This window comes from Mya arenaria, chromosome 14 (genome assembly GCF_026914265.1).
Source record: "Mya arenaria isolate MELC-2E11 chromosome 14, ASM2691426v1".
Taxonomy (NCBI): domain Eukaryota; kingdom Metazoa; phylum Mollusca; class Bivalvia; order Myida; family Myidae; genus Mya; species Mya arenaria.
The window spans coordinates 35,661,297-35,949,654 of NC_069135.1; the positions used below are offsets into that span (position 1 = coordinate 35,661,297).

The 288,358-nt window shown below is 35.1% G+C and overlaps 10 protein-coding genes across 31 annotated transcripts in view; 5 read left to right on the forward strand and 5 right to left on the reverse strand.

The window, feature by feature from the left end:
- Positions 1-11,028: 11,028 nt before the first annotated feature.
- Positions 11,029-67,597, reverse strand: LOC128217287 (suppressor of tumorigenicity 7 protein homolog). 4 transcript variants are annotated; one of them, XM_052924329.1, is made up of 15 exons: positions 57,758-57,798; positions 52,660-53,020; positions 51,321-51,403; positions 37,339-37,537; positions 34,964-35,134; positions 29,778-29,856; positions 25,851-26,005; positions 23,609-23,706; positions 22,865-22,979; positions 21,973-22,045; positions 19,811-19,913; positions 16,429-16,579; positions 15,511-15,603; positions 14,782-14,921; positions 11,029-14,268 (listed from the first exon to the last, which is right to left on the reverse strand). In XM_052924329.1, the coding sequence occupies exons 2-15, from the start codon at positions 52,676-52,678 to the stop codon at positions 14,173-14,175; spliced, it is 1,575 nt and encodes a 524-aa protein (XP_052780289.1). In that variant the 5' UTR covers positions 52,679-53,020; positions 57,758-57,798; the 3' UTR covers positions 11,029-14,172. The 4 variants fall into 4 exon arrangements, with proteins under 4 accessions (XP_052780289.1, XP_052780287.1, XP_052780286.1 ...); XM_052924327.1 differs by lacking the exons at positions 52,660-53,020; positions 57,758-57,798 and adding an exon at positions 67,447-67,597 and having other exon boundaries at positions 37,348-37,537; XM_052924326.1 differs by lacking the exons at positions 52,660-53,020; positions 57,758-57,798 and adding an exon at positions 67,447-67,597.
- A 2,616-nt stretch (positions 67,598-70,213) lies between these two features.
- On the forward strand, positions 70,214-81,874 carry LOC128218044 (uncharacterized). 5 transcript variants are annotated; one of them, XM_052925558.1, is made up of 6 exons: positions 70,214-70,880; positions 76,606-76,684; positions 77,710-77,767; positions 79,131-79,355; positions 80,483-80,547; positions 81,480-81,868. In XM_052925558.1, exons 1-5 carry the CDS (start codon positions 70,840-70,842, stop codon positions 80,545-80,547), a joined length of 468 nt encoding a protein of 155 aa, XP_052781518.1. In that variant the 5' UTR covers positions 70,214-70,839; the 3' UTR covers positions 81,480-81,868. The 5 variants fall into 5 exon arrangements, with proteins under 5 accessions (XP_052781518.1, XP_052781519.1, XP_052781523.1 ...); XM_052925562.1 differs by having other exon boundaries at positions 70,221-70,880; positions 79,209-79,355; positions 81,480-81,859; XM_052925560.1 differs by lacking the exon at positions 70,214-70,880 and adding an exon at positions 74,914-75,099 and having other exon boundaries at positions 81,480-81,872.
- A 2,706-nt stretch (positions 81,875-84,580) lies between these two features.
- On the forward strand, positions 84,581-96,193 carry LOC128216790 (MICOS complex subunit Mic19-like). Its single transcript, XM_052923453.1, has 6 exons — positions 84,581-84,712; positions 87,524-87,590; positions 91,569-91,660; positions 92,264-92,334; positions 94,843-94,978; positions 95,759-96,193. Exons 1-6 carry the CDS (start codon positions 84,641-84,643, stop codon positions 95,786-95,788), a joined length of 468 nt encoding a protein of 155 aa, XP_052779413.1. The 5' UTR covers positions 84,581-84,640; the 3' UTR covers positions 95,789-96,193.
- A 9,274-nt stretch (positions 96,194-105,467) lies between these two features.
- Positions 105,468-124,040, reverse strand: LOC128217434 (uncharacterized). Of its 2 annotated transcripts, none has more exons than XM_052924585.1 (4): positions 123,735-124,040; positions 109,812-109,903; positions 107,511-107,680; positions 105,468-106,788 (listed from the first exon to the last, which is right to left on the reverse strand). In XM_052924585.1, exons 2-4 carry the CDS (start codon positions 109,894-109,896, stop codon positions 105,868-105,870), a joined length of 1,176 nt encoding a protein of 391 aa, XP_052780545.1. In that variant the 5' UTR covers positions 109,897-109,903; positions 123,735-124,040; the 3' UTR covers positions 105,468-105,867. The 2 variants fall into 2 exon arrangements, with proteins under 2 accessions (XP_052780545.1, XP_052780544.1); XM_052924584.1 differs by lacking the exon at positions 123,735-124,040 and adding an exon at positions 119,686-119,822.
- Positions 124,041-124,167: 127 nt separating this feature from the next.
- On the reverse strand, positions 124,168-171,647 carry LOC128217432 (TBC1 domain family member 30-like). 5 transcript variants are annotated; one of them, XM_052924579.1, is made up of 13 exons: positions 171,418-171,647; positions 168,403-168,617; positions 167,058-167,222; positions 148,713-148,840; positions 145,054-145,179; positions 142,798-142,983; positions 132,156-132,318; positions 131,080-131,251; positions 130,357-130,462; positions 129,451-129,682; positions 128,347-128,538; positions 127,313-127,518; positions 124,168-127,110 (listed from the first exon to the last, which is right to left on the reverse strand). In XM_052924579.1, exons 1-13 carry the CDS (start codon positions 171,519-171,521, stop codon positions 125,608-125,610), a joined length of 3,498 nt encoding a protein of 1,165 aa, XP_052780539.1. In that variant the 5' UTR covers positions 171,522-171,647; the 3' UTR covers positions 124,168-125,607. The 5 variants fall into 5 exon arrangements, with proteins under 5 accessions (XP_052780539.1, XP_052780542.1, XP_052780540.1 ...); XM_052924582.1 differs by lacking the exons at positions 167,058-167,222; positions 168,403-168,617; positions 171,418-171,647 and adding exons at positions 156,856-156,883; positions 158,033-158,129; XM_052924580.1 differs by lacking the exons at positions 167,058-167,222; positions 168,403-168,617; positions 171,418-171,647 and adding an exon at positions 159,025-159,373.
- A 1,678-nt stretch (positions 171,648-173,325) lies between these two features.
- LOC128217913 (thioredoxin-like protein 4B) lies at positions 173,326-181,312 on the forward strand. The gene is made up of 3 exons (XM_052925369.1): positions 173,326-173,489; positions 178,623-178,774; positions 180,045-181,312. Exons 1-3 carry the CDS (start codon positions 173,355-173,357, stop codon positions 180,208-180,210), a joined length of 453 nt encoding a protein of 150 aa, XP_052781329.1. The 5' UTR covers positions 173,326-173,354; the 3' UTR covers positions 180,211-181,312.
- Positions 181,313-182,976: 1,664 nt separating this feature from the next.
- Positions 182,977-187,717, reverse strand: LOC128216952 (sarcoplasmic calcium-binding proteins II, V, VI, and VII-like). Its single transcript, XM_052923708.1, has 7 exons — positions 187,654-187,717; positions 187,099-187,164; positions 186,302-186,409; positions 185,704-185,832; positions 185,098-185,210; positions 184,712-184,877; positions 182,977-183,071 (listed from the first exon to the last, which is right to left on the reverse strand). Exons 1-7 carry the CDS (start codon positions 187,715-187,717, stop codon positions 182,977-182,979), a joined length of 741 nt encoding a protein of 246 aa, XP_052779668.1.
- An 802-nt stretch (positions 187,718-188,519) lies between these two features.
- On the forward strand, positions 188,520-197,450 carry LOC128216757 (ankycorbin-like). Its single transcript, XM_052923414.1, has 10 exons — positions 188,520-188,583; positions 189,285-189,408; positions 190,116-190,211; positions 190,650-190,748; positions 191,377-191,475; positions 192,052-192,180; positions 193,292-193,390; positions 193,767-193,865; positions 194,501-194,677; positions 195,079-197,450. The coding sequence occupies exons 2-10, from the start codon at positions 189,289-189,291 to the stop codon at positions 195,805-195,807; spliced, it is 1,647 nt and encodes a 548-aa protein (XP_052779374.1). The 5' UTR covers positions 188,520-188,583; positions 189,285-189,288; the 3' UTR covers positions 195,808-197,450.
- Positions 197,451-259,309: 61,859 nt separating this feature from the next.
- Positions 259,310-282,923, reverse strand: LOC128217637 (5-aminolevulinate synthase, erythroid-specific, mitochondrial-like). Of its 9 annotated transcripts, none has more exons than XM_052924906.1 (12): positions 282,869-282,923; positions 277,071-277,139; positions 271,110-271,270; positions 270,657-270,755; positions 269,921-270,151; positions 268,660-268,876; positions 268,040-268,224; positions 265,912-266,091; positions 265,158-265,322; positions 264,616-264,755; positions 263,980-264,108; positions 259,310-262,734 (listed from the first exon to the last, which is right to left on the reverse strand). In XM_052924906.1, exons 3-12 carry the CDS (start codon positions 271,261-271,263, stop codon positions 262,393-262,395), a joined length of 1,842 nt encoding a protein of 613 aa, XP_052780866.1. In that variant the 5' UTR covers positions 271,264-271,270; positions 277,071-277,139; positions 282,869-282,923; the 3' UTR covers positions 259,310-262,392. The 9 variants fall into 9 exon arrangements, with proteins under 9 accessions (XP_052780866.1, XP_052780867.1, XP_052780864.1 ...); XM_052924907.1 differs by having other exon boundaries at positions 282,846-282,895; XM_052924904.1 differs by lacking the exons at positions 277,071-277,139; positions 282,869-282,923 and adding an exon at positions 276,614-276,730.
- A 2,566-nt stretch (positions 282,924-285,489) lies between these two features.
- Positions 285,490-288,358, forward strand: part of LOC128217187 (laminin subunit beta-1-like) — a 46,860-nt gene continuing 43,991 nt past the window's right edge. Inside the window, exons 1-2 of one of the 2 annotated variants that reach the window (XM_052924134.1) lie at positions 285,490-285,715; positions 287,307-287,527. In XM_052924134.1, the coding sequence (XP_052780094.1) occupies positions 287,476-287,527 (52 nt within the window). In that variant the 5' untranslated portion in view covers positions 285,490-285,715; positions 287,307-287,475. The remainder of the gene's footprint in view (positions 285,716-287,306; positions 287,528-288,358) is intronic. The other variant, XM_052924135.1, reaches the window with a different exon arrangement.

Sequence of the window (288,358 nt, forward strand, 5' to 3'; positions counted from 1 at the left end):
AGGATCCAGTGGATTTCCACTCAAAACGTGAAATCCACGCAAAACTTATTCATTTTGATTAATAAATAAAATGTATTGTATGCTTAATGGAATATGCCTCATAAATTTTTAATATTTTAAATTTTATTGAAATTGGTCAAAAAATAAAGAAATTAGAGGAATTTTTCGAAAATTTATCGGAAATCGAAGTGAAAACCAGTTTTCGAGAAGTGAAATCCACTCATAAATTATTCATTTTGATAAATAATTAAACTCTGTTGTAACCATATTGTTACTTGATTTCACTGGATTCCTGTATCACCCGCACCGGTTTCAGACGGAGGCATTTATAAACCAGGCACGAGCCTCCTCAAAAAGTGTTCAAGTTTACTCTTTAAAGCTGCACTCTCACAGATATACCATTTTTACAACTTTTTCATCTACGAAAGAGCATTTTTTTTGCGTAAATATCTGCAAACCAATGATATAAGATTGCTGAAAAAAATCAGACCGTAGATTTTCATATTTCCGTTCGAAATGTGTCTGTTTTATGGCTAAAAGCGTTACTAACGGCTTAAGAAAAATGCATGATACATATCGTTTTTTTTTTTTATGACACTCGTGAAAAATCAGATTATAACGTGTTCCCTCGTCAAGAGGTGCCAATGTAATACAATAATCAGTGTGGACATACCACGTGATTTTTTTTTTATATAGTTTGTGCCTCATTTGTATGTATGAATACACCCTGACTGAGGATAGAATATGCATTCCGAGACCTCCGTTTAAAGGCAAATATGGTGAATATATATGTATAAACAATTTTTTGGACCAGAAACGTTTTGCTTTTCGTTATACGAACAATATTTTGTACATTCCAAGCATTTGCCACGATTTTTGAAAAAAATATATAAATTGCTCAACATATCGCCCAGTAACCGAGTATAGTGTACATTTCCGCTTTGACTCCGCTATGTTTTATAAAAATTGATATGAAAATAACAAACTTACAGCGATAGTCCTTTCCGAATCGAGTTATCTTTTTTTAGTATTTTTCTATATTTGCTTGTTGGATATTCGAAATTGCCAGTTGGCTATTCGCGAATATCCTACTTCCGACAAGTCGGGAGTTGGGGATTCAGATGATGTCTAAAGAGAATACGTAATGATTCGAGTCTCAAACTACCAACTGGCGGGTAGGTGGATATTCGCGAATAACCACCTGCAATAATCAAAAATTCAACTGGTGAAAGTAGAAAACCACTCAATAAAACAGTGTTTCACACGAATATATCTCTGTGTAAATGCAATAAATACATTTGACATGTGATTTCTTCTCATGTGTACCTTTCACCCATAAATAAGACAAAAAACTGAATTCCAAACTTCCAAATTATTGGTAGTTTGATATTCACAAAAAACATCTGAATATCATTGTGTACCTACTTTGTAATTGATTATTCGAATCTCAAACTGGCAACTAGCAGGTAGTTGAATATTCGAATAATCACTACAAACTAGTAGGTATAGTTGCATATTCGAATACCCAACTTACTAACTTACTCCGAACTTTTCCGCCATGTTTTTTCCCTTTATACCCGACTTAAAATAATATACTTTATCTAGGATCTAAAACAGTCCAGGTTCCAGGCATCCCAACTGCTTTCCTCCATAGCAAATGTTTTCGGCTCATTGAAACACAACCTAGATTGTATCAAATAAAAACCTGAAAACTGAAAGGACCCACTTGTTGTTATGCCTTTTTTGTATCGAAACGTCATTGTTTTGCTCCAGACATAGCCATACTCCACTAGTTAGTGGGTCAATTCGGCCTAGTTACCATTTCGGCCCATTTATGTATTATGGAGGGTAATACATGTTGATGGAAGAAATGACTTTGAGCTGAAATGATCTTAAATGGTGGCAATTGGCGAAACATAATCTCCTGTAATAATAATAATAATAATAATAATAATAATAATAATAATAATAATAATAATAATATGAACACTTTCATTTCAACATCTTTATACACATAAATTTGATATTTTTTTATATTTTAAACATAATATAAATCTAACTCATTGCAAGTCATGTAAAAACAAAAGTGGGCATGATGATGATGATGATGATGATGATGATGATGTAAATGATGATGATGATGATGATGATGATGATGATGATGATGATGATGATGATGATGAGGTGGAGGAGGAGGAGGAGGAGGAGGATCAAATCAAATCAAATTTTATTTTCAGTCGGTATGACATAACAGAGAAAACATTAGTTATGAATAGCTATTGACCGACTATATATATATATTTCATAACAAGCATATATATTGAAAAATTGTACCTAACTAAAATAGTGAATTAGCACATGGTTAAGACATTAATACAGGTGTCATATACAGTATACACATATAAAAACTGGGATGCTGGCGCTAATCTTGACCGTAGTCTAAAAAGATGAACTTAATTAAAAAAAAATGAAAGGAAAAGCAGCAAAAGCGTGCATTTTTTAAAAGGATACTAAAACAACATATCAGCTCGATACAGATTTAAGATGACCTGATTAGCACCAGCCTCTCAGTAAACATTTATGCAGTGAACATGCAAGCACATAAACATGATTTAAAGCAAATGTAAAGGCAAGGGATACCTATAACACATGCAGTGATTAAAAATAGATATGATTGATAGTTTGATACAATACAGGCTAGGGAAGCACTAAGCATAACTTAACTAAAAAGCAAAGGATGGCAGAATGACCACAAACCGCCAGGGATGAAACAAAAAAGGGAAGGTTTAACTATAAGAAGCGTAACAAGAACACCTACAACTCTCCGTTCCATGCGTTGACCAAACTCCGAAACTGACTCGTCACGAAAGTGCTGAGGTAGTGAGTTCAAGAGTTTGGGCGCCGCCGACCGGAAAGAGTTGAGGCCATACTTTGTGGTCCTTACCTGGGGTACCTCTGTAGTGTTACTATACCTAAAAGAATAAAAAAAAATATTTTAACTAAATCGTGAAGATAAACTGGTGTTTGTTTGTTTATGATCTTAAAGTTTTCTAAGGCAATAGTTCTTCTAACTTTTAGTGATGGAAGATGTGACTTAATTAATAAAGAGCAATAGTTTGATGTATGGTCATTGTAGATAAATCGTAATGTTCTTTCTTGTTTCTTTTCCATCTTATTAGTATTTAGGTCTCAACAAAAATGCCAGGTCAATGGAGATAAATTAAAGTTTGACATAATAAAAGAGTATTAGATATTAAGTGTACCTAATTTGCAGAGATTTTTCCCAATGCGTTTTAATACATTTAATTGCCTTGATGCTTTCTTACAAGTGTTTGAGACATGGGTATTAAAACTTAATCAAAAATCTATTGTAACACCTAATAATTTTACTCTTCTTCACATGATATGATACTCTTATCTAGCTGGATGGTTAAATTACATTTTGTTTAAGTTTAAGACCTATAGCTATGGCCTGAAATTTATCTGGGTTTGCCTACATTTTGTTATCTGAAAACCAGTTGATCAAAGAGAGCCTGTCCTGTTCTATAGTGTTTTTGACTTCATTTATAGTGTAATCAGAATGTGACAGCGTGTTATCATCAGCATAATAATATAATTTACTTTTGTTGACAAAATGAAAAATATCATTTATGAAAATATTAACCAAGACAGGCCCCAGGATATAGCCCTAAGGCACTCCCTTATACATATGTTTAAAGTCACTTGTAATTTCACCTAGTTTAACGTATTGATTCCTATTGCTTAAATTACATTCGATTAAGTTAATTACATTTTCACTTACACCATAGTATTTCAATTTGAGGATAAACAAGTCTTGAGGAAGGCAGTCAAATGCTTTAGAAAGGTCCATCAATACTGATGCTCCATATTTGTTTTCATCTAGTGCCTGCTTCCAGTCTTCAATTATTTTTAAGAGTGTTGTTTGGCATCCAAATTTTGGTCTAAATGCAGACAAGAATATATTAAAATGTAAAAATCAACTATTTGAGTGTTCGTGGCGCGTTCAATTTTTTTTTGACTGGACGATAGTTGCCCTTTTCGAGAGTACTGTTCTTTTTATGTAAAGGAGTAACTTTTAAACTATCAGTAAAGGTTAATGTTGAAAACGACTTGTTTACAATATAAGTGATGTGATTGGCGATGAAAGGTTTAGCTAATTTTACAAGATTAGATGAGATACCGTCAGAGCCTGTTGCTTTTATTATGCATATTTTATCAATTTGTTCATCAATAAAGTTAGAATCTACATGTTTAAAATGAAGTTCGGTTTGTGTTGGGTTGGTTTTCTTTAAATGATACAATACTTGGATGTTTTTCATTTACATCGAGATAATGATTTTTTTTTATACTTTTGACAAAGCAATCATTAAAGACATACGATACTTCTTGTTGATATGTTACTAGTTTTGTGTTTTCAAGTAAGATGGTATCTTTGTTCTTGATGTTCCCCTTATTTGTCAGAAAAGATTTATCAGTTGGACAAAAGTCAGCTTAAATATTTATTTAAGGATTTTCTACTTAAACTAGTTACTTGAAGTCTTTGTTTCCTGATATTTTAGTTTTTGGTTGATTTGTTCATATTAAATTTATTAAAAAAAATTGTTAATAAATAAAAAAAATTAAAGCTTATTCTTAAATGGGGCCGGTCTCTTGAGAACCTTCTTTTTTAAGGGGGCATATGTTTGCAGTTTCAGTGAAAGTTTTGCTAAATTCCTTATCATGCCATTTGTTTACGTCTGTTTGACAACTATCTACAGTTAAAATATTTTTAGATAAATCATGGTTAAAATTTTCAATGTTAAAATGCTTAAAACTTCTATAAGTGAAGAACCCATTGTTCGTCGTATTTATTTCCTGTTTAAATTGTACACCAATACAATCACTAAGTCCACAATCAAAATTAACTATGTTGCGAGTAGGTTATTGCTTGTGGTTAAAAGAACATCTCATAATGTAGGGCTACTGTTCACAGGTAAACAAGTAGGGTCTACAGCTATATTTTCAAGGTCAAAAATATCACAGCAATTTCTAAGTCGCATACATTTATCACCAATAAGCATGTCAAAATTAAGGTCTCTAATGAAGTTGCCATATTTGTTTCAAGACTTTTCTAGGGTTGTGTCAGAGTTTTCTTCGAAAATATCATTGTTCAAAGATAGTGGTTTATAAGGTCCATAGATGATTCATTTAGAATCATTTAATTTTACCTCTACACATAAAGATTCTATGTCTTTAAACTCTAGTTCTGGTTTCCTTTCAACGGCAATGTCCGAGCGCAAGTATGCTATGATGTCTCCTCCATTCGAGCCTGTCCTGTCGGCTCGCCACATATGATAGTTGTCCACTGCAAATTGGGATTAGGGAAAGAATTATCAAGTTTAGTTTCTAGAATAAACAATAAATCAACTGTATTTTCTAATAAAATGTCCGGTGTACTATAAAATTTATTTCTTAAACTGTTTATATTTGAACATGCGCAGATGAATATTCTAGGGTGTTGTTGCCGTAGTTTGGTGAAAGATTCGAATTGTTGATTTTTCTCTGAAGAAGTTGAACATAAGGAATCGTTTATAGAGTGATATGACTGATCAAAAAAGCTGTCTGTAAAATGAAAGTTTGAGCACTGGAAACATAGCCATGGGTCTTCACTGGTTACAAGTTAATTATATATTTATCTGGAGTTACACGGGCACATTTTTATGTGCCACCAGAAATAGCAACTATCACAGTATATGGCTCGGTGCTTTTTAGCCACTGGCTTGGAGCAGTTTTCACATGGATACCGGACTGATCCGGGGTTTGTAGCAACATCACCTGATAGCAGGATCAAAAATAATTTGACACAGTATTTAAAATTAACTGGCCGAGATCTAACGCGCCTGGAATGGTTGATGTTGTTGTTGTTGATGATGATGATGATGATGATGATGATGATGATGATGATGATCCAGCAGAACCAAACTATTTCATCATGACGATCGTAACAAGACGACCAATATGACGATCAATCGGATGGACAAGTCGATTCGGTAATAAAAATTTAGATCTGTTTGTAAACAAACCAGAAAATAACAACAACAACAACAACAACAACAACAACGTTTCAGTCAAACAGTTAAATCAAGTATCTACTTAAAGGTAAAACTATTAATTGTAAACTGATGAAATGTTTTATTGCTACAATAAAGATACACCTCTATTTACCTTCGTCTGATTGATTTTAAAGTTTAAAACGAAATTCCCGTGCATTCTAAGAAAATAGGTAGCCAGAAGCACAGGCGGCAGTTACTTTGATATGACACACCCTGTTTGCCACGCCCCCCCCCACCCCGGCAAAAAAAAAAAATATAAAAAAATTCAAGACCAAAAATGATTGGAAGATGATCAAATTCACAACACCTTAAAGGGACTGTACACCAGATTGCCACCAAAATAAGTTTGTTTTTATTGTAACGAATCTCAGGACAATTAACTTATAGAATGTATTACGCTTTGATATCATAATTGTAAAAAACAAGAGGCCCAAAAGGGCCTATGCTCTACTGGCACGGCTTTTGTGGTCATATCAATCCAGAGCATGTATGTATGGGTAAAAGGCAACCGACATATAGTTTATGTTTTGTGTTTGGGTTACCTGAAAACGTAGCACGTTCAACATCTGAGCCCAGAAAGTATTGTAAGCAGATTAGTTGCATGAACTATTTTAATATGTGCCAAGTAAAAGTCATCTGACAAAAAAAAAATTGCTTTCAAAACTGTACTCATAGTAAAAAATTCTGTAGTTTTAAAAGTTAAAAAAAGTTGGTCAAAAGGTCAAAGTCAAGGGCATCCAAGGACAACATTGATCAATTTGAACAAACATTCACAATCAATTGTGCTGAGATAGATGCAGGAACACACAAACAGATTTTCAAACCTTTCCAGATTTATGTTTACCAAACCTGTGAACCCTGGGTGTGGCCAGTAATGACACCAGGTGCATGACTTAAACATTCACAACCAATTTTGTTAAGATGAATGAGCAAACTACAGAACTTAAAGCTAAAAAATGGCCTTTGGGCTTTCAACAAGAACAAGGCAGAGTAATTCACAAAATCAGCTGCAGAAGCAAAAAGCAAATTGTCTCTCAAAATCCTAGACTTGCAAATTGTCTCCCTTAACTCTAGACTTGAATTTACATGTACATGTAAACTTGGCTAAAAATAGAATTCGAAACTTTCATGGCCCATAATCTAGGCATTCATGGGCGGATCTGGCTGGTTTTCGAAAGGAACCAAGCTCTAATGGATATCTAGATACTGTACAAGTTTCATTGAGATACAATAAAAACTGAAGACCGTATCGTGTTCACAACCAATTGTTTACACAATAGCATTTTTTTTTATACTATCAAGGGTCATAATATAGGCATGCATGGGCGGATCTGGCTGGTTTTCGAAAGGAACCCAGCTCTAATGGATATCTAGATACTGTACAAGTTTCATCAAGATACAATCAAAACTGAAGACTGTATCGTGTTCACAAGCAATTGTTTACAGACGCACGAACGCACGGATGCACATACTACGTACACATTACCATCGCATAAGCTCTTCTGGCCTTTGGCCAGTAAAGCTAAAAAGTACCAAAATGTTAAAAAAATAAATTGTGTCGGAGACCGGGTTCGAACCCGTGTCAATAAAATTGCAGTCCAGCCGACCGCAAGTTTCCCATCGCCTGCAGGGTTTGTTATTATAACCTTGTGGGACCCTGAAGCACGCTTATTTGTAATGGTGTATTTTTTATATTACTTTTATGAAATAAGAAACAAAAATGATTGTCTGAAAGTCAAAATAGTTGTATCTCAGTTTTACACCCGGTAGAAAGGGGTTGGGAAGTAGTGAGGTAACAAACTACTATATCCAGTTACAACTGAAACAGCACCAGTTCAGGCTCATATTATGAAAGTTCTACAGTGCGCTTGTAAAACTAAAACTGTCTGCCCTAATACAGTAACATGCACCTGCAAGAAGGTTGGATTTGATTGTGTAAGGCCTGCTCTGCATGCAAATGCTATAGGAATGCCATCAGCGTTTAAGGTTGTGAATATCTAATGCTACTACATTAAGGCACTGACATTGCTGCTCTAATCAACTAAAAACAGAGTTTAAAAATAACCAATTATACATATGTTACAAAATATCTACAAATTCACTTTAAGTATAAAACATGAAATATAAAAAGTGACATATTAATTCTTTGGGGCTGGTATTCATTGTTTGTGATCAAATTCAAGAAATCAACATTCTCGTTTTATGATTTCAGAACTTTGTATCTCAAAACCACGTCTTGTTCGATCTGATAGCATAAAGTTTTTCAATGTTATTTTCCACGAAATGTAGCTCATGTCAGTTCTGCTAAATAGTCTCTTTTTTGTGTGAAATAATTGTTATGTCGTTGATCAACATACAGGCAAATACCAGAAATTCGCAAATACATTTCTTTCTTTTTTTCCTTTATTTTTTGGTTAATATTTTACATCATATTCAGCCATTTAAGCTGTTTCTATACTTTAAAGTAAATTATTTTTCAATATATGGCAACATGTAAGTGATTGATTCCAAATAGTCCATGTTCTGTAATGTTTTACCCTAAAAATCGTACTGCTTACAACACGATGTTTCCATACTTGAATATAATAACTATTAAATACAGTAATTCTGTCAGATAATTTTGTTGCAAATTTGAGCAAGTTATTGACAAAATCCAGAAATTTTCCTTTTTATCTCATGTTTCAAACTTTTAACTGCAAAAATCACCTTTCACACAATACAATATTTCTATACTTAAGATTTGCTATACTGTAATATGATACCTATTAAATAATTAATTCTGGCAGTATTCTAACAAAATTTGGCTAAATCATTGGCAAATTCCAGTAATTCTCACTTTTATTTAATTTTTCAAACATTTTACCCCATAAATCTCCTTTCTCACTCTACAGTGTTTCTATACTTAAGGTTTGTTGTACTGTACTATAATATCTATTAGTTACAGTAATTATGGAAAACTGTTTTGCCACAATTGACACAATTCTTGGCAACTTCCAGAAAATCTCATTTTTATTGGATTTTTCAAACATTTTACACCAAAACTCACACTTCACACTAAACGTAGTTTTTAAACCTTAGGTATGTAATACTGTAGTATAATATCTATTAATTACAATAATTCTGATTATTTTATTGCAAAATTTGACAAAGAAATCGGCAAATTCCAGAATTTCTCATTTTCATTTAATTTTCCAAACATTTTACCCAAAAAATCCCATTTCACAAATTTACGTAGCTTCTATACTTAGGTATATTATAATATAATACGATATCTATTATATACAATAATTCTGGTGATTTTATTGCAAAATTTGACAAAGTTATTGGCAAATTCCAGAAATTCTCATTTTCATTTAATTTTTCAAACAATTTACCTAGAAAACCTATTTCACCAAATACTGTTGTTGTTTTTTTAATTTTCGGTAAATTAAACTGTATTTAAATATCTATTACATATATAGTAATGCTGGTTATTTCAATGCAAAATTGAATACAGTTATAAGCAAATTCAAGAAATTCCCATTTTCATTTAATTTTCCAAACATTTTACCCACTTATCACTTTTCTCAAAATTACGTAGTTTCTATACTCTAAGTATGTTTTACAGTAGTATAATCTCTATTTAATACAGTACTTCTGGTAATTTTATTGCGAAAATTGACAAAATTATTGGCAAATACCAGAAATCCTCCTTTTCGTTTAATTTTTCAAACATTTTACCCGAAAAATCATCTTTCTCAAAATACGGTATTTCTTAACTTTTGATATATTAAACTGTATAATAATATATATCTGATACAGTAATTCTGGTTATTTTGTTGCAAAATTGTACACAGTTATTGGCAAATCCCAGAAATTCTCACTTTTATTTAATTTTTCCAACATTTTACTCCAAAAATCACATTTTGCACAATGAGATTGTTCTATACTTTTAGTATGTTAAATGTGATGCCTGATTTGTTTGTTTCCTCACCCAGTGTAGGCACAAGCGTTCTTGGCCCTCGGCACACTTTTCACTTTTATCTATGTGCCCTTCACCCATTCCCATAGTTCAAATAAAATTTGCAACTCTCACATATTTGCCCGCAGATAGTCTTTCAGCGCCTCGCGCTTTGATTGTTATTACTTATAGTGTTTTTTATGCGTAACTTTATAAGTATACGCTACACATTGTGTTTTGTGTTTTCCGAATTTTAAGTGAGGGAAATGATTGTGTGATGCGGAATGAAATGGCGGTGTTCGAAGGGATTTTGGTGAAGGGATTCGGGAGGAAATTTTCACCTGGTATGCGAGTTATATAAATTCGCAATATAAATACGCCTACCCGGAGGCCACACGTGTAAGCTTTTCAGTTCTTTAACCTATGTTAACCAAGTGGGTTATAAAGTTATAAGTATGTATTCTTAAACAAAGGTGTATTGCAGAAAAACAATTAACAGCAGCTGGATTTTTCTTAACAAATGTGATTTTGCAGAAGGATGTATATTTATAGAGGAAAGCATTCATGATACTGATCCATATTTTGTACTGGTCTGACCTAGATTTTGACACGTGATGACCCATATTCACACTGATTCTAAATATGCATGTAATGTTGAAAATATTTTGACTTGAGTTTCTTGAATACAACATTTTCAATAAAAAAATCAAGCACTGAACTTTAAAATAAATGCCTTAAACGGTGTATCCATTCATCAGCATTCAGCTGGTATTTTTACTCCTACTGACTGAAGACAATGTAAACCTGATTTTTTTCATCGTTATAGGCATTTAAGTGTTTCGGTCTCATGCATTCCATCTATGTTTTTGGAAATGCATGTTGTTTGTATTGTTTCCAGTTAAAAGTTATCCAAAATCCGAAGTTCTATATGTTTATGTATAAATGAGGAAATAAATAAATTGATAACAAACCAGATGAATTTTTGGCATTTATTGCCATTAGTTCAGACCAATCTCCAATGTGATAGCTTTCACATAATACATGAACAAAAATCATTACAGTTGTTGAATTTCACACTGATAGTAAAAAATAGTCTACTGAACTCTTTAACCAAAACAGTCTAGCTCACTTTAATAAGCCATTTTGTATTCCATGCAAGGAAAACATGCACAAAAGTTTACTGTCAATACCAAAAAGTATAACAAGGATGTATTCCAATTATCATATACAATTTCTTAACAACGGTTACGACTATTTTTCTGTCATGGACTGCATTCATATACTGCATCAATACAACACTATCATGTAGGTCGACACAGCAGCATCTACTTCCAAATCATTTGTATTCGTTCAACATTTTCTCCATTATCTATTCAAATAGGAAGAATTATTTTAATATTAGAGTACACAGCAGCAAACGGCAGCTAGACATCTACCCTCTTTATTTAAGAGATTTCTGCAAACTTAAACAGCAAAGTGAATTATAACATATACATATATATATATATGAGCCAAGTCAAGCAAAAATGGGTCTTAAAGTCATGAGTTTTCAGTTTTGAAATCATATGAAATATATTTTACACAAAAAAGAAACCAAATTATAAGAAAAGCCTGACCTTAGGAACACATAACACTCTGTAAAGATGTATGTCATAATTATTTCTTGCTGATGTCATAGTTACAATAAGAACCATTTCTGTTTGTATCAGCTCACATATACTCTGAATTTTTCAGAAAAACCGACATTATACGGCCATATTCATTATCGTCTTGAGACCGAAATTCAGACCCATAATTCTTCAAAGTGTTGAAAATTTGTTTAATTATAGATATTTTGAATCATCCAGAAATTCAGTTTTCTTAGCCCGAGTCCCAAAATTGGACACAAGAAATTAGCGAATGGAGACCATGCTGTACTTATATGAAATATCCATTTATTTCATTATGCTTAATTTTCAATTATAAATGTTAGCATGTCAACCCCATAACCAATAAATTAGTTTGAGTACATAAAAAAAACAGTGATGAAAAAAATACTGATTTTAAAGGCTTTTAAATGATTGACTAGTTCTAACATTAACCAGCATTTTAAAGCATAAATGAAATAGAAGCCAGTCATGAACTAAAGTGTGTTATTACCCAGAACCTTTGTATGATGGAAATGGATTTGACTGTAAAAGCATTGATGTTTCACAAGATTTAATACTACCACTAAATCTGACAGCTTAACATGCTTTTCAATTAGTAGAGATAATTGAATAAATATGTATTTTCAGGAGAAAACATTGATTTTAGCGAATACCACAAAGTTTATGCATATTTAATACAGCAGATTTTTTCAACAGAGTTTATATAATGGTTTAAGGTTATTTGTATAACATTTATTGTGGTAAATGCAGACCAATAACTTTAGCCAGTTTAGTGGTTGATATTATATTTTGTCTACCAGCTCGTCCTCTCTTTCAATCTACCGATACACCTGATTAAGATCAATAATGGTCGACTGCTAATTTAACATAATGATGTATGGCAGATATTAAAAATAATGCTTTTCAGTTGGAAAATATATTATTTTGACCAAATATAAGAGAGATTTGGTGAATATAGATGAAATATCTAACTTACACTGAACACAACTCAAACGAAAAACACTTTGGTTTTTACATCATAAATGAAAAAATAATAATATGGCTTTTTAAAATAATACTATGGCATTTAAAAAAAGTTCAGTTAAAATACCAAAACTATATCAAAATTAAAATACCATAACTATATCAAAATTTACATTCCTTGTAACTTTAATCCAAACAAAATACATGTAACTCAATCTCAATGTTAGAGTGCCTTCCACTCAAAACTAATTTCAACTGTAACGTAAAAATTATCCAAGGTACCCTGTTTTAGAACTCTTTAACAAGTGAAACTGAAACCTTGTAATGCTATGTTATGTAAACAGCAATTAATAAGATAACAAGAGTTTGTAACACAATGCTGATTCATCACTCATCTTAAAGCTGCACTCTCTCAGATGGACCATTTTGACAACTGTTATATTTTTTGTCTTAGAATGGGCCAGTTTAAGCATAAAGGTCTGGAAATCAGTCATATAAGACTGCTGACAAAAATTCAGATCAGATTGTTTCATACTTACGTCCGCAAAATTGATGTTTGATGCCGAAAAACTAATTTTTCTTAAAGTGCTATTAACACTTTTAGGCATAATACTTCAATTTTCGAACATCTATGTTACAAACTTCGATCTGATAATACGTTAAATAAACTTGCAAAATTGATATATCTTGACTTACATAATAATTAAGTTGTAAATATGTACATAGTAACAAGTTATTGTTTTCAAATGAACTAGAACAGCCAAGTATTACCATTTAAATAGATAATCCATCAATATATAAATCCAAACCAAAATTTGAAACTCACATGTATAGACACTGAAGTCTCATTCTGTTAAGCTAACACAGTGGGTGATTTGTCAGACAAAAAAACCCTCAAATACGTTCTTATCAATTCGATATTCATTTATCAAGTATGCCTCACTTGTATGTAACTGTTCCATTAGTTAAATCTGTTCTTATATATAACAATATTCAAACCAGATATTTTCATCATGCATGTTATCTACAAACTAAAATTATTATTGTGTACATGGGTAACTTAAATTGATCTAGTTCATTTTGCAAATATTTAACAACATACTTTTGACTCATTATTAATAGCTACATTTGTGTTTGTAAATATTAATGACTTGTTCATTCTGTATTTTTATTGTATTCTGTATAAAAGCAATAACATTTTTATGTTTATGCTGATAAAACTTTGACTTGATATTACGCCACCAGTAACATATCACTGGTTTCCAGATATCTACTCCAAAATTAGTTCATTTCAAGACAAAAAATAAAAAGTTGTCAAAACAGACATTCTGTGAAATTGCAGCTTTATCATCTCCAAATAATCCCATAGGACAATGATATTAGCCAATGATATGACATTTTCCATTTATCACTATCTGGTATCTTCAGTAACAGGGTTGTGTGATGCTGTTGCCGTGGTAATCAAGTGATAGTGTAGCCATGGTAACCAGATGTTTTACCACAGTGACTAGATGCGGGAGAGCTGCTGAAACAGGTTTGAGGGCAGAATGGCCTCCAGTTTCTCGAGAATGTAGCTCACTGGCATGTAGATCCACGTGAGAGCCTGAAACGGGAAAACAAACTTAACATTTTAAACATTTTTAAAAGGTTTGAAAACTGGGTAGTGGCCGAATCTAATCAACAATGGTACTGTACAATTGCTTTTTAGAATATATCTGTGTCGTTATAATACCTGTTCTGACATTTCTTTTATTTCGCAAAAAAATGTTAAATTTAAAAATGCTAAATCAATATCTGACCAAATGTTTATGTAATGGCCCCAGTTTGTATAACAAATTCATGGAAATAAATAAAAAGATCTCACTGAAATGTATACCTAACAATTTTGCATAAGTAACCAATCCTTTTTGCAAACAGTTTCTCAAACAATTTCTCATCATATCATATAACATTAAATTGGGCTATCAGTTAAATTCTGGTTCCCTGACCAATTGAACCAATTTTAATTTAAATTTTGTTTTAATCCTACATAGCTTGGATCATAAAAGGCTTCCCCACTGATAAAACAAGCCCCCCCCCCCCATACATGTGCCGTAATATCTTCAATGTAAGGTACCGTTTTAGCGATGATGCCCATGGGCTCTGGGTATTGATGTGTGAGGAGTGCGAGGAGCGCTGTGAAGGAGCACAAGCCCGCTGTGAAGAGGATGAAAAAAGGCAGCTCCTTCTTCGGGTAGACTGAAACCTCGTGAAACGCTAAAATAAAAGACACATTTTTAACTTGGTGTTGTTTTTTTAATTGACCATGAAATTCATAGCAGTTCATCATACAAGAGGTTTTTTACATGTCCAATAAACAAAAAAAGGGCACTAACTTTGGGTATAAAATATTGTTTTATTCATGTCATCCTTTGTTGTCGGTGTTTTTGGACTAGTTACATGGTCAATTTATCAGTCCTCTGAAATGGGCTCGCTTAAATATTAGTCAATGCCATGGCTATGCTTTTGGATAAAGCAACTATGTGCTGTCAAACTCCAATTGTTCATAAGCTAATTTTGTTATAGACAGCTTGCGACAGTTCAAATCAATTCTTTAAAATTAATTTTTCATATCAACTTTTGTAGAAATATTGTAATCAAGTTGGTAGTGCATATAATAATGTATATCTTACATTTTTCTCTTTATCTTTTGAATCATTGTACAATTTTTTTTTAATGTTAAATGATCAATGATTCAAAGTTTCTGTAAAAACATCACAAAATTCCTTCCAGTCATGCCAGTATCAAAAGAGGTCTATTTTCTCACTCCTAGATTACATTTAAAATAATCATTTTGCCAACTAACCTGGGAGTAGCTCTCTGTCAGCGTTCTCTGTACATGTGGGGTAGGGGTAGAACAAGTGACCCTTCTCCAAGGGGTATGGTATCATTCTGAAAGCTGCAAACACATCACACATTGTCATAAATGAACAAATCGTGTGATGAACTAACATAAAATATTTGAGTTTTTTAGCAAATATTACAAATTTCTTTATTCCATTTTCAATGACAAATTATGTTTGGTCAGAGATGTAATGTTCACAAAAAACAGCTAGAAATCAATTCATTTGTCAAACAAGAATTGAAAATGCTGATCAGCTTTCCTCCATTGTATATTCATGACACTTAAATTGTAAACTTAAGACTGATGGCTTTAATCTGTAAAGCCTCTGAGGTCATCTATGAACGATTGTACGACAAAATATTATGAGATCAAGAATTTCAGTTTAATATTAAATAAGATTCTCAATTTATATTGACAGGTATACTTGTGTAACACAATGTACACTTAGCACAGAATGACCAATAAAGCTTTATTTTTTTTACATAGATAGTATAATTTCTCACATATATCAATTTAAAAGTGATCTTACAATATGTGTGTTAATGAGATTTTTCCAGAATCATATGAAATTTGCTTAAATACTGCTATATAAATGCAGGCCTTACTTCCTTGTAGCCAAAAAGGTCAAGAATGCCATCCGACCAATTTTAGGTACTAGCGGCAAGGCAAGCATAAACCTATTGAGCATTGTTATTGATACAAGGCAAGGAATTAGGTACATTGCCTCTCCAATCACAGTCCAATACAGTTTACTTATTTCCTTTCCAAGTGCAGTGTAGGAGATCGGCCTATTTTCAGTACTAGCAGCAAGGCAAAGCATAAACCTATTGTGTATTGTCAATGGTAGTCGGCAAGGTATAAGTATACCAGTGAACTTACTTCCTTCCCAAGTGCAGTGTAGGAGATTGAGTGCGCCGTCCACTCGTTTCCAGTGCTGAAGGTGGAAGAACGCGTAGGCTAGCGCCTCACTGTCACCGCGCTTCAGAATGTGCTCTGGCGGCAACACCAAGCTCTTCATCTCTAACAAATACTGAAACACAGACAGACGAAAATACATGGTAACCATCCAAATTGGCATAATAGGCAAATAATCGTAGCTACTCGGAACAGGAGTATCGACTTTAAACAACAGTGTATGTAAACCACTAATAAATTACGTCACAAATGCTCCGTGGAAGACAACATTTTGCTTTAAATGATGACTTAAAACAAAGGTAACTTTTCTTTCTACTCACAATTTCAAATGAAACAAAGGGCAGTCTATGCTGCTTAAAGAGCCCCACCTTCATTTTATTCTCAGAGTTTGATTTGGTGATAAGTTTCCTCAAACACTTCGACAAACATCTTTCCTAAATAATGTTTTGACAGTGCTACATCAGGCGGCAGTTTTGTGAAAAGGTTTGTCGAAGTGTTTTAAGAAACTCAACTCTCAATCAAACTCTAGTAAAAAACCAAAGGCAGGGCTATGTAAACAGCTTAGACTGTGCGATGTTTCATTTAATATGATTAATAAATAGTTCAGTTATCTTTGTTTAAAGTCTTAATTTGGTATCACGTGGTATACACACACTGAACAAGATCTCAATGGTACATTATCACTCAGCTTTAAAAGTTGTAAGCCCTAAACCATTTATTCACAAGTTTGGCCTCAAAGGCTTGCTAAATTTCTACAAATGTACCAATTTGTACATGGTCATAAAAGGAAATTTACATCATAGCTAATGCAACCTGAAAAGAGGTTTCTACGGATAGAGTAAAATGGAACCATGAAGAATACAATAGACCTTATATAGATTTGCAGGAACACATCCACAAATAAAAGAGGGTAATGGATGTACTGCCATAAAATTTGTTTGTGCCTTGAGGTAAAACCTTGAAATGTATTCAGGAATGGCAAGGGCAATAATGTATTTTTTTTATATTTACAGACAAGAAATACTAAGACACAAATGCAGGAGTGGTGCTTTTAAGAAAAAAAATATGTAACTATGTGGATTATGTTTCTGTCTTAAAAAAATAACTAAAGTATCATGCCATTCCCCTATTCTATAGAGTTAGAGACTTATTGCATAAAGCAATTAGTCATAAATGTCATTCTGTCAAAGTTGATCTAGCAAACAAATTCCTGAATTCAAATCAAATCGACTAGAAAAATGAATAAATCTTTATTTCAGACAGATTTCGTCTGCAATGTCTTCTTATCCCTATTAGAGTCAGTAAAAAACAAATAATCCATAAAATATCTGCTGTAAAATAGCTGTTTTAGGTTCAATAATTGCGCTAGTCTTGATGTCTTAACTCTAGGTATCTCTTACGTGATTTGAGAAATATACAGAATGTCTTTCAGTTCAAAATAAAATCCTATGAGAAAACTGAAGATGTTATACATATTTTGTAATTTTTTATTTGTGAAATTCTGTACAGATGAGAAGAAACTTTGCTTTCTAACAATAAACAACTCATTATCTGTCTAGTGGTTATCATTTTAGAGAATTACAAGGGCCTTTGATATATAATGCCACTGGCATTCACCATCCCATATCGAGAAGTTGACATGAGTTTAAAGAGTTCCCACAGCAAGTCTGTTAATATTTATCGTGTGTTTCCGGTTCAGATAGAAAAATCTGACCCGAGGGCACCTGTGTTGCCAGGTAACGAGATTGACCAAGTTACTCTCGTAAAGTTAATGTTTATAGAAATTATCCTTTGAAATATCATAATTACGCTTACATATTAAAAGGGTATAATAAAAGAAATGAAAAGTATTGCAATACAGCATGGGACTTATCTAGCATGGGGGTGCCACATAGAAGAAGTGCCTATCTAGTGTTCTAGAATGGCTTTTGTTTCGCCTGTCCTGAAAATTCCATGTACCTGTTAATAATTGACAGTTTTATGGATCTCGAATAGAAAATACCCAGAACAAAATGCATTAAGTGATCTGTTAAACAGTGTCTCATGTTTGATCGCAAAATAAAGATAAGTTAAAACCAATGATGATTTATTTGAAATATATTGTATGATAAGCAAGTTCATTCTGTTCATCTAATCACAAAATTATTCTAATCTGCCATGTTATCTTACAACGAGAATTTCTTAAACATGGCAGACAAGTTGTATTAATTCAACATGACAGAATTTCATAAGAGCACCTAAAAGTCCATTTTACAGATTTTTTATTTTATGGAAATTTCGATTGTGAATTTTGATATTGTCAACCTCCATTAAATGTTATATATTAAAATTATTTATTGAGAGATATTTTTCATTTTGGCTGGCTTCAGCACCAATTTTAAGTTTTAAAACTGACAGTTTTTATAGTTGACAAATGTCAATTTTATAAAGAGTAAGGGAAACTTCAATTTCTATAAAATAATAATTATGGAAAAAAAAATAGATACGGGATATCGAGGCCTATTGCCTGGAAATTTCGCAGCATAATTTTTCATACCCTTAAAAGGGGCATCATACCAAAATTATATTAAGGAATTGTTGATGTATCAAAATGATTTTATATAGCTAAACATCAATATATATTTTGTGAATTGTAACCGAAGTGGAACTACGTACTGAACTCCCCTTGTATTTCAATAATTTTCTTTCAGTTTTGAGAACATTTCCACATTAGAGCACAACAAGTGAATGCCAGCTAAGCTCATGTATTTTTGTCCCTGGAAAAATATATACTAGTACGTTCAATGTAAATATATTAAACTTATTGCTGTACCCTTCTGCCACTGAACCAAGGTTATGACTACCTAAATAAAACCTTTTGCAGAAGAAAAGCAAAGATCCAGCAACTATTCTGTTCTCATTCATCATTTTGCTTATGTATTTATTCTTTGAATATTCTGTTTAAATTCCCCTTAGGAGCAAGTTGGTTATGATCCAATGCTCTGAGTACATGCAGGTTTAGTTGATTTTCTTGGAAACATTTTTGTTAAATAATACTTAGGTTGCATTGCCTAGGTTGGAAACATTTTGATTGAACATTGCTCTGTGTACTTGTAGGTTGAGTTACCTACCTTGGGAAAATATTTGTTCTACTCCACTGCTCTGTGTACATGAAGATTGAGGCACTGACCTTGGGAACATGTCGGTTACACACAAATGATCTGTGTACATGTGGATTGAGTCACTTACCTTGGGAACATGTGGGTTAAACTCCACTGCTCTATGTACATGTGGATTGAGTCACTTACCTTGGGAACATGTGGGTTAAACTCCACTGCTCTGTGTACATGTAGATTGAGTTACTTACCTTGGGAACATGTGGGTTAAACTCCACTGCTCTGTGTATTGCCTCCACTGCCGACATCTCCGCAGTGCTAAGCCCTCGCTTGCTGGCAATGTCTGGTGAAAACCTAAAACAAAGAGGGACATGACTTGGTTATCTTCCCAGATAAGTGTTTCAAAAACTTATATGTAAAGCGATATATGTAAAGCGATATACCTAACCAGTGACTCCCATTACTGGGAGACATTTATTGGTGATGTCAGTAACATGCCTGGATGTAATAAAAAGTGTTCCAGCCACAATATTAGTCAAAAGAAATTACTGACTTATGATACTCATTTGCTGACAACACTATAACTTGACAAAAACAGACTTTTTTGGAGAAAATGTGCAATTGACATATAATAAGACTTCCAGTTCAATTCAGTTCATAACATTTTATAAAGCTCAACTAAGTCATTGATATGTCATATAATTTAAGTTCAATTTTTTATTCAAGGTGCAACAGGGTATATTTTTTTTCAAAATGGATGCCAACACATCTAAGCTCATAATTTAATCCTCAAGTTTGTTCCAGTTGTTGATAGTTGTTAGAAAGAAATTTAAACTATGATAGCGATATAGGGAAACAGGGAAACAGGTAGCACTTGATTGTTCTCGGCTAAACATCAAATAACATACTGTTTTGAAAAAAAACACCAAAATCAACGCCAAAGATCCTGAAGATAAAACTTTAAAATCTTGTTTGTCATAAAGCCATGAAATAAAAACCCTGAATGCAATGTTTTTAATGTTGACAAATTCTGATGACTAGCCCATGTACATTCCCAGAAAACTAAGCATGTGTGTGTGTGTGTGTGTGTGTGCGTGCATGTGTTCACCTGTACATATTTTTACAGAACAGACGTTGACCACTGAAGACAAAAAAATCCCCGTCAATCTGACGAAAACAAAACCAAAGATATTTCACATTTTACCATGCCTTATTCTTGACTTAAGAAATTCTTACTTGTCTCTAACCTCAATACTCAGGGGACATCTATTACACAGCTGTGACCTTTTGTCCCTGATTGTAAAAAAATAAAATAACAATTCTGGATTTTTTCATCAGCCAAACTCCTGTTTATGCTTTTCAAGAATTCATGAAGCAGGTGTTGTGAAAGAAACATTCTACGCAGCTGTAAACAAACAATTAATACTAACAGCTGCGGTTATCTTTAAAGCATTCCTAACATTGTTAATTATATATATATAGATATATATGTGACGTCGTCCCCGTAAATAAGTCTGGTGTTGAGACATGAAAATCAGGATTCTAATTTTTTTTGGGTTCAGAAGAAAACACTGTATTTTTATCTTCATTTATTTATTGCAGATTCTTGATATATGAAGTACAGAAATCTTTTATTTCGGATACTTTTAAAATGAGAGCTTTCAGTCTTTATATGTGCAAAGCCTGTTATACCAAATACAATACCATTGTGTGGTATGACTTTCCTATACCTCACCAATAAAATGTGTGAAACACTGTTTGTGTGCGAGGAAATGTGTACAATTTGAACTCAGAGATTTATTCCACAGAAGGTGAGGTGACTTCATAATTAAAATACAATACATTGTGTGGAGTGAAAGTGAAGATGTTTCTAAAGGCATTTGATGGAAAAACATATTGAATAGTTTTGCCTCCACCCTTCATCATGAACAGTATGTGTATAACATGTGATAAAGTCAGAAGGCAACATGTTGCTTCGATAATTCAATATTTTACACTTCCGCTGAAATAGTTATAAAGCTGAACACTCACAGATTGAAGTTTTGAAAACTTCTTTATTTTTTTTGTCTTGGAACAAGCCAATTTTTGCGAAAATGCATGGAAACCTTATATAAGACGGCTGACAAAAAAATCAGATCCAATCATATCATATTTATTAATGTTTTATACATTTTTCTTAAAGTGTTAGAAAAAGCTTTTAGCAATAAAATATTAATTTTCATATGTAAATATGAAAAACTGCAATCTGATCTTTAGTTAGCAAAAAGGTAAATCTATGAGAGTGCAGCTTTAAATGTTCTTGAAAAGCTTTTGTATTACAGCCAAAATAGTAGTTTTCAACCCAGGAAAGGGACTTAAGTTGGACAGCACATTTTAAGGTAGCGTACCATTTAGCATAGACTGATGAACTTACTTGTCAGCGACAGCTCTTGCTTTGAGAAGTGCAGCAGTGTAGCATAGAGCGGCTGACTTGGGTAAACTGATATCTGAAATGTAATACAATTAAATGGAAAACTGTAATGTTTTTAGCAAATGGAGGAACTGCAGCCACATTATTGATAGCCCCCCCCCCCCTTTCCCCCTTAATTCTATGGTATTCCACATGTGACACAAAATGCAAAAAATGCAAATGTCACTTGCTCCTCAAAATGACTCATTTTTGCTGACAACATCTCATATAACTAAGGGTGGCATTAACAAATAATTTAGTCAGCACCTCAAGCATACATGTATACAGTTATTAATTTATTTCGGCAACAGTCAAAACTGTCCCAATGTCTAGCGGATGACATCTGAACTGTTGCCTGAGACCGAAAGGCTGAGGGCAACAGTCAAAACTGTCCCAATGTCGAGCAGATGACATCTGAACTGTTGCCCGAGACCGAAAGGCTGACGGCAACAGTCAAAACTGTTCCAATGTCTAGCGGATGACATCTAAACTGTTGCCTGAGACCGAAAGGCTGAGGGCAACAGTCAAAACTGTCCCAATGTCTAGCGGATGACATCTGAACTGTTGCCTGACACCAGAAAGCTGAGAGCAACAGTTCAGAATGTCATCCCCCACGTGACATGGCTGTCTTCTGCTTCAGGTTTCTCTTAAGCTTATATGAAATTGCAATGACGTCATAGTGTGAGAGGAATCTGGTAACAGTTCAATCCAAGACAAATTGATAGCTTTCAACGACAAGAAGACATGCTTCCATAGACAAGCTTCAATAAAAAACTTTGTGCACAATGGATACAACTTGTTTCTTAGTAGGAAAATGATACGTCAAATGTGCACTATGATATTAAATCAATGTTACCATCGTATTTGGCTAGGACGACCTGGACATCTGCATACAACTGCAGTTCCAGTAAGGCCTCTATGAGATTTTCATGGATGTTAAACATTGTCAGGATGGGAAACTCCTTCATAATCTGAAAAACACAAATACTCAATGTAACTATGTTCAATTGCAAAAGCTAGATCGAATGTTATTACATAGGTCTTTTTTTTACTTGATTACATAAACTTTTGTCTTAATAACTGACCTAATGACCTGGTTTATTGACAGACTCATTATCAAACTGTTTTATATATCATGGAGACAAATTTTTTGACTGAGCTTCATCAACATTCTTCTTTTTATGAATGCAATGATTTTTTTTTTACTTGAAATGACCTACATTCTTCTTTTTATGAATGCAATGATTTTTTTTACTTGAAATGACCTAACATCCTAGTTTTTGACCCAAGATTACCCATATTCAAACTGATCCTAAATATCATGGCGATAAATATTCTAACTGAATTTCATGAAGATTGGATGAACACTGATGCATTTGGGAAGGGAATAAGAGTCCCTTACACAATATTTTGTCTTAATAGTTGACCTAGTGACCTAGTTTTGGACAAGATAAATACAACATTTCAACCAATCTTTGTCAGAAAATTTGTCAGCAGGCTTTTCAAACCAGTGTGAATATTGGTAATCTCTGGTCCACAACTAGGTCAAATATGGAGACATTGATATTAAACCTTTAGACAAACAGTGATTAAAGCGTACCTCTCTCATGAGTTTGACGGCCTCTCGTACCCTTCCCAGCTTCCTGGCACACATGGCCAGTCGCCGCTTTATATATACTACCACATTCGTGTCCCTTCCTGCAAACATGCAAAACACAGTGTGAGTATGGTTTGGGGGTAGTTAGCTCTTGATCTGCACCAGATGCACATGGCAGTGAGTGCAGTATATTACATACACAGTCGCACATTTGTGTCGAGTCAAACCAACACTGAATATTAAGATGTAACAACGACAACACGAAAACCTTTGATATAGTACTGTTTGTATAAGCAATGTTTGCCTGCCTGCCTGTCCTTCCAGAAAACACATCCAGATAATAATGTGTAGTGGGTGGTTTAGTGGTAAAGTTTTACCTTGGTCTTGAGATCGTGCAATGCATGTGGTATTGTTTTTTCTCTTTGGAACTGCAATTACTCACAGTCCGTTTATTTCTTTAGAAGAATACACACCTCTAATGAATATTGAGTAGAGAAGTGTTAAGTGGTTGGTCTGTCACACACAATTTCCAGGTTTGTTACATAAATGATTTTTATAGCCTTTGAAAATAAATGCCCCTACATTACGAATACGTAGGATTACGTATCTATGAAGCTATGGATAAAACGTTAAGATCCGTATCTATGAAGCTATGGATAGATAAGTAAAATTGCGTATCTATGAAGTAAAGGGTTAAGAGTAGGCAAAACTGGCTTCTAACAAGGAAAATGACTTTCTTTTATGCAATCAACTACTACAGTCAAACCCCATTGGCTTGACTGAGGCTCAAAGTATTTTCACCAGTCACTCAGACATACATGTGATAATTTCTTGGGTCGATTCCGGGACACCCATCGTAATGTCAACGCACACTAGGGGGGTCCGGGGGCATGCCCCCCCTGAATTTTTTTTAAATGGGGAACGTCTGTGGTGCATTCTATAGTATATCTGGGGCTATTTTAGTCGTTTTTAACGTCGGGAAAATGTACCTATTTTGACTGCCAAGACGTATTTTTTACTTGACATGGTTGTTTTTTTTCTGCATTTTCTTGAAAAAATAAAACCACCAGATATTTTCCCAGGCTTTAAATGAAGTGCTAACCAGGAGGATATGCAGTCTACTTTCGGTTTCATCAAAACAGGAAATAAACAACTATACGGGCACCTGTTTTCCCGCGCTTTTGAGAACATGCGTTACAAAATATTTATTTTTTCATCACATTTAAAACGTTTGCAATTTATGACACACAATATTTTTCAGACGATAAAGATGATTTTCCAGTCGATGAGCTTTTTTCCGTTTGGAGATGCATATAATTTTGATAGAAACGTGTCAACAATCGGCTGTATAAAGCGATCACGTGACTTACCATGGTCACGTGATTAAAGCACTCTATATAACCACCTGTAAACCCCATATCGTCAGTTTTATTTCGGCATAAAAATACACACGATAGTTCGGAAAAAAGGTCAAAACACTAAAATTCCTTATGGACGCATAAGTTGTTAAAAGTATAACGACGTATCGACTTTGAAAGGAATATGGGATGTTTTCCGTGTTTTAATTTTGTTTTTTTTACTCATTTTGTCACTTTCTTTGAACTTACCTTCATGCTCGTTTGTTGGTAAAATGTGTGAAAAATATCAATTCATCAATTAAAAGCTATCATTCATAAGACCAAACAAATCCATATGAAAACAATGAATTTGTATACAAGAACCCTCCCCCACTCGTTAAGCACAACAATAGGCCGATAGATCAATTATCGGGTGATTGACGATGACCTCGACGACACACGTACCAATTAACGGATTAGTGTCAACATGTCCTGTGTTTTACGACCAGTGTCCCGGACAGGCAAAATAGCTGACTTACATTGGTAAAATTAAGATAATCGATTCCGATTCCGAGATTTTTTTTTTTTTCGTTTTTTTTTTATGACTTTCCGGGACAAACATGCACCCTCCGTGACTCCGTGACAGAGATACGATTTCCGGGACAATCCCGGACGTCCGGGACGTTATCACATGTATGCACTCAGAGTTGCAGCCAATGCGTTTCAACTGTTTAACTAAAAAAAATGAGGGCCCAATGTTGATCAAATTATCAAAAGTCATAATGTCTGAAAATGGAAATAAGATTTATTTAAGGCACAGACTAATGATTTCACTTCAGGTTTCATTATTTTTTTTTAATGGGCGCTCTTGAAACCATTTCCATGTCAATAAATAAATGCGAACATACTGTGTATTGATTCCTGAGTTTGTCCAAGATGCATTGTCTGTTGAGATTTCTTGTACAGAACTTCTGCATATTTGTACGCTTGTTTAAATAATTTCTCTGCGTCCAGAATTGACGACGCATCTTCTTCTGCCAACAGGATCAAAGCAGTAGCACATCTGGAATGTGAAAATGTTGTCATTTAATCATGCACTCTGTTTTTGTGCTGGAAAACTCTTGAAATGATTGACATTAGAAACTGTGTCAGTTCATTTCTTAAAGTTACAAATACCCTTTTAAGGCCTTTATAAGTTTATAATTATGGTAATAACTTTCCGATTTGAATTAAACATGTGCATTTCAACATTCTAAGACTGGAATAATTGAAAAGCAATTCCTACAATAACTTGAAACCAAAGACTGGACTAAATGCATATCCAACATAAATGCATATCCAACATTAATTTGAAACAATGCTAGAATATTCCATAACATGTTGAACATTTAAATCTAACATAGGGCTGAGCTTAACAACTATTGTTGTTGTTTTCCCCTATGAAATGTAACATGTTACTTCTTTAAATGTCTAGACTCTATGGTTGTATCTTGTCATAAACAACTCTTCTCCTGGTAAGGAAACACTATATTAAAGGGACATAACACCGGATGGTCCCCTAATCGGCAAATAATATAGTATTTCCTCAAAACAAGCCTACAATTATCAAAATGAGCTAGAATGAGGCTTATAATACATCATAATTATGATTGAAAGAATATTCTGTTGCTGTCTCAGCTAAGTTGCATTTAATGATAGTGCATAATGGTTTCCGAGTTTAAAATGTATATTTAGCATGTGAAAGTAAGGTGATAAGTACAGAATCAAATACCGATGCCATGTTTAAATTAACTCGGATTTACATGTTAGACAAACTCAGTAAATTTTGATTTGGAAAATAAACAAAAACTGAGAAAAGATGCATGTGTCTTTAGCCATGTGATACATCAGTAAGTAAGATTTAACTCAAAAGTTTACAACAATATAAATTGTATGTAGGTTTTTGACAATTTTCTATTTTCCATGCAATGGTATCATCTGGTGTCTAGTCCCTTTAAGTTAGCCATGAAATCAGCACCATATGCCTGGTAACAAAAACATTGCTGCACTTCAATATTGCTTTCCAATCTCAAAATGTGCTTCACCGAACAAATCAGTTTCTATTTCAAGGAATCAAATTGCATTCTCTTTCTATCCATCACATTTTTTCAGTTAATCCGTTTCAAGTGATTCCGTGAAAATGAAGCACATGACATTTTTTGTCATTATTCATTCTAGCAGAATTCATTCTAGCAGAATTCATTCTAGCAGAATTCATTTCTCCGCCGAGCTGCAATTGTGAGCGAGCTGCATTTAAAAGCCGTTAAATCTCCAGCATGATTCATGAAGCTCAAGGAAAGTCCTTGCGTATATTTAAATTATACTGACGTCGTCAGAAAGAATATGAAACTTTATCACAAATTTAAATTTTGTCTTAATATTTGACCCAGTGACCTGGTTTTGACCAAAATGACACATCGTCAACTTAGTGCAAGAACTCAAAATCTGGTTCTATTTCTATATGCAGTTATTGAGTTATTGCACTAAAGTAACGACATATTCACAGCGGTTTTAAAAGTCATGGTGACAAAAATTCCGACTGAGCGTTGCAAACACTATTGAATTCATGAATGATGTTGTTTTTTTAAAATGACTTAAGATCAGAGATTAAGTCTTCAGATTACCCATATTCAGACTGGTCCTTAAAATCATGCTGAGAAATATTCTGACTGAATTTCTTGAAGATTGGATAAACACTGATGAATAATGTGAAACAAATAAGAGAATTTAACACAACATAAATTGACCTAGTGACCTAGTTTTTGACCAGATAAATATAACTTTTGTCCTTTTGTCAGAAATTTGTTAGCATGATTATGAAGACAGTCCTTGAGTATATTTAAATTTATAGTGACATTGTCACCTAAAATGAGTCCTGTTAAGTAAAAAGTGACATTTAAAAAAAAAAAAAATTATCCTATGATTGATTAATTTTCCTTTTATGTCAATGAGGTGATTACCATCACAGGACCATTGTTTGCTGATGTTGTAATTGTTAAATATTACGATTTTATGAAAGTGAAAATAAAATGAGACCATGGTTTAAAATAGCACAAGCCCACATGCCCTGCACTAGTGAATTGCTCTTGGGGCTTGCTCAAGTTTTTGACTTTATAAAGCAGGGCTTTTTCTCAGTCTGAAGATGACAACCATGCACTAAGGATTCAGACTTGTTCATCCAAGTCTAATTTTCGTTGACTGATGATACTCAAAACACATTTAAAAAATTGACCAGCTGCAGACATTCCAATCAAATGTTCTATTCTGACACAAATATAAAGCCCTTAAAAGTATTTTTTATAAAAGTTAATGTATCAAACCAAGATTCAAGTGCAGAAACAATGCGATTGTCTACCTCTTTGGCACTAAATGTTTCCCCACAAATATGTCTGTTACATTTGTAGAACTTCATAACACTTCTAGAAGGATTAGGGCAATATTTGTATAACATTCTAGACAGTGATAAACCAGGCCATAAAAGCCATCGACATCCCCGTAATGGAAGTGCCATGCACTTGTAAAATATGGCTGAGCGGATTCGTATTTGAATATCGTTTTCCTGATAGCATTGATACCTCTTAGCTAAAAAGCAACCTTAACAATGGAAAAGGAAATGTTAATTCTTTCTGCAGGCTTTGACATCATCTACCCAACTCTGTTTATCTATCCATGTGCTCCACAAAATGTTAATTCTTTCTGCAGGCTTTGACATCATCTACCCAACTCTGTTTATCTATCCATGTGCTCCACAAAATGTTAATTCTTTCTGCAGGCTGTGACATCATCTACCCAACTCTGTTTATCTATCCATGTGCTCCACAAAATGTTAATTCTTTCTGCAGGCTGTGACATCATCTACCCAACTCTGTTTATCTATCCATGTGCTCCACAAAATGTTAATTCTTTCTGCAGGCTGTGACATCATCTACCCAACTCTGTTTATCTATCCATGTGCTCCACAAAATATTAATTCTTTCTGCAGGCTGTGACATCATCTACCCAACTCTGTTTATCTATCTATGTGCTCCACAAAATGTTAATTCTTTCTGCAGGCTGTGACATCATCTACCCAACTCTGTTTATCTATCCATGTGCTCCACAAAATGTTAATTCTTACGGCAGACTGTGACATAACCTAACCCAGATGTGTTTATCTATCTATGTGCTCCACCATCACTATTTGTGATTTAATTTTGTTGGCCAAGACTTCATGTAGATTTTTGCATTGATAGTAATGTTTTTGCTTCTACACAAAAAAATCAATAAAATGAATCAAGGTAACTGTGACGCTGACCTTAGACCTTAAATTATTTAAGGGTCATTTACTGACCATGACCTACTTGCATACCAAATTAAAAGACTACATCAAGTTGTTCAAAGGCTTCTGATCAACAAGGAAAGTGCCCATAATTGTTCTAGCACATGTCACGATTCCCTTTGACTAATTCAAAATAAAAACAGTCATCTATTGACCATAACCAAAGTGCATACCAAGCTTGAATACTCAAAACCAATGTTTAAAGTGATTATCAATCGGAAACAAAAGCTCCTGCATGGACACCATGACACTGACCTTTGAAATATCTCTACTACATATTCTTTGCAGACATTTTATTGATCTCATGTAAGAGGGCAGAAAATGAAAAAATTCTTCAATGTCTTTATTCAATGTCACTTAGAATTTTTTTCCATTCCCCCCCCCCCAAAAAAAAAACAAATAAAGGTTTCACAATACAGGTCTCAATATATCAAAAACAATGAAGTAAATACCCTTTCTTGTTAGAATAATAACTTACTCTGGGTTTTTCTCGAGGGCATCGTTTGCAGCCTTAATTCGTGCCTGGGGTTTTCTTTCACGCCATGCTGTCTGCATAACTGTAAATAAAGGCATCTCACATCATTACTGCATCAGCAAAAATGAAATGTAAGTGCTATATTTTAATTTCAAAGTTCTTTTACTGCCATGTTACACCAAGCAGTCTTGCGGTAAAATTGTCTGCCTCTCACAATAAAATTTATGGGTTGGGCTACATCAGGTGCACGCTATCCGAATGGACACCAGAATGGTTATCTTTGTGACAAATGGACTTTGGAATGATTTACTCTAGCAGGGATGTTATTGACCTGGCAGCTCAGAAGGGCTCAAACGTATTTGGCGCTTAGTTCTTAGAGCCCTTGCAGCCCCGAATAAGAGACAAGTAACCTACAACACAAGCGAAACTGGCTTTTTAGAAGCCCTTTTATGGTTCTCCTGACTTTCACATTTGAAACAAACTGGAGCGTCAATGCTAAAAACAATAGAGTAACAATCAAAACCAACCAAATAATAATTAAAAAAAAAAACACATCTCTGACTAGCTTTCCACTGGCTTCCTTGTCTCAGTGATCAAACTTAGTAGAAGCCCTGCTATGGTCAATTCCTATACCGGCTTGCTAAAATTCTGAATTTTAATTAGCACAGCATTGTGATCTTTTTTATGCAGGATTTGGCCTTGTACAATGAAGATTCTACCTTTGATGACTGCAATCAAGCTTAATTTTCATTGGTGTTTGAGCTCATACCTTGGCCAATGGGATAGCTGCATAGATTCACATTCTATCATATAGAAATGCAAGGACAACCAAAAAATGTTTAAGCGGATATGACAACTAATAATTTCTGTTTTGTAATAAAAACAACTTCCAAATTCCCATTAAGCTATTAATTGGTCTTATTAAGGCCAGAGTTTTTTTATCTTTAGATTTACGGGAGATTTTTCAAAAAGTTGGGTAAGGAGGAGGAAATAAAAATAAAAATAAAATGCATAAAATGTCCCAAAGGAGAAATAAATAAAAATAAAACGGATTTTTCTCCGATTTTTTTTATTTTTTAAATCTTCTTATATCATGAAGATAAAACACACCTTGCTTGTGTCAGCTATTTCATAGGCTGAAAAAAGGGTGATAGATCACCATAAAGTTTCAAAAGCATAATTAAAAGATCCTTTTAATGACTGAAAATATTGACCTCAACACTGTGAGTTCAAGTGCTCATTGAAATTAATTGTATATATTTGTTCGAATGCATCTATGCATATGAGGTGCATATATTATCAACCCATGGATTTTATGAAACATGTCAGTGTAATAAAGAAGTTTAAATGGCCAATTCTAACCTTTTGGCAAAAGTTTTGCCCACAATATAAGCATATCCTTTCCATTGTGAAGTAATCAAACATTGAACACAGTTTCAGACACGGTATAATAAGGAGGTCAAATGTGTTTTTCTGTCTTTAACGAAATAGCACCATGACAATTTACCGTGATGTGTTTTTTATATAGAAAATATAACCAAAAAAAGTAGAAGCCCTGATGGAAATTCCTCTTCACTTCAAAGTTTGACAGGGCTTACGGATACACAGACAGTCAAAATCTACATGATCGTGAAGCAGTGTGTTCAATGCTCCCCAGAGTCAAATTCAGAAAAAAATATCCATTTTGACTATGATGAACACGATATCATTTTGCAGTTTGTGTTTGTCAGAAGCTATACATTTTTGCGCTGTAATCCAATTCATCCTTGTTAATATACGACGTGCGCCAACGACTTTTAATAGACAAAACAACCCACGAATTTCTGTCTCCTTATTTTGACCGGAAGTTTCGCAATCATTCCACGAAACGCGAACAACATACTGAATCTACAAAAAAATCACAATAAACACGCTCTAAGTTCACCACGGTTTGATTTAAATAATGAAACATAAACATCGGAACGTTTTTGTAGTAAAACATTTCTATATAGCTGCAGAAATTGTGAGAAATAAGGGGTATGACAAAAAGTACTTTCACTTTTGACAGGACGTTGTTATGGTAACGGGTACCTGTTCTGTTTCCCCGCGTATTTCCGACTGGTTTACGTGGTTTGTGCAGTAAAAAGACCGATAATGAATGACAATTGGTACACCAGTAGGTTCTGAGTTATGGGTTATAGAACACTAATTTTATTTTTTTCTTAACATTGGAGCAACGTTCGTCGGTAAAAATAAAAATAAAACTACGAAAATGAATTTTATTTTTATTTGGGTTTTGCAATATTTAGGTACGGCGCTCCCGTAAATCTAAAGATATAAAAACTCTGGCCTAAATGAGTTATTTAGGAGCTTGTGCACTGGGTTGCATAGAGTAATTTGATAGGCAATTTTCACTGAACACCAAGAAAGCTAGCATCTATTTTTGGTCTTAGGTCTGTGCTTAGCGTTCAGACTTATTCTTAAGAAGAACAAAATTAAGCACTAATTAAACACGAGATAAAATAAACTAATAGATATGATCTGATGACAATAATTACAAATCTCCTATTGAAGGAGAAAAGGAAAGTCCAGATATATTGAGGCAAAACTGACGATAATGACGTATCAGTTATACCAATATACGTCAATATAAAACAGGTTTTGCAAATACAAATATAGCAAGGAAAAAGAAAGTGGGTGTTACTATAAATTCTCATGGAAAATTAATATTGCAGACATTACATTACGTAATGATCAGGATCATGATTACTGCACCTTATATCACACTCAGAATGACATTTCACGTGTAAAAGGTAATGGCAATTGCTGACGTCTGGCAAGAAGGCAATTTCATATGAAACGCCATTAACAGATCCTTCCCTTGATTCCCCTGGAAACTAAATGTCACCATGGCAAGTAATGCAGAATGCACAGAAAATTGGATCCTCTGTGGGATGTCCCTGACTGGAAAACTAGAGATGCTGATGCCTTTTTTTAACCAACTGGATCCCTGGGACTCCGAAACTTATTTTTTATTAATAAGTATTAACAAATATATTGAGACACCATAAAGATTCATGTGACCTCAAAGTTGTCAACTTACCCTGTGACTTCAGGCAAGATAAAATTTGAATCAACTATAGTCATGTCATTGGTAGGCATGCTGTCAATAATCCTATCAAAGACGCATTTTTCTATGGCATTTTCAACTTCATTCATAGTTGTGACTTTTCCATCAAGTTTAATGAAAATTGTCTGTATCTTTCATGTTCAATGTATAAGTATTTTGAAATTTTGACTGATAATTATCAATCATGGTTTTGTTTTAAAAAGGTCAGTTTTGGGCAAATTTATACAGTCAGTATTGGGCAGATAAGTATGGTCAGTTTTGGGCAGATATGTATGGTCAGTCTTGGGCAGATATGTATGGTCAGTCTTGGGCAGATATATATGGTCAATCTGGGACAGATATATATTGTCAGTTTTGGGCATATATATACGGTCAATCTTGGGCAGATATATGTGGTCAGTCTTGGGCAGTCATTTATGGTCAGACTTGGGCAGATATATATGGTCAGTCTAGAGCAGATATAAATGGTCAGTCTTGGGCAGATATATATGGGCAGTCTTGGGCAGATATACATGGGCAGTCTTAGGCAGATATACATGTTCAGTCTAGAGCAGATATATATGGTCAGTCTAGAGCAGATTTACATGGGAAGTCTTGGGTACATGGCCAGTCTTGGGCAAATATACATGGTCAGTCTAGGGCAAATATACATGGTCAGTCTTGGGCAGATATACATGGTCAGTCTTGGGCAGATAAACATGGTCAGTCTTGGGCAGATATACATGGTCAGTCTTGGGCAGATACACATGGGCAGTCTTGGGCAGATACACATGGGCAGTCTTGGGCAGATATACATGGGCAGTCTTGAGCAGATATACATGGTCAGTCTAGAGCAGATATACATGGGCAGTTTTGGACAGATATATGTGGTCAGTCTTGGACAGATATATATGGTCATTCTAGAGCAGATATACATGGTCAGTCTAAAGCAGATATACATGGTCAGTCTTGGGCAGATATACATGGTCAGTCTTGGGCAGAAATACATGGTCAGTCTTGGGCAGATATACATGCGCAGTCTTGGGCAGATATACATGGGCAGTCTTGGGCAGATATACATGGACAGTCTTGGGCAGATATACATGGTCAGTCTTGCCCAGACATATATGGTCAGTCTTGGGCAGAAAAATTCAATGAGTAGAGTTAAACATCTTTATCATGTTCAATGACTCATCAGAGAACACTTCACGAATCTCACCAGCACTTAAAAGGAACTGAAAGGATTAACTCAGAGCACCAAGTAACAGCCAGGCAAAATGGCACATATTTCAAGCAAATTACAGTAATTTAACCAAATTTTTGAGGAAATCACACACTTTAAATTGCGAAACATTTTCAGCCAAGCGTTTTTTATAATGATCATTTATTCCCCACAGCAGGCTCCAGTATTGATTGAAACATTGCATCTTGACATTCTATTCCCAGGCAATGCAGATACAGATGTGTTTTTGGCCACTTGCGAAGACTTTAATATGTTTTATCTGCTAAAATCAATTTCCTTTATAATTTGTCATATTTTCTTTGCAGGCAGTGTATCAAAGTAGGAATTTAAATAAACAAGATTTCCCTGAATCGGATGTGTCATCTGACAGGAGCACTCATTATTTTCTAGTAAAGGTCACTGTGATGTTGACATTTGACCCCAAAATATAGATTAGGGTCATCTACAAAGTATGACCAATATGCATTCCAAGTTTGAAGACCACACCAAGTTGTTCAAAACTTATTGGTATGAAATGAAAGCACCCATAATTGTTCTACTACATGTCACCTTGACCTTTGGCCTTTTGTCCCCAAGGGTTCACCTACAGACCATGACCAATATGCAGACCAAGTTTGAAGAATACACAGTCTTTAAAACATAATTAATGTAAACCAACAAATGCCCATCATATTTCTAAAAAGACCTGACCTTGACTTTTGACCTTTTAATGCCAAAATCAATAGTGGTCTTTTGACTATGACCACTATGCATACCAAATTTGAAGACTATACATAAGAAGTTTAGAAAGTGTGATTGCCAACATGGACCAACAAAGCATTGCCACCAGGTGGCACAATTTTCATCCCAAATACTTACTTTCATATTCTGGTTTTCCTGCATCTGCGTCACAAGTGAAAAATGTCTGATGATCCTGAGCAGATAAATTCATGTCGTAATATGTGAGGGGATCTTTGTTGATTTTCCATGTGAATCGCAGGTACTCGGCCCCACGGAACAAGTTGAGAGGGTTTCGCCATACTTTGCATTCTAAAATTGAAGTTATTATATATACATCTATATATACATATAATTAAATATGGTCCGTTAATGTTCCCCTCATACAGAGATGCCAACAGGTTCAAAAAATTATTGTTAGGCCTAAAAAAAAATACATTTGGTTCGGGTTACCCGACCCTACCTACGGAATAGGCGCCGACCCTACCGTTTTTATAGTCAGTTTGAAAAAAAAAATGAAAAACTAAAGAAAAAAAAAAAAAAAAAAATTTTTTTTTTTTTTTAATTGCTTTTCAATATGTAGTTTAAACCTTAAATGCTAATTCAGAAGATAGCTTTAACACCATTTTCCAATGATGAAAATGATATTCTTATATAAAGCCTAATAAGAAAAAAAAATAAAAAGCCTACCTACCCTACCTATTTTTGAAAAGGATGTAACCCTAACCAAACAATTTTTTTTAAGGCCTTATGATCTCAAAATTAACATTACAACTTGTATACACAAGTATAAGCAATATGAGGTTGTCCAGTTAGCGCAGTGGTCAGCGCACTGGCTTCTCACCAAGGCGACCGGGGTTTGATTCCCAGCCAGGGCACATGTGAGTTTGGTTAGTGGTCACTAAGCCGGACAAGTGGGTTTTCTCCACAACACAAGACCACACTCTTGCGCAACATTGTGCCAATTAGAATGACATAGTATAAGTTAGCATAACTTTCTTCACAATGTCAAATATATATAACGTTTAAACTAGGCAATATGAGTTTAAAGTTTGCTTTTTTTTCGAAATATTTCATGGAAAAAAAGCAATCATTCACAAAAAGATGAAAACAAAACCAAATGAAATTCAAGTACTTTTCAAAGGACGGAAAATGAAACACCAAATCATGCTTTGAAACAACTTCAAACATTTTGAAAAACCACACTGTATATCTTAATTGCCTTGAAAACAGATTAAATAGCTTGATTCATTATATACAAACTGTTGTTCATCGCATGATACATATAAAGAAAAAAGAAGATTTATCAAAACAAATGTTCGAGACACGTGTTATTTAGTTACCTGTTCAATGTATGTTTACAGTGTGCTTTCTAACAGACTGGCAAAGGGCAAACTGAACTAATCTCATGCACAAACGCTACATTAATAAACAGTATGAAATAAACATGTCAAATAATCATTAGCTCATAAGGTTTTCAAGTCTAATTATTGCAGCTGCAGATAAATAATTGGTCATATTTGGCCTCTTTTTGATTATTTTCCTGGGCCACATTGTCTTCTTTTTTTACTTTAAATTAATGACAAAACTATTCTGTTTTATTGACATAGTTAGCTCTTAGAAAATTGTTTTCATGACAATAGTGGTGATACACTGGGAGCTTGAATGACCTGGTCCAGTGACGTTTTTGGAAATGCTTTAACTGCCTGTTCTGACTTTGGGAAAATACCAACTCTTGTTAAAATACATAATATAATGGAAAATATAAACATGTTTTGGCTTTTAAATGCATACATTATACTGTTTAAGAGCTGGTCTTACAAATATCTTGTTTATTTTTCAAAAGAAATGCATTGCTTTTTTATTCATTCACATAAACTGTGTTCACTGAATTGCGAAAATATTAGGTATTTTGAGTAAAAATGGACAATTTTTTCGCAAGGAGAAACAGCCTTTTGAAGGCAGTAAAATGTACCAAGAAAAGTCAGTATGGTTAGTAAAAAAAAGGTCAATTTCTTTATATGGACAAAGAACAATACGAAGTACAGAAAATGAGATTTTGGTCTGGCAAAAACTGTGTATCTTTTTGCGATTCCTGCTAGTAATGGTCAAAGCTTTATCATAATTGGTTATCAAAATTTATAGCTCGACTGGACCCTGTATACTTCCTATATGGATGAAAGTGAACGATGAACAATATTACAATAAAAGCATGCCCACACAACATTCAACTGCTAGCAATACCTCTAAATTCAAACAAAACATACATGGCACATACAAATTTTGCAATATTTTACAAAAGGAAAAGTCATTTATAATTTAGTAAAATAAAAGTTCCTTTTATGGTTAATGTGAAACAGTTATTACGCTTATAAAGTTCTATCGTCGAAGACTTCTTCATTTTTTTTTCCCCCGTCTCTGTCATTTGAATTTTTTACAGTTTATTCATCTTTTACATGAGGAGTTTCCTCAACAGTACCATTCAATTTGCCCATTTACCGGCCTCCCCATTCTACCTGGCATACTTTGTTGTCCATGGTTATTACTGCTGTTGTTGTTGCTGTTGCCATTTGTCGTGGTGCCATTAGTGATGGTGGTGTTGCCATTGTCGTTGTTGGCGACCGGTTCGCCCCCTAGGAGAGGAGAGATGTGGTTCAGCGACACCTGCTCGATGAACGACGTCCCATACTTTTTAAAGTACCACCACTCAAATATCTGAATAGAGAAAATAGTGATTCCATTTCAAAGATGCGCCAAAGAAGATTTACTACAAATATTATACAGTTGTATTGATATACCAAAAAGAATGAATAAATGTCGAAAAACAATCGTTCTTATGAAGGATGGCAAGTTAAATTTAAAAGAAAGGTGCAAAATACATGGTATTTCTACCTATGAGACTATAAAAGATCACAGTAAATCTTTTAGCACTCACCAATCATTTAATATTTTTGCATTTTCAGCTATTAAATACACAGTTACCATCTTGTTATCAGCAATTAATATTTTCCATAAATGCATTATTAACTTAGTAGTTAAAGGTGTATCACTCAAAATGTATGTTTGTTATACATGCGTATGTATTGATTTTGAATAAAAGTGTCACTTTCAAGCTTTTCTCCAACAGGAGTAAATAAGTGGAAAGAGGGTGCATATAACAGACTTAATTGGACAGTGAGTTATTCCCCCTTCCCTGGAAACAGGATTTTAAAGACGCTTTGATACCACCCACTGGACCGAAGGCTTGGTCAAATTTAAAATCTGTAAAGGTCAAAACATAACAAAATGTAAGAAAGGTGCAAAATGGAATGCTGATAAATCCCAATGCTTGGCATTTTTTAGCCAACAGTCCTATGATTAGGTGCAGTCCCTATGAGCAGTAAAAAGGCAAGCTTAGATTAATAGCCAATCATTAATGGAACAGGGGGCAAGAAGCAAGCCAGTAATAAGTAATGATATATTAATGAAATAATTATACTGTAATTATTGCCAGACATTTGGCCAAAATATAGCAGGGCTTGTGGACTGACTTTTACCTTCATGTCATAGTTTTGACAAAAAGGAATAGTAAAGCAACACTGTGGTAGTAATAGTTACAGCATCCACAAACTGAGTTATGTGAATTATCCACCAGCACTTAGCAATTAAATGACAATTACTAGTATGCAGTATAGAAGGGAACAGTGTTGTAATTTAACCCTACACTAGTTATTGAACAGTTAATGCCCACCTACCTGTTAAAGTGCTGACATGAGAGGTAATGTATAGACAACAAACAATGAAAAGGTACACACAATATAACCAAATTAATTTCTTATCTATTTTCCTTTTAAATGTATACAACATTTTTTAATGAGAGGGATATAAGATCCATCTTATTAGACTTTTGGATGAACAAGCCTGAAATCTTATACAATTAAAACTAGCCACATCAAAGTCGTGGGACCTCGGGGAAATACTTTGAGAGCACAAACAAGCCCTGCTATATTTAATGCAGAGTTTGAAAAAGCACCGAAGACATTTTACCAGTGCAGGTCTTGCGGGCATGTGTTAATTTTGACCATTGATATTATGCTTCTTCTTACTGTCAAGAATTATATTCTGCAGCATGCAAATAACAAATAATGTTTTACTATTTGTAACCCCATATTCAATCCATACAGTACATGTACAGAGATTGACCAAGCAAGATTTAGCTGCATGCTGTGAGAGAGAATCCATCATGGCTGGATCAGTCCCAAGGCACTACTTTATAACAGACAGCTCGGTTATTGATTAGAATGGACCAAATTTCCACCACCTCTGTAGAAATCAGCCATCTGATGACAACAGTGTCATCGTAAAGAGTGATAGCTGCCACTATTTCAATTAATTATATTGAAAAGTGAACTTTGTGTTTTTCTCCCAGCGAAACAGACACAAAGAAACAAGAGTCAGAACATGTTAGAGCATATTTTTGAATGCCACCTCTGAAAATATCAGTTAATGAAATCTCTGAAAATGTCAGAACTCAATTATAACTGCCATCTTTTATATTCACATTCAATACGAACAATGCTTAAAGTAACCACAATATAATAACAAAAGAAACCACATTGCTCACATTTGTTTTTACATATTGAATGACAGATATTGAAATTCAGGGTTCATTTTGCGAGACTGGCAAAAAAAAATCAATGAGATTCCAGGGACCTATATTCGATGTTCAAGGACTTTATGTGTACCTATATTCGATGGTCAAGGACTTCATGTAACCTATATTCAATGTTCAAGGACTTTGAGGACCTATATTCAATGTTCATGTACTTCAAGTAACCTATATTCGATGTCCAAGGACTTCAAGTAACCTATATTTAATGTTCAAGGACTTCAATGACATATATTTGATGTTCAAGGACTTCAATGACCTATATTTGATGTTCAAGAACTCTCTTTAATAACAAACTATGAAAATAACACATATTTTCTATAAGACTTAATTAATAGCAAACTATGGAAGTAAGACATATCTGACATAGTAGCTCTTCAAACATTTAATTGTGCTTTAAGGTTTTCAATGTATCGTCTTATTCCTCTGAAAGATTATTTAACCACAGCTCTTTTTTATTCCATCCTCCTCCTATAACAGTTTGAATGAAATTGTAAACATGTCTAAGAATAACTGAGGATATTGGTAGGCAGATTGCACTTGTGTTTTCTGACTTTGCATGGAATTTCAGGGCAGAATCGCCCATGGAACTGATGGCAATAACTTTTATACAATGTTTACACAAAGGTTTGTGTTTATTTTCGTGATCAACCAGAAAAGGATTATTAAAGCAGTGCCACTTTTTGTTGAAAACGCAAGAAATTACAGCAAAATGAAATTGGAATTGGAAATAGACTGAACCAGCGCTCATGTTAATTGGTACCACTCAGGAGTCTTAAACCTTGAGTGTCTTGAGTGACACCAAAGCTATAACAATACCTATATTATATTTTTTTAACAATGACGAGTCAGTGATTTTTTTTTGTGAAATTTACCGCCGAATAACAGCTGTTTCCCCTCGCCGAAAATCGTCCAATTTTCCCAAAACATAGTCATATTTTCCCCCAAAAAGGTAATCAATTCCCCCCAGAAATGAATAAAAAATACAAATATGAATTGTGCTTTTTGTTTTTATTTCGTAAAACAATGCATTTTAAACACGATGCGAACGCGCAACAATAGCAGGAACCGGTTCGATCCGGGATAAGGCCCGTGAAATACACCGTTTCTGATCATCATCACCGAGACGCAAGTAATTCATCTAATGACACTGATCAATTTGTTTACCATTTATGACGTTTTGACTTCAACTTTCTGGCAAATAATAACATATAATAAGTGATAGCATTACCTTATAGCAAAATGTAACATTCAACTTAAAAGTTTAATCATAAATATGTCACATAATAGCAAATACTATGTTAAAAGACTCAACAAAAATGTTTTTTGTTACTTATGTATGATTTCAGTGTAACTTTGTTTATTGTGTTTTTTTAAGATCTTGCATTTAATTAACATATCACAAAACCAGAAAGCTGAAATTGCAATTTGTTTGGTGAGAAAGTGATAATGCTTAATAAGGATCATTTGGCACAAAAATAATGTTTTACATGTTTTGATGATAGTAACTGTCATTAAAGAGAGTTGAAACAGTTTTAATAGGTGTCTTTGTTACTGCATGGTTATTTTAAATGACCATTTTAATGTTCATTGTATTTTCCCAATTTTGGGAATTAACGCGCTTATTTTCCCAATTGTAAAGCCACAGCTGGTTTTGAAAATTTAAATAAAAATCACTGCGAGTAAATAAAACAACATATTTGTTTTTGTTTTCAAAGTAACACTGGTTTGGCTATTGAATACACTCATTAAAATGACACTTTAGTTTGGTTTTTAAATTAAACTTTGTGTTGCTATTCTTGAAGCCATAAAAACCATACAAAACCCCACATTAACAGCCTGAAACCTTTTTTTGCTTTCTATAAACATGAGCAATAAATCAAACAAAAGTATATATAGTTCAATAATAAAGCCTCTCGGCAGTCATTCCAAAATGTCATAAGTATCATACAAAATAATCTTAATGGAAGGACATCATACAGGAATGCATGGAAGCTGGTCAATAAGTAAACGGCTGTCAGTGACCAGGAGTAAATATGGTCATTAATGAGGAAGGCGGGAACAACAGGGAAATCAATAACCAGCAACTTACTTCAGGCCCAAATAAGTGCAAATAAATACTGAAGCTGTCACCAACAAATAGCTTAACATTCTTCTAGATTACATGATCTTCGTAAAAGCATAATTGAAAGTGTGTTATTTAAGGAGGTATTTTGCTAAACATGTATTTTTTTGCGTTGTTTTTTTATACACTCTAACAGAATGTCTTAGGTCAAAAATACTGTTTCTGTTTCATAAAAGCAAAGGAAACAAGAGCTGTCACAGTATGTGACGAATGCCCCCGAATGTGACATTGACCTACGAACAAGGTCAGTACATGAAAAGTTGATCTTGCCTTTACGTGTCAAATACATATGGCAATTTATTTTAAATTGCCTCTGAACATAAAAAAATACCACCCATACTTGACAACCTACACTGTTATGTCCTTATATTCAGAATTCCCTTGTGAATAAACACTTAGTGTATCTTTCACCTTAGAGGTAGGGACATGGGTCTTGCACACGACACGTCGTCTTGGTAAGTGGAACACATGTAGCAAGTGATTTTAAAATCTGTCCATACAAGGGAAAGTAACAGCCCTGACACGACAACCTATACTCTATGTCCTTATATGCAGCACTCCATTGTGAATAAACATTAAGTGTGACCTTGACCTCTGAGGCAGGGACACGGGTCTTGCACGCGACACATCGTCTTGGTATGTGGAACACATGTGGCAAGTTATTTTAAAATCTGTCCATACAAGGGAAAGTTACAGCCCGGACACGACAACCTATACTCATATGTCCTTATATGCAGCACTCCATTGTGAATAAACACTATGTGTGACCTTAACCTTTGAGGCAGGGACACGAGTCTTGCACACGACACGTCGTCTTGGTATGTGGAACACATGTGGCAAGTTATTTTAAAATCTGTCCATACAAGAGAAAGTTACAGCCTGGACACAACAACCTATACTCTATGTCCTTATATGCAGCACTCCATTGTGAATAACCACTAAGTGTGACCTTGACCTTTGAGGTAGGGACACGGGTCTTGCACGCGACACGTCGTCTTGGTATGTGGAACACATGTGGCAAGTTATTTTAAAATCTGTCCATACAAGGGAAAGTTACAGCCCGGACACGGCAACCTATACTCTATGTCCTTATATGCAGCACTCCATTGTAAATAAACACTAAGTGTGATCTTGACCTTTGAGGTAGGGACACGAGTCTTGCACGCGACACGTCAACTTGGTATGTGGAACACATGTGGCAAGTTATTTTAAAATCTTTCCATACAAGAGAAAGTTACACCCCGGACACGACAACCTATACTCTATGTCCTTATATGCAGCACTCCATTGTGAATAAACACTAAGTGTGACCTTGACCTTTGAGGTAGGGAAACAGGTTTTGCACGCGACACGTCGTCTTGGTAAGTGGAACACATTTGGCAAGTTATTTTAAAATCTGTCCATACAAGGGAAAGTTACAGCCCGGACACGACAACCTATACTCTATGTCCTTATATGCAGCACTCCATTGTGAATAAACACTAAGTGTGACCTTGACCTTTGAGGTAGGGACACGGGTTTTGCACATGACACGTTGTCTTGGTATGTGGAACACATTTGGCAAGTTATTTTAAAATCTGTCCATACAAGGGAAAGTTACAGCCCGGACACGACAACCTATACTCTATGTCCTTATATGCAGCACTCCATTGTGAATAAACACTAAGTGTGACCTTGACCTTTGAGGTAGGGACACGGGTTTTGCACGTGACACGTCGTCTTGGTATGTGGAACACATTTGGCAAGTTATTTTAAAATCTGTCCATACAAGGGAAAGTTACAGCCCGGACACGACAACCTATACTCTAAGTCCTTATATGCAGCACTCCATTGTGAATAAACACTAAGTGTGACCTTGACCTTTGAGGTAGGGACACAGGTCTTGCAGGCAACACGTCGTCTTGGTATGTGGAACACATGTGGCAAGTTATTTTAAAATCTGTCCATACAGGAGAAAGTTACAGCCCGGACACGACAACCTATACTCTGTGACCTTGACCTTTGAGGTAGGGACAAGGGTCTTGCACGCGACACGTCGTCTTGGTATGTGGAAGACATGTGGCAAGTTATTTTAAAATCTGTCCATACAAGGGAAAGTTACAGAGCCGGACGGACGGTGCGATTTTAATATGCCCACCTTCGGGGGCATAAAAAATAAACAACACCTTGCTGTCAAATTTACTCGGACCTTTTAAAATAGAATTGTTATCATGTACAGTTTCTTTTTTCCACCAGCATATATATATATATATATTTTTAAGACTTCACCCAGAATTTGTACTCGTATATTATTATACCATAGGAGGTTTTCCGGAATATCTCAGACTTAACAATCTTTGAGAGTGTAGCTTTAAAATGATGCAAGTACTAATGGTATTATTTTATCTTCCAACCTTCCTTAAGATACATACACTACTAAAGGGACTCCGAGTCTCATTCCTTTAATGCATCTTTCATTTGTCAAATGTCTTTCCTCACAGACAATGCATTCATTTTCCGGACTTAAAATAGAAACACGACCATTCGTTTTTTTCCATTTCCTTATTCAGCCGCACAGCAGCTGTAGAAGACTTTAGAAAGGATAACTAGATTACAGGACCCAAAACAGCTAGGTAATATCTCAGACAGGATCGATACACATAGACTTTAAAGAAATTAACATGTCTGATTCTAGAAGACGTCATAGCCATAAACATACTTTCACGAAGCCTTGATTATTACATTCATGAATATTCTTTGCAAAATTTAGTTTTCTTGAAATAAATGAAGTTCAATGCTTGACATCTGTCAAAACAAAAGAAAATGGTTATTACAACTTTTATAGGACAAAGGAATAATTGTAACTTCCAAACATTGCATAATTATGAAGAAAACAGCTAATCATATCATGTTTTTTGCTAAAATATTTCATTTTTATAAAAAAAATATAGAACCAAAAAAATTTAACCATACTATGAGATAGTGGACCTCATCCATTACATACAAGAGGTTTCACTGTTAATGGAAAGTGATAACCTACAAACGTATAACAAGGGACATGAGCTCATAAAGTCACCCTTTGGGCGAGAGACTATACTTTACAGCGAGCAGATGTTGATGGGTTGGGAAATCTATAATGGAAAATTAATGGCAATTTTACATTTCTTTCCAAAATGAATTAAACACTGTTGTCACCACACTTAATAAATTTCAGAAATACGAAACACACTTAAAACAATTCATAGAATAATGTATTTTACAGACTACAAGACTCTTTTAAAGAGACGACAGTCCCTGAGGGATTTGCAGGACTTTATATTACATATATTTCCAGTGGCATGCTGAAGAGATGTGGCAAGATATAATGAGGTCTGGATGGGCAATTACTTTCACATCATAATTCTTCCTCAACGTGCTAAGTGTGGAATACCATTTCAATGTACTCAATTTGGACAAACCCAGAGAATGTTATGATTTTTTTATCCAGCCCTCTGCAAATGCTCTAATAGCAATTGCCAATCATAGTATACAAAAAAATATTGTCCTTGGTCAGATTAGGCCCAGCACTCTGCAGATGCTCTAATAGCTACTGGCAATCCAAAGGTGAAAATCCAAGGTGAGAAGGAGATTCTGCACAACAGAGCCTTCCAAGTGGATAAAGCTGAGCACCAGCTGAAGTGCCAATGACTGAAATTAGCACATTAGCCCGCAAGACATATGCAATGGTAAAATGCCTGCTTTCCAAATCCGGAATTTATTACAGCTGGGTTTGTTGAACAAAATCCAATAAAGCACTAGCATAGGCAGTCATGGAAATTAAAGCAACTGTGCACCAGATTATCAATTTGCAAGAAAAAAATCAAAAAAATCGAAAACTGTCATAAACTTGGTATTAACGTGTACAATGCATTGAAACTTACTGACTGAAGTACCACAAAGTTTACAATTTATTTAAGTTTAGCAGTTATTTCATATTTTTCCATTAAAAAAGATTACTGGGTATGTCTACCTAGTAGAATTCATTCCTTATGCATGATTGGCTAGTCGGTGTTACGTGATATTACCGAGTTAGGTGTTTAGCTTAATTATGCCACCTGAGTATAGTAAGCCGTCTTAGCTCAGTGGATACGACGCTGGACTGCAATTTTGGTGACACAGGTTCGAACTCGGTCTCCGACATAATTATTTTTTACATTTTGGTACTTTTTTTTACAATTATGATATCAAAGCTAAAATAATTGTCCTGAGATTCGTTACAGAAAAAAAACTTTTTTTGGTGCCAATCTGGTGTACAGTCCCTTTAAGACTTTTGGATAAACAAGCCCAAATTCTTATACTATTGCTTGGCATCAAATTTTTTAACAAGTCCTGCTATATAAAATTGCATAAGAATAAGGATATGGACTGGCAAGTTGTTCAACCTTAACAATAATTTCCATGACGGAAGTGCACTGTTAACATTTGTACTTTTCATAATGTAATATATTTCCTACCATACTTGTAAATGACCAGAAAATGAACTATACAACTTTTCTGTTGCCACCTTCAGCAGAAACTGTGGAAACAATCACCATTTTACAGACAACTGTCATTGAAAAACATCTGACCAATAACTATTGATCTTCTTATGTAACAAGGTTGCACCTGGCTTCTGAATAATTGCAAATGATTGTGCAATGTACAATAGATATATCTGACTTGTGCAATTACGGCAAATCAATAGGATTCTTATTACTGTGCTGCTAAAGTACCGATTCTATGTGCAAACAGTTACAATGAGAAATGAAATTGCCGACTTTTGGAAATCAGAAAAGAACTGAATAGAAGTAATTGACCATGTGACTTTCACAATTATTGACAAAGAAGACATAGAAATATGGTGAAATTCATAAGGATCTTTCTATTTTAATGGTCAAAATGAGAAATCAATAATATGCAAAAATGCAATTCAAGGTAAAATATATTAACAGTTCCGCTCAACTAGTACTATAAAGGTTTTCACATTAACAAGTATTTAAGGCAGTTTTAGGAGTGTTTCAATTAACAGAACTGAGAGGTCAAATTGGATGCTTCTAAGTTTAACTTAAGTGTTACGCTGTGATGCCTTCAGCAATGAGATTGCCAGCAAGATTAAAATTTAATAATTTAGAAGGGCTTAAACAACCAACAATTCATTTAGCATATTAAAGTGATACTATTATTTGTAATCAATATAATAATCATTTATTGTTGCAACCGTTGCGCCAAGTGTAGGCAGCAGAAATTTTGTGCTCTTGATAATTTGTGTTATTGTGTAAAAACGGATGACTTTAGAACCAGGATTTTTTGCATAGTATTTGATGAATATATGCAGACAACATTTGTGTGATTTTTAATTAAATTCATTTATTCGAAAGTGGGTTTTATTCGATAAAACAATTGGATGTGCAATGAAATAGGCTGCTTTTACCTGTAAAATAGTTTATGCTATTTTAGTGAACACAATCTCACAAACATAATGTGCTTTATAAAATACAATAGAGACCAATTATTGAAGTTGGAAAACATACCCAGAAGGTTTTTACGACCGGATAAAGAAACATTGAAAGTATTAAAGGATTATGATATTTTGACATACAGATCTGCCAGAGGCGGTCATTATCAGCTTACACGAAATTGGGATGACAATCAAGGGATCAATTTGGAAAATTTAAGAGCATTACCTGAAGCTATTCCAACTGTAATATCAACATGTAGATCAAAGCCTAAACAAAAATGCAACAAAGAAATGCTGGACTCTAAGAGAAAAATGAATTTATCCCACATTAAATATGAATCTCAAACAATAGTTAAAGGCCAGAAAAACATAAAAATTTGTTGCATAAACCCAAGATCCTTGAAAAACAAAACGATATCTTTTAGTGACTTGATACTCTCGAATGATCTAGATATCATTGCTGTGACTGAGACATGGTTAGGCACATCAATCGATAAAGCATGTCTAAGTGAATTATTACCGGATGGGTATAAAATCAAGCATGTGCCACGCCCAGGTAGTGGGCGAGGTGGTGGGGTGGCCCTGATCTATAAATCGGTGATTGGTGTTAAAATAGTCTCTTCAACCAGTGATAATATATTTTCAACATTTGAACATATTGAGTGTAATGTAAGTATCAACAACTATACATTGCTCATGGCCGTTATGTACAGACCTCCTCCATCAAAGAAGAATGGCTTGAATGCACGAGATTTTCTGGATACCGAATGGCCAGATTTCTTATCAAAATTTGCCACAATTGACAACAATGTCATTATCACCGGCGATCTGAATTTTCATTTGGACAATCTTTCTGATCGCGACACCATCAAATTTAACAGTGTGCTTCAATCCTGTGGCATGTATCAACATGTGAAAGGGCCAACCCACGTCCAAGGTCATACCTTAGACGTGGTCATTACCAGAGACATGGAAAACATAATATCTTCAGTTGTAGTGACCGATCCTGGATTATCAGATAGCTCTGGCAAAATAGCTAAGGATCATTTCGCAGTAATGTTCAATGCGCTTGCAGCGAAGCCCCCTCCGGTAAAGAAAACTGTAACATACAGGAAACTTCGGTCGATTGACGTTGATTCATTCAAAGCTGATATTCTATCATCCGATCTTTTGAAATTGTCTCAGAGTACATCAGATGCAGACACTCTTGTCTCATCATACAATAGTGAACTTTCAGCTTTAATAGACAAGCACGCGCCATTGTGTTTAAAAACCATCACATTGAGACCATCTTGTCCCTGGTACACGGAGGAGCTTCACGGTGCCAAACATGTGAAGCGTAAGCTAGAACGTAAATGGCAGATTTCAAGACTCAACGTTGACCATTTAATGTATAGGAACCAATGCGCAATCGTTAACAAAATGTTGAAAAAGGCAAGAATTGATTATTACTCAGAGAAAGTAAAATCAAGTGAACGGGACCAAAAAAGTTTGTTCAAATTAACGAAACATTTATTGAATGGCCCAAGCGAAGTTGCACTTCCACCAGGTAAGAAACCAGAAGTTTTAGCACAGGAGTTCAGCGATTTCTTTATAGATAAAATAGAAACAATCAGAACGAACATTTCATCTCGGCATCAGAGTGAATCAGTACCAGAAGATCGACGCACAGAAGTACGTGATATTGCGCGAATGGATAATTTCATTCCAGCAACAGAGGAGGAGGTGAAAAAGCTTGTTCAACAGTCAGCTAACAAGTCTTGTGAACTAGACCCTCTTCCTACATGGCTCTTGAAATCGTGTATAAACGAACTTCTACCAATTTTGCTGAAAATTGTTAACAGCTCGCTTCAAAGTTCAATCGTGCCTAAATCATTTAAAGCATCACGAATAAGGCCATTGTTAAAAAAGCCTAGTCTTGACAAAAACATACTCAAGAATTACAGACCCGTATCAAATTTGCCATATCTCTCAAAAATCCTCGAAAAAGTGGTAAACAGAAGAATTGAGGAACATTTGACAAACAATCAATTACATGAAACAAACCAGTCAGCATACAGGAAATTTCATTCAACTGAAACGGCATTGGTAAAAGTTCAAAACGACATTCTTGAATCATTAGACACAGGTGATGTTACGGTACTCGTGATGCTGGACCTGTCGGCTGCATTTGACACCATTGACCATAACACCCTTCTTCAAAGACTCGAATCTGACTTTGGATTTGCAGATAAACCTCGTCAATGGGTCGCATCATACCTAACAGACCGCTACCAAACGGTATGCATCGACGGCAAACTCTCTGAACCGGTCCTTATGAAATTCAGTGTTCCTCAAGGATCGGTACTGGGCCCAAAATTCTACACGATGTACACTAAGCCGGTCGGGTCTATCTGTAAAAACCATCGTCTAAACCACCATTTTTATGCAGATGACTCCCAACTCTATCTTTCGTTTAAACCAACTGACCAAGCATCAAAGGTAGTCACAATCACGCGAGTTGAACAATGCCTAAAAGAAATCATATCATGGATGAATTCAAACATGTTAAAATTGAATGCAGACAAAACTGAATTAATTATTTTTTCAAGTCAAAAACACTCCAAACTTGTTGAAAATCTAGAACTGGAAATTGGCGATACGAGCATAAAACCATCAAAAACTGTTCGAAACCTTGGTGTTACGCTTGATTCGAACATGCACATGGACCAGCATGTTAATTCGGTGACTCGAACATGCTATGGTCAGATACGACAGATTGGTCACATTCGGCCATATTTGACCGCTGATGCCACCAAGACTCTCATAAACTCGCTTGTGACATCACGGTTAGATTATTGCAATGCTCTCTTGTATGGCGTGCCGAAATCAACAACGAACAAACTGCAAATTGTTCAAAACACAGCTGCACGTATCATTACGAAAACAAGCCGTTTTGAACACATAACACCAATCCTTAAAGACCTTCACTGGCTTCAAATACAAGATAGAATTAAATATAAAATTATCATTCAAACTTTCAAGACTTTGCATGGTCAGTCACCGGTTTACATGAGCGACTTAGTAGAGGTTTACGTGCCAACTAGAAACCTGAGATCAGCAAGTGCAGCAACCACCCTTGTGCCACAAAAATGTCGACTGGTCTCTTACGGTGATAGGAGTTTCAAAGTTGCTGCCGCAAAACTATGGAATTCTCTCCCGGACACTCTCAGAAAAGAATCATCACTTAATTCATTCAAAAGAGCTCTCAAAACACAACTTTTCAAAACTTCCTACAACGTATAGATAACAACTGTGGCTGTTTTTATCCCTACTTATTTTTACGATACAGAACTACAGTAACTGTATATGTATATATATATATATATATATATGTATATATATATATATTTGGTTTCATGTTGTTGATTTCTTATTCTAATTTTACCTTTTTATGCTTATTTTATTGCATATAGCATTTTTAGACACTTTATGTGTGTGTGTTTTTTTTGACAACATATGAGTTTCACTTGAATTGGTTTAATATGTTAAAATATGTCACTTTTGGTGATTTCCACATATCTGCGATATGTCACATGTTTAATTGTAAAGCGCCCTTGAACGTATTTTATTATGAAAAGGGCGCTCAACAAATCTGGTCTAATAATAATAATAAAAAAATTTAAGTGATGAACGTTTAATTACTTCCTAAATAATGCATTTATGGAAAATATCAATTACTGATTACATGATTGTAAGCGTGTATTTAATAGCTGAAACACACAAATATTAAATGACTGGTGAGTCCTTAAAGATTTACGGAGATCAATGATTGCCTCCTAAGGTGGAAATACTGCACCTTTCTTTAAAATTTGACAAAGAACTTTCATAAGAACCATTATTTTTTATATTTATTCAGCCTTTTCGGTAAATTAAAACAATTGCAATAATTGTGGTACTGCTTATATCGGAGTACGAGTGCATCTTTAACAAATTTCTATAAAAAATCATTAATTGGTTTTATTATGACAAATTAGTAGTTATTTAGACACTTAGGCATGCACACTGGCTAAAAAAAAAGGCATTCGAATGCCATTTCTCACTGAACATTAAGTTAGTACTTAAAACATTTATTTTTGGCACAGCCCGGCCAACTTAACATTTAAAAGCCAAAAAGAATAAAAAAACACTTTTAACTTGGTTAGGGATAATTAAACCAATTTAAACAAAAAAATCTCCAGCTTTACCTTGAAAAGTCAATTTTATCAATTTTCCTGATTCAAATTCTTACCAAAATAAGGCCCGATATGAGGGATGACGTCCCCGTTAGTGCCACATAGAACTTGGGCGTCAGCGTGTTCAGGAACATGGTTGCTGAAAAGAGAAAATCCAGTCTTTATTTTATGTTTATACAAATGAACAACTAACATGAAACAGAGAAGTAAAAGTTCGTGTTTATTTTGAGTATTCTGAACAATTTTGTCAGCAGTCCGGTGCTGACTTCAATGTTTCAAAGACCAAAACTAAAACCTTGGTGTTAAGCGCCAAATGCCTCTATACAGCCAGCACGCAAATGCAAACTTCTAAATAACCCACTTTATAAAACCAAATAATGTAAGCTTGGAAGTTGATTTCGTCAGAAGCTTTCTTTATGATTTATAACGAATCCTAATGGTGGTCCCATTGGCTGAGGCATGCGCGTAACACTTTATATACCCTTCTAAAAAAAGTGTGTTAAATGCACATTTTATCTGCATTAAAAGCAACAGTATTTGCACCATATCTTTATGCGTATTTTTCTTACAGAGTGAATCAAAAACTGGAAATTGGCATTTATTCTGAACTAAAATTATTCTTATTTCGGACTAAAGCGCATTAATGCACTTAATCGCATTTTTTCAACCTTACAAGCACATTTTCTATGTTAAAAGAGCATTTATATGAGTAAAAAGATTATTTTTTCTGAATTTTAAGCACATTTTTTTTCTGAATCTTAAGCACATTTTTTTCTGAATTTTAAGCACATTTTTTCTGAATTTTATGCACATTTTGGTAAAAATCATACATTTTTGAGGAAGTATATTGTATGCAATATAATGGTCATTATTATGTGAAAGGTCATGAACATCATAAACACTGTAATTCAAACATTTGTCACAATGTAATTTAATTGGGGTGCAATTCCGTCATAAATCATACTTTGTATGGAGATTGTATATGTGTGGCCATTGTTTTTCGGCTGTTTTGTTCGTGTAATTATTTATTACTTTCAGCCCTTCATAGCACAAAATAAATAAATATCCAATTTTGTTGTGGACTAAAATTGTCGCACAGAAGATAATTATTCATTGTGCATCAAATACCAGTGGAACGCATTGTCAGATTGCAATATAAGGCACAATTACAATTATTTATTCATGAATTATGGATGATTCAAATTGTTATATTGGTCAGACATTCTTTGATACAAATTGTTAAGCTAAATTATCTTTACAATATAGAAGCATGTTTCCAAACTCACCTGAAACAAAACATAATTTTTAATTTTAAAAAAATAAAAAATAATTTCTTTTGTGCGTGTTAAACATACTACAGAAACTATTTACTGTCAAAGGTTACATGTAACTTACAAAGAAACAAATTCAACATTTTGGTACTTCTGATGCTTTATCAATCGATGAAGACTTCCGAAGAATTTCACAATAATTCCAAATATCTTGTGAAATAAAATGTGTTCTTCCGACCACAGAAAGTTCACACAGCCATTCTGTAACTGCACATTCCCTAAATTTCTCCAGCACTTCAGTAGAATAACCACATCCAAAAAGATCCACAGCAATGTATACAAGGAGTGAGGAAACTGGAATAACTGTACACAATATGGGAACAGATTTCTAAGCACACTACATAAAGTGTACACTTAAGTATCTTCAGATGCGAACACGTGGACTGCTGTTTCCTCTGAAGAAATGTCTTTCCTAAGCTTAAGGTCTGCAAGTGAGAGAAAATTCCATTATTGATGAAATAGTGGTCTTCTAGGATCCTACCCCTCTTTGTTTGGGATTTCTAGCGTCTGCTCTCAGAAGCATTATTGACGTATTGACTAACACTCATGACCATACAGGAAGGTAATACTGGCTAAGTTTAATGCTTGTGCCCCTCACAGGGAGGTAATACTGGCTTGATTCAATGCTTGTGACTCTACGGGCAGGTAATATTTGGCTTGTGACCATACAGGGGGGTAATACTGGCTTGATTCAAGGCTTGTGACTCTACAGGCAGGTAATACTTGGCTTGTGACCATACAGGGGGGTAACACTGGCTTGATACAATGCTTGTGCCCCTACAGGGAGGTAACACTGACTTGATTCAAGGCTTGTGACCATACAAAGAGGTAACACTGGCTTGATACAATGCTTGTGTCCATACAGGGAGGTAACACTGGCTTGATTCAAGGCTTGTGACCATACAGGGAGGTAACACTGGCTTGATTCAATGCTTGTGACCATACAGGGAGGTAACACTGGCTTGATTCAAAGCTTGTGACTCTACAGGCAGGTAATACTTGGCTTGTGACCATACAGGGAGGTAACACTGGCTTGATACAATGCTTGTGCCCCTACAGGGAGGTAACACTGGCTTGATTCAAGGCTTGTGACCATACAAAGAGGTAACACTGGCTTGATACAATGCTTGTGTCCATACAGGGAGGTAACACTGGCTTGATTCAAGGCTTGTGACCATACAAAGAGGTAATACTGGCTTGATACAAGGCTTGTGACCATACAAAGAGGTAACACTGGCTTGATACAATGCTTGTGACCATACAGGGAGGTAACACTGGCTTGATTCAAGGCTTGTGACCATACAGGGAGGTAACACTGGCTTGATTCAATGCTTGTGACCATACAGGGAGGTAACACTGGCTTGATTCAAGGCTTGTGACCATACAGGGAGGTATTACTGGCTTGATTCAATGCTTGTGAACATACAGGGAGGTAATACTGGCTTGATTCAAGGCTTGTGACCATACAGGGAGGTAATACTGGCTTGATTCAAGGCTTGTGACCATACAGGGAGGTAACACTGGCTTGATTCAAGGCTTGTGACCATACAGGGAGGTAACACTGGCTTGATTCAATGCTTGTGACCATACAGGGAGGTAATACTGGCTTGATTCAAGGCTTGTGACCATACAGGGAGGTAACACTGGCTTGATTCAATGCTTGTGTCCATACAGGGAGGTAACACTGGCTTGATTCAATGCTTGGGTCATAAATCATTCTTTACTAAATATGGAAAATATGATAATGTTATGGTTGAAATGATTTTTAAACCAATTGGACGGCACAATATTTTAAAAAATATTAGACTTTTAAATTCTTATTGATAGCTGGTTTATGTGCCATACTTATTTGATAAATCACTATATTGGCCATATATATATTAGCTATTCATAATGAATTCGAAATGAAACTTCTAATATAGTGTTGTAAACATGATGTAGGTATTTGGTATATTGCAATTCTTGCATATAGATAACACAATATTTTAATATGCAAAAATAGTTTTAAACAGACTAAATTCTATGAATGAATTACCAAAAAACGAGCGTTGCATAAAGGTGGCAATCCCCTTTCATACGTTAACATCTATTTAAGCTTAACAACGTATACGAAATAATCAAAATGATATTGTAAGTCTTGCTTGAAAGTCTTTTGTAATCAGTCATTCACTGTTTTTAATTAATATTCAACATCTTAACATGACAACACCACATCAAAGTTGCTGTCAAGCATGAAAGAGAAGCCATTGGAAAATTTTCTTGAAAAGAACAACAAACTATGACAACTCAATGTAAACGCAGTGAAGAAAATTTCAATTTCATAACCTTATTTCAAAGACAACTTTGTTCAGCTTAATAAACAAAGAATAAAACATGTCAACAATAGACTAATGCCAACTATCACAATATACATACGCCCTTATTATAGGGTAACAAGTTTGGTGATAAGTGGTTGTATGTTTAGCAACATTTAGAGAGCGGACACTGTTTACACATTTTTTGCCAAAGCAAGGGTATTAACTCTGGATTGACTTATGGTGGTGATTTTTCCAATTTCATTTTTATTTCAATGAAATAAATACATTCATTAAACTTTATGTAAACTATTTGGTATGTAACATATCCTGTGTTTAACATGTATGAAACATGTTCTGTTCAGTAGGTAACATATTCATAAATAACATGTTCTGTATGTCACATTTTCTGTATGTCACATTTTCTGTATGTCACATGTTATGTATGTCACATGTTCTGTATGTAACATGTTCTGTACGTAACATGTTCTGTATGTAACATGTTCTGTATGTAACCTGTTCATATTCAACATGTTCTGTATATAACCTGTTCATATTCAACATGTTCTGTATGTAACATGTTCTGTACGTAACATGTTCTGTATGTAACCTGTTCATATACAACATGTTCTGTATATATCATATTTATGTATAACATATTCTGTATGCAACATGTTCATATACAACATGTTCTGTGTGTAACATTTTCTGTGTGTAACATTTTCTGCATGTAACATTTTCTGTATGTAACATGTTCTGTATGTTACATGTTCTGTATGTAACATGTTCTGTATGTAACCTGTTCTGTATGTTACATGTTCTGTATATAACCTGTTCTGTATGTTACATGTTCTGTATGTAACATGTTCTGTATGTAACATGTTCTGTATGTTACATGTTCTGTATGTTACATGTTCTGTATGTAACATGTTCTGTATGTTACATGTTCTGTATGTTACATGTTCTGTATGTTACATGTTCTGTATGTTACATGTTCTGTATGTAACATGTTATGTATGTTACATGTTCTGTATGTAACATGTTCTGTATGTTACATGTTCTGTATATAACCTGTTCTGTATGTTACATGTTCTGTTTGTTACATGTTCTGTATGTTACATGTTCTGTACGTAACATGTTCTGTATATAACCTGTTCTGTATGTTACATGTTCTGTATGTAACATGTTCTGTATGTTACATGTTCTGTATGTTACATGTTCTGTATATAACCTGTTCTGTATGTTACATGTTCTGTATGTAACATGTTCTGTATGTTACATGTTCTGTATGTTACATGTTCTGTATATAACCTGTTCTGTATGTTACATGTTCTGTATATAACCTGTTCTGTATGTTACATGTTCTGTATGTAACATGTTCTGTATGTTACATGTTCTGTATGTTACATGTTCTGTATGTAACATGTTCTGTATGTAACATGTTCTGTATGTAACATGTTCTGTATGTAACATGTTCTGTATGTTACATGTTCTGTATGTTACATGTTCTGTACGTAACATGTTCTGTATATAACCTGTTCATATATAACATGTTCTGTATATATCATATTTATGTAAAACATATTCTGTATGCCACATGTTCATATTCAACATGTTCTGTATGTAACATGTTCTGTATGGCAACATGTTCATACATAAAAAAGCTCTGCAGTAACTTGCATGTTTCCCACATTTGTTGCATCTATCAGTTTAACTTCTCAAATGTTTAAGTATCAGTATATTTTCAGTGATTTTTCCAATTTCATTTTTATTTCAATGAAATAAATACATTCATTAAACTTTATGTAAACTATTTGGTATGTAACATATCCTGTGTTTAACATGTATGAAACATGTTCTGTTCAGTAGGTAACATATTCATAAATAACATGTTCTGTATGTCACATTTTCTGTATGTCACATTTTCTGTATGTCACATGTTATGTATGTCACATGTTCTGTATGTAACATGTTCTGTACGTAACATGTTCTGTATGTAACATGTTCTGTATGTAACCTGTTCATATTCAACATGTTCTGTATATAACCTGTTCATATTCAACATGTTCTGTATGTAACATGTTCTGTACGTAACATGTTCTGTATGTAACCTGTTCATATACAACATGTTCTGTATATATCATATTTATGTATAACATATTCTGTATGCAACATGTTCATATACAACATGTTCTGTGTGTAACATTTTCTGTGTGTAACATTTTCTGCATGTAACATTTTCTGTATGTAACATGTTCTGTATGTTACATGTTCTGTATGTAACATGTTCTGTATGTAACCTGTTCTGTATGTTACATGTTCTGTATATAACCTGTTCTGTATGTTACATGTTCTGTATGTAACATGTTCTGTATGTAACATGTTCTGTATATAACCTGTTCATATATAACATGTTCTGTATATATCATATTTATGTAAAACATATTCTGTATGCCACATGTTCATATTCAACATGTTCTGTATGTAACATGTTCTGTGAGGAACCTGTTCTGTATGTTACATGTTCTGTATGTTACATGTTCATACATAAAAAAGCTCTGCAGTAACTTGCATGTTTCCCACATTTGTTGCATCTATCAGTTTAACTTCTCAAATGTTTAAGTATCAGTATACATGGTCATTAAACTTTAATCACTTGGCTCATGCTGTGAAATTATGCACAGGTAAAGCATATAAATGTGTTTGATGAAGTAATTCTTGCTTCTTCTCAACAAGTTGATCAACAGATATACACTCAAGTATTCACAAATCCATATTACGATGAACATTAAAAACCACCATTATGCATATCCAATACAGAAAACTGCAAAAACAGCACTATCCGTTAGGTAAACGAGAAACACATACAGGCAGTGGCCGAATAAAACATCAACAGGTAAAATACATCGATAAACATGATGGCGACTCTTAATATATTAATTACGACGCTGTCTGTTGTATTTTGCCACATCAGCTAATTAGGCCTAAAATAAATGTTTGTTTCCAGTAAATAAAAAAATCACAACTGATAAAAACGTCAGATTTAGTGATCTCTAGCCCTGATAATGATACAGGAAACAGACACATTTATTTTTTAGGCCTTACAATGTACAGTACGTGTGTGTGATGAATGCTTAATTACCAACGTAATCACCACAATCACTTGTAGGTATATGAACAGCGTATGTAACCATGTAAGCTGTATCTCTTGCCTAGAAATAAAAAAAATATATGCATCTTCAAGAACATTTTTTTTCATCAAGACCTAACTTTTCTTGATATTATAAATGAAAAATGCACATAGAACGTATATTTACGATGCTAGTCAGATTGATTTATCGTGCCACAATGTATTAACATACTTGTTGTTACGATAGTAAAATCACACCAAGGTCGGTTGATCACCTGACATATGTCACGTACAAGCCATTTAATTAGCATATATTCTGACAATATTCCTAATTAGACAACAACCGACCATCTCATATGGCGATATTGATATTAAATCAAGTGATTTTTTTGTCCAATTTACTGCCTTCTAAAGGCTATATCCCTTTGCGTTAAAAATGTTCATTTTTTCCGAAATATTTCATGATATTTTCCCAATTAATTAATTACAGATTCTGTGAAAGAATAAAACAGCAATGAATTTCTTAAAAAATAAACAAAATCTTGATAAGACTAGTTCTTTTACAGCATAATGTATGCATAAAAAAGTAAAAACATGTATATTTGCTAATATATTTGCTATTTCAGCAAGACTGTTTTCTTCCCATAGTCGAAAAAAACATCCCATTTTGGAAGGAACAGATGGTGAAAATAATTCCCAAAAAAATCATCACTGGAATCATTGGAACCATTTTGATCACTAGTAGCTATATGATATATCACATTTTGTTTTAAATATCTGTTTATTAATATTGATGAATTCTTAACAACATTGTCTGTCTTTATTAGGGGCAGCTCCAGTATTTAGAGGGGGCCTAACTTAGCGGCGTAACCTTTTGACTTGCGCCCCCCCTTCTAATAAGTGGTTTAAAGCATTGGCAAGGGGGTTTGGAGGTACTGCCTAAAAAAATTATAACAATATCTAGTCCGAAATGGGACGTTTTGGGCATATTTTATTACTTTTTTTTTCCTATATTGAAATTAAACACTAAAAACTTCGATCCGGTAGATGTTATTTACTACCTGGTTTCTTTGGTCCAACATTTGCAGAGCACTTTTAGAGTCTGTGGAATTCTTTTGACTTTTATCATGAACCAACTATCAAAATTGTTGAAATCTTTATTCAAGCCTGCAGAGCCTGGGAACAATTACTGCAGCACCATGTACTCTTTATGCCCACAGATATATCTTTTATTTTAACAGATCTTTTACGCCAGGGCCAGGTGCAATTCATCATCAACAAACATTTTAATTAGTATAAAAAATCACTTGGATTATCTTGCAAATCGAATACATTTACTGTGGTATTTTCCATTCACTTGTTTTAAACGATGCACTTACCAGTTTGCACAAAATAATATATTGATTCATGCACATTTAGCAAATACGGCATTCTGTTTAGGTATAAGACACAGCCCAATATCTTTATAACTCATCAAATGTTATCATGGAAAAGGAAAGCAAAATGTTGTATAGATTTCTTAACAGATGCAGATAAAAAATATTTCAAAATCCATCCATTGAGGAAAATTATGGAGCAGACACATAGGCTAAATGACATTTGATCCCAAAATGTGCCCTTGACCTTAAAGGTATGAGGCTAGGACATATGCTCTGCTTGTTGAACTTGTGTGGTACATTTATATATCTGTGTCACTTGAGATATTCTGAACCCTCAATTAGTTGGAGAATTATTGTGCAGAGATGAAAAATAGCCCTTGACCGGTAAGTGTGGCCTTGACCTTAAAGGTATGAGGCTAGGACATATGCTCTGCTTGTTGAACTTGTGTGGTACATTTATATATCTGTGTCACTTGAGATATTCTGAACCCTCAATTAGTTGGAGAATTATTGTGCAGACATGAAAAATAGCCCTTGACCGGTAAGTGTGGCCTTGACCTTGAAGGCATGAGGCTAGGACTCTGCTTGTTGAACTTGTGTGGTACATTTATATATCTGTGCCATTGAGATATTCTGAACCCTCAATTAGTTGGAGAATTATTGTGCAGACATGAAAAATAGCCCTTGACCAGTAAGTGTGGCCTTGACCTTGAAGGCATGAGGCTAGGACATATGCTCTGGGAGTTGAGTGTGTGTGGTATATATCTGTGTCACTTGAGATATTCTGAAACCCTCAATTAGTTGGGGAATTATTGTGCAGAGATGAAAAAGGTACATGTGGCCTTGACATTGACAGTATCTTGACACATCTTCCAAATGTGGTTAACAAAAGTGTAGTTTAGTGTGGCCTTGACATTGAAGCTATCTTTACACATCAGCCAATGTTGTGAACAAAAGTGAAAGATATATCAAAATCAAATTAAGGAGTAATGGACTGGAAAACACAACCGAGATGGATAGTTGGATGAAATGACGGCAGGACGAACCAAGGTTCATCTTCAATAACGTCACGAGACTAAAACTCAAGATGGCATATTTTAGTTTTGTTGTAACTAGAAATGTGTCCATACGACACGGATGCCCCCACTTCGATTTTTTGTCACAGAAAATAAGCCATAATGATTATTCAGGATAATCTGCACATATAGGATAAGTTGAGTTGAGTTGGGTTTTACGGCATCGCAAGACTGTATAGGTTATATGGCGCCATTCAGGCAGGAAAAAACTTGTTGGATCCACATCTCATTTACATCGAGATGATATTTTTTAAGTATTGTTGGGAAATAAAGGGCCCTAACTCCTAAATGATTAAAGCGATTTCCATGGCTATCGAACTTGATCAAGATATTATGGTCACAATCATGTATGTAAAGTTTGGTGAGGATTGGACACATACTTTTCAAGAATTAGATTGGAAACATATATTTTTGAAGTATTTTTGGCAAAAAAGGGCCGTAACTCCTAAATGACTAAAGCGATTTCCATGACTATCGAACTTGATCAAGATATTATGGTCACAAACATGTGTTTAAAGTTTGGTGAGGATTGGACAAACAGTTTTCAAGAATTAGATCGGAAACAATCTTCGGGACGTATTTTTCAAGTCTTTTTTTGCAAATAAAGGGCCGTAACTCCTAAATGACAAAAGCGATTTCCATGGCTAAGGCACTTGATCAAGATATTATGGTCACAAACATGTGTTTAAAGTTTGGTGAGGATTGGACAAACGGTTTTCAAGAATTAGATCGGAAACAATCTTCGGGACGTACGTACGTACAGACAGACAGACGTACGTACGGACAAGGGCAACCCTATATGCCGCCACTTTGTGGGGGCATAAAAAGCTCTCACAGGAGAATATAAGTATCTATCATGTGTCTCCGGTACGGATCGAAAAATCTGACCCGAGGGCACGTGCGTAAGCCGGTAACGAGGCTTGCCAAGTTACCGGCCACGCAGCTTGCCCGAGGGTCGGAATTTTCGATCTGGACTGGAAACACATGATTGATATTTTTTCTTGCATATCTAAATTTATCAATTTGTGGAAAAAATGACGTTGAAAACGAACTTTTGTACAATTACACCAAAAAGCGTGTGCGGCGTTGTTTACTGACATCATAGAGCGCAGTAGTTTTGAAAAACTAAAAATAGCGTTTTTTACAATTATGTGTTTTCAATTTTAATTAAAAGTCTTGCAAACATAAATATTTGATTGCGCTTTATTGAAATGACATAATATATTTTTCATAAACCATACAATAAATGAAACAAGAGCCGTCGTAAGACAGTGCGCTCGACTTTGCCGCTTTGACTTAGAAGTGAATACAATAACAATGTAATATTACCAAGTTTGGTCTATTTATGTCAAACCTAACTAAAATTATTCAATACATAAGGTGACTTTAATGCTGCCCTCCCACCACCCGAAAAATGACGCAAGTCATTAAATAACTTGATTTCAAATTATGAAAATGTGGTAAAGAATATACAAATATGCCTTTCAAAAGAAATTAAAATAAAATTTAAAAAAAATAATAATAAAAAAAATTCAATGGCCAAATAGAATAGCCCTCCTTGTTTTCCTTTGGTAAAAAACTGGTTAAGAATGTAAAAATGTGCCTGTCAAAAGAAATTTAAAAAAAAAAATATTCAATGGACATAATTTGCATTTAGGGTTAAAATGGAGTTATGTTTCTTGTTGTAAGATGGTCGTAAATAATTTTGAATTTTATTAAGTGCATTAAATGAAAGGTATAGAAGTTTTTTTTATTAAAATCCCAACTTGCCCTTAACTTTTACTTGTCTAAAACTTTAACCTAAGTCAATCAGGGGCCATAACTTGTATTAAGGATATGGAGTTATGTAACCTCATTGGGTGATGGTCCTGAACAATTGTGTGAAGTATTAAGTCAATTGAATGAAGGGTATAGAAGTTATTAATAAATATCCCAACCTGCCCTAAAACTTTAACCTGAGTTTCATAGTCAATCAGGGGCCATAATCTGTGTAAAGAATAATATGGAGTTATCTAACCTCATTATGTGATGGCTCTGAACAACTGTGTGAAGTATTAAGTCAATTGAATGAATGGTATTGGAGTTTTAAGTGAAAATCCCAACCTACCCTAAAACTTTAACCTATGTCAATCAGGGGCCATAACTTGTATTAAGGATAATATGGAGTAATGTAACCTCATTGTGTGATGGTCCTGAACAACTGTGTGAAGTATTAAATCAATTGAACAAAGGGTAAAGAAGTTATTTATAAATATCCCAACCTGCCCTAAAACTTTAACCTGAGTTTCATAGTCATTCAGGGGCCATAGTCTGTGTAAAGAATAATATGGAGTTTTCTAACCTCATCACGTGATGACCCTGAACAACTGTGTGAAGTATTTACTCAATTGAATGAAAGGTATTGGAGTTTTAAGTGAAAATCCCAACTTGACCTAAAACTTTAACCTGCCCTAAAACTTTAACCTAAGACAATCAGGGGCCATAACTTGTATTAAGGATAATATGGAGTTATGTAACCTCATTGTGTGATGGTCCTGAACAACTGTGTGAAGTATTAAGTTAATTAAACAAAGGGTATAGAAGTTATTTATAAATATCCCAACCTGCCCTAAAACTTTAACCTGAGTTTCATAGTCAATCGGGGGGCCATAATCTGTGTAAAGAATAATAAGGAGTTATCTAACCTCATCATGTGATGGCCCTGAACAACTGTGTGAAGTATTAACTCAATTGAATGAAAGGTACTGGACTTATAAGTGAAAATCCCAACTTGCCCTAAAACTTTAACCGGACCCGACGCCGACGCTGGGGCGAGTAGTATAGCCCACCTATTCTTCGAATAGTCGAGCTAATAAAAAGTGGCACATTGTTGCGCATGACTCATCTTACATGGGGTATGTAAGATGGGTTTTTCCAGCACTGGTCACATGACCGGTAACACACATGCGGTATGCAAGAAATAATGGTAAAAGTTGCTGTTACAGTAACTATGATCTACAACCACGTACAAATCTTTTATAAAAAAGTCTTATTAAAAATATTCTTTTTTAAAGATTAAAATTCTTATTTCTCGACCCTGCAACTATATGCTTTGCAGACTTCACAATGAGCACACAAAAATTATCTAACCCCAAAAAGATAAATAAGTTGAAACCTAAAACATTGTTTGACATATTATACCAAGTCACAGGGTAAAGGCATTCAGATTTACGGTATAACTGAATTAAGGGCTGCAAAATGAAAGGGAAACAACTAATAGAATGAGTCTTTTTAGACATCAACAGTATACCATTATTCAACTGCACAGGATAACAATAAATACAATAAAAGGACAAATGATAATAAAACATGTTATGGTTACTATGGAGAAAGGTATCAGGGTGTTTGTAATTTAAAATTGTGACAATAAGACAGGGGAAGTTATTGATGTGTAAAGATTGTTCCTTTATAGGAAAATCACTTATTTCAAGCAACATCTTTTTACCAGTACAAAATGCCATTGACATAATTATCCGTATCTTTTCAATAATAAAAAGGTCGCCTTGGTGAGAAGCGAGTGTGCTAACAGGGCTTTTTCTGCCCATTTTGGGAAAAAGACCCTAGACATTTTAGGAATTTTTTTTTTTTTTTTTTTTTTTTTTTGATTGGGATTTTTTTCTGAAGATTGGGAAAAATATCTTATATTTTGCTTTGGGAATGGGTCCGATAGTCGGACCCGTGGGTACTATAGAAAAAGCCCTGTAACCACTGCCTTATCCAGACAACCAACAGGACAAGGTTCTTGGAATGCTTTACAACCATCCCAGATGATTTAAATCCCTCATACAGCTACATGTATATGGTAAGTGACCAAGCACTCCATAAGCACATTTCTGTTTTAATACCTTGGGTCACTTAAATGGCAACCAAGCAACTAAATGGGGACATAAAACAGACGTTCGGGAATCAATCACTTTACTAAATGACATATGATATTCCTATCATATTTTTGTATATCATATACTAGAACATCAATCATGGGCTATTTCATACAGAAATGGGTCTTTTTAATAACAAGGTAATAACATTTAGATTGATCCCATTATTTTTTTACCTAAAGTTTAAATGAAATTATAAAAGTAATGGTACAATTCAATCTTCGAACTGCATTTGCTGATGAAATTAAATCATTTGATATTTTATCATTGACACCATTTATTAGATTATTTAATTATCTGTATAAAATATATTCATATAAAAAGGTTTGGCCATTATTAATGTGAGTAATATCAGTCATCAAAATTCAACTTTTTCATGAACAAGCCAGAATTCATATACTTTTGCTTGGCAATACATTTTTTAACAAGCCCTGCTGTATAAAACCCTTGATTTGAGCAAGCCCAAAGGCATTTCACCAGAGCAGGGCTTGCAGGCTTGTGCAAGTTTCGACCACTGTAATATAATCTGAAGGTCATACGGGTATAGAATTTGCACTGTTCCAACATCCTTAGTAAGAGCATATACAAATTAGGAGTCTTAGGACTGCTCATCAAGAAGTTGGCTAATTCCTGGGATGTCTCATCTGGCCTCTAGGGTTCATATATACCAAATGTTGCTGATCAGATGTTATGAAAAGCATGAAACACAGGACATGGCATCAATATTGGTATAGAATTTGCACTGTTCCAACATCCTTAGTAAGAGCATATACAAATTAGGAGTCTTAGGACTGCTCATCATGAAGTTGGCTAATTCCTGGGATGTCTCATCTGGCCTCTAGGGTTCATATATACCAAATGTTGCTGATCAGATGTTATGAAAAGCATGACACACAGGACATGGCATCAATATTGGTATCAATAAAAATACCATATCGTTCCGCTGGTAACAGTATCAGATTGGTTCTTCCTGAACCATATCCAACCCCACTGTTTCATAGTCTTGTTTAAAATCTTAAAACCTTATGCATCTAAACACTAATTTGTTTTTTAATTGCAAAAAGAGCAGGTAGTCAAGGAGCTTAGACTATGTTGTCAGCTTGAAATATAAATTGTTATACACTTAATGTCATTATACATTCATTTGCATTCCAGACTCCAAAGTTGACAATGATTTTATTCAGAAAAAATAAGTGGCAAAATCAACTGGTGGTACTGGATGTTTCATCACTTTTAAGTTTGTCTACCTTATCTTATAGTACAAAATGGGTAGTTGTTTCATCAACCTATTTTTACAGTGTGTTAACCTTATCATTATAATAAGCAATAAATGCAACTACTATGTCCAATCATGTATTAGGTGAAAGCAAACACAAATTTAAAAAGAAAGTAGATTATTTTATTAGTTAGTTTACCTGGTGCAGGGTATTTTGACCAGATGAGTGTGTGAAGTTGTTAATTACTCAAAACATTAGTGTTTCTGCATATCATTATTTACCATATCTTAGTAACACATGACTTTGCATAAATTATCAATGTTAATAAATGAAGTTATCTTCAATGGTCTTTAAAACTATTTAATAAGTATATTGTATACATTACTTACACAAAAAAAAATATTATTTAAGTCAAAATACTTTTATTTACTTATGTGACATATATGATTGTGCACAACTTTTTCAGATCACATTCAAATTATAAAACTCATAGGACATAGTCAATAAATAATGAATGTGCATGAGTAAGTTTCGGAGTTGATATTTCTATGTAACATTGTTATATAGCAATAATTTTGTATCATGCGAGGCCAAAGACACAACAGATCCCTTCAGAGAAAACCCCAACCTTGAGGTGGTCTTATACAGGGTTTCCGCCAGGAATTTCGTAAGGCATGTCGGGAGGGGAGTGTGCGGGAGCGGTATCCTGTTGGAATTCTTATACAGAATGATTTCTTTTTTCATATAAACATAGTAAAAAATCAAGTTGACATGACATGTTTTGAATGGTATTATCTTTTCTTCGATCATGCTTCTCAATTACAATTTAATAATTGGTAAACCAAAGGACAATTAACAAACGGACTCGGGATCAATAAACAAAATAAAATGACACATAATTTATGTTACCGAAATCAATTAACACTTATTGTTTACTTTGCAATCATGGGTGATTATAGGGATGAAGGTCGCAATCACGACAGTGGCGTTTTTCACACATTCCCATTTTGATAAAGAATAGAAGGAGTCTGGTTAATAGCACTGTCGATCCTCACTGACATGCCTTCATGCTGTCGTCGATCCTGAATGGCTGATACAAATGCCTTAATAGTCCCGACACGCCTTCTGGCTGTCAGTCAACCGTTGCAATCGAAGCAAAACTGTGTATTGTCAAAACTGATCCGCTTGCTTTACTGGACGACCCGATAGACAGAACCGCCTACTTCTTCTTCTGTCAGCTTCAATAGTTAACGCAGTGACAATGTGCTCGAACAGCAGGTACGGCAGGGACATCACCAAGCCAAGGAACTCAACTTGTCCACTTTCTGGATGTATGTAGTCAGATTTTGCTGTATAACCATTTACAAGCCAATGTCTCATTAGCTTTACCACATTAACGCCTACACACATGCTGTCATGTGCAGTCAAAAGGGTAAGAGGTGAAGAAACAGCAGTCTTCCCGAAATGTGCCGAGACAGGCAAATATTTTTACAATTTCAGGAAGACTGAAAAAGCTAATAGGTGTGACGAAATATCTTGGTAATACACTATAAACAACTAGTGTCTCAAACTGGAGAGGCAACTAAACATCCATAATGCATAAAAACCGAGCAGATAGTATTTCTCACGAAAAAGGGCTGTTAGTCAAAGAAGCTTGGGCTATGTTGTCAACTTGAAATACAAATTGGTATATACTTAATGTCATCATATATTCCTTTCCATTCCAAACACAAGTCAACAATGAAAGTGTCGTGACAAAGCTATGTGGCAATAGAATTGTGTGTGGGTGGGGAAGGAATGCAAGGAAATTGGGAAGTATTTTGCAAGGAAACGCTTACCGTATGACATGTTTTCACTTAATTTCAGAGGTCCGCGGAGTATGTAGACTACAAACACAACAAGCATAAACCAAACAGCCCACAGATATGTCCAAGACCATTGAATCCAGCCCTTGATTTGGCCGCAAAATCTTGACAGGAAACCGGCCATTACGGCGGTGCGGAATAATTTGATATTGTAAAATTTGCTCACAAATGTAATAGCCGCGGGAACATAAAAATATGCAAAACAAGTAGTCACTTTTCATAGCGGTTATTTCCCTTTTTTGAATATTATGGCCAGTGATTATATCGTTACCATATAGATAATATTTATGTTACATATTCATGTAATACAACTATAAATGGTCATTGTTTTAATAATAACATAAGTGTTGTTTACACGTTAGCTTTGTCAGTCATACGGTAATATAACTTCAAATATAATAATAAAATACACGGGTCTATTAACCGTGTAGATCCGTTTAATTAATATATGAACTTAGTAAATTTGTCAATATGTAAACATGAAAATTCAAAAACCCGACCAGCAGTTATGAGTTGCAGTATCAGTGAGTCAACAATAAAACTGAACTCTCACAGAGTGACCGTTTTCTTTTTTGTCCTGAAATGAACCATTTTTGCGTAAATGTCTGGAAACCAGTGATATAAGACTGCTGACAAAAGATCAGATCGCAGTTTTCATACTTTCGTTCGAAAATTGATATTTTGTGGTTTTAAGCATAAATAAAAAAAAAAAATGCAGTTTCCCCAAATAGCTGATATCTTTTCTATTGCGAGTAATTTTATATGACAAAATTGAAGGCATTACTATCAAAACCAGCTGATTCACTGAAACGAAAATTAAAACAGATGTCAAAACTGCCATCTGTGAGAGTGCAGCTTTAAGCATCCGTTCTATTGTTAATTTATTTGTAACATCATCAATCAACTCCCTTTAAAAATAATGTGTCGAGGTGTGTTCGGGGGTATTTATCGCTTATGTGACTATTGTTTTCTATAAATCAAAATAGTCGCAGGTGGACATCGTAAGAATGTAAAGATCAGTGATAGACTGTTATTGGGAGGTGATAAACTTTCCCGTCTCTAAACGAATTAATAGAACTCTTATGTACGGACTGATGTAAACAACCATTGAATCTTACAATTTAAATCTCTTAAAAGTGTCGCTTATGGATAGAATGGGTCCAAATGTGTTGAAATTTGATAAATGCGGCGTGATAAATGCTGATTAAAGTCATCTGCAATGGCCTACTAATGGCTATAGTTAAAAGCTGCACTCTCACAGATTGAACGTTTTGACATTTTGTTTTTGTCTTGAAACGAGCCGAAAAATCATGGAAACCAGTTATATAAGACTGCTGACAAAAATTTAGTTCGCAGATTTTTATCATGATTTAAGTTCAAAAATTATGTTTTATGCATTTTCCCTAAACCGTTCATAAAACATTCATTTTCGAACGGAAGTATGAAAAACTACGATCTATTTTTTTGTCAGCCATCTTATATCATTGGTTTAAATATGTTTACGCAAACATTTGCTCTTTCAAAAACAAAAACAAAAATAATAAAAAGTTGTAAAAATGGTAGATCTGTGAGAGTGCAGCTTTAAAGACACAACCATTTATTTCAGCCATGGTAGAACCGTCAGGATAGCCTTTCGTATTGCACATGCCGGATAGAAAGGACAAGAACAACGAAGGCATCAATTCAACATACAGCCTCTCTATTTTTACTGCACCCATCATCAGTGGCGTAGCTACATATAGGCCTGCATTTTTTTTTGAAAAATGACTAAAAACTATATATTCGAAGACTTTAAACAACACAAAATCTGGTTTTATTTTAACCAAAGCAAGTTTGTTGTTTATTTAAACTACGCGCAGGGTATATTGCTTGATTTGCAAATATAATTGAGCGTGCGTTACGTGCATATAAAACTCCCCAGACTCACATGAAATGATCGGGCCTACAAGTTTTTAGGCATTAGCTACGCCCCAGAATCCTTGATCAATATATCTACGACCATTGGTTGTCATAGTTGCCATCACTGCGGTCGACGTTCTCAAATTCATATTCATCATCAGTTTCTTCAATGTATTCTCTGTCAACATATTCATTTATCATTTAATTGCAAAAAGATATAGTTGGAGACAAGGTTTTTTGGACATGAATACCAGTCCGACGATAATTTTTGTGTCCTCCAATATCTAACACAATATAATCACTATATAGATATACACCGCATACAGTATAATATATTATTTTCAATGAAAACTCAAAACTGGGGATTGTTTTTGTATCTGTCCCACATTGTACAGCTGTTTCACCTTATAACCCTTTTCATCGCCTTAATACAATCATACGAACGTAGTAATCTACTTATTGGTTATTACATATTCAAAAAGCTGGCCTCAACAATGGTGAATATCAATTATGTATATAGACGCGTCAGAAAGCCGAGCCAATATTACATAAAGGTCCTGTTTATGATATATTCAAAGCTCTATTCATTTTTACGTAATTTAGATAATTTTGAAACATTTCAGGTTGTTATTGTTATTGCGTAAAAGGAACAAAAGCTTTCATGTTTTGTTGTTCCTTAATCTAAAGATAATAGTCTGGTAAGAACAATGTATGCCTGAAGATATATCCAAAAAAAATCTAAAAATGGTACATATTGTCCCAGGCCTGGGAATGTAAAGTAAAACAGAGCGCACCAAGTGTCATTAGTCTAGCTTTTGTTTGTTGATACATTGATACTGGTTGGCATTCATTCCATGATTTATGCATATTGTGAATTATTAAAACATTCCCAAACGTCGGGCGTACGTTTTATGCACGGTGGTATAAGAAACGGTGGAACTTTATGGAACAACTTTATTTTGATCACATATAGATGGACACCCAAACAAACAAATACATAAGTTCTACCGCTTGCTTTTAAACTTATATCATTCCCTTTTGTGCACTATTTTACTGGCTTTAATTTTAAAAAAGAAGAAACGGCGTAGAAGAAACATCCACTGCTTGGACAACATACACTTAACGGCGAAGTGAATTATACCCGTGCGCATTACGAAGATTTTCAGAGTATTAAACCCCACTGGGTTTATCCATCTGAAGGACTTTAGCGCCTAAAAGATATAGTTATCCGACAGACCTGGTCTGGCTACCGTGTGTTGTATTCTGGATATTATTTTTACAGTTGGATCGATTTGAAAGTTCGATAAGGCCTCAGAAATCCTGTGCTTAATTTGTACAAACATTGTGCTTAATGTGACATGCATTATAAGTAGGGGATAAAGAGTTTGTCTCCTTTCTGTTAATTTGTCAATAAACTTCTGGTTAGTTTGGCACTTGTTTAAATTATAACAAGGAAATATCGCAAACATGACGGACTCCTACTTGGTACCAAGACCCAGGACTACAGAGTAAGTGGATATTGTTTTATTACAGTTCAGATATATCTATATACCATTTTATACCAAAAGTTTATGCAACTATCATTTGATTATTATATAAAAAGTTTTGGGTATTAAGATAGAAAATACGAGTTTTACACCTGAATTGAATCTTGTTTGGCCACAACTCAGATATTATTATATACCATTTATACCAATAGTTTATGCAAGTAAAATTTGATTATTATATATGAAAGTTTTGGATATCAAGAAAGAAAATACGATTTTTAAAAACTTTAATTGCATCTGTTTTATCACAGTTCAAATATATATATTAAAGTTTTTAAAAATCGTATTTTCTTTCTTGATATATTTATATATACCAACAGATTATGCAACAATAATTTGATTATTAAAAGTTTTGGGTATTAAGAAAGTAAATGCGATTTTAACACCTGAATTTTAACCCACATTCTTGTATTTGTGATAAGGAAAGAGAAAGATATTTTTTGTTCATATTGTTGATTAAATGATTTTAAAAAGAAGGACATGGGAGAGTTGTAACAGGGAAAGATCTGGTTGGCCATTTTTGCACTGAGCTTGAGATGAAGTTCAACGGCTACAACATGTGCATTTTTTACGTTGTGCAGGGTAATTGGATAATTGATTTTCGATTAGGAACATGGAATCTTATCGTTTCAAATACTGACATGTATTCCTCTAATTTCATTAGTTTCAAATTACTTTAAATTATGTTACGAACTACTTTCCATTTTAATCTAATAAAAAAATCGACACTCGCAGAATAAAAAAAATATATTGCAGTTTGAATGATGTGTGCATTTTCTTGTTCTATTTTCCATTCGAATGCTATCAGATATGCTTACCTCCCATAGATTACTGTGCAAATATAGACTCTGGAACAAAAAGAAACTCTACCGAAGAATTACAGAGCACTTTTGAATTGTCGCGTAATCAAAAACCTGTAAGAGGAAAATCAACAAAACCTCCAATAACGCTTACTGTATAAGAGGCAACGTAAATACAAGTTATCATTGTTAAAGTTTTATTTAATCCCCTGTGGATCGAAAATACAATCGTATATTGCCAAGATAAGTAGTGGAGATCTGTCAATAGAAATGAAATGTTTAACCTCTGATCGTATTTATATGTCTGTACGAATGTTTTCATAGGATTAACGTTGACAACTGGACGACATACGACGACACGAAAACAAAACAATGATTAAAGTCTCTGATTCGGTATTATTGCGGGGTAATCACATATGCATGTCATATGAAATAAAATAAACACAAAGAAAATTAACCATGACTGTATACAATAGTGTATATAATAGTGGTCAGGAATGGGTACTGTTCAGGATTAGATTTGTCTAGTGGTATAAGTGTCCTCACACCCTTTCTTCTCATGGTTTCTCCCCAGGAAGAGGACCCGAGAGAGATTTAAACCAGTATTCAACTATCGTCCCAAACGAGCTAAAACAAACTAGTATATACCATTTTGTTCATTTATTTTTGTTCATATATATATATATATATATATCTGCAGCTGCACTCTCACAGATTGACGATTTTGACACTTTTTTAGTTTTTGTCTCAGAATCAGCTAATTTTAGCATCATTTGTCATTTTAGACAACTCGTAATATAACAGATAACTCATACTTTAACAGATCTGAATTGTTTTGAAAACTTCGAAAAATGCACTTATTTTAAACAGCTAGTAACGCTTTTAGCTATAAAGCATATTTTTTCTAAGACAAATATGAAGCACTGCGATCTAAACTTTTGTCAGCAGTCTTGTACCATTGGTTTCGAGGCAAATATGCAAAATTTGGCTCATTCCAAGACAAATAAATTAAAGAAAAATGTCAAAACGGGCAATCTTAGTGAGCGCAGCTTTAACAGTTTAGCGTTATTGCTGGTGAGAAAAATCAAAGTAATCTAACTTTTATATCACATATTTGCTCTGGAAATGAGTATGTATCTTTCCATTTATTAATTCATATAATACTTTAACTATGTTTGCTAAAATATTCTAAAGTTAAGCCATTTCTTAGATGCGATTGTATGTTAACTACTTAATGGGCGTCAAAAGGGTATTTTTAAATTTGTCTAACCATTTAACTCTCATATTATCACAGCAAAAGCATATAGGCATTTTACAGGATGTAATTATAAAAAGATACAAATGCTTTTAATCGTCATTGTGGGAAACGTTAATATGAAATTGCACACTATTATAGCTTTCAGTAGTAGTTGTTAACCCCATGTAAATATTTTATCATCGAACATAAGCACATCTAATTTGGTGGTACATAAGTAAATAGGAATCATTACCAGGGGCGCATCCAAGAATTGACGTTAGAGATCGAAAGTATGTCATAAACTGTTTTCATGGGGGATTCGGGTTTTCACTCTCAAAAATTAAGAAAATTTTAACAATAACATTATCTGGTCGGAAATTGTGCATTTTGAGCGTATATTTTTTTCTCCCATATTGAAATATAAAGTAAACTTGGACGGTTTTAGGGGGAGGGGGAGGGTGGCTGGCCCTCTCTCTATATCCGCTTGTGATTACGTTGTAATGTGTGTGGTTAACATTTCCGTGTAATAGCATCAATGGCAAGCATAATCGTTATTTTAAGTATATTCCTAAATGCACTTTTTACAATGTTTGCTGTATACACTGGTGCACGTTAAAGAACCAGGATAGCTCTAAACACGGTTATACTATGTCTGTGCACAATGCTCCAAAAACATAAAATGAATAAGTTAACAACCTTATCGGAGCACTCGCAGAATGCATGGAATGGGCCAGACCCGAGCGCGGGTATAAATAAGCGTTCACACCACTAGGTCAAAAAAGTTCTCTGTTTCCACTTACACCGCCAAAATAAATAAATAAATAAATAAAAATAATAAAATAGAGTAGGTAGGTAGGCATAACTTTTTTATTTTTTAAACCGGGATTCTGTATCAAGCCGCCCTATATCAGTGTATATTACTATTGTTGAAACTATTGTGTTTGCTCGAATTCGCTTAGCTCGAACTGGATGTCAAGGACCGATTTCTCTATACTGAATGTAAGCATTCCCGCTTTGCTCGAATTTTTTGAGGCTCGATGTATTTTCGCTTGTCCCCAAGAGTTCGAGCCAACGGGGTTCGACTGTAAATATAAAATGGTCAAATTTTAACATGTTCACTCAGACAATGCACACATTACAGTGGTTACAAAAAAAATAACGGCTCAAAAAGTGTAGGGACGGGAGGAATAAATAGGGTCGGCAACAGGCAATTTTCTAACGATGAAAAAGTTGTTGATGTTTTTGCTATTTTACTGATTTGATGGAAGAAAAGAAATAACGCATTTTTACCTCAAGTGTATATTTGAGGATCTGAAATGTCTTAAACATATTGCTTTATAGCATTACCACAGCAAGTCTTGCTTTGGCCGGATAATTTCAAATACACATTAATTATAATAGCAGCATGTATGTTTGATCAAAGCTCTACTATAATACCAATCTAATCGTAAACTCGGTTATTATAGTTTAAAACATGAGCACTTTCATCGCAGACTAAACAAACATCGCGAACAATGGATTAAGGACACTAGATTAAAGATTATTTCAGCAAGTTATGGCCGATATCCATTCTAACATACAGATATTTAAATCCCAAACATAAAGGTGACATTAATCTCCGGTGACATATAATAGATATATTGAATTTATTGAATTTAATTGATACCGGGTTACGACTTCTACAACTCTCACTATTCCTTTTTATTTATCAAAAAAACTTCTCTTTGATAGCTTGCCAAATGTTATAAGCGCAGCGATTGTGGAATTTATCCTATAGGGGTAACCTTTCAAAATGTATGTCTTGTCCTATTTGATATATACAAATTGAAACTAAAGACCCAGTCTTATTATTCATTTAATACAACCGACGAAGATCTTATTTAAAGTTTGCTTAACAAACAGATATCTGACTACCCCATAATATCAATTATCTTAAATCAAAAGGTGTTAAAATGTTAAGGTTTAATTAGTCCTTCTATGAAACATGGCGCTTATAGTTTAATGAAGATTTAAGCTAAGTTACATCAATTTATTATTTTGTAAATTAAGTGCAATATTTACGTAAAATTTCTTGGCTTATTTGGTTTGGAGTTATATAAGCATTGAAAGACAAAATGACTCTTACATACGAGGACATGAAAAGGCAAGTTATGTGTGTTGCTATGTATAAGTTATCTGATAAAGTGCTTGGCATCTGTACTCCCTGGTATAATTGTTGGACATGCCATTTTTAAGTATTTGAGTGTATACTAATTTATTTTAGCTGGATTGTGACGAAATCTGATAGATTATAGAATCACTTATAGTCCAAATCGAGGGGTGAAAGCGAAAAGGTTCTATCTGCTTCTTTATTTAATGTCACTTAGAACCTTTTCGCTTTCAACCCTCGAAATAGTCCTGGCAAGAACCGAGTACTGGTGTACTTTTTGAGAGGTCATGAGAAAGTACCCCTAGTGGGGATCGAACCCACGACGTCTTTGGGTGAGAGGCGGGCACCAATACCACTTGGCCACTCTCATCCGTTAACACCCCCCCCCCCAAAAAAAAACAACAAAAAAAAACACAAAAAACAAAACAATTAAAAATTTTCGATTAAAAAAAAGCTGATGCACTTCGCCATCTGAAACCTTTTTTTAACAAAAACCCTTTTTTATAAGTAAATTAAAATTAAAACTCTTCTTCAATATTCATATTTTATTTACAAAGTTGACTTTCAAAATAACCGTTTTGTTTTTGCTTCGAATTGACGTCAAGTAATCAATGACGTTATAAATTCAGTGACGTCACCATTGTTATTGTCAAGGCAACTTCTTCTAAGTCTGTTCAGTTATTATTATTGACCTACATTTTGACTGCCAGTTCTCTGCTGTATATAAGACTCTTTAAGTTGCAAGTCAAGTTCTTTTAAGGTGGGTATTTAATCTTTCATTTCAGAAAAATCGTTTACAAATACTTCTAAACGTTATTAAAAAAACAGCAGTTTATAAATCGTATCGATATTATATAGTATATGATATAAATAAGAGAAAAAATTGTTTATTTTTATAGTTATATCCGAAAAAAAGAACTTCATATTTTAATTATATTTCAATTATTGCAAAATAAGTACATAAGATACAAATAAATACTTTTTTTCAGAATGAGGATACATGTATCATCCATGTAGTTATACTAGTAGAAAATACCCATAATGAACACCTTATTTTATACCTATTATATTCATGATACGAACACTTAGCATTGTCTCTATAACTGGCAGATAACACTATCGCGTCGATCGAATTGATCAAACCAGTTCTTTAATGCGCATGTAGATCCGATATATGCTCTCCAAAAACGTATTTGTATATAGAGAAATTATTCTCCAGGTTTTAAATAAATTTGCTGTCATTGCCGGTAATTGAAATCAATTTCCATTCACATAGTTCAATAAAAATTGTGTTCTATCTTTATGCACATTTTTTTTTCTTTGATTCTATAATTATTTTTCCATGGTGCATATTGCAAATTGCTTGTGCGAAATCTGGTTGGATTTTGTGCCCAGGATAAAAGTCTCCATTTATGAACAAGTTTGATCTTCCTGAAACCACTTTCAAGAGAAGTAATTACACAATGTAATGCGGAATTTGAATCTATTTTCTGTTTGCAGAATGACCTTCTGGTCCCGCTATGACCCTGTCGCCCAGCCTCGGCGAAGCACTGACCACTGGACTAAGATGAAACAGAGGGTATATACTGCTAGTTCTTGCATATGAGTTTCCTTAAATAACCATTTTATCACTATCATTGAGAAAAAAAAACTTGTTTTATAAACTAATACACAGCATATTACTGTACAACACTTTTTATTAAGTTAAAAAAACACAAGTCAGGCCTACTTTTACTGGAATCTGCAGATAACCATTGGCTTTATAAAAGCCAACGCAAACTCTACCATAAATACTTGCCGCGGTGTCCGTTTTTCCAAAATGATCAGGCGCTGGTCGAACAACGGGATGAACAACGTGGCCTTCCAAAGTGGACAACTTTACACCAAAGCAAATAACACAAGCGACCAATTCCAAGGTGAACACCGTAAACAAGTGACCAATTCCAAGGTGAACACCGTACACAAGCGACCAATTCTAAGATAGATACCATGACATCGGGACAACGCGGTCAATTCACCGATGGACTACGGAATCACACAAAGAATTCAAAGATTGGCACCGGGACAAGGCGATCAGTTCTAAGGTGGACACGGGGACAACAAGTCCAATTCCAAGATGGACTCAGTGACATCGCTAACTATTCCAAAGTGGACAAAGCGACCAATTGAAAGGCGGGCGCCGTGAAATCGCTGCCATTTCCAAGGTGGACACCGTAGATTCGACGACCAATTCTAACAACGGGGCCACTTACATTGTAGTCACCGTGACGACGCGGCCAATTCAAAGGTGGTCAGCGTATCAATTCCAAAGTTGACACCGCAACACTGCTAACAATTCCAATTTGGCCACAGTGACAGCGTGGACAATTTCAAGATGGACACCGGGACAATGCTAACAATTCCAAGGTTGTGCCCGTGACAACACTCCCAAGGTGTGGACTCCGTGACAACAAGGGACCAATTCCAAGTTTGACACCGTGACAAAGCGGCAAGTTCGCAGGGTTCAACCACTTAAAAACGAATCTTCATCATTTCTATAACAATGTTACATAATAATTGTACTGCAGTATGTATTAAGGTGTTTAACGAAGCGTTTATTTTCAGGCTATCCAGTACCGATCCCTGGACAACCCGGACGGCATTGGAGCTCCTATGTCCATGGGTAACAATACAGTCGATGGTTACGATGGTTTCTTCACATTAATCTAAACCATATTTTGCGTTACTCGTGCTTGTGCAAATGTATAACCTTTTACGAAAAAGTTACTTTAAAAATCGAAATACAATCATCACACAAATGTCTATCATTCACTCACCAGCTCAACGTTTTGTGCTTAATTAACTATTTGCTTTACTGTTCACGAAAACGTTTCACTGATTAAGGAACTGCCACATTGTAAAAGTAAGTTTGAACCAAAACACACACACACACACGCACACACACACACACACACACACACACACACGTTTGAAGGTTCAGTCTTGAGCAAGCATGATGTACATGTATATGCATCCGTTCAGCTTAGCAAGTTTTACGATTCAAGACTTTTAAAGTATTTAGTTAAAAAAGCCTTTGTATTCCAACGCGAAAGTTCTAAGAACAGAAATGGTTTCAGGGGGCAACAATCAACAATGCTCGCCACTACCCACAAATCAACATCTTGTGACTTTGTTGTCATTAATTCCGTTTTTAGAAGTCTATTTACAATTTTATAACCATAAAGTGAATTAATGTCACCATTCATTCATTTTTCCCATTTTTTTTCATGACAATATATCATAACGACAACGCAATACATTGTTAATTGAATAGTCAGGAAATTTTGTACAAACACATTTTCATATTCAAAAAGCATTTCAACTTCACTCTTGAATAGTCCAACGCATATGGCAAATGACATATATGTATTACCCTTGCACAAAACTAAATGAAAACTGAAATTTGGAAACTGTCGAATGTTTGCCTTCCACAGCCAGTTTACAAGCATTGCACGTTTTGGATACTTGGTTAACTATAAATGGCGTGCAAAAACTTGAAACACAGTCATAACTTAAAGCGTTTATGATATTTAAATGAAACTTCGTATACAAATCACAATTACAATACACGCATGTGCAGAAAAGTCAATAACTCTGTCTTTGATAGTGATTGAGTTATGCCCCCTTTCAGATGAGCATTGGGTTCCGCTTGTGATGCTCTCATATACGTTTAAAGTGTTTTTGTTGCATTAATAAGTTCCATTATTTGCTTGTGTGTCAATATCATGATAAATACCTTTATATCGTTTAGAAACAATTTTATTACGTATCTATTTGGACAGTTGCACTTTCATCGATTTTGAATCGCCATCTACTAATGTGCTCGCATCAATGATGTCTTTCTTCGCTTGTCTTCCGTCCGTTCGTTCTTCCGTCCGTATCATCAGTGTGCAGTGTGAAAGTGTTGTTTTCGGTATAGCTGGTTGCAATGGTGGAGGTCCTATTGGTTGACCAAATCTTCACCGCGGATGACCCGGTCATTGCAGATCGCCAAAATTATGCACGAGGCGGATACGGACGGACGAGCGAACTGAGCGACAAAACATTCGATGATCTGATTGCAGACGCGCTTCAGGGAGCCATGCCTGGCAGTTACATGTACACACGTCCCCGGAACTCGGTGAGTAGGGAGTCGACCAGAAGCGCTTTCAACCAGAGGGCGAGGGATGGATTCAGATACTGGCTTATTGAAAGACCCAAACCTACCAGCTGTAAGTATCTCTTTTTTTAATTATTTTCTTGTGATCATATTGTGTTTGTTTTAAGCACTGTTCTCGAATCCATGGATTCAAATAAACTGTTTCACGTTTTATATTAAGATTAGATTCAGTTTAAAGGTTGGTGTGAATGGCAACAAAACAAAATTTAAAAAAGCAAAATATTGTGCCTCAAAACTAGATGGAAAAAAATCAACCACTTGTGCGTTGTGGAAGAAAACGTGATATGGTGACATAAAAATTCTAAGGCTGCTTTAAAGTCCATCTTTCATTCAACCTATTTTTTTCAAAAAATGCAAAAAAAAAACACACATAAGAACATTTATGTAAGCGACAGCTAGGACTATTTTTTACCATGTGTTTAAAGAACATTTTCAATGTATCTTAATCGCTCAAATATTTTGGTGTGGCCTTAAGATTCAGCGATTTCTTCAAGTAAATGCACACTTTCTAGTTTTACCGCGAGTCAAATCTTTGATAATGTGACTGATGTTTGTGGTTTGCTAGCTTCATAAAACACACAACTGTTTCATAATAGTGTGTTTTCTTTGGCTTTTAGATTAAACACACACCTGACCCCAGTTTCTTGGAATATCTTAAGTGCCTTATAACAGGATCAAACTCAGCACGCTTGATTGTGTAATTTTCTCTTTTTAAAGAGTTTTAAGGCTTTAAAAGGAAATAATATTTGAGATAAAAAAGATTAAATACTTTTTGTTTTATGAAATCGTGTTAAAGTAAGTAATTATGCTAAATGAAATAAGATACTTAAGTGAGTTACGCTTAAGAATTGCTGAGAAATTCGGGCCCGGTCTCGATTTCTCGAAACTTCTTAAGTCTCTTATATCATGATTAAGCAAAGCTCACTAGTTTTCATTTTCAATATTTTGCGTAATATTTACTTCTTTAAGAGTTTTTATACTTTAGATGGGAATTAGCTTTATGATAATCACAATAAACCATTTTTCATTTATCAAAATTCAATTTAAGTATGTACTTTGGCTAATTGAAATAAGATACTTAAGCCTGTTAAGCTTAAGAAGTTTCCGAGAAATTGGGGCCCGCTTTTAAAGTTTCCACCCTTTCCTTCCTGTACACGTTTGAATGTGCAATGTTTTCAGTTTGGAAATATTCTTTTGCCGACCCACGCCTAATGCCCCGGGCCCGAAGATTTATGCCGAAATAGGTAGCTTTATATGTGCAAAATGAGCCAGCGTAGAAAGGGTGCCTTTTGTCTAGATGTTGTTTTACGTACCAGAAAGTTACATGCTGTTTGATTTGTCGGACAGATTTTTGAGTCAGCTTTATATACTTAAACATTAACCGGAAGTAGATATATTTTATTCCTCCAAATAGGAGAGCAAAAATTCTAAATCGTCCGACTTTTCAAAACAAAGTGAGTCATTGTAGATCTTTTCAGTAGATGCCTGTCTTTAATGCAAAGAGCCATGTTTTAATTTTTTCATGTTGCAGTAACTAACATGCGGCCAAAGGATTTCAAACGTTAAATGTTGTTGTTTGTTTATTCGATTCGCAAAAATGCATTTATAACCATTAAATCAAGGGTATCGATGCTAACAGTTCTGTTTCTATTGGACAATGGTTAATACATTCAATGAAAAGTTTGACACAGGAAAGTGTTTTTTTCAGTGGCTTGGCGTACGTCCACGGATGTCTTTTGTGTCAAAGCTATATTTCATTTCAATAACATTGCGTTTTCGTTTTTGTTTTAAACAGATTTGCTTTTGTAGTTTTGGTATCGTTTTCTAACATTTTATATCGTAATACGTCTATAGCATAAACCGCTTCACATGCATGTGAAAAAAGAAATATATTTAGCTATCATATAACCATGCTCTTTCAGTTTAGATATTAGAAGTACTTATATATAAATAAGTAACGCGTTGGTAACTTTTTATAGGAAGCTATGCTCAGTATACTTATGATTCTATAAAATCATAAAATTAAACTTTGATATATAAATAATATTCGCACGAATATCTATTGAGTATTGTTAGTATGGGTTTGTCTTCCAAATCAATTTATAAGTCACTATTCCTATCATCACTTTCTTAAAAAATATAAAGATATATTTGATGCACGTGTATCTATTTTCAGTCGGGAAATACGGTATCGGGTCGTACAAGACAGTCCTTGGCGTGGGCAACGCACCCAGAAGTTAAGCGTCAACGCAACACAGACAATCGTTTTAGCAGTATTATAGATTTAAATATCATGACTCTTATTCTACAAAAAACTATGTTATAAATTGATTTTTTGATTTTAATGCCAAAGCATATATGTTTTGTTGTTGTTGTTGTTGTTTAGTCTTCTGTTCTAATGTGTATGTAAATAAAACGTGTTTTTTTTTTAAATTAAATTAAATTCATGGTTTTAAAGGAAGGGTAACGGGACTTTCAGAAAAGCTCCTTGGCCAAATGTAATCAGTATTTGTTTTTTAATAAACGACAACTATTAACATGTTTTATTTTGATATCTTTGTGTCTGGTCCAAAAAGCTTATTACTGATAGCATTCCTCATAAAGATAAGAAGTATAGACATTTACTATTTTCGACTGCAATAAAAAAGGTGTATTTGACATAACAAACCCTGAATAAAATTGCAAAATTAAAAATGAAATGGTTCCAAAGAACTCAGAAAGTCGATTTGACGATTCCACAACTTCCTTTATGAAGGACAACATCTGAGACCAGTTGCCGTCTGCTTTTGTGTTGTTGTTAGTAGTACCCCATTCCCCGCACTCGCATTGTTGCTGTTGTTTTAATTTGGAGGTATTTGTGCGAAGAAGAGGTGGCAAAGTGGTAAACAACGACTAAGCTGCTTGCAGGATGAAAAACCATTACTCGTGTTTCGAATGGTTCCCATGTTTTAACGTGTCCGATGTGGAGCATATATAGACGGGAGAGAAAAGTAGTACTGGATTTTCAAAGTTTCCGGTATTGCTCTCTGAAAGTTAAGGGACCACTAATTCACGTTTATATTGCCTCATGTGCTAAAAAAATAATTTCGGCAGGCTATTTCCAGGCCGACAGAGCGAGTATTGACCATTTTAAGCCATACATAGTCTTAAAATAAAGCCGTTAACACTTAAGAAATGTAAAAGTCTAGGTATGATCAAATTGAAAGTTAGAAACCCCTGAACTTTTGAACTTCACATTAGGAATCGTTGCTGTATAAATACCATTACCCCTTTTGGGAACACAGGGGTCATAATTGCTTTGCCAATAAGGGGGTTAACCGCTGCGTATAATTTTGAAGCGTTTGTGAAATGTCCGGATTGATGGGTCCCTAGACTTACCGAAATACGATTATTTACCGAAAGACGGATAAAATTACCGAACTACGCATGAAAGTTACCGAAAGACGCCTTCTAATGCATTTATTTTTAAATACTCTTGTATATATAATGATTATACGCATTGTAGCCAAAAATTATAAAAAAAATATTCAAAAATAATGACTTTATTGACAAAAGAATTTCCCTTTTTTAGTCAAATAGAGTTATCTCCCGTCATCAACCGAAATACGATTTATGGATATGGTTAAACTGGAGTAAACATGATAGAAATTTACCGAAAGACGCTTGCTATTGTATTTATTTTTAATATTCATATATATATTTGATGATTTTACACATTATTGCCAAAAACTATAAATTATATCTAGAAATAATGAGTTTTTTGACAAAAGAATTTCCTTTAAATATTTAGCCAATAAGAGTATTCTCCTGTTCTCAACCGAAATACGATTTATTGATATGTTTAAGGTGAAGTAAGAACATGACAAATATGTACAGTTAACTTAATACTAAATTTTTATTTTATTTTTCATCATTTCTCTACATACATGACATATACATTTGATTAACATCGAACATGGAAGGCTCCACAAAACATAAGTCATACACATAATAAAAATACATGAAATATTGAACGCTGCAAATACAAAATAAAATGATTACAACTTACAATATGTATTTAAATCATTGACAAAGACATATACATGTTAATGACAAAAGCTATGGTAAATGTACATTGAAAATTCACCTTGTGTTACAAACAAATGTGTCAGACATACAAACAATAAAATTGAGATTGAGTTATAAGAATATATTAATAATTACCTTCGAATGCACCATGCGTATATATGACCATGAAGAAAAGAAAGTTGTTGTTACCTAAGTTCATATGTGCATGGCAAAAATGTTGCCCGAATTGAATTATGTTTCATTATTATGTGCATTATTTATTATTAACTATGTAGATATCTTCATCGTTGAAATCAAACAGTTAAAGTTAAAATACTTTATTTTTTATGGTTTTGCATGGTGCATTAGAAATAATAGCCTGCATTTCCAGTGTCTGCAATGTATTTGGACTAGTCTGAGTCTTCTGACGTACGTGGGCGCTTAATGCTGGTTGTGCGGACATTAACCGGGCGTTTGCGTTGTCCCGGTTTTCGGCCGTTGGTCCTTGGTAAAACCACAGAGGACAGACCGTCAGTGGATGTTACTACGGACCGATCTGTCTACTCCTTCAATATAACAGGTACTTACCTTGCAAGTGCAGCTCCGGCATCATATGATAATCCACTATATGCACACTATTTACAAACAAATTTGAGGTTTTTGGCATTCCATGACTTAAGGTCTTGCTCGGACAATTCAGAACATTTAGCATGAACCCAATTCCTACAATTAGAGCAATGTATGCATTGATCACTACTACAGTCAACAGCACATATAGCACAAGGAAACTCACCCATCATTAATGATATCAGAGTGTAAAGTTCTATTAATTTGGACTTCTTTAATACTTACAGCAATAACTTACCTTTTTACTCGCGATTGTTATTTATGAATCTTCAAATGAAGCCGTCAATTTGTCTGAAAATCACCACTCAACACGCATCACAGAGCCGAAAAGGGTTTACCCAAATTAACACACTTTCAATAATACCAAACTGTCCCCCAAAAAACGTGCCGCTACTTTGTGGGGTGTCATATACCGGGTGATAATTGTGTTGTTTTAAACATCGCCTGATTTTGTGTATTTCGCTGTTTAAAAACTTCTTTTTTTCAATTTTCATATAAACAAAAAATAAAATTTGAAAGCCCTGAACTATACTGTAGATCTAAGTTAGTTTAAAAGAAAATGATTTTAGCGACATTTTGTGAATGCCGTTATAACTAACTATGCTTGGTGGCCACTTCCGGTGTAAACAGTAAAGTATTTCGGACACAATTTAATTTTCTAATATGGGAGGTTCTCAGAGTAGTGCAAACACAAGGACAGTTGAGGTTGATGAAAGTGGAAACCCAATTGTATTTGTAAGTATTTGGAATAGTTTTATCTGTCTTAATTTGTCTTAATTTACTTGAAAAAATGAAGGTCACTTAGAAATATTTGCGGGTGGGGCAAGTAAAAATACCGGTAAGACAGAAGTGGTACCACAATGGATCCAATTAAATGATACAAGTGACGAAGAAATGTGTTGTGACCATACTCAAATTCCTTTTTTCACCATTTCAACAACATTTATAATAATAATTAATGATGCAATATCAACTTCAGAAAATTTCCGATACTGCAGCACATTCAAGACTGCTTGTTAAACTTCGATCCAGGGTTCCCGCTGGCGATCGCCATTGTCGCCATTTGCGACAAAATCGCAAAAGTGGCGACAACTTTTCAAATTTGGCGAATTTATGGCGACAACGATTTTTTTCTAAAATATTTTCTTAAAATGACGTAAGTGGTGACCATGCGGCCTGCATGATAATCGATTCTGTCACTGTCATAAATCAAGCGCATCTGCTGGTGCGACAACAAAAATTAATCCGATAATTAGGGCAAGCAGTCACGGCCCAGTCAACACCTCGCTAATTATTGCAGAATTTTATTGCTTTCACGGATAAACAATGACATCCTTTAACTGTTATGTCTCTTATTAGCAAACAATTTCAATATATAGCTCAACAGCCTTGTTATTGCGTAATTATCGTGTTAGTTTTAAATATGCAAATCGTAGAATTTTATGTTGTCGGAAAGTCACGTGATATGCAAATTTCGTAATGACGTTTACGCGCTAAAAATAGACTTGCTTTCGGTTTTGTCGCAATTTGCAATTGCTATAAATGCAGCATTCTAAGAGTTCAAAAAGTGTCAAAAAGATTAACAGAAATCAAATAAATAGGATTAAACCCCATTTGATAAGGCTTCTAATATGTTGGCTGGAGTAAAGAGTAGGTAGACAAATTTCTATTAGGAAAGTTATGGCCCTAGTTTGACAATGTATATTTCTTTGAGTTTCCATTTATTTTAAATTTATCTCATAATTTCACAAATGTATTCTTTTATTGTATGCAGGCATTAGACTGAAATCAACATATTGATGTTTATGTCACATTTTTTGCAATATTTTTTTATTTATATACTAGTCCATATACAATGAATTTTGTCAACAGAATAACAATTTGCTATTAATATCTTGTGCTTCATGTACAACAAAATGTTATGATTTGCACGACAATGTGCTAATTAAATGCAATTTAAGGCTCTTAAAATGCTTAAACCCCATGAGCTTCAGGGGGCTTCGCCCCCTTGGCCCCCACAAGGGCGCTGCCCTGGACCCGTAAGGGGGCCTATCGCGGCCCCCTTAACCCCCCGCGAAAAAGTGGCGACAACTTTTTAGAACCCAGGGGGAACCCTGCGATCCTATAGTATAAATTGACATTTACTTAGTAGGATTGTAGTGCAAGTACACTATTTGACCAGTTTACAAATAATCTGTGAGCAGATCTCTTGAGAGTTTGAGACCAGCTGTTGGCGAAGCAAGACGCGCTAATTAACTGCTTAATAAAAGATCACACATGTTTATTCCTAAGACTAAATGGTAAGCTAGGTTTGGTCTGTATAAATAATGGGGAATACTTTACCGTTGGCAGTGGTAAATGGCAGGAGTGCCTCCGTCGGCCTAAAAGGTTAATTGGGAGAGGCATGTAGTGTGTGTGGGCTGGAACCAGCCCCCAGTTAGCTCAGTTGGTTAGAGCTTCGTGCGAGTGTTCCGACAGTCGTGGGTTCGAGCCCCACACCAGGCACACTTTTCCTCCAAGGTTTACTTTAGGATTAAAGCCTTCTTTATCGATCATAAATAGTTTATATTGGTCAACTCAAGGTCGGTGATTCTTTGAAGAATCTATACTGAGCATAATATGTCTCTTCCCTGATCATCAGAATTGACCATTCCATAAAGCTTAGTATCATCAGCTGATGATACTAAGCTTTATGGAATGGTCAACTCTGAATCAGAGATTAGTCAAACACAAGCTGGCACAAACATTTTATCAATATGCCAAAAAAGAATGAGATCTTGGAATGACTTTAAATTTTTTAACAACTAAAAAATCCTTTCACAAGCTTTGCAAGACAGTTCTACAATCACATCTAGAATATGGAATTATTTTATGGCACCCAATATTCATAAAAGACATTGAAAAAGACATTGAAGCAATAGAAAGAGTTCAGAAAAGGGCAATCAAGCTGGTGTATTATAAAAGAAACATATCATATACAGTTATACTGAAAGATTAAAAGCTTTGAAACTTCCACCGCTTTCATGAAGAGGTTTGATCGTTCCTGTACATATTTTTTGAATACTGAATTTGGCACAAAATACTTATATACAAACAAGATACCCATATCTCGTAATCCAGAAATTATTTATTCTCACGATGGCACAACAATTATTAATGTCCGTTCATCTAATCATTCAATATGTAAATAAATGTTTTCACAATGCTTGCGAAAACATATGTAGAAATGACTTCCATAAATCTTTTCGACCATTTACACTGCGTCACCTGATGGACACCTGCATTCAATATTTTACTCAGCACATGCCAGGATCCAAGTTAAGTACACAAACCACTGAGTAAAAAAGCGAATGCGCGGGTCCATCACGTAACTTAATGTAAACATTCGAAAAAGGGTCTGTTTTGGGTTGAAATTTGGCCTTTACTGGCTTATAATTACATTCATCATGAAGCATGTATTATCTCCAAAAAGTTGAAGAAAACAATCCTCACTTTTTTAAGAAGAAAGATTTTAACACAATCTTGATTTCAAACTCTTTTTTCCAGTTGACAGGGAATGTACACAGGAGATTGCAAGGGTTACCTGAATCACAAGAAAAGGATGTTCAGCAAGGTTAGATGACATTTGCCCATTTATATTATTATTTTCAGGAGCAATAGACATTATTTTGAGCTTCAAATTATTTGGTTTTCCATTCATCATTTATGCACAAAAGTCCATTCAGTGAGGCTGTAGGAAGTAATACAGTTTTGTTGTCAAAGAATATTTAAACAAATTTCTTACAGACATTGCCTTAACAGTTAAACTTACATGAATGAAGGATATGTTAATAAATAAAGAAGTAATAACATAAAGCCTGCAAATAAATGACCACATATATCTTGCATAGACTTATAAATTTACATAATTATATAATAAAGAATACTTTTTTTTTTCAATTATTTTTATTCAAGATTTTGGAACAATATAAACATATACAAATATACATATACATACACAGACAGTCAATATAAAGAATTTAAATAGTTCAGTCAATATAAATTAACATGTTGACATAATCTATAACAACTAAGTAAGAAGTATATATATTTATATAGTTTATATCGAGCAAAGTTTATTCATCAATATAAAGTATGTTTTTCCTATTCTTGAATTTTTAAGTTTTTTGTAGAGAACAAAGAGAGAGGAGATAGGGGGAGCCAATAAATAATAAAGAAAAAAATACTATAAGGGAGATAATTCTATAATTTAGTTGATAGTGTACTTTCATAAGTGAGTTGTTAGATCACAAGCAGATATATTTTTAAAAGGGTACTCTAAGGGAGATAATTCTATTGTTTAGTTGGAAGTGTAATTTCATAAGTAAGGTGTTTGATCACATGCAGATATATTAACACAGTTGCAAAAATTCATTCCATTTTGCTTCAAATACATCTAGTTTGTCTTTTTGTGTTGCGATTATTTTTTCTATTAAGATGCGCCTCAACAAATAGTTTTTAAATGATGCTATTTCTGGTATTTTTCTGTCATATTTACAATAACTTATGTAGTACTTTGCGAATATCAGAAGAAAGTTTATCAAATTAATGTTTGTATTATTATTGTTCTTTTTAACTCCTAATGATATTACTCTGTATTGCATTATGTTTGTTTGAATATGTTTTGTATTAATAAAATTTTGTAAATTTGACCAAAAGTTTTGGGTTATTGGACATTCCCAGAAGAGATGTTTTTGTGTTTCTGGTGCCATTGAACAAAAATCGCATAGTCTTGAGTTTGTGATTTTACATTTGTGTAGGTAATCATTGTTGGGAACTAAATTCATTATATACTTATATTGATATTCTCTTAATTTTGTGTCTATTGTAGAGTGGATTGGTGTTGTCAGTATATGCTTCCAATTTAATTCTTCCTCAGGAAATTCAATGTCCCATTTAATAAGACATTTGTTATTTTTTTGTTTTAATTCAATTTGTTTATTATAAAGGATTTTGTTTACTTTGTTCTTTTTTCTTAACTTGTCTATAAGGTATTCTGGCTCTTTGTTTAAAGTGGCATGGTAGTCTTTTAGTTCTTGTCCCCATATTTTATTTATAGTTTTTATTAACGTAAGATATTTGAGAAAATCACCATCCACAATGTTATATTTAATTTGCATCTGTTCGAAAGTAAAAAAATCTTTAATTTCAAAATCGAAAATTTGTTCAACATAAAATTTTTTTTTTTTTTGCCAGTCTTTATAAAGAAGGGTATTGCCATTGCTTTGTTTAAGATTAGAGTTATTCCATAAAAATTCTTTTGCTAGATTTTTCACGGTCTTGTTATAATTGATTTTGCACCAAGATGTAAGGATTTGTTTTAGAAAGGTAAAATTTAGCTGGAAGTTGCTAGCATCGTTTACATTAGTGTTATATTTCCATATGTTTGTTCCACCAAATTTATTGAGTTCTGAGTTATATAGTTTATTCCATTTAGCATTACTCTTAGTTATTAATCTTTTGATCCAACTAGCTTTTAATGCATTGATAAAGGATTCTATGTCTAGCATTTTTAGTCCGCCATTTTCATAGGTTTGGTATATTGTGTCTCTGGAAATTTTATCTGGTTTTGAGTCCCAAAGAAAGTCAAACATAATATTTTTAATTCGTTTTATTGTTGGTTCTGTTGGATTAGGTAGCACTGTTAGTGGGTAAACAAGTTTCGGGAATGCATATGATTTTAAAACAGTGATTTTTCCTATCAATGAGAGTTTCCATCTTTTCCATTTATAGAGAGTGTGTTGAAATGCATTTATTTTAGGTTCTAAATTTAGTTCATGTATCTTTCTATGGTCATTTGAGAAACATATACCTTACGTTGAGGCTTCATTAGATGTCCATACAAATTTTTTTGACTTACAGAATTTTTTATTGGTATATCGCAGTGTACCGATTCTCAAGACAGTACATTTTGATATGTTCAATTTTAGTCCAGATATTTGACTAAATTTTTCAAATGTTGTTACAAGGTTTTGGAATGAGATTTCTGTACCATCAAGGAAAAAGCTTGCATCGTCAGCAAATAATGTTTGTTTTATTTCATTATTGAAAATATTTATTCCTTTTATGTTGTTGTTGTTATTTATATTCAGTGATAAAATTTCAATACATATGAGAAATAGATAAGGTGATAGGGGACACCCTTGTCTTACACCTTTGTCAATTTTAAAGAAGTTTGATAAGTGTCCATTCACATTAATGCAACTTTGGGCATCATTGTAAAATAGTTTTACCCAATTTATAAGTGTTTCTCCAAAGTTGAAATACTTTAAACATTCAAACATATAGTCATGGTTCACACTATCGAAGGCTTTATGAAAATCAGAGAAGAAAATAATTCCTTTTTCATTATCTTTATTTATTTGTTCAATAATATCATACAGAATTCTTACGTTTTCACCTATATATCGCCCTTTAATAAATCCAGTTTGACCTTCATTAATAAGGTTGGCTAGTATGTTTTTGATTCTATTTGCTATGGATTTTGAGGCTATTTTATAATCTATATTGAGAAGTGATATTGGCCTCCAGTTGTTAATGTCTGTTAATAGTTTGTCTTTTTTTGGTAGAAGAGAAATGACGCTTTGTTTTTGGAGTTCAGTTAGGTTTTTATTTTGAAATGAAAAATTTAATGAGTTTACTAAGAATCGTTTTATATCATTCCAAAAGATTTTATAGAATTCGGTAGTTATGCCGTCAGATCCCGGACTTTTTCTGTTTTGCATTTCTTTTAGTGCTTTGCCACATTCATACTCTGTCAATAAACCTTCACATAATAAAGAATACTTATAAATAAGTAAAAAGTAATACGTAATAAAACAATACACGAATAATAATATAATTAAAAATACCAGCAGCAAAATATTCTCTTGTGAGAATATTGAAGTGTATTTTTGAAAATACTTTATTTGTCTGCTGGTAGAGTAGTCGGAACGAGAGTGAAATGCCAGGAAAGTTAGCATGGGTATATTGATGGTTAGTAAAAGTGCCCTCTGTAAAACTATAACACGCTTACATAGATGGTCAGACAACTTATATATGTTACACATAAAAACCTTTAAGTACAGTAAACAGAACAGACAATACATTAACTATGATGTGTTTTAATTGATGAAAATGACAGACCGTTACACAAATTATGTGTCAGTGATTTTTTTTGGTGCAATTTACTACTGCCATCTAAAGGCTGTTTTCCCTTGAGAAAAACTGTCCATTTTTCCAAATATTTTATAATTTTCCCCAATTTGATAAATGCAGATTACGTTAATGAATAAAAAAGCAATGATTTTCTTGAAATATAAACAAAATCTTGACAAGAATTACTCTTTCACAGCATAATGAATGCATAAAAAGTTAAAACATGTAATTTGCCATTGTATTAGCTGTTTTGGCCTGATTTTGTATTTTTCCCAAAGTCAACTTTTTTTCTCAATTTGCAAAGCACAGGCAGTAAAAATTCCAAAAAAGTCACTGTGGGTATTCCTGGTTACATCTATTGATTGCATAAGTTGCTTGTAGAGCTACTTGACTGACTTTCTTGACCCTTTTTCAGGTGTCCCAGAAGGTATGGCATTATCCAGGGAGCAGGTTGAAGCTATGAGGAGACAGATAGAGAATGAGTACCGACAGAGGATCATAGACACTGTGAGTGGTAACTGGTTTAGATATGAGCATAGCCCCACAAGCCCTGCACTGGTAAAATATTTTCTGGGTTCTATAAAGCAGGTCTCAAAATTTGATGCCAAAAACGAAAATCCTGTTTTCGATGTCTGAAACTAGGGTCAGGAATAGGGAAGCACCAACTGCAATGTTATGTCATCTTACAAATCATCAAAATACGACTTATTAAAATAAGACTAAAGAATGAACAAGCTTATATGTTTACACTAGTGCTCGGCATCAAAATTGTTCACAAAACCCTGCTGTATTAAATCCTGTACTGAGCAAGTATGGAAAGCATTTCACAAGTGCAGGCCTTGATGGCATGTGCTTATTTCAACCACTTCAAGACTTAAATTAACTGTACAGTTAACTGTATTAAAGAGAAATTTATATTGTTAGGAATTTTGCCTGAACTATTGAATCCAATCATAAATTGTTTTAAGACAGTCCTAAATTAAATGGCAAACAGATTTTACTAGAGTTCTGTCTGAATAAGAGATTTCTCTGGCATGCATACCTATGGCATTGCAAGTTTTATTTATGATTATTGTAAGATTTGAAATGCTAGGTATAAGTGTATTTCAGCACTCTGAGAACCACAAAATCAAGGCTGAAGAATTTGCAAGAGCTGTGGAGGAAGTAGAAGCAAAATTTATGTGAGTTGTTTCCCTTAGAACATATGATCTCTCAAATACAGATGTAGTGATACATTTACTGTGGGAATGTTTGACAAATACTTCTTGAAGATGTTCTTTTTGAGTGTGTAAATGTATGTTTTTATTCCATTAACAGTGTTACTATAGTTGAACTTATGGTTTTGGAATATTGTCTGTGTTAGTGGAACTGAATACTCATTACTTAAACAGACAAAACTGGCTATGTCGAAGTTGTTGGTACGTTGAAAAATACTTTGAGAAAAAGAACATTTGATATAACTGAAATACAAAATATATCTAACTAAATCCAAAATTTTCGAAAAGAAGTTAGCATTACCTGAACATCAAAGTAACAGAGGTCACCATAGCTAGTTTCTACTGTATGTAAAATAAATGAACATATATACATAACTGATTAAAATTTTACTGCAGATGCAGTTCTTATTTAAAATGAAATTGAAGATGAATGTTTATAGGTCAAAATGCAATACCGGTATTTGTATTGGTATAATATTCTTATATTATATGATACCTATATAATATGGTATCATGAGGCATCAGAGGTGCACATTATTGTACATCGACAGTCAATTGTATAAAACTTATTTATTTGGATTGGTTTAAGTTAGATTATATATTTATTGATTGGTCAATATTAATCAAATACCAAATGATGACCAATCACAAAAAATATTTTGTGCAAACTAGACCTTTGAATAACAGTTTAATACAATTCGCTGCAAATTCTCTGAGTTGTCTATTTGGAACTCATTGGCCATTTTTTTTCGAAAACAACCTCAGATATGTATTAACAGTTTACAGTATCAGAAATCTTTACATTTTAACTGCAAGTAGATCGTGTAGTAATTTGAATTTGAATTTAGCAGATAAACTTAATGTCTTTAGTCTTTGGAATCTTTATTAATTATGCAATAATACACTTCACTGGCAATCAATTTAGATATAATAAATACACATTTAAAAAATACATTTAATTAATACTATTATTATTTTATTTATGAACTGCTAATCCTGATATACCGGCATACATCTGAGGTTGATTTCGATGGAAAATGGCTGAGGGGTATTGAATGTGATTTGTTTAGAGATGTTTTGTATGAATGATGCGCCTATGATGTCCTGGTGTGCAAAAATGTAAGACCAGTGGCCATGAGTATGAATAGTTTCAAGAAAGTTCAGACTCAAGTGGCAAAATAAATCTTCATTTCATTGGAACTTAGGGTTATTCCAGTATAAAACATATAACCCAAGGGGGGGGGGGGTGAATGTAATTATTTAAGTAGTATATAGGTGGGTGCTCTTTTTCGCTAATTTGGACCCAAATTTACTTCTGTAGGGTGTGGCATAATTTAAAAGGGGGTTATATGTTTAAATGGAATTGCCCTTACCTTTTAGTCGAGTTTTGTTGATGAACATTTCTGAAATTTATTACTGTCAAAATTGTACAATTATTCACATTTATTTTGTAAAACAAATGGAATAAAGATGATTCTTAGTAATTTAATAAAAGTGCTTTTCTAAATCTAGGTTTGAGCTGGAACCCTGGCATTTCCCATCCTGACAAACAAACAAAAAGCCATTATATCTTGAACATTAAATTACTTTTGTCATTTTGTCAATAATGATAGGATAGGAAAACAATCAAAAAAATATTTACGCATTATATTACCTAAAGCATAAAGATATCTTTTCTAACTGCAGGCAATTTCATGCATTGTGGTGCATGACAACATGTTGCAGATTTAGATATGCAGTTCTGTAATCATTGTTACGCAATGAGGCATTGTCACTATCATCTGTGCTGTATTGTCGTTAAGATTAATGAGATATACAATATGCGACCATCACTGCTGTCGCCACTTCCCAGGTTCAATTTAATTAACTTTTACAGTATGAGAAAAATTAATGGATCTGATGGAACATTGTTTCAAGAAAGTCTTAAACATAATATATCGTAAAAGATAATGTCCAGGTTATGGCTGATTGGAAATTTCCTCTATCAATTAAAATGGGTGAAAATGCCTTCGTCTGTTTGGAGGGCATAGCTTATTCTATATCTGCTCTTACAGTATCTTACAAATCAATTTACCAGTGGTCGAAATTAACATGGGCCCACAAGCCCTGCACTGGTAAAATGTCTTCCAGGTTTGATAACATTCTGCATTTTATAATATTTAGCAGGACTTTTTCAACTTTTTTATGCCAAGCAAAAGTATAAGAATTGAGGCTTGTTCAGCCCCTGAAACCTTTGGGCCCTGCCTTTTCAGCCACTAATAAATATTAAATGGAGTCATTTCGGCCCCTTACTGATTTTCAACAGTGACATTTTTACATCTTATTGGGGCTGATATGTCAAACTGTGTTATCTGTTTCAGTAAGCAGCCTTGTTCCCCTGTGTCTCAGGACCTATCTGTACAGCTATTATCAAGAGCACTTCATGTTGTAATTGTTGTGATATAACTATTTAGAATTTGTTGTCTGTTTCAGTAAGCAGACTGGTTCCCCTGTGTGTCAGGACCTACAACAGGAAGTGTACAACTGTTACCAGGAGCACTACAAGGAGTCACTACGGTGCTCCACCCAGGTCAAGGCCTTTACTCAAGCTGTTGAGAGAGAAAGAAGGGTAGGTCAAAATTTAACTACTGAATTCCATTTATTTATTTATTTAGGTTGTACAGTAAGCGTGGTGGTTAGCGCACTTGGTTCCTGATCACCAAGCCAGACAAGCAGGTTTTCTCTGGGTTCTTCAGTTTCCTCTACAGCACAAAACCACACTCTGGTGCAACACCGTACCAACAAGAGTGACTTAGTATAAGTTGTCATAACCGCTTAATAATCATTGCAAAATAAATGATGTTTAAACTCAGTTCTTTCTCCCTTAACCAGTTTATGACTGTGTCCCACCCACTTATCAATTATCTTGATCGAAGGTCTTGGTTGTAATTTGTGTAAGCAAATGTCTACTTATTTCTGTGTCCTGACCTATTTGTGTATGCACAAAGTATGTCTCGACTAGAATATATTATCCTTGAAGTATTTCTTCATTACTAGACACAACTTGATCATATTGAGACAAAGTGCTATTGCAGAACAAAGGCTCCTATCTTAGGTCATGGCTGAAAACTTGAGCGAATAAGCCCACAAAAATTGTATGGTTTACAAGTATGTCTGCCTCTTATTTGGAAGATCTCAAGCTCATATATTCATCACAAATAGACAATGCACCAGCATGATGGAGAACCATCTAGCCCTTACTTTACGTGAAAAGTAGAAACCAATTTAAATTATTCAGGTGGTCATGCATTATCATATTTTCAAGACATATTTCTGATATTGTGAAGTAATTCATGTAAATGTAAATATTTACAGCAAGAGAGACATGCGTTTGATTTTCTCTTTTCAGAATGCCTTAATCTCGTCAAAACAATCGTGATGGATGACCCTGGCTTCTGTATTTGAACCATAGGACGTTTTATATTTGGTGCATCAAAGACTTATTATCTTAGAAAACTTACTTTGATGTCATTGTATTTCAAGTATGTGTAGGAATGAAAAAAGTGTCTACATTTATTTTACAAGTTCTCTTTTTTTCTATCATAAAGTTATTTATATTTGAAATGTCAGAGAATTATCAGAATATAAATGATTATGACTCAAGACCACAAAGTGGTCACTTTTTTAAAAATATGTAAATGGGTTTTGTGTGCTTGTGACATGGACATTGCAAATAAGGATTATTTACTTTAGTCATGGCAGATGTATCTGCCAAAGTACTTATATATAATATAGGATTATCTTTATTTGTTAATGTGGAGGGATTAAAAGAGGCAGAAAATGATTGAATGTTTTGTGGATTCTTTTTTCTTCTGGTTTCTTCATTGAGAAGTGAGAGCTTAAACATAGGAATGCCAATCTTCTCTAAACAATACACTTAAACTGGTGTTAAAGTTAAAATTGCAAGCTGTGTTGTAATTTCCATGGTAATTCACCAGTCAAATTACGTGAACTTTATGGAATGTCATTTATGAATAATTTATCAAAAGTTATGATCATGGCTATGTTTTGAAGTGATTTCTATATAACATGGGTCCCCTAAAACATTTTATCTGTACTATAGTACGCTAAAACATCTATTGACTCGGGTCCACTTAAACCTCTCATCTGTTCGCGGGTCCCCTAAAACATCTCATCTTTACTCAAGTTCTCCTCTGTACTAGGGTCCTCTAAAACTTCTCATCTGCACCCAGGTCCCCTCATCTGAGGTCAGGTCCCCTAAAACATCTCATCTGTACTCAGGTCCCCTAAAGCATCTCATCTGCACCCAGGTCCCCTAAAACATCTCATCAGCACCTAGGTCCCCTAAAACATCTCATCTGTACTCAAGTCCCCTAAAGCATCTCATCTGCACTCAGGTCCCCTAAAACATCTCATCAGCACCCAGGTCCCCTAAAACATCTCATCAGCACCCAGGTCCCCTAAAACATCTCATCAGCACCCAGGTCCCCTAAAACATCTCATCAGCACCCAGGTCCCCTAAAACATCTCATCAGCACCCAGGTCCCCTAAAACATCTCATCTGTAGTGGGGTCCTCTAAAACATCTCATCTGCACCTAGGTCCCCTAAAACATCTCATCAGCACCCAGGTCCCCTAAAACATCTCATCTGCACCCAGGTCCCCTAAAACATCTCATCAGCACCCAGGTCCCCTAAAACATCTCATCAGCACCCAGGTCCCCTAAAACATCTCATCAGCACCCAGGTCCCCTAAAACATCTCATCAGCACCCAGGTCCCCTAAAACATCTCATCTGCACCCAGGTCCCCTAAAACATCTCATCTGTAGTGGGGTCCCCTAAAACATCTCATCTGCACCTAGGTCCCCTAAAACATCTCATCAGCACCCAGGTCCCCTAAAACATCTCATCAGCACCCAGGTCCCCTAAAACATCTCATCAGCACCCAGGTCCCCTAAAACATCTCACCTGCACTCAGGTCCCCTAAAACATCTCATCTGTACTCTGGTCCCCTAAAACATCTCATCAGTACTGGGGTCACCTAAAACATCTCATCTGTACTCGGGACCCCTAAAACACTTCATCTGTACTCTGGTCCTCTAGAACATCTCATCTGTACTGGGGTCACCTTAAACATCTCATCTGCACCCAGGTCCCCTAAAACATCTCATCTCTACTGGTGTCCCCTAAAACATCTTATCTCTACTGGTGTCCCCTAAAACATCTCATCTCTACTTGTGTCCCCTAAAACATCTCATCTCTACTTGTGTCCCCAAAATTATCTCATCTGTACTCGGGTCCCCTAAAACATCTCATCTGTACTCGGGTCCCCTAAAACATCTCATCTCTACTTGTGTCCCCTAAAACATCTGATCTGTACTCGGGTCCCCTAAAAGAACTCATTTGTAGTTGGTTCCCCTAAAACATCTCATCCGCACTCGGGTCCCCTAAGACATCTCATCAGCACCCAGGTCCCCTAAAACATCTCATCTGCACCCAGGTCCCCTAAATCATCTCATCTGCACCCAGGTCCCCTAAAACATCTCATCTGCACCCAGGTCCCCTAAAACATCTCATCTGCACCCAGGTCCCCTAAAACATCTCATCAGCACCCAGGTCCCCTAAAACATCTCATCAGCACCCAGGTCCCCTAAAACATCTCATCTGCACCCAGGTCCCCTAAAACATCTCATCTGCACCCAGGTCCCCTAAAACATCTCATCTGCACCCAGGTCCCCTAAAACATCTCATCAGCACCCAGGTCCCCTAAAACATCTCATCTGCACCCAGGTCCCCTAAAACATCTCATCTGCACCCAGGTCCCCTAAAACATCTCATCTGCACCCAGGTCCCCTAAAACATCTCATCTGCACCCAGGTCCCCTAAAACATCTCATCAGCACCTAGGTCCCCTAAAACATCTCATCTGTACTCAGGTCCCCTAAAACATCTCATCAGCACCCAGGTCCCCTAAAACATCTCATCAGCACCTAGGTCCCCTAAAACATCTCATCAGCACCCAGGTCCCCTAAAACATCTCATCTGTACTCAGGTCCCCTAAAACATCTCATCTGCACCCAGGTCCCCTAAAACATCTCATCAGCACCCAGGTCCCCTAAAACATCTCATCAGCACCCAGGTCCCCTAAAACATCTCATCTGTACTCAGGTCCCCTAAAACATCTCATCTGCACCCAGGTCCCCTAAAACATCTCATCTGCACCCAGGTCCCCTAAAACATCTCATCTGCACCCAGGTCCCCTAAAACATCTCATCAGCACCCAGGTCCCCTAAAACATCTCATCAGCACCCAGGTCCCCTAAAACATCTCATCAGCACCCAGGTCCCCTAAAACATCTCATCTGTACACGGGTCCCCTAAAACATCTCATCAGCACCCAGGTCCCCTAAAACATCTCATCTGTACACAGGTCCCCTAAAACATCTCATGAGCACCCAGGTCCCCTAAAACATCTCATCTGTACTCGGGTCCCCTAAAACATCTCATCAGCACCCAGGTCCCCTAAAACATCTCATCTGTACTCTGCTCCCCTAAAGCATCTTACCTGTACTCGGGTCCACTAAAAGAACTCATCTGTAGTTGGGTCCCCTAAAACATCTCGTCAGCACTCGGGTCCCCTAAAACATCTCATCTGCACCCAGGTCCCCTAAAACATCTGATCTGTACTTGGGTCCCCTAAAAGAACTTATCTGTAGTTGGGTCCCCTAAAACATCTCATCAGCACCCAGGTCCCCTAAAACATCTCATCTGCACCCAGGTCCCCTAAAACATCTCATCTGCACCCAGGTCCCCTAAAACATCTCATCAGCACCCAGGTCCCCTAAAACATCTCATCTGCACCCAGGTCCCCTAAAACATCTGATCTGTACTTGGGTCCCCTAAAAGAACTTATCTGTAGTTGGGTCCCCTAAAACATCTCATCAGCACTCGGGTCCCCTAAAACATCTCATCTGCACCCAGGTCCCCTAAAACATCTCATCTGCACCCAGGTCCCCTAAAACATCTCATCAGCACCCAGGTCCCCTAAAACATCTCATCTGCACCCAGGTCCCCTAAAACATCTCATCAGCACCCAGGTCCCCTAAAACATCTCATCTGTACTGGGGTCCCCTAAAACATCTCATCTGCACCCAGGTCCCCTAAAACATCTCATCAGCACCCAGGTCCCCTAAAACATCTCATCTGCACCCAGGTCCCCTAAAACATCTCATCAGCACCCAGGTCCCCTAAAACATCTCATCAGCACCCAGGTCCCCTAAAGAATCTCATCTGCACCCAGGTCCCCTAAAACATCTCATCTGCACCCAGGTCCCCTAAAACATCTCATCAGCACCCAGGTCCTCTTAAACATCTCATCTGTACCTAGGTCCCCTAAAACATCTCATCTGCACCCAGGTCCCCTAAAACATCTCATCTGCACTCAGGTCCCCTAAAACATCTCATCAGCACCCAGGTCCCCTAAAACATCTCATCTGTACTGGGGTCCCCTAAAACATCTCATCTGCACCCAGGTCCCCTAAAACATCTCATCAGCAACCAGGTCCCCTAAAACATCTCATCAGCACCTAGGTCCCCTAAAACATCTCATCTGCACCCAGGTCCCCTAAAACATCTCATCTGTACTGGGGTCCCCTAAAACATCTCATCAGCACCCAGGTCCCCTAAAACATCTCATCAGCACCCAGGTCCCCCTTAAACATCTCATCAGCACCCAGGTCCCCTAAAACATCTCATCTGTACACAGGTCCCCTAAAACATCTCATCAGCACCTAGGTCCCCTAAAACATCTCATCAGCACCCAGGTCCCCTAAAACATCTCATCTGCACCCAGGTCCCCTAAAACATCTCATCAGCACCCAGGTCCCCTAAAACATCTCATCAGCACCTAGGTCCCCTAAAGAATCTCATCAGCACCCAGGTCCCCTAAAACATCTCATCTGTACTCTGGTCCCCTAAAATATCTCATCTGCACCCAGGTCCCTTAAAACATCTCATCAGCACCAAGGTCCCCTAAAACATCTCATCTGTACTCAGGTCCCCTAAAGCATCTCATCTGCACTCAGGTCCCCTAAAACATCTCATCAGCACCCAGGTCCCCTAAAACATCTCATCTGCACCCAGGTCCCCTAAAACATCTCATCAGCACCCAGGTCCCCTAAAACATCTCATCAGCACCCAGGTCCCCTAAAACATCTCATCTGCACCCAGATCCCCTAAAACATCTCATCTGCACCCAGGACCCCTAAAACATTTCATCAGCACCCAGGTCCCCTAAAACATCTCATCTGTACTGGGGTCCCCTAAAACATCTCATCTGCACCCAGGTCCCCTTAAACATCTCATCAGCACCCAGGTCCCCTAAAACATCTCATCTGTACTGGGGTCCCCTAAAACATCTCATCTGCACCCCAGTCCCCTTAAACATTTCACCTGCACCCAGGTCCCCTAAAGCATCTCATCTGTACTGGGGTCCCCTAAAACATCTCATCTGTACTGGGGTCCCCTAAAACATCTCATCTGCACCCAGGTCCCCTAAAACATCTCATCTGTACTGGGGTCCCCTAAAACATCTCATCTGCACCCAGGTCCCCTAAAACATCTCATCTGCACCCAGGTCTTATGTATGATTTAAACAATGTGTAAATATCTTTTGAAACGAAAAAAATGATAATTGATGACTATGAGTACCATATATAAACTGTACATATATAATAAGTGGGTTTTAATAAGTATTCAATTGGTGTACAGTGCGACTGGGATTGAAGACATTGACATGTGTAATATAAGTGAACATGCTGTTACCATGTGAATATTTAGCTACCATATGGATCAATTAACATGTGTGGTCTTGTGAAAGTACATGTGAAACAATAGCTTTTTTATTATATTATTTCCAGTGATTTACAGAGATTTATAACAATTTGATATTCTTCACTGTTTTGAAATTTTAGCCCTCGCTAACCTTTAATTTAAATGTTCGTGCACACAGGGATTGACACAATTTCAACAACATCATTTCCAAAATAGAATTAAACTGGCATTCAATTTACTGTTATTACCTGTTTTAGGTATATAATAAACAGAAAATTTGTTTCAGTGTAAGTTCGGAATACATTTCACCTCATGAACACCAAAAGTAAATATTTTCACTTATGGGTACAATTATCCTCTTTAACTATTTTTTATGTCCCCAATTAGAGGCATATGGTAATTGGACTGTCCATCCCTACATCTGTCCTCACAGTTTCCGCTCAATATCTAAAAAAAGGCTTAGGCCCAGGAACCTCAAACTTGGTAGGCAGCTTGGTTCATGACCAGCAAATAAACCCTTTTGATTTTAAACTCAGTGGGTCAAGGTCAATGTCATGGTGACCAGTTCTGGTCAATAACTTATTAGCACTTAATTACGCCCAGAGACTTCAAACTTGGTAGGTGGGTTTGTCAGGACAAGCAGATGAACTCTATTGGTTTTGTGGTCAGTTGGTCTAAGGTCAAGGTCATGGTAACCTTGAGCTATAATCTGTTTTCGGTCAACAACTAAAGAAAGCTTAGAGATAAGGACCTCAAACTTGGTAGGCAGGTTTGTCAGACCAGCAGATGAAGCTGAAAATCAGTTTCCGATTAATAACTGAATTAACTTAGGGACCTTTGGAATGACCAGAAGGTGAACCCTGTTGATTTTAAAGTCAGTGAAAAGTGAGTCAAAAGTCAAGGTCATGTTGAAGCTTCAACTTGAAATCTGCAGTTTCAGATTATTTATGATCAGTTATTGGTTTGTTACTTGTAGTGAGTAATTTGCAGTATTTCAATTAAGATATTGAATCATATTGTCAGCATTTTTTGCATATTTTCAAATATTGATTATTGAATATTGAATCAATGTTTATTATTTGATTGATAAAACCGACTAAGACTATGTATTTTTATTCAATAAAGATTCCAGTGTTGGGGGAGGTTTGAATGATACAAACAAAGACAAACTTATTCGGAAGTCCTCGGCCATTTTATCGAAAACAACCTCGGATGTAATTGGACGGTTTACATACTCAAAAAGTGGTACGTTTAAGTCCGCTGCAAATAGATTGCGTAGTAATCTTAATTAGTTGTTAAACATGAGGACTTATCTCTTGGGAATCTTAATTTTGTTTGTAATAATACACTTCACTGGCAATCAATTTAAAGTGAGAGCAATAAATACAACTCTTAAACACTACATTTAATTAATGATATTATTCAAAAATTTACGGACTACTTCCACTGATGTAACGGCATACATCCGAGGTTGTTTTTTGGAAAAAAATGGCCGAGGAGCTCCGAATGAGACAAACAATTACACATGCATATTGAATTTCGCTTTAAGTTTTAGTTGAGTAGGGATTTTTACTCATAATGTTTATATGATCTTAGGTACAAATTATGACCCTTGATTGAGTTATAAATATTTACAAACTTCATGGGAAGGTAGGATAGGTCACCATGAAAATATGTTAGATACTGAAGGCTATCTGTACAGACTGGTCAAAATACTATTTGCTATCTGTCCAACAAGGCCATCCGGGGGCATTTGCCACGTTTCTTGTTTATTTAAAAAAAAAAAAAATGTTCAGAAGACATTAAAATAATGTAAAAAATATATTGCTTCTTAAATATGAATGCACGCAAATCACCAACCTTCATTAATATTCACACAAGAAATTTAATAACCAACATGCTCAGCCAAGTATAATGACAACGCACTGCAGTATATAATATGCGTAAATTTGAGTGCCTGTAAAAGGTTAATGTCAAGTCTCAGGAGACGTCATATAAATTTGCACACAAGAAATTTAATTTGGAACATGCTCAGCCAAGAATAACGACAACACACTGCAGTATATATGCCAACATAAATATGCCAACGTAAATTCAAGTGCCTGTAATATGTTAACGTCAAGCCTAAGGTGGCATTGATTGTCGTCAAGTCCCAATAATACAGAAAATAAGATGCCCGTGTTGAAATGTTCCTGGATTTATTTGTTAAATTATGCTAATTTGTACAATATAGTCGACAGTAGCTATGTCGAAGTCGTTGGGACGCCAGTAAATACTTCTATGTAACCAAAATACAAATCATGTCTAACTTAATCCAACATAGCTGAAAAAATCGACATACCGGTAACCAGAACACCGAGATAACCGAGTTTGACCTAGCCAGTTTCGACTATATAACAAAGTCAACCCTGAGTTGTATGTTAAAGTTTCATGTTCAAAGTAAATCTTAAATACAGGCCCGAATTTCTTGACAATTCTTAAGCATCACTCACCTTAGTAATTTTATCTTTTTTCATTTAGCAATTTTACTTACATAATATAGTTTTATGAAACTACAAGTATTTTTACTTATTTATCTTAAATATTTTTTCCTTTTTAAAAAAACCTTCAAACTCTTTAAAAAGAGAATATTTTATACATTTATACAATTTATACCAAATCCTAAATGGCGTGCTAAGCTTGATCCTGTTTGAAGGGATTAGGGTTGTTGTTTCGAGAAATTGAGGCTAGTTCCGAGACTTCTTAGTCTGGGTTTGATAATACATCTTTGGCATTAGGCTTATGGATATTATTATTATTTTTCTATGAAAGTATGAGTTCGATGATTCATTGTCAGAGAGAAGATTATTTCCAGTCCTTTGGGCCCATTGCTTGTACATGGGTTAGACATATGTTTAAGCTTAACCCCATGTAATCCCTTCTCCAGCCTAATTATGTGGCCTTTGTGAACCAAGAAGCTCGATACACTAAGGCCTTCCTTAAAAAATATGTCTGTTTGCAATAACAACAGGGGCGTTTTTTCTACAAAGGGGCATAAGTAACCAAAAGTGCTTACTTAAGGGCCCATTTTTAATAAGCTATCTTAGTCGTAAAGCTTATGCCACTTATGAGTGCTCAGCGACACCCTTAAAGTAATGGGCAAAATCTATGTGTAACAGACCGCTGTAGACAGCGGATGTGCGTCTTATAGCATAAATGATAATGCCTCGTTAAGCGTATATGACAATGCATCTTAGAGCATAAATGACAATGCCTCGTTAAGCATATTTGACAATGCATCTTAGAGCATAAATGACAATGCCTTGTTAAGCATATATGACAATGCATCTTAGAGCATAAATGACAATGCATCTTAGAGCATAAATGACAATGCCTCGTTAAGCATATATGACAATGCATCTTAGAGCATAAATGACAATGCCTCGTTAAGCATATATGACAATGCATCTTAGAGCATAAATGAGAATGCCTCGTTAAGCATATATGACAATGCAACATTCCGTTATAGACGGAAGTACATTCATAGTATGTATGTTTACTTGGTTGGTAATATGCAAATTAGCAAAGCCCGGGCTCTGTGTGGATTGAGAATTTACTGTATCAACCCAGTCGACCCCTTTAGAGTTGAGCATGCTTTTCTATGAACGCACATCCACCATATGTTTTATTAAAAGCAGTTAACGGCAAAGACAGGAATATGCTTAGGTTTGGATTCTTAAGCTTTTCACTTTTTATTGGAATTGGGCTCAGGAAATAATGATTATAAAGAAAATTCTACGTACATACCAACTCTCAAAACACTCATTAAATTGTAGCCAAAGTACAGGAACTCATTTTTGACCAACTGTAACCAAATAGTCTAGGCAAAATGTCGTTTTCTGTTGCTCAGAATCATTGTGACCAAGAAATGGGTAATAGGTGAATGGTAGAACATTCCTAGAAGCTTGCCATTTAGCAAGCAAACATCAATATGTTTAGTATATTTTAGGATAATAATAATTTCATTTGCCCATGGACTGTAACCACTTAAACCATAAACTAGAGTGCTGTCTGTCGCGGCAATACAAGGTGTTACTGTAGTTCTTGTAAAAAACAGCTGTTTGGAATACTTCTAGTGACAATAACACGAGTGATTTGTAAATAGAGACACATGTCACATTATTTGTAAACAAATCATGTTAAAGCCATAAAGTTACAGTCATGCCATTCCCGGTCCTATTTGGACAGCAACAGGTCTGTTTTGAACTTGATAGCCTTCGAACAAAAGCTCTTTTCATACATTTTAATTTCAAATATGTCCATTCTGTTTAAGATACATGTCACACCTCCAAAGGGAGAGGGAATACTTAATTTAAATAAAACAAAACATTGTTTAAAGTGCAAATGTACTTTCATCTGCACATGCAAGTACAGATGAAAAAAATTTCATACATTTTTATAAGAATAATTGTCCTGTAAATTTGATAACCTTGCTTTGATTTCAGAATTATTTTTTTTTTAATTCATGCATTATTATATTATGTTTTTTGGCTGAAAATCTATTAATATTTTACATTAGCACTTTGCTGTGAAAATCCCTGACCAAAAAAAAAAATCTCATTCCTATTCCCAAAACACCGCAGAAATGTTTCCATTTACCAATAACCACTGTCATTATAAAAACATTTATTACAGCTTGGAATCTGACGACTTTCTCTGCTTGTACAGTCCAAGTTTCATACCAGCCTTGAACCTGTTTTCGTTCCAATGCTGGACCGGAAAAGGGTTCATTATTTTATGTGTATTGTCATCTATATATGCACTTAGTCCTAGGTCCGCACTGAGATGGCGTTTCTTTGTGTAAAAGTGATGGTAAATATTTGCTTTAATTTCTGGATTTACTTTCAGGCCAGTTTTTCTAAGTGTTGATTCCAAATTGGCGGACATAGATCTCTGCAGTCTTTTCGGCAATGGAAATTTACCATTGTATAAAAGTCTGCCGCTTGGTTTCTGTTTGCACATAGAACCATCATTTATAGCTTCAATACCACTGAAAACTGAGCTGGTCGTGTTCTTAGTTTCATCCTGCTCTGTATTCACCCTCCCATCAGGTTTCTGTTCTGCCATTACATGTTTTTCAATTGAATCATTTGCATTACACACATTGTCATCTTCAGTGTTTATATTAGAAGGATTTCCATTTATTTCCTCTGTCTTTGCACTTATGTTTTCTGACTTTATTGTATGTTCTTCAGCGGCTTTATCTTTACTGCTAGTTATATCAGACAAGGACAAAGATTTGAGTGTTAATTGGCAAGTCTTTCCATATGTTACACCACTTGAATTATCCACACTGGTTTTCCTCTCATCAGAAACCTTGGCATCCTCACTGTATTCATTTTCTTCTTTTATTGCAGCTGGTACAGAGAGCGACCTTCCTCTTACCTTCCTTGATGAAGCCATTTCCAGTTTTAAATTCCTCAACAAACCTTCATAATCTGTGTGAGTCGGTTCTGTTGTGTTCCCGCCATGTGTTTCATGATGTTTGTGCTTCTTACGGTCCTTGTGTTTGGCTTGTTGGACCAATATGCATTTGGTGTCTCCTACAACCTGCAATTGTTGTTATTTTAACCTTCAAATATATCAATAATGCACTTAATACTAACTACAGAGTCAGGGGCGTAGCTAGGCCTCTATTTATGTGGATTCATAATTGTGCTAGGGGGTTGGAATTTTTTAAAACCATGGAGCAATCTTGTGCTTTATTAAGTACTGGAAAATGGACTGTTTAAGGATCATGTAGTCAAGTACGCATACTGCAACTTTGGCTGATTTTTAAAAAGAATATTTTTTTGTCAAAATCATGTGGATTCAGCCGTGTACTGGCATATAGGCAGCTGCGCGCCTGAGAGTGAAAGCCCCGTAGCTCAAAGCTACCATGCATGATCGTGTTTCATGGCATGAAAGGGTAAACAGGTCCCATGATAAATATCATATTCAGTAGATCATTGATCTATAAGTGTTAGATTTATGGCCATAGTATTGTGCCTTTAGACAGGGTTTACTTATGGACTTGTCCCTGTAGCTCCCATTTTATTATTGAAAGGGCCAGCCAAAACATGGTGGAAATTGCTGTGAGTTACAATGGACAGAAGTTGTTTATGCAACTATACATTACTGTAAAAACATCAGACACCCACAGTACTCAATAATGCCCTGCATCATTGTGTACGCGTAGTGTTAACAGAGAGAGAGCACCTTTGCTGTGGCTGATGGTATGTCTTTGATAAGTTTAAAAGTGCTATTGTGCAGATTTTTTTTTTTTTATTTACCTGTGGTGTGATGGAGTCGAGAAAGGCATTTGAAGAAGTTCCTGTATCCATGGAAATGGTTGCTATGGTTATTGGGTCAATGATAGTTTTAACCTCAGTCTTTGTTGCCAAGGGAGATGAGGCAAGCTGATTGGTGAGCATAGAGCTTTCCTTAACATCTTTGACAGACTCTGGAATGCAGTCGAAAGTTCAAATTGAATTAAACATAATAACAATGTACAATGATATTCTATACATAAATTTAATGATAAACAATAAGCAAAGTATTAATATACTATTGTAATCATAAGACATTATTCATTTCAAGTTATGGTCATACAAGCGCTTTTTAAACTCTGGTATGTTAAACTTTAGAATTGATGGATTCTTTTGGTCAAAACGCAATTATTTTCATACTAGACAGATAATAAATCTTTCAAAAGAAACCCTCAAAATCCATAATTAAAGGATCCTTTAAATACCAGAAGAACTCTTAAACATTTTGAAAGATAATTATAGAAAACCATGAGCTGTGTTCTAGACAGTCTTAAGCAATTTGCTTTACTGCCTCTGGGTAATGACGGAAATATTTCAGATTTTTTTTCTTTTTTTGCATTTTTAAATCTTTAAAGGGGCTAGGCACCAGATGATACAAGTGCAAGAAAAATAGAAAATTGTCAAAAACTTGCATAAATTTGATATCTTTATGCATAACACATTGAATCTTACCTACTGATATATCACAGTGCTTACGATGCATGTATCTTTCGCAGTTTTTTGCACATTTTCCAATTCGAAATTTACTAGGGTTGTCTACCACGTAAATCCCAGTAAATTGCACTGGATATTTATCTGTACTCATAAACAGATATGATATAAACTAGAAAACCATTATTCACCATTGTAAACGGGGAACACAGATCAGACAGCAACACGATTGTTTCGTTCATTATTTTAACCATGTAAAGTGATGTGTTATCAGCCTCCTACTACCTCGCATTGGGAATTCAAGGGTAAATGTTTTCAGGAAATACTGTATTTGCCAATTTTTGAACCATCTCATGTCTAGCCCTTTTTGAATAATTACATATGGTTTTATATAAACAGATTTTAAACACAGACTTATTTTGTCCAATGAGATGGCATTATTTTTGTTTAAAATCTGCCATACATTTATTTTTAATCAGCAGTTACCTATTTTTTATAACATTTGATCAGGTGAATCGGTAGATTTAAACAGAGGATGGGCAAATACACAAAATATTATTTTGAACACTAAGTTGATTAAATAATAGTAAGTAGATATGAAGTGAATTCTTATTTTTGAACCAATAAGACTTCATAATTATAAGCATCTGAAAGAATGTTAATAAAACAATGAGCAAGACAATAAGTCATCATGTTTTCAAGGGCAGAAACTATAACAGGCAGAAATGTGAAGGAAGCAGAAACCATAACAGGCAGAAATGTGAAGGAGGCAGAAACCATAACAGGCAGAAATGTGAAGGAGGCAGAAACCATAACAGGCAGAAATGTGAAGGGGGCAGAAACTATAACAGGCAGAAATGTGAAAGGGCAGAAACTATAACAGGCAGAAATGTGAAGGGGCAGAAACCATAACAGGCAGAAATGTGAAGGGGGCAGAAACTATAACGGGCAGAAATGTGAAGGAAGCAGAAACCATAACAGGCAGAAATGTGAAGGAGGCAGAAACCATAACAGGCAGAAATGTGAAGGAGGCAGAAACCATAACAGGCAGAAATGTGAAGGGGCAGAAACTATAACAGGCAGAAATGTGAAGGGGCAGAAACTATAACCGGCAGATATTGTAAGGTTCACACATATTCTGAATAGGTAGAGCTTGAAATACCCACTGAACTTTAGAATTTTTTACTAGTTCAACATTGAACAGTACTATATTATATGAAATAAGAAAACAGCTTTAAATCTAGATGTGAATGTTCACTTCCACAAAATCTTGCACAAAACAGTTTTGAATATAATGAACAAATGTGCCAAACCTAAGGTAATTGATGTGCAATATACCGACTTCAAAGGTACTTTGTTGATATTTGCACCAACAAAGTACTTTCATATTAGATATAGTTGAACATATTGCTCAAAAACCTCTAGTTTTGCACATTTTCATTGTAAAATTCACAACTACATTATGCAAACTCTTGAGAAAGTGAACATTGCTTTTCTAGATTTAATAACAGAAAAAAACAAGAAGCATAGTCTATTCCTATTTTCTCTGTTTTATTTTCCCTGTTTTAGTTCATAATGAACTTGATCTTTGTATGAATTATAGCTTTAACTGACCTCTGATAATGACTTGTGTGTGCTTTTTCTGCTTCTTCCGCAAACTGGCATACTGCCGCTGGAGGGCATGCAAGTCCATCGTCATCTTGACACTGCAAAAGCAGTCGACAAAGTTGGTAAGAGGAAACCAAAGGACTTGTACTTCTGCGACCATTATTCATCTCAGTTATTGATTCTTCATTTAATTCTTTGTCGTCTAAAATAATCTGTATTATTTGTATGTTAAATTAAAATAATCATTTAGTGTTTCTTTGCTATAAAAATGTTTTCATTAAACAAAGTTAAGTGTTTGTTTTAAGCTTTACTTAAATTTTAAGTTTTACTTAAACTATTAAGTATGCTTACAGCTGATGCAGAATTGAAATAATTTGTACTTAAAGAATCTATTTTCGGAAATATCATGCGCTGCATGAATGTTTTTACGGAACAATATTATTCATTTTATCTCATTGTCTGAAGTTAAAGCAGAATCATTCGAACAATCATCGACAAACAAGTCAGTTGTACTTTGTACGTATATGATAAGCTTTAATGTGCGCTTATATATATATATATATATATATATATATATATATATATATATACACATACATTCCCACCAGCAACATTGGATAGGTCAAAGGGTTATACTCTATGGAATAAAACACTTCCAATTCCCATCCCCACATTACGTGTTCTTTTAGAGTGAGGCCCAAAATACAGTCCAGTAAGTAATTACATTTGTAAATCTCAGTACACTTGTAAGTCTTAGGTGCATATAATAAGCCTGAAAATGGGCTTTTTGGAAGACACTTTACTCAGTGGCAGACTAAAAGTGTTGGCTGTATACTCCAAGATTCAATAAGTTGTAGGTATAAGTGCATCTGTCCATTTTATGGATTTTGGACATAAAGGGAAAGCAGGCGCAATAATGGGTTGGGACACAAAGTAATGCAAACGCTAAATGGTCTTTGAAACCAGTGCAATAATGGATTTAGGCATTCAGTTAATCCAATGGAAAATGTTTGAGAGTGAAATTATGGGTTTGGACTTTAAAGTTAAGCCAATGGTAAATGTTCTTTGATACAGGTGCAATAATGGGTTTGGACATTAAGTTAAGCCAATGGTAAATGGTCTTTGATACAAGTGCAATAATGGGTTTGGACATTCAGTTAAGCCAATGGTAAATGGTCTTTGATACAAGTGCAATAATGGGTTTGGACATTAAGTTAAGCCAATGGTAAATGTTCTTTGATACAAGTGCAATAATGGGTTTGGACATTAAGTTAAGCCAATGGTAAATGTTCTTTGATACAAGTGCAATAATGGGTTTGGACATTAAGTTAAGCCAATGGTAAATGTTCTTTGATACAGGTGCAATAATGGGTTTGGACATTAAGTTAAGCCAATGGTAAATGTTCTTTGATACAAGTGCAATAATGGGTTTGGACATTAAGTTAAGCCAATGGTAAATGTTCTTTGATACAGGTGCAATAATGGGTTTGGACATTAAGTTAAGCCAATGGTAAATGGTCTTTGATACAAGTGCAATAATGGGTTTGGACATTAAGTTAAGCCAATGGTAAATGTTCTTTGATACAAGTGCAATAATGGGTTTGGACATTAAGTTAAGCCAATGGTAAATGTTCTTTGATACAGGTGCAATAATGGATTTGGACATTAAGTTAAGCCAATGGTAAATGGTCTTTGATACAGGTGCAATAATGGGTTTGGACATTAAGTTAAGCCAATGGTAAATGGTCTTTGATACAAGTGCAATAATGGGTTTGGACATTAAGTTAAGCCAATGGTAAATGTTCTTTGATACAGGTGCAATAATGGATTTGGACATTAAGTTAAGCCAATGGTAAATGGTCTTTGATACAGGTGCAATAATGGGTTTGGACATTAAGTTAAGCCAATGGTAAATGTTCTTTGATACAGGTGCAATAATGGGTTTGGACATTAAGTTAAGCCAATGGTAAATGGTCTTTGATACAAGTGCAATAATGGGTTTGGACATTAAGTTAAGCCAATGGTAAATATTCTTTGATACAGGTGCAATAATGGGTTTGGACATTAAGTTAAGCCAATGGTAAATGTTCTTTGATACAGGTGCAATAATGGGTTTGGACATTAAGTTAAGCCAATGGTAAATGTTCTTTGATACAGGTGCAATAATGGGTTTGGACATTAAGTTAAGCCAATGGTAAATGGTCTTTGAAACAAGTGCAATAATTGGTTTGGACATTAAGTTAAGCCAATGGTAAATGGTCTTTGATACAGGTGCAATAATGGGTTTGGACATTAAGTTAAGCCAATGGTAAATGGTCTTTGATACAAGTGCAATAATGGGTTTGGACATTAAGTTAAGCCAATGGTAAATGTTATTTGATACAGGTGCAATAATGGGTTTGGACATAAAGTTAAGCCAATGGTAAATGTTCTTTGATACAGGTGCAATAATGGGTTTGGACTTTAAAGTTAAGCCAATGGTAAATGTTCTTTGATACAGGTGCAATAATGGGTTTGGACATTAAGTTAAGCCAATGGTAAATGTTCTTTGATACAGGTGCAATAATGGGTTTGGACATTAAGTTAAGCCAATGGTAATGTACTTTGATACAGGTGCAATAATGGGTTTGAACATAAAGTTAAGCCAATGGTAAATGGTCTTTGATACAGGTGCAATAATGGGTTTGGACATTAAGTTAAGCCAATGGTAAATGGTCTTTGATACAGGTGCAATAATGGGTTTGGACATTAAGTTAAGCCATTGGTAAATGTTATTTGATACAGGTGCAATAATGGGTTTGGACATTAAGTTAAGCCATTGGTAAATGTTATTTGATACAGGTGCAATAATGGGTTTGGACATTAAGTTAAGCCATTGGTAAATGTTATTTGATACAGGTGCAATAATGGATTTGGACATTAAGTTAAGCCAATGGTAAATGGTCTTTGATACAGGTGCAATAATGGGTTTGGACATTAAGTTAAGCCAATGGTAAATGGTCTTTGATACAAGTGCAATAATGGGTTTGGACATAAAGTTAAGCCAATGGTAAATGTTCTTTGATACAGGTGCAATAATGGGTTTGGACTTTAAAGTTAAGCCAATGGTAAATATTCTTTGATACAGGTGCAATAATGGGTTTGGACATTAAGTTAAGCCAATGGTAAATGGTCTTTGATACAGGTGCAATAATGGGTTTGAACATAAAGTTAAGCCAGTGGTAAATGTTCTTTGATACAGGTGCAATAATGGGTTTGGACATTAAGTTAAGCCAATGGTAAATGGTCTTTGATACAGGTGCAATAATGGGTTTGAACATTAAGTTAAGCCAATGGTAAATGTTCTTTGATACAGGTGCAATAATGGGTTTGGACATTAAGTTAAGCCAATGGTAAATGTTCTTTGATACAGGTGCAATAATGGGTTTGGACATTAAGTTAAGCCAATGGTAAATGTTCTTTGATACAAGTGCAATAATGGGTTTGGACATCAAGTTAAGCCAATGGTAAATGGTCTTTGATACAGGTGCAATAATGGGTTTGGACATTAAGTTAAGCCAATGGTAAATGGTCTTTGATACAAGTGCAATAAGGGGTTTGGACATTAAGTTAAGCCAATGGTAAATGGTCTTTGATACAGGTGCAATAATGGGTTTGGACATTAAGTTAAGCCAATGGTAAATGTTCTTTGATACAAGTGCAATAATGGGTTTGGACATAAAGTTAAGCCAATGTTAAATGGTCTTTGATACAGGTGCAATAATGGGTTTGGACATTAAGTTAAGCCAATGGTAAATGTTCTTTGATACAAGTGCAATAAGGGGTTTGGACATTAAGTAAAGCCAATGGTAAATGGTCTTTGATACAGGTGCAATAATGGGTTTGGACATTAAGTTAAGCCAATGGTAAATGGTCTTTGATACAAGTGCAATAATGGGTTTGGACATCAAGTTAAGCCAATGTTAAATGGTCTTTGATACAGGTGCAATAATGGGTTTGGACATTAAGTTAAGCCAATGGTAAATGGTCTTTGATACAAGTGCAATAAGGGGTTTGGACATTAAGTTAAGCCAATGGTAAATGGTCTTTGATACAGGTGCAATAATGGGTTTGGACATTAAGTTAAGCCAATGGTAAATGTTCTTTGATACAAGTGCAATAATGGGTTTGGACATAAAGTTAAGGCAATGGTAAATGGTCTTTGATACAAGTGCAATAATGGGTTTGGACATAAAGTTAAGCCAATGGTAAATGGTCTTTGATACAAGTGCAATAATGGGTTTGGACATTAAGTTAAGCCAATGGTAAATGGTCTTTGATACAAGTGCAATAATGGGTTTGGACATAAAGTTAAGCCAATGGTAAATGTTCTTTGATACAAGTGCAATAATGGGTTTGGACATCAAGTTAAGCCAATGTTAAATGGTCTTTGATACAGGTGCAATAATGGGTTTGGACATTAAGTTAAGCCAATGGTAAATGGTCTTTGATACAAGTGCAATAAGGGGTTTGGACATTAAGTTAAGCCAATGGTAAATGGTCTTTGATACAGGTGCAATAATGGGTTTGGACATTAAGTTAAGCCAATGGTAAATGTTCTTTGATACAAGTGCAATAATGGGTTTGGACATAAAGTTAAGGCAATGGTAAATGGTCTTTGATACAAGTGCAATAATGGGTTTGGACATTAAAGTTAAGGCAATGGTTAATGGTCTTTGATACAAGTGCAATAATGGGTTTGGACATTAAAGTTAAGGCATTGGTAAATGGTCTTTGATACAAGTGCAATAATGGGTTTGGACATAAAGTTAAGCCAATGGTAAATGGTCTTTGATACAAGTGCAATAATGGGTTTGGACATAAAGTTAAGCCAATGGTAAATGGTCTTTGATACAAGTGCAATAATGGGTTTGGACTTTAAAGTTAAGCCAATGGTAAATGGTCTTTGATACAGGTGCAATAATGGGTTTGGACATTAAGTTAAGCCAATGGTAAATGGTCTTTGATACAAGTGCAATAATGGGTTTGGACATTAAGTTAAGCCAATGGAAAATGTTCTTTGATACAAGTGCAATAATGGGTTTGGACATCAAGTTAAGCCAATGGTAAATGGTCTTTGATACAAGTGCAATAATGGGTTTGGACATTAAGTTAAGCCAATGGTAAATGTTCTTTGATAAAGGTGCAATAATGGGTTTGGACATTAAGTTAAGCCAATGGTAAATGTTCTTTGATACAGGTGCAATAATGGGTTTGGACATTAAATTAAGTCAATGGTAAATGTTCTTTGATACAGGTGCAATAATGGGTTTGGACATTAAATTAAGTCAATGGTAAATGTTCTTTGATACAAGTGCAATAATGGGTTTGGACATTAAGTTAAGCCAGTGGTAAATGTTCTTTGATAAAGGTGCAATAATGGGTTTGGACATTAAGTTAAGCCAATGGTAAATGTTCTTTGATACAGGTGCAATAATGGGTTTGGACATTAAGTTAAGCCAATGGTAAATGGTCTTTGATACAAGTGCAATAATGGGTTTGGACATTAAGTTAAGCCAATGGTAAATGTTCTTTGATACAAGTGCAATAATGGGTTTGGACATTAAGTTAATCCAATGGTAAATGTCGTGTAAGCGCATGTGCAACTGTGACTGAGAATTAAGCAAAACCATTATGGTAAATGGTCTGTTGGTGGATGTGAAAATATGGATTGGTTTTGGACATTTAAGGCGAGCAATGGTAAATTGTCTGTTAGTGAATGTGAAGTTGTCGCTTGAGCAATGGTAAATGATCTGTCAGTGAACTTGCGCATTAGGAAATAAATGGTAAATGAACTGTAAGTGAAACTGGTTTTGACATTCAGGGCAAGAAATTGTAAATTGTCTGTAAGTGCATGTGAACATGCGGATTTGAACATAAATTTAGGTAAACAGGGTTGGATCCAGGATGCAAGTTAGCTGGGTGTTACTTAGTGGTGAAACCTTTTAACTTACCCCCCCCTCCCCCCTCAGAACCAAATTTTATTTGGTTTAAAGGTATGGCAGGGGGTTTTGTGGATAAACCTACAATATTTTTTTTATCAATTTCTAGTCTGAAAAAGTGCATTTTGGGCAAAATTGATTACCTTTTCCCCTTATATTGAATTAAAAAGTAAACTTCGATCAATTTATTTTATTTATTTATTTATTTATTTTTTTATTTTTTTTGGGGTGGGGGGAGGGAGATCGCTAGGTGGGCATTTCCAGTGATGAAACCTTTGCAATACTTCTAGGAGCAATGGCAAACTTTCCCTGAGATTAATCATTAACTTTTTCAACTAATTCAAATTACAACTTCGCTTTTGGGGGTTACTGTATTTCAATTGGTTTAAACAAAATTTGAACTTGTCGTACCAAAACGGTTTGACCCAATTTAATTTAAAGGCTGCAATATATTTTCCTCCTACAGTTTTTATCAAAACTCAGACAGGTTTTGACCATAAAAGTATTATAGTTGGAATAATCACAAAATATCCAGAAAGGGATAAGTCTGACATTTTCTAAATTAGAAATCTCGTCAAATCTCCTCGTTTAGTTACAGAATAATGAGATGAATCCAACAATAAAAAGCTCATAAAGATTCACGAAAATCAATAAAGCGACACTTGCTTTAATAGAAAAATAGATAATTGTCAACAAGGAAACTGAGGAAAGCCCATTTTTTTCCTTCCTGGTAAAACGAAACTTAGGAACAATTTATTTACTTTATGGCATCAATTTAGTTTTACTTTCTTTTATTTGTTTGCAAATTTTGCATAGAAAAGGAAGAACACTTCATGTTAATGACTTAATATATGTATATGCTTTGTTTGGTTTGTGGTCACCAAGCAGGACAAGTGGGTATTCTCTGGGTTCTCCGGTTTCCTCCACAACACAAGACCTGTCACTCTCGCGCAACATCGTTCCAACGAGAGTGATTAATATAATGTTGTAATAACTTGTTTCACAATCGTTGTAAAATAAATATGTTTAAACTAAATATATGTATATTGAATAAATCCTAAGTCAAGAATAAATACTATCGATAACTATTTTTAATATCCCATTATAATGCTTTTCAATCAATGCTCTTTTGCGACCAAATCTGAAATTGAGGTTTATTTTCATGAGATCAAATTTCAGTGACAATAGCATTGATATAACTGGTATTTATTTATCTTTGATGAATTGTCAGGAGACTGAATAAATGGACCAATTGCTTGAAACAATATTGCATCAACTAAACAATTCAACAGACAAATGAATCTTTGAGTGCAAGTATCATTTCTTAAGCAATTTGGAGTATTATCATGTGAAACTTTTGGTCCCGATACTTCTACACAGTGTATAAATTCACTTCATAACATAATTCTGTTTTATTTCTTTTAGAGCAACTTTGTTTCACGATATACTGGATATTCTGTATGATCTGTCCTTACTATGTTATAATAAGATGACATGAAGTAACATTTTAATGATTAAGATTGGGCGGAGCTAGCATAGCGAAGGACCCCTTCTTATTCATTAAAATGTTACTTCAGGTCGACTAACTGACTTAGAGTACTACCTCATTGGCTTACAAATTGTCAACGTAAAATCTGATGTAGGAAGAGTGTATCAGATGAGTGGCAGTAGGCGGACCTTTAAACACCCACGAAAGTTGAAATTCTAAATGATTCAGCCTACAGTAGTGCTTAATGATTGCCTATCTGCAAGTTCATTGGCTAAAAATGTAGGTTGTATTCTAAATGCTATTAGTTATCATCTGTTATTCTTTGGATGCATTTGGTTAAACCAGTATTTTTTTCATAATAAAATAAATTCTCAATATTCATTAAATAACAAGTAGACAGAGTTATCATAGGATAGCCCATTATAAGTATAAAATATTATAAAATAGCAAGTCAAAGTGCTACTAGCAATTCAAGTACACATTTACATAATTGTGAAGTAAGCATAATAAAATACTTTTTTTATAAGTCTCCCTTCTCCTTATCATTAGAAGAATTAACATGGGGTGTTCACTATCAGAATTGACGTCACATGTTCATGGATGGTTCTCAATAATAAACAAAAAGAATTTTATTTTTTTATACTTTTCACAATGGATGGCATAATCAAGGGGGTAAATATGTATGCATGTATGCATTTATTAAGGCAAAAAAAACAACAACAACTTTTTTTTCAATACATAAAAAGGATAATTATTGTCATCATTGAAGAATTGTGTTAGAATACGGTAATATTACGGTAATATTCTCTAATATGTTTTAAAGGTTTTAAACTACATATTAAAGCTGCACTCTCACAGATATACCATTTTTACAACTTTTTATTTTTTTGTCTTGGAAAGAGCAAATTTTTGCGTAAATATCTGCAAACCAATGATATAAGATTGCTGACAAAAAATCAAATCGTAGATTTTCATATTTCTGTTCGAAAATTAATGTTTTATGGCTAAAACCGTTACTAACGGTTTAAGAAAAATGCATAAAACATCAATTTTTGAACTTAAATATAATAATCTGCGATCTAATTTTTTGTCAGCAGTCTTATATAGCTGCTTTCCATGGATTTTTGCAAAAATTGACTCGTTCCAAGACAAACAATTAAAAAGTTGTAAAAAGCTTCATCTGTGAGAGTGCAGCTTTAAAACACATACTTAAGAATTATCATTTTTTATTTTTTTATTTTATTATTTATATTGTAGGTAGGGTCGGGTAACCCAAACCAAATGTTGTTTTTTTAGGTCCAATCACCAGAAACTGTATACTGTTGTTTATGTGAATAAAAAACTGTTCTGTTCTGTTCTACAAAGAAAGTGTGCAATTTTTTTTATTAATCAAACTTTGAGTTTCACCTTTTTTTAGATTCTCCCTCAAATTATATCATATTTTAAATTAAAATGTACATTTTTGTTTAATTTCATAGTTTGAAAGTGCCCTTAATTAATTTCCAAGGTTAAAAATCCTTTACTAATTGAAATATAAGAACAAAATTATAGTGCACTGTCTTTCATTCACTTCATAATGATAAACACCTCACATAAGCTTTGAAAAGCTTTAACCACGAAGATATGTTCAGTTATACAATTTGCTATAATGGCTTTGCAAATGTGACTTAGAAATATTTAACTATTCCTAGGTGACAAACAACTCTTATCTTTGATGATAGCCCGAGTGGGGATTGAAACATGAATGTTCAGATCAAGAGACCGATATGCTTACCACTCGGCAATCGCCACAGATTGCTGTCTGCACCAAATTGTATTTGTTCTTATATTCATTCCCATTCCTATTCCGTTTTGTTAAAACAAGAAACAAATCCTTTATCATTATTCAAACACAGCTGTATTCTTATTTTTAAAGACTCTACTGTACGTGTAAAAGAGAAAAGTCCAACAATAAAAGATTTGGGAAGAAATAGTTTCCATTAAATATGCTACTATTCTTTCTAGTGATAATCCAGTCATTTTTCCGAGGCCAGCTGATGATGATGTCAATTAAAAAGCAACAGCTAAATTCGTGAATCATTTGACTTAAATTTAATAGTGACTTCTTGCAAGAAGAATTTTGTCACTGATATATTTAGTTAACTGAACATGTGACCACTTCAGGTTGCTCAATAAGTGAATGCAAGAAGTCAATGTATATAAAAATGCATTTTAACAAAAAGAGATGCTGTCGTTTTGTGGTTTCAATGACAGCTTGTGCTTTTACACAAATAATATCAATATCACATACAGATATTGAGTTATTTTAATGAAATTATCACATAAAAGCAAAAATGACATTTATAACAACTAAACATGCAATTGAATAAGTCACATTCTTATCTCTAAATAAGAGAGTATTTTAACTTACCAGTATCAAAATCAGCAAGTATTAACCATTTTTCATAGACACAGACCCCACACAACACGACAGTTAAACAAATGACATCCGATTTCCTATCCAGCAGCTGGTACGGAGAGTCAGACTGCAGCCATTTGCGCAGGCTGTGAACACAGTTTCCAATACAATATTGTGGAAGGCAACTTAATAATTTAACGTTACTTAATTTACTTCATTAAATTTTCTCCATAATATAACCTTGACACTCACTTAAAGAAATGTTGACACTCTTTAAACTCACCATGCAGTTCTCATTTAACATCCTTATACTGAGGGTTAAACGGCCTCCCATTTTTGTACCAAATAATATTGAGCTAAGATATTAGGGGTTCAGCATACCCAATAATGCCAAATATAGAATTTCTGCGTACTGCATACAACCCTCCACATTTCAAGGGGGGATGGGAGAGGGGGGATGAGGGGGGGATAAGGGGGGATAAGGGGGTTATGCTTTAATAATGTGTGTGTTACTTTTTGAGTAACAGGGTGTATATTACCCCACTTAAAATCCTTAAACATTAATATTTTCACCACATTATTAGAATTGCGTTTTTACAAATTTAAATATTGACCATGACCTTTAAATTTGAACTTATGATCTCAAAGTCATACCAGCCATCTTCCGAAACCTACAGGCCAGTCCATTAGCCTTTAGCTAGTAATTGCAGACAAGTTTGGCAAAAAGTTAACCTAAATTCCTGATCAAGCAATTAATTCAATTTTTCCCTGTGTTACCTTTCAGTGTTCCAAAGACCGTTGAAGTTGACCTTTCACCTTAAGGATTTATATGTGTAACCACATGTATACCGCAGTAGGAAAGTCAAGGCTTGATTTCCCAAGATGCTGGATTCAGTCAGCGACACTTGGCTCTTGTTGTACCCGAGTCGATGGAGCAAGACAGAAACTGACATCTCTGGACTTAAACCGGATTACAACAAGAATGAACTGCTTAATTGCCCTTTAGGGAATGGATTTATTTCTATTTTTATTAACCAACGAAGACGATTCTCTTACTTTTCACTAAAATACAGCGTATAAGTACGGGAAAGGTTGATTAAAGTGAGAAAATATAGAGAAATGGAACAATAGCATCAAAAATACCAATAATATTTCATATTCATTTATTGAACAGTTATATAACCAGTTACACTAAACAGCGTCAGTAATCAGACTTTCTAAATTTTTCAATTTCTGAATAATTAATTATCCAGATGTTTTGTAATAGAAGTAAGGACAAATATTAATAATGATATTCTTAATATTTGACAAAAAAGTGAACATCGTTAAACATCATTAACAATTATAACAAACAATAAATACCCATGCAATAGAATTTAATTCGTAAAATAAAATCAGTATGCTTATACTGTACAACAACATTCAACATTTCCAACACACTGCAGGACTGCGGTAAAGCCTTCTGTTATAAATACCAATGTAATACATGTGGTATTCAGTTCGTAAAATAAATTCAGTATGCTTATACAGTACATTTTCAACATTTCAAGCTTATCGCAGAACTGTTGTAAAGCCTTCAATTTCTATATTGAGTAGCCATTGTTTTGCACTTAGCCCATGATTCGCCCATTCTCCTCAAGTTCAAACCAACATGTAAATTCTTTGAAATATTAATTCAGTTTCATACAGGATTGAGTATGGAGTCGCCAGGGCATGACCATTTCTGTTAAATATTAAAGAAAACATAGCAGATATAGATGCTGGAATGTGTTTGCCAATGTTGTTCAATGACAAACTCAGCAACTACTTCAAAACCTGCTGCCTTAGATACAGTCACAAACTCTAATGATGCCTTTTCCGACAGTAATGGCTCAGAAATCGACATTTTTCACGTTCTGTCAATAGAAATTTGAGAGCAAATTCAATACATATTTTTCACATGTTTATTGATTCTGCTACCAATCTGCAGCTGCTGCTACTTAGTGGCAGGTAAAGGTCAATAACAAAACCAGTCTGCAGAATCCCGGGTCAACAACCAATAGAAATTCACACAAATATAACACAATTATGTATAACAAAAACATTGCAATAGAAGCATACATCTTAAAATAAATGCTGTTCTCAGATCTCTATATAAAAACGCAGATCAAAGGGAAAAAGTTAATTGCACATATATTGAGTTGACAAGAATGTAGAAAGAAAATATGAATACAATGTAAGCAACAGTCAGCATTTCTTATGCCAATGACATGGTAAGGTTGAACACGTTTGAACTGAGTGACTGGTTATAAGGTGAATGATCAAGTGAAATATATATGTTTATAAATTATATAGAGATATTCAAGAAGACTATATATCTAAATGAAAAGGGTGGATATATGCTAACCATCGAATAAAATGTGATCTGTTTTGATTCTATAATTCAACAAACAGACTGCATAATTACACACAACTTTCTTTCTCAGACCATTTTTTAGCTCAAATATATTTTTAAGGGTTTAAGCCTGATTTTAAAAATGACAGGATGTTGCAGAAAAGGGACAAAAGGGGCTTAGGAGAAAAAGGGCATATTGTATCAAGCTGCAAAGAACTAGAACATTACCCGGTATGAATTTGAAAAAAGTGAGGTATTGTGTTTAATTGAAATCATATTAGATTTAAACAGCCAAATATGTCAAGTTTGTATGTATTTATATTCATATAATAGATTTTAATACGAAAAAAAATATTTGACAGTTTGAAGTATCTAATTCTATGAAGGCCTCGTTGGTCTCCATGAGGGAGCTTGCAAAAAAGGACAGGGTACAGAACATTTCAATAACTTTTTAGCTAAACCCATACTATTTTAGTTGTACCAATTTCATTCATCAAAAGTTTGATCATTATAAATCTAATGTGGTACGCATAGCATCATCACTCTGGTGAACTAAATGAAAATGTACAAGTGCCTGGTATTAATAAGCATCATATATTCATAATGAGTCATAGAATTAAAGCATGATATATATATATATACAATACGATCGAATGGTAGGGAGGATAAGCTCCTCTTAACAAGATGACGTACACTGCATGGTTTGTGTTACATTGCGTAGGTCTCCGCTGTCAATACTGGAAAATTTATACTGTAACAGATGTTATAAGATTTGAATCATTCATGCAATTGCGTAATTGACTTGCAGTATAGTATCAAACTATTATAAAAGTACTTACTATGCAACTTCTAGCTAGAATCCCAGTCTTTTTTTTAAACAAAACATTGAAGTAACAGGGGTCAAGTTTATGTGACATTTGCAGACTAATTGAAAAGATAATGACCTTTTGTTTTAGTTCTTGAGAGAAATAAAATTTAAAATTGCAAATCTTACATTTGTGGACAAATGAGTAATAACTTTGAAAACAATAACTTTTCTATATTCAATGCTTAAATACTTATGTCCATCTGTCCATCTAGTCATCAGTCGAACTTAAAATCTATTGAGTTGTGGCCCTTTAAGCATCCATACATGCCATATCCCCAAATGTGTATGTGTGGGAGGGGTGGGGGTGGGGGGTGGTTGGGGGATCCCCCGCAATTTCAGGTGTTATATGCAAATGTATCATTGAGTAGCTGTTAATAACAGCTTCATTTGTTTAAGCTTAAAGAAATTTACAGGTAAAAATACTATATATGTCTGAAACATTTATATAGTGAAATGAAAGATATAAGAAATAAGAAATTATGCCAAGCAAATAATGAGAAAAGGGACTTATTATTTCAAATAACTAAATTAACAGAACCATGGGGACCGAGGGTAAACATGTACATGTATATGGGAAAATAAAGGGGACTTCATTTTCAAATAGAAAAGAAAAATTCATCTGCATTTCAATACCGGTAGTCATAGTAAAGTGCAAAATAAATAAATAACAAGGACAATATTTGAAAAATAACAACAGACATAACTGAAGTTATAATTTCAAGTGAGATGAATGTAAAAAGATTATTATGCAAATGATGTGGCAGCTGATAGGCTTATTAGTATACAACAATTTTAAGATAATGGGAAATAAAAGTTTACCTGATAAAAGCAGAATTGTGTGGAATGCCATTAAACTTTTTTATGAACAAAGTAAACCAACAAAAATAACTCACACAAGCACTGTGTTTCAGAAAATTAGAATTCTAAACAATACCTTCAGGCTTTCCAGCAAATTATGGCCATAAATGGCTAATTTCAGAGCTAAAACTAGGAAACCATTATAACAAACCAGTGCTTTGGCATTGGCTGTGAACTCATAAATCAAATATTTATACAAAATTTCACAGCAAATCCCAAGCCACTGGTAAAAGAATGAAAAGCCATTTTGTTGATATGGTTTAGATATACAAACAAGGGGAGAAGATATGAAAATGCATGCATGTGCAGGTCAAGATTAGACTTCAGAGAGGGTGCAACTTGGGGGCTAGCCATCCTTAAAAAAGAACAATAAAAAGCTTTGGCCTACAACTGTTGTGTGTGTGTGTGTGTGTGTGTGTGTGTGTGTGTGTGTGTGTGTGTGTGTGTGTGTGTGTGTGTGTGTGTGTGTGTGTGTGTGTGAGGGGTTGGTGGGGTAAATTCGGGCTAATTTCAGTCTAAAATGGTGCATTCTGGTGTATGCTTAATTTTACCGTTTTTTGTTACGAAATGTGAAAATTAGGAATTTCAAAGAAGACATAGGCTTTACGAGATTTTTTTTTACACTTTTCATAGCGATTTAAGCAATTTTATTGCTTGAAAGCCTAAACCTACAAACACATGGGTGGCTGTGTTTGTTTCTATGTTTACATCTATTCAATTATAAATAAGGAAAAAAATGTTTTGGAGTATAAAAATAAAATACATCACCATGTTAAGTTGAACTCATTTCAAGGTATTTCCTACTGTTTTTGCTGCAATAAGTCAGAGCAAAAAAACAAGAACTTAATGCACCAGTCAATTGTAAACACGGCCCCCACAGGCACGGGGAATAGCGGGGACTTTGACTTTCGGTCCAGCCAACCCCAGCTAAAATCCCCGCCCTGCGAGGATGAACAGATGGTAAAATCTCCGCCAAATGCCCCCGCACCCCAGGGACCCTAGGTAAGGCCCATTCTCAGCTATATTTAAAGCGAAGACAAAACCACCGCATTCACCCGGCACTATGTGTGTGTGGTTCAATTGACTGGTGCATATCAACTGTAGAATCTTACTGTAAGTTTACTGCTCTCAATCCTGCAGTGTGTTTAGTAAGGCGAACACTTACAAAACGCTAGCAAACACTTTGTTTTGTATTGCTGTTGCAACGCCGCCATACAATGCAGTCAGGGAACCAAACAGCAAACTTTCGCCGCAAACAGGTGTACTGAACGCATGGCAGATTTCAGGATTAATTCTGCACTTGATAAGTAAATATTATTAGTTCCCCCCAACCATTTATTTTAACCCATTATATTATAGCTACTACCCAGGTTCAAATTCAAATAAATGAGACATATATAGCATATGATTACAACGATGTCGGGTAACTTGACATGACACATGCATGCAAGACTATCAAATTAACCAAATAGTATACAGAAAATAATATTATCAACAAAATAGTAGCCTAAAAAAGATACCTGTGTTTAGAGCAACCCGATCTAATGTAAACTATTTTTCGACCCTAGATAAAAAAAATCTGATTTTCTGATTTTCAGTTGTTGTTGACTGTAAAGACCATTTGTGATAACCATTTGATACACAAAGTATCGAAATATAATGGTAAGCATTACTGTTTTCACTTGCCCTGAAAAAAACCTTTGTCCCTACCCTTCCTTACATTTTTGAGACCGTTGCCCTAAACTCAGATAAAAAATTTAAGTCCTTAACAAGAACAATTATCACAGGTAAATAAACAGACAACCAAAAGAGCAGAATCCAAATTAAACATTAACTACTTTCCAATAATAGACTGTCCCTTAAGATTGCGTTCAAACTGATCCAAGGTGGATTGTTTATACAGTCCAAGTTTTAAACCAGTCTTAGCCCTGTTTTGGTTCACGTGCTTAGTTGGAAAGGGATTGAAGGATTTCTTTGGCATTTTCACTGTTTTCATCTGTGGCTCGATGGAGTGTAGATTGCTTGGTCCGAGGGATCTTTTGGTCATATAATACTGCTGGAACGTTAGGTCCGCCTTGCTTGCTGGGTTGAACACTTCAGGTATACGCAGAGAGTCATCCGGAGGAGTGGATAAATATGGGTTCTGTAATATTGTAGATCCTAATGTTATGTCTGAACTTAAGGTTACAGGACACACTGAAAAAATCTCTCCTCCATTGGAATTTGCAGTTACCCTTATTTCCTGGTTTACAATTACATCACTTTTTTCAGAAAGGGATTCTGATTTGGCAGCAATGTCTGATATTACATCAGCAGGTGAATGTTCACACTTTACATCGTCATCCTTTCTTAAGGTAGCATATGTCATGGCACGTTCTTCATCAGTTCTCTCATGGATTTCACCTTTGTCACTTGCACAATGTTCACTAAACTCCAAGGAACCATCTAGGCTTATATCAGTTTCATCAAACATCAAGTTTTCAATTGCAACTTCATCTGTCTCACTTATTTCAAAAGCACCAACATTGTCATCAGCACCATCAACCACTTTATTATTACATTCAACATTTTCTCCATGGGATGAAAGATTTTTCACAATATTATCACTCCTTGCATCAGCATCTGTTAAATTTCCAGGTATAGTCTTTGCATCTGCACCCCAGCTATGTGAGATATCCTCACACAATGATAATGTTTCTTCAGACACTGATTTAAGTTCAACCTCTAGATCCACACTCTTCCCCCTTTCCACACACACATGTTGGGGGGAAGTCTCTGCTGAAGAGGCTGATAATGAAGATGAGTAAATGGAAGTTCCCAGCCCGGAATCACTGTGTCTGAATGGACTAGCTGTTCCCTTAAAATTGTATCCAGATATTTCATCCAGCTCAATGTCTGATTCACCAATCTCTTTAAAGTCACTTTTAATATCATCAAGATTTACTCCAACAGCAGTAGTGAGACTTATTTCATCATGAGATTCATCCTCCTCATTATGAGCACCTTTGGTATCATTTGGTTCAACATTTGTAGCACTGTTATTGTTCACATTTTCTTCATCAAGGTTAGGTATATCCTTGACATTAGCTTTATCAGTGTTATCTTCCGAAGCATTTGAATCACATTCTTTGGTGTCATTTGTTCCTGATTCATGAGTTTCTTTTTTTATTGTATCTTCATCGGGATTGTTAGTGTTCACATCTGCAGACACTTTTTCAATGTCAAGCTCATCTTTACCAGCTTTATCTGTGTCTGTGTCCGCTGCAGAAGCTGTTGGCGATGGGGTCCCTCTGTCAATCTTTTGCCTGATTGGAGATTTCTGGGCCCATTTGGCAGGCTGAAAGTTGAATTTCACGGGATAAACCTTTTATAGTTTAAAATTGTATGCATATTAACATTCATTGTAACTCTATTTTTCTTTTTAAACAAAGCCACACTTTTTTTTATAAACAAGGCTAAAAAATTATCTTTCGACCACCATAAACAACAAACATAATCAAACCCTGCGGGGTATTTTTATGTTAATATTTCAAACCTACCTGTACATTTTTCTTGGCAAGCCCTGGGATCAGTGCTAGTGGTGTAAGATTAGGGTAGACACTGGCAATCCTGGGTCCGGCGGCAACACAGCGGTTGCGACCTTTCCGGTCTTGCTTTGTCACAAACAGGTGGTTCATGGCTACGGGTGTCTCTATCATGGGCATCATGGGTTTTGCACGCGTGGCCTGCTGTCTCGCGGTGGCTGCTGTAAGGTGTCAACAATTATGTGCAGTTCAGTTATTATTACAAAGCACTTAAGAATTACCATACTCTATAGCCTACAATGCCAATATGATTACTTGAAAATTACTGAGAAGTAAAGCCGCGAACTAGCACAATATGAATGACATACTTGATGAAGGGAAGTTATCCAAAAAAACTACTATCTATTGACATTAAGAGTTATCTCTCTTGTACAATTTTGTCAAGTCAAACAGATGGAAATCACAGAGCAAACAGCTATGGTTTTTTTCAGTACCAAAATCGAGCATTACACAAAAATTATTATAGCTGGAGTTATGTGCCTTGCTTGTGAAAATTGTCTCTGGAAACAAGTGTACCAAGTTTCATTTGAATATTATTGAGAACAGTCTTGAAGACGCTGATGGCACCAGAAACCTTTAACAAAACCTGACTTTTCGTCTTTAATCTTATATGAATCATAAAGTGGTAGATTAAGATAAGATTTATACATACAGAATAAATCGATCAGCACAAATGACATATTGTTCAATAGTAAAATAAACAAATTCAATTCAACAATTTCTCTATAAACTCCAACTTACAGTAAGATGAATCAGAAAGTGGTAGATTAAGGTAAGGTTATATCCATCTGCACAAATAACATAATTGTTCAATAGTACAACAAACAAATTCAATTCAACAATTTCTCTAGAAACTCCAACTTACAGTAAGATGAATCAGAAAGTGGTAGATTAAGGTAAGGTTATATCCACCTGCACAAATAACATAATTGTTCAATAGTACAACAAACAAATTCAATTCAACAATTTCTTCACAAGCTCCAACTTACTGTTCAGTATGACATGAGCCTGGTTCTGTCGCTGTGTAAGCTTGGAGTACTGCTTCTTGAGGGCGCTGATGTCAGTGCTCATACGCTCCATGTACGCAGGCACACTAGCAGAACCGTCTGATGGTCCGTACGCCCCTGGGCCCAGGGAGGAAATGTCTGGGATGCTTGAGGTACGCTGGTCACCATCCAAACCTGCTTGGCGTAGATGATATACATAATTGTTAATAGTACATCGCTTCTTGCAAGAACATTAACTTTATACAAATGTTTCACAGCTCTAGGAAAAGTTACTTCCCTTTGATTCAATAGGAAACACAGCAATCCTAATTCTTATATATTTTTAATGTACAACTAGTGTTTAACTTTTGTTATAATGTTAATGTTAATGTATAGCGTTGAAAAAGTGTTATATTTCTAGCACAATAAATCAAGTGTATATGACATAAATAAAAAAAAATCATTTGTGGCTATTCCATATGATATTTATTAATCTCAATTTCCAAAAGAGATAAAAAAAATCACTAAGGCTCAATGTTATCAATATTAGAAAACTTGTTCAATAAATTCCATATAGTTTGGCCATTCATGTAGTATCTTCCAGATATTAAAGATTGTTGTATCTTTTTTCATTCAAAATCATCATATTATAAGGCGACTTGCATTTCTTTAAACATATCAATGTCTTTATATAATAAAGTTACAGTGATTGTTTTTGGAATTATTTTTAGTGCCTGTGCCTTGCAAATAAGGAAAAAGTTGACTTTGAAAAAATACAAAATCAGGCCATAAAAGCTAATGTAGTGGTAAATATACCAGTTTTCACTTTTTTGTTTATACATTATTCTGTGAAAGAGTTAATCTTGTTAAGATTTGTTTATTTTTCAAGAAATTCATTGCTTTTTAATTCATTAACATCATTTGCAATTATCAAATAGTGAAAAAATGATAAATTTTGGGGAAATGGAAATTTTTTCACAAGGGAAAACAGCCATTAAATGGCAGAATTGTACCCAAAAAAATCACTGAGATATAGTTGAAGACAGGCAAACTCACACTAAATTTATTTTACTTGGCAAAACCAAGTGTAGATAACAAGTAACACACCTCTATGTCGCCCCCCGCTGGACACCCCAGTTGGGATAAACCCAGTGAAACAGGTTATTTTTTCAATGTCCTCTTCATCAAGGTCATCCTCGTCGCTAGGCAACACCACACCCTCTGCACCTGTGGTTGACCTTGCCTTGGTTGCCGGAGTAAAAGGTCGGATGTTGTAGGTGTACTTCTCCCTCAGCTCTGTCAGTTGTTGAAGTGGGAAAGGGGCAATCAGGTACACACTCTGAAACAATATTTTTTTATGAACTTTCAAACAAATGTTGTCTTCTAAGATGTACTCATACTCCCAAAAAAAGCAGTACAACAATTCATACAATTGTTTAAATTTACTGAAGGGTATGAATAGATATCAAAAACAAGGGTTCTTGGAGGGATACTGTGTTTAATTTGAAAGAAAGGTGCACAAAACACAGTAATTCTACCTTATGAGGTGATGAGACTCACTAGTCAGTTAATATTTGTGCATTTTCAGCTATTAAATACAAGGATAAAATATTGTTATCAGTAATTAATATTTTCCATAAATGCATAATTAGTAAGTGGTTAAAGGTTATCATTCAAAATTTATGTTTGCTATATATGCTTATGTATTGATTAAAAATATGAGTTCAGCTTTAAAATAAATTAGGTAGTTAAAACATAACTAACAAAACTTGAGTATAGATGGCCAGAGAGACTAACAATGAATGCAGAAAGAACTGAGATCAATAACAGATGTTCGCCAAATATCATCCAATGATTTAACTGAATATTGAAAATGCCTTCTGCATCATCTGATATGTTCCTGCATGGAATCTGACCTTTGCCATGACAAAAGTTATCATAACCTATCTTTTATATCCTAATTCAATATCATTCAAACAGTGTTTGCAATCATTGAAAATCCTTTAAGCTCACCTTGATCATGGCGTCGGCATCGAGCAGATTACCCTCCACCATTTCCTGGGTGATGTCTCCCATCAGTGTGTAAAACTCATCTGCTGATCCCACTTGTAAGATACGACTGAAAAATGGAGGGCAGCCAGTTAGTTAAACATGTTGTTTACCCGGTTAGCCCTGTGGATAGTGCACACGCTTCTCACCTAGGCAACACAGGTTCAATTCCCGGTCAGGGTCCATGTGTGTTTGGTTTGTGGTCACCAAGCCGGACAAGTGGGTTTCCTCGAGGTACTCCGGTTCCCCCCACAACACAAGACCACACTCTCGCGTAAAATCATTGTGCTAATGAGAGTGATTTATATAAATAAATGTTGTAATAACTTGTTGTAAAATAAATAAGCTTAAACTTTCTAAGTCTAACATGAATAGGGTTGCTACTTCATGTCTCTCTGATTTGTACATGCAATCCAAATCTATGAGAAAATATGCCTTAAAATCTGAGATTTATAAGGGATGTTTTGATAAAAAGTTTTGCAAATAAAGATTATGTACTGATTTTATTAAAACAAGCATTACCTATACATATTATATAATGTATCTCGCATAGCTGAGAGGCTGACGGCAAAAACTTTACAAACAAATTAAGAAATGAAAACTTCAGAATTCCATAAAAATTCAATCAGATTATGCCTCATTCAACAAAGTTTCAAATAAACTTGTTTAAGAAGAAAATCCCCCTACCTCGAGAGTTTACCCCAGATAACGAGGGCTGTGCGAAGGAGAATCTCAGAGCCGTCCAGCAGCACACAATCCCAAACGCGCAGGACAGTCGACTTGGGCAGGCATGTTGCAAACAACGTCAGGAACCACTGCATCGTGAACACGTTGGTCAGCGGAGGCTCGTAACATCCTCCTAGTAAATAGTTTTTACAATCTCAAATTAGTTTAAAAATGAATGAGTCATGATTACTAAACTATCAGCATGGATTTTCAAATACAGTTGAACCCCGTAGACTCGAACTCCCAGGGACCTACGGAAATACCTCGAACCTCAATTATTTTCAAGCCAAGCGGGATTTTTTACCTGCAGTATAAAGAAATCTGTCCTTAACATCCAGTTCAATACCAATGAGGAATCTGAGCCAAGGGAGTTTGACCCAACAGGGTTTGACTGTATATCTAAAACTAGTGACTTTGGATAACTAATGTTAAAGTTGTGACCTGAAGGGCTGTCTAATAAGAATTGGACTGTTCTTAAGCCAATGACTTTCTTAAGATTTGGCTAACATGAGTGGAATATGGTTTGGGAGCCCTACAAAACATTGATTTTTGAAAACGATTTAATAGAACAGTAAAAAGACATGATGTTGTTTATTTTCACATGTTGTTCATTTTAAGCATAACCAACTCCATCGTCAGCAACCACGGTACTTTCTTTGGTTACACTTCATACATACCTTGGGACAATTGGCTGACAAAATCTCGTTTTAATGAATATGCATGGGGCAGGAGAGACAACTCTTCTTCCAATGAATTCGCATGTTACACTCAAATATTGTTCAATAACTTAACAGTGTCAGAAACCTCCATGGCCATGAGGTCTTGACTACTGCCGCAGGTCATAGGCCTCATTAATTATTCATGAATATGAGATTTTTCTAGCCAAATTGCCCACAGTACACAACGAAGCATAGCATAGTGTGTATCGGGGTATACATGTATGACGATGAACCATCTCAATTGTTGACTTAAATTTCTATCTGAGTCACATAATCATAATTGAATTCATCAGCAATACCACTCAAATTCACCCTCACCGGTAGACTGGTCCTGCGCGTGCTGGAGGTAGTCAAGGTGACGGGAGAGTTTTGGGAAGATCTTGAGCAGGTCCCTGAATACGGCCATGTCCACGGAGAGCGCACGCAGGTTGTGGGCAAAGTAGCCCTCTGGCAATACCTTGTCTATCAAGAATATCATCACCTGAAACATGGAAAAAGGATTGATTTCAAACCATTTTGTTTGATTCTTAGTGCTATAAAATAAGATTTATTTGGCCTAATGAGAGCATGTTTCCTACTCTGAACAAAAATGAAATGAAAATGTGCTTTACAATATTGCACAATGAGTGGGATAAAACATCTCCAAACAGGCAATGCCCCATTGTCCCAAAAATACTTCAGACAACTCATTCTTTGAGAAAATAAGCTTTAAAATGATTTTTTTTTATAGTGAAATGACTTCAGATTTCATTTAATTATTAAATTTTTACCTGAGTATTTTTGTGATATTGGAGCAATTAAATAAGATCAATCTTAAATTTAAGAGTAGAATCTGAGTGTTTTGATTGGACAGTGAAATGAATTGACCAATCGTCTGATTGGAATCACTTAGGCATGTATAAGGATAAAAACTACCCCAAAATACCACCCCGATCTTGGGTTAAGCCACAAATTTGCAAAGTATCCGCTGATGAACATTCTGTTAATTGCTTTGAAAATTCATTCAGTTAAAATTTTCAGAGTCCTTGAATAATAAGTTTGAGCATGTGTTTATCTTTTATGAGACCATTTCGCATGCAACTTGGTCTTGACTTGTAAGGTAATATGTCTTGACTCCATGGCAACTACCAAACCCCACAAGCTGAGACAAAGAATAGGATGAAATAATTATTTTCACTGAACATAATACTGAAAGAATATCTATTATCATAGTAATCATCTAAGAAATCGTCCATAACAAGTCTACGAGATATTTTTGGTTTGCCTTTCTCTTGCAGGCCTGTCTGACATATAAACAAATATTCCAACAGAAAAGGGAATAAGGTATTACATTCGACACTTTATAACTTGATAACGAGATACAAGGAAAACTTCGCCAGCCAATACAAATCGATACACTTAGCAACTTCAGCGCCAGTCCCATAAGAAAATACCAACGAAATAACATGATTAGATGTGCTTGATGTCTCGTGTATATGAAATAACTACTGAAATATTCTTTGTCTGTATATGTGAGTCTAGACACTTTGAGTGCCTTTGAGTGCCTATGAGCAAAACCAACTGTCAGTTCCTAATCTACAAACTGGTAAATATTTTGTTCATATTCAACACATGTGATGTATTCTTGTATAACCTAACAGTGACAAATAAAAGCTGTTTTTTAACTTCGACAAACATGGTTTGTATGAGATGCATAAAATATATAATGCATACATATTATTTGCCCACCATAACAACATAATAAATCTAATACATTTTTTCTCTCTTCATATCCCTGGCTATCTTAGGGGTGAAAGCAAATAGCATTGAAAGCCAAATTCATTTTACCTCATTTCAAAATCGGGCCAATCTTAAGGTGCATAAAATTACTCTCCTAGAATCTTGATACCATTTCTTTGTGAAATTGAGAAGAGATCTTTCTCTGTTATTTGGTGAAATTTGGTTTTGGGATAGAACTAACAAAAATATGTTCCTTATATTTCTTGAGTCAATAATACAATAGAGTGCAATTCATATAGCATATTTTATACCTTATTGACATAAACATTTCAGAGATTAATAAACATGTAACCTTGTCATTTCATCAAGTCTTTGGCATTCATGTAAAATTTGATACCTAGCCACCCCATGTTATTTGGGTACCACAGGAAAGTGTATTCCTTACTGATCACTTATAATATGCCAAATAATTAACTGAAAATGTATCACAGATAAATTAAGTTATGACAGATGTAATTTTCTTTTCTTTTTCTTATGTGGTATACAGTCGAGTTGGCTTGACATCATCGGGACCAGCCAAAGTACTTTGAGCCTTGCAAATAACAAGCTAAGTGGGAATAGTTACATAGAGATGGGTCCTTAACATCAAGTTCAAGGGAACAAGAAAATCGAGCCAAGCCATATTGAGCCATCGTGTTTGGAATGTATTATATTGACATATTCTTCCTCATCACTTTTGACCCTTTAAGAGTTATACTACAGGGTCACCAGATGTCAAATTTTTATATAATTATTCATCACATACCTTAAACAAGGAAAAAAGATACCCAATTTATTATGTTGCAGAAGTCTGCCACTAAAATTGCCAGGGTTTTGCGGGAGAGAAATTTTCTTTGTTTAACAATCTTTTAGGCAATAACCAAGCTTTTTCGGAGAGAAAATTTAATACACTGCCCTAGTTTTCAATACATTCAATTAAAGGCATTCAGTGAGAAGCAGCCTGTTGAAATACATTAGATGAAGATCATAATTTCTCGAAAACAAAGTAAGGCAACTCATAAAATTTAGTTATTGTCAGTTTTAATTAGTTGGACATAATTCATGAGCTGTACTAGACACAATATAAAGTGTCAAAAAGCTTAGACATCAGCTGTATTCATGTCAAGTTCTTGTAATGAAAACAAACATGAAAAATAATACTGTGTTTTCATATAAACCATTGTTTTTCGATATTTATTCATCCTTTTCAGTAAATTAAAACAATTGCATTAATTGGGATACATCTGGAAGTAAGAGTTCAACTTTAAGACTAAAATTACAATGCAATACTACTGGTATATAATATGCAACTGATAAATACTATAATTTTATGATTTTTTTTCAAATCTTCATACTGCCTTCTATGCTTTAATAAACAAATCAAAAGCTTTTAAAGACTTTTTAGATGACGTGAAAATCATCCCAGACACATGTTATTTTTTTTTCATTCCATTTTCTTTGGAAAATTACACTTTATGACAAATAAACCCTTCCAACTCATCCAACTTAGAATGTTTATGGCACCTTCCAAAGAGGTTGTCAATACATCTTATAAAACTGGTCTGGGTTTATAACATGCTTTACCGTAAATGTAAGCTTTAGTTCTCTCAGACAAACGAGTGTCAGACCACCATCTCATTACAAAATAGTTTGATGTTCAACAGTGAGAAAATCCATACAGTTGTGGCAGATCCATGGTCTAGTGGTAACACACTTGACTTTCAATCCAGAGGTCGCAGGTTCTTTCCCTGCCGCACCACTAAAAAAAACTACTCGTCTTCCGGGAAGGACATTAAATGGGGATCCTGTGTGACAATGCTATACACTGGTGCATGTTGAAGAACCAGGGTAGCTCTAACTAGAGTAATATTCTGTCTGTGCACAAAGGTTCAAAAGCCTAAAATGACTAACAATCTTATCGGAGCACTTGCTGAATGGGCAATGCCTCAGTGTATGTATATGTAATCTGTTATTGTTGTACAGTGACGTTTTGTCTCTCAACGAGTCTGTAATTTGGTCAAAGCCTTGTGCCCCTAAATATGGGTAATCATTCAGTTTTGCCTACTGGGCCACCATTAGACTACAATCAAATCACTTAAAGGGTTGAAAGGCTTTCGGCCTGCTACATTTTGTGAGTATAGTCATGTAATAATCATACAAATTAACATAAACATCTAAAGATAGAATGTGCATGCTCACGAATTCCTTCACAAATACTTTAATATTTTTTGCTGATACTCCATTAAATCAAAACCATTGAGTATCAGTCACTTGAAATACTCCTTTGATATGTGGCGTACCCAATTGCTTATGAAACAAACCTTATCTGGAACTTGGTTTCATAAACAATGCATTACCATGGATAAAGCATTTAGACCATTTTTAGTAATATGTACTCTACACTTCAAACATGACTGAGTCATATTTAATTTACTACCAGGGTATGACCACAACCAAATGCGTCCATCAAAATGCATTGGACATGTTAATTTAGTTTATGTTTGAGGTTTCTTGTTACAATGACAGGATCCTCTTGCAAAATTGCTCTGGATCATATCACCCACATACAATTCCCTGTATGTATTGATGTATCTTAATATTCAGCCCTCAACCTGCCTTGCCTTGTCACTCATAGACAAAATGAACAGATTTTTATCAGTGGTTCATAAATATGCATATGCAACAAGCAACACCCCAACGATTACTGATCCTAACTGAGAAATCTTCCACTTTCTGTTCCATTCGGCACTCACAAATTGTAGCAGGTCAAAAGCCTGTCAACGCTTTAAGCGCTTTGATTTTAATTGTAAAATTGTATAATATGCATTCAGTTATGGTTAAAGGTTGTTGGTACAAAATTAAATGGTTTTATGCGACACAGTACGTACATTCAAACAACCTTAATAAAAAAATGGTCAACTAAGAGCCGATTTAGGCTATTTTAAACATAGAAAATATCCTAATGAATGACTTCAAACACCAAAAAAACTGATTATAGGATAAAATGAAATATTATTATTTCTTTTAAAACATTTTGGCTTGATACCTTACATCAAATGAGCATTTAATTGCATCTTCAATATGATCCATGTTTTTTGTGGGTTAAATTCCCGGGAATAAACATGTACGAATCCAAAGACCCAGATTCTATTTTTAACCAATAGTATTTAGTTCCCCTGCCGCAGCAGAAATATCTACATGTATTAATTTTGATTCAGTACTCATTCATTTTGAAAAAAATGCCTATTCTGCTTTTAATATTGCATTTTGTTAATGGCGTTATTAAAATAACTGTATTTTCTATGATTTTAATTGGTCAATTTCGCAAAAACGCAGTTTAATTGCACTATATTAACCGCATATCATATTATAATATGCATAGTGCAGCTCCATAGCTATAGCAGCAGATTGGTAACTAGGTAATCTAGATGTAAATGTAAATTAGGTCATTGACCACGGCAGTTCTAACAGTACTGCGATTGACTGAGTGGGCATTAATTCATCAAATGTTAAAAATGTTGTTCTGCTGATTAGATTCCAATTTAATGTTATAAAAGTCTTCAGGCTAAGTGGCCTACAGCCTAAAAAAAAGATAAAAAAAATTCAGAATCTTGGTTTTGAATGATTAAGCTAATACAATATTTAATTAAATAGTCTTAGAGCTAACTTTTTTGAAGGGTAATATTTTAAGCAAAATATATTTCACTAGTAATCAAATATAGCTCTTAACTTCCTACCAAGCTAGTCGAGTCCATAAAAGCCATTTCATAATGAACGAAATAAGCTCTTGCCAGGAACTCATTTGCCTGGTTTCCTAAGGCGATTGGCCAATTTATTACATTGACAGGACATTTCATTTTCTGTCCCCATCAATCTTCATTTAATGCCTTAGATGGCAAAGAAATCGGCCAGTTTCCCTCCTTTACTAGGAATTTTTGCTACTCAAGTCCTCTTGAAAATTCAATTTATGCTTCCTTCTAGAAATTTATTGGCACTTGAAAGACTTGCTTCGAGATTAAACAAGCCAGTTTTGTTCAAAACACAAACAAATTGTTTTATGCCAGTAACAGAATCATTTAATATACATACTTCAGAAAAAATCAGGTCTATAAAGATATCTGGCTGATTTAAACAGACTGTAATACATTTTGTATGTTTGCAGAAAAATCAAAATATATTTATGTTCTTAAAAACACACGAACAATTTATCATATTTAAGAAGCTATAATTCGCTTAATTACAGAGAGCTGCCTGAAGAATAATCCACTTACAGAGACAGGAGATATTTCTTGACAAGGACTCCCCTACGACAACACTCCCAAGTCAATTACGTCAATGTGCGTCATACAACCATTTGTCAGGCACACACTTTACCGTTCACAATAGCTATTAATGAATGCCTTTGCGTCCTTTCAGAAGCGTAACTGTTATAACTATTGTACAACAAACCCTTCAGAGTTGGGGGAATAGTGACAAACATCTGAATAATGATGTTATTATGTCAAAGAATGCTTTTAATCATACACACATTCCATATAAAGAAACGGAAGACAGCAAAATATAACAATTGGTGCACAACACATTGTATAAAAATGCTCATGTCTTCTTATTAGAAAAAAACATTATATACAACTGTGTTCCTGTAAACCAACTGATAAGTCTCATAATCATACACATGAATATAGGTGCCAATAACCACTTATTGTATTGTTGATACAGAGGCCATTAATCCCTTGGAGTATTGTTGGTATAGGCGCCATTAACCTCTTGGGGTGTTGTTAATTCGGATGCCATAACCTCTTGGGGTGTTGTTATTACGGATGCCATAACCTCTTGGGGTGTTGTTAATACGGATGCCATTAACCTCTTGTGGTGTTGTTATTACGGATGCCATAACCTCTTGGGGTGTTGTTATTACGGATGCCATAACCTCTTGGGGTGTTGTTAATACGGATGCCATAACCTCTTCGGGTGTTGTTAATACGGATGCCATAACCTCTTGGGGTGTTGTTAATACGGATGCCATAACCTCTTGGGGTGTTGTTAATACGGATGCCATAACCTCTTGGGGTGTTGTTAATACAGATGCCATAACCTCTTGGGGTGTTGTTAATATGGATGCCATAACCTCTTGGGGTGTTGTTAATACGGATGCCATAACCTCTTGGGGTGTTGTTAATACGGATGCCATTAACCTCTTGAGATGTTGTTAATACGGATGCCATAACCTCTTGGGGTGTTGTTAATACGGATGCCATTAACCTCTTGTGGTGTTGTTAATACGGATGCCATAACCTCTTGAGATGTTGTTAATACGGATGCCATAACCTCTTGAGATGTTGTTAATACGGATGCCATAACCTCTTGGGGTGTTGTTAATACGGATGCCATTAACCTCTTGTGGTGTTGTTAATACGGATGCCATAACCTCTTGAGATGTTGTTAATACGGATGCCATAACCTCTTGAGATGTTGTTAATACGGATGCCATAACCTCTTGGGGTGTTGTTAATACGGATGCCATTAACCTCTTGGGGTGTTGTTAATTCGGATGCCATAACCTCTTGAGATGTTGTTAATACAGATGCCATAACCTCTTGGGGTGTTGTTAATACGGATGCCATTAACCTCTTGTGGTGTTGTTAATACGGATGCCATAACCTCTTGAGATGGTGTTAATACGGATGCCATTAACCTCTTGTGGTGTTGTTAATACGGATGCCATAACCTCTTGAGATGTTGTTAATACGGATGCCATAACCTCTTGGGGTGTTGTTAATACGGATGCCATTAACCTCTTGTGGTGTTGTTAATATGGATGCCATAACCTCTTGAGATGTTGTTAATACGGATGCCATTAACCTCTTGGGGTGTTGTTAATACGGATGCCATTAACCTCTCGTGGTGTTGTTAATATGGATGCCATAACCTCTTGAGATGTTGTTAATACAGATGCCATTAACCTCTTGGGGTGTTGTTAATACGGATGCCATTAACCTCTTGTGGTGTTGTTAATACGGATGCCATAACCTCTTGAGATGTTGTTAATACGGATGCCATTAACCTCTTGGGGTGTTGTTAATACGGATGCCATTAACCTCTTGTGGTGTTGTTAATATGGATGCCATAACCTCTTGAGATGTTGTTAATACAGATGCCATTCAACACTTAGGGTAGTTTAATAAGGATGCAATTAAACCCTTGGAGTGGTGTTAATACAGCTGCCAATAATCTATTGGGCCATGCGCCAATAAAAAACTGTAAGGCTAAAGATTCTACATTTCTCATTGCAATATATCTATATACTAATTTTTACTTCAATGCCAACAGCAGTTTTAAAGTCACTATCAGGACAAGGGTATGATGGACAGACAGAAAGACAGACGGACAAATCAGCGACTAAATGCTTATATGCTCCTCTCTATCCTCCATGTTTTAAGAAACCTTGATACATTCTGCTGAATCAAAATAATTTTCAGATAATTAAGTCAGGCTTTGCACAGAAATGGATTGTTCTCATGAATGTAATTAAAAACCTTGTTCTAAGAACACATTATTTGATTTCATGTTGAAAGGGATTAATTGAAAAGAAATAAGATCTTACTTGATAAATCCAGCCAGTTTAATGAGCTTTCTACGCAACTTTCTAAGAAAATGTAAAGGCTGAATATTTCTATAGATGTTCTGCAGGAAGAATTGTAAAATAATTAACCCGTGTAAACAAAAAATCACGTTTCTGACAGTATGTCACATTATCTGACAGTATGTCACATTAACTGACAGTATGTCACATTTTCTGACAGTGTGCCACATTTTCTGACAGTATGCCATATTTTCCGACAGTGTGTCACATTTTCTGACAGTGTGTCACATTTTCTGACAGTATGCCATATTTTCTAACAGTATGTCCCATTAACTGTATGTCACATTAACTGACAGTATGTCACATTTTCTGACAGTTCGTCACATTTTCTGACAAAATATATAAAACCATTCTTGAAAGAAAATTACATAGATTTTAGTCTTTTTTTACATAGCTTTAACCTAGATATTCACCTAGATATTCATAAATATGAGATTTACATGCATTATTTGTAAAGAAAAACTAAGAGATTGCTTTATGGAAAAAGTGCTTGTCTCTTCTTTTGTGTGGTCACAACTCAGAGATAATCAATGATGGACATGATGTTTGTACCTTTGGACTGGAGACGAACTAACAGTGACCTTGGCCTCTTAACCCTTATTGAGTGGAAAATGTTTTTTCACCTAAAGGTCACAACAACCTTGACATTTAACCTCAAAATCAATATAAGCCGAGTTACCGGCTACGCAGCGTGTCAGCGTTATAAACCATACAATAAAAGAAATAAAAAGTGGCGCATTGTTGCGCGTGACTCATCTTACATGGGGTAAGATGGGTTTTTCCAGCACTGGTCACATGACCGGAAACACACATCCGGTGTGCAAGAATAAGGACTATCACATAGTCATGACCAACTCGCATACCAAGTATGAAGTTTCTGCACCCAAAGAATCTTCAGTCATTGAGTAGAAAACATATTTTCACCTAAAGGTCACTGTGACCATGACCTTTGACCGTCTGATCTTTAAATCAAAAGGTGTCATTTAACGGCCATGAACAACATGCATACTAAGTATGAATATGCTGGGTCCAAGCGTTCTGTAGTTATTGACCACAAACTAAGTGGTGACATACAGACAGTCATATTGACAGACAGGGCAGTAAAAATGTTTTCCCGATGAATGGGGGAGACACAATAAACTCAAGCAAACCTGGAATTATCTGATAAACTACTTCAAGAGCAGACAAGTGGAATATTATCTGTCGGCATCTTTGTGAAATTAATATTTGAAAATCCTGATCCTGAAGCAAGTTTATTCCCCATTTTCGTGTCCCAGTAACAGGAATCAACATCTGAACTCTCCGAGTGTTGATGAGTTCTAACATGGAAAGTTTGGAATTACATTTTCAATCAAAAAATTTCAATTAATTAGGAAACACAAATATCAGGGAGCGTTTCTCCTTCTTTGAAAATGTTTTGTGAGTACATTAAGAAAGACTTTAACATGAACTATAAATTTAATAAGAAGGATTAGAATAATTTTCAGCCAATGAAATTGCAGATTGTTGTAATTTAATCATTTAGGATGCCAATATTGTGCGGGTTCGCCTGCTACCGGAATGTTGACAATGTATATGCCAATGAGGTTTTAAGTCAGTTTACTTTGATGACCTGAAGTAATATCTTAATGTTTAAGAAGGGCTCGTTCTCTCAGCTCACTTCGCCCTTTCTTAATCATTAAGAATTTACTTCATGTCATCTATTACATTGTAAAAAAGTTTCCATACTTTTTAATAGCATATATCGAAAGCAGTTTTTTTCAAATAGTAAACATGCTCTTCAATAAAGAAAGTCCTTAATATATCATCATCTAGATCGTTGCTTTTGAAAAACACTTTTGTTTAACTAAGAAGGGCAGAGATCCAGTAACAAACATTTTTTCTATCCATCCCTTTGAAAAAGCAAGATAAATTGCAGCTTTTTATTGTGAATCAATATGAGACAAAAGAGGAATAAAACTCTGTTGACCTTCAATTCTTTGAACATTGACATTTTATGAAATGAATCTCACTTATCTAGCTCTATTGGAAGGCATTTGCATGTGATACATTTGAGGGAAAAAATGAAGCACAAAGTTGATGATCAGAGGAATTTTTTGAAGTTGATATTCAATTGCTGATGAATTTTACAAAAAAAATCCATTTGTGTCATTCATTTTGGTAAATGGAATAGATTTAGACTGTGAACAGAATAATTCCATGCTTTACATTTGCTTTGTCCACAGGAACTCACACTTGGACTGGTGGAAACATAAAATTTCTATGGAAGAGAGTGGTCTAGTGGTATAGGTTTCCGCCTCTCACCCAAGAGGTTGTGGGTTCGATCCCCACTAGGGGTAATTCCTCATGGCCTCTCAAAATAACACAGTACTGATTTCTGCCCAGGATACATACTGGAGAGTGATTCTATAAGCTATCAGCTTTCGTCAAAATCAAGCTTATATAAATTAGCACATAATTATTAAAGGTTCTAGGTGAAGTTGCATAAAGAAGCAAGCAGTTAGAACATTTTCACTTTCACACCGTAACTACAAAATATATTATCCATAATCCACAAACCTTCAACGCATCAGCCTCCTTCCTGTCCATAACGTCCAGCAGCAGAGCAGCAATGACGTTGAAGCCCTGACAGTATCCGACGGCCTTGTTCCAGCGTGCGTAAGCAAGCAGTATACGCTTGAGAACTGCACGTTCAGCCTCGTTGTCTTCACCGCTGAAACCACTGCACCCCGTCCTGTGTAAGTCCTGGTAAGGGTCAGATAAGACAAGATTGGTTGTATGTAACAGACACAATTATGATATTCATGAATTTGAACAGAGAACCGTACATATTTGACAAGCAACATCTTTAGCTTAATTTTTTCAGCATAACTCATCGTATTTAAAATCAGTACATACACATGTATAACAAACATAAATTTTGAGTGATAAACCTAATACTTCTTACTAAATAATGCATTTATGGAAAATATTATAAATTGCTGATAACCAGATTGTAACTGTGTATTTAATAGCTGAAAACACATAAATATTAAATGACTGGTTGGTCCTAAAAGATTTACAGTAATAAATTATCTTCTCATAATACTGTTTCCTTGATAAGAACTATTGTTCTCAATATTTATTACCATATTCCTTTTCAGTAAATTAAAACAATTGTATTAATCATGGTAATTCTTATTAAGTGGGAGTGTTTTTGTTTTATTTACACCTCATTAAGAGAAACGAATATAAAACCAACAGAAAATGAAATAAACCACTTTATTTGAATTTTTGACATATTTCATCTAAGGGCTATTCCAGTCAAACATATAACCCCCGTGGGGAAGGCAATGATTTTAATAGTAATGGGTGGGTGTCTTTTTCCACTTATTTGGATCCCAAAAGGGTAAATCTGCTTCTGTAGTGAGGTTGAATAATTCAAAAGTGCCTTCCTCCCGGGGGGTAAATGTTTAAATGGAATAGCCCTAATTTGAAAGTATCTTATTTAAAAAAAAGGGTTCAATATTCAAAAAGTAACCATTTCAATAAAACAAGAGCTGCCACAGAGACAGCGCGCTCGACTATTCCGCCGCTTTTCAGTGTAAGGATTGAAAAGTTTTGGCGAAACATGGATCACTGTAAACGTAGATAAGATTTTAATGCAATACATGATGTTTTTGCTGAGATATTATCATTAATGTGCTTACATGCAAAATTTAAACCAAAATTTCTAAGTCCAATAATAAAGGGCCATTATTTGCAAAATACAGTTATCTAACTTGGATATTCAAGTAGGTTGGGTTTGAGTACCATTGTATAAAGTCTCAATGAAATACATGAAGTAGTTGCCAAGATATTAACCTATGTTTGCTTACATGCAAAACTTTAACCATAATTTCTAAGTGGCATAATAAAGGGGCAAAAATTATATAATAGGCAAGATAGAGTTATCTTTCCTGATTAATTAAGAAGGTTGAATGGTTGGGAGCCTGTGTATGAAGTTTCAATGCAATACATGATGTATTTGAATTTCAATGTCAAATAAAAAAGGGCCATCATTTGAATTAAATGCAAACTAGAGATACCTTACTTGGTTATTTAAGTAGATTGGATGGTTAAGTACCATTGTATAAAGTCTAAATGCAATACATGAAGTAGTTGCTGAGATATTAACCTATGTGTGCTTACATGCAAAACCTTAACCAGAATTTCTAAGTCAAATAATAAAGGCCCATAATTTGCATTATATTAAATTAGTAGGTAAGATAGTTGGGAATACATATCAAGTTTCAATGAAATACATGATGTATTTGCTGAGATATTGACTTAAATGTGTTTACATGCAACACCTTAACCAGAATTTTTAAGTCGAATAATAAAGGGCAATTACTTGCATTAAATGCAATCAAGAGTTATTTAAGTAGGTTAGATGGTCGAGTACAATTGTCTAAAGTCTCAATGCAAAAAATCAAGTAGTTGCTGAGAAATTAACCTACATTTGTATGTGTGCTTACATGCAAACCCTTAACCAGAATTTCTAAGTCAAATAATAAAGGCCCATTATTTGCATTCAATGCAAACTAGAGTTATCTTACTTCTTTAATTTAGTAGGTTAGATAGTTGGGAATACATAGCTAAAGTTTCAATGCAATACATGATGTATTTACTGAGATAATGACTTAAAGTTGCTTACATACAAAACCTTAACCAAGGTGTGACGCCGACGCCAACGCCGATGCTGACATTGACGCTTGGGTGAGTAGTATAGCTCTCCATATTCTTCGAATAGTCGAGCTAATAAAAACAGTGACCCACACAATGTTCATATCAAACCTTGACAATCTGCATGCCGAGTGTGTTGTCATCCGGGTTGCTCCTCTCGTTGAAGGCAAACTTCACTGTTCTATCCCAGTTAATCTTCAGCTCAGAGATGTACTGGTCTGCTAGGCTCAGCCATACCTGAAACAGACAGCAACATTATTAGGTTTTTGTGATTTTGAACAAATCAGTAGTGATTCATACTTAAGCCTTCTGGTTCCAGTTAATCTTCAGCTCAGAGATGTACAGGGGCCAATTTCTCGAAACTTATTAAGCTTAACAGGCTTAAGTAGCTAATTTCAATTAGCCAAAATACATTCATAAATTTGATTTTGATCAATGGAAAATGGTTTATTGAAAATATCATAAAGAGTTTTACTATCTAAAGTCTAAAAACTCTTAAAGCAGTAAATATAACACAAATTATAGAACAAAAACGTGAGCTTAGCTTAATCCTGTTATAAGAGACTTAAGAAGTGTCGAGAAATTGGGGCCTGATCTGCTAGGCTAAGCCAAACCTTTTACAGAGAGCAACCAGGGCTCTCACTAGGCTGAAAATTTTGGGAGAAGTGACTTCTCCCTTCAGTCAATTTAGGGAGAAGTGGGGAGACGGGGAGACTTTAGGGAGAAGTGATACTTTTTGTAACACCTGATACAAAAACTATGCCATACCACACACCTGGTTTTATTCACATTCAAACTGATTGCTATAACAATATAAAATGTTCATAAAAAATGAAACAAAAAACCAAGACAGCTAAGGATTTGAAACAATCAAAATGATTAATAAGGTAGGGTACGAATGTCACATTCAGCTATGCTGTTATTTACTTGTCTCTGGCTAAATAATTTTAAATATGCTGACATTTAAGAACCAAATGACATTTAAATCACAGTCCTAAGTGATGAAAACTTTACCAATACATAATGGGAGGTTGAGAAATTAACTCGGAAAATTGTTCTGACAAAATGGCGATCTCGCTGCTTTTTTGACATCGTAAACAGGAGAAAAATACTGTAAGTATTAAAACTCTACATAAAGCAATAAAAAAAATGTGTTTACAAATCAATTTTTTATCGTAAACATTTCACTAAAACCAATCAAATATTTGGTGATACGTCATGTTATTGATTTTCTTAGCCCCACCTTGCTGATGGCCCGAGATGGCTATGACCGTCTGCTTCATACACAACTATGTTTAAAATGTCTTGCATTGTTTGTTCAATACATATATCAATTACTTTTTAATTTCATTAATGCTTGACACAATTGTTCATAATTATGTCGCCTTTTCTATCTCATTTTAACGAACGTATATCATTTGATCAGGGTCTTCTCAATGTACATTCTGATTGGTTAACTTTCAATAGCTCCGCCTACCAGCGATGTTTTGGTAATTGGATGACACGGTCCAATTATCGGATTAGGAGATTACCAAATTTTATGATTGGCTAATTTCGATGTTTTGACTAATGAGACAGTGGCCAAATAATCACTGATTGACAGATTTACAATGTGTTAAAATTTTCGGCGAAGTCAATGTCGCTTTGATGACACAAATAGGCGAAGTCTGGGAATTTTAGGCGACCACTTCGCCCAAGTCGCCCCCTCGCAAGAGCCCTGGAGCAACAATTATCAGATTTTTTTTGTGGTATTAAACAGACAAGTAATGGTTCAAGCTAATCTTTCTGGTTCCAGTTAATCTTAAGGTCTGAGGTGAATTCTGTCAGCAAAACTTAATTACGCCATAAGAATCAGGCGGTAAAACTGTCTGGAAAGTAAAGTGCTATGCAATATCATGGCCTACTGCAAAGTTCAATGAGGAATTAGAAGAGCTTTAATACACATAACAGAATTACTACAGAAAAAACTGTTTAAAATCCTTATGTTTAAGACATTTATAAATAATCAACATACTGAATTTCTAGTAAACTTTAAAGCTGCCCTCTTACAGATTGACCATTTTAACAACTTTTCTATTATTTTGTTTTGAAATGAGCCAAATTTTGCGTAAATGTCTGGAAACCAGTGATACAAGACTGCTGACAAAAGATCAGATCACACTGTTTCATATTTACACTCGAAAAATGATGTTTTATGGCTAAAAGCGTTAGTCGCTAAAAGTGTTACCAATGCTTTAAGAAAAATGAGCATTTCGACAGTTTACCAAACAATTGGGATCTGTTCTTTTGTGAGTTATCTTATATGACTGCATTGTAATTGCTAAATGGTTCAAAAATCAGCTGATTCTGAGGAAAAAATAAAATAAAAGTCAAAACTGTCAATCTGTGAGAGTGCAGCTTTAAAATATGTCTGCCAATTTTATACTATTTACTTTATCAGAATAAAACTAAACTACAATATTTCGTTGGACTTCAGTTGTTACATATAGTTACTGGCAGCAATTCCATCAGGATTAAAATTCTTAAATGTTTAAAGTCGAAAAATAGGTCTCAAGAGCCTTTCATTGAAGAGATCAGACTTCAGACTTCCAATTTCCAAACATCAAACTTGAAACTTTTGCTTGTAAACAAATTCCAATCAATGCTCAGGAGAGTTCCAAATATGTGAGATACAAATTATTCTAAGCTATCACAAATAAACTTAAATCGATACATTTTTTGGGAGACAGCTTAAGAACCATAATTTGGGGCTTAGAGAATTTGAATGTAACGTTTAAGTGATACTCATATTCAAAATAAATACATACACATGTATAACAAACATAAATTTTGAGTGATAAACCTTTAACTACATTCTTATAATAATGCATTCATGGAAAATATTAAATTCTGACAACAAGATTGTAACCACGAATTTAATAGCTGAAAACGCATAAGTATTAAATGACTGGTGAGTGCTAAAAGATTAACATGTATCAAGCATCATCTCATAAAGGTATAAATACCATGTTTTCTGCACCTTTCTCTCAAATTAAACATGGTATCCTTTTAGAGAAACTTTGTTTTCGATATTTATTCATCCTTTTCAGTAAATTAAAACAACTGTATTAATTGTGGTACATCTTATTTGGTAGTAAGAGTGCATCTTTAAGTGAACATATTATGGGAATGCAGTTTAATCAATCTAATTTAGACAGCTTATTTGTTCTTTTTCTAATCAGCCAATGACGAGATGGAACTGTTATGTTATGTCTACTAACAGTGCATGCACGACTCTTATATTTGGTAATCTCAGCAATTTTTGTAGCAGATTGCAAAGGTTGACATTGAAGAACACGCAGAAATTTGCAAAATTGGATAGTCATTCACAATATTCAAAATTCACTCCCATTTTGTGAGTATACCAGCCCAATTTCAAACCCTATTACAAACAACCTTTTTTCTTCAATAAGATTATATACTAGATTGAAATAAACATTCATTACATTTAACTACTGAACCAATTTAGAATGCCTGTCACAAACAATACTTAAACAGACTTGTAAAAGTAAAATTGTGCCTTCTTCCAGGAAATAGCCTTACAATGACTTTTTTCAAATGAATAATCATGACTAGTATTAATGATCACTGAATTTGCAAGTGACCCTAATCTAAATTAAATTTGTGACACTAATGTAATGCTTAACTGCCATTACTGGTCTTAAGATATTTTGTTGTTCACATGTTGATAAGAAGCCCTAATGTTATTCATTCTAACAACTTCAAGTTACCTTCCTCCTGAACTCTACAGGTATTCCGAGGGGCAGCCTGGCAACAGCTCTCATAGCATCCTTCCATTGGTCAAACGCACTATCCCCAGCCTGGGGCGACAACGAGAAACGCATCCTTGTATCTATTCCTGAAATACGTAATATTCATATAATTTTCTTGTGCCTCATAATTTTATACAGACCTGATAGTTCAGAGATTCAAACAGCTGTTAATTGTAAACTTTAAAAAATAGCCCCGAGTATGTTTGTGTAGGAGTCATGCCTAAAGCAAGTTGAAAGGGCTTAAATCCCTTTTGAAAGTTATTTATATCCATTTCAAGGTTTCTCTTACTTATTTTGATGCAAATGTCCAAGCAAGGAACGCTTTTTACAACAATATAATAGTCTGAAGTTACCAAAAAAGCTTAACAAGAGCTGTCACAGAGACAGCGCGCTCGACTATTCCGCCGCTTTTCGGTGTATGGATTGAAATTTTTTGGCAAAACATGCATGGATCACTGTTAGATTAGATTTCAATGCAATACATGATGTGCTGAGATATTTACATAAATTGAATTGGAAAATATTTGAGGTGGTACGCAAACTTTAACGTTAATTCTAAGTCGAAAAAGGGGCATAATTCTATCAAAATGCTTGATACAGTGACCTCCTCCTGTGTACAGGTTGGGGGCATTATGTTGAACTAGCGTGCAAAGTTTCAAAGCCAGATGTCAATTGACTTTGAAAATATTTGAGGTGGTACGCAAACTTTAACGTAAATTCTAAGTCGAAAAAGGGGCATAATTCTGTCAAAATGTTTGATACAGTGACCTCCTCCTGTGTAAAGGTTGGGGGCATGATGGTGAACAAGTGTGCAAAGTTTCAAAGCCATATGTCAATGGACTTTGAAAATATTTGAGGTGGTACGCAAACTTTAATGTAAATTCTAAGTCTTAGTAAATTCTAAGTCGAAAAAGGGGCATAATTTTGTCAAAATACTTGATAGAGTTACCTCCTCCTGTGTACATATTGGGGGCATGATGGTGAACAAGTGTGCAAGTTTCAAAGCCATATGTCAATGGACTTTGAAAATATTTGAGGTGGTACGCAAACTTTAATGTAAATTCTAAGTCTTAGTAAATTCTAAGTCGAAAAAGGGGCATAATTTTGTCAAAATACTTGATAGAGTTACCTCCTCCTGTGTACATATTGGGGGCATGATGGTGAACAAGTGTGCAAGTTTCAAAGCCATATGTCAATGGACTTTGAAAATATTTGAGGTGGTACGCAAACTTTAATGTAAATTCTAAGTCTTAGTAAATTCTAAGTCGAAAAAGGGGCATAATTTTGTCAAAATACTTGATAGGGTTACCTCCTCCTGTGTACATATTGGGGGCATGATGGTGAACAAGTGTGCAAGTTTCAAAGCCATATGTCAATGGACTTTGAAAATATTTGAGGTGGTACTCAAACTTTAACATAAGTGGTTATGACTACGCTCGTGTGACTAGGATAGCTCTCCTTATTTTTCGAATAGTCGAGCTAAAAATGGTAAAGACGCCTTTTGAAAGTTATTTATATCCATTTCAAGGTCTCTCTTACTTATTTTGGTGCAAATGTCAGGGGAAAGAACCATCTTTACAATAATACAATAGTCTAAAGTTAAGACACCTTTTAAAAATTATTTCTATCCATTTCAATGTCTTTCATACTTATTTTGATGCAAATGTCTGAGCAAAGAACAATCTTGACAACTGTACAATAGTCTGAAGTTAAAAGCTTTCAACCCTGATTTCTAGATTAATCCTGATTGTCAGAACCACTGAGAGTAACAAGAACCAATAAAAGAAAAGAAAAAAAACTGTTCAACATAAATAGATTAAAACAATGTTGATAATCTTCCACAATTTCATACATGTGAACTCTACCAGCGGTAGGTAAAATATAATGCTTTAGAGACACCGCTACCAATATACCGCTCTCACATCGAAATCTACCGCTATTGAAAGGTCTTTAAAAAAATTCCCTCAAATTTCTTACAAATTGGCCTTAAATTTTCTTTTAAAAACCTCAACATTCTATCAACCAGGCTAAAATAACCCCAATGACCTGTCAGTTTTAAAGAATGGTGCAATAAACATTTGTCAAATAAGCCGAGCTGTAAGTTACCAGGAAGGTAGTCATGAAAAGACCACTAATCAGCATTCTTTGCTAATTGGCATCCTACTAATTAGCATTTATGTAAATCTCAAAGACATTATAAAACTGCTGAAACATCATAGAAAACAACATTCCCAGTGTGATATAAATCTACAGTGTATAAAAATTTATGACATTTTGGCGTGGGGGTGGGGGGGGGGGAATTGACATACACAATTCTGCAGTCATCTGCACTTACACTCTGACCTGTTTGGGCAGTTTGATTTGATTTATTAGCAGCTCCACTGAATATAAAGTAGATTTTACAAGTCAAAGGTAATATTCCTACTGTTTTTCAATCAAAAACACTGACAATTGACTACACTCTGAACCATGACAAATTTTATGCATATTTTCAACAAATCTAAAAATAGTAACAAATATCAAGTTTTTGTTTCCATTGTTTAATTCCATCATTGTTTTTGACTGAAAATAAAAGGAATAAGACATTCTACTGCTATTGAACCCAATCTACTGCTTTGGAGACCTAAATCTACCTCTCTATCATTGCCAGAGGTTCACATGTAAGCAATTTTATTATTTATATTACAATGCTCACACTAATATGTAAACCACTAGGTAGTCCAATGTGATGACCTGTCACAAATCCATTATAGTTTATCCAGTAACTATATAATAGCCACTCCTAAAGTATCGCCTTCCAGAGAATAGGCACTCTATAAGCTGAATCAATGATTCCCCATCACAGAGAACTAATCAATGCTAATCACAGCTAAATCAACCATGTTTTATTTGTGAGCAGGAACCATACAACAAATTAGTTTGTATCACAGTATAAATCAAATAGTTCATCAATTAAAAAAAATGAATGAACAATTTTAATCCTTCTTATTATATCCATTTTCCTTGACACAATTAAAAGTTTCAGGGCATATTTTTCAATATGATTGTTTCAAAGTTTTCAACCATCTATGTATTAGTTAGATGACATGAAGTAAGATCTTAATCATTAAGAATGGGCAAAGTGTGGGTAGCGAACGAGCCCTTTTTAATTACTAAGATATTACTTCAGGTCATCTTACGGACTTAGAATACAACCTCATTGGCTGACACACTGTCAACTCAAAATCTGACGCAGGGAATGAATATCAGTTGAGTGGCAGTAGACGGATCTTTTAACACCGCCGAATGTTGAAATTTTAAATAATTAAGCCTAGTTTTTAAATACAATCAAACTTTTAATTATGGACAAAAAAAAATCAAATACAGTTTACGCTTTTTTTTTTTTATCTTAAACCATCTAATTACATTTTGAAGCCATTATTAAGTGGAAAAAACCCACTATTGATCCAATGATTAATTATTTGTGGGATGTTTTCCATATTTAGAAGTAATTAACCTTTTAGTCATTCTTTTGAGACGCTGCCGGCTATATTAGAAATAAATAAGGCATAGAGCAACCACAGATTTCTTAACAATAATAACTCCATGGATGTTCTTAATGGGCAAGGGAAAATAATTTTTATATTTAATTTTTTTAAAATGAGATATATATATAGTGCGAGGCTATGACATTGTTCTTACTTCAATAAATATATGTGTTTTAAATACATTCATACACCTCATTTTCATAATATAGTATGTTACAGACCTTTTTTCGGCTATGTTCTGCACCAAAACTAATATAATTCATTTTCTAAAAATTTGGATGATTTTTTTTATCCAATTTAGTCAGAAACGACAAAATATCAATTTTTGACAATTGCCTGACTAAACGCGTAAAACAGAACTTATTTTTCTGTATTAGCTGAAGAATCTTTCTGAAAAGTTTCTTTTGCGAACAATTTTGAAACTAAGAATTCCAGTATACAATCTTTTTTTAATTGACAGTGAAGTTTCAAACAAAAAGCTCCGGTGACTTTTAAAACTGTTGTGATACAATAACTTCATGAATTAAATATAACAGATTAAAATAGCTTTGTTAATTAATTAATATGTCTGAAAATAGCTCATTGAGCTAATGTTTCTTCTTAGCGTATAAAAGATTTGAAGGGGGCTAGACACCAGATGGTTTAAAATTCTGTAAAAACAGTATTTCTCAAAACAAGCCAGGAATTGTCAATGCCAGTTAGTAGGAGGCCGATAATACATCACTTTACATGGTAAAAATAATGAACGGAAAAATCATGTTGCTGTCTGAGCAACTGTGTTTCCCCATTTAAAAATAGCCCATATTGGTTTCTGAGTTCAAATCTTACCTGTTTATGAGTACAGATAAATATACAAGTACAGATAAATATACGATGCTATTTTTAGACGTACTCTGGGGATTAACGTGGAAGACAACCTCAGTAAGATTTGAATTGGAACAAGAGGCCCAAAAAGGTCTATGCTCAACTGGCATGGCTTTTGTGGTCATATCAATCCAGAGCATGCATGTATGGGTAAAAGGCAACAGACATATAGTTTATGTTTTGTGTTTGAGTTACCTGAAAATGTTGCACGTTCAACATCTGAGCCCAGAAAGTATTGTAAGCAGATTAGTTGCATGATCTATTTTAATATGTGCCAAGTAAAAGTCATCTGACAAAAAAGAATGCTTTCAAAACTGTACTCATAGTAAAAAAATTTGTAGTTTTAAAAATTAAATAAAGTTGGTCAAAAGGTCAAAGTCAAGGGCATCCTAGGACAACATTGATCAATTTGAACAAACATTCACAACCAATTGTGCTGAGATGGATGCACGAACACACAAAAAGATTTTCAAACCTTTCCCGATTTAAGTTTACCAAACCTATGAACCCTGGGCGTGGCCAGTAATGACACCAGGTGCATAACTTGAACAAACATTAACAACCAATTTTATTAAGATGAATGCGCAAACTACAGAACTTATAGCTAAAAAATGGCCTTTGGGCTTTCAACAAGAACAAGGCAGAGTAATTCACAAAATCAACTGCAGAAGCAACAAGAGCTGTCACAGTATGTGACGAATGCCCCCGAATGTGACATTGACCTACGAACAAGGTCAGTACATGAAAAGTTGATCTTGCCTTTAAGTGTCAAATAAATATGGCAAGTTATTTTAAATTGCCTCTGAACATCAAAAAATACCACCCATACTTGAAAACCTACACTGTTATGTCCTTACATTCAGAATTCCCTTGTGAATAAACACAGTGTATCTTTCACCTTAGAGGTAGGGACATGGGTCTTGCACACGACGAGTTGTCTTCGTATGTGGAACACATATAGCAAGTGATTTTAAAATCTGTCCATACAAGGGAAAGAAACAGCCCGGACACGACAACCTATACTCTATGTCCTTATATGCAGCTCTCCATTGTGAATAAACACTAAGTATGACCTTGACCTTTGAGGCAGGGACACGGGTCTTGCACGCGACACGTCGCCTTGGTATGTGGAACACATGTGGCAAGTTATTTTAAAATCTGTCCATACAAGGGAAAGTTACAGCCCGGACATGACGACCTATACTCTATGTCCTTATATGCAGCACTCCATTGTGAATAAACACTATGTGTGACCTTGACCTTTGAGGCAGGGACACGAGTCTTGAACGCGACACGTCGTCTTGGTATGTGGAACACATGTGGCAAATTATTTTAAAATCTGTCCATACAAGGGAAAGTTACAGCTCGGACACGACAACCTATACTCTATGTCCTTATATGCAGCACTCCATTGTGAATAAACACTAAGTGTGACCTTGACCTTTGAGGCAGGGACACGGGTCTTGCACGCGACACGTCATCTTGGTATGTGGAACACATGTGGCAAGTTATTTTAAAATCTGTCCATACAAGGGAAAGTTACAGCTCGGACACGACAACCTATACTCTATGTCCTTATATGCAGCACTCCATTGTGAATAAAAACTATGTGTGACCTTGACCTTTGAGGCAGGGACACGGGTCTTGCACGCGACACGTCGTCTTGGTATGTGGAACACATGTGGCAAGTTATTTTAAAATCTGTCCATACAAGAGAAAGTTACAGCCCGGACACGACAACCTATACTCTATGTCCTTATATGCAGCACTCCATTGTGAATAACCACTAAGTGTGACCTTGACCTTTGAGGTAGGGACACGGGTCTTGAACGTGACACATTGTCTTGGTATGTGGAACACATGTGGCAAATTATTTTAAAATCTGTCCATACAAGGGAAAGTTACAGCTCGGACACGACAACCTATACTCTATGTCCTTATATGCAGCACTCCATTGTGAATAAACACTAAGTGTGACCTTGACCTTTGAGGCAGGGACACGGGTCTTGCACGCGACACATCGTCTTGGTATGTGGAACACATGTAGCAAGTTATTTTAAAATCTGTCCATACAAGGGAAAGTTACAGCCCGGACACGACAACCTATACTCTATGTCCTTATATGCAGCACTCTATTGTGAATAAACACTAAGTGTGACCTTGACCTTTGAGGTAGGAACACGGGTTTTGCACGCAACACGTCGTCTTGGTATGTGGAACACATTTGGCAAGTTATTTTAAAATCTGTCCATACAAGGGAAAGTTACAGCCCCGACACGACAACCTATACTTTATGTTCTTATATGCAGCACTCCATTGTGAATAAACACTATGTGTGACCTTGACCTTGGAGGTAAGGAAACAGGTATTGCAGGCAACATGTCGTCTTGGTACGTGGAACACATGTGGCAAGTTATTTCAAAATCTGTCCATACAAGAGAAAGTTACAGCCCGGACACGACAACCCATACTCTATGTCCTTATATGCAGCACTCCATTGTGAATAAACACTAAGTGTGGCCTTGACCTTTGAGGTAGGGACACGGGTCTTGCACGCGACACATCGTCTTGGTATGTGGAACACATGTGGCAAGTTATTTTAAAATCTCTCCATACAAGGAAAAGTTACAGCCCTGACACGACAACCTATACTCTATGTTCTTATATGCAGCACTCCATTGTGAATAAACACTAAGTGTGACCTTGACCTTAGAGGTAGGGACACGGGTCTTGCACGCGACACGTCGTCTTGGTATGTGGAACACATGTGGCAAGTTATTTTAAAATCTGTCCATACAAGGGAAAGGTACAGAGCCGGACGGCCGGACGGCCGGATGGACGGACGGTGCGATTTTAATATGCCCACCTTCGGGCAAATTGTCTCTCTTAATCCTAGACTTGCAAATTGTCTCCCTTAATTCTAGACTTGAATTTACATGTACATGTAAACTTGGCTAAAAATAGAATTCGATCATGCAGATCTGGCTAAAAATAGAAAGCATTTCTTTAAAACTTTCAAGGCCCATAATCTAGCCATTCATGGGCAGATATGGCTGGTTTTCGAAAGGAACCAAGCTCAAATTGATATCTAAATACTGTACAAGTTTCATCGAGATCCAATCAAAACTGAAGACTGTATCGTGTTAACAAAAAATTGTTTACAGATGCACGGACGCACAGATGCACAGACGCACATACTATGTACACATTACCATCGCATAAGCTCTTCTGGCCTTTGGCCAGTAGAGCTAAAAAATGAGCAAAAACTGTGAAAGATGCATGTGTCGTAGGCAATGTAATACACCATAAAGTAAGATTTAATGCGTTGTACACAACGGTGACAATTTTATGTAAGTTTTTGACAATTTTCTTTTTTCCTCTAAATTGTATCATCTGGTCCCTTTAAATAACAATTATTTTATCCTCCTGTATAGAGTATATTTAGCTTCAGTTCTGATATAAAGATCAAAACAAGAACTAATTCTATCCTGTGGGTTGATACAAATGTCATAGAAAAGTGTGGGAGTCAGGAGTCCGGAGTATCAATGAACAATACATTTATGCTTGATAATATTTATCGATCACGCTGGAAAAATAGGAATTTAATCTCAAAAAATGTCAGATGTCAAATTATCATTTTAACCCCAATGACTTGTAGCATAAATTGAATTAAAAAACATTATGCCATGAATAATTCAATAGCTACCAACCTGTTCAATCTTCCAGTGGAATAGTCAACTAATAAAAAGAGAAATTCAAACAGAAAATCAAAATCAAACAGAATCTTCTCCAGAAAATCTCTGTCCAATTATATTGTCCAAGGGATATTCCATAAATGCACTGACTTTCATTATAACTTATGGAGTAATTATCACAGATTCAGAGCAACTTATCATATCATTATAACTCTAAAGACTATTCCAGAAAAAAACATATAACCCCCGGGGGGAGGAGGCAATTATTTTCATAGTATATGGTTGGTGTCTTTTATACTTATTTGGACACCGAAAGGGTAAATTTGCTTCTGTAGGTGGGTGGTATAATTAAGAAGTGCCTTTACCCCTCGGGTTATATGTTTAAATGGAATAGCCATCGGCCAAGACCTCCAACACCATAAGAAAAAAGGGGATTGATCAATGTCAACCCATACTGGTGCCAAGTTATCTACAAACATTCAATTTTGTTTATTGATACATGTTCATCGTTCAAGGGTCAACATCACCATGTAGCCGCTTTCACCAAGCTCCCTAAAGAGTAATAAATTGTTGTCTATGAGCCGGATCAATTCTTACAGATTAACCATTCAAAGTAATGACATCACTCACAAGGGACAAAAGAGTGATTACACTTCTTTGAGGCTATGTGGGCAAACAGAATAGCTACTACATTTTTCATGCGAAAAAAATTGTTATACAACATAACTCATTAATATTAATAATTTTCTCAGTGCAGAGAAATTAAAACCAGTGAGTTTCTGGCATGGATGATAATTGTTCAATTGATGGATAGAAACAATAACATTTACAAAGCATCCATTTCTCATCGGATAAAAAATGCTACTGACGTTTGATTATAATTGACACCACGCCGATAGCGATAAGGCACCCCTACAATGTCACGTGACTCCTTAGTAAGAGCTGGCTGACAAAGAAGCAGAAGCAGACAATAATAATACAAAATTTGTTTTTGACAATAAAAAAAAGCATGGAACTTGGTAAAACATTGCAATAAAAGCAAGTATAACATAAAATAAGTTCATTATTATTCATTGAATGCAATGTATAAATCAGGTAGAAATGATATAATGTCGAAAGTTTAATAAATTTATTTCTAAATGACATCAGTATTTTGTTATACAAAAAGTATCTTTTTAAAACTCAAATCTACGGAAACAAAACGTGTATTAATTTCCATCACAAAAGTCAACAAAAAAACAATGTTTGTTTTTATCAAATGCCAAAACATGGTGGATTTTGCTGTTTTTCTTCCTTTCTCCATTAAGAATCACCTGTTATATAAAAGATGAATGATATACTATATATATCTAAGCATTGATATAATTACCTTGTTTCTCTCAATGTATTTCAATTTCAGTTTCAGTTTCAGTTATTTGGCAATATCAGAAAATTCATTCTTTTGGTCAAAATTAACATCAAATTTCACATATATCAATATTAAATGAAATGCAAAACTGTTCTAACAAGCAACAAAGAAATTAGAAATGAACATAGTCATTATCATAAGTTTAAACTTGTATAAATTTGCATCATTTACAAAGATGATTTTGTTTTTATCTATACAATACATAATTATATACTTTTTGTGACATTTAGTTATATGTTATCATGGGCCTATAAGTTTATGGTCATCTCTCAGTTTATATGACAAACAGTAATAACACTACTGCTCATCAGTGTAGATTGTCGGTGTCCAAGATCATGGTGGATAGCAACTGGCAACTGATAAGCCTCGCCTTATCTAGATGTTGATTGGTCAGTCGTGTATTGATCGGCTAGTTTGACTGACAGGCCGTGTCAATTGTTACTTCATTCTCATATCAAATATAGTGTACGACTACTTAAAAATAATTTTACCAGAAACAAAAACAACAACAACAACAACAACCTAATTCCTGTATTGTTATATGTCTTTACATATTTTTTAAGAGATGATATTGAAATGTAGGTAGCAGTTTGTGAGAAAAGTGTTATCCAGATAAGGATTTATTTACAACATTTCTGAACTTATTAATACCACCCAACAGAACATTTAAATCACAAATGATAAAGTACCAGCTATTTTAAAAAGACTGAAGAGCTTTAAAAGTACAGACAAACATTAAAAATCATTTGTTCAGTAAAAAATGCTTAAAAGGGTACCTTTCGAATCCCTCCTGGCCTGATCTGGCTCCTGTAAAGGAGAAGTGAGGGGGCGTCCCAGATTGATGTAGTTTAAAAATCCAAACATCCTTACCCAGATATCACTGGGCTACAAATGTCCACTGGGATCCTGAGATAACTTAACGGAATGTCCAAACATCAAGCACCTTGTAACTGTATACAGATTTCATTCATATTTGGCTTTCTCTTGGCCCGTTTATCTTATATGATGAATACGACTGATTAATCTATTAAATGTTCACTGCCTGACATCATTATATCCTTGTTTAAATATACCTTCCCGTTTTAGCCTTAGAGTTATATTTCTACTTGATTAAATCCAGCATAATAAACTTTGATCAAATATTCTCTCATTACAATAAAAAAAGTTTCAAGAAGTTTAAACAACATATATTTATAACATATTTAATGTTAATGTATCAAGTCTTCAAAACTCCAGTCCATATAATCACTGTTATCCACTAGGCTACGAAGATAAAATCAATCCCTCAGTCATATAAAGAAAGCGATCATGAAAGACTAACTATAGTGCACTCAGTACCAGATCATGGAATACAGCATGGTTAGTATATATCATGGAGAATGACAATTTTCTGGTAAAATCAATACCCCTCTGCCCACAGTTTTTCTGGCAGTAACCAATATTCCAATACCACCATAGAATAACAGAACGCAAGGAAAACCGTGCCATCCACATCCAAAACTGATACAAAACAATCACTGATGTCAAGATTTCACAGATCTATGCCAACCAAATAAGGATCCACCTACTCATTTTTGCCTTCAGAGTTTCTGCTAATAAAAAAGTATTTTAAGACAGCTTAAAAGGGAACCATTGGTTTTACTTTAATCTAGTTAAAGCTGTGTGTTATTTTGGCAATAAATTAACAAATCATTGGCAGATCCAAAAATTGACATTAGAAGGGGCTTAAGTTAAGGTTGCAATTCTTTTATTATACATGCGCTTTTACCTCAAAACTTAAATCTAAATATGATATGAAAGTTGGCAGGGGGGTTTGGGGGTATTCCCGCCAAGAAATAACAACAATTCAAGTCTGAAAGGGTGCATGTTTAACTTTTCATTCTTGTCATAAAAAGTAAACTTTGATGATTTTATTGTGTTCATGAGAAATGAACATAGATTACTTAAATATTGCAGTTTAAAATGTTGTCATGTAATTTTCAATTATATGAACTATCAAACATGCTAAAATAGTAATTTAAATTGTGAGAAGGGTGGCAATGACTACTTTAAGCTGCACTCTTACAGATTGATCATTTTTAACACCTTTTTTTGTCTTGGAATGAGCAAATTTGGCGTAAATGTCTGGAAAATGGTGATATAAGACTGCTGACAAAAAGGTCAGATTGCAGTTTTTCATATTTACGTTTGATGTTGAAATTTATGTTTTAAAGTTAATAGCGTTACTAACGCTTTAAGAAAAATGAAATGTTCGGCAGTTTTGTAAATAATTGAGAAGGCATTGGAACTGAAAATAGCTGATTCTGAGACAAAACTATAAAAAAATGTCAAATCAGTCAAGATTGCAGCTTTAAAAATATATTTTTAAGGATACCTAACATTATGGAGTAATGAATATTAATGAATATAATACTTATGTCTTATTTGAAGCTTATAATGGTCCACAGGGTAGTCGATGGAACCACTCATGTTAGTGGCAACTATTTAAAAGTATTAATTGACCACAAAGACATAAGAGGTTTTCTTGTCCCTAGGATCCTACAACCCAAATTATTGCTATTTTGGAAACAAATATAACAAGAGATGTTTGTCAAACATTATGCCCCCCCTGAGCGCCATGTTGTCAGGATTATATGGACAATTGAATGAAATATGCATGGACCGAAATGACAGCTGATTTGTTGCCATTAAGGCAGTTTTCAGATTATGACCATTAAAGTGTGAGGAAAGAGTGTGTTATGACCATGACCTTTGACTCTATGAACTCAAAATCCAGAGTCATCAGCTGGTCACCAGAAACCTAAATGTCAAGTTCGAGGGCCATGGGTGCAGGCATTGTCAAGTTATCACACAGACAAGTTTTTTTCGTTCAAGGTCACTGTGACCTTGACCTTTGACCCAATGACCCCTTAAATCATAAGGGGTCATCTACAAGTCAGATGCAACTCCAAGTCAAGTTTGAAGGCCATGGGTTCAGGCATTGTTGAGTTATCACTCTGACAACCTTTTACCATTCAAGATCACTGTGACCTTGACCTTTGGCTCTATGAATCCTAAAATCAAAAAGGGTGATCTACTGGTCAGGCTTAACATCCATGTCAAGTTTAATGATCATAGGTTCAGGCATTGTTGAGATATCAGTGGGAGAAGATTTGTTAACTTTTTTGCGTTAAAGGTTACTGTGACATTGACCTTGGCCTGATGACCCCCAAAGTCGATAGGGGTCATCTACTGGGCAGGCCCAACCTTCATGTCAAGTTTGATGACCATAGGTCCAGGAATTGTCGAGGTCGCTTTCAAGGTCACTGTGACCTTGACCTTTGACCCCTAAAATCAATAGGGGTCATCTACTGGTCAGGCCCAACCTCAATGTCAAGTTTGAGGGCCATGGGTGCAGGCATTGTTGAGTTATCACTCGGACAACCTTTTATCATTCAAGGTCACTGTGACCTTGACCTTTGGCCCAATGACCCCTAAAATCAATAGGGACCGTCTTCTGGCCAGGCCCAACCTCCAAGTCAACCTTGAGGGCTATGGGTGCAGGCATTGTCGAGTTATCACTCGGATAACCTTTTACCATTCCAGGTCACTGTGACCTTGAGCTTTAGCCCAATTACCCCTAAAATCATTAGGGACCATCTTCTGGCCAGGCCCAACCTCCAAGTCAAGTTTGAGGGCCATGGGTGCAGGCTTTGTCGAGTTATCACTCGGACAACCTTTTACCATTCCAGGTCACTGTGAACTTGACCTTTGGCCAGATGACCCCCAAAAACCATAGGGGTCATCTCCTGGTCGGGCCAATTCTCCAAGTCAAGTTTGAGGGCCATGGGTGCAGGCATTGTCGAGTTATCACTCGGACAACCTTTTACCATTCAAGGTGACTGTGACCTTGACCTTTGGCCAGATGACCCCCAAAAACAAAAGGGGTCATGTACTGGTCAGGCCCAATTCCAAGTCAAGTTTGAGGGCCATGGGTGCAGGCATTGTCATGTTATCACAAGGAAAACCTTTAACCATTCAAGGTGACTGTGACCTTGACCTTTGGCTGATGACACCCAAAAACAATAGGGGTCTTCTACTGGTAAGGCCCAACCTCCAATTCAATTATGAGGGCCATGGGTGCAGGCATTGTCGAATTATCACTCGGACAACCTTTTACCATTCAAGGTCACTGTGACCTTGACCTTTGGCCCGATGACCCCCAAAAACAATAGGGGTCATCTCCTGGTCAGGCCCAACCTCCAATTCAATTATGAGGGCCATGGGTGCCGGCATTGTTGAGTTATCACTCGGACAACCTTTTACCATTCAAGGTCACTGTGAACTTGACCTTTGACCCGATGAGCCCCAAAAACAATAGGGGTCAGCTACTGGTCAGGCCCAACCGCCAAGTCAAGTTTGAGGGCCATGGGTGCAGGCATTGTCAAGTTATCACTCGGACGACCTTTTACCATTCAAGGTCACTGTGACCTTGACCTTTGGTCTGATGACCCCCCAAAATAATAGGGGTCATCTACTGGTCAGGCCCAACCTCCATGTCAAGTTTGAGGGCCATTGGTGCAGGCATTGTTGAATTATCACTCGGACAAGCTTTAAAATTATTTTACCATTAAAGGTCACTGTGACCTTGACCTTTGACCCGATGACCCCTAAAATCAATAGGGGTCATCTACTGGTCAGGCCCAACCTTCATGTGAAGTTTGATGACCATACGTCCAGGAATTGTTGAGTTATCACTCGGACAAGCTTTGGTCTACCGACCGACCGACATGCCTGTGCAAAGCAATATACCCCTCTTCTTCGAAGGGGGGCATAAAAAATATATCCAACTTGAAATTGCCGTCCCTGATGCTTGACAATGCTGCACAACAGTTAGATAACTTAAATTTGCATTTGATTGTCTATACTTAAAGCTCAGCATATTCCAAAACAATTTAAGTTAGAAAATATAAAATGCATAAAACAGGAGACTGTTTTGACAAGAAGATATTAAAACAACCTGATTGATGTAAAAATAATTATCAGAAACAAAAAAAAAGATTTACAAGTCACATTTGAAAAACCAACGTTCATAAAGTACTTACAACTTAAAAATCCAATTTAAACCAACAGTTATGAAGTAGTGACTACATTAACGTAACATTTAAAACCAACAGTCATAATGTAGTGTGTACTTAAATGTCGCATTTAAAACCAACAGTCATAATGTAGTGTGTACTTAAATTAATGTCGCATTTAAAACCAACAGTCATAAAAAAGTTTTTCCTAAAATACACATTTGAAACCAACAGTCACAAAGTAGTGATTACTTAAGTCACATTCGAAACAAATAGCCATAAAGTAGTGACTACTGAAAACTCACATTCGAAAACAACAGTCCTAAAGAAGTGACTACTGAAAAGTCACATTTAAAACCAACAGTCATAAAGTAGTGACTACTGAAAAGTCACATTGATACCCAACAGTCATAAAGTAGTGACTACTGAAAAGTCACATTGATACCCAACAGTCATAAAGTAGTGACTACTGAAAAATCACATATGAAACCCAACAGTCATAAAGTAGTGACTACTGAAAAGTCACATTTGATACCCCAACCATCCTTAAGTAGTGACTACTGAAAAGTCACATTTGATACCCCAACCACCCTTAAGTAGTGACTACTGAAAAGTCACATTTGATACCCCAACCATCCTTAAGTAGTGACTACTGAAAAGTCACATTTGATACCCCAACCACCCTTAAGTAGTGACTACTGAAAAGTCACATTTGATACCCCAACCATCCTTAAGTAGTGACTACTGAAAAGTCACATTTGATACCCCAACCACCCTTAAGTAGTGACTACTGAAAAGTCACATTTGATACCCCAACCATCCTTAAGTAGTGACTACTGAAAAGTCACATTTGATACCCCAACCATCCTTAAGTAGTGACTACTGAAAAGTCACATTTGATACCCAACAGTCATAAAGTAGTGACTACTGAAAAGTCGCATCTGAAACCAACAGTCATAAAGTAGTGACTACTGAAAAGTCGCATCTGAAACCAACAGTCATAAAGTAGTGGCTACTGGAAAGTCACATTTGGAACAAACAGTCCTAAAGTAGTGACTATTGAAAAGACACATTTGAAACCAACAGTCATAAAGTAGTGACTACTGAAAAGTCACATCTGAAACCAACAGTCATAAAGCAATGACTACTGAAAAGTCACATCTGAAACCAACAGCCATAAACATCATTATTTTCTTACAATCACCAGGGCCATATCAAACTTGGTCTCATTTCAATGAAATTAATAACCAGGAAAGAACCAGGAAAATATAGTGACTACTTAAACATCTTGATTGTGAGAGCAGCAGACATTTTAATATCTCAAAATTTCATGAAATTACCCTGCCGCCTGAAAAATAGACGGAAATCTAACAGATTGGCAATAAATAAAAAAAAATCCAAGATATTCCTGGCTTAACCACAAGCATTTCAAATTCATTTCCATGAATTACCAGTGTCTCTGGAATTGAAAAAAACAACAGCAGGAAATTATATAAAACACAAATGGAAACCAATTTGAAATGAAGTAAAATCAAGCAGCAGTAAAAACTGCTGTGCATGACATTGAGCAGATGGCAAATTTCACATAAAGACTAATATTTTGACAGACTCGAGCATTCATGGCAGACCTCAACAACAAAGACAGCGAAAAAAATTCAATATGCCAATACTTTTAACAAATTCTTCCCACTTGATAACAAGCCTGGATACTGACGTCATTCGATAATGCTGTTGACAGAGGCAAATATGGAAATAACAACAATAGGTATGATTATTTTATATTGTTATATCGCTTTAAATTATTCATAATGGTACATACTTTTCATCTCATGTTTTTGTAAAGACTTTCCTTAGAACCATATTTTTTGTTCTTAAGTAATCACACAATTCTGATTGCTTAATAAATGTAGCTGGGTATTTTCTATAAAACAGATGAAGTTATCTTTGTTTAATTTTGTGTAACTTTTAACTTAGAGCAAATCTGTTAAAATGTTTGTTAAAACTGCACTCTCACAGATTGACCATTTTGACAACTTTTTTTTATTTTTTGTCTTGGAATGAATCAATCTTTGCTTACAAATATCGGGAAACTAGTGATCAAATTCTGGTGACATAATATCTGAACAGTTCACAGTTTTTAAAATTCAGGTTCGAAAGTTACGAACCCTCATAGAATAATGAGCTTTAGGGTCTTAAACATCGAACGTAAATATGCGAAAATGGTTTTTCAGCTAGGATTCTTGTTTCTATTCACTACGGTGGGTAGCAGACCTTGACTCTTGTCAGCTTCGATTTGTGGTCTGCTGTTTTCCTTAATAAATCATCCAGCTGTAGACAAATGTCTTTCTTCACTTTGTAAGAGTATGAGATATTCCAATTTACCATATAGCACCACTGGTGAATAATTTTCTACAAAACTCCCCAGCAACCCTCATATTGAAACAAGACTCTCCCCAGCAACCCTCATATTCAAACAAGACTCTCCCCAGCAACCCTCATATTCAAACAAGACTCTCCCCAGCAACCCTCATATTCAAACAAGACTCTCCCCAGCAACCCTCATATTCAAACAAGACTCTCCCCAGCAACCCTCATATTCAAACAAGACTTAGTGTTTCCTAAAAAAGAATAAATATGTTTGAATGTGATATTTTACTGTTATGTAAAAATAAGGAGACATTGGGCCGATATTCAGAACATTGCTAATTTAATAGCGTTGTGTACAACATTGTTGATATATTTCAAATCTGTATTGGTCTGGAAGATTCTCAAGGACACATATTTGAGCTGCAGTATTTCGAACAAGAATCAAGACAAGTGTTTCAGGTGTACATGTTTTGTTTAAATATATAAATACCTCAAAACCTTTAAAGTAAGCAATGATGCCATTAACAACGTTGCAATCTTTAACAAAGTTCTACAGGCCAACAATTATGTATCAGACTGCTATTATTTCCCTCTGCATTAGAATCACTTACATACATATGCATTTATCTTGAAACAAAAAATGAAATTTTATTCAACTCAATGATTAGACTCTATTGATGATATCAATTCATGGAGGATAAGTTACTAAGCAACATAGGAGTATACAGTGATTTGGTACTTCTAGTATCAACACACTGTTTTCTAGTGCATGAATGAATAAATTTGTGACTTAATAGATTTTATCTGAATTTTTGAAAAGCCATGATAAACTAAATAGGGGTTGGTGGGCGAATATCCTTAAGAAGGTCAATATTAAGTTAATCCATATCTGTTGACTTAGATAATCCATAATTAAACACAAGTACTTAAGTGATATCTTACAGGTCTCCATTCAAAGATATCACCTCAGCCTTTGTCTAAGTTTGGAACAGCAGAATATCGTTTTTACTTTCCTTGAAACAAGTGGGACTTTATGGGCAAAGCAGGAATGTAAGCGTAAACAAACAGATCATTTTGCATTATGATAAAAACGTATAGCTAGCCATTAAATCCATATGGATCATCTGCGCATGGCATTAGTTTTTGGCAATTGAACTTGGGATGAATTAACGACATGCAAAATTTGGTATTTGCTAGACCTACCTTAATGACGGATCAATGTTTCTATTTGAAAAAAATGATTCTTTGAACTTAATGATTATTTTTTACAGGAAAAGAGAGATTGGATACTATGAACGCAAAGAATAAAAAATACCCACTGTTCCAAACAAGAACTGCTAGACATTGGAGGCACGGGAAAAAAGTTTGGATGTATATGTACTAACTTCTCTTTGGTGACGAAGCCTGGATGAAGGCTGTTACGATGTCGCAGTTATTCTGGAGTTTGGACATTCGCCTCTCTCGTCGCTTTAACTGCCGAACCAGTTTGGCGGATATCTGGTTAACCTGGCGTGTCATGTCCGATATCAGCTTGCGAAGCTGGACCGCACCTGAGGTTTGAAACAAATGTGTTTTATTGATGTTTATTAATATATATATTCCATTGTGCAAACATTGCAATTAAGTTTCATTAAACACTATCTAAACGTAGAAAACCACCTACATTTTCAGCCAATGAAATTGCAGATAGGCAATCATTTAGTATGAGGCTTAATCATTTAGAATTTCAACTTTCGCCGATGTTTAAAGGTCCACAAACTGACACTTATCCTATACACCCTCTGTATGTCAGAGTTTTATTGACAATGTTCCAGCCAATGAGGATGTGTTCTAAGTCAGTTCAATGACCTAAAGTAGAATCTAAATGATAAAGAAGGTCTATTTTGCTATGTTTATTATGCCCATTCTTAATCATTAAGAGTTGGCTTCACATTATCTAACTATTACATGTTATATTATTGTTTTATAAGTTAAAATTATATTTCACAGTATCTGACATATTCCAATGAACTTCATGTAAATAAATCAAGTTACTTCTGTCACAACAAAGTTGTACGACCTGCATGGTATTCTGATTTCTTAACCATCGCATTTACTGCAGGGGAGGTAAGAAAAACAATACTGTTTTTTTTAAATTCAGCATTATCCTTCCTGCTACAAATGTATATAGATTTTATAGAGGATGATTTTTTCAGAGCAAGATAGCATTTTATTTTCTGTGTGAGCATCAAATTTCAGCATGTATTTCACAACTGGTTTTAACAAGAGTGAAATGTTTACCTTTGGTTTCACAAGACCAAATATATTGCAATCTTACACTGAAAGTAACATTTTTTCTTATTATTTCAAGAGTGCAGTAGAGAAAATGTTAAACCCTTGTGTTTTCTTACTTTGTTAAAAAAATGTGTATAACTCAAAAACTACTACTGTGAAAGTTATGGGACTTCCTCTACATAAACATAATGACTATGGTAACATTTCTGGCAAGTTTATCATAGACAAAGGGCTGAAATGTCCGAACATTGAAATCATATTTTGATAAATAGAAAGTTTACCCTTTTTAAATTCACCATTGTCTTTCAATAAATCACTATGGATGACTGACTCTCAATAAATAAATCGTTACAATTAAAAGCATCTACTTGGTATTTCTTATTTTTCTTCAGTAACATATAGAATAAAATTTCTTCAAGCAATAATTATTTCATAGATTTGGTGATGTTTTACTACCATAATCTTTCAGGTTAGCCCTATTCAGGCTCCCTAGAAGTCGACCCCCAATCTCCACGCTGCCCGACGCTCTCCGCCATGAGGCAAATTCTGCCGTACTCGAGTACTCTGTGAACGTGTCACTGTCAAAACTGTCGTGTCGATGGTCATGCCAGCGGTCGTAGATCTCAGATAGCAGTCCGTCAACTATGGATGATTGACTCTCAAACGGAGGTCTGAAAGGCAAGCATTTGAAATATAGATATATATTCAAATATATTTTTGATATCACAGTCTTTATATAAGTATACAGTTGTAAATTAATAATTTCTATGATATAACAAACGTATTTCAGGTAATGGCCACATACTTTCCGAGCAAAAAACAAGCTCTAGAAATGTGAGCATTTTTTCACTTTAATTTTACAAATTTAATCATTAAGTTAATAGGATTATTTTTTAGTTTTTAAAAATTTCATATAAGGCAATTAATTTGCTTAAAAACACCTTAACAAACGATAAGTAAAAATAGTTATTATATATAAACAAATTGTCATGCATGGATACTTTCATTTTATTGTTATCAAGGACATTTTCAGTCATTTCATAATGGTAAATATAAGCTTAGTACTGTACATGTAAATAATTGTTTACACCTCAATAGATCAAGGAAGACTAAAATACTGTAGATGTATGCCCTACTAAATAATTATTTTCAATGCATTATGTATAGAGCCACTAGTGATGAAATGATTATCGAGTACAATCGATAAATTGTCGTTGACAATGTAATGTCAGCGACAATCGATAGTGGTTGTCCAAAATCAATGTCGCTTTTATTGATTTCGGTAATAACCTGTTTTGTAATGCGGTAACTTAATTGTACTTGATACGGTGTGCATCATTTTGCATCTGATATATGTGTTTTGTTGTAATGTTCATTTGTGGAAGTATTAAAGTTACTACAAGTTTTTGGAAATTTGTTAACTGTTCCAATAAGCATGACTATAGTATCACACTAATTGACCCCAGGTTAAACATTTAAATGATCATGATAATACTACGTATTAAGAATGTATTCCCAAATTATATTTTTAACTTTCTATTATGGTCCGATAGTAAATCGAAATGCTTGGTCCGATTCCATTTGATTATCAATAGCAAATTGAGTCCGATTTTCAAACACTAAGAACCACATTTGTTTTGTTTTTTTTCAGCTGAAAAGAAGAGTCCCATGAACTGACCGACCCAAAATCTAGAAAGACTCCAACGATGGGGCCAATAAAAGCCTTTGATTTAAAGTCTTGTGTCAACAATAGCCCCATCATCATCATACTCATCATCAACATCATCATACCACCCAATTCAACTTATTTTCATCTTCATAAACTTTATTATAATTAAAATAACACTTAAGCAACACCATTTGCAGAAGCAGGGGACCGAAAATAATAAGATCATATTAATTATTTAACATGATGACGATTTAATATATTTTTTTCTAATTTTGTTACTGTGTTAACAATTGAAAAACAGAAAACAAAACAGCTTTTCTATTTTTATCTATGTTTTGTTGTATTAGAAAAACAAAACAATAGTAATTGGACTCATATGTCCACATATTTACACATTAATGAATCCTTTTTTTTACTATTTGGTACCCAGGATTCAGACAAAAATGTGGTAATTGTCCAGTTTGTAATGATTTGTAATGATTAAAAAGCTCTGCAAACATGTTTATTTATCTTGCCTTGCCTTTTTAAAATAAATGATATCTTTTCTCTGAGGCATTTGTTTGTAATTTGTTTTGAAAGGCTTTAACAAAACGAAAAGTGGTTCCCATGTTTTTCTTCCATCAAGCAGTCATCTTTGACTGTTTATTTTAATGTTTACTGCAAAATAGAAATTGAATAAGCCATGCTGGACACACTGTGAGTTTAGACCATGATGAAGCTAATGGTAACCAACTAGCCACATGTAATCTAATCTAATATCTAATACATCTAATATCATGTATGTATAATGTTATTTACTATGCATGTTGTTTATTTTAAATGTCTATGTATGTGCATTCCTTATTGAAATAAATAAATAAATAAATAAATAAATAAATAAATAAATAAATAAATAAATAAATAAATAAATAAATAAATAAATAAATCCGTCCGTCCGTCCGTCCATCCATCCATCCATCCATCCATCCATCCATCCATCGAGACTTTGCCAAAAAATAAAAAGACCCTGAAGCGCCTGTTTATATGGACTGCATTGTAGGTACTGTAACGGTCCACTGTATGCGGCGGATGTGCGTTCATAGTCTCCACTTCTATGCACTTGCTAGAAAGCTCAGCTGTCCTGTGAGGCATAGTAAGTTGGAACTTCAACAATCTTTAATGCTCTGATTTCCTGATGGTTGAAGTGTAACGGTCCCCTGTAGGCGGCAGAGGTCTACAGCGGCGGAGGTGCATTCATAATAATATTCCGTATAAAACGGAAGTACGTTCATACCGGATGTAAACTTGGTTGGTAATATGCAAATTAGCAAATCCTGGGCTATGTGAGAATAGAAAAGTTAGTGTATATAAAGACCAGTGGACCCCTTCAGGGTCGAGCATTCTTTTCCCTGAAGGGATCTGTTGGTGTTTGTTTCATTACGCCAGAAAGCTCGGCTATCTGGTGTTTGTTTGTGTGGCTCGCACATACACACATAACTTTATATATTCGATAAGTAATTAAAACTTTGCAATGACATACAAGACTAATGAAGACCGTAGGTACTAAAGATTATGTGGGGACAACTGCAATTTACCAGTATGTGTTTATTGTTGAACAAGCTTTGGTGACTCAATTTATGTTAGATGTACGCTAGCTGGTAGTAGGATTACTGTATTATTGGTCCTAGACGCTAGCTTAAGCGAAAAATATGGATTAGTACAGTAAAACATGAACTTGTAAACAGAACATTTGAGCTTGTCGTGCAATTGAACTAAAGAATGCAAGGATTTTTCACAAGCCTTTCTCGAGAAATAATCATTACCTTTCTCCTGGCGAGCCCAATGCCAATGGAGGTTTGTTTTGATGGAACAGAATCTGTGGACTTTCTATAGGGAACAGATGGCTTAAAACGGGCTCTTCAGACATGACAGCGTATCTGATGCATCTATAAACTTAACTGAATATACTCGTTGGACAGTTAACAAATGGCATTTAAAATACGGATTAAAACAGCAATAAAACTTTGACAAATGTTGAAACTTGCATCTGCCATCTTGCCATGTTTACATTTTTTCGGATGATCTTTGTGTTTTTCGAAGATTTTCGCGTGTTCGGGAACAAACATAGGGAACCAGCGGTGCGGGGTGATACAGGAATCCAGTGGATTTCACGTGAAATCCACTCAAAACGTGAAATCCACTCAGAACTCAGTTATTTTAATTAATAATTTATTTTTTTTGTATACATATTAGAAAGTGCCTCATGAAGGGTTTATATTTCAAATTTTATTGAAATTGGTCAAAAAATGAAGAAGTTAGAGCAATTTTTCGAAAATAGATCGGAAATCGAGGTGAAATCCAGTTTTCGAGAAGTGAAATCCACTCTTAACTCAGTTTTATTAATTATTAATTTTTATTTTTTGTATACATATTGGAAAGTGCCTAATGAAGGGTTTATATTTCAAATTTTATTGAAATATATCATTAAATGAAGAAGTTAGAGCAATTTTTCGGAAATCGAAGTGAAATCCACATTTTGACAAGTGAAATCCACGTTTTCAGACATGAAATCCACTCATAACTCATTTATTTTTATTGAAAATGGTCAAAAAATAAAGAAGTTAGAGCAATTTTTCATTTTTTTTCCAAAAATAGATCGGAAATCGAGGTGAAATCCAGATTCCGATAAGTGAGTTATGAGTGGATTTCACGTCTGGAAAAGTGGATTTCACTTGTCAAAATGTGGATTTCACTACGCTTTCAGATCAATTTTAAATATATTTATCAAACTTCTTCATTTTTGGACCAATTCCATTTAAATTTTAAATATAAACCGATGATAATGCCTTTTCAATTATTTGTTCAACAAAAAAAAATAATTTGTTAAAAATAAATGAGTTATGAGTGGATTTCACGTCTGAAAAAGTGGATTTCACTTGTCAAAATGTGGATTTCACTTCGATTTCCGATCTTTTTTCAAAATAGGTCTACAACTTTCTTATTTTTGGATCAATTTGAATAAAATTTGAAATATAAACCCATTATGAAGCCCTTTCAATTATTTGTTCTACAGAAAAATTAATTTGTTAAAAATAAATGAGTTGTGAGTGGATTTCATGTCTGAAAAAGTGGATTTCACTTCGATTTCCGAAATATTGCTCTAACTTCTTCACTTCTTGATATATTTCAATAAAATTTGAAATATATACCCTTCATGAGGCATTTTCCAAAATGTATACAAAAAAAAAAAATTACTAATTAATAGAAGTGAATAAAGAGTGGATTTCACTTCTCGAAAACTGGATTTCACCTCGATTTCCGATCTATTTTCGAAAAATTGCTCTCACTTCTTCATTTTTTGACCAATTTCAATAAAATTTGAAATTTAAACCTTTTATGAGGCACTTTCTAATAAATATACAAAAACAGAAAATTATTTATTAAAATTAATGAGTTATGAGTGGATTTCACTTATCGGAATCTGGATTTCACCTCGATTTCCGATCTATTTTTGGAAAAAAATGAAAAATTGCTCTCACTTCTTTATTTTTTGACCAATTTCAATAAAATTTGAAATATAAACCCTTCATGAGGCACTTTCTAATATGTATACAAAAAAATTAAATTATTAATTAAAATAACTGAGTTCTGAGTGGATTTCACGTTTTGAGTGGATTTCACGTGAAATCCACTGGATTCCTGTATCACCCCGCACCCGGGAACCAGTACCCCGGGCGGAAGTTAGAAATCAAGTTTCACCATGGCCAGCTACCTTTTACCACATTTACAATCCAAACAAGATGTTGACAACGTTATTCGTCATACCGAAGAACTCGTTTTAGTGTTGAGATTTGGAAAAGATGAAGATCCAGTGTGCTTACAACTTGATCACATTGTAAACACTTATTACTATTTTATGTCATATATTTTCGTGACCTAAATCAATCACAAGCTATTTGGCATTAGGCACGTAATTCAGAGTTGCGTTGCTTAATCTGTCCACTTTCTATTGCCTGGCAACCAAATACTATCCAAAGCTATGTAGAAGAGGGCCACCTCGATCCCTTGTGGATCCATGGTCTAGTGGTAACACACTTGACTGTCAAACCAGGGGTCGTAGGTTCCACTAAAAATAATAATCGTCTACCCGGAAGGATGTACAATGGGGGTCCCATGTGACAGTGCCATACACTGGTTCATGTTAAAGAACTAGGGTTGCTCTAACCAGGGTTACATTCTGTCTGTGCACTTGACCATCATCACCGCGGGTCTGATTAACGGTAATTCACACTTATAATCAGGGTGCTAATTGCTGTTCATTATGACACATTATTCCTTGTCTGAGACATTGAAGTAGTACCTCTAAATGTCGATATTTGATGCCGATGTTGTTACAAATTTAATTAATTTAGCCATTTATATTCGGTAATCTCCTAATCACATAATTAGGTCGTCTATCATCCAATTATCGAAACGTCCCATTTTAACCAATCAGAGAAGACACTGGTCAAATGATTAAAAGTTTGTTAAATTGCGATAGAAAAAGCAAAGAATTGATGAAAAATGTTGTCAAGCATTAGTAAACAATTGATACTTGCAGTGTAAAAACAAGGCATACTTTTTAGAACATTGTTTCGTTTGAAGCAGACAGTCATTGAAAAACAGACGGTGGCGCTAAGAAAATCAAATTCTTGACTTCATGACCAATATTTGATAGTATTTATGTTGAATATTCAAAATGAAAATTTGTTTTGTAATCTCAAAACTGTCTTATTTGCTTTATATAGCGCTTACTTACAGTATTTTCCTCATTTGTACTATGTTTAAAAGTAGAAGATTCGGCGAGTCACCGCCATTTTGTTATAACATTTTTTGGAGTTTATTTCTCGATTTTTAAGTTCTATTATTAAGTATTAGTGAGTTTTTCATGAAGGATAGAGATTTTAAATGTCATTTTGTTTTAAAATTTCAGCATATTGAAATGTATTTAACCAAAGACAAATAAACAACAGCAAAGCTGAATGTGACATTCGTACCCTATCCTGATCGTACCAAACAAGATTCGGCCCCTGCACTTAAATGTTTTTAACAGCTCATATATATATTCTGATTGTTTCAAATGGTATTTTTTTTAAATGTCTTAGTTTTTATTTTAGACAATTTTTGGAGGTCAATTATACATTGCAAAAAGGAGACTATAGTCAAGTACACTTTTGAAAAAGAACACTTTTTTTAACATTCCATCTAGTAAAAGCAATCAAAGTAAATGTGAATTTAATTATGTTTGTGGCATGTCACAATATTTATCTCAAGTTTTACCATAAGTATCTCTTCTCCTTAAAGTCTACCCACTTCTCCCTAATTTGACTGGTGGGAGAAGTGACATCTCCCCAAAAAATCAGACAACAACCCGAGATGGTAAAGAAAGTGTCTGAAGTGAAAATGAACAAGAAAGAAAAATTCTGTAGGGATATTACTGCAATGTGTGCATGAACTTGCATGTACTTTGATAAGGTACATGGTTGTTTTACAACAATACAAAGCTAATATTGTGCGCATTATTTTCCCATTTAAGAAAGCACCATGCCCCTATTTTGGACCACCCTGCCCTTTTTTGGCCCACCCTGCCCTTTTTAATTACTGGCTAAAACACTAGTACAGTATGGAAATTCCCCCAAAACATTGATGCGTAAATCATTGAATATATTATGTCAGTTTAATTTACCATTAAAATCAATAAAGATTATAATTATTTGCAGATAATATTTTGTGTTACAAACAACAGAAACAATAAGTAGCTGAGAAAATGATGAGTAAATTTTCTACTGAGCTAATCGATGGCCAGCATGGTTCCGGTCGTAAAATAGGTCAATTAAACAAATTAGTGCAAGCGTTTGGTGATTTAGCTCATTTTATTCATTACTTAGAAAACATTTATTGGCATTCTTTTTGTAAAGAATTTTATGAGGGGGTAATAAAGTTAAACAGACACACTTGACTGGATCTCTCAGCTGGACGACACCGGATATTCCTGCCACATTTTTGTGTATTATAAACAAGAACATCAATTGTCGGCTTTTTAATCCAGATGGGTCTTTTTTATGATAGGGGTAATAAAATTTAGATCGATCCCAGCATTTTATTACCCTTTGATTTAATGCTATTATGACATTTCAAAGAAATGTTACAAATTCCATCTTGGAAATGCATTCACAGATGAAATAAAATAATTTTATATTTTATCATTGACACCATTTATTAGATAATTAAATTTAATATCTATAAAAATGTATTCACAAAAAAGATTTGGAAACAATTATTTGGAGTAATATTGATTTTAAGGTCATACTGCTGTATTCATTTGCTCATTTTCAAATATCCTGAAAAGTACCTATAGAGATAAGGACTGCTTATCAGTAAGATGGCTATTGACTGGGAGGTGTAATCTGGCCACTTGTCTATGTGCTAAAGGGTTAAAACAGTGTTTCGTTTGAAGGAGACGTTCATTGAAAAACAGACGGTGGCGCTTAGAAAATCAAATACTTGACTTCATGACCAATATTTGATAGTTTTTGTTTTGAATGTTCATAATGAAAATTTGTTTTGTAATCTCAAAACTTTTTTATTTGCTTTTATAGCGTTTACTTACGTAGAAGTAGAAGATTCGGCGAGTCACCGCCATTTTGTCATAACATTTTTCGGAGTTTATTTCTCGATTTTCAAGTTCTATTATTATGTATTAGTGAGTTTTTCATGAAGGATAGAGATTTTAAATGTCATTTTGTTTTAAAATGTCAGCATATTGAAATTTATGTAACCAAAGACAAGTAAACAACAGCAAAGCTGAATGTGACATTCATACCCTGTCCTGATCGTACCAAAATAAGATTCGCCCCTTGCACTTAAATGTTTTTAACAGCTCATATATAAGGTTATTCTGATTGTTTCAAATGGTATTTTTTTATATGTCTTTGTTCTTATTTTAGACGCTTTTTGGAGGTAAACTTTACATTGCAAAAAGGAGACTCTAGACAAGTACACTTTTGATAGAACACTTTTTTTAACATTCCGTCTAGTAACAGCAATCAAAGTAAATGTGAATTTAAAGTTTTGTGGCATGGCACAATATTTATCTCAGGTTTTGACATAAGTATCTCTTCTCTTCTCCTTATAAAGTCTCCCCACTTCTCCCTAATTTGACTGGTGGGAGAAGTGACTTCTCCCGAAAAAATCAGCCTTGTAAGAGCCCTGTTGACAACAACCCGAGATGGTTAAGAAAGTGTCTGAAGTGAAAATGAACAAGGAAGAAGAATTAAGAGTATTCTGTAGGGATATTACTACAATGTGTGCATGAACATACATGTACTTTGATAAGGTACATGGTCGTTTTACAACAATACAAAGCTAATATTGTGCGCATTGTTTTCCCATTTAAGAAAGCACCATGCCCCTATTTTGGCCCACCCTGCCCTTTTTTTGGCCCACCAAGCCCTTTTTAATTCCTGGCTAAAACACTAGTTTATATGATATCGGAGCACTCAACCAATGGGCAAGGCTGGAGTGCGAGTATAAATAAGCTTACTAGCAGTAACCTAGCAATCTATGACGTACAATGTTTCGATAGATTAACACAGCCACTGGGCTAGGGAATCATGCAAGTAACCAATAGATTAACACAGCCACTGGGCTAGGGAATCGGGCAAGTAACCAATAAATTATTTGCCATTGTTGCAGTTTTATTGATCAGATATTAAACAACACACACTCAAAAATAAATATAAAACCTTGCAGTACTGACCAGCAATTCCTTCTCTACAATACTGATCTCTTAAGCAGACTCACATGGCCTAGTGTGACGCCATAGACTTTATAAAATTGGTTTGCATTTTTTGGTATTTTTAATGATTATCTAACATGTAAGAAAATTTTCATGACTTAATATAAGTTTATATATATAAATGGCTTTTTATTATGTACATACATAAATAAAAAAACTTTTAAAATATTTTTTAATCTAATTTCTTTAGCATTGGTTATGAAACATCAAATATCATTTTGAACTTAGCATATCAGAAGTTAAGAACGTGTCAATTGGGCTGGTCAAAGTACGCGTGGAGTCCTTCAGACTCCACACACTTAGACCAGCCCAATTGCGTTTATACCCCGATAATGACATCAACCCCACAATTCATTCCTTATATTTACACCAATAGTTCATTTTTTTATTAAAAAACATTCATTTCATTTCGGATTACCTTTCAGTAATCCTTTTTTACCCATTCTGTAAATAGGACGACCCGACTGTTACCGGAATTATTTTTTTCAAATGATGTCACAATAACGCGGGAAAAGATCAACCACTTGAAATCACTTTTAAACGTAAAATTGAAAGTTTAAAATATAATAACTTAGCACTTTCTAAAATGTTGATTTATATTGCAGGGACCTGCTGACACAATACAAACAATAACAAGATAAATAGTTTTCATGTATATTGTTATGCGATGAATTGCGATCCGAACATATCCGAAGATGTTGCGTTCTTCGACTAATGAACTCAATTGCCGAAAGGCAGTTCATTTAAGGAATGGAAGTTGAGGTGTAAATATTAAGATAAAGACAAAAGTTGTTTCATATGGGTTGGCTTAAGTTTTTTTGAGGTATGATTTAATCAAATTTAGCATTGCAAATTAAGGGAGCATTTACATTTCTTTGAGGTAACAGTGGTCACCTAAGCAACAGGCTTTCTCACATGCTGGATTTTATATAGCTAAAATTGTTGATTTTTTGTTGTTCATTCAAGTTAGATTTTGAGCTCTATTGAAGTGTATCAGGGGAGATCACTGAGTAGGAGATTTTAAATGTTTTAGAAACCTGTTACATACCAGGTTATCCATCTTAGAAATGAAACCCTTCATCTCATTGAAATGTTTTGAGTCAGTAAAAACTTGCAAAAAGGAAATAATACTCTTTGGGGGAATAATACTCAAGGAATGGACAGTTAATCTAATCATAAAATCTATTTCAGCTGGCAAAGTCTGTGGACGATCTTGGAAAGATGGCAAAGATTTATACGGTGGATGTGGACAAAGTGCCTGTGTACACAAGATACTTTGACATCACACTTTTACCTGCAACTATATTCTTCTTCAATGCTCAACACATCAAAGTTGATTGGGGGTAAGTTGCTACACAGGTGGAGAGTAGTAGAATATTGGAACGTCTTAGGATTTTAAGAAATGAAGATTCAACACACTAAACGACTATATCTTTTGATACTTCCAAAATTAAATGTTTTCTATGATGCTATCTGTATAAACGGAGAAGTTAATAGCTAGTCGTGCTTGACAGGTTGACATTTAAATAAAAGTAAATATGACAAATTTAGAAATAAGGAATCTCCAAACGTAAAGCCCGTGTTGAATCATAGGATAAAAGCAAAAGTTTGATCCACTTTTAAGCATTGCCTGCATTCATCTTTCATCAATGGCTTCACTGCTGGGGTCATTATTGACCATACCCCAGGGGTCCCTTGTTTAACATAAGAGATATACAGGGAAATTTTTGAAAATCTTCTTGACTGAAACAGCTGACCCCAGACTGTTGATATTTGATGGAAAGCATCATATGGTGGTCTTCTACCAAAATTGTTAAAATTATGACCCTGGGGTCAAAATTGACCCCAAACTGGGGTCACCTGTTCTTCATAGAAATATAAAGAAATAAAACTAATAATAAAAAAATAAAAAGGCATAGAGCTTAGATATTTGCTGTAAACTTTAATGTAGTGGTCCTCTACCAAAATTGTTAAAAATATACCCATAGTGTATAGGCTCCGTTGCTGGGGTCACCTATTTTACATACAGATAGATAGAAAAAATAAAACAAAAAGGCCCAAAGGTTAGATATTTGGTGTGTAACATTGTCTAGTGGTCTATAAGTAAACACTTAAGTCCTTAGCAAATTCCTTCTTCTGTTTGACCCATTGACTTTTTTAGCAACCATTTACTTCCTTAGCAACTACAGACATCCATAGTAACCAATGACTTTATAAGCAACAAGTGACTTTAGTATCGACTGTATATATTCTTCCTTATTTTTGTAGAGCAATTTGATTCGGACCATAAACTCTAAACTTTCTCGTGTGAGTCACAAAGGACCATCATGCTCCTCTTAGGACCATCATGGTCCTCTTATTTATTTAATGTCACTTCAAGGTCTTGAAGTGCTGTACTGTGTCAATAGTTTTAAAAATGTGTATACCTGGTAAACAATGTGGATCAAACGTTTGAAGCAATTTAATTATAATAAAAATAGTTCTTGAACTTATAAAATGTCACCTTTTGTTCACTTTATTTGTAAAATAAATATTTACTGCACAATTTTGGCCTGTGTTTGGCATGGAATATTGAGCAGAAGAACACTTGTTTTTTCTTTCTTTCTTTTCCAGAACTGCAGACCACACAAAATTCATTGGTACATTCCAATCAAAGCAAGATTTGATTGATGTTGTGGAGGTGATATTCCGAGGAGCCATGAAAGGCAAAGTGATGGTCCATAGTCCCCTCGATCCGACAACATTACAGAAATATGACCTGGTTTATAAGGACTTTTGATGCAGCTGTATCAAGAATTCAACATTTTTATCATTGTCAATTTTACCATGGCTGGTGAAAAGTGTAAAACTGAAACTGTTGGTGTCAGACTGTGTATTAATGTCAAAGACGTCTGTTGTTTAAAGTTTAACAGTGATCTACACTTTCTACTAATGGAGATTCTTGACTTCTTCCTTCATCATTTTTAAGTTAAATGATTTCAGATATCCTTGAATGTTTTATGTCGGCTTTTCTGCTCACTTAAGTTCCAAATAAAAGAACTCCTTTTTTATAACACAATGTATTAGTTTTGAACATTAGGATAACGCTTTGGTAATCAAATTTTTCATTTTTGATTAACGAAATGACACTGTTTATTTTTCAGTAAGAGGGGTAAAAAAAGTGTTCACCTTTCATGGTCATTTGCATTTTAGGTCACTAGGGTCAAGGTCAAAGTAACTGTTTCAAAAAATTATTATAAAAACAATTCAAACTGAATCTCACAACACAAGCTGAAATTCTTCTGTCAAACATGGTTTTGTCACATTTCTGCATTCCTTATTAAATTTTTAAGAAACTAAACATCTGTTACAAAGAACTCGGCCTTGTGTTCTGTCCTGTAGTTGTCTTTATCTAGATGTTAGGGTTATTCTTATTTCAGAGATTGCTAAAATGTCATGATTTTTATATGCAATGGATAGTTTAAAGGTACCTTAACCAGTAAAGCATGTGTAAAAATATTAAATAAAGAGCAGGATTAAAGTATATTTATTTTTTAATAACTGTTTATATTATGTATATTATGCTCATGTCTGCAATGACAAACATGTAAAAAGATAAAGGTGCAATAACTATTGTAATAAATATAGAAAATTATAAATGAACGTGTTAAAAATATTTATGAAATGGTGCTGTGGAGATTTGGTGGATGAACATTATTGTATGTGATTGCACAATGTAAATTATATGTATTTATTTATGTTTGTTGTTTATTATACTGATTTTGCCTTGGTATTGATTGTTGTTGCCTTGATTGCTGTTAATTGTAATTATGTATTCTTATCTTAATGTTTCAGATTACAATTGTGAAAAAGAAAAAAAAGATAATAAAATGAAGAATGAAGATAAAAAAGATCTTATTATTCTGATAAAGCCAATGAATTAACCATATTGTGAAAAGAAGAAAAAAAACAGACATAAATGATGCATGTGTTGGAGCGTTGTTGGTTTATTTGAAATATATTTATATTAAAATATGGTTATCTGATTTTATTAGCTCGTCTGTTTTTCGAAGAAAAAAAGTCGAGTTATTGTGATAGCCTTGGCGTCGTCGGCGTCGTCTGCGTCTGCGTCTGCGTCGTCGTCGTCGTCCAAAAACTTTAACCTTACCTCATAACTCAAAAACCGTTCAACATTTTCACATTAAACTTGCTACACGTGTTCCTATTAACACTTTTTTAGAGTTATGCCCCTTTTTAGACTTTAAAAAACAGACGAGCGTTGGCACCCACTCCGCGGTGCTCTTGTTAGCATATAAACTAGAATCACTGTATTATGTGAAGTTAGAAAACCATGTAAATCTAGAAAAGCGATTTTCACTTCCACAAAACTTTGTATAACAAAGTTGGGGATTACGAGGTACGGATAATATCCCCCCCCGGATGATTGCCCCCCCCCAGACATTAGCCCCTAGGACCATAGCCCTCCCGGAAGATAGCACCCCCCCCCCCCCCCGTCTTAGTGAAAAAACGGACGATATCCCCCCCCCCCCCCCCCCCCCCAATATTAAAATGCATATTATAACATAGCCAAAATGTGCAAAACCAAAGGCACTTTGTTGCCTTATTTTCAACTGTATCAAATATAAAAGTGCTTAATCACAGTGTTAAGATACGCTGCCACTCGGATGTGTCCCCTGCTGGGAGGACCCACAATTGTTCAAGTAAAGGTCACCATGACCTGAGAGTTTGTTATTGGTTCCAGCCATTACCTATAATGGGGTGATCAATTGACCATGATCAATGTGCACACAAAGTTATAGTCTACACCAAGTATTTCACAAGGTATTGATAGGAAACGAAAATGCCAATATATCTATATGAAGATCAACAACACCTCGACTTTTGACATGTCGACCACTGACCAAGACCAAGGTGCATACCAAGTTTGAAGACTGTACACCAATTATCTCAAAAGTGATTGCTCGGAAACAAGTGACGCAGACGACACTCGACAAAAGAAACGTTTGACTGAATGAGCTCTGTGGTTCATGTTTGTTTCCGAAAACATCTCGAAAAAAATGTATCTGAACGAATCCTTGACACCGTACACAGTGTAATTAGCTTCATTTAACCACATGAGCATCTGTTCTAAGACACTTAAAAAGATGTCCAGCGTCTGTTATGACTTCAGAGGGGCGAAAAAAACTGCCTAACCATTTTCTCCATTTGTTTGACTTGACACCTCATTCACACCATATTCACTACCTAGACGTCGTGGTAAGGTTAACAGTTTTACTAAGTTATTAAAGTTATCATGAGAGGGCGTGTACGAGGATGAGAACGAAGGCTGGCCGGATTCGCACACGGATGGTACAAAACATCTTGAGTATATTTATTCAATGATATATTGCTAGAAGCCATAATGCAAACAAAACAACAACAACAAGCTAGAAACATTTTAATTTACTATTGTTTATCGAAAGGAATGTCAAGCACGAAGTGGTCGTAGCACCATAAACGCGGTAGCGTGCACGTTATATCCGCGAGTGGTTAAGTACAGCACGTTTCACGCGGCCCGGAAGAACTTCACCTTCACAATGGAGTTGGGAGTACTTGGAGAGTGCTGGGCAATCTGTAGCTTTTTAAATTCCGCCAGGGGATCTGAAATTAGTAAATGACGAATGTATCCAAAATCATATCAACTAAAGTAGTACCCGGAGAAAACCCATCAAAATTTCGGCACCATGCAGTGAGCAGATTGAAACGGGATAAAAACTTAAAATTCACTAGCAGCCAAATTTTAATCAAGCACATAATATATCGTATGTACAGTATGTAGCCTCACTCTGGTATAGTTGACCTTACACTATTTAGAACAAGGCTCATCATGAATATTTATTAACAGTGAAATAACATAGAACACGACAAGAGTTCTCCGCACACGGTCCTATTTTACGAGCTACAACTTTCCAAATATTAATATTCACTTTGTATAAATGTATAATTAAACAAGAGGGCCATGATAGTCCTAAATCGCTAACCTTAGTGAAAGTTTTAAGCCATTGTTACCACCTGACACCCAAATATCTTAGCTCTGGGACCCTCCGTTTCAGACAAAAAGTTGATTGTGCTTTATTTCTCTATGAACACAAGTGACGGTCGGGAAGGTACCAATTTTAAACCCAGGGCATAATTTGAACAATCTAGGTTTAGGACCATAAGACAAAGTTACACATCAAATACATGTATCTAAGCTTGATATTTGTTTTTAAAACTGTACACATGGTCTGAAGTTCATTGCTTAAGATTCGATAATAAGTAAGTAGGTCAAAAGCTTTCCTGTCAAGTGTCAATATTGATATTTGTTGGCAAAGCTGTACATATGGTCTTAATTCATTGCAATTCCTTCAACATAAGAAAGTAGGTCAAAAGTTCACAGTCAAGGTCATCCAAAGACAACATTGATATATGTTTTCCGATCTATATGAATGGTTCAAATTTCATTGCTGTTGATTCAAAAATTAAAAAGTAGGTCAAAAGGTCAGAGTCAAGGTCATCTGACAACATTAGTAGTTTTTTTTCTTTCGAACAAACTTGGTAGAGGGACATCATATGATGCTACATACCAACTTTCAAAGGTCTTGGGCTTGTCGTTTGAGACAAGAATATTTTTAAAGCTTGTGTAAAATGTAAGTCTATAGGAAACTTGTAAACCATGGGGCTTTGTCAGCTCTGACCCCAGTGGCACAATTTGAACAAACTCGGTAGAAAGCCCTCATTATAATGATGCTACATACCAAATATCAAGGGCCTGGACCTAGCGATTTCAGACGAGAATATTTTCAAAGATTTCCCTTTATATAATTTTTTGAAATAGGTGACCCACATGACGTGGTCAATTTGACCACAGGGGCTTAATTTTAACATTATTGGTAGCTCTAAGCCTTACGGTTTTTGTAAAGAATATTTTTCAAAGTTTTTCTGTCTGGTTACATTGGAAACCAGAGTTCTGCATGGAATTCATAAGAAACTTCCTTGTGCAGTTTCATAAAATTTGTTCAAGCTCCTTTAAGTGGAGGAGATGCATGTACAGCTATTTCCAGCACCACTAGACGGAATGGTCGTTATGTTGATTTTTTTTTCAAATTTCAACTTAAATACTGGATAAAGTTCCACTCACACACATATATGCCAAAATAAAGATATTATTCGAAGATAATTTCAACTTACACCTAACATCTTTAATGAAGCGGGACCCAGGTCTAAGATTTTCGACCGTAAACATGGGCTCTTTGACTTGCCTTGAATGTTCTCGGGCGGCCCCTGTATCAGTGTGTACCCAGTACGCTGGACCATGTGCTCGAAACAGCCGAAAATAAACCTCCCCGGACCGTAGGGAGTACGTCCGATCAGGAAGTTGGCAAAGATCTGATTGTAGCTGGCGAGAGTCAGTGGGTACCGCCCGTACTGCCAATGGAACATTGTATATAAGGCAATTATTACTGAAATAATAATACTGATATAAAATTATCTATTTTGTAAAAAAACTCCGTCATTCAGTATGTACTGAATAAGATTATCACAACCTCTTCACTTATTGATAAATAAAATCGACAATTCACGAATGGGTCTCAGATCGCTAACACAGCAATGCAACGGCTTACTAACGTGGACTGACGCCACTTACGTCTGTCATCTGCTCCATGGCGTAATCGACGAGGTCATCGACGTTCCCTTGCGCGATGCCGACAAACTGGACGTAGAAGTTAGCCAGCTCTTTGTGATCGATCTTGCCATCCTCTGAAATACAGCTGTTTTAGTTGTTTGTTTCATAGTTTAAACTTATTTATTTTACAACGATTGTGAAAGTTATTACAACAGTATATAAATCACTCTCGTTGTCACGATGTTACGCGAGAGTGTGGTCTTGTCTTGTGGGGGAAACCGGAGTACCCGGAGGAACCCCACATGTACGGCTTGGTGACCACGAACCAAGCTCACATGCGACCAGGCCAGAAATCGAACCCGGGTCGCCTTGGTGAGAAGCGAGTGCGCAAACCGGGATAAAAATAACGAGATATCGATATTCAACCGTGCGTGAATTTTTCGTCTTATTAAAGTTAAACATTGGACAAAAGAATTTCAGCCTGGTTCATTTTGCATTTGGTATATTTCTCTTATTTCTTTACTTAAAATTGTCAATACCTCGTCTTTTGTATTAGCATTATTAAATGCTTTTCCGAGTATAGACTTGGACATGAGGCTGTTAGCAATCATGGCCCCTGGTTCTTACCATTCTTGTCAATGATACGGAAGAGTGACTTGGGAAGGAGAATGAGCCAGATGGGAAAGTTGGACATGGTAGTACATCCGGGGATCAGCTGCTCCCACAGCCGGTACCACTTATTCAGGTTGATATGATCTGATAGGAAAAAGACGGAGAATGAAGCTATGTGGTAAAGTTGATAACAATTATTCCATGCAGGTATTATACTTAACATTAAATTCTTGTCCGACAAATACATTTGTATACACTTGATTTGTACAGGTTCTCATAATTTAAAAACAGGAGAGAAACAATGTCGCACACAATGTTATTAATGGCTGACAAATATGACCAAAGAAAATGCCCTCCCGTGAAGACCCGTTAACAAGACTACTCTCTTATTCCATCACAAATATATAATACAGTTAAACCTCGCTGGCTCGAACTCCCAGGGACCGGCCAAAATACGTCAAGCCTCGAAAAAAATCGAGCCAAGCGGAAATGCTTTCATTGAGGTTAAAGATATCGGACCTTTACATCCAGTTCGAGCCAACAAGGAATTCGATCCAATCGAGTTCGAGCCAACGGGGTTTAAATGTACATTGTTGTTTGTTTTCTTACTTACTGGCTCCCTTGTCGGCCTTCTCCATGAGCGTGGCGAAGAAACACTCGTGCACCTCGTAACATTCGCGGGCCTTCTGCGAGTCCGGATCCCAACCAGTGAACGAGTAGACTTTCTGTGGATTGTGAAAACGGAATCTGATATAGTTGAACAACTTTAATTTGAGATGTGTTGTTACACAAACACCTAGGTCCGATATGCTGAATTTATGCCAATTATTCTACACCAATGATTGTTACGCTCGCTTTGGTAGAGTTTCCGCGCAAAACTAGAGCTTGCATACTTTCGCTGAGATGCTAAATACATTTACAATAAAGCTTCAGAAGTATATGTCAAACGGGTAAAGAATTTCCGCATGCCACAAAATGTCCCGACGGACGGGCATGCACCACCACCCACCCGAGGGAACCCTTAAACACTGATAGAACGAAGGAATGGTGCATCTTTATACATAGGCCTGCTATCAGCCAAGAACCAAATAGCATCAAGACTCGCCTGTGAAATGTACATAACTTTCTTTGATACTCCTGAACCATTAAGCTTCAATGGGGTACAAGATACAAGATACGAGAATCTTTGTTTAAAGTCGAGTATGTGTTAACAAGAAACATTAGCCCAAAGAGCTATTTTTCGACATGCTTGTGTCTGTTAGTGTAACGACGCCTGATTATGCCCTTTATAAAATCATAGTTTTTAAAAATAGATTGTTCTGCTTGACTTGATAGAAGCACAATTATAGGCTAAGTATGAAAATAACCATATATATCAAATACTTCTTGATACCAAAAGAAGACAAAAACTTTCCTGCATGAACCCGTTCAGATCGCTCAGTTCCAGCGAGCCATTACCATCAGAATCTGAAAATAACAATTGAACAAATACCCATGCTTAAGTATGAAATCAAAAATAAAATGTAGAGGAAGCTAGACTATAGCAAATAGCGGGTTTAGGAGGGGGCGAACCTCCCCCCTCCCACCCAAAAAAGTCCAAGTTTACTTTTCATGTCAATGTCGGAGAAGAAAAGTAACACAAAACGCTGAAAATGCACCATTTCGGACTAGATTTGTTATTGTTTAAGGGGCAGTACCTCATAACCCCATGTCAACATCTTAAAATATTCAAATTTCGGTCAAAATTTCGGCAAATGTCAAAAGATCAGTGTGCCCCTAAGTAACGCCCACCCTTACGCTAATTCCTAGACCCGCCCCTGATAGATGAGGCATAAGAACACCATGTTAGTTTGACAAAGTAATATGGCAATATTATATTCTGAAGTTTTTATAAAAACCAACAACAAAGACTTCATGGCTTTTTCAATTCAATGCAAGTCTTAAATCTCTAAAACAAATATTTACCAAAGAAGTTGAAGTAATACTGGAGTTTTTCTTTCTGGAACGGGCTCAGCTCCATTGAAGACATTCTTGTGTCGGTACTACAATTCTCTAGGAGAAGATCCGGCTACATTAGAAGTATAGACAATGTTTGATAATCTACAGAATCTTGCAATAAATTTGGAAAAGTGCGCACGATCTACTAGAAATGAAAGTTAAAATAAACTAGCAAACTTGCACCAGCTCTCCTAGATTCCGAAAATTGTGTTCATCAAAGTTTTTTTGAGCACGTCATCACATGCACATAATATAATATACATGCACAGTTAAAACTTACCTACTGTGTTCCAACGTTTTACAGTCTGTACTGGTTATATTATCCAAATGTCAATGGTTGTGTACACATGTTTGGTGCACGAAATTTCCGTGCATCAACGACGGCTTTATCTTGCCCAATCTGTCGGGGTGGAGTTACAGTGTGTTACATTATCAAGTTCTGTATCCACTTGGTCAGTTATGTAGATAGCATTGACAGTTTCATTCTGATTGTTATTATATAACCATTAGGCGTATATTCTTTATAATATGTAGAGCTATTTTTAAACTTATTATCTTGTTCAATTTAAACCTCTCCAAAATCTGGGATTATGATTTGTCATTGGTCCCAGCCAAAACGCTTAATAATCTGATTTACGAAAAATTGCATAAAATGGAGAAATATGTCACAATATCGAAATATAAAAAAAAGACAACAAATGACTATTAACTGGTAAATGTTTGATTTCATATTAATAAATAAATTATATTTTATAAGTATATGGTTCATCGTACTAGTTAGCAATATTCGTAGCTGACAGCGATGTCCTGATTCGTGTTATTAAATAGTAGTACTTACTAGTTCTTACTAATAGAGTCTTATCATAAATTTAGTTTTTGGCATCCTGTGTTTTTCAGGTAATTATTGTTATCATTTTATTTCCCCATAAAAAAAGTGAAAGTTTTTTCTGTTATTCAAATATGTCTATATAATTAGTATTGCTTTCAGATTCCGTTCTCGCAATGTTTTATATTTCGTACTCAGTTTGATTCGTACCTGAAAATGAAAGGAACTTTGTATTTTACATCTAGGGCTTTATTAAGCCAGGACTTTATAAAAGGGAACGAGCTGATAAATAGTGATAAGTTGCTAAAAGAGAACATGAGATATTGTATCCGCCAGTGGAGAATTTGAACATTATGAATTTGACAGAAAATGTTGGGTTTCAACTGTCAAAAAATGTACTACTTGGATGTATTTACTGCGATTAAGATTTGTTATTGCTCTGAGGTATTTATTATCATATAACATGTGTAAACTGAATCAAAAGAAGCATTTCACAGTCAAAAGCATTTCATTATATAAAGGCAAAACAGTGCCAATGCGAATTAGGCAGAATGTTGCTACCAAAACAGGGTGTTGCACTCTTTAGCTGAAAAATAGTAATAGGTTAAGCATAAAAATTGATGCATTTATGTATGTATTAATTTGCCGAAAAACATTTATTGATTTTGAGCAAGATTAAAGATATCAAATGCACTAGATTATTGATTATTTTAATTGACTTATATTATTAAGTATATTTTTTTTACAATTTTCATTTTTTTTGGTGCGGCAGTGAGATGGGTCTAGCAGCTTCCCGCCAGGAAGAGTTTTGGGAGGCATGTGGATTTGGACATGTGGGCCGAGCAAAACAGCTGCTGGCTGAGGGAGACATAGATGTAAACTGGGTCTCATACACCGTATGTAAATGATGATTTCCCTTTATCTTATTTTTTTCAAAGTTATATACAATAATATCTTACATTTTTGCATCTTTTTCCTGGTCCATGATTTAAGTGTTGTCGTAGGTTTGGTGCCTTTCAAATTTGTCAATTACCTGTGTCATTTAAATCTAAATCATTGCTCTCAAGCGGGTCACTTAAACTTTAATATTATATTTTTGTGGTAGGAGTAGATGTTGGATAAATGAGTTGAATAACTATTGTTTTTCAAATAGATCATTGTAATTTGTGTTGGCATAGAGTAAAGTTTTTATCTATTTTGTTTGTTAAAGCTGCACTCTCACAGATTAACAGTTTTGACATTATAATATAAAATTGTCTCAGAATTAGTTTATTTTGGCATCAAAGCCTTGATATCAGTCACGTAAGATAACTCACAATAAAACAGATCTCATTTGTTAGGAATACTGCCAAAAAATTTCAGTTTTCTTAAAGTGTTAAAAGTTACTCTTTTAGGCATAAAACATGATTTTTTAAATGTAAATATGAATATCTGCGATCTGATCTTTTGTCAGCAGTCAAATATCACTTGTTTCCATACATTTATGCAAAAAAAATCTAATTCAAAGACAAAAAATTAAAAAGATGTCAAAACGGTCTATCTGTAAGAGTGCAGCTTTAAATTCTTATAAAATACTTATTCACTATTTTAAATTTGTTTGCAGAACGATTGCTCGCCAATCCATGTAGCATCCCAGGGCAAGCCAGATATTGTGCAGCTCCTACTTGAAAACAAATGTGATGTCAATGTCAAGGATGCTGTAAGTAATCAGTACAGGATTTGTTGACACATTGGCACTCTAAAGATTTGAAGGAAATTTGGTTCTACCTTGCCGAAGTGTTAAAATTGTTGCTGCTTAGGCAGGCATATACAACTGCAGCAAGAAATACATTTTATAACTTCATTTCTAAGAGCTAAATTTAAATCATAAAACAACCACAAATGAAGTGTTTTAAATTGAAATTTGATTTTAAGTGGAAAATTACAGCCTATTTCAGGATGAATAATTTGATCTAATATAACATTTCAAACTTGGCATTGCAGACCATACACAGTGGCAGTCTGACTGAGGATGCTAATTGGACGTAAAGTTTTGCTTTGATCCATTTAGCATCCTCAGTCCAACTGCCCAGTACATTAACTTGCATATGGCCCTTAAATTAGTGCCTTGTTCTATTTGTTAAATATAAATTTTCAGAGAGGTAATCTAGCCATCCACCATGCTGCCATGAAGGGCCATGCAGATATTGTCAAGACTCTAATTGACGCTGGCTCAGAGATTGATGCACAAGAAAAGGTTTGTTTTTGTTCATGTTCACTTTAGGTATAACACAAAAATAAGCTCATAATCATAGCTACATGTTCAAAGTTCTCATTACTACTGTTAAGTTTTAAAAATGCTCGTAAATTACTTATAAACTCTTTCTTTTATTTCAAACATCTTTCCTAACTCAAGATAGATAAATTTATATAGCTGTACATGACAGTCACATTATATAAAGTATTAAATATTGTTAACTACATCATACTTAAAGATGCACTATTATTTCAAAATAAGATTTACCACAATTAATACAATTGTTTTAATATACCAAAAAGGATGAATAAATATCTAAAACAGTGGTTCTTATGATGGATACAGAGTTTAATTTGAAAGAAAGATGCAGAAAACACAGTATTTCTACCTTATAAGATGAAAGTAGATCACAGTAGATCTTTAAGCACTCACCAATCATTTAATATTTTTGTGTTTTCAGCTATTAAATATACTGTTACAATCTTGTTATCATAGTAATATTTTCCATAAATGCATTATTTAGTAAGCAGTTAAAGGTTTATCACTCAAAATCTATGTTTGTTATACATGTGTATGTATTGATTTTGAATAAGATTGTCACTTTAACAATGTATGATATTGTTTTCAGAATGGTTGGACTGCCCTGCACAATGCAGCATATTGGTGTCACCCAGATGTTGTTAATGTCCTGATCAAAAATGGCTGTGATGTACACAAACAAAACAAGGTATAAAATGAAACATGGTTCTGTTTCATTGACTTAACAACTTTGCTATACAAATGTTTCTGGTTCTTTAATGTGCACCAGTGTATAGTACCTTCTTACAGGATCCCCTGGAAGACAAATTTAAATTTGCGTTCCAATTGGATTAGAGCCAAATCATATAAACAACTATATACAACGCTACAAGATAAGCTATTCTTTTATCCAAACATACTGGTATGTTGTCGGTTTCATTTGTCTAAGAACTAATACTCAATTGCTGAAGATACTGCTAATTTTTAATCGGAATGAATTATTTTTTTAAAATGTAGGCCAAGCGAGCAAATGACCAATAAGCTGTGTGCTTTATGGAGTTTGCTCGGGTGCCCTACTGCGTTCTTACGACATTAATGCAAGAAAAAATGTGATAAATCCTAATTATCTATAATCCTTTTATTGGACAATTGAATTGTTGAAAGACAACAAGTGTCGTGTTTATTGAAAAAAAAATCAATTGGTGACTGTTGTGAATAGACATATTCACATCAACCATGTTAAAAATGATTATTTGACTGTATGACAGAGCCATTGTTGCTTCAGGATGAGCGTACAGCCCTGCATGAGTGTGCGAGGTCACAACAGAAGAATGCCGTCCAACTGGGAGAGATAGCAGGCTCTCTGATCAAGGCCGGGTGTAATGTGAACAGCAAGAGCAGTGACTGGGGGGAGGTAAGTGATCAGAGTTAGATTGCTCTCTTGCTTTCTTGTTTGTCTCCCTTTCATCATGTTTCCTCATATGACAATTTGCACCGTTCAACGCGTTGCTGGAACAGATTGACAGTTTGGACATTTATTTTTTTGTCTCAAAACCAGCTGATTTTGGCATCAATGTCTTCAATTCAGAATTTTAAGATGACTCATTAAAGAAAAGATCTCAATTGGTTGGAACACTGCCAAAAAATAATTTTTCTTATTAAGTGTTAGTAACTCTTTTAGCCATTAAACACAAATCGTCGAAGGTAACTATGAAAATCGGCGATCTGATGTTTTGTCAGCAGTCTTTTACTAGTATCACTGGTGTCCAGACATTAATGCAAAAAATGGCTAATTCCAAGACCAAAATTTTTTTTTTTTTGTTATAACAGACAATCTGTTAGAGTGCATCTGTTAGAGTGCAGCTTTAAGGTAGGTTATGTGTGTAAAAAGTGTTGGCTGGACATGCTACTTCCTGAACTGACCTTTAATACCTGTACGGTTGTACCTGTCCAGATTCAATGCGAGTCCTTCATATGCACTGTTAAATCAGTGAGCTCATAATCAATAAAACAATAAATGTACACTCAAATTCCTCTCAGAAATATGAAAAAGGATGTCAATCTAGAAAAAATCGTAGTTTGGTGAACCTTTTAAACAATAATTATCATTATTGTATATATGTAATAATAATTATGAATATTAAACAGAAAAAATATTTCATTTGGTTCAAAAGTAAACTGCAAAGTTAAGTTTATTTTATGATATAATAAAGACATACATACTAACATTTAAACATTGTTGAAGAACTCCTTCTTTTAATCACATTGCTTATTGCCTCTTCAGACAATAATTGTATTTGTGTAGGATGTTAAATGTCTATAAAATAAATTTTAATTGTCCCCCTTTTAAAACATTTCCCTTGGGTACAGTTTTTGTGGTATAAAGACAAGTCAACAAAACTCTCACACCATGTATTTGAAAAATATAAAATGAAAATTGATCGTAATGGAGATTTCATTTATTATTGAAAATAGAAATTTTGTATGGTGCTTGAATTCTGAATGTCTAACTCTGATGTTTGCAGGCCGACCTGACGGGGCTGATGTATGCTGCGTTCCATAATCATCCTGAGGTTGCCATGGCCCTCATTGATGCTGGCTGTGAACTCAACGCTGTTGGCGGTGTGAGTGGAAAGTCTTTTGATAGTGTGTTGTATGACACATTGAAGTGATTTTTGTAGTAAAACTTTTATTTCTTCCCTAAAATGACCTCACTGTTACGTTATTAAAAATAAATAAATTGTTACCCTGACCATTAAATCAGGTCTATGTTGCATATGGCTTCGGTTTTACATTTAATAATCCTGATACAAATATATTAAGCAAGTAATTTCACTTAATGTTAAAGCAGTGAAGAAAGTTACATTAACTTAAACCATGTTGCGCGAGTGTGGTCATGTGTTATGGGGTAATCTGGAAAACCCAAAGAAAACCCACTTGTTGCCTTGGTGGGCTAACTGGACAACTGAATTAATGATATAATGATAATTATTTATTCAGACGTTCTGGACAGCACTCCACTGGGCGGCTGACAGAGACAATGATGAGCTTGTGTACATTCTCCTGGATGCAGGGATAAATCCAACTATCAGGGATATGGTGAGGCTGGTTCTCATTTACTTATATTCTTTTGACAATCGCAGTATGGTGTGAAAACTATGAAAAACTCGAGTTTGAAACGAGGGTTGATGAATAGGTGTGAAATACCAAATCGGGACTGTTATTTTTACTTCAAAGTAGTGATTTGGGATTATTGATAAAATAAATAATTATCACCAGAAGGAATAAAAAAGACTGAAAAATAAATTCGAAAGAGAGATAATTTCAGATAAATGGTGTTCAGAATAACGATGTTTAAATGTAGTTGTTAACTTGACTTGATTCATTATTTGAACACCGATTTAAAGTCATTCATACATGTAAAGCAAAATAAGACATGAAGTTCCTCCCATATTTTATTTATGACAATGTGTCTGGTAATCTATATTTTCTGTTCTGATAATGTTACCGTATTATACTGTGTATAGGACGCTAGCATACAGACGCAGGAAAAACAAACAAACCCTTAATACCAAAGATAAAACGCAATGGAAATTTGCCAAAATCGGTGCTGAAAAATCGGCAACAAGCATAATTTTTTTGAGGATTTATTTTTGTAATCTGCAAAAGGAGTCACAGTCTAAACCATCAGTCCTTCTGGTTGTAAGTTAGACTCGTATTATTTTCTGTTTCAGAGAGGTGAGACAGCTCTGGAGAGGGCCAGGTCTGACCAGATGAAAGATATACTCAAGACAGCCATCGACATTCACAAAGAGATGAATGTGGTCAACACCACCCCTATACTACAGACACTCAAAGCTGTCTCCAAGCCAGCGTCAACTTACAAACCTGCCTGTGATGCCAACTTTAAGGTATTGATCACAAAAAACTCATATTTTGTGTCCTTCATTGGATAATTATGTAATAAAATGATTTTGATTAAATGATTCTGTATGGTTCATTTCAACATAAACTGGTTTGATAGTCAGTACTGGTATTTCAAATTCTATACAGTTCCTCTTTTGTTTCGATTCCTTCAAATAGTGCATATTGAAATGGTCAAATATGGAGACTTGAATATCGAAGATTTACATATTTTTTTCCCATAATTCTTTTACCTGGATATTTCAATTTAAAGTTGCAATCTAACAGATGGACTATTTTCCTGAACTTTTTATTTCTTGTCTAAGAATTAGCCAATTTTTGCATTAATGTCGGAGAACGAGTAAGACTGCTGACAAAGGTATTACTGTACTCATTTCTTACATTTCAGTCCAAATCTTTCTTGCCTGCTGACTGGAAACCAGTGAGCAATGCAAATGTGAAAAATCTGATCAATGAAAAGAAGTCGAAGCTAGCAGCCATGACTTCCCAGAAATATCGGACTGAACTAGCCCGGAGAACGGGAACCAATGTCATAGAAGATCAGAAAATAACTGACAAAAGTGGGGATAGTATCGGAAAAAGTGGAGACTCAGGTACTAATGTTATAGAGGACAAGCAACAAGCTGACGGAACCGGAGATAAGAAAGGGGTTGATGACATTGTAAAGAAAATTGAGGGCACAGATGTAAATGATGATTTGGAGAAAGATCTAAAAATGAAAAGGTCTAAAGACGAGAAAGGGGTTGATGACATTGTATTGGAAAGGGCTGGTGAAAATGATGGTGAATCTGATACACAAAGTAATGAAGCAAGTGAAGATATCGCAACTAGATCTGATGGTAAAGAAAGGACAAATGATGCTCAGCAAGATAATGTTGAGGTTTATGTTACTACTAAGACACTTTATAGTGAAACAGGAACAGTAGAAAATGATGAGACAAAGTTTACAGAACAAAAAATAGACACTGGTCTTGCCTCCAATAATATTTGTTCAAGTGATGAAACAAAACCTGAAGTGGAAACAGACGTTACAACGCTTGAGGTCAACGTAACTGATCTTGTAGAATCTGATAATGTTTGTAATGCGAAAGATGTGCTTTGTGGTTCAAACTCTTGATGATGCATTGTGCCTTATAACCGATACTATTTTGCAGTATGAAAAAAAATGGTGACATTTCTAAAATAATTTTCCGAGTTATTCTTCGAGTTATTTTTCGCAATTGAGCTCGAAGGACTTTTTGCTTTTATGTGATATTTTATCTTATTAAGTGAGTTAAGTGAAGTTATAAAATACACATGTTATTTTCTACATGTATGCTGATGTTTTGACATTTTGAAACAAAAGGTTTTCATGTTTAAATGTTAATTAACACTGAAAGGAAACCATATAATGTTTGCTGTCAATCTGGATATAAAGCAAAAGTCATCAAGGCAATTAAATGAGAAATTAACAGCATGCTACGTTAATGTTTGAATATTACAATGGCTTTAATATTTAGATATCCAGATAAGGCCTCAAAAAATACATTTGGTTTGGGTTACCAGACCCTACCTACGAAACAGGCACGGACCCTACCGCTTTTATAGTCAGTTGGTAGTCAAGTCAGTTTTTTTTAAAGTGTATGTTTGAATATGGAGTTTTAAACCTTTATACAGAAGAATTTAACACCAATTATGACAATAAAGTTCTTATATAAAGCCTAATGCCTACCTACCCTACATGTTTTTAAAAAGGATGTAACCATAACCAAACCTATTTTTTTGGCTGAACCACAATGCTGCTTGAAAGTCCAACATGATAAAATCCTTTTAAGGTCGCCATTTACTTAAGATAAGACTTCATTTTTTTACATCAATGTAATCCTTGTTTCAGGATATTAAATATACTAAACCATTGTGCAATATTATATTTAAACTCATACAGAAAGTGTTCTTTCATGACATAGCTTGAAATTTATATACATGTGAATATTGGATTGAAGAGGAACTCGACTCTAAAAAAACAATACTGGAATATTTCTTTACATTTCTAATCTAAATTTGTGTTAATGTATGGTGCTTTTATAACTCATGACCAGAATGAGTCATTTTGGGAAATATGATTCTTTGGAAAGCTTCTGTGACCAAGTAGAAACACACATGTTGTTATTGCCCTATACAAATGATTTATAAACTGGCTGCTTATTATGGCTTTTATTTTGCAATCATGTAGGCCTAGAGTAGAGTTGTAGAGATTTCAAACATTTTTAGTTCACATTTATTATGTTCTAAATTATAATAATTTATTTTTAAAGGGATACAAAGATTATTTGCATTCTATTAAATCTGTGCAGTTAATTTATTTTCCATACATACATACGTGTACTTTTTATCAATCTCCTGCAAACAGCTTGCAGATATTCATATTAAAAGAAATGTGTTGATCCTAGCGTAACTATGCTTTACAGCAAGACGAAGCATCTTCTGTAATATTTTATTTGTATTATTAATTTTTATAGCTACCAAAAAAAGCTCTTATTTAATTTTGATGATATTTCATCATTGTTACAAGCATTATGTTTGCCTTTCAAATGAAATATGTTTTTGGAATGACTGAACCTATGAAATGTGAACAAACAGATTCTGTTACATTTTTTGAATTTTTTACGTGTTTGCTACTCTTTCTTATTTTGCTACATTGTTGATGTGTGCCTTTTGAACTTTCATCACATGCCTGGAAACTGTAATTTATAAAATCACTATTTGGAATAAAACTATGATATGGTGTGAAGTTGTGAATTACTTTGAAATAAAATACTGAGTAAATGGAATGGGGCTGATAGTGATTACCAGTGCTCCTACACTTCCTTCTTTTTCCTACTTGAAAGGTCTCTTATTTTTTCCTACCTAGACAGGCGACACATAGGGGTTACTTTTGTTGGCGGCGGTGGTGGCGGTTGCGTCCCGTTTTCACTTGTCCGCGGCATATCTCGTGAACTATTAGTGGTATAGACTTGAAATTCCATATGTAGATAGATCTCATTCAGGGCAAGTGCAGTGCACAAGATTTGTTACTCTTGCTTCCATATTTTTAGAATGATTGCCCTTTATTAATTTTCAAGCTTAAAGTTTTGTCCGGGGCATATCTTAAAGAATACAAGCGGTATCAACTTGAAACTTCATAGCTAGATAGATCTCATTGAGGGCAAGTGCAATGCACAAGAACCGTAACCATTGCTTCCATATTTTTTAGAGTTATTGCCCTTTGTTGGCGTCCACGTCCTGTTTTCACTTGTCCAGGGCATATCTCGTAAACTATTAGTGGTATCAACTTGAAATTTCATATGTAGTTAGATCTCAAAGAGGGAAACTGCAGGGCACAAGAACTGTTACTCATGCTTCCACATTTTCAGAGTCATTGCCCTTTGTAAATTTTCATGCTTAAAGTTTTGTCCGGGGCATATCTTGTAGAATATAAGAGTTATCAACTTGAAACTTCATAGCTAGATAGATCTCATGAAGGGCAAGGTCAGTGAACAATAACAGTAACTCTTGCATTTAAATGTTTAAAGTTATTACCCTTTGTTAATTTTCAAGCTTAAATTTTGTCAGGGGCATAAAAATCGTAAACTATAAGAGGTATCAACCTGAAACTTAATAGGAAGATAGATCTCATTGAGGGCAAGGGCGGTGCACAAGAACCGTAATTCTTGCTTCCATATTTTTTTGGAGTTATTGCCCTTTTAAATTTTTGTTGTTAATTTTTGTCCTGCTTAAGGTTGTTACCTTCAGTTCAAAGGCCACCTACACTTGAAAGTTAAATGGCAACATCATTGTCTATAAATGAATAAAATGCCAATCTAACAGCTATAATGTCAACAGTAAATAACTGGTCAGGCGATCCGACTTGCGGAGTTCTAGTTGATAATTTTTTCAAATTCGTCATAGCAGTGAAAATACATCAAAATCATAGAAAATGGTAATAGCAAGTTCTTAAATTGATGAAAACCCCTATTTTCCATACCTTTTAAGCTGGATTTGTTTCTGAAGTAATTCATATAAATATTTATACTAACTGTATATAATACTCCAAAATATGTTTCCCAAGTGAAATGGATTTAAGTTGTTTATAACATATCCGACATCTACTAAATTAATCAGACACAAGCAATAAAAATTTATAATGCAATAGGAACACAGATATCTCTTGTTTCTAACCATTTGCCAAAGTTTTTGAAAACAAGATTTTGTTAAAGTTCGAAGTTTCTGAAATCATGAGAAGAAATTGAAACTTGCGTTCGACGTTAAAGACTTTAATGTCGAACGCAAGTTTCGATTTCTTCTCATGACTTTAATAAAGTGATCACTCCGATTTGAAAAAAAAAAAGTTTTCATGTTTAAACTTTTTTTCACTCGATCCTTGGATAACAATTGATGATTTCTCATATACATGTACAACTACTTCCAGTTTCAGATTTATTTAAAAGAAGGCGACAGATGACAAAGTACAAATATGCATGAACAATAGAAACATAACAACATAAATTTGTATAAGAAATTGGATTCATGAAACACAGAGGCCAAAGAATACAAGAGCTGAAAATGATAAAAGTTAATAAATATTATGACTTATGAAGTGTTTTTTTGCCATGAAATGTGGTCACTCCCTGTTTTTTCAACCAGACTTGTGACTGGCTTAGGTCAGGTTACCCACTTGACAAAGGAGGAGAAGGAAATGGTTACTTTGCTCTCATAACCTATCTCCATAAGTGTTACACACCACTACTCTGCCAGCACCCTTAAGAGCCCTCCCAGGCGGGTAATCTACTGTAGAAGTCCTAGCGAGGAGTAGTACTGGGCCTCTCAGAACATTTCTACGGGGCCACACTGGCATTTCATGGGGAATAACGCCAAACTAATGATCAAGATACATGAAGGGATATACTAATGCAAGTATCGAGTGCATTAGCCGCATAGTCCGATCAGTAATAAAGGGATGTCTGCAATCAACATCATGCACTTAAACCACCAGTCAGGCTTGAAAACTCTGTAGACTTATTTCGCATTTTATCTATGGAAAGCTACTGAGTTCACCTTCAAACATGCACCATATTATGAGTATGATGCAATTGTTTGGCCACAGACTCACTTTGTCTATTCAAAAGCAGGTAGGAAATGGTAACTAGTATCGCAGATACCTATTTCCGTTTTATAAATTTTTGTACCGCACCCAGAAGAAGGGGAGCGATGGAATGGTACCGCACCCAGAAGCAGGGGAGCGATGGTCTGGTACCGCACCCAGAAGCAGGGGAGCGATTGAATGGTACCGCACCCAGAAGCTGGGGAGCGATGGAATGGTACCGCACCCACACCCAGAAGCTGGGGAGCGATGGCCTAGTACCGTACCCGGAAGCAGGGGAGCGATGAAATAGTACCGCACCCACACCCAGAAGCTGGGGAGCGATGGCCTGGTACCGCACCCGGAAGCAGGGGAGCAATGGAATGGTACCGCACCCAGAAGCAGGGGAGCGATGGAATGGTACCGCACCCAGAAGCAGGGGAGCGATGAAATGGTACCGCACCCAGAAGCAGGGGAGCGATGGAATGGTACCGCACCCAGAAGCAGGGGAGCGATGGAATGGTACCGCACCCAGAAGCAGGGGAGCGATGGAATGGTACCGCACCCAGAAGCTGGGGAGCGATGGAATGGTACCGCACCCAGAAGCTGGGGAGCGATGGCCTGGTACCGCACCCAGAAGCAGGGGAGCGATGGAATGGTACCGCACCCAGAAGCAGGGGAGCGATGGAATGGTACCGCACCCAGAAGCTGGGGGGCGATGGAATGGTAGCGCACCAAGTAGCAGGGGAGCGATGGAATGGTACCGCACCCAGAAGCAGGGGAGCGATGGAATGGTAGCGCACCCAGAAGCATGGGAGCGATGGAATGGTACCGCACCCAGAAGCAGGGGAGCGATGGCCTGGTACCGCACCCAGAGGCTGGGGAGCGATGGCCTGGTACCGCACCCAGAAGCTGGGGAGCGATGGCCTGGTACCGCACCCAGAGGCTGGGGAGCGATGGCCTGGTACCGCACCCAGAAGCTAGGGAGCGATGGCCTGGTACCGCACCCAGAAGCTGGGGAGCGATGGAATGGTACCGCACCCAGAAGCAGGGGAGCGATGGAATGGTACCGCACCCAGAAGCTGGGGAGCGATGGAATGGTACCGCACCAAGTAGCAGGGGAGCGATGGAATGGTATCACACCCAGAAGCAGGGGAGCGATGGAATGGTACCGCACCCAGAAGCAGGGGAGCGATGGAATGGTACCGCACGCAGAAGCTGGGGAGCGATGGAATGGTACTGACCCAGAAGCAGGCGAGCGATGGAATGGTACCGCACCCAGAAGCAGGGGAGCGATGGAATGGTACCGCATCCAGAAGCTGGGGAGCGATGGAATGGTAGCGCACCAAGTAGCAGGGGAGCGATGGAATGGTACCGCACCCAGAAGCAGGGGAGCGATGAAATGGTAGCGCACCCAGAAGCAGGGGAGCGATGGAATGGTACCGCACCCAGAAGCAGGGGAGCGATGGCCTGGTACCGCACCCAGAGGCTGGGGAGCGATGGCCTGGTACCGCACCCAGAAGCTAGGGAGCGATGGCCTGGTACCGCACCCAGAAGCAGGGGAGCGATGGAATGGTACCGCACCCAGAAGCAGGGGAGCGATGGAATGGTACCGCACCCAGAAGCTGGGGAGCGATGGAATGGTACCGCACCAAGTAGCAGGGGAGCGATGGAATGGTACCGCACCCAGAAGCAGGGGAGCGATGAAATGGTAGCGCACCCAGAAGCAGGGGAGCGATGGAATGGTACCGCACCCAGAAGCAGGGGAGCGATGGCCTGGTACCGCACCCAGAGGCTGGGGAGCGATGGCCTGGTACCGCACCCAGAAGCTAGGGAGCGATGGCCTGGTACCGCACCCAGAAGCAGGGGAGCGATGGAATGGTACCGCACCCAGAAGCAGGGGAGCGATGGAATGGTACCGCACCCAGAAGCTGGGGAGCGATGGAATGGTACCGCACCAAGTAGCAGAGGAGCGATGGAATGGTATCACACCCAGAAGCAGGGGAGCGATGGAATGGTACAGCACCCAGAAGCAGGGGAGCGATGGAATGGTACCGCACCCAGAAGCTGGAGAGCGATGGAATGGTACCGCACCAAGTAGCAGGGGAGCGATGGAATGGTATCACACCCAGAAGCAGGGGAGCGATGGAATGGTACCGCACCCAGAAGCAGGGGGGCGATGGAATGGTACCGCACCCAGAAGCTGGGGAGCGATGGAATGGTACCGACCCAGAAGCAGGCGAGCGATGGAATGTTACCGCACCCAGAAGCAGGGGAGCGATGGAATGGTACTGCGCCCAGAAGCAGGGGAGCGATGGAATGGTACCGCACCCAGAAGCAGGGGAGCAATGGAATGGTACCGCACCCAGAAGCTAGGGAGCGATGGCCTGGTACCGCACCCAGAAGCTGGGGAGCGATGGAATGGTACCGCACCCAGAAGCAGGGGAGCGATGGAATGGTACCGCACCCAGAAGCTGGGGAGCGATGGAATGGTACCGCACCAAGTAGCAGGGGAGCGATGGAATGGTATCACACCCAGAAGCAGGGGAGCGATGGAATGGTACCGCACCCAGAAGCAGGGGAGCGATGGAATGGTACCGCACGCAGAAGCTGGGGAGCGATGGAATGGTACTGACCCAGAAGCAGGCGAGCGATGGAATGGTACCGCACCCAGAAGCAGGGGAGCGATGGAATGGTACCGCACCCAGAAGCAGGGGAGCGATGGAATGGTACCGCATCCAGAAGCTGGGGAGCGATGGAATGGTACCGCACCCAGAAGCAGGGGAGCGATGAAATGGTAGCGTACCCAGAAGCAGGGGAGCGATGGAATGGTACCGCACCCAGAAGCAGGGGAGCGATGGCCTGGTACCGCACCCAGAGGCTGGGGAGCGATGGCCTGGTACCGCACCCAGAAGCTAGGGAGCGATGGCCTGGTACCGCACCCAGAAGCAGGGGAGCGATGGAATGGTACCGCACCCAGAAGCAGGGGAGCGATGGAATGGTACCGCACCCAGAAGCTGGGGAGCGATGGAATGGTACCGCACCAAGTAGCAGGGGAGCGATGGAATGGTACCGCACCCAGAAGCAGGGGAGCGATGAAATGGTAGCGCACCCAGAAGCAGGGGAGCGATGGAATGGTACCGCACCCAGAAGCAGGGGAGCGATGGCCTGGTACCGCACCCAGAGGCTGGGGAGCGATGGCCTGGTACCGCACCCAGAAGCTAGGGAGCGATGGCCTGGTACCGCACCCAGAAGCAGGGGAGCGATGGAATGGTACCGCACCCAGAAGCAGGGGAGCGATGGAATGGTACCGCACCCAGAAGCTGGGGAGCGATGGAATGGTACCGCACCAAGTAGCAGGGGAGCGATGGAATGGTATCACACCCAGAAGCAGGGGAGCGATGGAATGGTACAGCACCCAGAAGCAGGGGAGCGATGGAATGGTACCGCACCCAGAAGCTGGAGAGCGATGGAATGGTACCGCACCAAGTAGCAGGGGAGCGATGGAATGGTATCACACCCAGAAGCAGGGGAGCGATGGAATGGTACCGCACCCAGAAGCAGGGGGGCGATGGAATGGTACCGCACCCAGAAGCTGGGGAGCGATGGAATGGTACCGACCCAGAAGCAGGCGAGCGATGGAATGTTACCGCACCCAGAAGCAGGGGAGCGATGGAATGGTACTGCGCCCAGAAGCAGGGGAGCGATGGAATGGTACCGCACCCAGAAGCAGGGGAGCAATGGAATGGTACCGCACCCAGAAGCTGGGGAGTGATGGCCTGGTACCGCACCCAGAAGCAGGGGAGCGATGGAATGTTACCGCACCCATAAGCAGGTGAGCGATGGCCTGGTACCGCACCCAGAAGCTGGGGAGTGATGGCCTGGTACCGCACCCAGAAGCTGGGGAGCGATGGAATGGTACCGCACCCAGAAGCAGGGGAGCGATGGAATGGTACCGCACCCAGAAGCTGGGGAGCGATGGAATGGTAGCGCACCAAGTAGCAGGGGAGCGATGGAATGGTACCGCACCCAGAAGCAGGGGAGCGATGGAATGGTACCGCACCCAGAAGCAGGGGAGCGATGGAATGGTACCGCACCCAGAAGCAGGGGAGCGATGGAATGGTACCGCACCCAGAAGCAGGGGAGCGATGGAATGGTACCGCACCCAGAAGCAGGGGAGCAATTGCCTGGTACCACACCCAGAAGTCATCTTCGTTCATGGTCCTCATAAGTTGATGGCAATGTCCATGAAACAAACAATAAAATAGTGTAACAAAAGGCTCAATTATTGTTTACATCAGACTGGTATTCTTCAACACTTGACTTACATTATTCAACAAGCAAATTCATTGAATTGATATCCCCCGCCTGATTGGGCTTAAGTCAAGGAATGGAAATCAATTGTTGATGAAATATATTATATGAGTAAGAGTTTGATTGCAACTGTTTGAAAAAAATAAAATATTATATATAATGTAAGATTTAGAATTGACCAAGAAACCTAGTTTATGACTCCATGTTACCCAATTCCAAACTAATCTAAGATTTCATCAAGACAAACATTCTGATCAAGTTTCACGAAGATTGGTCCAGATATATGGCAAAAAATATAGCCTCTAGAGTGTCCACAAGGTTTTTTTAAGATTTGACTCAGTGATTTCATTTTTGATCCCACATGACCTACTAGTTTCAAACTTTTCCAAGATTTCATTGAGGAAAGTTGATTAAGTTTCATGGAAATTAGAGCAGATGTATTGCCTCTAGAGTGTTCCCAAGATTTCTGTAAGATATGAGCTAGTGACCTAGTTTTTGACACATATGAATGATATGACCCACTTTTAAAACGCAGTCGAAATTTAACCCAAGAGAACATTCTGACCATGTTTAAACTTAATCAGACCAATCACCACCATAAAATAGTTTCGGACAAGATTTTTGAAAGATTTGACCTAATTTTTTATCACATGTGACCCAGTTTAAAATGTCTCTTTATAAAGAGTTTATCAAGGAAAACATTCTGATCAAGTTTAATGAATATAAGACCAGACATATTGCCTCTAATGTGTTTCAAAGATTTGACCTAGTGACCTAATTTTTGACCCCATGTATATATTCAAGAACAGGGTAACGTGTTGATTGTTTATATTTGGGACCTTTAATGTTATTTTATAATTTAAGAACAGGGTAACATGTTGCTGGTTTAGATTTGGGACCTTTCATGTTTTAGTATTTAAGGACACGGTAATGTGTTCCTGCTTTTGGTTTTGGACCTTAAATGTTTTAATAATTAAGAACATAACAAGTTGATGGTTTGGATTGGAACCTTTGATGTCCAAATATTTAAGGAAAGGGTAATGTGTTGATTGTTTATATTTGGGACATTTGATGTTTATATATTTAAGGGCAGGGAAACGTGCTGGTGGTGTACATTTGGAACCTTTAATGTTTTTATATTTAAGGACCAAGTAATGTGCTCGTGGTTAAGATTGCAACCTTTGATGTATAAAAATTCAAGGATGGGTAACATGTTGTTGGTTTAAACTTGGAACATTTAGTATTCATATATTTAAGGACAGGAAAAAGTGAAGATGGTTAGATATTTAAGGACTGGGTAAGGTGTTGGTGGTTTAGATTAAGACTTTTGTTGTTTATGTATTTAAGAACTGGGTAAGGTGTTGGTGGTTTAGATTAGGACCTTTGATATATATATTAAAGGACCGGGTAAGGTGTTGGTGGTTTTGATTGCGACCTTTGATGTTTATATATTTAAGGACCGGGTAAGGTGTTGGTGTTTTAGATTAGGTCCTTTCCTGTTTATAAATTTAAGGACCGGGTAAGGTGTTGGTAGTTTAGATTTGGTGGTTTAGTTTAGGACCTTTGATGTTTATATATTTAAGGATCGGGTAAGGTGTCGGTTTTGATTAGGACCTTTTATTATTACATATTTAAGGACTGGGCTAGGTGTTGGTGGTTTAGATTAGGACCTTTGATGTTTATATATTGAAGGACCAGGTAAAGTGTTGGTGGTTAGATTAGGACCTTTGATGTTTATATATTTAAGGACCAGGTAAGGTGTTGGTGGTTAGATTAGGACCTTTGATGTTTATATATTGAAGGACCAGGTAAGTTGTTGGTGGTTAGATTAGGACCTTTGATGTTTATATATTTAAGGACAGGGTAGGATGTTGGTGGTTTAGATTAGGACCTTTGTTGTTTATATATTTAAGGACCGGGTAGGATGTTGGTGGTTTACTTTAGGACCTTTGATGTTTTTATATTTAAGGACTGGGTAAGGAGTTGGTGGTTTTGATTAGGACCTTTGTTGTTTATATATTTAAGGACCGGGTAGGATGTTGGTGGTTTACTTTAGGACCTTTGATGTTTTTATATTTAAGGACTGGGTAAGGAGTTGGTGGTTTTGATTAGGACCTTTTATGTTTATATATTTAAGGACCGGTAGGGTGTTGGATGTTTTGAATAGGACCTTTTATGTTTATATATTTAAGGACCGGGTAAGGTGTTGGTGGTTTAGATTAGGACCTTTGATGTTTATATATTTAAGGACTGGGTAAGGTGTTGGTGGTTTAGACTAGGACCTTTGTTATTTATATATTTAAGGACATGGTAAGGTGTTGGTGGTTTAGATTAAAATCTTTGATGTTGATATATATATAAGGACAGGGAAACGTGTTAGTGGTTTAGATTTGAAACCTTAATGTTTTTTATATTTTAGGAATGGGTAAATGTTTGTTGTTAAGATTGCGACCATTGATGTTTATATATTTAAGGACAGGGTAAGGTGTTGGTTGTTTAGATAAAGACCTTTGATGTTTATATATTTAAGGACCAGGTCAGGTGTTGGTGGTTAAGATTAGGACTTTTGATGTTTATATATTTAAGGATCGGGTAAGGTGTCGGTGGTTAAGATTAGGGCCTTTGATGTTTATATATTTAAGGACAGGGTAAGGTGTTGGTTGTTTAGATAAAGACCTTTGATGTTTATATATTTAAGGACCAGGTCAGGTGTTGGTGGTTAAGATTAGGACTTTCGATGTTTATATATTTAAGGACCGGGTAAGGTGTTGGTGGTTAAGATTAGGGCCTTTGATGTTTTGTTTATGTTGCTTTGAATAGGACCTTTTATGTTTATATATTTAAGCACTGGGTAATGTGTTGGTGGTTTTGATTAAGACCTTTGATTTTTATATATTTAAGGACCGTTAGGGTGTTGGATGTTTAGATAACGACCTTTTATGTTTACATATTTAAGGACCGGGTTAGGTGTTGGTGGTTTAGATTACGACCTTTTATGTTTACATATTTAAGGACCGGGTAAGGTGTTGGTGGTTTTGATTACGACCTTTTATGTTTACATATTTAAGGACCGGGTAAGGTGTTGGTGGTTTAGATTACGACCTTTTATGTTTACATATTTAAGGACAGGGTAAGGTGTTGGTGGTTTAGATTACGACCTTTTATGTTTACATATTTAAGGACCGGGTAAGGTGTTGGTGGTTTAGATTAGGACCTTTTATGTTCACATATTTAAGGACCGGGTAAGGTGTTGGTGGTTTAGATTAGGACCTTTTATGTTTACATATTTAAGGACCGGGTAAGGTGTTGGTGGTTTAGATTACGACCTTTTATGTTTACATATTTAAGGACCGGGTAAGGTGTTGGTGGTTTAGATTAGGACCTTTTATGTTTACATATTTATGGACCGGGTAAGGTGTTGGTGGTTTAGATTACGACCTTTTATGTTTACATATTTAAGGACCGGGTAAGGTGTTGGTGGTTTAGATTACGACCTTTTATGTTTACATATTTAAGGACCGGGTAAGGTGTTGGTGGTTTAGATTACGACCTTTTATGTTTACATATTTAAGGACCGGGTAAGGTGTTGGTGGTTTTGATTACGACCTTTTATGTTTACATATTTAAGGACCGGGTAAGGTGTTGGTGGTTTAGATTAGGACCTTTTATGCTTACATATTTAAGGACCGGGTAAGGTGTTGGTGGTTTTGATTACAACCTTTTATGTTTACATATTTAAGGACTGGGTAAGGTGTTGGTGGTTTAGATTAGGACCTTTTATTTTTACATATTTAAGGACCGGGTAAGGTGTTGGTGGTTTTGATTACGACCTTTTATGTTTACATATTTAAGGACCGGGTAAGGTGTTGGTGGTTTTGATTACGACCTTTTATGCTTACATATTTAAGGACCGGGTAAGGTGTTGGTGGTTTTGATTACGACCTTTTATGTTTACATATTTAAGGACCGGGTAAGGTGTTGGTGGTTTAGATTAGGACCTTTGATGTTTATATATTTAAGGACTGGGTAAGGTGTTGGTGGTTTTGATTACGACCTTTTATGTTTACATATTTAAGGACTGGGTAAGGTGTTGGTGGTTTTGATTACGACCTTTTATGTTTACATATTTAAGGACCGGGTAAGGTGTTGGTGGTTTAGATTAGGACCTTTTATGTTTACATATTTAAGGACCGGGTAAGGTGTTGGTGGTTTAGATTACGACCTTTTATGTTTACATATTTAAGGACTGGGTAAGGTGTTGGTGGTTTAGATTGCAACTATTGATGTTTATATATTAAAGGACAGGGTAACATGTTCTTGTTTTAAATTTGGAACATTTAATATTTCATATATTTAAGGACAGGGTAACGTGTTGCTGGTTTAAACTTGGGACCTTAAATGTTTATATATTTAAGGACTACGTAAGGTGCTGGTGGTTTAGATTAGAACCTTAAATGTTTATATATTTAAGGGACTGGGTATCATGTTGATGGTTTTCACTGGAACTTTGATGTTTATATCTTTAAGGACAGGGAAACTTGTTGGTGGTTTAAATTTGGAACCTTTAATATTTTTATATTTAAGGACCAGGTAACGTGTTCATAGTTAAGATTGCGACCTTTGACGTTTATATATTTAAGGACAGGGGTATGTGTTGATGGTTTATATTTTGGACCTTTAATGTTTTAATTTCAAGGACAGGTAACATGTTGGTGGTTAAGACTGTGATCTTTGATGTTATTATATTTAAGGACAGGGTAACATGTTGTTGGTTTAAATTTGGAACCTTTTATATGCATATACTTAAGAACAGGAAAATGTGTTGCTGGTTTAAACTTGGGACCTTCAATGTTTTTAATAAGATGTGAGACCTTAAATGGTTATATATTTAAGAAAAAGGCAACCTGTTGTTGGTTCAGATATGGGACCTGCCTTTAATGTTTTTATATTTAAGGACTGGGTATGGTATTGGTGGTCAGATTAGGACCTTTGATGTTTACATATTTAAGGACTTGGTAAGGTGTTGGTGGTTAAGAATATGACCTTTGATGTTTATATATTTAAAGACTTGGTATGGTATTGGTGGTTTACATCAGGACCTTTGATGTTTATATATTTAAAGACTTGGTATGGTATTGGTGGTTTACATCAGGACCTTTGATGTTTATATATTTAAAGACTGGGTAAGGTGTTGGTGGTTAAGATTAGGACCTTTGATGTTTATATATTTAAGGACTGGGTAAGGTGTTGGTGGTTAAGATTAGGACCACTGATGTTTATATATTTAAGGACTTGGTATGGTATTGGTGGTTTAGAACAGGACCTTTGATGTTTATATATTTAAGGACTGGGTAAGGTGTTGGTTGTTAAGAATAGGACTTTTGATGTTTATATATTTAAGGACTTGGTAAGGTGTTGGTGGTTGAGATTAGGACCTTTGATCTTTATATATTTATTGACAGGGTATGGTATTGGCGGTTTAGATCAGGACCTTTGATGTTTATATATTTAAGAACCAGTTAAGGTGTTGGCAGTTTAGATAAGGACCTTTAATGTTTTTATATTTAAGGACCAGGTAACGTACTCGTGGTTAAGATTGCAACCTTTGATGTATATAAATTCAAGGATGGGTAACATGTTGTTGGTTTAAATTTGGAACATTTAGTATTCATATATTTAAGGACAGGAAAAAGTGAAGATGGTTAGATATTTAAGGACTGGGTAAGGTGTTGGTGGTTTAGATTAAGACTTTTGTTGTTTAAGTATTTAAGAACTGGGTAAGGTGTTGGTGGTTTAGATTAGGACCTTTGATATATATATTAAAGGACCAGGTAAGGTGTTGGTGTTTACTAGGACCGTTGATGTTTATATATTTAAGGACCGGGTAATGTGTTGGTGTTTTAGATTAGTTCCTTTCCTGTTTATAAATTTAAGGACCGGGTAAGGTGTTGGTGTTTTAGATTAGTTCCTTTCCTGTTTATAAATTTAAGGACCGGGTAAGGTGTTGGTAGTTTAGATTAGTTCCTTTCCTGTTTATATATTTAAGGACCGGGTAATGTGTTGGTGTTTTAGATTAGTTCCTTTCCTGTTTATAAATTTAAGGACCGGGTAAGGTGTTGGTGTTTTAGATTAGTTCCTTTCCTGTTTATAAACTTAAGGACCGGGTAAGGTGTTGGTAGTTTAGATTAGTTCCTTTCCTGTTTATAAATTTAAAGACCGGGTAAGGTGTTGGTGTTTTAGATTAGTTCCTTTCCTGTTTATAAATTTAAGGACCGGGTAAGGTGTTGGTAGTTTAGATTAGTTCCTTTCCTGTTTATAAATTTAAGGACTGGGTAAGGTGTTGGTGGTTTAGATTAAGACTTTTGTTGTTTATGTATTTAAGAACTGGGTAAGGTGTTGGTGGTTTAGATTAGGACCTTTGATGTTTATATATTTAAGGACCGGGTAAGGTGTTGGTGTTTTAGATTAGTTCCTTTCCTGTTTATAAATTTAAGGACCGGGTAATGTGTTGGTGTTTTAGATTAGGTCCTTTCCTGTTTATAAATTTAAGGACCGGGTAAGGTGTTGGTAGTTTAGATTTGGTGGTTTAGTTTAGGCCCTTTGATGTTTATATATTTAAGGATCGGGTAAGGTGTCAGTGGTTTTGATTAGGACCTTTTATTATTACATATTTAAGGACTGGGCTAGGTGTTGGTGGTTTGGATTAGGACCTTTGATGTTTATATATTGAAGGACCAGGTAAGTTGTTGGTGGTTAGATTAGGACCTTTGATGTTTATATATTTAAGGACCGGGTAGGATGTTGGTGGTTTAGATTAGGACCTTTGTTGTTTATATATTTAAGGACCAGGTCAGGTGTTGGTGGTTAAGATTAGGACTTTTGATGTTTATATATTTAAGGACCGGGTAAGGTGTTGGTGGTTAAGATAAGGGCCTTTGATGTTTATATATTTAAGGACAGGGCAAGGTGTTGGTGGTTTAGATTAGGACCTTTGATGTTTATATATTTAAGGACTGGGTAAGGTGTTGGTGTTTAAGAATAGGACCTTTGATGTTTATATATTTAAGGACCGGGTAGGATGTTGGTGGTTTACTTTAGGACCTTTGATGTTTTTATATTTAAGGACTGGGTAAGGAGTTGGTGGTTTTGATTAGGACCTTTGATGTTTATATATTTAAGGACCGGTAGGGTGCTGGATGCTTTGAATAGGACCTTTTATGTTTATATATTTAAGGACCGGGTAAGGTGTTGGTGGTTTTGATTACGACCTTTTATGTTTACATATTTAAGGACTGGGTAAGGTGTTGGTGGTTTTGATTACGACCTTTTATGTTTATATATTTAAGGACCGTTAGGGTGTTGGTGGTTTTGAATAGGACCTTTTATGTTTATATATTTAAGGACCGGGTAAGGTGTTGGTGGTTTTGATTACGACCTTTTATGTTTATATATTTAAGGACTGGGTAAGGTGTTGGTGGTTTTGATTACGACCTTTTATGTTTATATATTTAAGGACAGGGTAAGGTGTTGGTGGTTTTGATTACGACCTTTTATGTTTATATATTTAAGGACAGGGTAAGGTGTTGGTGGTTTTGATTACGACCTTTTATGTTTATATATTTAAGGACTGGGTAAGGTGTTGGTGGTTGAGATTACGACCTTTTATGTTTACATATTTAAGGACTGGGTAAGGTGTTGGTGGTTGAGATTACGACCTTTTATGTTTACATATTTAAGGACTGGGTAAGGTGTTGGTGGTTTTGATTACGACCTTTTATGTTTATATATTTAAGGACTGGGTAAGGTGTTGGTGGTTTTGATTACGACCTTTTATGTTTACATATTTAAGGACCGGGTAAGGTGTTGGTGGTTTTGATTACGACCTTTTATGTTTACATTACGACCTTTTATGTTTATATATTTAAGGACTGGGTAAGGTGTTGGTGGTTTTGATTGCGACCTTTTATGTTTATATATTTAAGGACCGGGTAAGGTGTTGGTGGTTTTGATTTCGACCTTTTATGTTTACATATTTAAGGACTGGGTAAGGTGTTGGTGGTTTTGATTACGACCTTTTATGTTTATATATTTAAGGACCGGGTAAGGTGTTGGTAGTTTTGATTGCGACCTTTTATGTTTACATATTTAAGGACCGATAGGGTGTTGGTGGTTTTGATTGCGACCTTTTATGTTTACATATTTAAGGACTGGGTAAGGTGTTGGTGGTTTTGATTGCGACCTTCTATGTTTACATATTTAAGGACCGGGTAAGGTGTTGGTGGTTTTGATTGCGACCTTTTATGTTTACATATTTAAGGACCGGGTAAGGTGTTGGTGGTTTTGATTACAACCTTTTATGTTTACATATTTAAGGACCGGGTAAGGTGTTGGTGGTTTTGATTACGACCTTTTATGTTTATATATTTAAGGACCGGGTAAGGTGTTGGTGGTTTTGATTACGACCTTTTATGTTTACATATTTAAGGACCGGGTAAGGTGTTGGTGGTTTTGATTACGATCTTTTATGTTTACATATTTAAGGACCGGGTAAGGTGTTGGTGGTTTTGATTACGACCTTTTATGTTTATATATTTAAGGACCGGGTAAGGTGTTGGTGGTTTTGATTACGACCTTTTATGTTTACATATTTAAGGACTGGGTAAGGTGTTGGTGGTTTTGATTACGACCTTTTATGTTTACATATTTAAGGACCGGGTAAGGTGTTGGTGGTTTAGATTACGACCTTTTATGTTTACATATTTAAGGACTGGGTAAGGTGTTGGTGGTTTTGATTACGACCTTTTATGTTTACATATTTAAGGACCGGGTAAGGTGTTGGTGGTTTTGATTACGACCTTTTATGTTTACATATTTAAGGACTGGGTAAGGTGTTGGTGGTTTTGATTACGACCTTTTATGTTTACATATTTAAGGACTGGGTAAGGTGTTGGTGGTTTTGATTACAACCTTTTATGTTTATATATTTAAGGACCGTTAGGGTGTTGGTGGTTTTGATTGCGACCTTTTATGTTTACATATTTAAGGACCGGGTAAGGTGTTGGTGGTTTTGGTTACGACCTTTTATGTTTACATATTTAAGGACTGGGTAAGGTGTTGGTGGTTTTGATTACGATCTTTTATGTTTATATATTTAAGGACCGGGTAAGGTGTTGGTGGTTTTGATTACGACCTTTTATGTTTATATATTTAAGGACTGGGTAAGGTGTTGGTGGTTTTGATTGCGACCTTTTATGTTTAAATATTTAAGGACCGGGTAAGGTGTTGGTGGTTTTGATTGCGACCTTTTATGTTTATATATTTAAGGACCGGGTAAGGTGTTGGTGGTTTTGATTGCGATCTTTTATGTTTATATATTTAAGGACCGGGTAAGGTGTTGGTGGTTTTGATTGCGACCTTTTATGTTTACATATTTAAGGACCGGGTAAGGTGTTGGTGGTTTTGATTGCGACCTTTTATGTTTACATATTTAAGGTACAGGTAAGGTGTTGGTGGTTTTGATTGCGACCTTTTATGTTTACATATTTAAGGACCGGGTAAGGTGTTGGTGGTTTTGATTGCGACCTTTTATGTTTACATATTTAAGGACCGGGTAAGGTGTTGGTGGTTTTGATTGCGACCTTTTATGTTTACATATTTAAGGACCGGGTAAGGTGTTGGTGGTTTTGATTACGACCTTTTATGTTTACATATTTAAGGACCGGGTAAGGTGTTGGTGGTTTTGATTGCGACCTTTTATGTTTATATATTTAAGGACCGTTAGGGTGTTGGTGGTTTTGATTGCGACCTTTTATGTTTATATATTTAAGGACCGGGTAAGGTGTTGGTGGTTTTGATTGCGACCTTTTATGTTTATATATTTAAGGACCGGGTAAGGTGTTGGTGGTTTTGATTGCGACCTTTTATGTTTATATATTTAAGGACCGGGTAAGGTGTTGGTGGTTTTGATTACGACCTTTTATGTTTACATATTTAAGGACCGGGTAAGGTGTTGGTGGTTTTGATTGCGACCTTTTATGTTTACATATTTAAGGACCGGGTAAGGTGTTGGTGGTTTTGATTGCGACCTTTTATGTTTACATATTTAAGGACTGGGTAAGGTGTTGGTGGTTTTGATTGCGACATTTTATGTTTACATATTTAAGGACTGGGTAAGGTGTTGGTGATTTTGATTACGACCTTTTATGCTTACATATTTAAGGACAGGGTAAGGTTTTGGTGATTTTGATTACAACCTTTTATGTTTATATATTTAAGGACCGTTAGGGTGTTGGTGGTTTTGATTACGACCTTTTATGTTTATATATTTAAGGACCGTTAGGGTGTTGGTGGTTTTGATTACGACCTTTTATGTTTATATATTTAAGGACCGTTAGGGTGTTGGTGGTTTTGATTACGACCTTTTATGTTTATATATTTAAGGACCGTTAGGGTGTTGGTGGTTTTGATTACGACCTTTTATGTTTATATATTTAAGGACCGTTAGGGTGTTGGTGGTTTTGATTACGACCTTTTATGTTTATATATTTAAGGACCGGGTAAGGTGTTGGTGGTTTTGATTACGACCTTTTATGTTTATATATTTAAGGACCGTTAGGGTGTTGGTGGTTTTGATTACGACCTTTTATGTTTATATATTTAAGGACCGTTAGGGTGTTGGTGGTTTTGATTATGACCTTTTATGTTTACATATTTAAGGACCGGGTAAGGTGTTGGTGGTTTTGATTACGACCTTTTATGTTTATATATTTAAGGACCGGGTAAGGTGTTGGTGGTTTTGATTACGACCTTTTATGTTTATATATTTAAGGACCGTTAGGGTGTTGGTGGTTTTGATTACGATCTTTTATGTTTATATATTTAAGGACCGTTAGGGTGTTGGTGGTTTTGATTACGACCTTTTATGTTTATATATTTAAGGACCGTTAGGGTGTTGGTGGTTTTGATTATGACCTTTTATGTTTACATATTTAAGGACTGGGTAAGGTGTTGGTGGTTTTGATTGCGACCTTTTATGTTTATATATTTAAGGACCGGGTAAGGTGTTGGTGGTTTTGATTACGACCTTTTATGTTTATATATTTAAGGACTGGGTAAGGTGTTGGTGGTTTAGATTGCAACTATTGATGTTTATATATTAAAGGACAGGGTAACATGTTCTTGTTTTAAATTTGGAACATTTAATATTCATATATTTAAGGACAGGGTAACGTGTTGCTGGTTTAAACTTGGGACCTTAAATGTTTATATATTTAAGGGACTGGGTATCATGTTGATGGTTTTCACTGGAACTTTGATGTTTATATCTTTAAGGACAGGGAAACTTGTTGGTGGTTTAAATTTGGAACCTTTAATATTTTGATATTTAAGGACCAGGTAACATGTTCATAGTTAAGATTGCGACCTTTGACGTTTATATATTTAAGGACAGGGGTAACATGTTGGTGGTTAAGACTGTGATCTTTGATGTTAATATATTTAAGGACAGTGTAACATGTTGTTGGTTTAAATTTGGAACCTTTTATATGCATATACTTAAGAACAGGAAAATGTGTTGCTGGTTTAAACTTGGGACCTTTAATGTTTTTAATAAGATGAGAGACCTTAAATGTTTATATATTTAAGAAAAAGGCAACCTGTTGTTGGTTCAGATATGGGACCTGCCTTTAATGTTTTTATATTTAAGGACTGGGTATGGTATTGGTGGTCAGATTAGGACCTTTGATGTTTACATATTTAAGGACTTGGTAAGGTGTTGGTGGTTAAGAATATGACCTTTGATGTTTACATATTTAAGGACTTGGTAAGGTGTTGGTGGTTAAGAATATGACCTTTGATGTTTACATATTTAAGGACTTGGTATGGTAGTGGTGGTTAAGAATATGACCTTTGATGTTTATATATTTAAGGACTTGGTAAGGTGTTGGTGGTTAAGAATATGACCTTTGATGTTTATATATTTAAGGACTTGGTATGGTATTGGTGGTTAAGAATATGACCTTTGATGTTTATATATTTAAGAACTTGGTATGGTATTGGTGGTTTACATCAGGACCTTTGATGTTTATATATTTAAGGACTGGGTAAGGTGTTGGTTGTTAAGAATAGGACTTTTGATGTTTATATATTTAAGGACTTGGTAAGGTGTTGGTGGTTGAGATTAGGACCCTTGATCTTTTTATATTTAAAGACTGGGTAAGGTGTTGGTGGTTAAGATTAGGACCTTTGATGTTTATATATTTAATGACTGGGTAAGGTGTTGGTGGTTAAGATTAGGACCTTTGATGTTTATATATTTAAAGACTGAGTAAGGTGTTGGTGGTTAAGATTAGGACCTTTGATGTTTATATATTTAAAGACTGAGTAAGGTGTTGGTGGTTAAGATTAGGACCATTGATGTTTATATATTTAAAGACTGGGTAAGGTGTTGGTGGTTAAGATTAGGACCTTTGATGTTTATATATTTAAAGACTGGGTAAGGTATTGGTGGTTTAGATCAGGACCTTTGATGTTTATATATTTAAGGACTGAGTAAGGTGTTGGTGGTTAAGATTAGGACCTTTGATGTTTATATATTTAAAGACTGAGTAAGGTGTTGGTGGTTAAGATTAGGACCTTTGATGTTTATATATTTAAAGACTGGGTAAGGTATTGGTGGTTTAGATCAGGACCTTTGATGTTTATATATTTAAGGACCGAGTAAGGTGTTGGTTGTTAAGAATAGGACTTTTGATGTTTATATATTTAAGGACTTGGTAAGGTGTTGGTGGTTGAGATTAGGACCCTTGATCTTTTTATATTTAAAGACTGGGTAAGGTGTTGGTGGTTAAGATTAGGACCTTTGATGTTTATATATTTAAGGACCGGGTATGGTATTGGTGGTTTAGATCAGGACCTTTGATGTTTATATATTTAAGGACTGGGTAAGGTGTTGGTTGTTAAGAATAGGACTTTTGATGTTTATATATTTAAGGACTTGGTAAGGTGTTGGTGGTTGAGATTAGGACCCTTGATCTTTTTATATTTAAAGACTGAGTAAGGTGTTGGTGGTTGAGATTAGGACCTTTGATGTTTATATATTTAAGGACTGGGTATGGTATTGGTGGTTTAGATCAGGACCTTTGAAGTTTATATATTTAAGAACCGGTTAAGGTGTTGGTGGTTTAGATAAGGACCTTTGATGTTTATATATTTAAAGACTGGGTAAGGTGTTGGTCGTTAAGATTAGGACCATTTATGTTTGTATATTTCAGGACTGGGTATGGTATTGGTGGTTTAGATCAGGACCTTTGATATTTATATATTTAAGGACTGGGTAAGGTGTTGGTGGTTAAGAATAGAACCTTTGATGTTTATATATTTAAGGACTTGGTAAGGTGTTGGTGGTTGAGATTAGGACCTTTGATGTTTATATATTTAAAGACTGGGTAAGGCGTTGGTGGTTAAGATTAGGACCTTTGATGTTTATATATTTAAAGACTGGGTATGGTATTGGTGGTTTAGATCAGGACCTTTGTTTTTTTTTATATTTAAGGACACGGCAGTGAAATGGTGGTTTAGGATGGGACCTTGAATGTCTTTTATATTGAAGGACAGGGTAAGGTGTTGTTGGTTTAGATAAGGACCTTTAATGTTTTTATATTTAAGGACAGGGCAGTGTGTTGTTGGTTTAGATGATGACCTTTAATGTTTTATATTATAGGACTGGGTAACATGTTGTTGGTCTAGATTAGGACCTTTAATGTTTATATATTTAAGGACTGCGTAACGTGTTCATGGTTTTAACTGGGGCCGATTATGTTTATATATTTAAGGACTGGGTAATGTGTTGGTGGAATCTATTTTGGACCTTGAATGTTGATATATTGTAGGACCGGGTAAGGTGTTGGTGATTAAGATGTGGACATTTAATGGTTATGACTAAAGGGAGAGAGTTACATGTTGTTGGTTTAGATTTGGGCCTTTTATGTTTATAAAACAAACGACAGGGTAAAGTGTTGTTGGTTAACATGTGGGTATTTAGAGTGTATATTTTAGAGGGTATGGTGACATATTGTCTGAAGACATTGGGTCTATGTTTATACATTAGACCGACGTTGGGGTCATTTGTTTGTATATTAAATAACAAGATTATGGATTTTTGTTTTACATTTGGGCCTTTAATGTTCCATATTACAAGACAGGGTTGTGTGTTGTTGGTTAACATTGGGACTTTCATTCAATGATTGTATATTAAAGGCAATGTTACATATTTTAAAAAGAAACTAGCACCTATGTTTATATATTAAAAGAACATGGTTACATGTTGTTTGTTTAAATGGGGCCTTATGTATATATTTATAGGACAGGGTTACATATTGTTAACATCAGGGCCTTTAATTGTCTATATAATAACGTGTTGTTTGGAGGCCTGTGTAATTTTATTAAAAAGCAGTGTAAATCATTGCTGGAATCAAATGGGACCAACGTTTATATATTAAAGCACAGGGTTATAATTATGTTATTAATTTACATCAGGGAATGTTTATACATTAACGGACAAGTGTCCGTTGTTTAAGTGGGGGTCTACACTGCTTATATGTAAAAGCCACGTATTGTTAGAAGACACTGGGTCCTATGTTTAGACATGAAATACAGGATTGTATGCTGTTGGTAAACATAGGGCCTTAACCTTCATATATTAAAGGACATGGATATGTGTTGTTGTTGTTTATATGGGGGCCTTACATGTATAAATATCAAAGGACATTGAGACGTGTTATTGAAAGACACTGGGTCCTATGTTCATACACGAAAAGACAGGATTACATATATGCTGTTGGACTTTAATTATTATATATTAAAGGACATGGCAACGTGTTGCATGTATAAATGGGATCTTAAATGTTTACACATAAAAGTATTTTATTACGTGTTGTTGAAAGGCACAAACGCCTTTTACGTTTATATAATCAAGGACAGTGTTATGTGCTGCTGTAAGGCATGGTGGTTTTAATATTTATATATTAAAGGACAGGGTTATGTAGCGTTGGTTTAAATGTATGCCTATGTTTATTTATTAAAGAACAGGGTTGGTTTTTTCACAAAAAAGTCAAAATACAAATTGAGGTAATATTTTACCTGATCAATAATGATATATAATATACTGATCATGGCTGCCATGAAAGGAGCCAAATACAAACTTAGGTAGCAATAGACCAGTTAAAAATGGCATTATACAAAATCATAGCTCCCAGAAAAAAAGATGCCAGATGCACACTTCAGTAGCTATATACATGTTCAATAATGATGAAATACACAGATGACGTCATGGCTGTCACAAAAAGAGCCAAATACAAACTGAGGTACCAATATACCTGTTCAATAATGACATAATATAGAAATCATGGCAGCAACAAAATGAGCTAAATACAAATTCAGGTAATAATATATCTGTTCAATAATAATAAAATACACAGATCATTGCTGTAACAAAAAGAGCCAAATACAAACTTAGGTACCAATATACCAGTTCAATATGGGCAAAATACACAGATTATGGTTGCCACAAAAAGAGCCAAATACAAACTTAGGTACCAATATACCAGTTCAATAATTACATGATACATAGATCATGGCTGTCACAAAAAGAGCCAAATACAAACTGAGGTACCAATATACCTGTTCAATAATGGCAAAATACACAGATTATGGTTGCCACAAAAAGGGTCAAATACAAACTAAGGTACCAATATACCTGTTCAATAATGGCAAAATACACAGATTATGGTTGCCACAAAAAGAGCCAAATCCAAACTAAGGTACCAATATACCAGTTCAATAATGGCAAAATACACAGATTATGGTTGCCACAAAAAGAGCCAAATCCAAACTAAGGTACCAATATACCAGTTCAATAATGGCAAAATACACAGATTATGGTTGCCACAAAAAGGGTCAAATACAAACTAAGGTACCAATATACCTGTTCAATAATGGCAAAATACACAGATAATGGTTGCCAAAAAAAAGGGTCAAATACAAACTAAGGTACCAATATACCTGTTCAATAATGGCAAAATACACAGATTATGGTTGCCACAAAAAGAGCCAAATCCAAACTAAGGTACCAATATACCAGTTCAATAATGGCAAAATACACAGATTATGGTTGCCACAAAAAGGGTCAAATACAAACTAAGGTACCAATATACCTGTTCAATAATGGCAAAATACACAGATAATGGTTGCCACAAAAAGGGTCAAATACAAACTAAGGTACCAATATACCTGTTCAATAATGGCAAAATACACAGATTATGGTTGCCACAAAAAGAGCCAAATCCAAACTAAGGTACCAATATACCAGTTCAATAATGGCAAAATACAGATCATGGCTGTCACAAAAAGAGCCAAATACAAACTTAGGTAACAAAACACCTGTTCACCATTAACATAATACACAATACACAGATCATGGCTGTCACAAAAAGAGCTAAAAATAACTTAGGTAATATTATATCTGTTCAATTAAAGCAAAATACACTGATCATGGTTACAGCAAAAAGTGCAAAATACAAATTCAGGTAATATTATACCTGTTTATATTGATAAAATACACTGATCATGGTTACAGCAAAAAGTGCAAAATACAAATTCAGGTAATATTATACCTGTTTATATTGATAAAATACACAGATCACGGATATCACAAAAAGAGCCAAAAACAAACAAAGGTACCGATACACCTGTTCAATAATGACATAATACACGGACAATGGCTGTCACAAAAAGAGCAAAACACAATCTTAGGTACCAACATACCTGTTTGACAATAACATAATACAAAGATTGTGGCTGCCACAAAAAGAGCCAAATACAAACTGAGGTACTAATATACCTGTTCAATAATAACTGATACACAGAGCATGGCTTTCACAAAAAGAGCAAAATACACTCTAAGGTACTAATATATCTATTCAATAATGGCAAAATACACAGATCATGGCTGTCACAAAAAGAGCCAAATACAAACTTAGGTACCAATATACCAGTTCAATATGGGCAAAACATGATGATTATGGCTGTCACAAAAACAGCCTAATACAAACTGAGGTACCAATATACCTGTTCAATAATGGCAAAATACAGATCATGGCTGTCACAAAAAGAGCCAAATACAAACTTAGGTAACAAAACACCTGTTCGCCATTAACATAATACACAGATCATGGCTGTCACAAAAAGAGCTAAATATAAACTTAGGTAATATTATATCTGTTCAATTAAAGCAAAATACACTGATCATGGTTACAGCAAAAAGTGCAAAATACAAATTCAGGTAATATTATACCTGTTTATATTGATAAAATACACAGATCACGAATATCACAAAAAGAGCCAAAAACAAACTAAGGTACCGATACACCTGTTCAATAATGACATAATACACAGACAATGGCTGTCACAAAAAGAGCAAATCACAATCTTAGGTACCAATATACCTGTTTGACAATAACATAATACAAAGATTATGGCTGCCACAAAAAGAGTCAAATACAAACTGAGGTACTTATTCACCTGTTCAATAATAACTGGTACACAGAGCATGGCTTTCTCAAAAAGAGCAAAATACAATCTAAGGTACTAATATATCTATTCATTAATGGCAAAATACACATGTCATGGCTGTCACAAAAAGAGCAAGATAAAAACTTAGGTAATAATAAACCTGTCCAATAATGGCAAAATACACAGATCATGGCTGTCACAAAAAGAGCCAAAAACAAACTTAGGTACCAATATACCTGTTCAATATGGGCAAAACACAATGATTATGGCTGCCACAAAAAGGGCAAAATACAATTTCAGGTAATAATATACCTGTTCAATAATGATAGAATACACAGATCATGGCTGCCATAAAAACAGCCTCATACAAACTGAGGTACCAATATACCTGTTAAATAATGACATACTACACAGATTATTGCTGTCACAAAAAAAGAGCAAAATACAAACTGAGGTACTAATATACCTGTTCAATAATGACAAAATACACTGATCATGGTTGCCACAAAAACAGCCAAATACAAACATAGGTAATACAATACCTGTTCAATAATGATAAAATACACAGATCATGGCTGTCACATAAAAACAACAACACAATCTTAGGTACAAATATACCTGTTCAACAATAACATAATACAAAGATCTTGGCTGCCACAAAAAGAGCCAAATACAAACTAAGGTTACAATATACCTCTTCAATAATAACAAAATACACAGATCATGGCTGTTACAAGAAGAGCCAAATACAAACTAAGGAGCCAGTATACCTGTTCAATAATGAAATAATACACAAAGCATGGCTGTCACAAAAAGAGCAAAATACAAACTTAAGTACAAATATACCTCTTCAATAATGGCAAAATACACTGATCGTGGCTGCCGCAAAAAAAATAGCAAAATACAAATTCAGGTAATAATATACCTGTTCAATAATAATAAAATACACAAAGCATGGCTGTCACAAAAAGAGCAAAATACAAACTTAGGTACCAATATACCTGTTCAATATGGGCAAAATACAATGATCATGGCTGCCACAAAAAGAGCAAAATACAAATTTAGGTAATGATATATCTGTTCAATAATGATAAAATACACAGATCATGGCTGCCCAAAACACCAAATACAAACTTAGGAAATAATATATCTGTTCAATTATGACATAATACCCAGAAAATGGCTGCCAAAAAAGAGCAAAACACAATCTTAGGTACCAATATACCTGTTTGACAATAACATAATACAAAGATTATGGCTGCCACAAAGAGAGCCAAATTCAAACTGAGGTACTAATATACCTGTTCAATAATAACTGATACACAGAGCATGGCTTTCACAAAAAGAGCAAAATACAATCTAAGGTACTAATATATCTTATTATAATTCAATAATGGCAAAATACACATGTCATGGCTGTCACAAAAAAGAGCAAGATAAAAACTTAGGTAATAATAAACCTGTCCAATAATGGCAAAGTACACAGATCATGGCTGCCGCTAAAATGGCCAAATACAAACTGAGGTACCAATATACCTGTTAAATAATGACATACTACACAGATTATTGCTGTCACAAAAAAAGAGCAAAATACAAACTGAGGTACTAATATACCTGTTCAATAATGACAAAATACACTGATCATGGTTGCCACAAAAACAGCCAAATACAAACATAGGTAATACAATACCTGTTCAATAATGATACAATACACAGATCATAGCTGTCACAAAAAACAACAACACAATCTTAGGTACAAATATACCTGTTCAACAATAACATAATACAAAGATCTTGGCTGCCACAAAAAGAGCCAAATACAAACTAAGGTTACAATATACCTCTTCAATAATAACAAAATACACAGATCATGGCTGTTACAAGAAGAGCCAAATACAAACTAAGGAGCCAGTATACCTATTCAATAATGACATTATACACAAAGCATGGCTGTCACAAAAAGAGCAAAATACAAACTTAGGTACAAATATACCTCTTCAATAATGGCAAAATACACTGATCGTGGCTACCGCAAAAAAAAACAGCAAAATACAAATTCAGGTAATAATATACCTGTTCAATAATAATAAAATACACAAAGCATGGCTGTCACAAAAAGAGCAAAATACAAACTTAGGTACCAATATACCTGTTCAATATGGGCAAAATACAATGATCATGGCTGCCACAAAAAGAGCAAAATACAAATTTAGGTAATGATATATCTGTTCAATAATGATAAAATACACAGATCATGGCTGCCCAAAACACCAAATACAAACTTAGGAAATAATATATCTGTTCAATTAAGACATAATACCCAGACAATGGCTGCCAAAAAAGAGCAAAATACAAACTTAGGTAATAATATACCTGTTCATCAATAATAAAATACACAAATAATGGCTGCCACAGAAAGCCAAATACAAACTTAGGTAAAAATATATCTGTTCAATAATGACATTATTCACAGATCTTGGCTGCCAAAAAATGAGCCAAATACAAACTGAGGTACCAATATACCTATTCAATAATGATTGATACACAGAGCATGACTGTCACAAAATGAGCAAAATACAAACTAAGGTACTAATATACCTGTTCAATAATAGCAAAATATACAGAGCATGGCTGTCACAAAAAGAGCCAAATACAAACTTAGGTACCAATATTCCTATTCAATATGTACAATATACAATGATCATGGCTGCCACAAAAAGAGCAAAATACAATTTTAGGTAATAATATACCTGGTCAATACTGATAAAATACACAGATCATGACTGTCACAAGAAGAGCCAAATACACCTGTTCAATAATGACATAATACATAGATCATGGCTTTCACAAAAAGAGCTAAATACAAACTAAGGTACCAATATACCTGTTCAATAATGGCAAAATACACTGATCATGGCTGCCACAAAAAGAGCAAAATACAAACTTAGATAATGATATACCTGTTTAATAATGACATAATACACAGATCATGGCTGCCCCAAAAAAGCCAAATACAAACTAAGGTAATAATATACCTTTTCAAAATTGAAATAATATTAACACAGATTATGGCTGCCACAAAAAGAGCCCAATACAAACCGAGATACCAATATATCTGTTAAATAAAGACATAATACACAGAGCATGGCTGCCACAAAAAAAGTCAAATACAAACTTAGGTTACAATATACCTGTTCAATAATGACATAATACACATAGCATGGCTGTTACAAAACACGCAAAATACAGACTAAGGTAATAATATACCTGTTCAATAATGACATAATACACAAATCATGGCTGCCATAAAAAAAGAGCTAATTCCAAACTGAGGTATCAATATACATGTTCAATAGTGATAAAATACACAGATCATGGCTGCCCCAAAAAGCCAAATACAAACTTAAGTACTGATATAACTGTTCAATAATGATACAATACGCAAATCATGGCTGTCACAAATTTTTTTAAATACAAACTTAGGTTCCAATATACCTGTTCAATAATGGCAAAATACACTGATCATGGCTGCCGCAAAAAAACAGCAAAATACAAATTCAGGTAATAATATACCTGTTCAATAATGATAAAATGCACAGATCATGGGTGTCACAAAGAGAGCCAAATACAAACTGTGGTACCAATATACCTGTTCATTAATGAAATAATACACAGATAGCTCTTTGCTGCCACAAAAAGAGCAAAATACAAAATGACATAACAATATACCTGTTTAATTATGACACAATACAGATTATGGCTGTCACAAAAAGAGCCAAATACAAACTTAGGTAACAATATACCTGTTGGACAATAACATAATACACAGATCATGGCTGCCATAAAAAGAGCCAAATACAAACTGAGGTATCAATATTATGTAACCAGTTCAATAAAGACATAATACACACAGCATGGCTGTCACAAAAAAGAGTCAAACACAAATTTAGGTTACAATAATATTATACTTGTTTAATAATGAAATATTACACAAATCATGGCTGCTACAAAAAGAGCCAAATACAAACTGAGGTAACAATATACCTGTTCGAAAATAACATAATACACAGATCATGGCTGCCATAAAAAGAGCCAAATACAAACTGAGGTATCAATATACCTGTTCAATTATGGCATAATACACAACGCATGGCTGTCACAAAAAGGGCAAACTTTGTAGGTACCAATATACCTGTCCAATAATGGCAAAATACAAGATCATTGCTGCCGCTAAAAGAGCAAAATACAAATTCAGGCAATAATATACCTGTTCAATAATGATAAAATACACAAAGCATAGCTGTCACATAAAGAGCAAAATACAAACTGAGGTACCAATATACCTGTTCAATATGGGCAAAATACAATGATCATGGCTGCCACAAAAAGAGGAAAAACACAAATACACAACTCATGGATGCCAGCAAAAGCTTAAAACAAATTCAGTTAAAACAATGTACTAGTTAAAAGTCACTTTATAAAAAGCAAACAGCTTTAAACAGTTTAAAAGTAATTTGAAATATACAAGCGTTTTTTGAGAGTATATTTAACTAAGAAAAAGAAAGGTACAAACAAAAATCGTCACAATAAAATGTTGCTTTACAATAAATAAATATAGAAAAAATACAAAAATAAAATATCTAAGATATACAAACAACAAATGTAACCAAAGACGTCACCAAGCACTGGCAGGCTAGGTCATTATGATGTTGAACACTGTCATCCTGTAGCAGCACGTGCATCCTCTTGAAGTAGACACAGCTTCATGTAATGTCCTCTGTAAATATATGGCCTTCGAAAGTCATTCCTGATTCTGTAGCTCAAATCCATGAAGACCTAGCTATCTCCAGCTGGGTGTATCTTGCCTAGTGCTTGGGTAGGTTGTCATGATGTAAAATAACCCTGTCTAATATCCATGTCAGGCCTCTTCTTCCTATCACTCCATTTTCAGTCCTAAACAAAACTTACGGTAACACCTATCAGTAATTAAAATTTCCAAGTTTTCAAACTATGCAAGAATTAGTTCGAAAACCAAAATACAGTTTTGTATAAGAAGACAGTAGCTGTCAGAAAAAAGAATAAAAAAATCAAACCAAGGTAGTTGCAAACGGTCTGTCTACAAAAAGAGCTAACAAAAGAGATAACGTAAACACTCGTCCTTTTTTATCAATACGGGGCATAACTCAACATTTCTTACTTGTTATATCAATAAAATGTTTCACGTTAATACCTGAAATGGTTTTTAATTTATTCCTTAAATAAAGTTTTTGCATGTCTTTTCAAGCTATCAAGGGGCGGTACATGATTTTCATAAAAGGTTATGAGCCTTGCTACACATGTGCATTTTGTCACTTGTAACATTTGGTCAATGTTTCATCTGTATATCTTGAATTTGAGGTAATGGCCATGTTCAGGTTTTTGCATCACTTTTTCAAACTATCAAGGGACATAACTCAACAATTATTAAATCCAGAGTAATGACCCTTGCTACACATGTGCGTTTTGTATCAAGTAAAATCTTCACACCGTTTCATGTTAATACAATGAATGGTTATAAAGTTTTGGCCGAAATAATGTGTGTCACTACTTTGTTCTGGATAAAAGTCCAGATATGTACATGTGATTGTTTTATCTTACATATGTGTGTACTAAGTTTCATTTGAATATCTTAAGTGTTTTTGAGAGATTGCTTAGGTTTAAAGTTCGCACAAAGACGCCAATGACAACACCAAAGCTATAACAATGAAAGCAATTGTCAATAAAAAACAGACAAGCTAAAATGTGGATACAACAGAATGGCTTAAAGCCACTTAAATCCATAGAGGCAATAAAATAATATATATCTCTCTCTCTCTTTAAATGAAAATTGTGACAACTAGTATGCATCCTTTCTTGAATAATGTCATTGACTGCCTCAATGTAAGTACAAATTTACATGAACATGAAACAAGTAGAAATAGGTTTTGCAGTTGGATGTCATCAGTAAATATGATGTCATAGTTTCATGTGACTTAAAAAGAATGGTGTTGCTCATTGTGTGATGTGTTTTAAGGTCCATGGCAGTTAAAAGGTCCTCATTTCTTTCATTTTATGAAATATAACTTATCAATTAGCATTTATTGATGTGATTTTAACATTGACATAAGACACTTTGCTGTCAGCTGCAGTTCACATATACAATAATGAAATATAATTTAAAAAAAAATGTGTGGTTATACCAGGAAGGAAAATAGAAATTGATGTTTGTGGGCAATAGTTGCTATTTTATTTATGACAGAGTTTTGGAAGTCACAAGGGATCTTGAAGGAAATCAGGTATGTATGATCATTATCAGTTTGAAAGTAAATTGTTTTTTGTGGGCATCAGGTATACCTTCAATGTCTGAGTAATTGCTGCTGTCGGATAGCAGCAGGTTCCTCAGGTTATAGTGATCCTGAAGGTAAATTGCTTGTGATGGGATCAGGTGAATATGGGTTTAAGAAATTTGAAGTAAATTGTTGTTCAGCAGATCAGGTACATTTGTTTATATTTGGAAGGTCTGAGTAAATTGTTGTTCAGCAGATCAGGTACATTTGTTTATATTTGGAAGGACTGAGTAAATTGTTGTTCAGCACATCAGGTACATTTGTTTATATTTGGAAGGACTGAGTAAATTGTTGTTCAGCAGATCAGGTACATTTGTTTATATTTGGAAGGACTGAGTAAATTGTTGTTCAGCACATCAGGTACATTTGTTTATATTTGGAAGGACTGAGTAAATTGTTGTTCAGCACATCAGGTACATTTGTTTATATTTGGAAGGACTGGGCAAATTGTTGTTCAGCAGATCAGGTACATTTGTTTATATTTGGAAGGACTGGGCAAATTGTTGTTCTGCAAATCAGGTACATTTGTTTATATTTGGAAGGACTGGGTAAATTGTTGTTCTGCAAATCAGGTACATTTGTTTATATTTGGAAGGGGGGGGGGGGGGTTCTAGTTCAGATGATTATTAATATTTTGAAGGCCTGAGTGAAGTGTTGATTTGGGGAACAGGTTCCTATTGTTCCAAGGGTTATATCTTAAAGGTGTAAGTAAATTACTATTGGGGGACATCAGGTTCCTATGGGTATATCTTGAAGAAGTATGCAAATTACTATTGGGTGTAACCAGGTTCCAAGGGTTATATCTTAAAGGTGTAAGTAAATTAATATTGGGGGACATGAGGTTCTCTAGGTTATATCTTGAAGGAGTATGTAAATTACTATTGGATGTAACCAGATTCCAATGGTTATATCTTGAAGGTGTAGTAAATTACTATTGGGGGACATGAGGTTCCAATGGTTATATCTTGAAGGAGTATGTAAATTACAATTGGGGGCATCAGGTTCCAATGGTTATATCTTGAAGGAGCATGTAAATGACAATTGGGGGCATCAGGTTCCAATGGTTATATCTTGAGGGAGAATGTAAATTACAATTGGGGGCATCAGGTTCCAATGGTTATATCTTGAAGGAGTATGTAAATTACTTTTGGGGGCATCAGGTTCCAATTGTTATATCTTGAGGGAGAATGTAAATTACAATTGGGGGCATCAGGTTCCAATGGTTATATCTTGAAGGAGTATGTAAATTACAATTGGGGGCATCAGGTTCCAATGGTTATATCTTGAAGGAGTATGTAAATTACTTTTGGGGGCATCAGGTTCCAATTTTTATATCTTAAAGAAAGGAGTATGTAAATTACTATTGCAGGCAACAGGTTCCAATGGTTATATCTTGAAGGAGTATGTAAATTACTATTGGGTGTAATCAGGTTCCAATGGTTATATCTTGAGGGAGTATGTAAATTACTATTGGATGGCATCAGGTTCCTATGGTTATATCTTGAGGGAGTATGTAAATTACTTTTGGGGGTGGCATCAGGTTCCAATGGTTATATCTTGAAGAAGTATGTAAATTACTTTTGGGGGCATCAGGTTCCAATGGTTATATCCTGAAGGAGTAAGTAAATTACTATTGGGTGGCTTCATGTTCCTATTGTTATATCTTGAAGGAGTATGCAATTTACTATTGGGTGTACTCAGGTTCCAATGGTTATATCTTGAAGGAGTATGTAAATTACTTTTGGGGGCATCAGGTTCCAATGGTTATATCTTGAGGGAGTTTGTAAATGACTATAGGGGGGTGGCATCAGGTTCCAATGGTTATATCTTAAAGGAGTATGTACATTACTTTTGGGTGTAATCAGGCTCCTATGGTTATATCTTGAGGGAGTATGTAAATTACTATAGGGGGACATCAGATTCTATGGTTATATCTTGAGGGAGTATGTAAATTACTTTTGGGGACATCAGGTTCCAATGGTTATATCTTGAAGGAGTAAATAAATTACTTTTGAGTGGCTTCAGGTTCCTATTGTTATATCTTGAAGGAGTATGCAAATTACTTTTGAGGTGTAATCAGGTTCCAATGGTTATATCTTGAAGGAGTATGTAAATTACTATAGGGGTGGCATCAGGTTCCTATGGTTATATCGTGAAGGAGTATGTAAATAACTATTGGATGGCATCAGTTGCCTGTGGTTATATCTTGAAGGAGTATGTAAATTACTTTTGGGGGCATCAGGTTCCAATGGTTTTATCTTGAGGGAGTTTGTAAATGACTATAGGGGGTGGCATCAGGTTCCAATGGTTATATCTTGAGGGAGTATGTAAATTACTTTTGGGTGTAATCAGGTTCCAATGGTTATATCTTGAGGGAGTATGTAAATGACTATAGGGGCTCATCAGGTTCCAATGGTTATATCTTGAGGGAGTATGTAAATTACTATAGGGGGCATCAGGTTCCTATGGTTATATCTTGAGGGAGTATGTAAATTACTATAGGGGCTCATCAGGTTCCAATGGTTATATCTTGAGGGAGTATGTAAATTACTATAGGGGGCATCAGGTTCCTATGGTTATATCTTGAGGGAGTATGTAAATTACTATAGGGGCTCATCAGGTTTCTATGGTTATATCTTGAGGGAGTATGTAAATTACTATTAGGGGCATCAGGTTCCTATGGTTATATCTTGAGGGAGTATGTAAATTACTATAGGGGCTCATCAGGTTCCAATGGTTATATCTTGAGGGAGTATGTAAATGACTATAGGGGGACATCAGGTTCCCATGGTTATATCTTGAGGGAGTATGTAAATTACTATAGGGGCTCATCAGGTTTCTATGGTTATATCTTGAGGGAGTATGTAAATTACTATAGGGGGACATCAGGTTCCCATGGTTATATCTTGAGGGAGTATGTAAATTACTTTTGGGGGCATCAGGTTCCTATGGTTATATCTTGAGGGAGTATGTAAATTACTATAGGGGCTCATCAGGTTTCTATGGTTATATCTTGAGGGAGTATGTAAATTACTATAGGGGCTCATCAGGTTTCTATGGTTATATCTTGAGGGAGTATGTAAATTACTATAGGGGGACATCAGGTTCCCATGGTTATATCTTGAGGGAGTATTTAAATTACTATAGGGGGGCGTCAGGTTCCTATGGTTATATCTTGAGGGAGTATGTAAATTACTATTAGGGGCATCAGGTTCCTATGGTTATATCTTGAGGGAGTATGTAAATTACTATAGGGGCTCATCAGGTTCCAATGGTTATATCTTGAGGGAGTATGTAAATGACTATAGGGGGACATCAGGTTCCCATGGTTATATCTTAAGGGAGTATGTAAATTACTATAGGGGCTCATCAGGTTTCAATGGTTATATCTTGAGGGAGTATGTAAATTACTTTTGGGGGCATCAGGTTCCAATGGTTATATCTTGAGGGAGTATGTAAATGACTATAGGGGCTCATCAGGTTCCCATGGTTATATCTTGAGGGAGTATTTAAATTACTTTTGGGAGCATCAGGTTCCAATGGTTATATCTTGAAGGAGTAAATAAATTACTTTTGAGTGACTTTAGGTTCCTATTGTTATATCTTGAAGGAGTATGCAAATTACTTTTGAGGTGTAATCAGGTTCCAATGGTTATATCTTGAAGGAGTATGTAAATTACTATGGGGGGCATCAGGTTCCTATGGTTATATCTTGAAGGAGTATGTAAATTACTATAGGGGGCATCAGGTTCCTATGGTTATATCTTGAAGGAGAATATTAATTACAATTGTGGGCATCAGGTTCCTATGGTCATATATTGAAGGAGTATGTAAATTACAATAGGGGGCAACAGGTTCCTATGGTAATATCATAAAGGAGTAAGTAAATGACTATTGCAGGCAACATGTTCCTATGGTTATATCTTGAAGGATAAAAAGAATTTACTTTTGGGTGCATCAGGTTCCTAAGGTTACATCTTGAAGGAGGGAGTATGTAAATTACATATATGGGGCATCAGGTTCCTATGGTTATTTATTGAAGGAGTAAGTACATTATAATTGGGGGCTTCAGGTTCCTTTACTGATAAGGCTCATTATTACAATTATTAAACCCATAGATACTGGCCTTCCTATATGTTATCATAATTATGTTACTATGAGCATGTGTACAAAGTTTCAAGTGAATATCTTGAATGTTTGGTCAAGTTTAATGCTTTTGCATGACTTGTGCAAACTATGAAGGGGCATAACTAGGAACGGTTATTTTTTTACCTCATTTACTTGTTGTGCAATTTCAGGGAATTTGAAAAACAACCTGGAACTAGAAGGGACTAGACACCAGATGATAACATTGCAAGAAATATTAGAATTGTTAAAACTTTCACAGAATTGATATGGTTGTGTACAACGCATTTAATTTTATTCACTGATGTATCACATGTCTTAAGACACATGTATCTTTTGCAGTTTTTGTATATTTTTCCATACAAAATTTAGTAGGTTTGTCTACCACATAAATCCGAGTAAATTATCCATATCTGTACTAATCATGTGACCTTTACGTTAAATAAACACACTATAAACCGAGAAACCAGTACCAGCTTAGACAGCGATAAAATATTATTCTAATCATGCAAATATTTTTTTTAATCAGCTCCATTGATATTTCTAGGCTTGTTTTGCGAAAATACTGCATTGTGCCCATGTTGAAACCATCAGGGGTCTAGTCCCTTTAACCATACAATTATAACAAATCACAAACTTTCAAATCACTTCATCAAGTATGATTTAGATTAACTATTTACTTTACTTTTGTTACAGGAGTATGGCAAATGTTCATGTTGACCATGGTTCTGTGCTCAGGAGTGGTTCATGTTGTTCCCATCATCATGTTGACCAGGGTTATTTACTCTGGGGAGGTTCATGTTGTTCCCATCATCATGTTGACAAGATCATGTTGAGGTTATGCCTTTCCCCTTGGTTATAACAGTACTTCCAGAACCCTGTAATTCAATTATAAATGGATAAACAAGATTACTTATCCAATAGTTTTTAAAGTGTTGCCATTGTTCAGAATTTCTAAATTAGTTTTTCTTCAAACATTGCGAAAAGTTCTGAAAAAGTGTGGATCAAATAGAACGACAGCCTACCATATTTTGTCAGCCCGAAAGAAAATTTGGCTGTCCAACAATTTTTGTATGAAAACTTGCTTTTTCAAAGCCTTTGTTACTAATTTTACATTGAAAAGGAATAAAAAGGTATTAAGATATTAACCTGAGAGTTATTTTCGCCAGGGTTTGCTCCGAAATAACATTTAAACAAAAACATTTTTTTACACTGGCACTTAATTTTTTAGTCGTAATGAAAATTTTGAATGGTCAATTTGTTGGCAATGTATATTTTTCTGACCGTACCAGTACCAATTTTGGAATAAAATAAAATGTTCCAAAGGATAAGATTTTTTATGAAACATTTGCAACTATCCTAACATTCTAATGTTCACGACTAAATGTTATTGTTTAGCGTTTTAAAACACTGCACGATATATACACAGTAATATACATTATTTGGTAATGTATTGCAAAGGGAGGCAAATGCTGCATAGTGTTTGACTTCCCGACATCTACACTACTTAATATGACATAAGATTCATAAACAAAGGATTAAAATAACCATTATTTGACAAAATTATTGATAAAATGTGATTTTCTATTAAACAAAATATTTTTTTGATTTCTTTTAGGCAGTGTTTGATTATGATCAAATCTTCATTGTTTTTTTTAAGTCTGGATGTGAAAACTGTTGGTCAATTGGACTTATCCCATTACAAATTTAGTCCGACCAAATCAACCCATCAGGGGTTGTTTGTTTTCGCAATTTCCTTTCTAAGGGTTGTGCATTTCTCAGTTAAAATTGTCACACATTTTATCCGGTTGTCTGGTTAGCGCAGTGTTTAGTGCACTCTCTTCTCACCTAGGCGACCCGGGTTCAATTAGCGGCCTGGGCACATGTGAGTTTGTTTTATGGTCACCAAGTCGGACAAGTGCGTTTCCTCTGTTTACTCCGGTTTCCCCGACAACACAAGACCACATTTGTTTCACAATCGTTGTAAAATTAAATAAGTATAAACTAAACTAAACTATCCAGATCTTATGTACTACAAGCCTACGTAGTGGACAATTGTTTTTACATTCATAATCATCACTAATAATGATATTTCTTAAAACATTGAGTATTTCAATGATCAAATTTAAACCTTTCTCTTATGCTCTTTGAATAGATGGGGCCAGTAACTTTACAATGTATCAGAAGTGTTTCATTTAAAGTGACTAGCTCATGTTTTTGGACCAAAATTATTTTTCCCCGTAATGCATCTGAAAACACTTATTTTATCATTTATTTACTCTATGATATTGCAATTGCAATAAAAAATACAGTTATAGCATTATAAAATATGGTTTTAGTGGGGTTCGAACCCACGCTGGTAAAGGCAAGAAAAAAATAGAAAACATCTGGTTAGTCCACACAGCCACCCAGACTTTAACAACAGTTGCAGATAAGTTGACCTCATAAGCATACATTGATTACATCAGATGATTATGTCAATCAACCAATCACACAACACCACGGCCATAATTAATTTTCAATCGCGTTATAAACACTAATGAAAATTGTGGTCTTCAAAGACAATATTTGAGCAAATATCAACATTTTCTGAAGGGTTCCAGCTTCGGGTATTTTTATTTAATCACTCCACATGATTTGCCACACTTTATTTCGTAATTAAAAAAAAGTGAATTTTACAAAACATGAGCGAGTCACTTTAAATTGATTATTATAAACAATATGATTTTTTACCTTCTTATCTACTGAAAGTTTGCAGTTGTATCAGCTGGTTTATGTTCACCTGATCATGTTAAGAGTTCATGTTGAGGTGTTGTTTTCTCTGGTTTATGTTGACAAGTTCATGATAAGCAGTCACGGTTGGGTCCTCACAGATCTAGAATCTCGAGTAACAAATTGTTGCAACTTCAGACATGTGCTGCATACCTCATTACTCCATGGGCTTTGACGTCAACCTTAAATAGTAATGATATAATATATTGGGATTTGGTTTCTTTTTGTTAAGTTTTTGGTTGATATTGATTTTTATGATTACTGATCATTTATCAATCATTTTTTAACTTGACGATTTTTGTTAATTTTTTTGGTCGGGAGGAGGGGGGGCATGGCAAACAGGGTGGGTTATGTCAACGTAACTGCCGCCTGTGCTTTTGGCTACCTATTTCCTTAGAATGCACGGGAATTTCGTTTTAAACTTTTAAATCAATCAGACGAAGGTAAATAGAGGAGTACGTATCTTTATTGCAGCAAAAAACATTTCATTAATGAATATTTTTTACCTTTAAAGTAGATACTTTCTTTAACCGTTTAATTGAAACGTTTTTTATTGTTTGTTTTTTTGTTGTTGTTTTGTTTTTTTAAATTCTGCCACCAATCTGTTTGTTTACCAACAGCATGGCTCTGAATTTTATTTACCGAATCGATTTGTCCATTTGCGATTATTCGTCATATTGGTCATATTGGTCGTCTCGTTCCGATCGTCATGAAGTAATAGTTTGGTTCTGCTGGATCATCATCATCATCATCATCATCTTGTTCTTCATCACCCATCATCATCATCATCATCATCATCATCATCATCATCTTCATCTTCATCACCCATCATCATCATCATCATCATCATCATCATCATCATCATCATCATCATCATCATCATCATCATCATCATCATCATCATCATCATCATCATCATCATCATCATCACCCATCATCATCATCATCATCATCATCATCATCATCATCATCATCATCATCATCATCATCGATATGTTTGTTTGTTTGTTTTTTATTTCGAAAAATAGCTCTTTGAGCTAGTGATTATTGTTATAATGTACCCGACTTTTGATCAAGATTCTTGTATCTTGTATCTATTTGTACAGACTAAATTTCGGAGACCTACATGTAGCCCAAGCAAAAACCTTATTAAGGTGATCCACAATGGTCTTATGTACTGTTCTAGTACGGTACAGTTTTAAAGTAGAGAATAGTTCGTTCAATGCCACTCAGAATAATCTTGAGTCAGTATAAGCGTCAAACCGTATAATTCAACTATAAACCAAATCTTGCTTATCTTGTCTGCCTTGAAATTGCTCAAAGTTATTCCTTACATCAACATGTATAACTACCGTTCATAATTCATAAAAGGGCCGTAATGGTAACTGGGCCGAAATGGTCGTTGGGCCGCGTTGGCCGTGAACCTTGGAGCCGCAAGTTGAGTATGGATATACAGTGTGGGGCGTCTGGAGCAAAACATGGACCTCTCGATACAAAAAAAGACATACCAAGTTTTTCATTTGGTACAACATTTGCCACTGCGGAAAGCGCGTGGAATGCCTGGAACCTCGGCTTTTTTAGAAACCAGATACAAGCAATTTCTTGAAGTCGGATATGAAGGGAAAAAAGAACACACATGGCGGAAAAGCTCGGCGTTATTTAGTTGGGTATTCGAATATGCAACTACGGTTATTCGGATATACAGCTACCTGTTATTTGCCAGTTGGGGTTTGAATAATCAACTGCATAGAAGTCAGATGTTAATGTTATTTGTGAATATCAAACTGACAACCAGTTGCAAATTGGGGATTCAGATATTGTCCTGTTTTATGATTGAAAGGTACACATGTGAATTAGTCTGAAGGCAAATGTTATTTTGTGACAAACACTGTTTTATTGGAATACTTTTCCTACATTTGCCAATATTCAATCATTTCCAGATGGTTATTCGTTATAACTACCAAAGAGCTGGTAGTTTGGGATTCAGAGTTTATTCTGTAATGCACCAATGAATAATAAACACGCCCCAGGTCCGAGGGTATACCGGGGAAAGAGGGGAAATGGCCGTGTTTTTACATTCAAGGTGACCCCGGAGTGCCGAGTGAATGCAGTTGTTTTGTTTTCGCGCCGAAAAAAACGGAGAATGGGCCCGGCGTGGCCTTACCTGGTACGCAGGGCATTTGGCAGGGATTCTACCAGCAGTTTGTCCCGGCAGGACGGGGATTTAACCTGGGATTAGCTGGACAGAAATCAAAGTCCCCGCAAGGACCAGGGGAAGGGGGGGGGGTACAATTGACCGATGAATGCATTAGTCTATCCAGATGCTGCGAAATGTCCTCGGTAGGTTTTTCTTCCATGTCATAAGTCTCATGATACAGCACATAGTGTTTCGTAAACTTATGGATGAACACAATTTTGTAAAAAAAAGTGCAATACTCTTCAATACTATTGTACCATTGTGCTTTGTTATGAAATTCCTTTTACAAAGCTGCACTCACTCACGGATTACCCAACAACAGTTACACCAGTCACAATCTCTATTACATCTCGAATATTAATATAATTCGGACACTTCATATTCTTAATGAACACGAATGTTAAAATTTTAAGAAATGCCCCGTTTTCCTTATATTAATCAGAAGACTTTTGTCAGTACGTCGTTGTGATAGATTAGGTGGTTTAATGCACGGAGTCTACTCATTAATTAACAATATGCGTGTGAATAACATTAAAATTCAAACACGCACGCATATCTTTGTCCTTAAATTGCATTATTAATTGTAAAACATTTAGCTATCGGCGATTAACTACACACATCCAAAGCCGTTCGAATATCATTGAAATAATTATTAACATTATATTGACTTAAAACTTTGTGATGCATTAGATACAGCCTTCTCATTTACATATGTCCTTTTTGAAGACTTTTAAAAGATGATGTTCAATTGATAAGTTTATGTCAGATTTTTTTTTTAGAATATAACAAACTCGTGTTCAGTTTATAGTTTGACATTGAATAACATTTGTTCACGCAATGTGATTTATTATCACCCACTGGTCCTTCTTATACGAGAGTAATACATGTGTAGGCGAGAAGGAATTAAATGGGTCACTATTTTTGACATAGTCTCTACTAATCTAACAGCCGCTACGACTGTCACAATAAATGAAGGGTTGCAAGCAAGCATTTCTGAAATATCATGACAATGAATGAAGGATAGGCTAACAATAGACCGCGTGACCTCTGGTCTCTTTATCACTGGATAGGTTTGCACGCGTCTTATCTTATTCAACACGGCACCTTGGTAGGCATAGAGTAATGTTGGTGCAAATAGAAGTGCTTCTAACACAAATATGTCCAAAAAGACAGATCTTAACACTTTTGATTTCATTGAAATGTATGCTAAATTCAGCAAAACAAAACAGTACGTCCTCAAGCCTTGCATTATTATACAGCGTTACATTAACCAACAATGAGCATAGTCTCATACCGTTACATATATATGGCAACAATTTAAATCTCTCTCGGTGCTCTGGAATTATAGGAGAAAAGGCTGGCGATAATGATGCTGAATCTGCTGAAGATAACGCAAGCACTAAATATGTGCAAAGAACAAGTTTTGCTTTGCAAGAGGTCGAGGAAGATTTTACTAGTGAGACAATTGAAAGTGAAACGGAAGTGATAGAAAATGATAAGACATATTAAATAGACACTGACCTTGCCTATGACATTCGCTGTTCAAGTGTTGAAACCAAATTGTTGAAGTCACTAACATTAAAGCCGCTTAAATTCGTTTTTTTAACTTAAAAAAAAAGAGTCTTTATAGAATATTAAGAGTCCAATAAAAGGAATTGTATATGTATTTTTAACATCAAAATATGTTTTTCTCAATAAGGTCAATTCTATTATATCATATGGCTTATGAGATACTTAAATGACTTGTAAATAATGTCCCTTGTTGAAGAGGAACAATGTTGGGGATACAATACTGGAATATGGTATATGGTATTATTGGCATTTCCAGGTATGATTTCTTGAAGAAATATTTTTTTGCATAGAGTCAGTGACACACAAGAAACACTGTAGGCTGTTTATTTAGAATGTATTATGATGTAGGCATGTAGGCCTACAATTGTACAGATTTTAAACATTTTAAAAGCATAGTTACATGAGAATGGGAAACCTATCACGCTAGTTTTTTTTGGTATATTAATGGAATGAGGATTAATCGGAAGCATGAAGAAAATGCATGGACATGACGTCAGCACTATCATTCTACTTGGACTTCATGAATATGACGTCAGTATTATCATTCTACTTCAGTTGTTGGCATATGTCTTTACATAAATCACTTGTCTTCATATAAATCTCAAGTTGATAATATATTGTGTTTTGACGAATACATATACTGTGAATTAAAGTGTCGTTGTAAAAAGTATTCCTAGGCTTTATATCCTAGCCACATTTCTCTGTGAAAATGTAGAATTAAAAACACTGACTCCTGGCAGAGTGGAGACTATTTCGGATATGTATTCAAGTTGGACAATTGTCATTTTTGAGTTAGTATGTCAATTTCAAATACAACAATCCTGGACGCTCAATAACACGAGAACGGTTTGGCCTAGGACTATGCTAGTGGTAGCTTACCCCTGACCATAAGATGTCACATATTTGCTATAGCCAGCTTAGGTCAGGTGGACAAGGTCATGGCCAAGATTCTTCTCAGTTGTAAGTTGCCCTAGACGAACTGATGACTCCTATTGTTTACCAGTTGGATAGGTCAAGATCACTCACAATAACATTAAGAAAATTTTGTTCTCCAAACGACTCAAACACAACGTTACCTAGGACCATGAAACTTCAATGGTATGTTGCTCTTTACTAACATGACCCTGTTTATCAAAGGTAAAATTTACATTCAGCAGTATGAAACAATTCAAGCCGCAGTTCAATGTTTGTAATGTTTAATCACTGTAAAAAAATCGCAGCACCTGTATTCAATCGTCAACATATTCTGACAAGGTAGGACTTAGCCAGCTTAATGTTTTACTTCATTGTCTTGTAACGATTTATAACACGCATTCGCATCATATGTCCATTCGAATCTTCCATTCGGAGCCCCTCGGCCAATTCTTATCGAAAACAACCTCGGATGTATGCCGGTACATAAGTGAATTATTGCAAATATCATTAAGATTCCCAAGAGTTAAGTCAAAGAGTTTAACTGCTAAATAAAATTACTAAGCGATCTTCTTGCAGCGGACTTTACCGTACCACTTTTTGAGTATGCAAACCGTCCAAATACATCCGAGGTTGTTTATACATCCGAGGTTGTTTTCGATAAAAATGGCCGAGGAGTTCCGAATGGAAGATAGGTATCTTCTACACACGTTATAGTAAATGTCACATTGAACGAGTAGGTATATCTGTAACATATGCATTCATTGAAATGAGATCGCTACAGACAAATTGAAAGTTGTTTCAATTCCTCTTCAGTGTCGTATGCCGATTATTTAAAATTGGCTTCGGTTTTAGTTTATTCTTACACAAACATGGGTAACGTAACGGTAATGTATCGGTCTCCAAGGGTTCCAATACGTTTGCTGTTATTTTTGAAGATGCACCATTACTCCCAAATAAATCTTACCACACTTAAAAGCATTGTTTTAATATGTCAAAAAGGATAAAAAAATCTCGAAATCAATGGTTATTATGAAGGATACCAAGGTTGATATGACAGAAAGGTGCAGTGAACATGGTATTTCTACCTTATGAGACGATAGAAGATTGCAGTTATTTTTTTAACATTCACCTATCATTTAATGTTTTTGCGTATTCAGCTATTTAATATATATGGTTACAATCTTGTTATCAGTAATAAATATTTTCCATAAATGCATTATTTAGGAAGTGGTTAAAGGTTAATCACTTAAAATTTGTGTGTGTTATACATGTGTAGGTATTGATGTTGAATAAGAGTGTCACTTTAATTGTTGCTATAAAGTCTATATTGATAGTTAAGAAATGATGTTTGTTTAATATGTTTACCACTTGTCGGGCTTTCTTTATTTAGTGATGCCATATAAGTTTTAATCTAGTTTTTACTCCGAATGTTAAATTAGGCAAAACATCTGATTTCCATGTGTTGTTTTTATTTTCACAAACATGTCAGAAATGGACAAGATACAAGGTATAAGATACAAGATTCTTTATTTAAAGTCGGGTATGTGCTAACGAGAAACATAAGCTCAATGAGCTATTTTCCGACATGAATAACAGACATACGTAACATATAAAAAATAACAATGTGGTTGTGACCTGAAAATAAAAGCATATATGTTAAAACGAACATATATTAGAGCAAGTATTTACAAAAGCCTTTCGTTATTGTATTCATGCATACAAAATAGTAGAATTGGATTAGAGCATCGAAAACAGTGATAACATCAACAAGTTTTCCCGGCTGTACGGCCAGTTTACACGCGCACGGTTCCACTAGTTGATATACCACTGTAAAATGGTTAGTTCTTTCAAAAGTATAACTTAAAGGGTAATCATATACCGGTACATTGAATGAGCAAAACTGTAAGTAGCAAAATATACAAGGGGATAACAGCTTTGTACATCGATGTGTAGTTGGTTAAAAACTTAATAATTAATCTAGCTTGATAGGAAAAATCATGTTTTTGTAATGGAAGACGATTTTGCCCCAATTTCTGGAGGAACCATAAACGCAACTGGTTCAAGTATCCAAATTTTTTGGTTTTACCAAAATCACACATTAGTTTATCATTCTTTATCTTCAAAATAGTTTCCTTGAAATGTATCAAAATAATTATACCAAAAACGCAAACCAGTGCTGTTATTAAAATGTACGAGAAACTGTGGGAAGAGCTGGCTCAGGTCGACAAAACGTCACCGGGGCACTCTGAAATAAACATTCCCACAGTAAACATTTGATCGGCACTGAATATTGATATCAGTATAATATAATAATCAGTATCATATAATAATCGATTGTGTTGATGAATATTATTTATATATAAGATATATACTATAACATAAAAATACTTATAGTATGAGGTATGCATGTTTTCTGAAAACTCTTCCAAATCATTTAAACTTTCCAAATTTTGACATGAGTCCTGGACATTTCATTAACCGTGTGTGATAATATCGCCCTCCTCCTTAGAATAATAAAATATAATAAATGGAATAAATACTTTTTTTAAATAATAGTCAGTTCCTACATATCTGAAAAGAAACAACAAAATACATCAAACACTTGTCCAAATATAAACAAAAACATGCCATAGCCAATCCTGAGGAATGTGTTCCGTGGGTCTTCAAATTTGAGCCTTAACTTTTGCCACAACTCTTCCACAATGTCATGCATGGGTGGATTATCGAGTTTTCCATCGCGAAGGACAACATTTATGCACCACATGTCATAGCACACACCATTGGTCATGTGGTTTCTATTCATAAAGCCGAACTCGAAGAGATATTTGTCTGGGTTGTTCGAAACGATCCAGATGCGGACTGGGGATCCTTTAGATGGTGGAAAGCCAAAGTCTGCAGTCATATCGACGACTCCTTTGAAAATACTAAATGAAGGGATTGTATTTTTGTCCTATGTTTATCATGTTTTAGATTTAATCTATATTTTGTGTTTTCATTTGAAAATATATTTTATTAGATTAGAGTTCATGCTTTTATTTTACATGTACCCGCCTTTCACACAAGAAGTTGCCTTTCTTGGTTCCACTAATGCCACGTTTTACTTATACTTCCTCTCACAAAAGGACACCACATTTCTTTTTTCTAACAAGGAAATGGGCTCAGTATTCATAGATTCATATCAAGAGATGACTGCCTTCACCATATCGAACTAAATGAATTATGATACAGTTAATACGATACCAAAGTCCATGACAGCACGTTCCCTGCTAGCGAGAGTTGCATTTTGCTGAATTGAGCCACATTTGTAGCTCGGTGCTTTGCCCTGTCTAATTTAAATCAAAGATACATATATTCTGAAAAATATAAAATGAAAATCAGTATTTTTTTTCATTTTTTTTCCAAATAAGATAAAATAGTCTTATTATGTCGTACTGTGTTTTTACTCAAAATTTATATGGTTTCAGAGCTTAAAATAAGCTATACGTCCTTAATTTAATACATCATGTTCATGATCGTCGTGATGTGCAACCTCCCACGAATCCGAAGCATGATGATATGGTTTAAATGCTGTTAGATAAGTGGGCTATTTTTGGTCTGAAAAAGTGCCCTTTAATGTTAAATTTTGATATTTTTCTCGGTTATTGACATTAGGATATTTTAAAGGAGGATTTAACCACATTGTAAGCTAATGGTATTTAAACACCGTTTTTTTTTCAAATATGTTCTAACACAAAGTGTTTTTAAATGATCTGAACAAGGTGCCTATTGGAAAAGTTAGATCAACATTACACAGTTTGTGTTTACCAAGTGATAAATTGCGTCATAAATGCTACGTCGGAAGGCCATATTTTGCTTTGAATGAAGATTTTAAACAAAGATAACTTCACTATTTCTTCACCATATTAGATGAAACATAACGCAGTCTACGCCTCTTACGTAGCCCCGCCTTCGGTCTTTCACTAGAGTTTGATTGAGAGTTAAGTTTCATCAAACACTTCGAAAAACATTTTTTACAATACGGCGGTCTGACGGAGCACTGTCAAAACATTATTACGGTTTGTTGAAGTATTTGAGGAAGCTAATCACCTAATCAAACTTCGGTAATAAAACGATAGCGGGGCTCTTTAAGTGGCATAGACTGTCCTTTGTTTTATTTAAAATGGTGTAGTTAAAGAAAAGTTATCTTTGATTTAAGTCTTCATTTTATGCAAAACGTTGCCTTCCGACGTAGCATATATGACGTAATTTATCACGCGGTATACACACACTGTTACATAACTATATTGATATTTGAAAAATAACCTTGACCGTTAACGTTACAAATAGCCTTCGTATTACTTACAGTCCTTTCAAAGGCTTGTAATACAAAGACAAAGATATTTAAACGTGATGTTTTAATCGATTGGTTGCTCGTATGCACATAACCTATTCACTTGTTATCATGATGTTTTATATTTACGTCGTTAGATTGTTTAATACACTTGTTTAACATGACACCATGAACAATTAAATACACAACTCCACAACGATCCGAACAGCAATGGGATTGTTTTGTTTTGTATTAAATGGAAATAAATGACCATAAACAGGTTTTATCGCACAGGAAATGCCTGTCATAATGACAACACTTAATACTGCCTCAGATGAATCTCTTCATATATATCATAAGAAGATTGATAAATTTATATTCGACTATATTATTACATTATTCAATGATATCAGATAAACTTTAATTCATCAATATTTTTTAGAGTATTGTGACAATTGAGCTTGCGTTCTTTATTCCATTTCTTTCTCACATTCAGAAATCGACACGAACTCAAAGGCATTGCTGCAACAAGCTTAACCTCTTCAAGCAAACATAGTCCTCCTCGTAAAATCGTTACAATCCGAAATGCTGCATATTCAGCGTTACTTTTTGTCCTATATTGAAATGAAATGAAAACCTCGGACATGTTTAGGAGAGACGCGTGCCGGATGCTTCCCTAGTCTAAAATAATAGACGTGTAATACGGGATTCTTCCAATCCCTAACGTCTAAACGGGAATGTGCAAAAAACGGGGGTGTTTGAAAAATATTGAAATTGTTTTAAGTGAAGTATTTTATGGTTGAAATTGATCATAAAGAGTTATATTCATATTTTACCATGTAAGTGAAATGTTATTTTGCACTAAACAAGCATTTAGTGCATTAAAACAAGTTGTTTACCTTTCCAATGAAACGAAAGTTGACTGACACAGACAACAATTATGCGAAGGGGAACAACTCGATACAATCGTAATAGCTCGGCCTCCTCCGACAAAGCTTCGAGGTAGACCTCGTTATACAATCGTAACAACTCGGCCATGGCCGAAATGTTCCGAGCGATTTAAAACTGTGCCCTAAAGCCTTGCAGGTGCCCTTCATGTATATATCGTTATGTTTTGACAGAATGAAATGAAAAAAAGCCGTCAAACTCATTATTATAAGTTGGATATTTATTTTTTTGTGTACGAAACTAATATAAAATAACATTATCTGGTAATATTTCTTGTTTTTATGATATTTTATAGACGCTATATGCTTTAACCCGGAATCCTGATCGGAACAACTACCCACTTTTGATACTAAACAATTTGTACGTGAAGGATTTGCCATATCAAAAATCTAAAAAAAATCCGTCAACGTACAATTATTTGGACTAGATGCTTCCCCTCCTTCCGGATCCGCTTATGTATTTTCTTGTTCGGCGCATGGATGACTTTAATCTTAGGCTATATAGCGGTGTGCTGAAGAAAATACAAAGATATCATTTGCCTTACATTTTGTTTCCAAGAGGATTTCATCAGAATCTATTATTTTATTATATGGACTTCCCGAACGATTGACGTTGATCATGTTCATGCAAACAAATGATACGTTACCAAATAGGTTTGCTATTTTGATGTCTTATTTTCTTGTTTTCAGAGCTCTGAGGTCATCTAGTCGAGTAGTGAAGTATACATGTACATTTGTATATTATTTGTGAATTTATTTCATAATATGCAGATATCCCGAAGAATGGTCGTTATCCTCTTCATCAAAACGAAAAATACCAAATGGTGCATAAAATACCTTATCATGAGCTCTCAGTCGGGTTTCAGGTCATTTTTCAACATTTCTTTGTCTTAAAGCTGCACTCTCACAGATTTACCGTTTTGACAATTTTTTTTTTTTTGTCTTGGAATGAGCAAATTTTTGCGTAAATATCTGCAAACCAGTGATAAAAGACTGCTGACAAAAGATCAGATCGCAGATTTTTATATTTCCGTTCCAAATGTTTTATGGCTTAAATGCATAAAACATCGTTTTTTAAAGTTAAATATAAACATCTGCAATCTAATGTTCTGTAAGCAGTCTTATATTTCTGTTTTCGGACTCCACACACATTGACCAACCCAATTGCGTTCATACCCCGATAATGACATCAACCCCACAATTCATTCCTTAAATATAAACTTTGCTTCCCGTTATTTATCGATTCGTTGATTTATAGTTTAGGATAAATTATGGCTATATGTTGTTTTTATAGTTGTGTAGAATATCGTTAGAGAGAACAACCATCCGGTACTCCTCGGCCATTTTCTATCGAAAACAACCTCGGATGTATGCCGGTACATCAGTAGAAGTAGTTCGTAAACATTAATACAATACTTTTAATCAATTTTAGTGTTTTCAAGTGTATACTGTATATCTAAGTATAAAATGATTGCTAGTGGAGTGAAATGTTGCATTAATAATTAAGATTCCTAAGATTAAGTCATTAAGTTTAACAGCTTGATTGAAATTACTCCGCAATTTACCTGCAGCGTAGTTAAAATGTAAAGATTTCAAATATTGCAAACCGTCCTTTTACATCCGAGGTTGTTTTCGATGGAAAATAGCCGAGGAGTTCCGAATAAGATAACTATAAGGTATTTAAAGTGATGGTTATAAACATCGCTGTTGAAGAGAAAATGAAAATTAATGTTAATGAAAACAGTTTAAAAAGACTTTGGAGGAATAATAAACCCGGGCCCGCATATCATTATTTTTAAATAAAAAGGTAAAGATAAAATGAAAAAAGGAAATATAACAAAATAAGAAATCGATAAGTTATCATTAGTACCCAACGTAAGCCATAACAGCAGAGGGGGAGGGAGAGGTGGGTGCCCCTACTGCCGTTTCACAGCACCCTTTATGTTATGCACCACAGTGCCCTTTCGTTTGACACTTGCATACAGTCTGGGTTATCTTACAGATTTGAACTAAACTTGATATTTATTTGACATATATTGTCAATTATATAAAAAAATAAGTATAAAAATAATTATTATACATACTTGTGACGCTAAAGTAAAGATAACAGCTAAGATATTCATAACAAACTATTAATTTAAAGTATTGAATGTAGATGCAACACATACTCAATATGAATTGAAGATTGACCCATTAAAGCTGTACTATCACAGATAAACCATTTTTACATTTTTTTTTTATTTTTTGTCATGGAAAAAAAAAAATCGCGTCAATATCTGCAAACTAATGATATAAGATTGCTGACAAAAAAAAATCAGATCTTAAGTTTTCATATTTCCGTTCAAAAATTAATGTTTTATGGCTTAAACCGTTACTAACGGTTTAAGAAAATGCATAAAACATAAAAAAAAAAATAACTTAAATTTAAAAATCTGCGATCTAATGTTTTGTCAGCCGTCTTATATAACTGGTTTCCATAGATTTTCGCAAAAATTTGATAGTTCCAAGACAAAAAAAATAAAAAAAGTTGTCAAAACGTTCAATCGGTGAGACTGCAGCTTTAAGGCTCACTCAATGAGCAAGGACTTTAACACTAAGATAAATGGTTCATATTACAGATCCAATATCGTAAGACGACATTAAGTAGTCAAGCGCCTTGTGAAGAAAACAAATTGAAAATGTTTAACACAAGGGAGTTCTTTAAAAGGACTCGCTTAAATGTTTGGCACCAAAAATGGTAACGCATATGAAAACACTTAAATTGAAATCATTTCTCTCATTCATTCCTCAATTGGAGAAAAATATGCAATTAGAGTATACAAAAACAACCTGGTTGTAGTGGGGAGCGAACCCACACGGGTACAATAAAGATGTTTTTTTTAGATACATTCACCCACAGGGACTTATACTACGCTGATGGATTGTTTAACCTTTATTGAATACATTGGTAGCAGCAGTAACATTCTTTATTTGTCTGGTTAAATACTTTGACAATGATGGTTGGATTTCAACTAAGTTATGGTAAACCACTCTGCTATTATTTAAGACTTTCCAGGAACGGTTTTACTTTCCTTTATGCACCCTTTTGCTTTTAATCACCCTCTGTAGAATGCTAACCTCCCTGTAACATAATTACATGAAGAGTGGGACAGCAAATTTACCATATAAGCCATCAGCCAAGGAAACCTCAATGCTGTCAAGAGGACCTGGGGGTTCAGGTTCGAAGAACAAGTAACATGCAGGTTTTATTGCCAAAATTGCACACACATATCAATCCGAAAGTCAGTATCTGACACATTTGTATCTGACAAGAAAATATAGTTCAAGAATTGAAATATACCTGTCACACAAGCGCAAACTACCTGTAATTCACCTTAGAGTTCGGACAATCTAAAAATTCGGACATCCATTATTATTTTCAAAAATAATTTATTTTAGGTACCTAATTTTCGGATATCCAAAGGACATACAGTTACTAAGTCTCAGACAAAAATTATTGATCTTTATCGTTACAATGCCTGGCTAGATTACCTAACCGTATAATCACTGTGATAAGTTAGTTAGTTACTACCCATTCTAAACGATTTATTGCCTGTTGAAAAGGATGTGTGATATTTTTAATGGAGGATTAAAGAAAGAAAAAACAAGGGCAATCAAGATATTAAGAAAACGCAGACATGACATGTTTGTAAAACGATCCGCCAATAAACTTTTAAAGTTGTACCACACTTTTAATATAGACTTTATGAAGCAATAATCGTACAGTAATACTCATTGTAACATCAATAGAACAATAAAAATCAACACATTCAATGCTACAGGTAACTATTTAATGTGATGAATTAAAGTTAAAAACGCAGTCGAAAACACCACTCAGAAACATTAATCCTGCATGGCAATATCCATGCTCTCCATGAGATCCTCGTGGGTATAACTGAGAGTTATGTGAGGTCACACAATGTGACTGTTTGATCTGAAGCCGATAAAAGGTGTTTATTCATTTCAATGCATGTATAAAATGGTGTTGAGTGGGATTTTAATTAACTTGATGAAGGAGTTACACTTATAGGCGTAATAACCATTAATAACTACGGATAAATTAATAAGTGGTGAAATGCAGACACGAAGAAAAAAAGGCAGATTTACCATACATGTAAATACAATGTAAAAATGGTTATTTTCTATGAATTCTGAGAGCGAAAAATTAATTATTTTAAGGTGTCCGAACTCTAAGGTGAAGTACGGTAAATACATTCAGAAATCCAACTCTAATATTGTCAACTTTACGTACAGACATTTAGTAACAAATGCTTTTCGTACACAAATCACATTTTTTTCAGGGAAAAATCGGCTAGGGTCGGCGGGAAAAAATAGGGTCGGTCGGGTAACCTGAAACAGACCTATTTTTTTTTATTTGGCCTTAGACATCTCTTCAAGTCAATTCAAAATGTCTTCAATTAATTTGAAAAAAGCTCTTATCGAAGTAATGATAGCATCAAATGAAATAAGAGATCTCTTCAAATTAAATTAATTGTAGAGCTATTTAATTGAATTAGGGTTATCTCCAAATAAATTAAAGCCCTCTCTTATTCAATAGAACAATACAATGCGAAACGTTTATTGTCCATGAGATGTTATTACATACATGTATATTATTCCAATATAACAGTACAAAAAGTCGGAAGAAGGTATACTTTCAGGTTCAATACTTAACTTTATAGTCGTTGGCTCGAACTCGCTTGGCTCGAATTCCTCGTTGGCTCGAACTGTATGATAAGGACCGATTTCTGAATACTAAAGGTGAACATTTTTCGAGGCTCGAGTTACATTCGCTTGTTTCAGGATTCGAGCCAACAGGTTTCGACTATTTATATTAGTAAAGTTGTTGGTAAAAATTCATTTCTTAATTTCGTTGTAAAAATATGTATTTCGCAATATTCATTTGACATTTTTTATTTGGAGGACATTAGTGTTTCAAACTTATTTAATGTAGGCTGTTTTAAAAAAAGTAAGATTTAAAAATAGTTTTTTTTTCGTAAGCCCTGTATACAGGGCATACAAGCAAAAAGTGAAATTCTGTTTTTAAAGCTGTCATTAAACAAACTTAACAAAGTCTTTCTTTTCTTGGTGTATCATCATACCTCCCAGTCTCTATTGCTAATGTATGTGCAGATACTCTAAATTTTGTTAAAACGACTCTATATTTTAAGACAGAAACATTGTCTATATAATTTCTAACACGAGTGTTTGTTTAAACGTACAATATGACTCTAATTTCGATGGATTTTTAAATCGGCATGGCGTGAAAATCATTGTCATATAATACAACATTCTGGAGTTTCAATTTGGCCGCATTTACACTGTCAACAATTGAATTAAAGAGCTTATCAATATAATACTCTCATTCATATTTCAAAGTTACTTTTTCACAATTCAAGAGGTTTGGTTGTGAAAATCTGAACGAGCTTCCGAAACCAGCGTTGCTATTGCGACGGCTGTTCCAGATGTTCCATGGCTCCGCTTCCTTGGGAATATCTTGCTGAGGATTTCACCCACAAAATCGTTCCATTCCCGCTTGAATAAAGTCCCACTCACAAAATATAAGAAGAAGTTGAATGTATAATTACAGTAGACAAGTTGAATGAGAACTGTGTCCACAAGGAAACGTCTTTCTAACGCTCTTGGAGTCGAGATGTCGATGGTATACCAGAAACAGTTATATAACATCAGCGGCAACGTGGTTACAACACAAAAAGAGCTGACAAAGATGAGCATTTTCGCGAGGGGTTTCCTGTTTCTACGCAGTTTAACTGTGCTAACGGCAGAATCCACGCTTGTCACCGTATTAACTTTCATGAGTAGCTTTTTTTGTTTTATAAAACTAATAAGAATTCCGATGTTGCCAATGATTATAACAACTATAGGGATGATGTTGAGTCCAAAAAGAACAATAAATGGCCATATGTAGATCTGAAAATATACGAAACTGTCCGATACTGTTGTACACCGTTGAACCTCAACTCTGCTATTGTCAGCCAATGGAAGTTCTACCAGTCTTATCTCATAGTGAAAGATCTGGTAAAATGGAAACGCCGAACAAATGAAAATGAGCACAGATGAGACTTTTATAGCGTTTCTTGGAGTAATCTTTGTCCGGGCAATTACGAGAGAACGCGACATGATTAGCCTCTCAATCGTCATGATCACTAGAAGCCACATGGATACCCCAACCGAAGCATGGTTAATCCAAGCTTGAGTCTTACACAGCAGCGCTAAGCGGTGACTTAAAATTACACCCGTAAGTTTGTAGTACGTCGCCGGAAAGGCGGACGTCCAAAGGAACGTTAGGTCGGCGACTGCCAAGCACATAAGGTAGACACTGGTTGAATACTTCCGGAGACGGCGACGCAGCAGGATTGTGATGTTAAGGATGTTTCCGCATGTTCCCACAACCAGCAGAATGATTGGGACCGTCCGCCATATCCAATACGTAACGTAACATTCTATAAACCCATGCATGTCACAGTCAGGCATTATCGTGCAATTCAAGAAACTTTTTTCTTCTTTTTGATTTATTTACTTCCAAAATCACTTTAAGCAATATTTTACATGTATTAAACTCGGTTATAAAACTCAATTTGATCCGGTAAATTAACACTCTTTTAAACCAAGCAGTACCATATCAAATAACCAATAACGTTTGGTGTTATTAACACAAGAGGTTTGTTATCTGGTGTTGTCTGGTCGTGTTGTCAATACTGGTCATCGGAAGACGTTGCTATCTGCCTTATGTAATATTGGGTACGTCACCACAATGGCAAAACAACTCATACACAACTCCCATTTATAAGGAAATAATGCGTTAATGGTATTATTACCAGAACAGTATCCGTTGCGTATGGTTAAAATTGTTCATTATTTCTAGTTCACACCATCCAACCAATTAAAAAGCTTCTTTGCAAATTGGAAGACTTTTACTAAATGCGATGGTACAATCAGAGTCAGACAAGCGGCTTTGGCAATTTCGTGCCAGGAAATCATTGTTCTCTGTGAAAATACCGATGTTTAAGTATACCTATTACTTGTATAACAGTTAAGTTAACGATACATATTGGAAACACATTTACGGACATTACGTTAAGTAGAACGCAACGGAAATGACACCCGGAATGACAAACAGGAGTGCTAAAAGAACTTGCCATCACTCGTCCGTTGGTGATTTTCCAGTATAAAAAGAGGCATAACTCATCAGTTTAATGGGCCATGTCACACAAAAATATTTGAAATTTATTAGGTTGTTTTGCTTAATTTTAACAAAAAGTAAATGCTACTTAAATAATGTATTTACTGCGTTCATGTCACAATTTCTTTACAGTGACAATTTGTTTTTATGATATTAAGGGTAATGGCGGCCATCTTGGATTTTGGCAGCCATCTTGGACGAAGTTGAAGTTGGCCCTGAGGTGTTTTTTTTAACCTGAACGCACATATGTATCATCAGGCAAAGTTTCATGATTTTCAGCCAAACTGTACAATTTGATGAAATTCTGTCACGATATAACGGGACTAACATGGGTATATTGTCTCTTGCAACATCTGAACAAACTTCTAAGTGCATAACTTGCACGGATGCGTTTTCACTACGACGATAAGGATATCAAAGCGTCTCTTCCGTTTTCTTCGACAGACAAGTTAAAATCACCGTGCATGCAAAGTATTCTTCTTTGTTAATATAACCATACATCATTTTCAATGATGACAACAGACCAAAAAAAATCACAACCCTAAATTTGAGTAAGGGAAGGCACTGGAAATATGACCAAGAATGAATCAACAATATTTTTGCAGATATCATAATTTAACTTTACAGAATTTCAACGACCAGTTTCATAATGATTCGCAAAGAAATCTGGCTATTAAGGAATCAATGTTTTTGAACATAACATTTTGTCCTAAACACCATTTTTCCAACCAGACAGGATCCATAAATTAAACTCAGATTTCAAAGACAACATTCCTTAACTAAGGCCTCAACAGTGTAAATAATGTTTTCTAATGCTTTCTCTATTGACATACTTTTTGAAAGTCATGATCTACAATCAAACTTTACCTAGATTTCAATGGCAAAAATGTTTGACCAAGTTTCATAAAGATTTGGAAGAAAATATGACATCTATTGTTAATAAGCTTTTACGAACGATAATCAATTGACCTAATATTTCCCTGATATGACCCAACTGAGATAAGAATTCTTTGACAAATTTTTCGGAAATAATTTTATGAACATTAACAATATGGCCCCCAAAAGGTGTGTTAAGTTGGTGATAGTGTATACATTTGTAGATGAAGTGAATTATATAGTGCATTTATCATTGTATATTGCTTGTCAAAAGACTGTAAGTCGCTGTACCCTGTGGTAAGTTGATATGTTTTGGTCTTATTTGGAAGGATTTCGTGCGCAGAAAAAAGAAATGGTAAATTGTAAACATGTTACCGAAACTAATATAACAAAGTTTCTTAGCCAGGACGAATTGCTAAACATGACATTTCACGGCCGATTTCAGCTGAAAAGAACAGCAATAATACAAAATGCGTTATTTAGTTTTGGTCATGTTTTTAGCATATCAATAATCAGCAGCAAAACCTTTTCAGAAGAAATGCATTGATTATTAATGGATGTACATTTGTTCAGGAAAAAGAAAACAAACATTTTGACCTTGAACTTTGACCTACTGATCCAAATATCAAATCAGGGTCATCTACTGGTTAGAGCAACGTACCACTTAATTTGCATAACCCTTTGTCAACCAGTTCTTAAGTTATTGTGAGGACAAAGTTTTATGTTGACCGTTAGCTTGACCGTTTAGCTAAAACAATAGTGGTCTTCCATCGGACAATGACAACGTATCACTGATGTTTCATGGTCTTAGGTCAAGCGGTGTACATGTTTTTATGCAGACCAAGTGTCATAAGACAGATCGACGACCGATCGAGAAACCATCCAACATACCTTTTGCAAACCTAAACGGTTCATTGTTCATAAAGGGAAATAATATAAAGCCATAGTTTAATCGCAATGAAACTTTTGCCTTATGGACAGACAAACGAACATACATTTGTACATAGTTTTTGACAAACATATGTTTAATTCCTCTAAATTCCAATCGATATATTATGAGGCCAACATGAATGAAGCAACGCAATAGGTCCACTACTGGTCACGCGGTGACCCCATATTTTCCATTTTGGGTCATTAAAATTTACCTTACCAAAATGCCGTCTTTATTCAAATTCCGATTAATAAATATATCATTCCCGTTAATTGATCAATATAAACGGGTTGTCGACGTGATATATACGTTACTGGGTTAGTAGTATGTGACACGATATGGGATAAAAGGGGGCGCAGGAAACCATATACGGCTTCCTTTTCCCCGTATGTCCCATTTCGGGTCACCTACTAACTCTGTTACTTATAATGTCTAGAACAGATATTCTAAGTGTGGATGACAAAATAAAAGATGTTGTCATAGCAATAAGATAAGTGATATTGGCAGTAAAACTGTATAAAGAACAATTTTTTTAGTTTTTTTTTGTTTTTACTACAACGGGGTATTACCTTACCAAATTACACATAAACAGTATTTATGGGCGAAAAAAAACCTCCCTTCAACCTTTTTATGTATTTTGTATGCACTAAGTAAGTTTTTATCCAACCAATATCCCTTCCAATTCAGAAATGTGCCAAATACTTAAATTATAAGTTCGTCAAAATAAAGTACAGCCCTTTTGGTGGTAGACAGGTTTTTATAGTTATTTAATCTGCATTCTTTGAACCCATCAAACTTTCGACTTAGGTTCAATATTCGCTGCTTATCTCACTGGTGGCGCCTTTGATCCCGTATAAATCCTTCCCATCATAAACATTTCTCTGCAAAATTAAGGAACGCACACACTGGTGTATGACTATTTATTCGCATGCAGTGCCAAACAAAGCTCCAAACATGCAATGTGTACACACCGGTCTCAAAAATAGACAGTAAGATACACAATGCCAAACATGCTCATTTACAGTCTGTGTTAGTGTGTATACCACGTGATAAATTGTGATTTATGACGCAATTTTTCGCGTGGTATACACACACTGATTTAGAGACCAATAAACACCGATGCAGCAATTGTTGCTTACAAATGGCTCCGATGAGGTTTATATTTTAACTATGTAATTATTTTAAATGTTCGGTGTTCGGACACATGTAAGGCTGTGTACACATTAACTGCCTTAAACCCCCAAGCGGACAGATGTTTCACTGGCAGTTCCAGGGCCAGTGTATGTATACCACGTGATAAATTACGTCATATATGCTACGTCGGAAGGCTTAAAATAAAGACTTAAATCAAAGATAACTTTTCCTTTACTACTACATTTTAAATAAAACAAAAGGCTATGACGCTTAAAGAGCCCCATCTTCGTTTTATTACCGGAGTTTGATAAGGTGATTAGTTTCAACAAACTTGTTTCCAAAATAATGTTTTGACAGTGCTCCGTCAGACGGCCGTATTGTAAAAAAGGTTTGTCGAAGTGTTTAAAGAAACTAAACCCTCAATCAAACTCTGGTCAAAGACCGAAGGTGGGGCTCCGTAAACAGCGTAGACTGCGCTTTGTTTCATTAAAAATGGTGAAGAAATAGTGAAGTAATCTTTGTTTAAAGTCTTCATTAGAAGCAAAATATGGCCTTCCGAAGTAGCATTTATGACGCAATTTATCACGTGGTATACACACACTGAGGGCGGTACTCAGAATAGTTATTGTGTATGCATGTGTTGTCCGTTTGTGTCTTTTGTACATTCTAGTGACACACATATTCAAAGTTTATACAAACACATGTATAACAAACATAAATGTTGAGTGATAAACCTTTGACTACTTACTAAATGATGCATTTATGGAAAATACTAAATACTTGTAACAAGATTGTAATTGTGTATTTAATAGCTAAAAACGCAAAAATATATAATGACTGGTGAGTGCTAAAATATTTACTGTGCTCTGCTATCGTCCCATAAGGTAGAAACACCGTGTATTCTGCACCTTTCGTTGAAATTTTACTCGGTATCCTTCATAAGAACCATTGTTTTCGACATAATATATTCATCCGTTTTGGTATATTAAAACAATGATATAAATTGTGGTAAATCCTATTTGGAAGTAAAGAGTGCATCTTTAAGAATCTATTGTTTAGTGTCATCTGGGCTCTAATTATGTTTTACTACGTCAAACAAACTGCTGTTCACATATTGATTCTAAATATATAAGATAATGTCATTCTAAACGAACCATCAAAGGAAAAGGTATGTGTTTTAAAATACAATTCAAACAATGTTAATGTCTCAAATGCTAAGTGTTTATTCGTCGTCAACGCAAAAATAACACTCAGTTCTGTTTACAAGTTTACGATGATTACTTTCCTCGAATAAGAAAAAAGAGGAGAGCAATAACTAGAGATGAAAGCCTAGTTTTACCAACCAATGCAACCTTAGTGACTGTTATATATTATTGGCATGCTATGATATTTTTCCAAGGTAAATGTCAATATGCATGCTCTACTTATATCCCAAGGAGGGGGACTTCTCCTATTTCGTATTCGATATATTCAAACGCGCGTCCATGACGTGGGTTAGACCTATTTTGAGAAAAACCTAAGTTGTCGATGTAACACGATGTGTTAAAAAAGTTGTACAAACGAATGTGAGTAACATAAAAAGAAAAGGGTCTGAAACAGGATGATAAAATATTTAAATTTTAATTAAATTGTAATAAACATCACTTCAGTTGCGAAACAATAAAAGGATATACATGTGTAATTTAGTTTAGACAACAACCTGCATTTACAGGCAATAAAATTGCAGATAAGCAATCATTATGAAATAAGCTTAATCATTAAGAATTTCAATTTCGCGGGTGTTTAAAGGTCCGCCTACTGCGATACACACTCCCTGCGTCAGGTTTTGCGTTGACAATGTGCCAGCCAATGAACTTGTATTCTATGTCAGTTAGAAGACGTGAATTAAATCGCTATGCTCGCTCCGCCCATTCTTAATCATAAAGTTATCCATTCATATCATCTTACTATTACGTAGAATACGCTTGAAGAAATAATTCCACAGAATCCAGCGAATAATGATAATATAGAAAGTATCTAATTTAATAGTATGCTGCTCATTTTAGAGAGCTGCAAGCTGGTTTGTTCAGAATAAGTGGACAGCGTCTACTAGTAGAGAAAAAATGCTAGTATATATATATGTGTAAATGTTTGCAACGTATTGTTCATCTTATTGTGTTCGGTTGATAACTCTGACATTGTACAGGTTTTTCCGCAGTATTCCCTTTCATGTCAGAATAAAAAAAATAAAACGGCTTCGTGATATCTGGCTGAAGATTTTTGTTTGTTCCCCAGGTAGTGAAATAGGTTTCTTTGATGTCTAACATTGGCCAGAAAATCCTCATCGCATAACAAATTAGAAGATGAAAATGTTGATGCTGATGGTGTTTTTTTTATTGTGCTTGAGGATCAACAGCACTGGCTTCAAGATTGTCAGCATCGAGGCATTCGCCTTATTCCAGAAGACCAGAATGCTTTGCGACAAAAGTGACTTCCGGTTTAAAAAAAAATGATGTTTCAGTATCAGCACCGTCTGCTTGTTGTTTTTCATTTTCGGTCCAGCTTCATCAGGGTCAAAATTTTCAAGGGTGTGTTCAACCGGATAACTGTATGGTTCTTTACTCTTTTTGTTTAGAATGTGATCTTTAAACAACATCAAATCGTTTTTGAAATGAGTTCTGAAACATTAGTTCCTCTTCAGATTTCCAGGGCAAGTTTTAAATCAGAAGCAAATGGAAACAATCTTCGTCATGCTGTTTTCAGATGTTATGGTATCTTATATGGGATGAGGACGTTTTGGAAATGACACCCTTGTTTTTATTTACGTAATATATTTTTAATGGTGTGTCAGATTCGACTTCTGGTCTATTTTTTCTACTTTTCGAGGTGTCTAAACCTATTTCAAAATTGAAAACAATCTAGGTAATCAAATGGTTTCCATGCAGTTCGGTCTGTTTGCATATTTATCATGAATGCTAGGTAGGAATATGTCTGTTTTATTATCCTCCATTTCTTGTATAACTTGTTTGGATAAAAAATATTGGCTCTTTTTAAGGGATTTTTGTCTGAATGAATTGTACGTCAACATTGGATTTTCTCAATAATGGCAGAAAAAGAATCCTCAAAACTACTTCATGTTCAGAGACTTCACAAAACTTTATAAAATTGTGAGCTATGCCACTGATTGTCTGTCGAACTGGCTTACCGACAGCCTCATCGTCCTTTCCGGCTTGTCCCTCTAGATTTCATTGTGGTATTAAAAATATGATGTAAAATATGCGGTGCAAGCGCATCTGTTTGTGGTAAATGGAGTGCCACAGTTGCTTTTTATGGCTTGTAATATCGTTCTGTTGTAGTTATTGACCATCAATTCTTGTGGTGATCTTTTCAATACAACATAAGTTCTTCCCTAGGCAACTTGTAAGGCAGACACATTTTCATTTTTGGATACTCTAACCTTCAGGAATACTTGTATAGCATCTAATGTTATCTATTCACCTAATTCAGTACCAGGGTTGTGCACTTTTTGAAGAACTGCACTTGCATGTGATTTTAGAGGACTGCTAATTTCTTCTTCATGAACTCTTCGACCAATGTCTGAGGTAATGGTTCTTTAGGGTTTGAAAATCTGCAAGTTTAATGTTTGTCTTTTCTTGCACATTCTGGTATGAACTTGGTGTTGCACTCAATTAAACAGCTCTTCATCTTCTTCTGGGTCTGCATTTTACATGTATTCCATGCTGAGAAAAGTTGTGACCAATTTTCTTGGAGATTGGATCTACACTGATGAATTTGAGATAGGAAAAAGAAACTTTACCACAATTGTGTCCATATTTTTAACAAGAGTAACAGTTCTTGTGCACTGCACTTGCCCTCAATAAGATCTATGTACATATGAAGTTTCAAGTTGATACCACTAATAGTTTAGGAGATATACCCCGGACAAGCGAAAATGGGACGCGGACGCCGCCGCCGCCGACAAAAGTAACCCCTATATGTCGTCTTTTCAGGCGACACAACCAGAGATGACCCTTTTCATTGGTCTTTAATATCATGCTGACAAATACTCTGACCAAGTTTCATGGAGATCAGATAAAAACTGTTGTATTAATGACATGGAAAACACTTTAAAGCAATATTGGTTAGCGCCCAAACCTGCCCGAATTCGCAAATCTACAAACCAGATTTTTTCTATTAAAAATGCAGCTAAAACAACTCTAATAACTAAGACTAAACCTATAACCAATACTAAATTGAAAATGGTTAAAGAACAATGAAAGTCATCAGTAATTTATTAAGCTTTATTTGAATAAATCTAAATATTCGGAATAAATCATTTGTATTCAGTTTTATAAAAGGATGTTCCACATTTTATTTGCTAAAAAATATTTATTTTGAAAAAGATCAACTATAAAATATGCCCCGTAAAATTTATCATCTTCTCGACTACGGGCAGAGATCGTAACACAACATAAATGCAACATGCCTGTCAAAAGGCAGCTGTTTCAACGTAACAACAGGCCCCAATTTCTCGAAAGTTCTCAAGTCTTAAGTAGGTTACTTAAACAAGTAAAAAAATATCCTTAAATTGGATTTTGATAAATGAAAAATGGTTTATTGTGAAAATAATAAAGATAATTCTTATATAAAGTATAAAGACTCTTAAAGAAGTAAATATTACGCAAATTATTTAAAGACAAAAAAGTAAGCTCAGCTTAATCCTGTTATAAGGGACTTAAGAAGTTTTGAGAAATTGGGGCCTGATTAACAAGTACATGAAGTTAAACATACAACATGACATTATAATGGTCAGCTATTCTGTGTGATTATCAAGTACATGTACATTTTATTTCAACTTGATAGAAAATAGCAAAGAAGCACTTTAACAAAGACATATTTTAGAACTAACTGACAAGTATCAAGTCATTTCTGGAAAATATAAAGAATTCCTTAAGAAATTAATAAGAGATTAGTTTCTATTTTATATTTCAACTAATAAGTCATTACATATTATGTTACAAGCTATAATAAGCTACTTTAGCCAGCCAGTTAAGCTTAAGAAGTTTAAAGAAAATGAGTCCAGGGCCAGCACAATGTGATTTATAGAGCTATATTACACTACACACCAGAAACAAACAAACAAAGTTTATGGTATTGCACTTTCACCATTTTTTTCTCAATGTAGTGCCTAGATAACAAATGGAGACCATATCTGTATTATATATTGTCTATAATTTGTTGATGTTTCTAAGCTTTTTTCAATTTTTTTATTAATTCTCTTGTTTAATTATCAAAATTGGCGCCATCTTTGCAGCATAAGACTTAAATACTAAAATCTTAACATTAACTGTTTAAAAATAAGACACACAATATGCAACTATGAACATAAAAATGAAAGACAACTTAACAATTTATCACACATACATGACAATAATAATACAAGTGTTATTTAAATGGGAACTCATCCACCCATACTAAATTCTTTTTACAAATTTAATCTTAGTTATTTATTTTTTTAAATGACAAAATAAAAATGTGGATTCCTTATTTTAGACAATTGATAAAATTTTGGGTTATTCATATTACGTATTAAGTATTTTGATCTGATAACAATACTTTCACTAATGTAATTAAGTTTTAATTGAATACACATATCATTTGCTACAATTATTAAGTTTAAAATATTTTTGTTAAATTAAATTAAATAATCTTCGGTTTTAACAACTATTTTGATCTGATTACAATAGTTTTACTAATGTTATTAAGTTTAAATTGAATACACCTATCATTTGCTACAATTATAAAGCATAAAATAAATTTGTTAAATTAAATAATCTTGATTTGCATGAAAAGAAGAAGAAAGCGATACATTAAAAATGATTAAGTAAACCTCCACCGAATAAAAATGCATTCAAATATTTAAGAAAATAAAATGTAAAAAGTTTTTTGTAAAAACTTGTCCTATTTTTTCAGCATGCATGTAAGAATTTGGGAAAGGATTTATGGCTAAGTTAACTATTGAAAAACATAGATTACTAAACCACATTTCATTGCCAGCATATGAAGTGTATTTTAAGCACCAACTTTAATATTTCAAAATAAACTCTTAATAACTAGAAACCAATTTTCATAACGCAATAACATATTAAAGGGACTAGACACCAGATGGTCCCAAAATCAGCAAATACAGTATTTCCTCTTTTTTTCCCTGCAATAGTATCATCTGGTGTCTACTCCCTTTAAATTTCCTAACCAGTCCAATGTCGCTGCTCAACAATAACATCACAGCTTTAATAGAACAAATATCACAAAAGATACCTATACAACAAGACAATAACAACCACCAAATGATATTGATAACATAATGATACATCCATTGAAGAGAGATAAAAATGATTGTTTCCAACCAGTTGTCATGGTTACGAAAACATTCTACTACAGTAAGAGACATTGATCTTGAACTCTGTATATTCCATCCTGTAATTAACATGACACTGAATGGAAGCCTCGCTTGACCATTTCATTTGTCAGGGGTGCTTAACATAATCTTTGGATTGTACAATTATGTTTATTAACAAGATAAAATTCCTTTATCGGTCAATTAAATGATTGAGTGCCAAATAGAGTCATTTGAATAAAATACTTTTCCCACCACCTGATACCACAATAAAATTGAGAAAATGTATGATTTTGTTTCGTTTTTTGTCTTTTATGTGTAACAAGAGCACCACAAATGGGGCTAACGCTCATCTTTTTTTTTATTCAATTAAGGGGCAAAAATGTGGTATCATTAAGTCAGAGATATGTGACCCATATTTTAACTATTAACACATATATTAACGTTTTTTAGGTATGACAAGGTTCCTGTTTTTGCACAATTTTGCTGCTGCTGACAACAAGGCTTTTGACAATATCTTGTCTTTATTTTTTGAAAAACAGATCACTTTCAGAACAAAATTAAACTTCTAATGTCTGGTCACTGTAAAAAAAAGCTTTCTTTTATTTTCTAACCACTTAATTCTGTATTGAAAAAATAAGGAGATTAAATAAAAATGAGGATTTGTTTTAATTCCTTACCACTTCTTTCTATAATGAAAAAAACAAGAAGATTAAAAAAAATTAGGATTTTTTAAATTCCTAACAACTTAATTACATAATAAAAAAAGATTACATAATGACCACTGGGTAGGCTAAAAAAATATTGCAGGTCATAGGCTTTTACGTGAGTCAGGAAGATGTGACATTTCTTATTTCACTTTAATCATTTGATTTAATTCAAGGAAATAACAAATGCTGTTATAAAATATGAAAATTTCTATTAATAGTGTCATGTTTTCCGCATTCCTTTTTGAGATGTTCAAGCCGTGAGGAGCGTGCTCTGGAGCGAGGAGTAGGTACAGTTGGATCGCTGGCAGATTGGGTCACGAGAGAAGAATCGCTCAAACTGAAGGGGCTTGCGACAAAACTCGCATGACTTTGGGCAGACGTTGTTATGAAGATCGAGGCCATTTTTGTTCCAAACTTGCACGAGGCGGTCCACTAGATCGTCCATCATTTCAGTGGTGTGGTGGGGGGTGGGAGCGATACGGAGTCGCTCCTGACCCAGGGCCACTGTTGGGGCATTTATGGCCTGAATATAGATCTGGTGGTCCGTCAGGAGGTCATTGCTCAGTTTGGTTGCCAGGGCAGCATCTCCTACCTGTAATATGATATAAGTAAAATTAAATCCTTATTGGTATAACCAATATTTAAAAGAAAAAAAAAAATTCTTTATACATTGTCACAAGATAAACAAATCATAATATAAAGAAACATAATTCTTCATTAAGTTTCAAATAATTTTAATCTTTACAAATTATCTCTCACTGTAAGCCATAAATCAACATAATGTCCATAGAAAAATAAAATATTGAGCTAGGCGAATTTTCATGTCATAATAACTATTAAGCAGATAAAAAATTAAAACCTTATTAGATGCTTTAATAAGCTTAACTCCACACAAACAATAGATAGAAAGAAGAAGGGATTAACAATGATAGCCAAATGCATTTATTTCATAGCGACTTCTTTTATGTACAGTCGAAACTCGATGGCTCGATATTCTAGGGACCGGCCAAAATACTTCGAGCCTCGAGAATATCGAACCAAGCGGGATTGCTTACAGAATGTTATTTTTTTATTCGTTACTAAAAGTATTGTTTACGTCGTTTGTTATTGGCTACGCCATCTCCGCAAGAGAAGCGAAGAGTAGCTAGTGGAAATTATTACAATCGTTAAGTTCGTAGCATGACTTATTCGATACTTATAAAATATATTTTGATTTTTTTTTAAATTATTATAAAAATACATTAATGCGAAAACAACAAACAAGCAATTTTAAACACTGTGTAACACAACTATAGCTCATAAGGTATATCAAAATGCATAGAAATTTATAGATGGAAAACAATTAGAGACAAAACTTAAAGTGATGGCATGTTAAATCAACCTGTTTAACCATTTAAATTTGATAATAATTATAATACCAGTTAAGCAATTTTAATCGATTAGAGCCTTGTGCTAAATGAAGCCAAGCAAACAAATTAAGGTGTGAGATTCTTAACTGAACCCGCGCTAATGACATTGAATAAGCATACAAAACAAAGTGTGAAATTCTAACTTGGGACCGCAAAAATGACTTCGAGCGTGGAGAAATATCGACCCTCAAGATATCGAGCCATCCGATCGAATTTTATATGAACAAAGAGTAAAAAAAAATCGGTCCTTTTAATCTGGTTCGAGCCAACAAGGATATCGAGCCATGAGATATCGAGCCAACGGGTTTCGACTGTATGTAGCCAGTATTATATGTCCACATTATTGCAATAAATCCTGGATATTGAACTTCAAAAGTGTCTAAAAAATGTCTTAACAATGTCTGCTACATGATCGCCATGGCACTTACATGTACGGGAATGATGTGGCTTGGGCAGTGCAGGGCAGGTATCCCAACCTCCACTAGTCTCTCCCGGAGGTAGCGAACCGCCTCCTGGTGACGGAACCGCAGCTGTCGACCTTCGTCACTTCGCAACACCTGTAGAGGGAAAATCATCATAAAATAGTTCTATACTTACTAAATAATGCATTTATGGAAAAAATATATTAATTACTGATAAAAAGATTGTAACAGTGAATTTAATAGCTGGAAACGCACAAATATTAAATGACTGGTGGGTCCTAAAAGATTTACAGTGATCAACTATTGTCTCACAAGTATCGCCTTATAGAAATACTGTGATTTCTGTACATTTCTTTCAAATTAAACACAGTATCATTTGTTTTCCATATTTATTTATCATTTTTGGTAAATTAAAACAATTGTATTAATGGTGGAACATGTACATCTTATTTGGGAGTAAGAGTGCATCTTTTTAAATGATGTTGATCAATTTCCAACATGTTCATCACTCATTTATAATAGAAGTCCATGTGAGCATTGTACAGGCTTCTAACATGCAACTTAATTAACTGTAACATGCAGAGGAATCTGATATATATTAACACCAGTATCACCAACTATCACCTTATATTTAATCATTACCTTAATAGAAGCCAGTGATCCCGCAAGAGTGGTGGGGGGCAGGGACGTGGTGAAGATGAACCCGGCCGCGTAGCTCCGTATCATATCCACTGTACTTGCGGAGCCAGCGATGTACCCTCCTATATTGCCAAATGCCTTGCCTGAAATAAGATTGGATTGCGATCACTTTATACCAATTGAAGAAGATACCATATAAATACATATAATGTTGCTGTATTCAGATTGAATCGCAGAGATAAAATAAGTTCTAGTAAAAGTTTGTGGTCACCAAGTCGGACAAGTGGGTTCCCCGGGTACTCCAGTCTCGCCCACAACCCACATGACCATATTCTCGTGTAACATTGTGCCAACAAGAGTGATTAATATTATGTTGTTATTACTTGTTTCATAATCATTGTAAAATAACGAAAGTTTAAACTAAAGTTATAGTAATCTCCTCATGTTTGACAAATTCTTGGGAAGTAGTAACTGCATAAGTCATTTATTTTAAAGATTAATATATTGAGCTACTAAGATTAATCAATTGAGCTAATCTCACATACCTAGTGTTCCAGTGATGATGTCCAACTTGTCCATACACCCGTCCCTCTCCCCGACCCCAGCTCCGTTCCGCCCGTACAACCCGACAGCATGAACCTCGTCCACAAATGTCAAAGCACCATACTTGTGTGACACAGCACATAGCTCCGTCAGAGGACATACAGCACCTGAGGATGTAAAATATAGGTTATTAACAAAATTCCATAAGGCCAAAAAAATGCTTTGATTAGGTTTACATCTTTTTCGGAAACAGGTAGGGTAGGTAGAATTTTTATTTTCTTATTAGGCTTTACATAAGAACGTTAGTTCCATCATTGGAAATTGGTGTAAACATTCTGTATTAAGCATTTAAGGTTTAAACTACATATTAAAACACACTTAATATATAAAAAAAAATTACCGACCACCTATTTCGTAGGTAGGGTTGGGCAACCCGAACCAAATTTTGTTGTTTTTCTGGGCCTAAGCAAAAATCAGTTTTTCTGATTTTCTGTTACTCTATTAATCTTTTATGATATTCATCAACATTAAACATGAACTGATTATGTTAATAAATTTCTTTTTTTCACAATATCATTTTGTTATTTTAGAAAATATCCATTATTCTGTTAAAGACATTGTTAATTTTGAAAAATGCTGGATTTCTTACAGCAGGTCATCTTGGATGCTTAGCAATAGTATAAAAATTCAGGCTTGTTCATCCAAAAGTCACATTAAAATGACTGCCTGACATTTATGTTTGTTTTTTGAACTCACCATCCATTGAATGGACTGTCTCAAAGGCCACAATCTTGGGCACGGAGGGGTCGATCTCACTGAGCAACTTCTCCAGATGTTCCGGGTCATTATGTCTGAAGATATGCTTCGGTGCCCCGCTCGTACGTATACCATGGATCATAGAGGCATGGTTACCTTGGTCCGAGAATATGTGCACACCTGGAATAGAAATTGAAACCTATAAGTTACTACTATTTCTGTTAAGGATGATTTAAAGTTTGTCTAATGGAATCTCTACCTTGGGTGCAATTTCTAGCACATCGGATAGGCATTTCCGTTGAATTCAGCTGTGCTGGAAAACTCTATTTGGCATCCCCCATTCTTGAAGAATAATGGGCAATGACACAATTCTTTTTTTTTCTTTTATTATACAACTTATCTAAGACTAACTATGATAGAATTTCCATAAACATTACTTTTACATAAAATAAAGCTTTAAAAATAGAACAAAATAACCCTAAATTATTTTATATTAAAGTGACTCTATCACAAATGCACTGAGTAAGAAATTCTGCACATCATTGCTCTCGCTTTTTGGTGAAATGTACAAAAATTCAGTTTTCTATGTCAATTTTTTCCACAAAAAAAGTCATTTAAGGTATGCTAAAAAAATAAATCTTGTGTGTCCAGTCCGGATTGAAAAATCTGACCCTTGGGCACACAGCGTAGCTGATAACTTGGCAAGCCAGGTTACCTGGCAACTCAGAGACTTGGCAACTCAGGTGCCTTGGGGTTGGTTGTTCTATCCAGACAGAAGCACATGACAGATATTATAAGTATCAATGTCTAGACCGTATATCATTATATCACATCAAAGTCGAAAAAGATTTTAAATGAAAAAAGACATTTTTCATACTTCCTTAGCATTGTAAGTCCTACAAAACTACAGCCATTGCTTTAAAAAAATAAGCAAACCATAGATTTTAATTCACCAAGCTAGTATAGAAAAGCAAAATGTAGAGCATAGGTACATGTTTGTTCCCTGCCCAAGGCAAAGGAAGCACTCAATATATCAACCACTCTAATTGTGATCTAACATGCAAGATGAAATGTAGCTGAAACTGTTCACCAAGAACATTATGGTTAATGACACTTAAAATCAAAGGATGCAATTAGCTGAAATGTCGCATTACTTTAAATGTGTTTGACAAATATCAACTGCTTGGCTCATAAAATAGCCACTGAACATGAAAGGAAAAAATAACCCGAGAGAGCCTTTTGAAAAGCCTTATAGTTGCTTAACGCAATATAACACGCTTACAGAACGTGCTAATATTTACAACAAAGAGAACCACAAGCTGATGCCGATGCTTGTCTGTTTTTCTCAGTTAATCAGGGGGCATAACTCACAAGTATTTAAGAACGGAGTGATGAAATTTATTACAAATATAAACATCGTTTCTGTGAACAAGTTGAGCCGGACACACTGACAGACAGAAAAACAGTTACTCCCATTATAAAAATATACCCACTAATGCCTTACCATCCCTAACAGACCCTAACCATCAAGCACTATCTAACAAATTCATCTTCAATAAGGAATGAAGGAATTAGTACCCAATATATACCCATTTGTGTGTGCTGACAGACGGACGGATGAACAGTGCAATTTTAATATGCCCACCTTCAAGGACATAAAACAAGAGCCGTCGTAAGACAGCGCGCTCGACTTCGCCGCTTTGACTTAGAATACAATAACGATGTAATAATACCAAGTTTGGTCTCTTTATGTCAAACCTAACTAAAATTATTCGATACATAAGGTGACTTTGATGCTGCCCTCCCACCAGCCCGCCCAAAATATGACGCAAGTCATTCAAATAACTTGATTTCCCGTTATGAAAATCTGGTTAAGAATATACAAATATGCCTTTCAAAGGAAAAAAAAATAAATTCAAGGGCCATAATTTGTGTGTGAAGTATTAAGTCAATTGAATGTAGGGTATTGGACTTAGGAGTGAAAATCCCAACTTGCCCTAAAACTTTAACCGGACGCCGACGCTGGGGCGAGTAGTATAGCCCACCTATTCTTCGAATAGTCGAGGTAAAAATAGATAACACATTCAAATTTCATGCATTTAAAGGAAACCCTGTCTGCAAACCTTACCAGGAATGGACTTGCCGAGGGTGTACAGTGTAGAGTCATTGGCCACAAAACAAGACGTGAACACCAGGGCGGCATCTTTCTTGTGGAGGGAGGCAATTTCGCTTTCCAATTCTTCATGCAAGGGAGAATTCCCGGAGATGTTCCTCGTTCCACCAGCACCAGCCCCATGCTCCAGTAAGGCATTGCTAAAAGTGGAGATGGATAACAATTATAATGATTAAAGATACACTTTGCTATGCAGATTCAAAAGTAGTGCATAACATTTAAGAGTTTGACGAAAGCTGATAGCTTAGAAAATCACTATCACATCTGTTTCCTGGGCAGGAACCAGTACTGTGTCTTTTTTTCTGGCCATGAGAAAGTACCCCTGGTGAGGATCGATCCTACAACCTCTTGGGTGAGAGGCGGACACCTATACCATTAGACCACTCTCACCCCAACATAGCTGGTAAATGAGCCAGGTCAAGTTATTCTGTACACATTCAGACCTTCATAATTCTATTCATTTAAAGAACAATGGTACTTTTTTTTCTTCTAAGTCAAGGATTTCGGCACTTGGCCCAAAATGACAAGATGTGATAAAATGTTTGTGGTTATAAGTATGAATCCTTAACACATACTGGACAGCCTCAGTGACCTTGGGATGCCAGCTCATGCCAAGATAGTCGTTACTGCACCAAACGCTGATGTCCTTCCGGGCTCCGCTAAACTCCTCCGCATACGGAAACTTGGGGCCCTTTCGCTGAACTTTTTTAAACACACGGTACGAGTGATCACGCTTTTTCCTGTCAATCTGTGTGTTGAAGAACTTGTCATAGTTGAACAGCTGGCTTGTATCTGGAATTGAAAACAATGGAATGCTAAATATGAAATCTTTGAAAGTACTTAAAAGCATGTAATAAATATATTCTAATTTATTCTAGGACGTTTACAGTAATGTGATCATTTTGTTCACTTTTAAACTTGTAGGCATGCAGTTTCATGAGGATATATAAAATAATTTCTGAATAACTTTACAATCTGATCTGCTTTATTTAAAATTACTTTGGACAAGACTACAATGTTGCAACTGCCTTCTGAATAGTCTCCAGGATTTTAGCCTATTCTATTTCACTTTAATTAGCCTCTATATATGATCATACAATTAGTAAATTGATGCAATTCAACATCATACGATTGAAAGAATAAAGTAGATCTCAGGCTACCTGGAAACTTAACCTAATACAGATTAAAGCTATAAAGTAGATTTCAGGCTACCTTGCAACCTAGCCTCATACAGATTGAAGCTATAAAGTAGACTTCAGGCTACCTAGCAATCTAACTTCATACAGATTGAAGCTATAAAGTAGATTTCAGGCTACCTGGAAACTTAACCTCATACAGATTAAAGCTATAAAGTAGACTTCAGGCTACCTAGCAACCTAACTTCATACAGATTGAAGCTATAAAGTAGACTTCAGGCTACCTTGCAACCTAGCCTCATACAGATTGAAGCTATAAAGTAGACTTCAGGCTACCTAGCAACCTAGCCTCATACAGATTGAAGCTATAAAGTAGACTTCAGGCTACCTAGCAACCTAGCCTCATACAGATTGAAGCTATAAAGTAGACTTCAGGCTACCTAGCAACCTAGCCTCATACAGATTGAAGCAATAAAGTAGACTTCAGGCTACCTAGCAACCTAGCCTCATACAGATTGAAGCTATAAAGTAGACTTCAGGCTACCTTGCAACTTAACCTCATATGGTTTGAAGCAATAAAGTAGACTTCAGGCTACCTAGCAACTTAACCTCATACAGATTGAAGCAATAAAGTAGACTTCAGGCTACATGGCAACCTAACCTCATACAGATTGAAGCCATAAAGTAGATTTCAGGCTACCTGAAGGTCCTCTGGGTAAACGCTCTGTTTCCTTCCCTTCTTTCCCAGGTAGCTCGGGCTTTAGGCCCGGCATAGGAGCCGCCTCTGACTTTGCCTGTCCCCTCTCTGCCTCAACATTTTCCAATACAGGAGAGACCTTCATAAACTGCTTCAGGGCCTCTTGTGCCCTCTGTGTGGGCCTTATTTCCTTCTTGGCTGGTGCCTCGGGATTTTCTATCTCTGCAATCTTGTCTGCGATGAAAACAGTTATATTTAACATCTATTGTTCCAATATTGATTTTTTTGATTCTTCAGATATTAATGGCTATAGTTCAGTGGTTCAAATTTTGAACAAGCATACATGACCTGCACATGTAAATATTTGCAAGCCTTGTAACATTAATACGTGTTACAAATTTTTAAGCCAAGGAGTTATAAGAACTCAGGAAAGTCTAATTTTCAGGACTGCCATAATAATAACTTTATCTTGAGTGTTTTAAAGGGACTAGTTTAGGAATTAATGTCAGCAACAATGTTTTAAAACCTTGATGAAATTTTATTATTTCACTCACTCTTATGACCGTACAATGCATCTCAAAGCCCGTACGAAAGGTTACAACAAAATATAGCATTTTCTGCCATGTTTAAAAATCTATCAATTTGCTAGTAAGTTTTTGTGTGATTATTTTATATTTCTGGCCCTTTAATTGTAAACGAGTCACTTTAAACAAGCAAATATAATACTAAGGTCTCTTACCACTGATTGGCTGGACTGTTTCCAAGTTGAGGGAGCTTTGTTCAGCCTTCACAGCCCCTGCCATGAATGGACACTTCTTCACATCAGAGCTAAATGTAGCTGTAAAATATAAAACATTGCTGTTTTTACATGTTAATTATATCGAACTATATCATTTGGTTAGTTGAATGATATATTTGTAGCTTGACAGAATCAATATCATGCGTAGATATATTACATTTTGATCATAATTATTCATTCCTATCTAAACACTTTTGTGGGCACCATGTCGGACATGTGGGTTTCCTCAGGGTCCTCCGGTTTCCCCCACAGCACAAGACCACACTCTGGTGCAACATCAAGCCAATGAGAGTGATTAATATAAGTTGCACAGCTTGTTTCACAATCATTGTAAAATTGAAAACTGTTTAAAGTTTAAACTAACTCCTTCAATGGAAATTATAAGCCTCCCACCTTGTGCCTCATTGAGATCAGCCAGCTGGGCAGTGGACATCATCCGGGTCATTATCGGGCAGCTGCCCACATGATTGGTCAGCAAGCTCCGGGCATTCTGGGATATCTGGTTCACGCTTACGCGTGTCAGGAATGGACAACGTAACGCCTTCATTACAGACCTGTAAGAGAAGAGTATATAAGTATATAATGTGCAAATATTATTTTTTTTATAGGTTTTAAGATGGGTATATACTAGCGAAAAAACAACAAGAAATTGTGCACAAAAATAATGTGAAGTTGTGGTGATGATGGTATGATGTTTATCTCAATCAATATGACAAATAAGAATAACTGTGATAAGAGAGATGTATACATTCTCAAAACATAATTATGAGAATTTTGAGAAGTAAGAACCAGTTTAATCATGTATGCATAGTTTCTGCATCCGGCTTGTTAAATTGACAAAATTAGATTTTATTTCCAAATATTAATAATTTCTTATAACTTGAATATCTTCCTACAACAACAGCTCTTCATTTCCTATTTGTGATTTCTAATTTAGATTTTATATTTCTGTGAAGGTGATATTAAAGCTGTTTTAAAACCCATTTTTTTATTAAAACTACATGGCAATTGATATTACTGGTATGTATTATTTCTAAATAATAAAGGCTTCATGAAAGACCATGAAAGGCAAATATTTTCTACAAAACAAAGGCATTTCCATATTCCTGGCCTTTAAATCTACATGTAAACCCTCATGGATTGACAGTTTTGACATTAAAAAAAAAAAATGTCTCAGAATCAGCTTATTTTGGTATTAATGCCTTTAATTAAGTCATCCAAGATTGTCACAAAAACATTGGAACAGATGACTCAGTTGTTTGAAAAACTGCCGAAAATTTCATTTTTCATCAAGCGTTAGTAACACATCAATTTTCGAACATAAACATGGAAAGTATCGATCTGATATTTTGTCAGCAGACTTAAGTCACTGGTTTTCACACACTTACACAACAATGGCTCATTTTAAGACATTTTTTAAGCCATCAAACGGTCAATATGTGAGAGTGCAGCTTTAATAACCAACACTATGTATCGATTAACTCATTTACCTTACATGTCCTATTAAATACATCTTTAGCTCAATCAAGTATCTATTAAAAAAAAATTATTTTTTTAACTATTAATTGGAGAATTTCACAAGCTCAAAGTCTCTACTTTGAGGCCCCTCTGTTTGAGGTTTAATAATTTATGAAACATTTTACTTACCATTTTATAGTTAATATTCAAGAAATTCCAGTCAAAATTTCCAGAAATGTAAACAGTACTATATTTATAATATGATTGATACTTCATATGATTAGTTATTTACAAAACTTATATGTACTTTAAAGTTATCTTCATCAGATGGACATCTACTCACTTAACTTAAGTACTCCAAAACAGTATGAATCAATTAATGACATCAATAGCACAACTTTCCCAACCACATTATTCCATGAAAATGACCTGGTGGAAATTCATATTTCATACAATGTACTTTAATATTTACTGCAATTGGAAGAGCTTTAATTAATAAGTAATTTTACAAAGAAGTTTCATTTACCTTCGACAGCTGGTTATCAGTTGTGCAAAAAAATGTCTTCCTTGTTTTTAAACTGTGTTCTACATTTTGACCCTAAAACATCGTATCAGTTATCCTTCAATGCCATTGGTATACGATGTTAAATAACTCTCTAAAAACGTGATCTATCTGCATGCAGACGGGTTAAATTTAGCAAACATTTCGCAATGAAATCAAGCACAAAATCAATAGTTTAACAAACTGGTCAAATATCAAATTAATCATTGTATTTTGCTAACAGCATACATACAGCTTAGTATTTTACTAACAGCAACAGTTTACTAACAGCATACATATGATACCATTCTTATTCTTTTTTTACTCATATGGTAAGTTCATTTGGAAGTTATAGAAACTCCTTGACACACTGGCAGCTAGTTCACCCAAGTTGTATTTACTCTCGAATTATCAAATCAAGGTTCATTGACACATTTGAAATGTGTAGGGTTTTAGCCTGGATTTAAAAAAGGACAGGGTGCTGCATAAAAAGGACAGGGTGATGTATAAAACGGACAGGGTGCTGCAGAAAAAGGACAGGGTGCTGCAGGTAAAAAGGGCACATTGATTGTATCAGGCTGTAAAGAACTTGAACGTTATTAATTTGGCAGAAAATGTTAGAAATTAATTATGTTTAATTGAAGTAAAAATAAGTTTCAACTGCCAGATATGGTATGTAAAGTGTGAATGTAATACCGTATTAATCTTTTGATGTGATTTAAACAATACAAATAAAATATTTTATTTACAGTCTGGAACATTTCTTTTCATGAAGGCAGAAGAGAGCCCATGCTGGTCTCCATGAGGGTGAAAGGTTGCTACTGAAAAAGGACAGGGTTCAGCACCCTTCCATAACTCTTCAGCTAAAACCTTCTAATGGGTATTAAAGGTATTAGAGATGAAGCTGATGATGTGTCAATCCCATTGATTGGACAACATAAAGTGATTTTTTTATCAGCCTGTTATTCATGTTTCATTATATGCTTTGATTAACAATTTTCAAAAAGACACTTTATTCCTACATTATTCATTTACGCAGCTCCGGTTGCTTGTTTTATCATGGTGTACAATGGGAATCAAACAAGCATCCGGTCACACTTGCATGTTTGTTTAAAACAGCATCACTTTTTTGCCAGTGAACATATGTATATCTTTCTATGGTTGGTCACATGACAACCTTTAGACCAATGAATAAAGGTCAAATATATCATGCATATGTATCAGTAAATGACAACAAAACAACATAAAATTACATCCTTTAGACTTTATTGTTTTTCAGAAAATTTTAAACCACAGAAAGTTCCCCAACATTTTAACTGACGCATTGGATTGGAATACAAATGACTACATTCATTTCTTAATTATCTATATAATTACAAGTACAAAGTACTTAAGTCTACTTATATAAAAACAAAATCAGCTTATTATTATTTCCTGATATTTTTCTACTCTTAGGTTATATTCGGCAGCTGTTTTAATAACTTACCGAGAACACTGCGTATAAGTCTCAGACACACTGGACAAAAAACACAAAAATTAAAACTGTCTTGAATTTACTGCTTATTAATTTTAAAACCTTACAATAAACAGAAGCAAGCTGAGCTGAATGTACAGAACTGGTAAACTTCAACTGAACTCTCTGAAAATCTACTCCTAATTTAAGAAAAGGATTGAGAAGTATAAAACGTGACTTCTTCTGTATGGTACAATGATCTTTTATGGTTATATCCGGGTTTAACGAAAACATTGTAAGTTATACATGAACAGTTTTAAAACTTGATATATAATCATAATGATAAGATTTTGACATGAAAGATATCAATAAAACCAATGATAGTATAATCACCTACGTCATTGTAAGAGTTGAATGCAGATTTCCAAGTAAGTATTGTTATAATTATCAACTGATCCCTATTCGGTTACAATATCACTTAACATATGTTGTATTTCACATATGAGAAAAAAAACCCTCTATATTTTGTCTTAAAAGTTCTCCAGTTTAATATGGTATGAAAAAGAGACGTTTGAGGCTTAAGACCTACCTTATTTTGTAAATGATGGAGATAAGTCAGCCTTAATGAAATTCCTATCACTAAGAAACATCAAATTAGCCACTGGTTGTCAAGTATCACCATTAATGCAGCCATATTAACTATCAGCCTAATGATGACGTTAAGTTTCGACAGATGATTATCCGATGCAGTTAAACTAGCATCATCATTATTGGGAGATTGCGCCGATTGGATTGTCATTTATTGCTGTTTTTGTTACAGTTGATAAACCATTCGTGAGGCAGGCAAATATTATCATTATATATTATACCTCACATAAATTTGTCCCTTCTTTGTATATATAAACTAGATCGGTCCGTATCACTGTATTTTGATGAAGATCCAGTTTAATGACGACAGCAGTCCATATTATATTTTTGGCAGGTCCGGACCTCGCCAAAAATGTAATATGGACTGCTGACGTCATACAATTGGTAAGTGTGGCTTGCTATTTTCACAACGGCGAAAACTTGTCACAAGTAAGCATTATTAGCTTTGTTCAATAAAACACATTTAAATCGCTTTAAAATATTGAAATGTAATGAAAAGTGTTCGGTATAATATAAGAAATATAACACACCACTTCGGGCCATATGACATTATAAGGACAGGTCAGTCAGCCCCCAAAGGTGAATGGACCTCGGCTATCATCTCAGTCCATATACACATTCGGTGGCTGACTGGCCGGTCCTTATAATGTCATATGGCCCTCAGTGGTGTGTTATATTTCTTAAATAATACATTGAAATGTTTTCATATTAAATACTGTATTCTCATTTATTTTTCACAAAGAGCAGAAATCAACGCATACATACAAATTTCCTAAGAATGCATATTAATAGTAATTCTATGCTTTTTCTATCATTTTCACAAACAAACACACCGTAAAGACGGCGATTCCCAAAGCCTTGGTATTATAGTTCTAAAAAAGTCAATAGCATTAGAGATTTAGCTTAACAGTCATGGAAGGGTGCTGAACCCAGTCATTGTTTGGTAGCACCCTTCTCTCCAAATGAAAACCAGCATGGGCACCCTTCTTGCCCAAGAGAATTAAATGCTTAAGATAATCAGCTATTATTTTCTGTTTTTATCAAAACTGATACTATGATTATAAATGTATACAAACAAACTTAACTTATTTTGAAGATGAAACCAAACCTACTTAAACACAATTCCTAACTATTCATATCTAAATTCTACACAGCCTGATACAATGTACCCTTTCCTCCCAGGGCTTCCATTTGGAGTTTAAAACTGGGAGTATGAACTTCCTGACCATCAATATTGGAAGCTTTTCACTGAAATTTAGAAGTTCTTTTTTTCTCCAGTATGTTTTAAATAGTATGTTAAAAATCAAATAATTTGAAGCCATATCTTGCCAAATTCACAGATTTACTTTATCATAATTCATTTTACTTCAAGACTGATTGAAATTGTGAGCATAAAAGTAATATTGACACCAGGTTTTGATATTTTGAACTACCAAGCTTTTGACTTTGAAGTTTCAAGTTTTCTTCAAAATTATGGAAGTTTTTGTACTTCCAAGGAATCAAGTTTGGAAGTTTTTACCCATTTCTAGGGAGTAATATACTGTACTTCCAAACTTCCTTTAACAGAAGCACAGCCTCCCTAAAAGAGCCCTGTCCCTCTTTTGCAACCCACTGCCCATTTTAAAACCTGGCTTAAACCCTAAAAGAGTGGAATACACTTAATCATATTGATAATAGTTTAATGATGAGGCTGAATTATAAACACTGGTGTAGCACTGTGCCACAATATGTTCCAAAATCCCCCAAGCAGTAAAACAATCATTTAAGCATTTTGAAACTTTATAAACAATAACTTACATTGTGTACAAATGTCATCCAACATGCACCGATCTCAAGCACTTATTACCAAACTGATCAAATGACTTATTTTAGTGAGTACTGTCATCACACTTCATGTAAAAGTTTGCTAATTGATAACTTGTCCTTATCTCTACAAGATCACGTTATTTGAACAACCCCGCGGCCGTTACAACACTTATACACATCATAAGTTGATGATTAGATGACACAGGTTGAAAACATGCTAGTTTAACATGTTTGAAATGTTTCATCCGTCAGGTTTCATGTTCAAATTTTTGTCAGCTCAATTCAAGAGGGCTTCAGATCTATATAAGCAGAGACTTACATTTCTGCAGCGTTTATTAGATACCTCATGTGGTTATAAGATGCTTAGCTTGTCTTAAAGATTGAAGTAACATCTTGAGAGAGGCAAAAAGCTATAAGTTCACCAAAGTTGACTTTATAATGTACTTACTGTTTCTGCTGTTTTACTAAGGTAGCTTATTGATGTAATGTTGAGTCTTTCTCCCTCAAATGGTCCAATCTGAAACCAAAAAGACACAAATTGACTGTACTAAGAAACAGGAAACATGTTTTGCAAGCGCGAACTATTTGTTTTATTATTATTCTCATCCCAAACAGCCTCTATCTCACACAACCCCAACCACGAATCAATGTTCAGTACTGACCAAACTTCAGCATCACTGAGAAATGAAGTAAATAAGGAAATAGTGGGTAATACACTTTCATCATCATTTGTCATTAAGTTTGTGACTGTAATACACTTTCATCATCATTCGTCATTAAGTTTGTGACTATCTTTTATGAATTTACAAGGGTTCAAATAATGTCCATAGTCTATACATATTAAACATGGAATTTGCAGGGGTCCATTAATATAAAAAAATTGTTACACATTTAAAACCTTGCATTTGAAGGAGTCCATCTATTGCCAATAATTGAGACACATCAAACTTTATGTTTGAAGGAGTCCATCTAATGCCAATGAGACTCATCAAACCTGAATTTGAAGGGGTCCATCTTATGCTTATAATTGAGTCATATTAAACCTTGCATTTGATGGGGTCCAACTAATGTCAATAATTGAGTCACATCAAACCTTGCGTCTAAAGGGGTGTATCTTATGTCAATAATTGAGTCATATAAAACCTTGCATTTTAGTGTCAATAATTAATATATATATATATTGAACCTAACTAGTTATGTACACGATCTGTCATATTTTTCAAAACAAGAACTCTTCACAGGGAAATTCAAACCTTCTGTTTTTAATTCTGTTTTTTTACAAAGATGAAAAAATACTTCGAACACAGCTTGAAATATCAATAAAAGATGCTGAATCTGAATTGCAGTGTAAATAGATCAACTGGATAGCAACGGCTAGTCAAAGCTATTATGTTCTTGATTTTAAATCCATCATTATTATTGTATTACAACCAACAAGCAAGTCTCTCCATTAGATCAGCAGACCAAATTGATTTATTCATCTAGAAAGCTTCTAACAAAAACAATTGTTTCCATTTAATAATTAACTGGCTTTATATAAAGTGTTTAGTAAAAACAAAAAGACATACAATTTAGGTACCAATTAAAATAAAATCCTTTTATATACGAGGTTGTTTTTTTATTAATAGCTAGGTGGCCACAAAATCTCCAGTCAAAAAGTGCAAACATATTGCTTATATTTATACATAAATCAAATGTATTTTTGTTTTGTTGTGATCATAAAAGGCAAATGCATTAAACACAATATTAAATGCAATAAAAAAAACTGTATTTGCATCAACACATATTATTGTGCCCTTTAAAGTACATTGCCAAAAAAACACCGGTGACAGGTGTAAAGGGGAGCAACTCCTGACCACTGTCCTTTTAAGTATACCTTAGTTACAAATACTTTAATACCAGTGTCTGTAACTAACAGTTTGAGAAAAATGCATAAAACATCAATTTTTCAACTTAAATATAAAAATCTGCGATCTGATCATTTGTCAGCAGTCTTATATCACTGGTTTCCATGCATTTTCGCTAAAATTGGCTCGTTCCAAAACAAAGAAATAAAAGAATGTCAAAACGTTCAATCTGTGGGAGTGAAGCTTTAAAAGGTATTATCTTTTTATCTAGTATTGTTACCTTATTGATAAAGAGGTATTAAAAGTGAAGTTTACATAGAATTCTTTTTGAAGGAATTTATCACATAAATTTTAGACATATAAGTTAAGAACGTTAGTTAAATTATGGTTTTACATAAGATGCATTTATACTGCTATTTATTTGAATTCATTGGCAATAATACTACCATATTTGGTCAATTTATATTTCATTTTCTTTCTATATCGGGTATCAATTACTACACAATTGTGTTTGATAAAACTTAGGAGTGGAATTACAGGTATATCATTACTTAATGGCAGGTGCCTCGTAGTGGTCCAGGATGTACTCCCTCTATATTTAAGATTGTAAATGCTACTTTAGATTAATGTTTTATTTTTTTTAAGTCTGAGTTACAGGTATAATATAAATTATTATATAATGACAGGTGCCTCGTTATGGTCCAGGATGCACTCCCTTTATATTTAAGATTGTGAATGCTACTTTAGATTAATATTTTATTTTTTTTAAGTCTGAGTTAAGCAAATTTTTAATTGTTGTTATAATATTAATTCAATCCAATACCTGCAATCAGATAGAAAAAACAACATATGAATATGGTATCCCAGAGACTAACATATTTTTTGCTGGATTAGAATTTTTCTACCTTCAGGGCTGATGCAAATGGAGTACATGAAAAATTAACGGTGTGTAACTTCAAGTGAGTGAATTTTCGGAGAAACATGACATATTGCTTAAATCAATTGGATTTGAAATGAATTTAAAGGAATTGTATTGTTCTCATGTACGAAAAACCCTAAGAGTGATTATATTTCCAGTCTAAAGTTTGCCTATTTACATTAAAATGTACCATGAAATTAATTAGCTGTCTGTAACTTAATGCCATAGAAACATAGTCACACAGAAAATTCACAGTTGCTCATTGTCAAAGAAAGAAAACATTCTTAGGAGAAACATGACATTCCTTTTTTATTGCTTTAATCAATTATATTGAAAATGAATTTAAAGGAAAATGTATGGTTGTCATACACTTGAAATGCAAAAATGATAATATTAGCTGTCTCAAGTTTGCATATTTAGATTGAAATGAAATTAATAAGCGCTTATTATCTGTAATGCGACAGATATTCTGGCTTTCATGGATGACTCTACAAAAAGTTATTCAGGTCCTTCAGGAGCTGCTATATTTATTCATCTTTTTTTAAGAAGGGTGTTTCAAGTCCAAAAGCAACAAATATACTGGAGAACTTATCAGCATAGGTAATTATAGAGATAGAATTTTAAGTCTATCAAAGGCTGAAGAATGGTCTATGCAAATATTATTTAGACTGCCAATCGCAATTCACACAGCTTTCACTACTACCTTAATACCTACAAAAAAAAATTAATCTGTTCTTACCATGAAATGATATTGCTGCAAACCTTGGTCAAGAATTTGATGAAAAAATTGATGGAAGAACAGTTAAATGACTAATGAAATACAAAGATTAGGAAGAGAAATGAAACAGACAAATCTGTTTAAATAAATGACATGTCATTTATACCTGGAAAAACGGTTTGTGTCGATGAAAACATCAGTAAAAAATACAATATAATCAATCGATTACTAAGCATACATATCCATCTCAAAGAGATCTGGGCCAAAATCACTCTTGAAAATACAGACAACTGCTGGGACACATTCAATGTTCCAGAAACATCAGAACATTACACTTTCCATTGTGTACTCAGCCACAAGAAATGGAAAACAAATGCCTAGTGACAAAATACTCTGTTGGCAAAACACCTCTTGTTAAGTTATCACAATAGGAGTAGTGGTTAGTCTAAAATAATAGACGTGTTAAACGAGATTCTTCCAATCCCTAACGTCTAAACGGGAATGTGCAAAAAACGGGGGTGTTTTAAAAATATTGAAATTGTTTTAAGTGAAGTATTTTATGGTTGAAATTGATCATAAAGAGTTATATTCATATTGTACCATGTAAGTGAAATGTTATTTTGCACTAAACAAGCATTTAATTAGGGATTATTCTAGAGCGGAATAGCGGGGCGCTCCGCCCTGCCCTATTTCCGGTCCCCCACGCTGCCCCTATTCCTACCTAATTAGCGCCACGGTGTTTTAATCCCATCAACTGCCTTGTTTGACACTCGATAATCAGCAATTATGCACAGCATGTGTCTGTCACTGGCTTGTTTACAACTAGCGCGTGTAAAAAATCGATACACACAGCACGCTATATGCTTCAAGCGCGGTTCCCGGTGTTAATGCTGTACTAATAGCGTATAGCGGTATAAGTTTGAACAACATGTCGGCATATATTGTTTGATGCCGTAGACAGAATTAAGAAGTTAGGAAAGTAATTATCGAAGCGGTATTTAATGATAGAGCTGGGGAGAGATGAAATAGATTTATAATGAGGTTAAATAACGATAATTAGACCGAATTACCTCGGCTACTTTTTAATGTTTAAAATTACTTGAACTCGCTAAAAGACGAAAATGGAGTTCAGAGAAAAGGTAAGGAAAAGGTAAGAAAATGTGAATTACTGTCCCATATATTCGATTTAAGTCTGATAGATAACACTACTTGTACGTAATATGATATTAAGTTCTAGTGATGCCTTCCTCTAAACGGAAGCTTGTGCAAAAAGATCGTGAGCTACCTAAAATAGCTAGGAATAATCGTTCGATTTCGGACTTTGTGAAAATGTGAACAATGTAGACTATGTTTTTCATAATTTTTAGTACATGTCTCAGTCAGTACAATTATTTCCCATATTTTCACATAAAACACTACAGGCATGAATATTATGGGAATATGTGTGAAAGAATGGTACTGGCTGATGATTTGATAGCCAATAGATTGTCTTTTGATTAATGTTTTGAGGATTAATGCATCTACATGAATAAAATTCTTAATTATCAACAATTGCTTGTCAAGTTGTGTTTTGCTACTTTGATTTCTTGCCATTATTTTAAAATGAGCATGTGGACATAACACTTAATATGTTTAACACTAAACACATGTTGTATTTCTTAAACACTCTAACGACCGGCTGCCGCTACATATGCTACCCTGCCCTGATTTTGGTGCACCCTGCCCTTTTTTTGGCCCCCCCTGCCCCTTTTTGGTCTCTAGAATAATCCCTAATTTAATGCATTAAAACAAGTTGTTTACCTTTCCAATAAAACGAAAGTTGACTGACACAGCCAACAATTATGCGAAGGGGAACAACTCGATACAATCGTAATAGCTCGGCCTCCTCCGAGAAAGCTTCGAGATAGACCTCGTTATACAATCGTAACAACTCGGCCATGGCCGAAATGTTCCGAGCGATTTAAAACTGTGCCCTAAAGCCTTGCAGGTGCCCTTCATGTATATATCGTTATGTTTTGACAGAATGAAATGAAAAAAAGCCGTCAAACTCATAATTATAAGTTGGATATTTATTTTTTGTGTACGGAACTAATATAAAATAACATTATCTGGTAATATTTCTTGTTTTTATGATATTTTATAGACGCTATATGCTTTAACCCGGAATCCTGATCGGAACAACTACCCACTTGATACTAAACAATTTGTAAGTGAAGGATTTGCCATATCAAATATCTAAAAAAAATCCGTCAACGTTCAATTATTTGGACTAGAGTAGTGGTGGAACTGGATGACATTTGAACTGAAGCAGTGCAAGAGCTGTGGTCTTCATTGTGTGATTTTTGATGCATAACAAACTTGCTGTTATAAAAACATGCAGTAAAAAAGTTTCATTACATGAGAAAACAGCACTGAGAGGACGACCATCAGGCATCACCACAATTCACAAAAATTATAGATATTTTTTTACCAAGATTCCTTTAAATTGAAATGATTAACCCAATCATTGACGTTTTCAACACTGATTACCATAAGATTGTGTTGATAAATTAATTACATAAGATTTTGTATGTTGCATAACCATTCCGGATAAGACAAATCTTTCGGATAAGACATTCATAATCTTACGTCTACGAACGGTAGACATGACTCATCATTCAATTGTAAAAGAAGAAAAAACGACGTTTATGGTTTATATTAACAAAAATTCCATGTCTTTCGACAAACTTTGAAACATACACTTGAAAAAGCGAAGAGTTCACCTTTGATTGATTGATTTGTTGTTGTCGTCTTAAAGTTATTTATAACCGTGAAAATTGCGTTTAAACAAGAAAAGAAAAGGTTACGAGTCACTAATTTGAAGGCAATATGAATATTTAACGCCAACGTTATTCTATATAAGTAATTGTGACATTCCCTTGATTTGGCGATTTTCTTAATGTTTTAATGCAATGCATGAGTTTATATGCACCAGGTACATCTTCGTTTTGAAGAACTGTGTATTATATATTGATTGCTTCCAATCACAGAATACAAATGGCCCATGAAAACTGTCCAGTCTGAAAAAGTTAATTCTGATATCACTGTTTACATTCATGCAAAGAGTTTCTGATATCTAATTCCCTACTTCAATACAAACATAAATAGGAAGAATAAAATCGTGTATATTTTGATTGTCCTACCGAAAACAGGAAAGCTCAATGTAAGATAGCAGCACGATATTAATTGCATATATGATAGAATATCCTCACTCTGACAATTCAATCCGTAAAGGCTTCAAATTTTATATTTGAAATATATTATTATTATTATTATTATTATTATTATTATTATTATTATTATTATTATTATTATTATTATTATTATTGTTATTGCGAAATTACTCCTTTCACTTTCTCTTCATATTTGCTGCTTGAAAGAGTTATGGGTCACTGCCTTTGAACTTTATCTGAATGACTTGTCCTTTTGAAAATTCCTCTCCCGACCTTCACTTATTAAGCTTTGATTTGCGTTTGTTATATCTGGGAGTAGAATTGTTCTTGATCACAGGTCATATTTGTATTTTGTTGAGTGTTTCTGTGTACATATTTCAAATGTAATGTGTTTTTGTTTTCCCTACATAGTTTTCGTATTATCTATTATAAATTTTCGTGTAATATTATATTCGATTATCAATATAATCCTATTATTTACAAACAGGTGTTTGTGTTAATATTTATTAACATGCTTGTTTACAGTCAAATGGTCACCTTCTTCTTTGCTATGAGCAGAAAAAATGCGTACGGTCTCCTTTGCCATATTATATTTGTTATATAAAACCGAATTTTTAAAGTCAACCAAGGCTTCGATCGAACTTCTCGCCAAATCGGATCAAACGTCCGTCCATTCAGTTATTGTCTCGAAGACTTCATGAACCAAAGGACATCATTTTCAAGCGTTTCCCGCCATAAACAAACTGGCAGTAAAAAGAGACAAAGGTAAAACAAATTCAAATGTTCCACTTTTTTAACATTGAGTTTTGCCATACTTCGTTATTCTTTTGAACACAGTTACAGACAGACGCGCTCAACTCCTGTGCCCACTCCAGATAAAACGAAGACTACAAATACTATATACCACAAGGTCTCTTCCCAGACTTTATTTGTACTTGGTCGACTGTGACTTGACAAATGATTCTTAGAAACACTTAGTACAATAGAACGCAATCCCATCTTTTAAACATGGTCGCTCAGAGGTTTCATTGGTCGTCTACAGTTCTCCAAATGGTGTATTTTTTCATCGCAGACTGGTTCCCATTGTGCGTCGATCGATTTCGTAAAAGATAGACGGTTGATTCTTTTGCGCCATTTTTGCGACCTATCTGTCATTGATCAGTTTACAAGTCAGTGGTGAGGCGGTGACCGACTGGTGTTCATTGGCGACTGGCTACCGATCGGTTGCAAAGTGGTTTCCAAGCGTGCGCAGATCATACGTCTCTCTGAAAGAGACCAATCAGCGTATGTTAGCATCATGTTAACGAATCTTTATTATATCACGTATTTCCACGCATCATTGTGCTTCCCCAAAAATGAACAGTTGGTAATATCATAATTCTTTGATCGGTGATCGGTTCAGAACTAGTCACTGATCAGTCCCCGTTCAGACACTTGTCACCGATCGGTCTCAACTTGTTTTAAGACTATCGCATATTTGCGGAGAACTGTTGCAAAGAAGTTACCAATCAATTTTTGGCAAATTGGAAAACATTTTGCTGAATGATCGACGATCATACCAGTATTCCAAATATAATCAGAAGTGGTTGTACCGGTCACAGCGTTCGTCAACCTGTCGCTAATGAAGCCAGCCGCGAAGAGGTAGCAACCGTTCTGCTCTGTTGGTTGGACAGGGGATAACTCCTCATCAAACTAGTTGCGTACCACATATACTCATGACTGCACATTAAACATGAATCCTGCGTAAAACATTTTTAATATATGACTATTTTCGAGTTTGCGTACAGATAAATGTCAACTTAAGAGCTTCCGTGTCACACGTTCCACCCTGTTCGGTCTTGAGCACCCAGTCAAAAACCCCTGAAGATCGCATGCCAAGAAACGGGGTTTCAGCCTCAATTGTCTTATTCCCAGTATTCATAGTCATTCGATCAAATTGGTGACAGAAATCTGCCTATGAATGCGAATTTATATATGAAAAAAACAAAAACAATCCCATCTATTGTCGATACAGGACCTGCCACGTTTGTTTAGGTTTCCGAATATTTTCTGGTTGTGTTTAACCATTTACTTGTTTGTTATTATTAGAGAAGCTGTTACAACGATTGTACTCACTGGAATCGTCTGATACGCAGGCCTGTTTTTGCCGATAGAGTTTAGCCATGGTTTATATATTTTTACTAAAATACATGATACTGAAAATTTAGAATTACACAATATCAGTTTTTCTTTAAATTAAATCAGTGCACAACCGGAATAAAAGTAATAGAACAATATCGATGGGAGGAAGTAGGCTGTTCTGTCTGTGTTGATTACAAAGGTGTGGAAAGTTTGCTAAGTTTGTGGTGTGTTGGAATTCCCTTGCTCGAGGCATTTTTAATCGGAATATCTGGTTAGGTAATGATTATGCTACTATTTCTACTCTTTTAAACTCATGCTTTGTTACGTTTTAGAATTATGTCAGATTATTGTTGTTTAGCAAATGTTGCTTAATTGAAATATGATAGATATCTCAGCAGCAGTAATCAATTTTCAGCATAAACTATAAACGGAACTGGCAGAGTGCTAAGAACATTGAAGAATCAGCTTAAAAGTTAGTGTTGGTTGGATAAAGCTATGAGACAATTGGTAACTAATAAATACAAGCTGTGGATTGTTGCATGTTTTTTGGAGATGTTTATCGTTAATAGCTGGAAATATGATAAGATTCATCATTATGTAATAAAATAAATCAAAACTTGTTAAAGTAATAACATTGTTTGAATACAGTTATATGCATAACATTAATTATGAAATGTGGAACTTGTTTAATTTAAATGTATAAGAGGGAATAATTTGAAATTAAAGATGAAAAAGTATATGCGTGCAAGTGAAGGTATTAAGTAAAATATAAAACAAAATTGACATGGATTAAGTTATATGATAATTCATGCGAAACAAATATTAAAAGTTATTTGTTACGAAATTGAAGTATTAGTTAATTTTAATACTTCTGTTGAGAGTTATCGCCCTTTAATGAGATGAAAACACCTGAAATTGGTCTTGTCAGATCAATCACTTTAAAAGGCTTTGTCCAGTTATAACAAAAATTGGTCAGAATGTGTATGGGCCTAGTTTCTTGGACAAATTGAATAAATAGCCTTATCATTTGAGTCATTGGAGAGTTATCACCCTTTACTTATGGTAATTACCTAAACTTTTTCTTGTCCAATATATTACATTAGAAGTTTTTGCCTGGCTATCTCCAAATTTACTTAAAAGGCTTACGTTCAGAATATCTCTTCGGCTTTGCCTTGGTCACCCAGAGTTACAACCCTTGAATTCGCCAAAACAGTATATACAGTGCGCTCTGCTCTCTCTATGGATAACATACAACCAATTTGGTGGCTGTCCTAAAAATAGGGCCAGCATATTTTGCGACAATTGCCCTCTTGTTAAAAAATGTTGAAGGTCTTTAAAACACAGGTAATTGAAAGGTATGTGATATCCAAAGGGTGTAGAGAACATTGCTGTTTCCTCTACAGGTTCTGTAAAGTGTGTCTGGTTTTTCAATATCTTACAGAATTTTATATTGAAATATGGCCCAGAATTGAGGTCAGAATATGAGATTTACCTACTGAATCTAGTTCTTGTGTTCATTGAATGCTTAAAACAGACTTAACAACAAGTGTAAGTAATATTTAACTGCATTTACATGTGTTTTGGGGAATTGATATCCATGTTGTTATAGTGTTCAATTTATACATGAAAGAAAAGATTTAAGGGAGTTTGAAGCTTGTGTCTGCCCTCTTCCCCCACCAGTTAAGAATTCCCAGAACCCCCACTGCAACCACAAAAGACTGACAGAGATAAACTGTGAAAAGGGTTTTACAATTGTGTGTAAACATAAATTGACAATGTTGCATAGGTAATCTGATATTACTTTCATAAGATTTACACCTATATTCAAATATATTTTAATAAATCTAAGCTTTCCTCTATTTTTCAGGGCCACATGCTGCCAGCCTACAATTAAAATGCCGGTGGTTGGTACTGCAGAACTGTGAATAAACTTAGATTATCCAGTCAAGCAAGATATTGGAGGAGATTAGTTAGTGTGCAGACTGGCAAGATTAACTGGGAAGATAAAGTAAATAATCTGCTTCATAACTGCCAAAATGGAAGTCCTGCATATAGGATTACTGCTGATAGTTTTTACAGTGTTTCAAGGTAAGAAAACAAACACCAACATTTGGTCCATTAAGAGGTGTTACAACTGGAAAATATTTCTTTATGGTGTGTCCACTTACTGGCTTTATCTTCAATAATATTGATGTTATAGTCGGTCTGGTTTTATGAACATACATGTACTTTGCTTATGTAAGAAAGTACTTAAATTCAAAGGCCGGGCACAAGTAGGAAGTACGCCACATGAATCAGGGGTAGCCTTCCGACCATAATATTTATAATATATATCTAATAATATCTACATATATATATATATATATATATATATATATATATATATATATATATATATATATATTATAATATATATATTTCTTTTGGTTTGATTCCATAGAGTTTCTTGACCATAAATGTATTATATGGTACCTTGACCATAAATGTTTAAAAGATTAGGTATCTTGACCATTAAGGTGACCTATCTTAGCCTTTTGTCATTTTGATAGTATGTTGTGATACTGTTTTAAGTTTCACATACTGTTTTAAGTTTCACAAAGTGTAACAGAACTGTACTGAATGTTATTTGATGTACAAACAAGTGCATTAAGAAACATGAACTTTCCAGTCATGTTTTGGTAAAGGGTATGAGAAACATCTGTCAAAAGTCTGAGAGAAAAGTTTTTCAAGCTGAACATTTTCAACAAGGTCCCAGGTTAACTAGTAAAGGATATCTTATGGTGTGCTAATATAACAAGACAATTTCATTTTAAACTATAGAGTTAAACATTAAATATGATAAGAATATACTTATATCAGTCAGTTTTAATAAGTTTTAAAAGCTTATAAGCAACCAATGTGAAGTTGCGTGTCGGTAGA

What these genes read in the sequence shown, in the direction of transcription:
- LOC128216757 (XM_052923414.1), top strand. Translation starts at nt 189,289, where the DNA reads ATGGGTCTAGCAGCTTCCCGCCAGGAAGAGTTTTGGGAGGCATGTGGA. An exon ending in TAAACTGGGTCTCATACACC is followed by an intron (nt 189,409 to 190,115) that starts GTATGTAAATGA and finishes ATTTGTTTGCAG; the next exon opens with AACGATTGCTCGCCAATCCA. An exon ending in AGATTGATGCACAAGAAAAG is followed by an intron (nt 190,749 to 191,376) that starts GTTTGTTTTTGT and finishes TATTGTTTTCAG; the next exon opens with AATGGTTGGACTGCCCTGCA.
- LOC128217637 (XM_052924903.1), bottom strand. Translation starts at nt 272,229, where the DNA reads ATGTATTTAATAGGACATGTAAG. An exon ending in AACAGTCCAGCCAATCAGTG is followed by an intron (nt 270,152 to 270,656) that starts GTAAGAGACCTT and finishes TTTTCATCGCAG; the next exon opens with ACAAGATTGCAGAGATAGAA. An exon ending in CCTCGGCAAGTCCATTCCTG is followed by an intron (nt 266,092 to 268,039) that starts GTAAGGTTTGCA and finishes TTTCTATTCCAG; the next exon opens with GTGTGCACATATTCTCGGAC.
- LOC128217287 (XM_052924326.1), bottom strand. Translation starts at nt 67,597, where the DNA reads ATGGCCGGTTTCCTGTCAAGATTTTGCGGCCAAATCAAGGGCTGGATT. An exon ending in AAGTGAAAACATGTCATACG is followed by an intron (nt 51,404 to 67,446) that starts GTAAGCGTTTCC and finishes TTCTCTTTTCAG; the next exon opens with CAACCATGTTCCTGAACACG. An exon ending in AACTCAGGAATCAATACACA is followed by an intron (nt 23,707 to 25,850) that starts GTATGTTCGCAT and finishes GCATGTTTGCAG; the next exon opens with GAAGGGACACGAATGTGGTA.
- LOC128217434 (XM_052924585.1), bottom strand. Translation starts at nt 109,896, where the DNA reads ATGACGATGGACTTGCATGCCCTCCAGCGGCAGTATGCCAGTTTGCGG. An exon ending in CACACAAGTCATTATCAGAG is followed by an intron (nt 107,681 to 109,811) that starts GTCAGTTAAAGC and finishes ACTGCATTCCAG; the next exon opens with AGTCTGTCAAAGATGTTAAG. An exon ending in TCGACTCCATCACACCACAG is followed by an intron (nt 106,789 to 107,510) that starts GTAAATAAAAAA and finishes CAACAATTGCAG; the next exon opens with GTTGTAGGAGACACCAAATG.
- LOC128216790 (XM_052923453.1), top strand. Translation starts at nt 84,641, where the DNA reads ATGGGAGGTTCTCAGAGTAGTGCAAACACAAGGACAGTTGAGGTTGAT. An exon ending in GTGGAAACCCAATTGTATTT is followed by an intron (nt 84,713 to 87,523) that starts GTAAGTATTTGG and finishes TCTTTTTTCCAG; the next exon opens with TTGACAGGGAATGTACACAG. An exon ending in GAAGTAGAAGCAAAATTTAT is followed by an intron (nt 92,335 to 94,842) that starts GTGAGTTGTTTC and finishes TGTCTGTTTCAG; the next exon opens with TAAGCAGACTGGTTCCCCTG.
- LOC128217432 (XM_052924579.1), bottom strand. Translation starts at nt 171,521, where the DNA reads ATGTCTGAAGAGCCCGTTTTAAGCCATCTGTTCCCTATAGAAAGTCCA. An exon ending in GGCTAACCTGAAAGATTATG is followed by an intron (nt 167,223 to 168,402) that starts GTAGTAAAACAT and finishes TTCAAACCTCAG; the next exon opens with GTGCGGTCCAGCTTCGCAAG. An exon ending in AGGAGGCTGATGCGTTGAAG is followed by an intron (nt 132,319 to 142,797) that starts GTTTGTGGATTA and finishes TCCATGTTTCAG; the next exon opens with GTGATGATATTCTTGATAGA.
- LOC128216952 (XM_052923708.1), bottom strand. Translation starts at nt 187,717, where the DNA reads ATGTCTTCAATGGAGCTGAGCCCGTTCCAGAAAGAAAAACTCCAGTAT. An exon ending in CCATGGAGCAGATGACAGAC is followed by an intron (nt 184,878 to 185,097) that starts GTAAGTGGCGTC and finishes TTCCATTGGCAG; the next exon opens with TACGGGCGGTACCCACTGAC. An exon ending in GCCGCCCGAGAACATTCAAG is followed by an intron (nt 183,072 to 184,711) that starts GCAAGTCAAAGA and finishes TACTAATTTCAG; the next exon opens with ATCCCCTGGCGGAATTTAAA.
- LOC128218044 (XM_052925559.1), top strand. Translation starts at nt 70,840, where the DNA reads ATGACGGACTCCTACTTGGTACCAAGACCCAGGACTACAGA. An exon ending in CCAAGACCCAGGACTACAGA is followed by an intron (nt 70,881 to 76,605) that starts GTAAGTGGATAT and finishes TTCTGTTTGCAG; the next exon opens with AATGACCTTCTGGTCCCGCT. An exon ending in AAGACCCAAACCTACCAGCT is followed by an intron (nt 79,356 to 81,479) that starts GTAAGTATCTCT and finishes ATCTATTTTCAG; the next exon opens with TCGGGAAATACGGTATCGGG.
- LOC128217913 (XM_052925369.1), top strand. Translation starts at nt 173,355, where the DNA reads ATGGCCAGCTACCTTTTACCACATTTACAATCCAAACAAGATGTTGAC. An exon ending in GCTTACAACTTGATCACATT is followed by an intron (nt 173,490 to 178,622) that starts GTAAACACTTAT and finishes AATCTATTTCAG; the next exon opens with CTGGCAAAGTCTGTGGACGA. An exon ending in CACATCAAAGTTGATTGGGG is followed by an intron (nt 178,775 to 180,044) that starts GTAAGTTGCTAC and finishes TTTCTTTTCCAG; the next exon opens with AACTGCAGACCACACAAAAT.